The following is a 230802-nucleotide window of genomic DNA, read 5'->3' as shown; positions in this document are numbered from 1 at the left end:
GTTTGAATTTGCGTTAGAAACATAAACCTGCAGGGGTGGGGCAGCAGCTGTCCTGGCTCGTTTGTGTGTTGAGGTGGCGGAGTCTCAGGTGGGTAGAAGTGTGGCAGTGCAGGTGTTGGGGTGTAAGGAGGTGTGGATTTGAGGGTCAAGTTGCCTCTGTGTGTGTGTGTGTGTGTGTGTGTGTGTGTGTGTGTGTGTGTGTGTGTGTGTGTGCTTGCACTCCATCAACCCTCCACTCAAAAGGCTCATTACAGATACTTAACCAGCAGGTGTTTCTTCTTTGATCGCACACGCTTTAGTACGCAATATAGAATTCTGTCATGCTCTTTTATGCAGCTAAAGACAAAAATAATGCATTTATTCAAACAGAGACTCTGGTTCAGGGGCCCTCTGACCTCCTGGGCCCCTGGTCGGCCTGTAGTCCATCCACACCAGGACTAAAGGATTCGAATGTGCCCATGATGCTTAAGAAAATAGACATACTGTGATTTCTTCTACATTTTCAAGTGAGAAATTTACATTAATGACAGTGACATAAATAAACTTTTCCATTAATCTATGGCTGTCGCCTTGGAAACAACAACAAACCTCAGCTCAGAATGGTCAAAGAACACACAGACATAGGAAGAGTTTAAAATGCACTGGACAAATTACATGTACACTAACTTTGCCGTTGTGTAGCTGCTTGATACGAGCTCATCTTGCTTTTTGGAGTTTCAGCCACATCTCAGGGCATCCACAAACAGACTCAGGACCCCCAGGCCCACCTCACACACTTCCTATCGGGTCCTTCTATGATGTAGGGAGGACCTTTTATTTCTATAGCACATTTCATTCCAATTAGGCAGTAATCACTCAAAAGAAACCTTAAATCTTTTTGCACTGTATTTTGCATTTTGTATAATCGTGTATATTTGTGTGAAACTGCATGAGCTTGACTCTCTTGAATCTTTTTTTAGATGGAGGATTTGGGAATATCATGAGTTCACTGTGTGTAAAGCCCATGAACACTTTTCAAGGCCTTTAGCAGTAAAATAGCACAATGAATATATACTTGGCTCGGCCCCTGTGTCCAGCCCCTAGCTTCCCTGAGCCATCCATTAGATGCCAGTCCTGGTCACGTGACGTCCTCACCTTCCTGCACACCTGTTCCCTCCTTCCTTATCAGCTCTGCAGTTATATACCAGCACATCTGCACTTGCTAGCTGTCTTGGCCTGCCTGTCACCTGCCTGGCTGTATGACCTCACCTATTTACCTGCTCAATCCTGCTCAGTCTGCGTGCTGTCTGGTCTTTGAGTCCTGGTTTTGGGTCTAAACCCGTGTTTTAAGGTTTTGCACCTTTAAAGGAGAACTTTAGCAATTTAGTATCCCTCTTGCATTAAGTTGGGGGACTCACAAGAGACAGATTTTTAAAAAAGTGAGATGTCCTGCCTGTAATATGAGTTGAGCTTCAACAACACCAGATCCTTCATTTCCCATAATGGACTTGATAGTATCTTTTGTTTGACCTGCCAGATGTCGCCTTTGGCTTGTAATGCAGGCTTTCTATTAAAAATGTGTCACCTCTAAGCCTTCACCCGAGATGACCTTGATGACATCACTACGACATCATCAGGGTTATTTTCTCAGAACTGGCAGAGCTCCTCCAAAGCCACAGAAATCATCATACAGCTGTGTTCATAGATTGTGGTCGAGGTGAGTAAACTGGTATATAGAATGAGTGGAATTCCCCTTTTAAGTTTTATTTTACTCACATACATGCTCAAAGCAGCGCAGTGCTTATCAGCAGGGACTACGCTTCTCTCCTCAACTAACCTTCATCACGCTCACACACACACACACACAAACACACACACATACACAAGCGGTCACAGCGGTCTAACAGTCTGACCTGCAGTGAGGCTTGGTGAAGTTGAGGTGACGCACTCACTTTCTCTAACTCCTGCTATACACAAACCACAAATTCACATATGGGCGCACAAAAACACACACCACAACGCCCTCTCCTCTGTTTCGCTCTCTCTAACCACAGCTACTTCCTTGATGAAAACTGTTGGCTGAGGGGGGGCAGGTGGTTAGTTTGATTACACACACACACACACACACGCACCAACACACACACTCACATCCCAAAGCCACAATGCCAGATAAATAGAAACCAAACTAGGTGGCTTGTGATATGGACAGAAAGACAATCTCTCTTTGGTGAACGTTGAGGAGAGAGTCAACTCTGAAGACGAGAAGTCACCAGCAAGGGGATTTGGAGAACCACACACCAAAACCAGAGAGAGAGAGAGAGTCACAAAGAGCGTTGAGAGATAAAGGAAGATGTTCATGGCGACAGAGAGAAGGAGCGGAAGCAGAAAAGAGCTGTAAGCAAGTGAAGAGACAGAGAAAGATACCACAAGTCGAGAGAGGTAGAAAGAATGGGAGAGTTTTGTGGATTGTTTTGAGTCACTGGTCGACTGGAAAAAACCACAAGGAGCTTTTTCTACCACCTCTGCCCAGGATCGGGACGTATCCGCTGGGGTAAGAATACCACAACCACAGCCTCTTCACCTCCGCTATTTATGTTTAGTGATCCTGCAACATACTTTACTATAAAATTTGATTATGTAGTATTTTAGCTTTTACAGGGGTTTCTGCTTTTATTGCAAATGTTTATATCAAAAGCAAGAAAGCAGCATGAGGAGAAAAGTTATCTGAATTCAGTTCTATGCGATGAATTTGCAAACATCATTAAATCATCACCAAACTCATCTGGTGAGCTCATCGTCACCAAATGAGACAATGGTGGAGCTGATGCATAATCTTATTTTTACATCACCCATTCATTCCCTCCCACCATTCTTAAACACTATGACAGCCTGAGCTTCATCCTCCAAATTTGCCCTGGCGGCTCATAGTTCAGTTGAGATGTGGGCAAATGCAACCTGAACCCAATGTCAAACTGAAGTTTGAACTCTCAGTTTTTGTGAGGAAGTAATGATGATGGAGCTATCGTGCATTGTTTATATTCATGGAAAAACTTCTGAAAATAGCGCGAAAATAGTTTCTGTTTTTTCCATGCAGCAGCTCAATGACATCAGAAGATCAGTATTGCAAGGTGACACATTGTCAATTTCTGTGGTGCACTATTGAATGGAGGGCATTGTAACCCTGTATGGTCTATGGACATTGCCATCAAGCCCACATAGCAATCTATACCATTTATGTGTGGCCATTTAAGAAGCTTGCATCTAAATGTTTTGGAGCACTAATTGTGTTGTTACTTTGTATTTTGGATATGGAAGCTAGCAAGCTAGGCTAACTGGAACCCCTGCAAACACTGGATGTTAGTTAGCCTGGCTTGCTAACCCCACTGATTCCTACTAGACATTATTTTTTCGTTCGTGTTATTTAGTCCAAGATCATACAGAGGAGCTAGGTAGCGTTAGCTTATTGCTCCATCATTCTTTGTGTTTATTATTTGTTTCTTTTGTATTTTCAGATTCCTTGTTTGTACACACATATTTGGCCAATAAAGATGATTCTGATTTCGCGTTCAACTGGGCTATGATTGGTCCGTTGCATCGCAGCAATGCAAATCTGAATGCATTACACTTTTACACTTACAGTTAATACAATAAGATAAACCAGTGCAGACTCTTAGTGTTACATTAGCTGGTCAAACATGAACTGTTTAACTATCACTGAAACTTTACCTTGTGTGTTACTTCTATATCTTTCTATCAGTTTCATAGAGTTGTAAACATTATATGGTGTATTGGTGTAGTCGATGCTTGTTAAAACTGAAGAATTAATGATGAGTTTCATACACTACATACATTCCTTCACACACACACTCATGCACACGCCCACACAGATGTGGTTTGTGGTTAAGAGATTGACCATGAATGTGACGTTTCAGCATATTGTCGAGTCTCTTGTTGACCTCTTGTATGTGTGTTTTTATTCATGCACAGATAAAGGAGGAGGAGAAGAAGTAAAACCAGAAGAATAATCATTTCATGGCATCCAACAGTATCTTTGAGTCTCTATCGTCCTATCAGTCAGCTTTTCTACGAGGTGAGTGCGATTTCCTGTACTTGCGAGTGTATGTGTGTGTGTATTCATGCACATCTGTGCTGTTTAGCTGCTCTGTTGGGTGTTTCTGCTGATTTTACAGGTTGATAAAGAGTCTTGTGTCTTTTATGATGAATTCAGGATTGCTTGAGAAGTTTCTGTGAATGTTTCTTATCTGGGCGAAAATCTGAGTCTGTATCCAAATGTTCAGATTTTGTTTCATTTTGATGCTTCACGTGAGTTAGCTGTGAATTTCGCAGTTTTTCAAACATGAACAGTGAGCCTGTACAACATTAGGTAGGTGCAATAGCAACTAGCTGCTAGACCCAAAACAGAAATTCATAATACAGCCTTCAGTTGAAAGCTCTAGTGATCAGTTAGGGTCTAAATTCTGCTGTGTGCACTATTAATTATCATTAAATATTAATTGTAGCTGCAAATACAGCTGCTTTTCGAGTTTACATGTTCCTGTTGTTGGATTGCATCTGCTTATGTCATAAAAGTTCTCAAAATATTTTTGATAGCCGGATGAACTGAACAGCCCACCTGGAACAAAACAAAAAAATGAAAGGTTGTTGGACAAGTCAGAGCCTGTAAGTGCACAGTAAAACAAAAAAAAACAAAGACACCCAACACCAGCAATATACAGTGCACAATACCACACAGCACCAACCTGCAATGCTGCTACAAGTACAAGAATTTGATATGAGACACTGATGTTAGCATAGCTGCAAAATACTCGGTACAGCGAGGACACACTACCCACTGCAATATATATAACATCAGATATAATGTTGTTGTGAGAGGTCTATGTGCAAAACTAGTGCTGTGTGTGTAGCACCTGCACCCAGAGCTGCAGCTCATGCATGTGTGATAAAGAGTGAGACGGGCTAATGCGATAAAGGAATTCCTGGCACTATATTTGTGAGTGTTGACTTGCTTAGTTATTCCTCTGACATTACTGATGTTTTTGCAGTTATATTAAATGTTGTAATATTGGCCACTGCTCAGCATTCAATCCAGTCCAGAGAATACTTTCACTATAACTCTATGTGCACTGGCCAGTCGTTATCTAGCACAAACTGCCATCTGTAATGACGAGTGTAGTCACAAAGAAGCATGAGTCAAGTCTTTTTTCATTCTCATTCTTGCATAAAGCAAGTCCTTCTGACGAATTTCAGTAGAAAATATCTGCTTGACTGGGTGTTGAACGCTGCAAATGCTGAATGGAAGGGAGAGAGATGGAGCAAAGGACGAACCAGGAATGTTGCGGTTGCCCTCAATAAAACCTAAACCACTGTGGCGCCACATTGTGCTCTTTGTAAACTGTAACTTTAGATGTCAGGATTTAGGATTTGTTTTGGTTCACTGTCCTAACCAGGAAAATTTCAACATTTCTCATTTGTTCAGATCCTTAAAACCATCTATGAATTCCTGGCATGGGACCTATTGCATGAATAATGATTCATAAAGGCAGAAACAGACATCACACCATCGTAGTTGGTGGTTTCTTGAACTCTGGCCTTGATTATTGCCAAACTCCCACTGTAATAGGTTACACTCATATGGGCCATACAAGCAGTTGAAGTTGCTCCATACAACCACATTCTCATGCTTTCTGCCTCTGGAAGCTGCAGCAACAGTGAAGTATATCCTGATATCCTGAAGCAGCAACCCCCAGGTCACACGGCTGCTTCTGTGAGCCTGCAGCCTCCCAGCTAACAGGGAAGATGACAGGAGGGAGGAGAGGGAGGAATGTAGCCGGCATTCCTTCCTGCTGCATCAACCAGCAGCTGTGTGAATGACTACACATGTCCGATTATTTTCCCACCGCTGGCTGTCTCCGGTCCACGACTGGAGGTAACCAGCCTCATCTTCTCATGATCAGTCATCTGGTTTGATAGTTTGCCTTCACTCAAACTGTGAAACATGAAAAATTGATGCTTTGTAAGATTTTTAGTAACTGCGTTTAGTAGAAGGATGGATCCCCCACAACTTGGACACTTCCTGTCACCTCCTCGTGTGTAGATACATGATCATTGCACCCATATGTCATTGGTGAACATTTACAAGATCAGGGGCATTAATCTGTGAGGTGGTTGGGTGACAAGGTCGGTTAAAGTCTTCCACACCAAACATGTCTTTATGGACCTGACTTTTTGTTGATAAGTAAAAGAGACAGACATTGGAATCATCGTTGAAAAAGTACACAGGTGAAATGTAAAGGTGACCCATGTGAACCCACAGAGAAGCAGCAGTGTGTGGTCAGAAGCTCCAGAGTATTACAATAACAGGAGAAGTGGCATTATCTTCAAACTGATAAAATCTCCTTTGAAAGCTGCTCTCACCTGCTCATTTAATAGTGTTACGGCCGTGGTTGATGTAGACAGTCTGAAAAATAAAGTTGTGGATGCCGGACAGGTTTTTGTTTTTTGTTTTTTTGGTTTGCAACCTGCTGTTGCATGTCTCCAGTGGAGGTTGTCTTTGCTGCGGAAATGCTCAGGAACACCGTTAAGTATGTGTGTGTGTGTTTCCTGTGCAGCGCTTTGAAAGAGAAAGCATCTATTCTTGGGTGCGTTCTCTTTTGACATCATCGCCTGCATTCACACATCCTCAGCTTATCTTAAGTAGTGCACGCTATCATTAACACGAGCACCCATCCTGGTCCTGATCATGACAGATTGATATCATGAAACTGCAAAATCCAAAATGAATCAATAGAAAAATGTTGTATCTTTGTTGTATGTTTTCAGTTGCTCCTGTAAGTAGTAGAGCAAACTCTCCAACTCCTCAACACCAGAGGTCATTAAGAGTCCTAGATCTGGTCTTCAGATTGAACCAGCAGCTCCTTCACTGTTGCTCCTCTGGTCATGTGGTCTCAGTCCTGGTGTGTTCCTTTGCAGAACAGATTTGTTTCTATCAGACTGTCCTCATTGTTTTAGGATGTTGGAAACACTGCTAGAGCTGCTCCCTCTTTTCATTTAGTACCAACTCAACTCACAAGTTTCAGGTTATATCTAAACACTTTATGCCACTTTCCTGTAATTTCATGCAGAAACTGCATATTTTCTGAATTCTCCATTCCATAGCTTTTGTTGGATTGGGTGTGCAATGAGAAAATGCTGTTATTATGAATGCAAATTAACTTCATGGAGACAGGAGACAGGGTTGTGGCGACGTACAGCAAATCTGTTCACAGGGACACATTATGAGGACACACCTCCAATTTTAGAATTGTCCTTAAAGATTAGGCTTCTGGAGAATGAATGTAAGTCACAGAAGCAAGTCTACATGTGCTGTGAGCCTATCTTGCTGTGCAATGCTGTAACAACTTGTGTCCCACATGTTCAAAGACGTCACATCACGTGTTTCCCGCCTGTGTGCTGTGGTTGCATGGCTAGTATGGTGTGTGTGCGTGTGTGCACATCATCCACAGAAAGCTGCAGTTTGTCTTCATCGTTCTCTGAGATCTGCCCAATGTGACCACAGTTGCTGTGGCAGATTTTGTGGGGTTAGAAAACAGTTTCTCCTCTCTGTAAGGTTTGTGTAAGTCCCTCAGATGATCAAACCACAGCATATAGGATTTTAACCAGCATAAGCTGATCAAATCACATGTGGTTAACCCATCAGTGGTTTAGAATCAATGTGGCTCTCATCTCTGATTGGTTTCCACCTCCTGCAGTCCTATTGGTTGTTGGTGAGTGGTTATGTCATGTCACTTAACTCCTCCAATCGTCACGTCTATAACATGAAATCTATTGAAGACACGTTGCTGTTTTATCTCCATCTATACATGTCTACACATGTGTATGCATGTGTGTATGTATCTGTTAGTCTGTCCTCAGCTTTGGGACAAATCTACCAGACACACTCACTGCTTTATCAGCTCAGTGTGTGTGTGTGTGTGTGTGTGTGTGTGTGTGTGTGTGTGTGTGTGCGCGCAGTTACTGTAGTTGGTCCCTTGTTGAGATTATCTGCTCTGACTTATCTGAGCTTCAGTTTATCTGTGAGCACAACACAAGACACTTTGCTGTTAGTTTTTAACTGATGTCCATTTTTAGACACTCAGAATGTTACTGATTAACAAGAATTGTACTCTAAGCCCATCAACAATGCCTTTAATGACCCAAAACCCCATTAAAATCCAAATATTTTCCATGACTGCAAAGCTACATTCTTATCTCTTCTTTGTTGCTTCGTTGTAGCGTGGAGCAGCCGTGTGCACATCCAAAAAATCAGTGGGATGACTGTGGTTTAAAAATCGTCAAGAATACAAAAGAAAGCTTTCTTATCTCTTGTGCGATGGTGTAATGTCACCTGGATTACCTTTAGCTTCAACATCAGAGTGTTCATGTCAAAAGCATCTGTAAAACACCCCCTGCTATTGTTTTTCAGCTGCACTTCCCCTTAATATGCATGTGTGCAGTGGTGGAAGATGTAGCCTTTACTTGAGTAAAATTAAATGTTTCCAACTCTGAACCTGATCAGGAGTCAGAAGCAAAGCTCCAGATTGAGTCTCTTTATGGCAAAAAACAAAAAACAAATCTCTGTGTAGATAAGATGATTAAGCTGCTGATACCAAAAGAGCTTGTTTCTAAAATTGAAATTTATAATAAGAATATCCTTTTATTACTGCTAGAATGTAATCGGTTACATAAATCCATTATTCTTTCATTTCATGTATTCAAACTTTTATTAATGTTTCACTGAGAGTAAGCTTTTCCCTTCCCTCTCCATCCTCCATCCCTCCTTTCCCACTCCATATATCTCAGATGTTTGGCTCAAAGCGAGAGCCACTCCAAGTTGTTTTTGTGCATTTCCATCATGCGTTTGTTGAATTTGCATTGTTCCCTTCCCTCCACTCATATATCAAACTTGTTTGCAGCTTGTTTTGCCGCTTGTCTGCCTTTCTCTTTCTTTAATTTATGCCTCTTGTCACGTCTGAACCCATCATGCTGCGTGCTTCATCAGCCACCCTGTGCTTGTCGACTTTCTCGGCCACATCGTGCTCGCCTGTCCGGGCCTGATTCTGGTTATCTGGAGGCTCCACCTGCTCTGTGTATGTGTGTGTGTGTGTGTGTCACAAAGACAGACAGAGAGTGTGTTATCAGGAGGCGGCAAAGCGTTACAGAGGAAACTCCACAGGTCTGCGTCAGGCTGATTTTAAACGAGGTGATGCTGACTCTCAGCGTAAGCTCACAGAGCACTTATATATTCTCACACAACAGTAATATTTGAGCTTTCTCACATTCATAACTTACCACAGTGTCAAAGCACACTAGTGCTTTCTTCAATGAATCAGGAGCTGACCGAGACAGTGTTGGAGGTCACCTCCGGGCCAGCAGCACAGTCACATATCAGCCACATGTTAGACTTTTTTAAACTCTCCTCGGGTCTGTTCTCTGTGCTCAGACTCTGGACTGATAGATATAATCCAGGCTGACTACACAGCTGCAGCTAAATAACATTTTCATGATTGATATTCTGTTTGATTGATAAATAGTTGAGGCTACAAAGTGTGAAACATGAAGAACACCCATCACGAGTTCCCACTGTGATGTCGTCAGATTTGTTTTATTTTCACAATGACATCAAATAGAAAAAGCAACATCCTCAAATCTGAGCTGCTTGAATTTGCAAATACTAAGAACTGAATGACTGAAACGATTAAGTCAAAATTGGTGATAATTTTAATCTTTTTTTAGCAACTTTTTTTCTGATTTAAGTTTCCAGTAAAGCATTAACTGGCATAAATTCAGGAAATTCCGTATAAAATGAGTGAGACCCAACAAAATACATGCAAATATATCGTACTTATAAATTATTTGTTTTGTAGCATTACTGAGTCTTTTAATGACATGACACTTGTGTACTCAACAGTGTTGAGATTTAGTGCCCAACGTGACTATTAACTTCTACTCAGTAAGAGGTAAGTTTACTCCTCAGCTTCTTCCACTTATTACAACACAAAAATCGTCAAACTTCAACTCAAAAAAAAGAAACCATCCCAGTGAGCCGTGCATGTGATTGCACAGCGGGCAAATATAATCATTGCATTATTATGTGTTCCTACAGGGCAGTGCAGACTAGTCATATCATGCTGCAATGCATTAACCATAATAACATAATAGCAGCTCTAAAATCAAGTTGATTTTAAAGCAAGGAAAACATTCATAAATGTAAATGCATCAAAAAGTGATTCTCACATTATTGTAAACTACATATATATGCATGATTTCTAAATATCTGCTTAAATCATTTTTTTTTATCATTAGCCTTTAACAAAGTGAAGCAACCTGTGCCAGAGATCGTTATCACTGCAACCGTTAGCTGCCACAGACACACACTGTGTTGTAATGGAAGATTTCATAGTGTCTGTTTTATCCTATATGCATTAAATTATTGCCAGTTATTTAAGGGACGTTACAGCGACCACAGCTGCAGCAGCCTGTACTCGTTTCTTACATCTTGCACAAAATCTGCTGACTTGAGTGGCAGAGGTTGCATTATGTCTGCAGAGTTTACATGCAGCTGGTGTTTTGCAATGATAGTTATCTAATCCACTTATCTAATCGAATCATCATGAGACAGCAAATAGAACCATATAACAGACCAGGTGTCTGTTATATGGCAATGTAAATCAGCAGCTTAAATTTGAAACTACTGGTTGCCACATACAAGCAGTTAACTTAATCCTGTTTAACTTTCAGGCTGTTTCACTGTTTCAAAATGTCTGTTGGCTGTGTGTGTGTGTGTGTGTGTATGTGTGAGTGAGTGTGTGTGTGTGTGTGTTGAATGCAAGGCCATGTCTTTCTAACGGTCGTTCTGTCACACACATCCTCCTCGCTTCCTTCTTCCCTCACTATCTCCTCTGTCTGTTACAACTCTCTCTCTCTCTCTCTCTCTCTCTGACACACACACCAACTACAGGGCAACACTAATGCTGTTAAGAAGACAATGTCATGTGTGTCCATTTTGTTTTTTTTTTGTTTTTTCCATGCAGATTCAATGATCCACAGCCTTTACTGTTGCTGTTAGACATCATTGTGTAAAACAACATACAGGATTTTCAATGCAAATATTTGTCTTTGTATAATTTGAATGTTGACATGAATAATTATGGCCAGACAAGGATCAGTGTGGCATCTAGTTTTGCATTTACTGTATATTGGTTAGCCATGCAGGTAAACCACAAACACCAACTCTTGCACAGACACTAACACACTTACCAATGTCACACACCAAGCATTTTGCAATAAATAACCACAAGAGAGGGCTGACTGGACTTCAACTGTGTGTGTGAGTGTGTGTTTGTGTGTGTGTGTGTGTGCGCGTGTGCATTTGAACCCTGCATGACAACAAAAACATGTTGAAGCAAAACAACAGCGTGAGAAGACAAACGGAAATCGTTATTTTAGCAGTCGAGTAACAGGAAGAAGGGAGGCGGAGCGTACATGAAAGAAGAGAGGAAGACAGGAGGAGGCGAGGATGAAGGAGTGAAGAGACAAGGAAAGGAGAGGAGTGAATAAGATGAGAAAAGAAGGAGGAGGAGGGGGAGCTCTGCTGATAGCAGAGCTGGTTGGACAGTCAAGTCCTGGCTAAGGTGTGCAAATTTTGAGGATCGGCATCATCCAATATGAACATAATTACTTGGGATCAAGTGCAAATTAACGAGCCTGAAAAATGACTGTATAGGTGGACTTGGCAGGAGGATTATGACCCATCTTTACTGTTAGTAGTAGTAATTATGACAGGAGCAAAGGAGGAATTCAGGTGCACGAGGGTACAGTCCTGCCATTTGATTCCCACATTTGCTCTCAGCAGATAGAAACATGTTTTCCAGCACGCCGATGACGTTGGGAAGTCAGTGAGAATGAAATGGAAAAAGGGATAGCTGAAAGAGGGGAAGGAAGGACTTATGAGAAATTCGTAATGTTGTTTTACCAGAAACTCCTCCTTCTCCTCCCTTCAGTTTACTGTGTAAGACAACTATTTCTCAACCCGTCGCTGTGTTCACACTGCAGAGACATCACGTCTCAATCCTCCTGTCATCAGCTGCAGCACTGTTAAATCTGTGGATGCAGATCAGTAAAACCAAACTTCTGGTTTAAGTTGCAGGTATTTTATCCTGTGAGTGTCACCATGGTTTCCAGCATAGAAGGGGTTTATCCTCCGTGGAACAGGAGTGTGCTCAGCAAATTTCACAATTATCTGCTCGTTGGATGTTGATTCTTGTGTTCAAGTGGACTTTTGGTGTTTGAGGAAGGGCCGGAATGTCAAAATCTTCGAGAGTCATCCTCTGGGTTGCATGAATATTTACTTTTTTGGAGCGAATTTTTCATTCCTGCTAATCACTGCGGGAATAAATGCAATGGGAAAACAGATTTGAAAATGTACAACAACACTTTTCCCTAGTGCTGCCATATGAAAGTGTGTGTGTGTGTGTGTGTGTGTGTGTCTGTGTGTGTGTCTGTGTGTGTGTCACCTCCTGCTGTCCAACTATTAGGCCTAGTAAGGTTTTATATCCCGGTCTCACTGAGGAGCTGTCTGCTACAATCATTATGATTCAGCGCTTTGGAGCCACACACAAATGCACATGTCTAACACACACACACACACACACACACACACACACACACACACACACACACACACACTAGACATCCATATGTATTTAGTCAGACAATCGTGATGATACATACCAATAAAGAGCCCCACGAGGACTCAAAGTCTGTCTTTCATTCTTTTTGTTGGTGTTGTTGTCTCTTTGTGCATGTGTGTATTTGTGCATGTGTGTGTCATTTGTCCAGCTGTGATCTCTGTCTCTTTTTTTTTTTTTGAAGCCTGGGAATAAGCACAGAATTCCTTCTATGGATTCATCTTCTATCTGTCTGTCTTCTCCCCTTTACTACACACACACACACACACACACACACACACACACACACACACACACTCATGCTTTATACACACCTACGCACACACAGTGGCTCCCATGTGGCGATCTGGCCACACATCACACAGCCAGACTCTGCCGTTTGATCTCTGCACCTCCCCCTGCAAAAAATGTCAACACTCAGCTGGTGGTTTTATCATGGATTCCCACATCATCCACTTTGTTTTATGACAGTGTTTAATGTGTTCCAAAACAAGAGCACAAACATAAAGCCATTTTAAATGCATCAGTGATGGTTGGAGTCAGTGTTTAACATCATCAAGAGGCACTAAAACTCTGCATTAAAACACAGGAAGACCATGGCTCTAAAAAAAAATGTGAGACTGATCAAGGTGTTCTGAATTAGATTTAATCCCAGTTAAAGGTAAAGGCAGCCAATGCAGTGTTGATCAGATCTTAAAAAAGGCCCATTCATTTCCTGTAACAGCTGGTCATTGTATGTTTTCTCACATGTTTCTCAAACAGGAGGAAATAGTGCATTTGTTGGGGACTATTTTCTGTGGCGGATTAATCCACATTTGGTGCTCTAGTGAGTATAACAGCAGGGCCGTTTTTGTGGGATTGAGTCAAAACAAACAGCCAGAACTGCTAAAGCTGCATTGCATCATCAGAAATGTACATTCTATTTAACATACTGTGTTTAAATATATTAATTTAAATCTTGAAATATAGAATTGTAATATTTATCATGCACTTCTTATGTGTAATCACCCACGTCACGTTTTACAGCGCATTTTAGGGTAAGATCTTAGCGTCATTTTTTACAGGGCCTCCCTCCTCCTGTCCTCCTCCATCAGCTGCAGCAGGAAGACGGAGCTCCAATAAAGATCCCTTCATTTCCTCTCCTCTTTTTCATCTCTCCTCCTCTGTCTCCTCCCTCACTGCTGCCCTCTCTCACTTCCTTCCGACCGCCTGCTTAATCCCTTCAGTGTTTTTTAATATGAGCGTGATCTGGACACCGTCTGCACTGATTCGGCTGTGTGAATGTTCAGATCTGGATAACACAGCTGTCACATGTGATATGGGGGTCCTGGCTTTAGGGTGACCCACCAGAGATCTTTAGAGGTTTGTAGTGAGCTTTGACTCCTTGTGAACTGAGGCTCTGGTTGGAAGTTCTGACAGTCTAGCTGCTTTAAGGAGTCGATACCTCTGGTGGTCTGTGTCCTGGTCTTCAGCTGATGTAGATACTCATCATCCACTCCTCGTACCCCCCAGCCTGCTACACTTCCCTCTTTGTATTCATAAATAAGACACTGTGGTCTATGTGCGAGGTTCCTCTCCACTCATCTTTGATGTTGTGAGAGATACTGGTCTGTGTGACTGGGTTTCCTGTCCACTGGGCATCTTAATGCTCCGTGAGCCTTCACATGAACACAGGTGTCGAGCGACAGCAGCTCACCATCCTCTTCCTGCTCTCTTGAGAAGCTTATATCTGTAATGCAGATCTGGTTGTCATGCTTTCTGGAAGAATGGGTGTGTAAATACAAAAATCCAGATCGTAAGGCACCAATTCTACTGCTTGCATCTTAACCACAAAACATAAATGTGCCACAGCAGCCTTCAGCAACAAGGTAAAGCTGACGCAATGTAGTCTGTGAGGCAAAACTAAAAGAAAGACTTTGAAAAGTGAGGGGGGCATGCTTTGAAACAGCTGGGTTTAGACGAATGTTAGACATAACTTTTAATCATGAGTAATTAGTGAAGTAATGTAATTACTTGTGCAATGAGTAATGTGGGATGACGAATTGATTAGGATTCAAGTAACGCATTGAACACTGCTCAAAAAGTGTGGCTGGCCTGGACAAGGAGAGCCTGAGACAGAGCTTTCACTCAGACCCATGCACATGATGCATTCGTATGTGTATGTGCTGTATTGTGCTGTACTATGAGTGTGTGGGATCAGCTGTTTCAACCATAGACCTAACTATTTAATGTGGCCATAATTTCAGTTGTGAAAGGGTTAGTGTTGCGCACTGTGTGTATGTGTGTGTGTGTTTCAGGGGAACCACTAGCTAGGCCGCAGACCCGTATTAATGGTAAAGCTAAACCTTACCACTGTGTGCACCCAGTGCAAGCTCAGCACAGCTGCTTCAGTCAATGCAAAGCCCTCTTTGTGGTGTGCTTCGAGGACAGGAAGTCAGTGGTTTGGGTTTGCAGTTGGGTTATGGGTACTAGATAAACCTCGAGATCTTATGATTTTCTTGTACTTTTGGCTAATCCAGCAATAATCCCATACAATTCATAAAGTAAGGCAGCATTATTTGTAGCTCCGTTCACAAAAACTACAACACTGTATGTTGGCACTGCTGGTTTATAAAGAATGTCGTCACCCGTGTCTATTTTCAGGCGCCCTCTTTGTTTCGCTACACTTCCCCGCTGACTCTAACCTCCTCCGAAGTTTCTAGAAACCGCCAAAAGCGAAGAGCCATCTGACGATCGATAAACCGTCGGATCATTCGGAGCTTTTCAATGTTCCCGGCCCGTCTTTTCTCCAAACCGCACTGGTTCCCCTCAGCCTTAATGGGTGAGACGGCGGGCGCGTGTCTGTAAAGTCTGGTGGGACAGGTGTCCTGTGTGAGGCGAGGCGAGGTCCCTTCAGTCCTGTGGTTAACGACGAAGTCATGCAAAGAGTCGCCTCACCCTTTTCTCACTCCTCCTCACCCCCTTTCTTCCCTCCATCCCCATTTGTCCCCACATTGTGGTTAACAAGTGAATGCAAAGTGTTGTCTTTATGAGTGTGTATGTGAGGCCCGTACCCATTAGCGCCCTTCTATTCTGTATTGTAAATTCCGCCCAGCGACTAAGCCTTCTGATTTATTCATTGGCTCGTTTGGGACTCTTTGCGTCCCCGTGTGGTTGGATTTAAGGTCTCTGATTGGCTGATTCTGCTGGTTCCTTCCACTTTGATGATCCCTCAGTGTTTTACAGAATCTTCTTGGTTACTTAGCATGCAAACGTGCACGTGCACACACGGCACACACACACACACACACACACACACACACACACACACACACACAACAAAAAGCGTGAAGTACCCAAAGCCTGAGGGATGGGAATGGCTAATTAGTTGATTTGAAGTCTCCTTCTCTAACTGTCAGAAATGATCTAGGCCCTGGAAAACAGTCATTGATTTTTGTGGCTGTCTATAGTGACTGGTAGATTGTGGTGTATGTATCTACAGTATGTGCCTGCTAATAATGATCAGTGTCATCTTATGAGTGCAGAAAGAAGCTTGACTAACCTGTAGACACACAGTTACAGCACAGGATGTAGTTGTCAAGTAATCTGGATAATAAATAGTGGTGCATGAATATGTAAATCACTTTAATATGTCAGCTGGTACTTCTAATTAAATACTGCTGGGTAACTTAACCTGTATTAATATATCATCATTTTCTAGTTGATTTAGATTTTGCATAAGTAACTTAGTAACTGAAGCTGTCAAATAAATGTAGTGAAGTAAAAAGTAAAGTATTGTCCTGTACGTAGTTGTGAAATATAACTTTGAGTACCTCAGAACTGTACTTGAATAAGTTTTCGTCAGCCTCCTAAGTGGACAAATAGCTCGCTATTTGATATGTTGCATGACTTTGAAAATAGCAAAGGTACCTGACTCCTACTTGGAAATGTAGTTGAGGTACTCAACAACACTGTGCCCACAATCTGCAGTTTATGCCAGTTGCGATGTTTGCTGTGTTGCACCAATCTGTTGCACTTCATCCCCAAAAATACCTGTAATACCTGGATAAATCAAGTCTCACAGAACTGCAGACCACCAGCCTCCCGGTCTGCTTTTAACCTGATGGTATGATCTCTGTCTGCCATCACATGCGATTGGTGGCATGCACATCGGTACAGCGTTCAGCCGGTGCATGGAGCGCACGTGGCTGAGCGGTGTGGCCAAAAAACGGACAGCACAGGAGAGGGAGAGGACAAGATGAGGGGAAAAGGAGAGAGGGGAGCAGGTTTAATGCAGAGGAGGAGGCCGCCCTCAACACATCATATCACAACTACCTTCCCTGAATTGAACCTTAACCATTTATTAAACTAAAAGTAAAAGACATATAAGAAATATACATGGTCTGTTGTAAAAAGGGTGAATGTGGAGGTCGGCCTGGACCGATGGTACAGATCCCTGGCCTGAATTATTATCCCAAACCACGACGGGTTTTCGATGACTCCTCATTGTCAGTGTGTTTCATGACACATCATATATATGAATTGGGATTTTAATGACAGTCACACTTTGAAAGGCTGACGATAAAAGATTTTCATCATCAGTCATGGTTCTCTGTTGTCCTCCTCCACTCAATCCCTCGTTTCCTCAGGGATCTCCTCCTCAATCCTCCTCTCATCCTTCTCATCCTGCCCTCAAGGGCTGGACTCATCTGTCTATCCACACACCACTGCTGCTACTCCATCCATCCATCCATCCATCCATCGGCCCGTCCATCTGCCTGCATCAGTCCATTATTGTTCCCACTTCCCTACATAAGCTAGCACCTTTTCACAATTTTATTTTGGAGGTGCAGAATAGATGGTTCCCACATAACTAGTACTCCTCAGTCACAGCAGGGCAAAAGGTCCTGAAAAGCACACCATTATCATGCAACGCTTATCCACAAAGAGGCTATGATGCAGCTGCAAGTCCTGCATACAACATGCTGAGCTTCTGATCCATATCCTTCCTTGATGTCTCCCTGTGGTGTGGAGGTACTGTGGACAAATCCAGCAGGCAGCAGACTGAGGATCAGGTTTTTGATAACGTAGTCATGAACTTCTAAAGATGTCATTTTGGTCAGACTCGGAGTGGACCGAGAGGACCTCCCTGCAGCACACCTCTCTGATCAGTTGTGACGTCCATGTTTGCTGTCCAGCCTGCAGTGTGGACGAGCGTATTTAGTGTGTGTGTGTGTGTGTGTGCGATTTAAAAGTTTCTGCTCTGATGCACCTGCTCAGCCATTCAAACTGCACTAAACACCGCCTGAGGCAGTTCTCTCTTTCTCCCTCCATCCCTCTATCATGCTGTCTTTCTGTCTCATCTGTCTCCCTCCATGAGAGATGTTGTCTCACTTTGCTCTGTCTTCCTCTGTTTTATTTCCATTTCTATGCTGAAAGTATGAACATTTAACTAACTTTGACTGTGTGCATGATTGAATAGGTATGCTCTCTCTCTCTCTCTCTCTCTCTCTGTCCTTCATTTCTTGTGTCAGAAAATCAATTTTTAGTTTAGCAAGAATACAACCCATCTTCTCTCATCACAGAGGCAGGCTGAATAATTCAACGCACACACACACACACACAAAAGGACAAATACACACATTGCTTTTTTTCCCCGTATTTAAAGTAGTTTTCCAGCCATCTTCACAGAGGAAAAATTTAAATTTCCCAGACGTCAAACTGTTTTCCAATAATGTGTTTTTCTGATGCACATATTGTGAAGAATGTGTGTGTGTTCATCGTAGTTGTTCTCATCATTAAGGCCTCTTTCCGATAAGGATTAACATTCATCCCAGAAAGTAAAAGATCGTGAACACGTTGCATCATGTTTTTGTTGTCAGTGTGAACGTTTAAAGGGCAGGGCTGCAGTAATTCAGCCTGATTATTTGTTACCGTTAACCAATCCCATTAAAAAGACCAAAGCAAATAACTTCTGACTTCCTTCCACATACTGAACACTAATATTAGAAGAGAATAATACAGCCCAGGGGTCATCCATGGCGACCTTTGCTGACCAACCACACACCTTGCACTTCTTCCTCCATCTGCTGCTGGCAGAAAGCCTGAAAGCTCCAACAGCACCCCTTCACAGTTGATGTCGTAAAGCAAAGGCTTTGTGCCATCAAGTAATCCAGCAGACTCTGACTGAGAAGAACTATGTTAAATCAAGTGTCCTTCATGTCTTTGTAAAGATGTTGCAAAGATTCAGTGTGGATAAAGTCATACAAGAATATAGAAAATAACAGGTAGCTGAGGCGTTTTATGATGGAAACAGGTTGAAAACTGAATGAAAATTTAACAGATTTTTCTTTGTAAATGAGACTTTTAATTCCAGTACTCACAATAAATAATGGCATGCATTTTATTTTAGAGTGTGTGTGTCACCATGCAACTTTGTGCAAGCAATGCTGTAATGTGGCCATGCATGAATATCAGTGTGTTGCCAACGAGTGTGAGCGTATGTCCTTGTGCAAGTCTGTATTTTATCTTGTGTGTGTGTGTGTGTGTGTGTGTGTGTCATTCGGTGCTGCTGCTAACTGATATGTCAGAAAATCAATTAATTACTTTTAAGCGGCAGTTAACTGCATCCGCACAATACACCCCATGAATTATAGAGAAGGTGTGTCGGTGTGTGTGTGTGTATGTGAGAGAGAGAGAGACAGAAATAGAATTGACTGCTCTGTTAACTAGAGACAATTGCTAACTCCTCCGTCACTGATCAATTGATGAGAGTGATTCAATACAAATCTACTGAGCCACCGAAGTGTCTGACCTGACTCCTCCATGTCGACTCTCTATCGTTTTTACTGTTTGTGTGTGTGTGTGTGTCATTTACACAAGAGTAGATTTCCTAAATCTTTATCTGCAGATTACTGCATAAAATGTTCTTTTTACTGTTTTTACTGGTTTATTGCATGTTTAAAGAGCAATGAAAGACCAGGAGAGCTTAATTAACATAAACATAGACGGAATTAATGAGACAAAATGTAGAATCTTTCCACCAAATGCCCCATTTGGCTCGTTCGCTTTAATCAATAAAGTTACACATCAGACTGAAACTAAAGGCTAAATGTGATAGTAAAAAAGCTAAAGCTAAAAGTGTAATGAAAGCGCTTTCACAGATTTTTGGAACTCGTTAATACTGGTTTTGCGAAGGATTACTCAGTCTACGTTAGAAGAAATTAGTTCTCTAACTGCACCTCATGGTTAACATTAGAATCCTAAATTCATATTTTTAACTACATAAATTTGGTTTATAATTAATTCCCAAAGTGTCTGAATTAGTCCTTGAACCAAGGCAACCCACGCAAGGAATATAAAGATCTGATTTGATGATTTCCTGATTCCAAAGTTTTCTTTCTAAATAATGTTAAAAAAGAAGCTTTAAAGTACAATCAGAGAACACTGACTGTTTATATGTGGAGGGAAATTCTGCTTTAAATAGAATGAGAGAAGGTGTTAAAGGGGCTGATGAGAGAGATAAAAACCAGAGGACGTCTCCTTTTCCCCAGACTCCCTCCATCGATCCCTCGCTCGGGGTGGCAGTGTGTGTGTGTGGTATTGATCCTCGCTATGCCACTGTCATTGGCCTCAGGGTGGCCTCAGCTCAGGGGACGACAGGGACAGACAGCCGCTGGCACACACACACACAGTTTACTACACAGCTGATTTCTTTTCCACTATTTTCACAATCATGTGTGTAAGCGTGATTCCTGTTGAATCACTTTGGAGACTTTATGCTTTGTGCTGAACTTGCATTATGTCACAGGCTAACTTTAAATGGCATCTTTAAAAATAATGAGAAGGAGAAACTTGCCCTTTTTGCACTTTAGTAGCTTTCGTTTCTGTTACCTCTGTATTTTCATGTCAACAGTCACAAACACAAGCAGAGATGTTTGTTGCAGGTGTTTTTGGTACGTGTGAACAAGGAGAGCCAGGACCAGGTGCAGAGTCGTTTGAAAACCGTTAACTGGCTGAACAGAAAATCTCCTTCACAGAGAAAAACTCACTCAAAGTAAAACAAAACGGAGGGGAAAGTAGCAAAATAAAGAAAAACACAAAATCCCGATAAGGGAGATAACTTGCTCGGGAAGGGAATAAACTCAAAGTGTCCAGGAAAACCTCACAAGACAAAAACACGGTTGGAAACACTGAACACACAGAGAGAGGCAGGCGATCATTCAGGAGTGAGGATTGTCTGCAGCAGGAGTCAAACTGGAGACGCCTTAAGAAGCCGGGCTGATTAGCAGATGAGGAGCAGGTGAGTGTAGTGAGGCCCCGCCTCTCTCTCACACCTGCTGACAGAGAGGGAGGAAAGAAAACACTGTCAGACACAAAAAGAAAAATCATGACAGTTTTTTAAACCAGCTGCATCAAACGCACCAAACACAAAATTAATTTGTCAAATGAGTGAATGTACTTATTTATATTGTATATCACAATAATGCAATGCATGTATAATGCATGTAATATAACAAGTAGGAGGCAGGTTACTATGATCAGTTTGTAAAGTATGAGGGGTTATTTTACACCCAGGACCCCCTGAAAACCTAAAAATCCAACAATTTAAACATGTATATATTCATGTTTTGTTTGTATGTGTATGTACGACATGCGTCTGCCATGGATTTAGTGAAACACTGCAGTCATCCTTTTCTCCTTCCTGAGTCTAAATCTAAACTCTCTCCACAAAGAGCCTTTTATCACAACAGCACCTATGTCAGCGGATAATTTTAGAAAAGGTCAGAGCATTTTTAAACTTTTCTCAAGCATTTCCTCTTTGTTTCAGTAATCGAGCAGTTAGACAGCAGGAGGCGGGCCTCAAAAAGGAGGGTCTTTATTTAACCAGCAAGAGTCAAAGGAAAAAGTTAATTTGAACTAAGCTGAGTCCTAAAAGAGGCCAAATAATAAAATAACTCCAATAATAAAATATCTCCAAACTAGACTCGTCAAGTTATCTTCAAAATATACATAAACAAGGGTTTTTTAGTGGGTGCATGGGCTGGAGATCAAGCTTTTATGTTTTGTCACTGTATAGCTAAAATCAAAGGTGGTGTTTGACATGAATAAATACACAATATAAAAGAAAAAGAAAGGGAAAAAATATGAGGACAGCTGTGTTTCTGCTGCACCAAACCGTTTGTCACCCTACAAGACTTCTGTTTCGATGGTTTACCATCAGCCTACACACAGGGTACGCTGAGCTGGGCCTGGTTCGGCTCACTGTCAGCAACACACACACCTCAGACGACCACTGTGGCTCACCATAACCCAGTGATACACACACACACACACACACACACAGAGGGGGAGTCTTGTGGTGATGTCACCAGCCAAAGGGCCCCTGGGACAGGTGGGAAGCTCACTGTCCACCAGTGTGTGTGTGTGTGTGTGTGTGTGTGTCGCAGTGGTCACCTTGAGGTTTGGTTGTGCATCTCTATTCAACTTGAACCAGCGGAGACGAATCTGTGAGGAAGACACAATTAAACTTTCTTTTTACATTCTGAGCATTGAGTTGTGGAATGTAACTAAATACATTTACTCGAGTAGTGTACATGAACTTTACTTTACTAGTCTATTTTGTCGTGCAACTTTAAGCTCCTGCTTCACAATAGTAGTTTTTACTTCACTGCAAGTATATGACAGCTTCAGCTAATGGTTGGATAAAACAGTCACTGTGACGGTAATTAGTAATAGTGATTTAATTTCTGCCTATTTTCTGTTTTATAAACCAAACAATCAATTGATTAATCGGCGGATTGAGCCATAAAGACAATAATTATGAGCAGTCCAACAGAAAAAAGTTAAAATTTAGCTCCACCTCGACCAAATACAGTAGTAACACCTTGCTTTTCTATTCCTGCATGAGTCAAAATAATCCAACGATGCAATATGTAGGAGCATGACAGTCACAGCGTACATCTATATCAATCACATTGATCCAAAAACATACTGCATGGACAAACCGATCAACGGGTCAGCTCTCAGTGCCAGAGTCAGACAAACTCCTAACGCTAAAGTGTGACCTTAAATTTCAGCCAAGCAAGAAAGAGAGAGGAGGAGGAGGAGGAGGAGGAAAAGGATTGAGCGAATAGCCTGTCTAACCTGAGGATTGAGTTGGTTTTTAGCTTTGCCAGCTAACTAGCTTGTCAGAGGCAAAGCGACCAGTTAGTGACAAAGCAGATCTGTTAGCTGCTATTATTGCTCTGCCTATGTTAGCAGGTGCTCTGATGGTAACAGTGGTGTTAGCTCGCAGCTAAAGTCCATCCAGGTCAACCTAATTTCATGAACACATGGTTGCAAAAATAAGACATCTAACAAATCAGCTGTGGACAGGTTCAGTGCTTGAGTGAGACAAACTCACATCACTCAAGCGAATGACCTCAATTTCCAACCAGAACTTTCAAGTAGCGAGGAAGAGGGAGGGTGAGGGTGAGGAGGAGGAGAGGAAGAGGGGAAGGAGAGAAAAAAAAGGGGGAGAAAATCATTTGAGTAGCTAAATGAAATTAGCAGCTTTAAAGAGCCTGAGGGCAAAGTGGAGTCGTGTCCCCTGTGGCTACGCTTTAGAGAAGGAGGGAATGAATTAAGCTTGACTGGCTCCTCTCCTCCTTCTGAACCTCCTCCTCCTCCTCCTTTCTCCCTCACTCCTTTTTTTGTTTTTATTAATATGAAGGGTGAGATGGAGGGAGGGGGACGGGGGGGTGAGGAGCTGAATGAGGGGTATAAAAGCAGATCGTGAAGGTGAGGACAGGCTGGAACTCTTCTTTGCTGCACCAGTTTCTGACTTGTTCTCGTCAACAAAAAGTGAAAAAAACTTTATTTGTTCTTTTTCCTTCTCTTTCTCATTGACCTTTTTCTTCTCATTCCGTCCCATTTACCTCTTGCTGTTTTCCCTCTTCTTATTATTGCCGTGTGCCTTGATACCCTTTTTTCTCTTCCTTCTGGGTGCCGGATATTTGGCCCCAGCTGTTGCTGCTTCTACACCCAGGACTGCAGCATGAACCCTGGGGCGTTCTCCAGCTCTGGCCCTCTGTCCTGGGCCATGTACCTGATGAGGAAAGGCCGAACAGGCGGCGGACTCTTTGGTAAAGCTTATTATTCTTGACACCTCATAGTCATCATCACCTGGTCTTGTCACGCCACTTGTGTGCTTTTATTGCGTTGAACTTGCTGTTCGTCAGTGTTTTTTTTGTCACGTATTCCATTTTGTGCTGTAGAAACATTGCCCTCACATAATTTGTGGCCATGATTATCTTATAATCCATGTTCATTTTTATACCCCAAATTGCACATCCTCTATTCATGCAGTACTTTGCATAATCGGGATCTTCTCTGTAGGAAAATCTTGTAGCTTTCGAGCACTTTGGCCGCTGCAGCTGAGAATTCAGTGCCAGGCTGCGGGGTACACTGAACCAACCTGCTATTCCATCAGACTTCTCAAATACTTGTGTTATAGGTGGTTCTCTAATTTATTGAGGGGCTGCAAGGGGTTCACACTGCAGTATCCATAGGAATTATAAGGGTAATTCTAACCTTGCAATTTAAGTGCAACTTCAACATTCGGAGTCAGTGCAGGAATAGTGTGACCTTCGTGTACCCGGTGGAAACTAAGGATGTAGGTTTCATGCAGGCCACCAGACATGCTGTTAACTTTGTTTTAGTTGTCTAATCTGAATCTTAACCAGGTGCTTTAGTTCCGTTAACTTAACCATATTGTAGTCGCCATGCAGAAATTGTAAAAAGTGAGAATGAGATAAGAAGGAAATCTTAATCTGGTCACATCAATTCTGTGTCTTGGATATATCTTTAATTTACGTATCTTAGTCTTTTTTATCTGATTGATATGACTATTATTCTACTGCAGCAGATAATGCAAAGCAATGCTGTTATCAATAACTTTGATAGGCGATTGTGACTGTGTATTGATTATGGATCAGAGGACACTGAGCGGCTCGCAATGTGAGCCGCTCAGTGAGAAACGCTGGCAGAGCGTAATCCAACTCTCCTCCCTCTGTCATGCTTTTTCTTTCTTTCTCTCTCCCTCCTCTGTTTTATTTCTCTCCTTTCCGTCCATATAGTGTCTGAATCTAATTTCTTCCCTCTTGCACAAACATGTTAACATCAAGCTTAAAGGATTTAAAGGGACTGCAAAACAGGGCTGTTTTGTTCAAATCAGACAGGACCCAAACCTTTTTTATTTCAGGCGAGAGATCAGCTCAGGCGTTTACTTATAAAATCTAAGGCATCTTAGACACTCATTTTCTGAACAGTGCCATAAATAACTATCAGGATATAGGTGTGTGATGATACATGACTGTATGAATCGCTATGAGCATCTAAACTCACTTTGTTTCTACAGAATTTGTCTGTACACTTGGCAAAAGGCCTAAAATTTTCACAGATATATAGTTTCAAAGCAACCTTCAGTGTATGAATTATTTATAAGTGTGGTTCTATGAGGAATAAATGTCCAGTGTCAAATTTAATGACACTAACTTTGATGAAGTTGCAGGTTGACAGAAGTGCTTTGGGTGCAGATTTAACATGTCGTGCTTATAGGAGAGCCGTGCTGAAGACAAGCAGGTCGCACTGTTCATGTTGTATTCAGCTTTTTGTGCAGCGGCACACGCCTTTTTGAGGTGTTTGAATTCTTCCACAGGGTGATCTTCAGATAACAAGTAAAAAAAAAAGGACAAAGAGGCCCTCGATGAGGAAGTGAAAAATAGATATTTCCGAGGGCAAATCACATCACGTCCATCTCAGGCCGAGACGAGAGCGGAGGCATTTACATTTTTTATCATCCCCCCTTTGGCTACAGAGGGATGGATGGAGAGGCAGACTGGCGTTTCACTAAAACTCATCCGACAGCACGCTGATTTAGCTCAAATCAAATCGACTGACTCCCAAAAAGGCCTTACAGAAACAGGCAGGTGCACATGATGCTGTATACTCGACCCTTAAACAAAAACTTCCTTTATTGTTGAACCAGTTGTAAGATTTCTTATGATAAGACATCTCTAATTCATTTGTCTTCTTTTTTAAGAGCTATTTTGCAAAAAATTGGCCCCAACTTGAAATAAATGATTGAATTTAAAGCACTAAAATTACTTTCACCAGCAATCTGAATTCATGTGTTTTACTTAGTTCCAGTCTTTTAAATTTACAGTTGCTAAGTGTAAATTTGTTTCAGCGTTCACAGACTTATTGAGAAAATTGTGCAAAATTTGGTGAAATTCAACCATTAACATTCAAGTAAGCCACAATGGAGATGCTGTATTTTTTACCAGTGGAAATGTCTGATCCATCTTTGTGACAGTGTGATTAGCATATACTGCATATACATGCCACCTAATAAAACGTGGTCTAAGGTGAATAGTTACATGAGGGTATGATTAAAACAACATTGGATTAATTGTAAGATGAAGATTTACTTGTTACAGGATGCAGTAAATCACATTTTCTCGCACGGAGATTAAATAATTCCAAACTCACATAGTGACAGTTTTAACTAATCTTGAATTTCAAGCAAAGTAACACAAAGAGTAAAACATGTCTTCGGACATTTTATGGGTTATGTTTTTAATATTTGGCATGAAGTACTCTCTTCTTCTACGCACTTTCAGTATTTGGCCTCAAGAAAGATCAATCGCAAGATCACTAATTCAATATGATCACTTATAACTTCTCTGTGTGATCATATGACAAAATTAACAAAACAATATTTTGTGAATCACAATCCTCGTCTGTGCATGAATGAGAATAAGATAAATCAATATTAAAGCCACAGCATGAGGAATTAATTGGAAATATTAACTTTTGTTAAAAAAGATGTAATATTTAGTTCTACTTCATCATTTTTTGAATCATTGTCATAATGAGAAATGTATGTTTTTATCACATTTAAATAGTAATGAAATATATCCACATCAGTTATTCTGTGATAATGATAGTGATTTTTTTTCTAGATTCGTCCACCACTAATTTTATTTTGCTTAACCTTTATTTAACCAGAAGACACTCAAAGAGACTTATATGCTCTTTAGGAGTGTCCTGTCCAAGATAAAAAGCATTAATAATGCCGAACAACATAAGGATGATAACATAAAACTGGAGAGAAATACATTTATAGAATCAGGAGTAAAATTTCCAGTACAATCCAGTACATAAAAGATTTAATCCTGGTAACAATCTAAACAGCACCTTGAAATAATGATAGAACTGTCTAAAACATACAAAAGAGATAAGACCAGTCTTAATGAGACATAACACATGGATCCATAAGAGAGAAGGCAGTTTCTGTGGAACTGATTTGAATTAGCAAAGAGACCAAATTTAACTGCAAAAAATGGTGGATTTGTGATTCAACTGGGAGACAGAACATTTGATTTTACTTAAGCAAACTGCAGTTGGTGGGTGATATTTAAATTTGTGGCTCCGTATAATTCGGGACATTTTGAAGTCACACTTTAACTGCTGCTGGTTTTATAGATAGCACGATTTAAAATTGCTGTTTATTCAAATGGAGCCTGGCTTGAGCGCTTCGATGGTGTGTTTTTGATTTGGCCCTGCTGTTCATTCAGACGAGCTCTGAGGTGGCAACACAGAAGTCTGGTGTCATGACTGAGATCACCTACTGCCCCCTATTGTCTATATCCGGTACTGACAGATGAACTGCCTTTATTGTCATCTCAAACAGGCAGAGTGACTGCATGCTTTTTTTTTTTTTACAAGAAATCAGAGTTGAGTTGTTGAGATGCTTTATTCATATAAATCGTGGCATTTTATTAATTTTCACCTTGTTATTTTAATTTGGAGAAACGTTTGTAAAACATATCTGCAGGTTTTGGCTCGCGCTTTTATCTCCTTGATCAGTTTTTTATTTACACATTAATCTATTCTATAGATTAAACACTACATCCTGCATTATAACACAATGTTGTATCTGACCGTGTTCCAAGAGATGCAGTCAGTTTCTGACGCTTCGTCAGCTCAAGAGGAAGTGCGGCTGTGCTTTCTCCACCTCTTTCTCCCCTAAACCCCGCCTCCTCCCCGACGGACAGAACGCTGATTGGTCAAACTCATTCTAGCGACAGCTAGCGGCGAGCCTCTCCATTGGCTGATAGCTGCTCCGTGCAAAGATGACATGCAAATTCAGAGGCTGCCGGTAAAATGCTGGCGCTGTCAGCGGGGGTGTTCATTCATCTACAGGGGAAGAGAGAGAGAGAGACGTAGCCGGGGACAGAGAGAGAGAGAGAGCGGGACTCGTACGTAGCGGGGAGTGAAGCGAGACGTCAAGTTAAAATACTTCACACTTTACTTCCCCTTTTTCTGCACATTTTGTCACTTCCCTTCACTTTTGATGCCGTACGTTTGTGGAAGTTTAATTTCAGCTGCGGGGAGTCAGAAGGAGCGCTGAAGACAAAATCCATCACAAATCTCAGAGTGACTTTTATCCCGCACGGACAACACAAGAAAAGCACTCCGGTGTTTTTGTTGCAAGTGTTGGAAATCTGCTTTTTGCATCGTTTTGCTGCGGGTTTATGCGCACTGAGGCTGCACTCCGACGCGCTTGGACGGGATAAAGCACCGCAACTGGGCGAATCATCACGGACAGATAGCAAGAGCCCGACAGCGTGACAGGCTGTCGACACATTTACAGAAAAGCGTTTTTATTTCAAGGCGAAATCGGGAGGTTTATAGTGAAGATCGGGGAAGTTGAGTACCTGTGGGCGCACTGTGGCGCACAAATGGTTTTTCTGTGGGACGCAAAATACGGTAAAAGTCATTTCTCTCTGAATTTTAAGATATTTCTCTGATGCTTTCATGAGAGTCATTGCAGCCAAAAGCACCAAATCCACAGTATAACAATAATGATGGGTGGAAAGAAGGACAAATGACACAATATCGCTCATGAACTCCCTCCGGTCCGTTCCTCTGCATCGGACGCTGGAGCTGGTAAATTCGTGTTCATGCGAGTCATAAAATGATAAAAACGGCAAAGACAGAGCAGGAAAGAAGCATCACTCTCACTGTCTTTCCATGCCTGCTGGTGCTTATGATTGTGTCGCGTTTGGGAATCTCTTCCACTCTTTTCCTTAGATAGCTGCTGTGGTAATATCAGCCTGTTCAGAGGTGCTAATGTTGGCTTTTTGAAGATCTTATTCTCTTTTTCAGTCTTAATGCACATCAAGCAAACACAGTTATGCTATGACTTGTCAGTTATTATATCTAGGAGTTACTAGAGCACCTGAAGCACACTGTGAAGCATTCTAAAAAGATTACAAGCAAAAATCTTTCCCAAAATATAACAAGTTTCATGTTTTCTTTAAATGTTCCACATATTTACACACATTGTGACGATACTTAATAATGATTGTTACTGTATTTTGATGTGATTATCACTTGTCTTTTCTCAGACAGATATTAGACTTGAGCTAGGTCAGATTTATGATTTATCTGTTTTTTTTAAATCTTTTTTTCCCCTAAATTCTTAACAATGAGCCCGGCACAGAAACAGTTTAAATGAACGAGGGCGCCAACAACGTAAAGTTGATGAGGAAATGATGAGTTTCTCGTCAAGTAAGCGCCGCTTCCTGATAAACAGAAATTTATGATCTAACATCTCCTGAAAAAGCCAGTTCACCTCATCTGATACAGCTGCTGCTGACTAACTTTAAAAACTGGTACCTTGATAACTGCTCTATAAGGGATACTAAAAGATAAGGCATTCGAGCTATATTACCAACTGCGTCACGACTTCTAAAATTAAGGGAACAAACAAGGGAGGATCATTGAAATAGTCACATTTTGGCAAAAAATGACCAGAACCTCACACTCCACAGTGGCTTTAGGTTGCCTTTGCTTGGGCTTTATGCATAAATCTTTCCAGACATGATGCATGAGTCAGGTGTAAGATTATTCAAATATCTTTAGTGTCCCAGACCCCAAATACAAGATTTAATGCGATTGAGTGTGTCTGTGGCCTCCTGTGTTAAAACCGCTGGCCGTTGGTTGAGCAGTTGTACATTATGGTAGCAGTGGGAGGGTTTCAAACTGTAAACTAAACTCCAAACCGCCAGCATGTGGCTTCAATTGTGGGTTGGCTGACTGACAAAGCAAAAGGAGCCACTGATGCTGCAGACAGACAGACAGCTGCTCATTTATCAGATTCCCTCTGCTTCATTCACTTTTCTCACCAGATGCGCTTCTCTTCATTATGCTCCATGAATCGAGCTGGAAGCCAGCCTCGGTTTCATTTATTCAGTGAAGGAAGACTTGGGGAAAAAAAAGGGGGAAGAGTGCAGGAGTGTTGCTGCTGTCTTTAGTTTCATGACTACACACTCTGGTATTCGAGTCAGTGTGATCACAGTGTGTGTCATCATGCACTGTGCGTGTGTGTGTGTCAGTTTGTCTTTGAGTTTCATCTGTGCGATTGTGTTTATGTCTGATTTCATGCATCTTCTGTGTTTCTGTTAAAGCGATTTTCATACTTTTAGTCATCCTGCTCTCTTGGTAAAGCAAAATGAACACGAGCTCATGTTGTCCAAACAGTCCAAAACCCAAAGATATTTAATCAATTATTAGAGAAGACTAAGAAAACCAGAACATCTTCACACCTGGAAACAGAATTGAAGCTGGAACCAATGAATTTTTTGGCATCTTTGCCGAATAAAATGACTTTAAGGATTAGCTGATTATCAGAAATGTAATTGACTATTTGGTGCATTATCTGCATATGCAAACATATCCAATCTGGAGATATTTAGAGGAGTATAAAAAGAAAATGAACTCAACTGCCCTCATCTGTCCTCTCCCAGACCCAGCCCCTGGCCGGCGTTATACCCCCCCTTCGACCACTCTCGCCTCGGGGGGGAAGATGGCCGAGGCCCTGCCCCTGGGCGCCCAAGAGGCCGGAGGTGGGGCCGCTCTGGTGGGAAAACTGCGCATGGCCGACCGCGGCATGGTGGAGGTACGGTGGCATGGGGCTAAATATGCACACTGAACATCACCAAATCTAAAACTCAACACAGTTTGAGTTACAAAGGTAACTGTGATGTTTGTTTGTTTGTTTTTTTTTCAGGTGATCTCAGATCATCCAGGTGAGCTGGTGAAGACAGACAGTCCCAACTTCCTCTGCTCTGTGCTGCCCACACACTGGAGGTGTAACAAGACTCTGCCCATTGCTTTTAAGGTGTGTATGTATGCGCATGTTGCTTTATATACTTCCACTCCACCACATTTCATTGACACTTCCAGTTTCTAGTTTCTCTACAGATGAAATTTATGAACAACAAAGTAATGAAGTATTTTTAAACTGCACTATTACTATTTTTATTTAAGAATAGGATCTGAATACTTCATCCACCACTGCAAATACGTAGTCAAGTTCATTTATACATTCTCTTATACATTCTTATCTTTACCTTATCAGTTAATTTGTTCTTTATTTTTTCAGCAACTCTGTCAAATGTTCCCAAAAATATCATATTTAATCGTCACATTTTATGATGCTGGACTCAGTGAATCTTGTGCATTTTTGCTTTAGAAATGACTCAAAGAATTAATTAATCAAAGCGTTTTTATTGATCAAAAATAATTCTCCTGTCATTTGTGTTAATCGACTAATTGCATCTAATGCAGGCGTTCCGCCAGCATTTTGGAGAAAAAATAGCAGTTGAATGAAAGTCTTTTTTTCACTTAACAGAGCGAGAGATTTAAGTATTTTGATTAAAAATATTGTGTGTAATATAATAATAACAAAACACAGCTTTTGCTCAACAAATTCATAAATTTTCTCGTAAAATATCTTAAACACAAAATGCAATCTCTTGTTTGGAGATACGTGGTTTTCAGTGGACAGCGATGACTAGTCTAATCAGACTACTAAGCATTCGATTTCTGTTGCATTAGAACATGTGCTGACAGTTTTTCTTGTGATGTCCTTTTATGTAAATTAGCGTGTTGATTTATAGTGTTTATACTGTATTTCTACATGACGGGTTAATTTTCTTGCGTATTCCCTGATGCATCGATGTGTGTGGATGTGGACGGCTTTCCTGCACTTTGAGACAAAATGCATTTATGGAAAAGCAGCTTTTAGCCGCAGAACACACAACTGATTGATTTATTGAGTTTTATGCATTAGCGTTCGCACATGCCTTTGTCTGTGTGTGTGTGTGTGTGTGTGAGTTTGGTGCATTATGCATCATTACGGAGTGTCATGAGCGGATGTCACTGCCTTTTACTGGTAATGGATGACTGTTATGATCCACACACACACACACACACACACACACACATTTCGTGACACACTTTCATATGCACAGGTGCAGATGCGGTTGCATACATGACAACACACACTATACTGTAGGCAGCCACACAGGTACAGTGTGTATATACAGTTTACCTCGTCAAATGTTTAAGAAAGACACGCACACACACACAGACACACGCGCGCGCACACACACACACACACACACACACACACACAGGCAGACAAGAGAGAGACTGGCAGCAGTGGAGCATGAAACCAGCCCAGCAGAATAAACAATACAAAGGAAACAATTATGAAGCTCTCAAGCCAATGTGTGTGTGTGTGTGTGTGTGTGTGTGTGTGTGTTCCGTCCCCCTCTCCCCGTTCTTGAGTCTAAACTATTTGCTGGCCAAGACCTGTATTTTCGAACCCAGCAAGTCACCGCTGCTTTACAATTACGAAAGAATTTCATCCAATCACATTGCACCGCAGGCTCAGATCAGTACTGTCATTGGTGGATTATTGGGACATCAGCATATTGATATTTCAACTCAAATGCAGTCCCTCTTGGATGGTAAACAACAGAGTTAGACAAATACTTTAGACTAATGTTATTCCCTGAAAAACATGCTTTTGTCTGAGTGGGCTCTTGAGAACATTTTAAGGTGGAAATGGAGAGATGAACCTGAAAGTGTCACAGACTTTGGTCACTTGCTCAGCTCAGGTCTAAAAGAGAAACTGTCCATAGTACAGTATCTGCTGTGGTCATTTGCACAATGATGGTTTGGTGTGATTAGCGTTAATATGGAAATCGGCTACCTTGGCTCTATATTTGTGCAGGCGTGGAGGAGGAGAATGTGCTCTCTAGTGCGAGTATCACACATTTCCATTGTGCACATGTGTTTTGGGAGAGTTTCATTTTCATTTATTTATTATTGACCTTTTATTTAATTGTTTGCCCCTCTTACACGACATTCAAGAGCTCATAGAGCTCTGAAGCTGTTTGTTTCTCTGTGTGACCTTTTTAAGGCCAACAAAATGGACCCCATGATCAGGTTAGATTGTCTGCTCATGATTAGCTTTTCACATCCAGCTTCATTCACTTTGAATCAAATGGGATAAATAATTACTTATTGTCTGATGGGTCAGGGCCGGGTGGAGCTGCTCAGAGACCAGTAGACCAGAGTGTGATCATGGGCCTGCTGTGCAGCTTGCAGGTGTGAATGTGTGTGATCTTTACATGGACAGGTGCATCTCTCATTGTTGTTGAAGACTGCCTGTTTAGTCAGATATCTGTGGTAGTGAATATTCAGGCTGTGTGAACCAATCAGGACCAAGATTTTTGACTTGGGCATGATTGGAACCGTTGTTCAAGAACCCAGAACAGAAATAAGATAATCGATAATAAGTAGATAATTGAGTGTGAACGAGTGGCTGGATGGATCTGTGAGCTTACCCATCTCTGCTCCTCCTTTCATCCATCATGTCACTAGGTGGTCGCCCTGGGCGACATCCCTGATGGCACTCTGGTAACAGTGATGGCCGGAAACGACGAGAACTACTCAGCTGAGCTCCGCAACGCCACGGCCGCCATCAAGAACCAAGTAGCCAGATTCAACGACCTGCGCTTTGTGGGCCGCAGTGGAAGAGGTACGGACGCCACAACACATAACTACAAAACAATCAAAATATGAACTAATTTAAAAGATGGCGTCAATATGAGCTGTAGTGGCATCAAATATTGGCGAGAACAGCATCAAGCTTTAACAATCACACTGGTTCAAATTCAATAGGTGTAAATGTCGTTCCACAAGCACACAACACAGCATAGATAAATTAGGGAAGTACATATGAATAAAAACAGTATTCGCTCAACTTCCTCAACACAACATTCAATGTCTACCTTGCACTGCCTCCCACCTCTCTCACCCCCGTGTGTCTTTAACGGACACACTAGACCACAGTTACTCTAAATCAGTCGCAGGCAAATGTCCCAACTTATCTATTTAAAACAGCAGACCTGTGTACACAAGCTCTGCTAACACTGACACACTCACACATATAAAAATGACAAGCGCTCCCAGCTGAATGGAAATATGGGAATAACTGTCAACATTTGATAGATTCCACAGTCCTGCTGCTGAAAAATGAGCGTATTAATAATTTATGGCCAGTGCTCATCAAATGAAGAAAGCTGAGGCGTAGAAATTTGTTTTTATGCAAATTGGACTGCACAGAGTACAATGAGGTTCGTTTTCCTAGCATCACTCCATCTGAGGAGTATTTTAAATGACAAAACATGCTTTTTTTATGGCCTGAACAGTGTGTTTAATGCAGGAAACCCAAACTATTTTTAACTGCAACTTTTACATTTCTGTTGTTTTCTTTGTTTAGTTTTGTTTTGGCATTTGAGCAGAATGCTATCATCGCCATGCCAACATGCTTACAATGAAAGCGCTAACATGCTGATGTTTAGCAGGTATACTGTGTCCACTATCTGATTTTAGTATGTCGACATGCTAACTTTTAGTAACTAGACTGAGGCAAAAAGCACAGCTGACGTTTGGCATAACAGAGTGAGTACGATTCCTCCCGAGGGGACCATGAATGTCTGAACAGAACCTGAATTTCGTGACAATCCAACCTGTAGTTGTTGAGGTGTTTCAGTCTGGACCCACGTTGCAGTCCTTCGAGTCTTGCCACTCACGTACCTAAAATAAATGCAGGCTTTGGCCAGCGTGGATTTGACAGACCGGTGGTGACACTGCTTTGACCTGAAGGTAAAAATATAGCAGAATGTTGACTCTACAGTACAGTACGCTTTATCTCTAAAACAGGAGGCTGGTGATCTAAATATCCAAATTGTTTCTAAATGAAAACCCTTAAAAACAGCTGACAAATATAATGTTTCAGTTATTTCCTAAAACAGCTGATCCCTGCAGTTCTTACCAAGCATTGATCATACAGGAGGAAATGATGAATTTTTTTGTGCTTGTGGGACTGAGTGAAAATGAACTATAGTGTGTGTGTGTGTGTGTTTGTGCAACAGTGTAACTCACTGATGTGTTTTTAATAGTTTTTGGACAACAATGGAGCTCTGTGGCATAGAGGAATAACACTTTGATCCACACACAGTACTTGTTCATTGTTAGTTTGGCTCTGCACATGTTTTTTTTTAACAAGAAGAAAAATCTAGAATATGACCAGACTTATCCTTTGACTTTTGGCTGACAGTGTCTGACTCCCTCTCTAATATGATGGAGGGGATGAAATCATCGCTGCTGAGGGCCCTGTGTGGTTTTAGGAGCTTCTTTCACCATGATTGTATGATAACAAGCCACATCAACCCGCATGTCGAGTCGAGTTTCTTCACCTAAAACCTCTCAAATGTCATTAACTGTCTGTGTGGGAAGTTGTTAGTTTAGCTGCCTACAGCGATGAGTGGCTTAGTGGTTTGACTAGTGGTTTCTCTCAGCGCCTGTGCGGTGTATATGTGTGGGTGGGAGTGAGTGTCAGAGTTCTCAAACTTAGTCATCATTAGTCAGTGTTCCCTGTTTTGCAGAATCACTTAGTTACAACACACAGAGACACTGATATACTCATGATTTGTGCAGTATTTATACAGCGTTTCCGACAACACAGAGCCGCTCTGTGGATTTGCATGTTAGTAGCTGTTTTTCTCATCGCAAGAAGTCTGAGTCAATTCATCTGTTTCACTTGCAAATTGATGATTACAGAGTCCGTTTTTGAGTTAAGAAACTGTTATCCTCATCCAGAAGTCGGTCTACTGAAGCTCAATTACAATAGAGTTGTTTTAAAGGGAAAGCACAATTTGGCAATGGCGTCCCCAAATTTGTTTTAAAACACCAAAATGTTGATTTGATGCATGATTTTCACAGGAAGTTGCTGATTTAGTGATGATCAAACAAAACCAAGCCATTGGTTATAGGTTGGCGAAACTGTCGGAGACTACGTCCAAACTAAACCCAGTATTAAGAGTGAATGAGGCGTGGAGGCTGGCAACAGACTGTGATGGCAAATCAAACACGTGCATGTGCACATTTGGTTGAAGGTGCCTTATAGAGACATCGAGACAAAACAAAAGGAAAAAACAAACAGGTAGTGCAGTGAATGAATGACATATTTCTACTGTTCACCTCAAGATGCTGGAGGATAAAACGCATGTCGCCGCGATAAAGAGATATATATAGAGTTTTGCTGTCCGATAAACCTTCAAACTCATGGATCTGTTACTCAAACCTTCAGGCCAAGCCCTTCAGGATCACATTTCATCATCTCATCGGTACCTGAAGCAGCACGCCCCCACCGCCGCAGTCTTTGTGTGGCTTTTGGATGCAGTGCTGCTTTCAGAGTGCGGTCGGTCACCACCGTGGCCACACAACACAGCAGTTACCACAGACCTGTGCTCGTTGGTTGTTCACCTGGAACAATGTCGCGAGGGAATGTCAAAATGAGAATAAGGGAAATGATCCAATGTTGTGTGAGAGTGTGAGATTGTACCTTATCAACTTCATCTATCAGCTACAGAAACAGCAAGAACTGTACCTGAGACTTCACCCGTCTACCCCTGTATGTATGTGTGTGTGTGTGTGTGTGGGTGTGTGTGTGTGTGCGCACATGTGCAGCCAGTCTCTCTTTTACTTCCTCTTTAAAACAGGACCCTCATTTTTCTCTTTCAATATCTGACTCTGTGTGAACACCCCCCCCCCCCCCCCAACACACACACATCCACACAAACAACCACCTTGTTTTTTTGGGAACACACACACATTGCTTTGTGGAAAACTGTGTAAATAAGAGATGCGGTCTGATCAGCTTATTGTGAGAAAAACTGGACAATCCCGACTCAGCAAGCCCTGACATGATGCACCACACACACACACACACACACACACACACACACACACACACACACACACACACACACACACACACAACTCACCTCATGTGTGAAATCCGCTCTTATCTACCGAGAGTGAGAGAGACATCAGGGTGATTAGAGAGAAAGTCCCGGAAAACACTCTTGTCAAGACACACACTCTCGCCTTTGTGATTTTGTAGTCTTGTGTGTGTGTGTGTGTGTGCGTGATGCCACCAGCTGGCTGATAGACACAACAGACACAAAGACCTCAGCTGTTCTCTGCCCTCTCCTGTCTCTCTCTATCAGCCAAAATCTCTTACTGTAAACTCTCTCTCTGTAAACAACCAGCACAAAAACACACTCCATGTTTCTCTGTGTCGTATACAATTTATCTGTTTACATACAGAATACACTATGTATAGAGCAGCATATACAGTATACAATAGGTATGCTGTTCATGTGTGTACTGCTGAGAGAAGAGACAGGGGGAGATTTTAGTGATAACACCCCCTCTAGTGGCCATCAGTATGGCACAGTGCCAATTGGTGGCAGTTATGTGTGGTTTACACTTACTTTCAATGCGGTACAAAGAGCAGCACGTGCCCCATATGCCCATTTGAATCAATGGCTTGTGCGCCAAGTAAACAGGATACTTTGTGTACCGACAGCATTGCAAAACAATAAAGAGTAAACTTTAACATGGCTCGTCATCGCTCACTTTACCTGCTTCTTTAGTTCAACAGTTAACTTTATAACTCAAGAGGAAGCGTTACCGCAGCATCCACCGGCCCAGCACCTTGGATTGGTTCTCATATTGGATGAGTCCACACCTCATGGCTAACATGCAGTGCAGTGGTATAAAGCATTGATTTGATCATTTGGTACTGGGCCGCACAGAAAGAAAAAATAATTTCCATTATTTAGTTTTTTCACATAATTTGTTTGTGGTCCTCTTGACATGATTAAAAAGTGGATTTACGTTAATTATTATTGTTATTATTATTATTAAAGAGAAAATACCACAGTTTTTAATGCCGATCTTATCATTTTATTTTGTTTTTATCTGCTACACCTTTAGACTGGGCCGTGAAAATATTGTCAGACATTAAACTGGGCCATGGTACTGAAAAGGTTGGGGACCACTGGTATAAAGCAAAGATGCTTCAGCTACTGATGAAACATGATCCAGGAAGTGTGAGTAACAGATCCATGAGTTTGAAGGTCTATCAGATGGTAAAACACTGCACAGTGGTTTATTAGATTCTTTGACCAGATTTTCAAAACTCTGGAACGTTATCACAGCAGCTGTTTTTCCATTTTCCATCACTACAATCGTGAGGTAAACAATAGAAACGTCTTTGATTGGGTAACCCATTTAAATAAATGAAAGGACTGCTTTTTCATGCATTGCTAAAGCGGGTCTGAATGCAGCCTAATGAGGCGTCATCGCCGTGTTTACGCTCATTCCTTCATAGAGAGCGAGGTGAGAGGTGAGAAGGAGAAGAAAACGTTCTCTTTCAACTTCCTCACCGTTGTCTCCACCAGCGTCAGAAACACGCAGGAAAAGACACGAGCAGTCAGGCACAGTCCTTGTGGTCCCCATCTGGCATTTAGGGGCGTAACCCGGACTAAACCTGAACCAAAATTCATTGTTTTGTCACGTCCAAAAGAACTGTATCTCCACTATCTGCAGCTGATTCAGAGTCAAACCTGCTGTCTTGCTTTGCTGCCTGTATGCTATTGAAGGTTGCCCTTACCATTAGCAAACAAGCAAAACAATGGTGCAGTGAAATGGAGCTCAGCTGGTAATACAGTGTGACCTTCCACAGTTTGTGGCTAAGTTCTGTTTGTCGTCCATGCAATAACATGTACACTGTCTGCATTTGAATGCAAATTATGTGGAGTCCGATGTTTGTGTGGAGACGGAGTTGTTTGAGGCGACTGCAGCAACAGTTTCATTTTGTTCCAATCTTTAAGGTTTTTCAGCCAGTTCAACACCGAGAGTATAAAAATGAAATTTAAATGAATAAAACTTCTGTGTATGACAAAGGTTTATGTCGCCAGAGTTTTTGCATTAATGTGAAATCTTCAGAGAGAGAGAGGAAAGAGACGCACAGAGAGAGAGAGAAGTGAGAGCAACACCTGGCATCACCCACATGTGTCTGCTGTTTGTGTGGCATCAGACTGTCTGCATGTGGTAACTTTACTCCAGCCCTGGCACACAACAACAGCGGTGGTCTGCACGTGTGTGAGCGTGTGCATGCGTGTGTGTGTGTTCGCAGCAAGAATGGTGTGGAGTGATTGCTGCTTCCAAAGCTGAGGCTGGCAGCAACCCCCCCCAACAGGCACGCATACGCAAATAGTCTTATAAATGCGAAGCACAAACACTGCGAACATACATTTGTTCTCAGATATAAACGGGGTGCAGCTGGGACACCTTCATTGTACCTCTGAGCAAACCTTTATTCTCTTTTCTGAACTTTGAATCAGCTCTGAACAGCAACAGAGCTGATGAAATATTCTCACATTAGCTGAAAGAAATTAAAAATTGATGGATTCGTCTTCACTTGACAAGAGGTCCTGGTTTAATTGCATCAGTGCACTTCTATCTTTTCCTACTTCACCACACATAACCGTTCAGTTGTCATAACAAACAGTGGAGACACTTTTAGCATAACAAACACACACTGAATAAGTAATTAAGCTACATCATATCAATCATACCAGTTTTTAAAATGCTTCAAAACTGAATGTAGAGCTCAAATGGAGAAAGAGTTCATAGCTTATTAGCGATGTTACACAAACCAGTTGTGAATTGAATTAAATGGTTGGTGATAGAACGTTCCTGGCGTGATATCGTGTTAGCAACTAGCCATGCGAGCGCCATAATCAATAAAGCCTTCGTATAATTTGGTCTCTGACATAAAAACGCAACTAACTACACTCCAACTACTGAGTGGATTAGTCCACCATGGTTTTACTTCATCTTGTCATTTTTTTCTCTCTCTTTCTCTGCATGTATGTGTGTGTGTGTGTGTGTGTGTGTGTGTTGCATCTGGTTTATTCCTGTCTGGGGGTCCATGACTTACATGACTTAATGCATTAAGCAGACCAAGAGGATATTTGGGGAGAACAGGAGGGAGAGAGGAGAGAAGTGGAGGAGAGAGGAGAGTATTACTTGAAACAGGTTCTAATACTAATGAATATTTTTTTCTTTTTTCACTCCTTCTCCCTTTCTCTTTCTCCTTTTCCGTCTCCCAGGGAAAAGTTTCACCCTGACCATCACAGTGTTCACCAACCCTCCTCAGGTGGCCACGTACCAGAGAGCCATTAAAATTACAGTGGACGGCCCCCGAGAGCCACGACGTGAGTGACGGATGCTTTTTATTTCAAGGTCACCACAATCAACCCACAATGCAACAATGCCAGAAAGTTCATAACAGAAGTAATAATCTTCATCAAGATCATCGTTACTATACTCACTCAAAATTCATGTCACGTTTGATCTTAATTCACTACTTTTGGGCCCCTTCTTATGTCGCGTTCTTGCCTCATCAAGTTGAAACATTATCGTTGTACTGTTTGATTCTAATGCTTTTATTGGATCACTTCAAGTTGTGTTTAATATTTGTCATTGAAATCAATCAACCGACTGCATACCCAGTGAAGACATGCCTTTAATCCCTCCTGACAAACTCTCAGATGAGTGAGTCAATAAGGAACCTGATGCAACACTGAGTTCCTCTCCCACTCAGTGTGATGAAACATGGGGATTTCTGATGGCGAATGAAAGCGAGCAGAAGAGAAAGACTGATTTTGTTTTGCTAATCTCTAAAACACGTCGCATGAATAATTCTCGTTCATGTCAAATGGAAGTGAACTGAGAGACACTGGTCGGAGGAGCCAGTGAGGTGACAGAAAGAGAGGAAGACTCCTGCCAGCTCCACTCAGCTGTGAATAACCATCACTCGTCTCTAACTCGCCCACACACACACACACACACACACACACAGTATAAATACACACACATGCACACTTCCCCCATTGGGAGGAAGTGCCTGTAACTGGAGCTCAGTCTCAGTGCTTTGAAGTGCAGCCAACACCACAGACAGCGTGACAGACTACCTCACACACACACACACACACACACTCCCACACACACACACACAGGGAGACAGCCAGACCTCTATGCGGCGCCCGTCGTCAGATTCCCAAACGCAATAGCAGACAGAGTGTGTTAACAATGTCGGGACAATGTTATAGCCTGTGTTGGGATGTAGCTGTTACTGTAATCCCTGGATTATGTAATCAGATTTCAAGCATGAAGCTATCCAATCGCCTCCAGATATCTTTGTGTTGCACACTTTAACAGGCAATTTTCAACCAAAACTGCAGAAAGTTGGTGTTAAGGAGCGTTATATGTAATGCAACGAGGAATCATGAGTTAATCTCTTCCTCCCAGGTCACCGTCAGAAGATGGACGAGGTCAAACCCGGCTCTCTGGCTTTCTCTGAGAGGCTTACGGAGCTGGAGCATCTGCGACGGAGCTCCATGAGGGTGACGCCTCCTCACCACCATCACCACCAACCCTCTGCCAGCACCCGCCAGTCTGCAGCACTCAACTCTGCCACCTTCTCCAGCCCCACACACACTCAGATAACTGCTGGTAAGAGCCTGAAACTGATCCACATCTTATCCATAGACTGCATTAAGCATGGAGGGAGTCTCTGCTTTAAAGTTGGTCATTGTAATATGGAGGTCTATGGAGACCGACTCGCTTTTGGAGCCAGCCTCGAGTGGTCATTCAAGGAACTGCAGTTTTTGGCACTTTGGCGGCAGCACACAGCAAAGAGTTCAGTTTCCTGCCTGCCTGAGGCCGGCTGTGTTCTGTACCTCTCCTAAATTTTACCGTATGTGTCACGTTATTTCCTCTAGTTTAACCAAATTCAACTTGAGCATGAACGAAATTTAATTTGAGGCAAACACCTTGCACTTATTAGCCTCACCTCACTTTAACCCAGCAAGGTTTTAGGCCTTCTGATTAATTCAGATTAAACACAATTTAGTCTGATCAAGACAGGTGTTTTATCAATTCAAACCACTTAAAATCACAAATGTGCGTTGTTTTCCTAGCTTCTTCATATGTCTGACTCTCCTGGATCAGGACTAGCGATTGCTCAACCCAAACCTAAATCAACTGAAAATGTTTATTCCCATCATTCATGATTATACAAAGTGCAACCCACCAGTGCATACTGTATGTGGGCGAGAGGTGCCGGGAATCAACCCACCCTACAATTAGCGGCTGACCCGCTTTACCACCTGAGCTGCAGCTTTAGCTTTAGTATTGAGAAACGTCTCTCCTGCAGTTTGTCTATGAGTCCAAACACAACCCAATGAGGCAATTATGATACATCTCCTAGAAAAAAGGAAATTAGTCAGACATGACTTTACATGGGAACTGAGCTGCACTAATGCTAGTAATACATTTGTTTCTCACTAGCCATGACATGTCTTCACTGCATTCATTTACCATGCTTTCTAAGGTGTAAAGGTACCAGCGTGGTCTGTGCTGTGCACAAGTATATATGATGGGAATCCTCATATGAATGAAGTCTGGGTTACAAAAACAACTATCCTTTAATACAATTCAGTTGCATAAGACAGGACATACTCAGCACAAACTTGAAGAAATCCCCTCTTTTTTCAGACTATGACCTCATTTTGAGAACTAAGGATTACTCAGAAACCCTGTGCAGTGATGCCATCAGACGAGACGTCTGCTCAGTGTTATTAGGAAGAGCAGGTGAGGCAGTTCTGCCATCGTTTCTTTAGAAACAACACTTGCTCACAGCTGTGCGAGGGGCATTTCTGGATTTCAACGTCATGGCTCGAGTAGAGACAGCATCCCACGGTTACTGTGCATGACCAGTTCATTTTAGCAAATGATTCAACAGTGTCTCTGCTGGTCAGTTAGTTCACAACACTTCAGGACTCTTGTTATCATCCCTGCTGCATTTTAACTCCGCTCCTTACAGAGAGATGAGAAGATTGATACCACTCTCATGTCTGATGTTAAATAGGAAGCTACTGCCAGGGATTAGCTTAGCTTAGCATAAAGACATGAAACATTACTAAACAGCTAGCCTGGCTCTGTTCAGAGGTAAAAACACGCACCTGTAAAGCTCATTAAAACACATTACGTCTTATTAAAAAACAACACAACACAAAACAAAAAGTATTCCCTTTTACAAGTGATAATGGACAGGGCTATTTCTTGGCATAGCACAGTGAATTCCTGGAGTTACTTTATGGATAAATGTAAACAAGATATTTTAATGGCATTTTAAAGTCAACCTCTGATGTTGGCACAGTGTCCTGATGTTTAGTTCAAGTGCCTCTCTGAATACAGCATCTAAAAACAGACAAAAACTGTGCACTGTGGTTGCATGTTTCCCAAACTCGTGCATTCAGCTTGCATCAAACCTCATTGTTCCTCCTTGTGGTTTTGGTGAGATCCATTGTGGTCTGTGTGTATGCGTGTGTGTGTGTGTGTGTACCTGTGTGAGTGTGTGTTGCGGTTGCCGTGGATACTCTGAGTGGCACCAAAAGACAGTATCTGTTCCTCTTCCGCCTTCAATGGTAGTGACGCTGTGTGTGTGTGTGTGTGTGTGTGTATGTGCGGCTGTGTATTAAGGTTAGGGTTTGGGTGAGGGTAAGTCTCCAAGAAATGAATATAAGTCTATGTAATGTCCCCAAAAGTAAGTGAGTGTGTGTGTGCGTGTACACGCTTTTTCCTTCTTGTGTGTGCATTTACGTGTGTGTGTGTGTATGTATGTGTGTGTGCGTACTGTAGGTGAGGAAGCAAGTTATGCTTTAAGGAGGAAATGAGAGTCAGCTGGCAGGAAGTGCTGCTGAGACAAAAAAAAAAAGGCAAACATATAATTGTCTGAATTTGAAAAAACAACAGCACTCAAACAGGAGTTCTGATTTGCTAAGTGTGCTCGACCTTTGGACATGACCCAACCGCTGTTGACCATTAGAAGAACAGATCACAGGTGTGATGCACAGTGCTAGTTCAACATACATCACTGTGCACCAAATTACTGTGACAGTCTGAAAAGTTGCGGTAAATGCAGACCAAAGAGGGAGGCTACAAAATGAAATACGATACAAAAGTTTTTTTTACTGTAATACATCTGAGATAGACCTCGACATACACTAGATGGAAGGCTACCATATGAAAATAACCATAATATCTAAAGTACAAGCCAATTAATACATGCATTATGTATGATATATGTGATAAACCTCAAAAGAATCAAATAAATAAACATTTCAAGCAGAATCCAAACAGTTTGGATTGACGCAAAGTAACTGGAGCCATCACCTAGTGGCTATAAGAGAAACTGCAGCTTAATTCACAGAGCAAGAGCTTGCTGCTTGGACTATATGAAACTTACAACCACGACGAACCAGTGCCAGAACCAGATTTAGTATGCACTCATGAAATTGTGTTTGTAGTTTTCTGATCATGGTTCAGTAGGAGTTATGTTAAAACATAACACAAAGACAAGGAACAGGGAAAATTCTTCTATTTTTTTTATTTGTTTTGTTGTAAATGGATACAAATAATATATGTACATGAGTACTTTGCAGATACTGTGCTGCTTTACTATATTTGCTGCATTTTTAGGTTTCACAAACATGTTTTGCAACACAAAGTCATCTCTTCTTTAGACTGACTGATAGAGTAGCAGTGAGAGACTGAGAAAACAACACACATGCTGCCGTTGTGGACTGAGGGAAAGAGAAACAGAGAGGTAGCTCTTGGTGCTTCCTGCTTTCTGTGTTTTTCTGATCCCTCTAAAAATGAAAATAGCAACAGGAAACCGTTATTAAGCCACTCTCTTTTTCTTTCTCTTCCCCTTTCTTTCCTTTTCTCTCCGCGTCACCACCCCCCCTGCTTAGCTTTCATTTCTCTTTTAACCATCGTCTTCCGTTCTTTCACTTCTCAAAATTTCCTAACTGTGAGTAATAAATACTGTACGATAATTTAATGAAATGTCCGTGTGTGTGTACAAAAGTGTTCGCGTGCATCTGCTCTGGTGCTTGGGCCTGCACATGTGTGGCAGGGCAGTAAAAGTCTATGTAGCCTCCGCTGCCAAACCACTTACAGCTCATAACAGATGTAAAATACACAGACTGGTGTCACATGATAAAAGTCCAGATGAAGCTTTACTGCAGTCAATAGCTGCAGCAAGAAGATGTGAAGAGTGTACAAAAGGTGCAGTGTTACTTAAAATGTGCAATATTAAATAAGTGAGCATTAAAACATGAGAGATATGAAAAAAGTGTGTTGTATTCACATTATGAGGACTTTAGAGAGCATTATATACTAATGTTGTCTGTAGTTTATGGAAGATTATGCGGTAAAAGGTCACTGCCTCAGGGCCCCACAAAACCCCGGTGCAGCATCTGATTTGTGGTACTATGATGAACTGTAACTTTGTTTGGGAATATGCAAAACCAAAGCTCAATATCAGCTGAGCTAACTGCATTAAGGTGGTTCCTTATTATCTGCTCTTATAGCCCTGTGTTCAAAATGGATATCTGACACTGAAGCCTGCAGTTTATCTGGAAAATTCAAATCACCAGTGAAAGAACCACAGCCTCTACGAACCTTTTGTTTTTCTAAATTTGAATATTTGGGCTACATATAATAAATATAATCAAATCATTTCTGACGTTCATTAGCTGACCATAAAACACCAAAGAGAGGTGTTTCTATGTGTTCTGGTTCTGTTTCCAAGCAGCCAGCCGCCTGTGACTCCTGCCCCACATTAGCGCACTCTGCCAGGGGAGGGAAGCCAGGAGAGGAGGGGGCTTGGCACAGGGCCTGGGCTTCACCACCACCCAGATTCACCACACACACACACACACACACACACACACACACACACACACACACACACACACACACACAGTCACACACATGCGCGTCAGTGCTTGGGAGAGCTCTTGGCTAGGCTTGAAAAGCCTTCACTGACGTCTTGGCTGCTGTGTACAATTTGCTTCCTCGTCTGTCTGCACACACACACACACACACACACACACGCACACACACGCACACACACGCACACACATACACTCTTGTCTGCAAGTCTGTGGGTGATCAGTGCCATTTATTAGACTGTGGGGAAAAAGACTGGATTGAATGAAAGAACTCACACACACACACACACACACAGCCCTCCCCTTCATCCGTCCACCCCCACACTAAGTTAATTGCTTCCTCTCCTCCATCTCTCTCTCTTCTGTTCCTTTCACTATCAGCGGCTTTTATCTCAAAACCGAGTTCATTTAAATCAGCCTTTATTGAATATTATTATTCAATATGTTGTTAGTTCCATTTGCTGAAGAAGGCCATGGGGTACAGTCGAAAGCTTGTAAGCAAACTTTGGACCTGGTTTGAAAAAAGTAGGGGTTTAGGAGGCAGGGAGGGCTCTGAAGAAAGATTTTTGAGAGACATTTTGAGTAGCATTAAGGGAAGCGTTGGATCCAGCTTATTTGAAGCTTGACCCATAATAAAAGTCAGTGTATTTTTGACTCTTCAGTCTCAGTTTTGACCATTCTCAGTGCAAACTCTCTGAAGTTTTGGGAAGTGCAGGTGTTAGTACAGATGAGCTGTAGCTCAGGAGGTAATCAGAGGGTCAGTTGTTCAGGCTGCCCCAGCTCTGAAGGTTTCGATGATTAATTTCTCTCTCTCTCTCTTTCTCTCTCTCAGATTCAAGACAGATGCAGTCATCTCCAACTTGGTCCTATGACCAATCGTACCCCTACCTTGGCCAGATAACCACGCCTACCGTCCACACAGCCAATCCCCTCTCGCCTGGTCGATCTTCGCTCAGTGACCTGTCCACGCGACTCACAGGTAGCACACACACGAGCGTCTACACTCCAAGAAAACAGTAAAATAAGGAGGTTGTAACCTCTGACCTTTGCCCTCTCTCAGGTCCGGACCTCACGGCCTTTGGTGACCCCAGAATGACTTTAGAACGGCCTTTCTCCTCTCTCCCCTCTTTGCCTGACTCCCGCTTCTCCGACCCACGGGTCCACTACCCTCCCACAGCGGCCGCCTTCACCTACACCCCCTCACACAACCCCGTCTCCAATGGCGCCCTCGGCATCACCATGGCAACAGCCATGGCAACCACTCCAGCAGGAAGGTACCACACGTACCTGCCTCCTCCCTACCCGGCGAACACCCCCCACCAGGCTCAGAACGGGCCTTTTCAGTCCACCTCCTCGCCGTATCACCTGTACTACTCCACCGCTGCCGGCTCATACCAGTTCTCCATGATGGCGGGGGGAGGTGGAAGCAGTGACTCGCGCTCCCCGCCAAGGATCCTGCCACCGTGCACCAACGCTTCCACAGGCTCCTCCCTCCTGCACCCCTCTTTGCCCAATCAGAATGAAGGAGTGGGTGTGGAGGTGGAGTCCAGCCACAGTAGCTCCCCAACAAACATGGCAGCTGCTGAAGCGGTCTGGAGACCTTACTGAACCAGCTGCGGCGGTACAGGACACTGAATGGCACAGAGTGGGTACGCTCAATTCAGGTGACCACCTGGTCATGTGATGTCAGACCTCACTGAACATATAAATACGCACCAATCCAAATTAAGATAAGTGATGGTGTGTGAGGCATTGATTTAAATTAAACTACAGTGTGTGTGTTCATGGTAATGAAGGAACATGTCCCGCAGCACAACAGTGTGCCCGCCTGGTAGCAGCAGTATTGAATGTCACCGATCGATGCGGCTTCCTCCAATGTTCTTTGGTATTGTTCAGTGATTACTGGCCTCTAATTTTAGAAAAAAACTTCACCTGGTGCTGTTTGTCATCACTTGACCGGGAGCCAAATGAGCGTGCCCACTTTAAAACTGTCTACTGACAAACAATGTTGGCCAATGAAAAACAAGCATAACGACTGACAAGGCGCGTTAGCCGACAGACAGCAGCGAGTGGACGTCCCAGTCTCACTCTCAGGACACAGAGAAGGACTCCAGAGAAGAGCTTCTATGAAATGAAGGACAAATGGAGAGAAGCAGGGTAATATTTTAGGTTTTACACTGACAAAGTGCATGCAGCAGCACTGGGCTGATCTCAGTTCAGCTTCCTTTGTAAAATAACAAGACTTCTTCCTCATAAATATTGTCGATGTTGTGAATAGATGAACTGCTCATACCAAATACTGTGGAAGACCTGTTTGTGTTTGTCATTGTTTCACTCCACCATGATTTTGCAGCTCCTCTCTCATACTTGGTTGCCATTTTTAGAAAGATTGAGTCCATCATCTCTTGAAAAAAAGCAACAAGTTCACTGCTGTGGTTTTTATGGCCGCTGGGGAGAATTTGAACAAAAACCAACCATTCAATGACCAACAATTCTTAGCTTTACACTGGCTCAGCGACTCAAGCCACATGGACACATTTTGATCAGATTTCTACATTAACACAGAAGAAAGTGTCTATATTAAGGACTAAATTATGTCTCTGATGTTTTTCACACAGATTATTGGTTTTGCAATCAAAATGCATGAAAGATTTCCTTCCACTTAGAAACATTGCAGCATGGAGTTTTGTTGAGTACTTTAATTTATTCCTACAATACCAGTTTTGGTAGCATTTCATTTGTGTGTACTGTATGTGTGTGTGTGTGTGTGTGTGTGTGTGTGTGTGTGTGTGTCTCCTTTACCCGTGATCCACTGTCCATTTGTACTGTATATAACCACAGCTGTAAATTACACCTGCATTTGCTCAACTTTTCATAGCCTCTCACTCTCTCTCTCTCTCTCTATCTCAAACAAACACACACACACACACACACACCCACAGCAAGTTTGTTTTGAAATTGTTGATTGTGCACATTCGGTTTTGAGTTATATAAATATTCTTGTGAAGAAACTTTACTTGTCCTGTGGTTGCTGGTCGTCTGATTTGTTTTCTCAATTATCTTTCTCTATATAGAAAAATCTCTGCATGCCACCACCTGCATCTGCCAAGCTACACACACACACACACACACACACACTCACACACACACACACACACATTTCATCCATTGCTATTCCTGAACATGAAGGAATTTCTACACTCAAACAGGCAAGCCCTAGCTTGCCTTCTCTGCCAGTTTATACACACGCATGCATGCACGCACACACACACAGAGGTTGCTAAATAAAGGTGAAGTGGCTGCAGCCAGACAGTAAATACACAGGATAAAATGCTGATCTACTGCAGGCAAAGGTTGGGGAAAAGAGTGGACGGCGTTCTGCAACTTATCAAATAAGGGATGTGAAAATAGGATGATAGAGGTAAAATTCGTCCGTGGGTTGCCTGTGCTCAATGCTAAATACCTCCCATACTCAGGTGACATATTCCTCCAGCAGCAGTTTTAATACATGATGACTTCACCTTTCCTATCTGACAGACTGCTCGGATAGGAAACAATGGAGGGAGCTCATTGTGGCCTCATGTTGCACAGTGGATGAAAAGGATTGATTGGGCAGCGCATAACACATGGAGGTATTATATGAGGTGAAACTGGGAAACAAAACATACAAAGTGTTGTTAAAGTTGAGATTAAAATCCAGGCAATTTCATCCCTGTGAATATTACGTCTGTTTTTGTTGACAAAGTTATGTTAACAATACAAGCAGACATGATGTTCACTGTGAGAGACTAAATTGATTTTCATTATTGGAAGTGAATAGAAACGATTGTGAGTGACCTCAACTGTATGGCAAACACTTCTTTTAAATTTTTACTGTATGCATTTACAGTTTTATAGCTATTCTTAACCTTTAAAATAAACATGTTCAAAAAGCTCTTGCTTTGATTGCAATATTCTTATCAAATTTTGATCATTTCAAGGGACAAGTTTACTGGTCATTTTGTCTTGGTGAACAGTGACATCTAGTGGTGTCAATAAATTCTGCCACTGCAACGTTGAGCGTGGCTCCAAAAAGGTTCAGTTTCTACAACCTTTAAAAGTGGGAGGTCTTTTTCAAGACGTTATTGGTGCTAAGTCTTATCAAATGGGCGTTTGTGGGGCCTAATGCATATCCATTTGGGGTTCGAGAGCAACAACTATTTTGCCAACCCTGCATAAGGTCATTAGACATTAAACTGAAGCACAGTTTTGACACTTAAGGCACTTGTTTTCTCTCTTCTAGCCTACCAACAGACAAGAGAATTGATTTCCTAACAGCAGCCATCACTTGGCGCTTGGCTGAGCGTCAGATGTGATTGATGACCCACAGTAATGACAAACGAGGGAGAAATTAACAGGGAGCCAAAATTTACATAATGTCCGATTAATCACTGTGACAGAGGGACAGAGGTGGTGATGGCAAGGAGGCGATCAGCAACAAACAGATCAAGTAGGAAAAATCCATCAGAGACAACAAACTTATTTATCTATTTATATTTGAGATACATTACAAAACTAAAGACTGTGTGCACTTGTGTGCATTCAGGAATGTTAGCAGCTGCAAAGCAATTACTTAACCTAAATCATAACTTAGCTGCTAATTTACTGAGCATGACAGGTGTATTTAAGCCATAATTAAATGGGTGTTGTTAATATTGAAATGAAATGAAAACAAAAAAGATTTACAAGTTTTTAGTCAAATTAGAAATTAAATTACCAACCCAACACATTCGACAAAAAAACAGAATAAACTTAATATTTCATCATGTCGTTTTAGAGAAGTTGCATCTTTTTTAGCTTGTTTTATTTTTATTATCATGTTTATATTAATTCTTTAATTATAGAAGGTTAATCAATACTTACGACACTTAGCTTTTCATGGTCAACGATTCTGTAATTTCCCATAATTAAATGCAACACGAGCGAGTCTGGTGACGTCATTACGCTACGCGCCAAATTTGTAAAGTGCGGAAGGCGCGACAGTGAAACACAGGCGGAATCACTGTTTTTACTATTTTGTTGTTGAAATTTTCTCTTTTTGATAATCTGTTCCTCTTCAGCATGTCTCAACAGGCAGGATATTCGCCCAGCTTCAAGCGACCGGCTGAAATTATGCGAATGAGGAGAAAAAGAGCCCGAAGCGACGCCGGTGTCTTCTCTAGTCCGAGCGGCCAGGATTCCACTGGCAGTACCGGACAAAGCGAATCATCTCCGGCGTCCGTCCGGCCCTTCTCCCCGGGACCGTTTTTTCACACCCAGAATCGCTCCGGAGGTGGAATAAAACGCAGAAACCCGTTCGCAAACATTGAGAATACTTACAGCCCCAAAAAGAAATTACTCATTTATAACGACGACGGAAATGCTGAAGCTGCGGACAGGATAAACAGATCGACCGAAAAAGATGGAGATGAGGACATGTCAACAAAGACTGAGTGTCAAGGAGTTTTATCTTTCAGTGCCAGGCTGACTGAGGTAGAAAAACAGCAACGACCAACCAAGGTTGGTTGTCACATCTGATCATATTGATTACGTTATAACTGTGTAAATGTTTGCGTAAATCCAGGTAGTTAATTTGGCAGTGACAAATCAGTTAGCTAAATGCTAACTGCTAATGCTTTGGCTGTAAACCGCCGTACATATAATTAACACAGAAATAAATATAGTCACAAAACTGTATGTTTGTGTATTCCATGTGAGCCGAATTGAACCCAACAATTGTTTAAAGCTCTTGTGACAATATGTCGCTATACCATTTAGCCTTTGCTGATTAAGAAGTAGGAGTTCAATGTTGTTCAATTACTACATTTTTGATAGGAGATTGGAATGAAAGTAAATGTCTTTAAGGTTGTTATTGGGGATTTTGTCATGATGAAAGTTTAAACCAAAACACCAAGTACATACAGTAAAGTACATAGTGTGTAGGGACCACAGAATTGTCCCATATCCCTGTAGTTGTTATTGTGGCATCTCACTCCTGATTATGTATGAAAAAAGGAATAAAGTGAATTTTGTTTTGGGGTGCCCTACCTTTTCATATTTTTACCATTTTCACTTGTCTGTCCTCTGCTGTGTCCTCTGCTGTAGAAGTGCCTCACGTTCTCTGAAGATGACTCTCTGTTTGAAGAAGAAGAGGAAGATGTCAAAAGTCCGCTGCTGAAGGTTGGATTTTTTTAAAGTATTTTCACCCTTTTGTCATGTCTGCACAAAATGTCTGTCTGTCCTCATCTTTTCAGTTGTCCTCCTCACTCCTCGAAATTGTTTAAGTATGTGTTAAAATTGTCCTGTCCTGTCTCTCTTCACAGAGTCCCCAGGCCATTGCTCCGGCCTCCATAGCTCCTCCTGTCTGCACAGAGTACCCAGCAGACTGGAGCCTGAAGACTCGCCTCCTCTTCACTTCTCCGCTCTCCCTGTTGTGGGCAGAGCACCCCAAAGCCCAGGAGGAAGCTCTGGGGCTCAACCAGCACTGCAGAGCTCACTTTAGCACTCTGCCACACAGCCTACAGGTAGAGGTTACTGTGATTATCCCATGTTTTCAAGAATATCGTTTTTTGCTGGGTAAATGTTATGTTTAGTGAGAATTCTCCCAAAGCCACTCCCTGACTTAATGAGCCCTCCCTGTCTTGCTGCAGGATCCCAAGTCCTGCTCGGAGCTTCGTTGTGCCTTCCAGCAGAGTCTGGTGTACTGGCAGCACCCATCCCTCCCCTGGATCTCTTTGTTCCCCAGGATCAACGCTGAGAGGAGCTTTACTGGGAAGAGCACCCCATGGGCACAAGATGCAGCGCTGCAGCAGAGTCTCATGAGTGAATGGTAAGTCCAGCTGAAACTGAATACCTTTTATTGTCTGCCATAGCACACATAGCTACTCTGTTAATTACTTGTCCTTACTTTGTGACTTGCTGGAGCTCGGCCTACTAGCTGCTGTCAGTCAAACACAGCACTGACACACCCGTCCAGCAGCTGAGACAAAAAAGGACAATTTCTGATATTTTCCCAAAACCCCTTTTTCATAAACTTTTAATAATAAGAACTATTAATATGTTTAACAAACATATTGACGTATGACAGCATTCTCTTTCTGATTGTCCTCATCAGGTCGGTCAGTCTGTCGTCTCTCTACAGTCTACTGAAGGCCAAACTGTGTCCCTACTTCTATCTCTGCTCCTATCAGGTAGGCATTTATGTGTTTTAGGTTTTTGTTTTTATCAAATTTAATTACGTTACAATGCCACAGTGAGACTTAATGTCCCTTTTACATTTAATTCCCTCCATCTATTCTTTTCTATCAGTTTACAGTGTTGTTCAGGGCAGCAGGTCTCGGGGGCTCTAGCAGCATCTCTGCCTTAATCTCTCCAACAACGAGGGGTCTCAGAGAGGCAATGAAGGCTGAAGGTGAGTCTTAACAGAGATCTCTTCTTTCCATCACATGAATGCAGTGAATGCAAGTGAAACATTTTCAAATCTTAAACCATATGTTCACAATAAATAAACCCATTCCATTTTATCATCTCATACATCCCTAAAAATGTAGGCATCATGTGAATGTTGAGGATTTTATATCAAAAAACATCTGGAGTTTTTCTCATTTGCTCGCTACCTGTTTAGGTATAGAGTTCAGTCTCCCTCTAGTGGAGGAGAGGAGGAAGAGCAGGGAGCCGCAGAGTCTGACAGTGCAGCAGGGAGAGGAGGAGGAGCAGAGGGAGAAAGCGCAGGAGTAAGTGTGTTTTCCTTTCATTCTCGGTGTCTCCACTGCACACTTATACTATCCTTGTGATTGTTAGAATTTATGGGTCATCAGTTTTGAAATGTTTGGTAATCAGCATCATGTCACATGACACTTATGTTACCTTAAATTGTTTTAATTGTAGGTGTTCTGAGCTGAAAGAGGGTGAGGACTGTCAGGCAGGTGATGAAGGAGAGAATAATGCATTCAACGATGATGACGACGGCAGCTTCTCCTGGCTGAAGGAGATGGGAGTCCAGGACAAAATCAAGAAGCCAGACAACATCACCATACAACTGTATCCTCCTGTTTCCCTGACACTGACTGACCGCTGTCCTGCTTGTGTGTCGTAATGCTTAACTAGCACTCTTAAGTAAGATAGCTACATCTCATTTTGTGTAATATACCAATAAGAACAAGTCAAAGCTCCTTGACAGCTGGTGAAGTCGTAAGGAGGGCCACGCTGTCGCTCTGGACCACAAGCCGGAGTCTGTGGTGTGTGTGGAGGGATCACACACTTTCACCCTCATTAACTTCCTCATCAATTGTAAGAGTCTGGTCGCTGCAGCGGGTTCCCAGGCTGGGTTACCCCCAACACTGCTGGCTCCCGTCGCTTTCAGGGGAGCTGCAGTGCACACGCTGAAGGTACGGAGACACGTGCATACATAGTGAACGTAGACACAGCTAGTTACCACATCTGTCTCAGTGTGTGTGTGTGTGTGCTTTTTTCAGGCCCGCAGTGTGAATGTGAAAAGCCAGGTTGGTTCTACGTACCAGAACATCAGCAGCCTGGAGATCACAGGTACACAGCTGCACCATCTGATCTCATTTGTTTGAAAATTTGCAACCAATATTTGATGTTTCTATCAATTTAATGAACCAAAAGATGCCAGTAAGCTACTCGATTATTTAAGTTGTGCATAAAAATTCTTGAAGCAGTTTAAATGTCATTTAATGAAATGTTTTCTATTTTGTTTTTGCCCTCCCTCCTTCAGGACCTATCCTCCCCTCTTCTCTCCACAACATCACAACTCTCCTTCGGCCCGCACAGAAAGGAAACTTCTCAGCTAATCTTTACACACATGCACCTACCGCCGTCATGAACACCCACACCACCAAGGAACAGGTAAAACAGCCAGACTTAAAGCATCATACATACGCACTCAGAAGAAAGTAAAACATGGACTTATCCTTGATATTTCTTAATTTTGCCCTCAGAAGTCAAACTTGTGGACTTACTTTGTTCTGAAAAATAAATCATTACTTAGCATGTAAATACAATTTTTTTTTCCGCACACGGTTCAAATATTGTTGTTTTATGTAAGCATCTGAACATGTTCATATGAGGAGTATAAATACATGTGAATACAGATATTTGTGTCTGGTGCCAAGAGTGTCAGTGGCATGTAATGTCTGTATTGCACCACCTAGTGGTCATTCACTAAACATACACGCACTCCTGCTGTGTCTGTGTTTGTTCAGGGTGCTGGTGGGTCAGTGGACCTGTCTGGCTGTGGTCTCCATCCTTCTTCCATCCAGCAGCTTCAGCAGCCCTCCAGCCTGGGCAAGACTGCTCTGACTTACATCAACATGAACAACTACAACTACACATGGAAGAACTGATGGAGGGAAACGCTGGTGGCAGCCCCCTAAGAAGTACAGAGTGTGTGGTGGCAACATGAAGTTAAACCAGTACTCCTCAGATGTGTCTTTTAAAATCTTTACAGATTTCATTGCATTGCACTGTACTTTTAAAGTGTCTTTTAAAGCTGTGCTCTTGTAATGATCGGATTGTTCTGAATTTATTTTTAATGTATATAGATGCATTGTTTAGCTAGCTTGTTTGAAAATGTGTTTTAATTACTTGTGATATGTTTAATTTCAGAGAAAACATTTTTATGCCATTAAATGTTTTACAGTGCAACCTTTATCAAATTAAATTTTGGTTTTGAGGTTATATTCCAGGATGATAATGCTGAAGAAATAAATTTCTGAGTTTATTTCAGGTTGAGAAATTTTTGAGTCACATTAGTTTTCGAGCTAGTTTCACACTTTGATGAGATGAGATGGTTTTCTGACATCACACAGACACACCACTTCCATTTTGTGAAGTACTGTACAAATAATGAATAATTATTATAGCTGTGTATTTTAATCCATAATAATACATCATAATTTATTCATTGATATATACTTTGCATTAATCTAAATCTGCATAGTAGCTGGTAACTAAATATATTGGATAAATCTAGTGGAGCACACAAATGAGTGAAGTAGAGGTATAAAGTACCTAAAAACTACTCAGTAAATGTACTTGGCCACATTCCACCACTGATGATTTAACATACAAAATGATGATGCAATAGGAAAATGGTAAATACACACTAATTCATTAGTATAATAATCGAATAATATAATAGTATCAAACTCACATTAGTTTGTTTTACGCTGTAATTTTTTTTGTTCATAGTACGTTAGTACATACTTTTAGGTCATATTGTACTGGTGTATTTTTATCCTGCAGTCTTGGCAGTTCTTATCGACTCAAGGCTCTGACTACTTCCTGCATCACTGGCGATGACAAGTTCCTATAGACAGGCATTACTGGAGGAGCACAGATCCACATCATCCATTGCCTGCATCTGTGCTCGTCTGAAGTGCCTGACTTTCGTACCACATGGCATGACTGACTACATGAGAGTCAGATGTGTTAAGAAGGAACAGATTTAACTATTGAGCCATATCTTCGATTCCCATTGCTTGTGGTCTGTAAGGGAGATAATTAACTAAAAATGTCGCAGTTACAAGCGAGGTTTTTCACGGAGAACAAAAGGTGAGACCTTATTCCCTATAACGAAGCATAAGAAAATAAAAAGGACAGTACTGGCTAGCGGGCTGGCTAACTAGCTTTACAGTACTTACATTATTGTGAGACACTCCGCTTTTTACCCACGCTGCATTGTAAATAGCCTCTAATTAGTGTTTCACAGTTCGTAGCTAACGCAACGTTAATGTTTTTAGCTAGTCGATTTAGCTTGCTAGTGCTAATCCCAAAATGTGACGGTCCTCGTATTTGCATCTAAGTGTGAAGGTACTTCATGTGACCTATGAATCCGTTTTTATAGTAAATGTGTGTGTGTGAATTTGATGGATGCAACTTATGGCACATTTTTTAAAAAGGTATGTTGTAGATGATGTCCCGTTTTCCATCCCTGCTGGCGCTGGAGTGCAGGACCTCAGCAATGTCATCAACAAGCTACTGGAGGCTAAAAATGGTGAGAAGCACACTTTATATTAACAATTACCAAGTATGTTTTTGCTATACCTTTGCAGCACTTTGTCTATTAGTACTAAGCACTTCTTATTATGTACATATTGTCTTATCTGTTGTTTTTACCAAGCAAAAATTATGTCAAATTGGTCACATCATTCCAGTACTTGATGAGAAGCACTTGTAATATCTTTAATTCTTTTTGTTTCCACAGCATCTCACAGCCCAGTGGAGTTTGACTTCCTGGTCAGGGGTCAGTTCCTGCGAACGCCGCTGTCCACTCACATGGACACAGAGGGCATATCAACGGTATGACCAGCCGCACTGCTTAAACCTGATGGTGCTGAGTACAGTGGCACACAGTTTCAGTGCTCACCGCTATAATAGAGAAGCCGTTTTCCTGGAAATCCATTTCTGTTGTAAACAAGGTGGATTGTGAGGGAACACATGATTTGGTATTCATGCGTCAGTGTCTGTGTTTCAGGAAGAAGTGGTGGAGATAGAGTATGTCGAGCGGATCACAGCCCCAGAGCCAGAGGAGTGTATGATGCATGATGACTGGATTAGCTCCGTACATGCAGATGCTGAATGGTGAGTTGATGTAGTGACTTTTTAAACAAAAAGCATCTAAACACGGACACGGCAGTAACCCCTGAACAGTCCCTGGGAATGCAGATGTTAGTGATGCTTCGCATTGTCCTGAATATATTTGTGCTTTAAACTTTTTTTTTCAGGATCCTTACAGGGTCTTATGACAAGACGGCCAGGATCTGGTCCGTGGAGGGAAAGGCGGTGATGACGGTGGCCGGACACACAGATGTGGTCAAAGATGTAGCCTGGGTGAAAAGAGGTGAGCAGGACGGAGTGAAAGACCTGAACCCTGCTCGTAATAATGGCAGACTTTTTCTTAAAACACCTGTGTGGATCCTTCTGTGCAGACGGTCTGACCTCTCTGCTTCTGACGGCCTCTCTTGACCAAAACATCCTGCTGTGGGAGTGGAACTCTGAGAGGAACAAGGTGAAAGCCAGACACTGCTGTCGGGGACACACGGGGAGCGTGGACACTCTTGCCACAGACCCCACCGGCTCAAAGGTAAAGAGGGATGGCGTAGAATGAGTTGGAGGGTAAATAAAAACAAAGATGGAGGAGGAGGAGGGACAAATTTAAAGTCTTTCAGTGTGACTTATAAGTCAAAGCGTTTGTGTTGCTCCCAAACAGTTCTGCAGTGGCTCCTGGGACAAAATGTTGAAGATCTGGTCAGCAGGTAGGTTGCCGGAATGACTGGTTGCATCCTAAGCATTACTGAATAGAAAGCTAATCTCTATAACAAGCCCCTCCTGTTTTGCTGTGCTGTCAGTGCCCACAGACGAGGCAGACGAGGTTGAAGAACCTGCCGACAGACCGAGGAAGAAACAGAAGACACAACAGCTGGGCCTCACCAGGGTGAGCGCTCTACATGGCCTGATATGCAATACATATTTTTTATATTTTTTTCCCTACATGTTTTTTTTTCTTTTATATAGTATGCTTGTGTTATATGTACAGATATATAGTCTACTTTTTTTATTTTTTATTTATTTATTTTTTTTAATTTCTCTATCTCTGTTGCTATTTTTCTTCCCACTGCTATCACATGCTGCTGTCATGCCTAAATTTCCCTGGCTGGGGATAAATAAAGTTTTATTTAATCTTGTCTTAATACAAAAACTGATGCACAAATTAACATGTCGAATGTTGTCACACTGACACAGACTCCCCTGATGACGTTATCTGGACACAACGAGGCAGTGTCCTCTGTCCTGTGGTGCGACAGTGAGGAAGTTTGCAGTGCATCATGGGACCACACTATCCGCGTGTGGGACGTCGAGACGGGAGGAATGAAGACGACGCTGGTGAGAGACGCATAATAACTAAACTGATTCAAACTGAATGATTCTGTAACAGTAGACTGATATTTTTGATTTTCTTTGCCCAGCGTTTTTCCTCTTAGGTCTGTAACTGCAACCTGAGAGAAACTAACAATTAATTTCATTATTGATTAATCTTCTGATTAAGTGATTCATCATTTAGTCAATGAAATGTCAAAACATTGTGTAAAATGCTTATTACAATGTCCTACAGCCCAAAGTGATGTCTTTAAATTCCTTCTTTTGTCCAACCGACAGTCCAAAACCCAAAGACTCTTCATTTAAATATTGTACATTGGTAAAATTGTTGGAAACATTTGGATGCTATTCATGAACTGACTGAGGATTTGTTCTGTCCACAGACGGGCAGTAAAGTGTTTAACTGTATTTCCTACTCACCTCTGTGTCGGCGGCTGGCCTCAGGCAGCACTGACAGACACATCAGACTGTGGGACCCTCGCACCAAAGGTACCGCTGCGCTCTAAATGCCTCCGACGGCCCCGTGCCAAAGATCATTTTGCCAGCGTCTTGTAGCAGCAGTGTTTTGGTTCCACTCGCTCGCTCTTCCTCTTCACGCTCTCCTCTCTTCTCCAGACGGGTCGCTGGTGCTGTTGTCGCTGACCTCCCACACTGGCTGGGTCACTGCTGTGAAGTGGGCGCCGTCACATGAGCACCAGCTGGTCTCCGGTTCCCTTGACAACCTGGTCAAACTGTGGGACACAAGAAGGTCTGTGAAGCACGTAGAGTTGTGTAAAAAGCTTAGAACGCAAGTCCCATCTGGACTTAAAGGATCACAGTTATGTTTTTTGTCTCATTCTAAAAGATCACTCAGCCCAGTTTTTTTCCTGAAATATGGCTCAGAAGTAATTGAATTAAATATGTTCGAAAAATAGGTGTGACGTGACCAACGTGCTATAATATCGCAGGAATTCTTTCTTTACACTTCCTAAGATATGCAAACTAAAAACATTGGACGAGATTTCTGCAGAGCAGCACATCCTGTTCATTCCACAAATGAGAAAACAAACAGCTTTCTGCCAGTGGTGGCTCTGTTCCGACCGAGCTTCCTGTCTTTGTTAAATAAAGTAATGGGCCAGTTTCTAAAGCTTAGGAGCCATTTCTGCAGCCTACACCCACTGCATCTCAGCACTGTCTTTTGCTGGTGCTGTATTTCCGAGCACTTTGAGATTTGTATTCAAATGTAAAGTGCGTTATAAATAAAATCTATTATTTTGGTGTATGTTTGGTCTTCTTGTGGGTCTCCAGTCATCATCACTCTAATGAAACTCTGTGTTAATGACTTTCAGTGGATAAAGTTGAAATGTTGCCTTCATGTCTCCCAGCTGTAAGGCTCCTCTGTACGACCTGGCAGCTCACGAGGACAAGGTGTTTTGTGTGGACTGGACAGAAAGTGGGGTAAGACTGTTTTCCATGAGTGCAATCCCAAAGCAAAGAATAGTCAGTGCTTGATCCAGAAGGGAAAGAGAGGATGGAATGTACATGAATAAAACTAAACGATGACTGATACTAATCTGTTTCTATTTTCAGCTGATGTTGAGTGGAGGCGCAGATAACAAGCTGTACACCTACAGATACACAGCCTGTCAGACAGATGCGGGGGCGTAGGCTCCTCAGCCGGCTTGGCCTGATGAGATCCAGCTCATCCATCACCACAGACGCACAGCGGACAGACTCATATACACAATGTTCTTGTTGTAACAGGCAGACAAAAGCAGCAGTGTTTTTTTTGTCATTGCTGTCCTGGTTATTTTTACCCTCCTTCAATTTTTACACATATGGATTGTTTTTGTTCTCCTGTAACCCCCACAAAATACAATATAAATTTATTTTGTCTCCTAACACGCCTCTTCTATTTAATGTTTCATTCATTAGTGCTTGCTGGTTGATCTGTGGTACTTTGATGGTGGATCTAATATTTTGAAAATTACCAGAAAAGGTTTCTGCATACAAATCATATTGATTATTAGACTTTTACTGCTTGTTTTTTTTCTTTATGTCCAGGTTGGCTAAAGATGATGGAAGGAAGAAATCAGAATTTACAACATTGCTTTGGGAAATTTCCATTTATTATTATTGTTTGTTGAGGTCGGATATATTTCATATTTTTGCAGTACATTATCAACTTCCTCATGTTTTAGGTAACAAAAGAAAAACCTGTTGTCTTGTGGACAACTGGACTTTTTCCTTCTCAGACTGGTTTGACCAGAGAGCGGGTAAAACGAAGAGCTGTCACTCTGCTCGTTTTTTGTTGTACTAGATGATCAAAGTGTGGTGACATGAGTCTGCTTTTATTATAAAAATTGTTTAAGAAAAATATGGCTAATTCTCCTTTGCTAGCATTTTGGAAAATAAACTCCAGAATAATTCAATAAGCTGCCTTGACAAAAGAGTGTAGTATTCAATGCAAACTGCAGCACATTAAATTGGAGGTGCTGTGTATTAGGCCTTAAGCCATGTAAAGTCCATCTTTGCAGCCAATTGCAGTTGTGTGTGGCTCACCTGTTCAATAGACGATCTTCGGTGTGGCCTGAACAGCAGCGACCCCCTGTGTCCAAACGGCGCCACAGCCACTTTGCATATCCTGTTTCTCTGACTCAGATCGGAACGGCTGTGCTGAGAGGGGGCTAGCCGAGCTGCGCTGCATCGATGCTCGGGCTGTTGGACAAAATCAAAAGCAAGGTAAAGAAGTATTCGCCTTTTATTTAAACATCTGACTATAACAGAAAGTCCGGACTCGCTTGGTTAAATGTTCACGAGGCGTTTCTGTTGTGGCGTCGAGACTTGCTAGTAGCTAAACTGCCGCTAGCACACAAGCTCCTCTGCTGACGTTTTCTGTCAGTTTTTCCATCACTACCGTTACGTTAATTTTACTTTTACGCCTTTTTATGAATAATCGCAGTACCGATGAATGTCGGAGTGCCTTTTGCTTTTTCTCTACGTGTCATCGAGGCTGTATTTGTCGTAACCGAACACCTGCCTGACAGCCAGCTGGCTCTCGAGTCTCCCGTCTCCTCCAGGTCGCAGGTGTCTGATCCCTGCTCCCAGAACCGTATTAGATTAGCTTTTTTAGCCGGTAGCACCGATGACTTCTGGTCCAGCCACAGATAAACCCTGTATGATAACCGCTGATAACTCCATTGTAATTTACTGGGGGAACAGCTGTCAGCGCTGTTTCCACGTGCACTGCTGTACCTTGAAGGTATCACAGCAAAATCAATAGGAAGCTGAGACTGACTGTCAGATCTCACACTTTTTCCACAAAGTCTGACTTAAAGTAGGAATGTGTGGCCATTTCTGTCTGTGTGAACAAGTAAATAATATCAAAGCAACATCTTCAGCAATCATCAGTTGCTACTTTCTTTTCATGCTTTTATCCTTCTTCCAATAAATATTATCTCTGTGTTTTTGTTTGCAGAACAGAAAAAGGCTGATATCCAAAGATGGATGGGTATGTGTCAATTTAATAACCTTAATATCACTAAGTCAAAACATTTGCCGGCTACGAACTGCACTGACTGAGCTGCTGGCCACAGGTTTGCGGGGGACATGCTGAGCGGCGGCCGGGCGCTGCTCGGCGAGGACAGCTCGGTGATGGCTCGCATGCAGAAGAAGTTCTGGAAGACCAAGCAGGTCCTCATCAAAGCCACTGGCAAGAAGGAGGACGAGTACGTAGTGGCCTCAGACGCTGACCTGGATGCCAAGCTCGAGGTAGGAGAGGAGAGATGAAGCCGTGTTTCCATTTCACCTCTTACTCCACCACTAAACCTGGTGCAACAGTGAAAATTAGCCACGTTAATGCTCCTCCTGGTTGTTTTTATCGTTTTGTTAAGTCAGAGATGTTGCCCTGTGAAGACTCACCACTCTCCCTGCCTTAGCGTCATCATCAGAGTGCTTTCAGTAAACCAATAACTGCTTCTCTCATAAGACCTGCAGTGGATCTTGTAAAGGAAGCAAGGAAAAATGTGATGTTGCCTGTTGTTGAAAGGGATTATGTAGCTGAGGAATGAATACGCCAGCAGTGAGTTGTTGGCACAAGGTGTTTAATGTTTGCAGAGATCCTTTCTTGCTGTCTAGATCTAACAGTTAGTCATACTGTTAGATCTGTCGCAGATGTGAAAAAGATGTCAGCAGGGTGCAGTTTGTCCCTATGCCTCTCAGTCGTTTCTCGCTGCTGCAACCAGTGAAGGTGGGCCGTTTGGATGGGCTCAAAGCTGGCTGGTATTTAGTTGTGACAGGCTGTGTGACAGTCCGGTCCTGTGAGACGGGGACCTGGTCGAGTTTCACTGAGCTGCCGGAGAGAGTCGCACTGGGAAGCTTTTGTTTGCTCTAGAACGAGATCAGGCCTCCTCTGTCCTCATGCTCTCATTGTCCCTGCCTCCATTCAGGAGACAAAGTCAGAAGTGAGGGGGAAGAGTAAATTCAGAGCTGACGGTTGAAGAGCTGATCTGTCTCGTTGCTCGTCTCCTTCGTCTCCTTCACACGTCTCATCTTGACTTTGAGCTCTCTGTGGAGCCGCAGAGCACTAAAACCACCAGGGCAGATTAGATTTGAGGCCACGTCTGGACGGCAGCCTTACAGCTAACCTGATTTTATCAGGTTTTTATCACAACTGTGCCTCAGTGCGTTTTCACATTTCATCTCCGTTGCTTTTGCTTTCTGACCTGTGAGCTACTTGAATGCGACATCAGATCAGATTTATTGATTATCTGAATCTGAATGTAGTCGTGTGCCTGTGCTGCACAAATGCAGGATGTCCATCTCCCTCTGCCTGTTTTCTTCCTGCCGTATTGCCGTGACTCAGACTGAGCAGTTGCCATGACATAAACATGATCTTGATGAATTGATCAGCATTTCTCACCCTTAAATAAAAGAGGAGCAGCGACCTGCACAGAGCCGGAGATCTGACGGGTGTTTGGCCACTGCTGAGGCAGACACACTGAAGGTAGTGACTGTTTATTCTACAGTTAATCAGTAACTACACATGTTCGTTACCTCCTCCGTCTGCTCTTTTACAGATGTAAGCCTGTCTGAATGCAGTGCTTTTACACCTGTCTTTAAAATCATGTGATCTCTTAAAGGGGAACTGCACCAATTTTACGCACCAGAGGTGTTGTATAAAGCCTTTTGTGTCTCCAGAGGGAGCCGTGTAATAAATGGCTTCAAGTGACGTCACTTCAGTCAGCATCAGTTGGCTCTGAAGACTACAAGTTAGAAAATAAATAAAACATGTGGGTGGGGAGGTAGAAAGAAGCGATTTTAACAGACCTCTGCAGCTGCTCCTCGTCTCTGCTGCAGGCTACATTAGCTTCTACTAGCATAACAACCTGAATTCTCTGACTAAAATGTCTTTTCCTGAGTTGCATTGTGGGTAATGGAGGCACCAGGAAGAACGAGGAAGAAGAATGTTTGGAATAAAAAAGAGGCTACCTCTGGTTCTGATGCATAAATTTGCATTTTTCTTTGCTTTCCATGGTGAGTCTGACAAGTTTAAATCGACTCATTTAAACTCCATTGTGTCCTTAGTCTCAACCAGCTGCAGCTGATGTCCTCAGGAGTCATTGTATCTTAAGTTAAACCTGCTGCAGACATGGTTTAAGATTAAGTCCACACTGATATCTAATCTTCATGCTCTGAAATCTAAAACTTCATCACAGCTGATAAGGTTGCAGAGAAAAACAGCCTTTGTAATTTGCCACACATGTCATCATAGGAAACAACAGCAGTGAAATAGGGATGGAAACACACATGCTATCATTTCTGACAAGCAGCAGCCTCAAATCTAAATTTAAAAACTCTCACAACACACACTCTTCCTGAGCCTGATGCTGAGCACTTCCTCACTACCAGGCTGTAAAAGTCGAGATGACCTCTTCATCCCTCATTCTTCCCTTTCTATCAGACTGCAGCGCTGGAGCGGCCGTGAAATCTGTGTTGCTATGACACGCAGTGTTGTCGTCGACCAGATGGGAGGAGGGCGGCCGACTGCCAGACAGAAAGCAACAGAGAAAAATATGTTTTGTTTACCAAGTGAGAGGTTGGAGTGCTGCATCACTGAGGGACAAACACCACACTGCAAACTTTAAGTCCTCAAAGTGGCAGAAAATCTCCTAACTGTTTGATGCTGTAGTGTTTAGAGGATCAAGATCAAGCTGTCATATTATCCCATTTTACATGTCAGGTATTCAAACCGGGCCTGTGTTGTCTCTGCAGTTTTTCCGCTCGGTTCAGTCCACGTGCACAGAGCTGCTGAAGGTGATCGAGAAGTACCAGCACAGGATCACACGTGAGTCCCCGTCGAAACCAGACCCTTATCTTTACCTTGCTTTTGGGAGACATGGCATCTTTACCGCCGCAGTCATTGTATGAGGAAGTCGACTGTGCTTCTTGATGGGTTCAGGGGATTTAATAAAGCCTTGAGATTTCTTTTGTAATTCTAACAGTCTTATTTTGCTTTTTTTTCCTTTGTGTATAGACTTTAACCATGTGCTCTTTCTCCAGGCTTGTCTCAGGAGGAAAACGAGCTCGGCATGTTCCTGCGTTTCCAGGCCGAACACGATCGCACGAAGGCTGGCAACATGATGGACGCCACCAGCAAGGCCCTGTGCACCTCCGCCAAGCAGAGGTCAGCAGCACAAAACAGTGCAGCCAGTGATCAACTTAAATACATCTGGATTTTATTCTCCAACATCCTCTCGCTGTATCTTTCCTTTCTCCACAGGATGGCGCTGTGCCCGCCGCTGCACCGCTTGCAGCAGGAAGTGGAGACCTTCCGGCGGCGCGCCATCGCTGACACGCTGCTGACTGTCAGCCGTATGGAGAAGGCCCGCACCGAGTACAGAGGAGCTCTGCTCTGGATGAAAGACGTCTCCCAAGAACTGGACCCAGACACCTACAAACAGCTGGAAAAGTTCCGCAAGGTGGGAGGACTTGCTTCGGCCGATGCTTCTCTTAATGATAAAAGTAATGGTGGAGGGTTTTCATGGTCTCTCTGTCGTCAGGTGCAAGCACAGGTCAGAGGGACGAAGGGCCAGTTTGAGAAGCTGAAGAATGATGTTTGTCAGAAGGTCGACATGCTGGGAGCGAGCCGCTGCAACATGCTTTCACACTCCCTCTGTACCTATCAGGTGAGAGTCAGTTAGATTAGCGTACAGCGTGAGCCGTCTGCTGACTTTTCATTTCACTAATTTCTTCAATATTTCTTTCCTTCCTGTCATGGCAGACCACTCTGCTGCAGTTCTGGGAGAAGACGGCCCACTCCATGTCGGGCATCCACGAGGCCTTCCAAGGACACGTACCATACCAGTTCACTACGCTCAAGGTATGTGAAACAGCGCAGTATGTATACCCGGCTGTGACTGTCCCAGCTCTGTTTAATACATGCCTTTATGTTTTCTTCCCTCCTGCAGGACCTGCGAGACCCACTGGAGGAAATCACAGACTTACAGGAACAAGAGGATAAGAAGGAGAAGGCTCTACAGAGCAACACAGACAGGTGAGAGAAGATGCTGAAAACCGTCTTCTGTGGTTAATACAGTCTAATGTGTGTCCAGTGCTAACACATACACACACGTCCTGCCACACCATCTGTCTGTTTTCATGCCACCACCCTCTTCTCTCTGCCCTGCCGTCATTAGCACACACACGTTCTGCCGTTTTTCCATCCCTATATTTCCCGCTCACCCTCTGCTCTGTCTGTTTTTCTGCACCATCTCCCTCAGCTATGTCTTCATCAAACACGAGGCCAATATCATGCCCGTGTTTACTCACAAGTAAGTGTGTGTGTGCGCGCGGCAGGTTTTAATCGTGACCATCAGCAGTGGTAGCTCATGGCTGTAGAGTAGCGAACCTGAGACTGCGGCTCCAAATCAAATAGAGGCTACTGCGTCGCTAAAAATAGCAAATAGTCTCACCAGATAGATAAGGCACTTTCTCATTGTTCCCCCTCCTCTCTCTGTCTTCTCTCTGGCTCAGTCTGGTGTCCTTGGATGACGACAAGCCAGCAGGAAGTGCCTCCGACACAGGTATGGACTGCCCCCTGCAGGCTGAAACACAGACACAAAGTGTGGGTCATGAGCGGGACTCAAAACCAGTCAGTTCATCCATCAGTCAGTCCACAGAAAAGTAATCAAATATTTTGGTCATTGATTGTGATTTATTTATGAAGTTGTCTTTTGTCAGTCTTGTCAGCCTCCTGTGGGTTACAGGATACATCTGGGGGGTTTATGAGGAGCATCATGGGTCAGGATTGGTTCACCAGAATCATGTGATTCACAGTCACATTGAGTGTTCTCCTTTGCAGATCCCGCCCACAGCAGTGATGGACAGAGACAAACCAGTGACAGTGGTAAGCTTGTGTGTGTGTGTAAATAGTACAGATGTGTGCATTGGGATTGCTGTTGCTCACTGTGGACTGGATGCCTGTTGGCTTTATGAACCTTTGATCCCAGTGCCCCAGAACACTACCACACCTGATCTTGCCCCGCACGGCCTAAGAGGACCATCAGGGGGCCCCGGTCCTGATGACCTGATGCTCCTGGGCTGTAATCTGCCACAGTCGCAGCTCCCAGCCCAAGCAAACATCCCTCTCCAGGCTCAGCTCCAGGGTGGAGACCCCAGAGAGCTCTGGGGCTTTGGAAGCCTCCAGTCCAGCCTCTCCCAGCTGCCCGCCACCGGTAAACTGGTCGGCTGTTTCCTGTTTCTTCTACCTGTGAACTTGAAGCTGCCTCACTGATTCTCAGCTTTACGATCTGACTTTGTTTGGCTGTGGCACAAATTCACCTCCTCTGGGATTTCAGCTCTGCTCTCTTTTGCACTTTGGATCTGGATTCAGTCTGCTGCAGACTGTGTTTCCTTCATTTGTGTCATTTCCAGTGCAGGCCACTGTATGTAAAACCTGTTAATACGCCCATTTTCTAAGTTTTGATGAGAACAATGATACCACTCTCACGTCTGTACAGTAAATGTGTAGCTGTAGCTAGCAGCCTGTTAGCTTAGCATGCAGAGTGGAAACAGCTAGCCTGTTTGTTCAACACTGAGAGTCCTTATTTCTAACCGAGGGAGACATTTGTTTGACAGCACAACGGGCAGCTGGAATGATGACTGTGTTTTAAGAACATCACCACACTCATACTGAGAAAAGAAAGCTCAGCAGACAAGTTTTCAGTGACATCTGGTAGAGCACACCTGTGCTTTGTCATGCAAGTATGGATGGGAAATCAGTTCCTGTTGTACAAATACACAGGAAACTCACAGCAATAAAATGACAATATACATGTTTATGTATTTGGGCATTGCATATTTCAGACGTTTACCTGCATGACAGAGCACAGGTGTGCTCTACTAGACGTCACTATAAGCTCTGGGATTTCCCTTCATCAAACAAATAGCCAAAAGTGTTTCTCAGTTTCTGTTGCACAAAATTAAACCTGACCCAAAAGAAGTTCTCTCACTACACTTTTATGTTTCCCTGTCAAAAGTCAGCCCATCGCGTACATCGCATCTTTCTGAATAAGCCTTTCTCACCTGAATCTTTGCAGCATCAGAGCGCTCTTGTTTCTTTCTTCTGCACACATGAAATTCACAGCAGGAGGAGCACAGGTGGGCTAATTGCATTAACGACGGCTCAGCTGCTGCAGCTCCTGTGGTGCTTTGCAGCCATTGATGTCATTAGCTGGACCTGACTCTCAGGCCTGCTGTGGAAAAAGCTTCAGTTTTAATGTCGCTGCACATTTTGCAGTGTGGAGACTCATTAAAGAGCCTTGTTGTCGACCATCTCTCTGCTCTCTCTGCTCTCTCTGGTCCTCTTCTGTCCTTTTTTAACTGTATCTCTGTAACAAACTGCTGCTCAGACACATCTGGCCTTTTCCAGAATCACCTTTGATTCGCCCTCCTGTCTTTCTCCCTTCCCTCTCCTCTCAGGTGGCTCCCTGACAGGGCTCAGACCGGAGGAGGAGGATGGTGAACGGGGGGACATGGCTTTCCTTAAAGACCTCCTCAGTCCGGGCCCAGGGGCCAGCGACGAGTTCAGCAGGGAGTGGCAGGACGCTTTTGGCCTGTTTGAACCTCCCAGCGTCTCTCCGTCGAGCTCTGGAGCAGCAGGTAGTGGGCCGGTGGCACGTCCGCCCTCGAACCCGCCGAGCCCCACAGGCTTCCTGCCCTCCCAGCTGCTGGATCACAGTCTGAGTGCTACAGGTCAGCCTCACTGCAACACACTGACCCACCCCTTGCATTATGACAAAGAATAACAGAGTCTTTCATACTTCTTCTGCTTTGTCTTTTAGGCTGGGCAACCCCACCTATGTTCCAGGCTCCGCCCCTGCAGCCTCCTCCTGGTCAGAGCCAATCAGCTCAGCTGGCTGCAAGTTCAGCAGCCAATGGTGAGAACTATTTTCTACGTGTCACCAGACGTACAACAACAAAGTGGTAATTCTAGTTTAAATGATGTTGAAGGTAGTCTTTGCTTCAGCCTACAAACCCTGGTAACCTTGTGTGCATTATTCCTGGAATATTACGCAGCCTCAGGTTTGCTGTGTGGTAATTTGATTCAATTCAAATACATTGTGGAATATGCACCATCTCTGCAAAGTGTAATGCAGTAATGAAGGTCTTCAAATGAGGTTTTGTCACAGCGTCACAAAGCAGGACCGTTTGCTGATAAACCGCACAATAAGGCATGAAACAAGGTCTGCAAAAGCGAGATCTGTGGGCACATTTTAACAAGCATAAACTTTTTTCTGTGTGTTTGTGTGTGTGTGTGTGTGTGTGTGTGTGCAGCTGCTGCAGGTGGATCCAAAGACATGTCTGCCTGGTTCAACCTGTTCGCAGACCTGGACCCCCTCTCCAACCCCGACGCCATTGGACGCTCCGCCGACGAGCTGCTCAACGCCTGAACCCCTGTCTGTCTCTCTCTCTCTCTCTCTCTGACTGTGCGTGTGCGTGCGTGCGTGCATGCATGTGCGTGTGTGTGTGTGAGAATGGTTTCTCTGGATCTAGATATATCTAGATATCAGTAGTCAAAGAAGACACATTAACAGTGAAAAACACTGCTCACACACACACACACACACACAAACATTCTCCTGCATTTCTGTCGGCAGGAAAGGTGTGTACGTATCAAATACACACTCCTCTTGTGTTACACTGGAAGATGTTATTTTACGCAGGAAAAGGAAAACACTGTCTCCTCAGCGGCTCTCTGTACCTGACTGTTAACACCACACATGAAGCCGCTGACTCCTTAGTACACAACAAACCTCACATGGCCCGTGTTACCGCTCGCTTTCAGTTATTGCAGCGTCTGTCGAGTGTTTGCCTGACAGCTTTATTTTGGAGGGCGTCGCGTGTTTGGTTTTTTCCCCGTGTTTTATTCATGTTTGTGTTTGGGTGTGTGTGTTTGCTGTGTGTGTACGCGACAAAGGACCCAGGATGTAATAAAACCTCTATTTACTGCTCAGCTACGTTTCAACATGGTAGCACATGATTGTCACATATGAATGCAGAGCGTACAGTCTGTACTGTATATATAGGGCATAGTTTGTATGAGATAAGATGGGACCCTGAGCCTGTATTTGCACACAAAGACAACAGCGGCGTGAGGCTCAAGCTGCACACAGGTGCCTGTATCACAAACCAACACGAGTCTTAATTTGGAGTTTCTTGTTTCACAATGCTGACTTATTTTTAACCATGCTGGATGAGTAAATGGAGCCCACTGGAGCACGTTTGGTCTAAAAAATGGATCAAAATGTATGAAGAGCTTCATTAGTCAGAATGCTGAGAAATGGAGTCATCTGTCCCACAGAATCCTGACATGCACACAAGTGCTGAGTTTTGTGATTGACCAGCAGATTAACTGTAAAGAGTCTGCAGCCGAGCCAGCAGCTCTTTGAGGCTGCACTCAAGCTAAACGCTATCATCGGCATGCTCAGATGCACACAGTGACAATGCTAACATGCTGATGTTTAGTTGGTAGAGGGTCAATCATGCTGGGAGTTGTTTTCTTGCCTTACTTTACTCGAACAGTTTTTATTTTCCATGAGTTTGTTCACCACGTGACAAAAACACTAAAATTTCACTATGCAAAGTGTGTGAGCTCACTGAGCCAGCTGATCAGCAGCTCCAGGATCACTGACGCTTGCTTTGTGATACAGACCCCTGCACAAACTCGTAAACTTTAAGTCTCCACCAGTTGACGATCAATAATGTGAAGCTTTATTGATCTCTGTAGGGAAATTCTCCGTTTTCTGTTAAGGATTCAGTCTAAAGGCCACAGTGGACACAGTGGCCGCCTCGTCTCAGCACAGGACTCCTCACTTTCATCCCCTCACCTTTGGCCCAGATTCTTCTCTCTGATTGGGTAAAAATAGGATGCATTTGAAATCATCTTCAGTCCCGTCTGTCGTTTCACAATCACGAGTCCAAGGCCAGTGTGAAGGATGCCAGTTATTTTGTTCTCATTTTCTCCTGAAGGAAGTTTTAAAGTAGGACACAGGAATTAGATTATTTTTGGGGTGGGTGGGTTATTTAAATCCTGTTAATCTGCAAGTAAACGCCGCCAAAGGTGCATTGAAATGTATTCATTTTCAGATCACATCACTATTTGCAATTTTTTGTGCAGCACACTGAAAAAAGATAACGCTATAAAATAACACTGTAAAATATTGTCTGTTTTGAGCTGTGTGTGTTTTGTCCTTTGAGAGTTCACACGTGGATTCTGGATTTGTTTTACGGGAAAAGAGTCAACACTGAAGAACTGTTACCACGCTGTAAAATCCATCTCTTACCTGATGTTTGTTTTTGAGGGAAAAGAAACAACCTAGACTGACGTTTTTGAATGTTTCCGAATTGTTTTAGCGAAGAGTTGTGTCGACTTTCTAAGATGCATTTTGGATGATATACCTGAGTTGTTGAGATGTGCATATGGCGTCAACACACAACAACTTAAACCAAATCCTCTATTCTGACATTTGCTTGCCTGGGTAACTCGCACTCAGCGGCACTAAGGTGATCAGAGTGCATCATGGGAAAAAATTGTTGTATTTTGTGAGTCTCAGAAAAACACTTTTTATACAAACTGCACATTAGTATCATTTAATTCTTGTTTTTAACGTGACACGTGTTGCACTGCATTAGTGTTTCTGTCACATCATGTATTAAACTGTTTACTCTTCATTTAGACACAAAAAAAATGTATAAAGTCAATCACAAACGCTTTATTTAATTCAACTATGCCTTTTTATTTCACTCGAGGGGTTTAACAGATGAAAACTTGGCAGTTCTGTTTCCAATAAACTGGACAAGCAAACAAAGAGTCATTGTGTCAAGCCTCATTCCAAAATGCTGTTTATCCACTTTGAAAAGAAATATCTGAAACAAATCTATTATCACATGTATGAAGCCGCTCTTTCAAACTCCTTTTGTTGTTGTTGTAAACAGACGTCTAAAAACGACAAAGACGAGCGTGTCGCTGTAGGTGTGATTGTTTTTCAGCGAGCGGATATCTCATTTTGGAACAGAACTCATTTCTTCAATAATTTCGTTTACAGGAGCGTTACTCGTGCCAAATCAGGTCACCGGGAAATGACATCCACGCTTCTCTCGACGTCTGCTCTGCTACAGGTTAACATCAGTCAGTCAGGATTTCCACTGTGAGAGGCTACATCGATAGCAGCTGTTGGTTTGCTCTCTTAATAGAAGTGTAGACTTGTTAGTGTGCGCTGAAAAGTTAGTATATCTTTTTTTTTGTAACCTATTCACTACAACCTGAGATGGACGATGTAATCTATTCTTGATTAAAATTCTCTGCAGACCCAATTACACTCCTGATAAATAAATACATTATTATTCACAATAATGAGACATGTAGTAATTCACAGTACTCAGCGGAAAAAAAGCAGGAGGGGGGGGGGTTATATGGTACAATTGTTGACTCATTCAGATACATATCTTTGTCAGCCGATAATACAAACACAGTGTGCCTCTATATTTACATAACCAGTACATTCCTATCCCACCGTAGCAGGCACAGTCAAGTAGTAATGACATATACAGGAGGACGGGCCGGGGCGTGGAGAGGCTGCCAACCAACACACTACACTCAGCCTCAATCAGGTGGTGTTTCAGGTGGTTGTTGTCGATGCAAGAGTGTATTTCCTCTGCTCGTTAGACTTGAGAAACGTGAGAATTTGACACTGAAACTCTTTCTTGTGATTGGCTCCCATGGCAAAATCAAAACTCTGCAGTCTTGTTTTTCCCGTTGGCTTGAAGTGGTGTGGCTGATTTGAGGAAAACGTGATGCCACCGTGGACCAATCAGAGAGCAGTAACCGGTCAATTAAAGTGTGGTGACGGTTCGTTGGTTGTGTGTGTCAATCAAATCTGATCTAACCACAACATCCGACTTTGATTGTTGCTACTTAGTCCTAACCTGCAATAATTGATTCTTTTGGCCACTTATGGAAACAAGATGTAAATACAAGTTTCAATCCACAGATGGATCCGAGCTGTGAGGCTGAACCAAAACAGGAAAGCTGTGCATTGAGGGGAGCTAAAGCTTTCATTTATTGTTGATATAAAAATATTGATTAGTGCAAAGTAGGTGTTTAAGGTTTGCATGTGAGCTTTCTGCACTGCAGCTTTTAGTTGTATGTATGTGATTCCTATCTGAACTCCGTCTACAGCCGTGGTCTGCAGTGTAGTATCTGGCTCCACCAAACCTCTCCATGCTCTGGGCCCGACCGGCAGGGAGCCTGTCCTGCCAGGACGAGGCCCCTCTGGACGCATTTCACAACAACACTGAGCAAGACAGAAGGGAATCGGCATTACAGCGACCATGAGGGAAAGAAAAGGAGAGAGAGAGCTGGGCAATGGAGGAACAGAAGGGGGTGGTTGTGATGGCGGTGGAGTAAAAAGGGACACTGTGAGCAAAGGCTGGCGCTTGGGAAGGAGGGGCAAGCAGACAAAGGTTGAACACGCTGCACACATCATAGCCCTGGCCTGTGTTTCCCATAGACACATGTATCTATGGCCACCGCAGTGCAAACATCATGTGTGCCGTGCTAAAGGAGCGAACATGATCAGAGCACTGCGCTGGCTGAGCGAAACTGAGCGGTCTAAAATATCAGGCACATTTTTAACTTCTCCTTGTCACGACCGTTCAAGTTTTGCTACGGTTTATCTTGCAGCACCAAAATTAGCCTCCGTGGTCAAACTCTCGGTCGCCAAGGAAACCAGCGGCCTCTTTTTTTTTTTTTTCTTGTAATGGAAGGCAAATTTCATATCAAGAGAAATAACTACAGATAGAAAAAGAGATATGTCCGTGGAAAGGCGCCATGGTATAATACGATGAAATAAAAGAGTCTGTCCTGTCGCCCTTTTCCTCCCAAAAAATAGGAACATAACCAGCACTAAAGGTAGAAGAAAGCGATGAAATGTTAGCTGCAAACACCCGCACAGGGCTGCAGGACTCTCACGTTGTAGTCGTCTGAGGAGGAGAGGCAGTGGGGAGCACTTTTTCAACAAGATAAGGACATCAGAGAGAGCTTAGCTGGCATGCTGAAGGCATTTTTTTGGAGCAGAAGGGTTGTTTCCTAGTTTCCAATGTTTTCTGATATCGCGGTGGGGGAAAGAGGGGGGTTTCTTTTGAGGGGAGGGGGTCTGTGGGGACTTAAAGCCCTCCAGGACCATCAGAAGCTCTCAGGCTCCTCCAGGAGGCAGGGCTGGGTGGACAGAGGCACGAGGGACGGGGACAGGCTTCGGAGGCCCACCCCGGGGCGAAAGTTGAGGTCCGGGGTGGGGAGTAAGGGCTTGAGGATGCTGACGAGGCAGAAGGCAGAGCCGCTGTTGGGGATGAAGTTGACCTTGTTGCGGTCGGGACACAAGAAGGGAGGGATCTCCTGCAGAGGTTTGGGCCTGGAAACACACACACAGGGACACATTTAGCCTTCATCACACATACGCTAATACCAGAGGTGCTATGCTAACCAGCTCGTTGCTAACTTGGTCTGCTGTTTGGTGCTGGGCAGATGGATTACAGCAGGTTTCACTGGAAACAGCCGCCTGCTGTCGCTGAACACACGTTTCAGTGTATGAGAGCAGTGAGAGTGAACCCAAACAGCAAAGCTGCATCCAGACAGCTGAACGAGCTGAGAGAAGCTAAAAGAGCTGCAGAGTCTGTGATAATTCTCTGTGGGTTCAAATGATACCTTTAACATACAAATAGTCATCTGATCCATTGTTAATGGAAAAATATTGCTGATAGCAGCTTCAAAGACAGTTTATTTCATTGAATATTCTTTAAATCTAACATGTTGTGTCCAGATTTGAAAAAGCAAAAACCAAATCAGGGTATTTCCTCACTCACATGGACTCCTCGAACACCTTGACCTTCTCGCAGCCCTCTGGAGGTTCTCTCTTGAACATGTAGCTGTTGTTGGGTCTGGGGGAGGCGGCGTACTTAGGCAGCGGGGAGCAGGGGCTCAGCTCTGAGGACAGGCGCAGAGGGGAGACTGGAGGTCAAAGGTTAGCATCAGCAACAGATCGCGCTCAGAGAGGCTTCAGCGTGTGGTGTGTATGTCTGTGTGTGTGTGTGTGTTGGTCACCTTTGTCCTCATAGGGGCTGCCTCCACCCATGTCATTGAGGACGGTGAGGTAGGAGGGCGAGATGGAGTCGGGACGGCTACTGCAGTTGCTATGGTTACCACTCAGGCCGCCCCCGGAGGGAGTCTGTGTGTCGATGCTGCGGGTGCTGCTGCTGCGCTGCGGGGGCAGAGGTGGGGGTGCGCGGTGCCCATCTGGGACATCCTGAGGCTGTCACACAAATGAGGTCACAAATGAGGTCACAATAACAACGCTGCACCGGGGGCTCAACCCCCAGCCAGAGGTGGTGTTAAAAAAACCTTGAGGAGCATTGAGTGGGGGGACTCACAACGATGGTCTCGTCCTTTTCAGGGGCGTCCTGGATGGTGATGCGTTCGATCTCCTGGTTGAGGCCCTCCACGCTGTTGCGGAAGCGAGGGGCCGAGGACTTGGATATAGGGATGGGTATCAGAATGGTTTTGGGCATAGGCGACTGCAAGACACAAACACAAACATGGCTGCAGTTCATGTCGACTCTGCGCCTGCGTACTGAAGTTGCAGTGACTTTCATGAAGCTGAAAGAAAGCGCTTCCACAGAAAAGAAAATTAGAAATACATGCTTCCTATTTCAGACCACACATGAAAAATTACAGCTGACCGACATAAGTATCCATTAATCATAAATTTTGAAAAAGGTCTCAGAAATCATTACTTCATAGGTCCAGGGAACAATGCACTACTATAAATGGCTTAATTATGTTCTTCCCAGTCATCAACTTCTTATTTGTATAAACACTAAATCTTAACGTGGCTTTGAGTTAAAGTTGTATAAGAAACCTGTTTTTTCTGCCTGTATTTGTTATTTGTTGCTAAGTTAGCAGATGCTGACTATCCGTCAGCAGTTCCTGTTTGCTGTGTACTCGCGGATGTGGATTACTTTTGATACTGAAGAAAACTTAAAAACGTGTCGATTCTTAGGCAAGTTCTGCAGTTCTTCTTTCTGTGATTTCTACACAGATTTATGGACATTTATTCATTTATTCAGGACATGGACAATGATGATATCTTTAGAAAGTGTAGGTCACTCCGAGCCTACAAACAAAGTGCATCATGTTTGTGTGTTCAGACATGACTGAGCTGTGACTCACACCGAAATTGCTCAATTCACATCAGGCAGTAACTTTGCCTCCTCTCTGCCTCTTTGTTTATCTAAAGACTGAAGGGAGCAAGACAGTACTGCAGCATTACACATTGACAGAAATGGTGCTTGGTATGTTTAAGCACAATATTTTATGTTAAGTAATATATGGACTGATGATGTCATGCACTGTTGCTTTGCCCTCCTATAATAAAGAATAAAGGGAAGGAAGCTGCTATCTTTATGTGACTCTGTTCATGTTAGCTGGAGGCTCCTTCTATCAGTGAATGAGCTCTGTGTTGCACGATCCGTTTTTTTTCACCCGCGAGGAGGCTCAGAAAGCAGGACAGCTACACTCCAGCAGACTCCACAGGGAGCGTTCGACTGGCCCTGCTGCCATCGCCGACACACAGCGACATGACAGGAGTGGGCACGCAGAGTGTGTGGGTGTCCGTGTGTGTGACGAGCCCAGTTTTACTGACTTTTCATAGACCGGAGGTCATTAAAAACCCCACGTCACACACACGCCACAGCCAAACAGGGACGTGAGGAAAAGTGGGACGTCCTCAAAACTCTTTAGGTCAGGGAGCCAACCTACTTCCTGTCACACACACAAACACACTATCTCTATCAATCACCTGCGACTGGATGATGGTATGGCTGCCATTGAACGGGGACTTGCGGTCTTTATCCCTCCGGTGGCGGCTGCTGCGTTTGCTGCGCTGAAGCTGCTGACGCAATTTGGCAATCTGAAGAGTTTCACAGACAGACAGACGCTGTAATACAGACATACAGATGAAAACTGACGCATGGTGCCCAGAACACAGCATTTCGTGACAACACAAGTGGCTGTTTATGCAGGAAAGGCACTGACCTCCTTGAGCTGGTCGGTGCTCCCACAGGAGGCCGAGCGTTTGTGAGAGCCCCTCCTCCTCTCATCTGCCCAGGCCCTGGGGGTCTGACACACACACACACACACACACTGGTTAGAGCTAAGGAAAAAAAAGTCATATGAAACTGACCTGGATGTCATAACTCATAAAAAATGCAAATAATCCATGTTCTTTGTTTGGAGTCCTGCATAGGAAGCTTCCTTAATCACACAAGACAGGTTAAAACATGCTAAAAAATGTCTCCTGTGTTTCTGAAATCTAACTTCTGCATATCTAAAATCCAAAAATAGTGGTTCTCAAACTGAAGGTCAGGACCCCCTAAGGCAGGCATGTCAAACTGATTCCATAAAGGGCCGTGTGGCTGCAGGTTTTTGTTCCAACCAAGGAGGAGCACACCAGGCTGGAATCAATTAATCAGCTGATCTCAGTCTTCAGCTGATTAATTGATGTTGATTGGTTGGCCTGGTGTGCTCCTCCTTGGTTGGAACAAAAACCTGCAGCCACACGGCCCTTTATGGAATAGTTTGACATGCTTGCCCTAAGGGGTCACAAGATTACTGCAAAAACACCCTTCTTACTGAGTCAGTTTTGCTTGCAACTTAGGTCATTTAAGTCACCTGCTCTCAAAGCAAGTGAGAAGATCTACCAGTGCAGTGAGACGTTTTTGACTTTTTTCCTTAAAATCAACTTTCTGACTCTCATTTGGAGGAGTTTAAAATTAATTTGTAGTGTTAAAGATTCAGAGGCTTGACTTTTGTCACATGCTGGAAACAATATGTGCAGTGAAAAACAGAGAGACAAGCTGTGAAGGAGCACATCAGATGTCCTCTCCACACCGGTGGCGAGGGGTCACAAGAAGACATTGCTTCATCTACAGCGGCCACAAGCCAAAAATGTTGGGAATCACTACTCAAAGGAGGCTAAAACAAGCACTAAAACATCAATAATAATCAAGGTAGTGCTGGTTATTACTGTATTTATGTCTACAAACAAGTATGAGCAGCACTAAAGTACCATAACACAATTAAGAATGTTGCTAAAAGTACTTTATTGTATGTATATGTGTGTATGTCTGTGGGCTAAGAAGCATTGCCTGAAGCGATTTAAAGCATCTGTGTGACCACTCTGGTTGCTCGACTGAGATGACCTGCAGAAATATCTTCCAGCTACTGTTTGACCTGAGTCCGCTTCAAAGCCAGTCTGTGATAGTCAGAGGCAACACAGCGCCATGATGCAACCGTCTGCAATCTCTCCTAACCTATTTGCATTAATTGGCTGCTTCATAAACACACACACATCTTGCAAGCATCGAGTGCGCTTGTCTGAAGAACAAACACAAACACACGTAAAGACCACTCTGAAAAACTACCTACAATGAATTTGTATCATTCATTTAATATTTCTGGATCTTTGTGGACTAAATTGTGGAAATATCAGAGACACAACATCTGTATGGTTACATCCACACTTCCAACAGGAACAGTTTGAAAGGATGCTGTGATGCCATCCTCACAAAGCTCTTTTACGATGTGCAGGGCCTCATTCTTGGGCCATGATTATTCCTTATTAATTTACCAAATGTTACCCAACCCAACCTTTGCAGCCATGGTAGCAGCGTGTATGTGCACTACTTGGTCTGGCCTGAGCTATTGGATGAATCCTATTGACTTTGATGATCCTCTGACCTGTAAGCTAACACCATCATCCAGTCAAGAGTCCATTAAAACAAAGATAAACTCTGTAAACATGATACATCCTAAATACCAACATGTTAGCATTGTCAATGTGAGCATGTTAGCATGCTGATGTTAGCATTTCTTTAAAGCTTTTATTTGTTGTATTTAATTAGGATAATTTGCATTTTCTTCTTCTCCCTGCACACACATCTGTGTGAACTCATGCACATAAACAGGACTCAAACTCATTCACCACCCAGCAAAACATCATCCCACACACAGACACGAAACCCCCCCACAGTACTCACCTGCGTCGCTTTGTCCCTCATGTAGGGGACGTGTTGGTGCTGGCTGTCGTCCTGAGGCCAGGGACCTGTCAGGTGAGAGCCAGCGAGCGCGCCCTGTGAGGGCCACAGCTGGACGCGATGGCGGGGGACCGAGAGGAGAATGAGGAGCAGAGCGCTCAGAGGGAGAGGAGGGGGGGGTGCCGGAGGACGTGGAGGAGATCCACAGAGAGACGCGGGAGGTTAAGGCCACTGATGCAGTCTGAGGAGGAAAGAGAGAGAGCAGTCTAGATGAGTTAGGTCTGCCTGGAGATGTAAACAAGGTATTTGTCAACACACAGTAAACATGTCAACAAATCAACAGACACAAAGCTGGCCTGCAGGATAAGCTCATGGCTGCCTTGCTCTGTCTGTCTAGGTTTGTGTGTGTGTGTGTGTGTGCATTTGTGTCTATGAGTGTGTGTGTGCTGTCAGATTGATGTTAATCCGTCCCGTGCTGGGCAGAGCGGATATACCCCCTCTACGCTCACACAGCCCCCCGGTTAATGGCATTAAAACAGCTTAAAGCAGAAAGGGGGGTAGAGTGAGGGCAGGTGCTGGCTTCTGCCCGACTGACCCTGATTCAAAGCTGCAGCAGCATGTTTTCCACGATCGGACGGGTCCCCTGACATCCATCACAATCTCTCCATGTGCAAAGTGATTCACGATGAGGCTTTTTTTTCAGATATGGTCCTAAACTGTGTTAAAGAAGTGGCGCTCGTTGCATTCAACTGCACTCAAAAGTTAACTAAAAGAATCAGTTTTAATATTCATATCAAGGGTTTTTATATAATCACCAGTTCAAACAACACGGCAACAATGCAGCATTAATGAAGCCACACATACAAAAACAAAAAAAAAGCACCTTGCATGATAAATGGTCCCATTGGGAGCTGAAAAGCTGCCCAGTCCTGATAACAGCATACTGTACCTGCAGCATGTGGACCATACACACATAAATACATACAAACACCCAGCATCGACTGGCAGTGCTAGTCCTGGAGCTAAATTTGGCAAGGGCCTTGACCAGCGCACATCACTGTTGCTAGGGAACGGAGCCGACCAGCGGGTCTTCACACAGTCTCGCTGGTGTGTGTGTGTGTGTGTGTGTGTGTGTGTGTGTGTGTGTGTGTGTGTGTGTAAAAAGGGCTTTGGGCATCAGCAGTCTACTAGCAAAATGCTCAGACTTTTTTTATTATGACTGCTGCTTTTTCTGTCTCAGTCCACACAAATCTGCAAACCACTACAATGTACTGCATGTTGACAGTAATAGTACCACTGGTAGTAGTAGTAGTAACTCAGCCTGTTGTCACATTTCTGTGTTAAGCGTCAATCCATACACAGATTCACAATATTGATTCTAGACCTGTTCAAACGTGTTCCTTGGCAGTATCTTAGGTTTGTGGGGGATGCAAATACAGGCTTTTTGAGGAGGCAACACTTGTTACCACCTAAGGCCACTTTAAACCAGATTAGCACATAACACAAGAAAGGCTTCATTAGAGTGACAACAATTAATCAATTAATTAACTACTGCCAACAGTCACATGTTTTGCTGCTTTTCGTTATGAGAGTAAATGAAGAGTCTCTGGGTTTTGGACTGTAGGTTGGACAAAAGAATCAACCTGAGCATTTTTCAGAGTTTTACAGAGAACTAATGAATGATTGAATAATATGCAGATTAATTGGGTGATGAAAATAATAATCAGTTGCAAACCTAGGCTTTACTGATGAGCCAAGAGCAAAAGTGGGACAGCCATCTCGCACAGAAAGCAACAAGATAGGATGTAAATAAAGCGTTGTCTTCATTAATCGTTGAGTGCATACAACATCAGAAACTAGTGAAAAATGCTAAATTGACACCTTGAAATTGCTGATTTTGTCCAATCAATAGTCCAAAACCCATAAATCTACTGTTACTATACAAATATTATAGTAGACTGATGAAAAGTCACATTTGCTTAAAAAAATCCTTAAAAGGTCATCAAAATGGTTGCTTTTAAATGAATAATTCCAGATCTAGTTTAGGCAACTGTTTCTGCACATCGCCTTAGCTGCCATGTCTGTGCACTGTAAATGTAATTGAAAATAATACAATGCATTTATCTTGCAAATTGCTGAGTGTCATGATCAAAAATCAGGGCTAAGACAGAGATAGCGCCTGAAATTCACAATTCTGGGCGTAAGAACTCTTAACTACACCTGTCAAATCTCCATGCAACCACCAGCACAGCATAATGTAGGCCAGTTTTGTTTACTGGGAGACGAGCATGCAACCCCTCCCCACACATATTCCCACCACCATCAAAACACACCATTTTAGTATAGACCCATACGACAGAGGAGCGTCTTCCAGGCTCATGGTGACGAGTTAAATGTGTATGTGAGGGAGGGAAAACCCACTCACCTGCAGAAATCTGATCTAGGTGCGCTGCATGCGAAGGGGCATGGAGGTCCTCAGCACCCCGGCCCCTGTTGATATTTGCCGCTGCTCGAAGATGCTAGAGAGGCGGTGGAAAGAGGCAGGGCGGAGGGAAGAGAGCGCAGGCTACAAGTGAGGAAAGCCCTCTTGGATACGGACAAGCAGACATAGAAAAGATGTTTTAAGCGTCTTAACGGGTACCGTAGTGATACCGTCACTTAGGTGTCAAAATGGGCGTTGCTGTATTCGCACCCTGCCTCCCCGTCGTCGTGGATGGATGTTTTTCTCTCCCGGTTGATGCGGCACGACGGTTGGAGCAGCTACCAAAACGCTTGCTGGACGAAGGAAAAATGAGTGTAAAACAGGGGAGACGCGCTGCGCATCGTGAAGTGTCGGAGAACGACGGGAAAAATAACGGAAGGACAGAAAATACAGAAGGATAGAAAGAAGAAGGCGGTGATGCTGGGCTAGCCTCGCTTGACACGACGGGGACAGGGACCAGTGTGAAGCACGGTGAAATTAACAATAAAGCTTCCGGTTGTTGTTTTCAAAGTAAAATATTTGCGCTGTCGCGTTCTGCCCCGCGACGAGTTCTTCAAAGTGTTTAGCTGTTGCTGCCCAGGATCCCAAAGGCTTTACTGTGGGTCAATTTATATCTGCCATATAAGCTCGAAACACGCCAACTGGCAGTGAAATTTTTACCTCGAGTATCACTACAAAATCACAATATGGGTACAATCAACGCGCCAATCGTCAAGTTTTATTTTAAAAGCAAGCCGGTCAGTTTCCGGTGGCGCCTCGGCTACGTCTGGCTGACTTGACCGAGCCGAAGGAGCGCTCTGACGTAGCGCACAAACGCTGGGCTGCTCGTGCTGATGCTGCAGTTGCTAGGGCGCGTCGAGCAGACGGCGAAGAGAAGTGAGGTAAACAAGCGGAGGAGAGGAAACGTCTCCCTCGTGTGTCCAATTTAGCAACTAGCGGTGTTTCTAGTAGATCTAAGACGGCTTGTTATGTTTGACAGGGTTTAAAAAAAAATCTATATTTAACCTGTTTCGGACATATTTAAATCCATTTAAAATTGAGGACCACAACTGTTTCATCATACAGCTGTGGTCCTCTGCTGCTGGCTGTGTCTCGTGCATGCCAAAGCTAATATGGCTTCCAAAATGGTACCTAAACAAGGTTTAGTCTTGCCCTTCCCTGGTAATAATATAATTTGAGCTCCTATTTTAAATAGTCTACCTACGTTCAATGGCCTACAAAGTATTAAAGCATGTTTTATTTAAATGCACACCTCAGAAATAGAAAAAAGCAATACACAACTACTAATGAGTTTTTATAAGGAATAGTCTGGCATTTTAGAAAAACCTCTTAATGCTGTTTGTCCCAACAGCCATCAAAAATCACTAATTGTCATTTTTACACTTAGATTTTTGTGCAGATTTAGCAAACTAGTTGTTAGCAGGCAGATTGTCACCTTTGGAGAGTCAGGCTAACTGCTCCCCAAGTTTCCATTCTTGATGCTAAGCTAGGCTAACAGGCCACCAGCTGTATCTTTATATTTAATATACAGATAACATACGTACTTTCAGAATATAAGGGTTGAAACCCACTTGAGACATGTCCGTAACATACATAACCAACTATTATTTCATACATTTATTGAGAATCTTTTCTTTCATATTGACTTGAAAATGTTTACAGAAACTGTACCGAGCAGAGGCATAGCAATGGAATCAAAGGCCATATCCATTGAATGCAAAACAGAATTCCATAAAAATGATGCAAATATCAATGCAATACACATACATGTTTTTTTTCATACAAATTACAGATTACAAAAACATAAATGAGATCTTTTTTCATATGCCCTGAAGCAGCGCTGAAAATACAGAATGAGTACAATGACATTTCAGCAAGTCTGTACAGCGCTAGGCCCCAACAATTCTAATGCTTGCTGACGTAAAGACACTCACTCACTCACTCACTCACTCACTCACTCACTCACTCACTCACTCACTCACTCACTCACTCACTCACTCACTCACTCACTCACTCACTCACTCACTCACTCACTCACACACACACACACACACACACACACACACACACACACACACACACACACACACACACACACACACACACACACACACACACACACACACACACACACACACACACACACTGAATCAGTCATTTGAACATCAAGGGATGAGACACAAGAAGCAGAAATAATATCCAGCGTACTTCAGAGGGGTTTGGTTGTTTTTTGTTTTTTTGAGACTAGTTTCTGATTTCCAACAGGGTTCCAAGAGAAGAATCTGGTCTTTCTAGGCCCGGGCCACACCACCTTCCTCTACCTGTGCTGCCTTGCTGAACTGCTGCACCTGAGGCGAGGTATCCACACAGACAGCACTGCTACCACCATCCCCATCTTTCTACATTTGCAAAACCTGCAAATATTTCACAATAAAAGCCTTGTTGACAAATGAAGAAATTCTGTCCACATTTACACTAGAGGGCAGGAAGCATTAAATTTTTTTTAATGTATGTGACATATTCTGCAGATATAGACACTGAAACTGTTGTGAAAGGTGTAATGTTGCTGGTATGTCAATATGACTATCAACAGGTCATTTTCACGGTGTGTTTTTGCTGAGAACCGTGCTCATCATGCAAAAAAAAAAAAAAAAGGAAAGAAAATAGGAACATTCGGAATCTCTAGACGACATGCAGCAGCAGCCACACTGCCCATGTGGGCTGCGTGGCTGCTGTGCCATCTTAGTGTGTTCCACGACACACACGTGCTGCTCAGGTAGGCGATGTCGCCCGGGCACTAATGCTTCTGATCTTTCAGTCACAGACAGACAGCAAAACACACAGTCTACAGTGAGGTCAGGTGATAGTGGTACAGTGATTAACCACCGTAACAGATCCCTCCATAGATTTGATTCTGGCGATTGTAGTGTTGAAAGACCCCAGAGTTTGAGCCATTCCTGGTGTAATTGTGCAAGCAGACGAGTACCATGAAAAACCCACTTTTCCAGACAGCTGGGATTGATTGTTAGTGTTTGTTCCCCCCTAAAAATAGTCCAGAGAAGAAGGAAAGAGAGGAGGATTGTCATCCATTTTCTCCTCTTAAGTCAGGGGATGATAGTGTTGGTGGATTGTTTACAAAACGATTGTGACTATTCATAAGTGCAACAGAGATTAACATATCAAAATAATGACGGGATAAAACAACGACCAAAGTAATGGAAGCCATAAAAACATCAAAAGCATCTCAAAGCTACATCCTATTGCACAATTAAAAATTATGATACAAAAAATGGATACATAGCCAAAAAAGTCAACAATTGGTATTGCATACAAATCAAGGAAATAAAAAAGTTAAAGTAGTTTGTTCTGTCTTTTAAGACCGTCAGTTCTTTTACAGAGCCTACTCTCAAACAGTGCTTGATACAGCAGACTACGAGACGGAGAGCGCTCAAAGTGTTGATTGTATTTCATCGCCTTTTTAAGTTTAGAGACCACTTCTTGTCATGGTCGCAACAGACAGGAGTTCTAAACACTGATTTTCATCGGTTCAAAGTGCACATAGGGAAAAGAAAAAAAAAAAATCCATCAAAACTTTGCTACGCTCATGAGGATGAAATATGAAACAAACTGACAAAACGATTACAGGTTAATAAAATGCAGACAACAGAAGCGGATGAGAATGCTGCATAGCTGGATTCCATTTAAAGCAATGCCATCATCAGAAAGACACACAGGAGCGAGACAGACCTAATTACTGTACACGATCAGACTCGACTGTTCACAAGACACTCCATAGCTTCCTCTTGCTGATTGAGAGCAGAGAGCTCAACAGACAGAAACCAAACGTTCTCTGGTTATTTTTTTCAGTCTTGTCAGAGGGTCTGAGTTCACACATGTGTGTCGCTGGGCTCGCTGGCCAAGCTTCCCCCCCGCAGGTAGATCGCTGAACTGGACTTGGGTCGGCTCTGACCGTGACCTTGACCACGGGAGGACCCGTTGTTGTTGACCTCTGGCCCCCTGGTGTCTGTGGAGATGACCCACGTGGTGGGTCGCCACTTCTTCAGGGAATAGGGAGTTTTGACGCGCTTCTTGATCTTCTCTCCTGTCCCCCCCAAGGCTCCATCTGCCTGTACCAACCCCTCCCCTGAAACAGGAAGGAAAGCTGATCAGTATCATGTTGCAAGTTTTAACACCAGTATACATGAAACACATTGAATACCAGTCTCTGTAGGTGGCCATGCAAGACTCCTGTTCCTTGAAAAAGCCACTTTAGTATTGTTAATACTTAAAAGAGCAGTCCAGAAATTCTGTATTACACAGTGCATAGGCCTTGCTCCAAAAACACTGGATCCTACATTTCCCATAATGCAACTAATTACACCCTTACACCCTAGCAAATACCAATCTCTATACAACTTCATGGCCCCAGTTTGTATGACATCATTAGGGCTATTTCTGCAGGTGAGTAGTACTCCACTCGATCTTCTTCCTCTGTGCCTTAGAGCTCATTTGTTGTCCAGAAACAATTAAAAACACATCAACGAGCCACACTGTTGCACTGGGTGACATGTGAGCTGTTGTTTTAAGATCTGGGTGTGGAGTTCTGCACAGCTACTCTTGTGTGAGGTGCCAGTGTATAAAATCACCTAATGAGGCCAGGTCCTGTGTTGTGAAGGACAGGTCCAGGGAGTTGGGCCTCTCAGGCCTACGGGTTCTGGGCTGCCTGAGCAGGGCCTCCCCTCTCATGGTGACCGGAGCTGTCCCCTGGGTGTCAGCGGTGCCGGATCCCGACCCTGAGCTTTCTCCCTGGGGCCCCGTGGTTTCCCTGTTTCCTCCCTCCCCGCTCCCCTCCTCCTCTCCTCCATCACTCTCTCCTCCGCTCTCTCCGTCCCCTTGGCCATGGCCAGTGTTGCTGTTGTTGTTGTTGGTGTTGGGTCGGGCTGAGCGGAGAGAGGCGACGCTCGAGGACGTGTCTCTCGGATCGGGCTGCTCCCGCTCGCGACTCAGAAGCGGCTCGTGCTCGTCAGGGCTGGCCGTGATGATGCCGAGGCTCAGACGACCGTCGTCCGACCTCAGGGCTCCGGACCCGTTCTGAGTTATGCTGGATCCTCCAAAACCTGTCGCTCCACCTGTAGCCATGGATGGGATCCCAGTGCTGGCATGACCGTTAACAGCGCCGTTAGCGCTTCCGTTGACATGTGTGTCCCGTAGAACGGGTGTGTTGTTTGTGCCTGTGCCCCGATGAGCCTCTACAGCTGTGTTTGTGCCCGTTACTGCACCAATGTTCATCTTTGTTCCCTCCACCTGCCGCAGGTTGGACTTCCCTGAGCGTCCAAACTTGAACCTGAGCGAAGACGATGACGACTCCTTCTTGGTGGGCTTGGTGCGCAGGGGCAGACTGGACGGCCTCTTGGGCAGGTTCTGCTGCTTGGGCAGGGGGAAGATGGTGGTGGGCATGGGGGCGGCGGGGTCTGACGTGCCTGAGGCCTCAGCAGCCATCTTAATGAGGGGGTAAAGGAGGCTGGAGCTGCCGGGGCTCAGTGGATCTGGAGAGCAGAACTGCTTCTGTGAGTGCTCCATCAGGTTCTCGTCTGAGCTCTCCTTCAGGTTCTTGTCCACCTCTTTCGGGTCAAGTTTGGTGGTTTCCAGGTCTTCCTGGGTTAGGTGGAGGCAAACTGGGACCGTGGTGACCCCTACAGGTCCCTCTGACTCAGAGATAATAGTGGTGGTTGTAGTGGAGGCTGAGGGGCTGCCTCTCAGTCCCATGCTGGTGCTGCTGCCCTCTGGGCTGGGCAGGCGGGCGTTGGCTTGCTGCTGGCGCTCCTGGTTGATGGAATTCCTGTTTCTCTCTCCGGTCCCAGGCCCAGCTCGACCGCTCACAGAGCCATTGGTGTCAGCCTGCGTGTTCTTGGCCACGCCCTCGTGCTCTTCGATGTAGGTGGAGGGGTGGTCTGTGTACGGGCCAGACTTTGGTGTCATACGATTTCTGGAAGAAAACAATGAGAGGCAAACAGTGCAGTCAATGTTAAAGAGAACATCTGAAATAAGCACCACAATGATAAAAGTAGTTCTGTCTGTGGGGCTACCTCTCGTTGTGCAGGGTTGTGGACATTGGGTTGAGTGTGGGGCTGACAGATTTGGAGCGGTCCCATATGAGGAGCAGTTCTGCCAGTCGTTCCTCGGCACACTGTGCTGTGAGGCGGGCCTCTGCATCCTGGTCCCAACAGTCCTCCATCGTCTCTTTCAACGAGCGAACCGCCTGCACAAGACGCAGTTTTAATATTTCACAATATGGGAAATATAAACAATATAAACACTGATCACTATAGACATATGTCCTGTAAGTTACGAAGTTCTTCAGCAGTGCGCAAATGACCATATTTGTTACGTTCTCATAAATAAGGTTTAGTTTTGAGCCCCCCCAGGAATGCAGGGCATCCTAATAGTGAGACACACACGCCATGAAACTGCTATTTTCAACATTGAATCTGGACAGTGGCCAAAGTTCCCGTCTGTACTGTCAGTATCTAAAATAATAATTTAATATTTCTCAGAAAACCGAAAATACCTGAAGTTGTAGTGACATCTATCACAACCTGCTGACGGTGTTTATCTCGTGTTATTGCTGTGTTAGAATTTAAATTCTGGCTCTGCTTCCACACACATACAAACGTACCAAACTGTTCTCTTTCCAGGCCTCTGGGAATTTGGGCCGTTGCTTCTCCCTGGATACCAGGACCTGCATGTCCTCAAACGTCGGGTGGTTCCCTGCCTCCGCCTGAAAGGCCATCTGGTACTCTGGCACAGACTCCCCTAGAGGTAGAAGAGCAAGAGGAAGGATGTGTTTCAGATATCTTTCATGTAGCAGAAATATTCATTACACTTATAACTGTGTGTCTACTTGCTTCCCACAATGATAAATGTGTAGCTAATGGCTTTCTGCTGTATGTCGTGTGTAATCTGATCCACACAATAGCAAACAGACGTCGCACAGTCCTGTCTGTCTCACCAGGGAAAAGGTCGGTGCATCTCATGAAGGTCTCCCAGTAGATCAGACCCAGGGCGTACATATCCACCTGCTTCAGCGCCGACTCACAGTCCCTCAGGTTCACCGCCCCCTCCAGCACCTCTGGAGCCATGTAGCGGATCGTCCCCACCTGGTAGACGGAGCAGGATTAAAAGGGGGCATGGAGGCGTCAGGAGGGGTGGATGATGAGGAAAATGTATGTGATGAAAGTTGAGGTGAGACAGGAGGAAGAAACAATAAGGTGAGATACTATGTTCAAAAGTTAGACATCATTTTAGTAAACAAATACCTAGAAAATGTCTTCTACTGCAGTGAACTCACATATAGATTTGAAAATCTCTAATATCTGATTTCTGCCTCCTCCTCAACACTCACCTCACTGATAGCAGCATTTTCCTCCTCTCCATGACGCGCCGGCCTGTTTCCCGTCAGCTTCATGGACAGGCCGAAATCGATGATGACACATGTGCCGTCAGCCTTGACCAGAACATTTCGGCTGTTCAGGTCCCTGTGGGAAACGGCGGGTTTGTACAAGTCTGGATGGAGGGGAAACAGGAGATGGGGGGGGTGAAAAAGGATAGCGAAGGATCAGGGTAAGACACAAGACAAAAGAATTGGGCTAATTTACTTTTCATTAAACATTTAAGCCGTACAGCACTCCCCAAATTCCCTGCTTCCCAGATACAATGTACTCAGGCTGTGTTTGTGGTATTTGCAAATGAATGATAACATCCAGAAAATCCCTTCATATAGCTTTCCATTCCCCTCATTACTCATTGTTCAGCAAAGCAAGCTGCACTGTCAACAGACAGCTAAACCCACTAATCTAATCTACAACAATGGGATTATGACCATATCAGAGAGTAGCCTCTGCCTGCAGTATCTTACTGCCCAGCAGAGGGTGCAGTGAGGCAGAGGGTGGCTGGAAGTTGTGGCAGCCACCACAGCTATCTGCTGCCTGCCATTGATGTGCAGGAGGAGTGGGGGAGGATGACGACTGTATCAAAGGCTGAGAGATTCTGCTGTAGCAGCTACACACAGAGCTGACAAACACCAGCCCTCTCTTTCTCTTCTGTCACGTCTACGCTCTGCGGATCACTTTAGATTCACGGGGGGCCGAACACGGGGAGATGGACGCCCCCGCTTGTATGTGTCACATGCCTGCGCAAAAACACACAACTGTGAGTGCATTTTCTTCTTCACTTCTAAGCCTGTTTGATGTGTATCTGTGCTGATGAAGGGAAAAGGGGAGGGCCAAGTTCAACCGCTGAGGCTGAGGCTCAGTTCAGTTGTCACTTGTGCCTCCTAAGACTGAGTTTATCGAGCCACAGGGACAGTCACATGTCATCTGAATCCCTATCTCGCCTCCGCCTTCCTTCCCCCTATTTTGTCGCTCTCTCCATTTTTTCACTCTCTCTGAGGCTAGCTTGAGGCCGGTCTATAAATACCCTTGGCTGGGCGTGCACGCAGAGTGTATGTGTGTGTTTGTCAAAATGCAGGGATGCAAAGCACTCCAAGCCAAACAGACCCACGTGGAGCTGCAGCGTGCAGGTCGTAATAAGGCTCAAGAACTAGGCAGTGAGACAGGATAGAAAGAGAATTACACACACACAGCATATAAAGCCTTTCTTAATAATCGAAACTGGGATACACACACAAAAAGCTTTCCTATTTTCAACTACAATTCCTTCTACATGTTTGTGTTTCAGTAACAGATAGAAGTAGCAGCCTTGGAACTTGAGCCTCAGTAAACTGTGAACAGTTATGTAATTAACTGTGTGTGTTCATGTGCCGTCCAGCTCACCTCCTTTGAAGAGCTCGGTGTGCAGGTAGGCCAGGCCGCGGGTGACGGAGTGAGCGAGCCGGCAGCTGCTGACCCAATCATTGGTCTGGACGCTCAGGTAGCGACTCAGGGAGCCCTGAAGAGGACCACGAGGAGAGGGCACAGGGGAGGAGAGAGGGTGCAGACAGCGAGGGACAAAAGACAGGAGGGAAAAAGATGGGGGAGGAATTTAAACAAGGGAGATTTGACAGAGAAACACAGGGGAAAGGTGGAGAGACAATACAGATAAAAATCAATCACCAGCATTACTTTCAAGGTCTAACAAGATAAGGAGAGCCCCTGGAAGAGGGAAAAATAAAAAACAAAAATAAAACTGCTGACTGTGTTTTCCACCTTAAACACAAGCAACAAACAGTCACTGATGTGTGTGTTCAACCACTGTGTAGGGACGGATGGGCCAGGGGCGACTTATCTTGTGCAAGTGCTGCCCATTTGAAAGATGGATGAGTTAATAAAATGCATGAATGAAATGAGTATTAGCTCAGAGGGTTCCAGTAGAGGGCACAGTCAGCCAGCAGGTAACATCGACTCAAATTTAGAAAAGCCCCTAATTCTATTTAACAGACGGTGGCTCTCCTCAGCCCGGTCACAGCGTGCTGAGCCCGGCTTACCTGCTTCCCAAGCCCACGATGCCGCTGAGCCATATCCAGCCCAGGTGATTGATGAGCCAGCCTGTCAGCCTGAACTAATGTCACTCCCAGTGCAACCAGTGATTGATAAGGCTCTTTGTTTTGCAAGCCTGTACTGTGCAGTAGTCATTGACTGGCCGTCATTTGTTTAATAATCTGCTGTGCATGAGTTAACACAGCTGCCTGAAGCTTAAGATTGGCAGTTCTAGCATTTCTGCATATGAAGCACTTTCTAAATATGTAACATCGTCTACGATACTGTGTTGTATTAGGCATACTTCATTTCTCTGACTTGTTAAAATCAAAGTGGATTTGTGAGAATTATCCAGTCAGCTGTGTGTATGTGTGTGTGTGTGCGTGCGCATGCTCAGATCAGGCTCAGTGTAATTGGTATAAGGCATGTGCATACAATAAAACCTGTCTGGTTATTTTAGTTATGATTTGATAGGACAGAACTCAGGTGTGTTATGCTAGTAGCAGCTAATGCCATCTTGAGCTCCAAGCATCAAGCACAGATAAGGAGCAGCTACAGAGGTCTCGTAAACTCAATTCTTTCAAATCCGCAGATTCAAACTCGACGACACAAAATCGAGTGACATCACTTGAGGACATTTATCGGACTTCCTGTTTAACTGTGCCACCCTGGGACACCCAATTATATGCAAGGCTATGCTGCTATATTCAACCGCATCTCACACACTTGCACTGGAACAAAGATCATGTTACTATTAATGTTCTGTGGCATCTTAATCATGAATAAATCTCAAAAAGGTCAAGACTGACAATTTGCAAGAGCATTATCTTCACATTCAGAATTTAGAACGTTTAATAAGGCCCTCCTTGTGCTGGAGCTGCGTGTGGGGGCGGCAGAGTTTCTCAATAATACTGACTTACAAAATATTTTATCAGCACAGAGCAGTTTCCTTGAGCTGTGAGGTTTTTGCAGGAAGAAAACAATGTGCAACTGTGGTTTAAGACGTTTTTGCAAAGATGACGGTGTATAAGAGGTATCAACAACTCTATAAAAAAGGTCAGTAAGAAATTATGTTGGATATGATTCATTTCCTTCCTCAATTTTCTCCATCAGCCTTGATATTCCATTATAGATATGGTCCTGACGCACAAACACACACAAACCCCAACCACAAGCACACACACATGCATTTAATCTTTTCTCTCAAAATCAATCACAAGGCAATTCGCGCATCCGCTACTAAAGAAAATTACATTAGATCTGTTCATTTTAAATAAATCATATTATCATTTACTTGAATGCATTATGTGTCCCAGTCTCCTGTCCTGGCTTGCACCACATTTCCATGACAACATGTATTAGAGTAATAGTTACAGTGCACAATACGCTCCTTTCATAGGCTGGATGGGGGATCAGCTGACTTCTAATTATGAGGGTCAGGGCTTGGACAGCAAACAGTTTTAAGGTAAGTCCACATTAATATTGAAGAGTTTCCAGACGCAGTGTTCTGCAGTCAGTGTGGAAATTTTCTTTTGCTACACCAGCTGCATGTTGATTTGTCTGCGGGAGAAGCCGAGATGTGTGAAAAGATTACACTTTGAATTTACAATGGCTGTACCCTGTCTATCCTCAGAACCCACACTGAAGTGAGAAGACGGGGAAATAAATCCCCTGCAGGTGGGACCAGGATCAATCTCCTCAGCCCCTGCCAAGCCACCCACCCTGTGGAGCAGACAGACTAAATAATTGTTCTATTTGTAAGGTTGCCAATGTGCTCTGACCAAGTGGTGCGTTACCCTAGATGTATGTGTCCATATAAAGAAGAGCGGGTCGCACTCAGCAGTGTATCGTTTAATAGGTTTACTTGATCATCCGTCTGGCAAAACACATCTAGCCATCCGGCCTTCATCAGTGTGTACAAGTGCAGGGATACAATCCTCACTTCAGGCTGCTAGGTAAGTTAACAGGTGAATGAATCACTGTGATTTCACCCAGAATGGACTCACATAATCACATCCAAACACAGGTGGACAGTTCACACCTGTGTCCTTTTCAAGATTGCCACCTCCGTGATTGAGCCACACTTTTTCAGTTGCAATATATTTTAGATCCTCAGTTTTGCGTCCATGTTCACTGAGGTGAGCCACATCTGCCCATCTAAGACTACTTCTGTGCTCATTAAGCCTTATTTATAACGCTGGAGAGGTTTGACTGATAGAGTATTTATTGCATTGACAGAATAGTCGATATATCTCATGCAAGGTGTTACAGGTAATTAGGGATCTGATTTTATAGTCATTTCCTGTGTGTGAGCTTTATCAGTTTTCACCATATTGCTGCATGAGGTACGTGACCTGCAGGGGGAATTTTCTATGATGAAGGCCTGAGGTCTCCCTTCAGCAAGTGATCTCTCAGACTTCTTCACCTCCTGCATGTAAACAAAGGAGGCTACTGGAAAGTGCTGTTCAGCGTTGATAACAGGATGTGCCAGTGTTTCAGTATTAGTCTTAATGATTGAACTGAATGAATGAAGTTAAAAACCTACTTTACAGAGTAAAGTCTTTTTATGGTATGATTCTGGATATCTCTTTCTCCAGTGTAACATGTTCTTGCTAATGGATGGCGGCTTTGAATTTCAATAAATTGTTTTTGTCAGTGGGTTTCCTGAAGATTATTTTGGTTATTTCATGTTATTTCATCTTTGATTATTTTGACACCCATAAAATGAAGGATTATGAAGGAAGTTATTCTCCATCCAGAAAGAACTGGACTTAACTGCTTCCTCTGCTACTCACATGTGGGTAGTAGTCCATGACCAGCAGGTACTCAGTGCGTCCCTCTGGCCCTGTCCGCTCATCGGCAGCCACAAACCGGGCAATGTTGTCATGCTCCAGCAGCGGTAGCCGGTAGATGGAGCATTCATTGAGGAAGTTCTGGCGGTTGGCTGCAGTGAACACCTTGACAGCCACGGGCCGCTCATCCAGGGAGCCACAGTAGACGGCGCCGTATCTGCCACGCCCAATCAGCTGAAAGAGGTCATGGTGGTGGGAGAGGAAAGAACTATTTATAGAATTTTTTTTTTTGTAATTCTAGACCTTTCACTCTCACTTGTCTAAAAAGAAACATGAAAACGGTGTGAATAAAATGATACTTTTGTTTGTGCTGCTTTGAAATGTAACAGAAATAGTCACTCGCCAAGATACAGAAAGATTCCTTGACAAATGCAAAAGAGGCGGAAAAAAGAAGCACACGAAGAGAGGTACAAACACAAAGACAGGCAGACAGGCAGACAGGCAGGCAGAAGAGAAATAGGAATTAAACTAAATTACAGGCAAACAGCAGGGTTAAACAGTTAAAATGGCCCAAAGTCAGTTCCAAATCATTCAATTAGCTTCCTGAATTAGCCAGAGCACAGCATGCCATTAAGGCCCAGACATTATGCATGGGAGTAAGAAATGAATTGAGGAGTGCATTTATTTCTGTGTCGTTTCCACCTCTGTGTCTGCTACAAACATCCATCTCTGGCTATAAAATATAGTGTGAAAGCAGTGGACTCTGTTTTGTCTGCAAGTAGTAGTCTAAGTAAGGTTCCCTGGCTCACCCTCATCACCCCCTCTGAGTCTGATGCAAAAGAAAATGTGCCTGCATTTGATAAGGCACAAGGACAGCCTTCTGAATGAACTCCTGTCTGGAAAGGTACAAAAGCAAGCTATCCCAACATACTGTCAGGTCTGAAATGCACTAAATAGATCTCCAAAAAGGGAAAAAACATCACTGCATCTCTTCTGCACATTTCACATCAAAGACATCGCAGCGCTCTATTTGCATGTTTACCCAGTTCACTGGAAATCGTGTACAGTTAATGTCACTGCGGGTCATTTTTCAAAACATTCCACACAGTTTTTGATATCTATCAGGTGAAAACTTTTGTGGTAAGGTGGCTGATCGTGCATTAGCTAAAATTGTTTGGTCTGGTGTAAAAAAATAAAATACACAAAAACACCAGCTTATTCCTTTAAAAAATAGACATGTAGAGCTTGGCTGTTTGTAAAGATGACACAGTTGAAGAGAAGTTAATCAAGTGAATGAATGATGAATTGATCAAAGCTTGTCAGGACGCTTTGCAAGATTTGTTTACTTCTGTTCAAATGTTTGTTATAATTAATTATAGTTAATAATCAGATGTCTGCTAACCCAACTGTTAGTTGCATTAGCTGGTTGGTTGCTCCCTGAGTAGATCCCAATGCAGTTAGCTCCAGTACCTAATCCAGGGGGCTAATTCTGTGTTGATTTCAGTCAGACACAGAGACAAGCGTTTTAAATAATTTATGTGAAATGTAAATTTAGTTACAAAGCTTTAGGAGGCCCTTGCTGCTTGACCTGAAATATGCCATTTTGTTTCCCTAATTTGTCTGGAGGCTGTGGGTTCTTTTCCTTCTGAGTTATCTCAAGAGTCAGATGAAAGCAAAAACTTGATTCCTTGTGAACAGCACAAAAATAGTTGCCTTTCAATCTGAGAATCAACATATTATGAGGCTGCACATGACAGAAAAAAATGACAAACAGAGATAGCAAAGTTTCTGGAAGAGTAAAATTGTACTTTAGAAGTTACAGCTGCCATCATGCCGGCTCCTGTGGCTGGATGTATTTAAATCAGTAGCTCCACTGGTTTCTCCTGCTCATCTTTTAATCCCTTCACCCTGCTTATACTGTCATTGTGACTGAATATCATGCAGACTTCATTGACTTCCTATCACAATATGAGCCTTCCCACTTCCATATCAGGTTTTCGGTATCGTGTGTCAGTGTAAGCAAAATCCTATTTTAGTACGTCCTGACCTGTCACTTAATGCGTCCTGCTGTGATCGGATGATGAAGGTCACATTGATTCAACAAATGCAACCGTAAACCTTGATGTTTTTTGGTGTATTTTTGCCTCTATGCCTTTGGTTTCTCCTTTCTCTTTCTAACTCTTTTTTCCTTCCCTCGTTCCCACACACACACACACACACACCCAAACACTTCCTGTGTGTCGACATGCTGTGTGTCTTCTAACAAAGTAGCAATCTGCAGGATTTGGGGTATAAAGGATGTAATGAGCCATGCTATTGAGGGGGATTTGCATTTTCTACATGACCATTCACACTTCACCGTCGTTATCATTAAGAACGAAAACTATATCCCAGTGTGGGACTGTAGCAATAAATCTTTATTAGTTAAACTGAAAAAAGACAATTTAGAATCACTGCTCTACTGGCCTCCTATTGGCTCATTTTGGTTCGTGAGAGTAGTGTTACCCAGTGTTGTGCTGGCACTCACACTGTTACACTAAATACTTTGGCTCTTTTTTGGGCCAGAGCATTAACTGATTTGACTGATGAACAGATGACTGTTTACTACAAAACTAAAAATGTTACAAGTTGCAGCCAGTCTGCACATCGACAGTGATGGACAGAGAGACCAGCATGTGCACTGACCTCCAGTAGTTTGAGATTGTCTAGGTCGAGAGAGCTCTCAGAGCCAGCAGCCTCCATCATATTCAGGTTGTGGAGCCCTTGCTTCCCATCTCCTGTTAACATACAGAAACACACACAGCTCAGAACTCAGGAAAGAACAAAACACGCAGATGCATTTACACAAAAGATCAGCTCAGACTCCATTTACGCAATTAACTGAATTCTACCAACAATAATTATTAGTCTTGAATAATGAATGTCCTCTGCTCTTCCTCGCAGCGTGGCAGCATGGTAACTCACCGTGCATCATGCGGTAACCAAAGAAGGCTGCTACGGCAAGCACGGCCAGCACGGAGACTGTTGCCAGGGTGATAATTACTGTCTCTTCATAGCCCAGTGTCCGAGAGTCTATAAAGGGGACACACACATCAAAAAGAAAAGTACAAATCAAACTGTGACCTTTATGTGGGAAGAGCAAATGGCTGAAGTCGTGCACTGGCCTTTGATTTGTGAGCAGGAAGTCAGAGGAAGGCCATGCACCACAGCTGATATCCATGCACTGAGTTAGCAGTTTAGAGGCTTCACCTGCACAATCTGACGCAATCCAGTACAAAAATTCTGCTATACGCTATCATTTTGGTAAAAAATGAAAGGGGCACTTAGGGTAAAGGGAGCACTGTAGGCAGCAATATATTAATAGTATTTTATCTGAAGTAAGAAACACACATAGGGATGAATGGCAAATTACAATACACACAGAAAATTCAGCAGCACATTATGTTTTTATTACACCGTTTACCCTTTACTGTGATTGGTTTTGGTGAGTACACACTACACAAAACTACTTAAGAGGTTTGTTGTATTTTGTGTGAGCTACAGGGAAAACACAGATCCCTTTTTACAAGTTCTGCCATTCTCAGCTTTCCAAATCAACAAACAGCAGGTTGTTCAGTTCATACATCATGAAATGAAAAACACTCTGCCTTCTGTCTGCGATGACTATTTCAGCATATTTAGCGCACAACTACCGAACTAGGAAAAGTCATCAGCTTTAGCCTGCATTTCCCCACCACCGGGGAGGAAAAACATATGTAAGCAATGTAGGATTTAAAAATATTAAAAAATAAATCAGCTTTGATTCTGTCTTATTAGTAAGGAAATGCACTAAACAGATTTGTTCCTCAGGGATGTGTTTTGGGGGGGTAACACTAAATGTAAACATACCTCCACAGAACACCTTGAATTATCATGGTGAGAAACACCTGAAGCCTCTTGGCTCTGCCTGCACACATTGTTGTTGTGTTTTAACCTGATAATATTTTATTTCATTCTTCTAGTTTGCATTGTGCAAATAAAGTATTTTTGAGGTCACAGTCAGTGTTGGATAATACTGAAAGGTGTTTCTAACAAATAAATACTGCTGCTCTTCAGGTAAAACTCTAGCAGGGAAATGGAGTAAAAACAGCTGACATTTGCATGTGACTTCAAGACTGAAAAGACTGGCAAGTGAGCCAACAGTATGCTGTGTTTTTTCTTCCCTAATAGTAAGTTGACAAAATACACACAAACATTTAAATGCCTTTGGTATGCAAGTATGTGCGCTTGTGGACCATCAGGCAAGCCGTGAAACATGTGAAGGAAAAGAGAAAAAAATGCATCAATTAAGCCAAACCACCATGAAGCCTGGTCAACAGACTGGAAAGCAGTGCAGGAGGAGAGGATGTGTGGGAAGTGAATGGAGAGAGGGCGTAAAAGAAAATACATAAAAACAGAGAGAACACTAGGGAGCTGGTGAGATGGCAGGTGGACGCCGTTAGCTGAGATGGCTGCAGTTTTAGCTGTCAGGTATTTGTGATTAATGAAACTGCATCAGCTGGAGGTATGACTCTGGAGACAAAGAAACACACACCTTACATACTGTATGCCAGCTTTTGCTCCTCTTACACACCTTAACTCTCCACTCTGCATGATTGGTATAAAAGTCCACAACGAACGCCTGCATACACTCAGAAACACATTCGCCTGCATCCGTTACATCAGTCAACACACTGGTGCTGCTGCGAGACACCACCGTTATCAATAATTGATGGCTTCGAGAGCCTAAGGCCAGCTTTGACTGACATGCTAGCATGAGCGTGCACACGCAAACACATGAGGGTTCACACTGCTCCACTCAAATGCCAAGGTCAGTGAGTTCATAAACAGCAAGAGGGTTGCACAGGAAGCAATCTGATGCACTCTGACGCACGCACACGCACACGCGCGCACACACACGCGCACACGCACACACACACACACACAGAGTTTATAATTCTTCATAATATTAATGACAGTGGGGACTTCTATATCACCACAATCTTGGATATTCATAATATCACACAGCCTCAGTGCTGGGAAGCAATTAAGTACATTTACTAAAGTTCTAATTTTCTGGAACTTTATATTGTACTTATCAGATTTTATATACAAAGTATGAAATGATCTCATAAATTATGGCTGCTTTTTTTGCCAATCAATTTTCTGTCAATGAGTTAATTGTTTCAGCTATTATAAATGCAATGCATTCCTTTACAAATAAACATAATGCTGTGCCTTTTACTCCACTACATCTATATGAAAATTATAGTAACTTGCAGATTCTGATGAATTCAAATTAGAAACAACGAATAAATTATGGCATTTTATTCTAAATTACGTCAAGTGGTTCAAATTAACTCAACTTTCACGATGTACTGTACACACTTTAAATTGCTGAATCTACAAATTGGAAAGTTTGAGTTAGAAAAGTTTGCAAGACCACAATTATCAACACAACGAAACTAAAGGCTAGCGAGACTAGTGAGTACATACGTGATGATTTAATGTGCCCGACAACCTCTGTAGTCTCATGAACCACTTTGCAATCGCCTTTTTTAAGCTGTGTAAAAGCTTCAAAATTCAACAGGAGGGAATTTACTGGTGTATTTTAAGTCGGTGAACAAAATCTGAAAATCTCTTAAGCTCGTGTTAACAACAGACCAAAAACCTATTCAAAAAAATCTGTTGACGTCGAGACGAGGGAACTGGAAGTGCAACATCGTAACTCATGTCTGGGTTTGAGGGCTTATTCCTGCAGCACTCTATAGCTACTTTTACTTAAGTAAAAGATCAGACGACTTCTTCCACCACCTAGACCTGAGTGTCGTCATCCACGGCTGTTGGCATTAGATCACTCAGACAGCCAACTGACTCAAACGGTTTCCTACTCCTGATAATACTGGTAAGAATCTGCCCAGACATGTCAGGAACTGCTAATCAAGCAAAAACAGAGACAGGATTTTAAGTTAGAATACAACCCAAACTTAAACTTCAACAATTTATCAAACGTCCCTCTGACACTAAATGGTTATTCTTCCTCAACTTTCTCCGGTTTTTGTCTCGTCGTCTGTCTGCTCAGTGGAACAGTCACCGGCACGCCCGCAGACAGGCAGATGCACCAGACGCCTTGTAATCCGTGGAATGCAGAGAGACGACATGGATGGTAGAGTGTGTGTTTGTGTTTATGTGTGGGCAGGAGAGATGAAGATGAGCCACCGCCGCCGCTGCCGCCATCCCCCCTCCCCCCCCTCCTTCCTTCTCCTACCACACACATTGCTTCCATTCACAGCTAAACCTCGAAAGGAAGGAACAATTAAAAACACAACTGTTTGCTTTGGTTGACACCTTACTAAGAGCACACGAACAACTTAATAAACACAACAGATGGGAACTGATACTACACAGAATTCAATATCAACCACTTTCACAGCCCTTTAGTGCATATAACCTCTACCAGCTCTGAGTGAAGGCTCTAAAAATTCTACAAAGCTTATCTGTCTGTGAACCAAACCAATTCCTCACTGCAATTCACATATGTCAAGGTTCATAATGGATAACAATCAGTAAGCTGAGTTCTTAGCCATAGCTGAATGATGAAGCAGGGGAGGAGGAGGAGGAGAGAGAAAGTAGCTACAAGTAGGTGTAGGTACAACAGCTCTGGTGATATCAAACATCCCTTCATTCTTTCCTGTTAATAGCTTTGTGTTTCAGAGCTGTGTGGGCCTGCATTTGTTTCTTTGTTAGTCATTTTTCTTTCATTCAGTCCCCTCGCTTCATTGTATAAGAGACGACTGTAACCATGGCAGAAACGTTAGATTCTCTCTGGTACGAGAAATATGCTCTGGGTGAATTCATCAAAACAAAACAAAGGTAAAAGGTGCTATCTAAAATTAATTTAGACACTCTAAATCCAAAATAGAAAAATAAAAAAAAACAGCTTCCTTGGAATTCATCTGTGCAGTTGGACTGACCTGATGTCAAAAGTCATCAGTGGTAAAGCGATTTCCCTCACTGCCTCTACTTTCAAAAAATGGTCAGCTCAAATTCAATACTAAAGCTCTAAAAGTATTAGCGTAGGCCGAGATCTGGCTCTGAATCCATCCGGCTGACGTGCTTTTGTCGGCTAGCTGACAGATAGAGAAGGGAGACATATCATGACTAGAAAGAAATCCTTTGGCAAGAAATTAAATGAAACTCACTACAAATCAAGCATGGATTGGATGTCATCTCTTGCATGAGCACATGTACAGAGCGTAGCAGTGATTTAAAAACTGTGGTTCGACTTTGTGCGAGTGTGCATATGCGTCCTTACAGATGGGTTGTGCAGTGGTGGGGCTGGGCGGCGGGAAGTCCTCTGTGAAGTTCACATTGCACATGTCGCTGCCGCAGCAGCAGAAATGGTACGTCCCATTCTGGATCTGTGGAGGGAGGTTGGTCACCACGCAACGGTCGTCACGGCAACCCTGGTGGTCGCCCAGGTGAGTCCAGCAACCTGACAGAGAGGGGTGACAGATGAGGATGGGGACAGGGATTGAAAGACAAACACAGCAAACAAAGAAAATGTCATCTTTGAGTTTGCTAGCAACTGCTGCTAGCTGCTTCTTAATGGCCCGGTGGGGGGTCGCTCACATAACACACCGGCTAACCCGCCTTACACAGACGTTAATTCAGCTCTGTTACGACCTCCGCTGTCGTCTTATACAGAACAGTGAGACAGAATAATGGCACAACATTCCTGCCTTGAACAGGCTGCGTAAAAGGGGTTACAGTCTCACATTAAAGGTGGACTAAGTACGTCATAGGTCTCTCAAGATGTACCTTGTTTGACAAGTCGCACTTCGCCCGGGGGACTTTTCTCCCACAGGCCAAAACAGTGGCTGCCCTTGGCACATCGGATGGTGGTGTTCTCTGGGGACACCCGGCCTTCGCCCCCTGCGACTCGCTCCACCTCCCACTGCTGCTGCTGGTCCGTGAAGGCACACTCCCTCTCCTCGCCCTGCGCCGCTGCAAAGAGACAGAGGAGTTGGAGCAGAGTCAAATCAAATTTTTTAACAAAACAAAACAGAGCTGCACTCTTGTAATGGCAACAAGGCGAATGAAATGGTTGATGTCAAGAGGCAAGTGAATCAAATTCTAAGATGAAGGCAGTTTGTAAGTTTGTGTTGAGTACGTGTGGTGAGGAGACAGGGTTAGAAACAGCTCAACAGCTTCATTAATCTATGCCATTTTCATCACATCTCTATATTGATTGTTTCATCCACCAACACACAAACACTGATGCACATTTCTCCTAACTATTTTCAGATTGTAGATGACATCAAACATTTTCTAATAAAGCAAATTTACACATTGTTCATGTGTGAAAACACACACATGTACAAACACTTCCTGTCAGCTAAACCAGCTACAGAGACAGATTGATGGTGGTGCTGCGTCTGTCTATACAGGGCGACTCCACAGCTGAAAAATAGCTGTCTGCCTACAAAGACTGCTGCCTCTCACAAGCTAAAGATCAATAGAAATACCAATTTAAACTCTTGCCTGGAGGACATAACACAAACACATGCAGAGGCTTTGAAAGAAGGGTTTGAAAGAACGCTCATTAAAAACATAAACAAAAGATGATGACCATGAAAACACAGCGGAGAAAATGAAATGTCAGATATGAGAGATGGATGTTCAACATGCACGCTAAAGCTCCCACCTTGTACTTAATGAATTCAACTGATTTATGGCCTATGGCTTGTTTTGTATGTTGGCTTTACCAAAAATCTGAATGAACTGCAGAATGTGTGAGTGTCTTCAGAGAGAAAAAGACAAGCTAGAATGTGCCCGGTTGTGAAATGGACCTTTTGCTTGTTGATTTGGAGTGAACGTCTGAGAGAGCGATTCCTGGGAGACAGTTTGAGCCAATGTCAGAGTGTGTGTTTGTGTACATAGCCTGCATTGTGCGTAATTTCAGATAAGGGATACATGATGTGCCAGTTTGTTTCCATTACTCCCAGCTCCTCCCTTTCCTCCTTGCCGGGAAGAGGGGGGGACTGTTATGGACGGGTGGAGGGAGGAGGGTGACTGTGCCTTGCCCAAGGTCAAGTTAGCCTGTGTGGGCAGAGGGTGACGCGATGGAGTGGTAGCTCTGCTGGGCACGGCGCCAACTTTCCTCCTCTGCTCCCATCTGCAGATAAAGCTATCAACCCTGGCCTACTGTGAGCCTCGACTGCCCTCAACCTGTGGGCCTTTACTGCCTACTGTTCTGTGGGACTGACTGCCTACAGGGGGAAGCACGCTATGTACACGCAGAGTGGGAAAGGAGTTCAAACTAAGGGTTAAGTATGTGGAGGAATTTTCATTCTGATGAGGAAACTGAATTTCAATGAGCCAACAATGGCAATGCCAGGGTTAGCGGTTAAGTTCCCGACAGGGTAGACAATTGTCCATTTGCATGTATTTCCAGCACATCAACATGCTCCGGGTTAAAAGCACCAAAACGTACATGCCCTCAATAATTATCATACATATTATGTCACACTGTACATGTTCTCATTGTATCAAAATAAAGCCAAAAAAACAAACCTAACCCTACACCAAGCATGAAACACATCAGATACCGAACACAACAACATAGGCACAGAAATGTTTTCATTTCTGCCCAAAAGCCAAGCTCATTGCTCTTTGATGGAAGATGTGAAAAACAACCCATTTGATTTTCCCCCAAAAGAACACTTTTTGTTTAATTGCAGCGCATGATATGAAATGCAATGAACACAATAATAGTTGTTCAGATATCATCATTGTCTGACGTTCACAGACTTCTGGAGAAAAAAAACTTTTCAGCTGCTTGTCACTTCAGCGTCGTATGACGGGGAGGGACAGTCCATTAAACAGACAGGGGGATTCTTTTATGTGTACCATTATTATTAATTATTTCTAGGTTTGAGCATGTGTGATATCTACAGATAACAATCTGCTGATATATACAATACAAAGACATAAAAGACAGAATCATAAGCATATGTCCACACAGTTGACGCTTGCCGATGATTGGTCAATGGGACTGACAGCGAATGGCTAACAACAATAACAACTATTTTCGACATGTCAAAATAGACAAATAATTATAGAGGACATTCAGTGTTTGATGTATTTTTATGGATTTATTTTGCAGTCTCCAAAAGATAATGCAGTTCAAGGCTGGATTACAAAGCTTCTGAGAGCTTTTTCACCGCGGTAAGGGAAAAAAAAAAAAAAAAACATACTGTCACAGCCCTACTCAACAACAGTGATCTTTTCTGCCTTGAATACGCTTCCTTTCTAATTACCCAGAAATCGAGGGGAGTGGGCGGTGGAGTTGAGGACGTGAGTTGTAGAGGAGGAACTCTAGTAAAAAAAAAGAAAAAAAAAGGAGAAACATAAAGGAACAATGGAAGGAAGTGCCGAGCCACTGACAACACCCACAGACAGTTCGACAAATAGACTGACCTTGTACACCAAGATCTGGACAGAAATCCATGGAGCAGAGTATCTTCTGTCTTTTACCCAAAGCTGGGTAGATACTGTATCTGGCATTAATTATTAAAATTCTTACTAGAATTCAAGGCTGTGAAATCAAAAACCCCATTATGATGCTCGGTGAGCTCTTGGCCATGAAAAAAATGAAAAGGCAGATAAAAGGCTTTTGTTATGTTGTGAGTTCAGTGCAGAAATTGATTTTTGGGTTTCATTCACAAGTATGAATAATTTTTGCACTTCACTGTCAGAGGGGAAAAGGGTCTTTAAATACATTTCTGTTCTGTTTTTAAAAAAACACTACTAAGTATGCAGTAGGCATCACATACCCTGCTGATACTGTATATGAAGATAACAGATAATTGTTTTGTGTCTGGGCACGGCTGCATACGCTTAATGGAGAGCATAGACTGATCACACCGCAGCTCTACATTCGCACTTCCTCCTCACTCTTAACAAAACACCACGGTTATTCAGATTCTGAAATACATCTATTGGATCTAAAAGCTCACTACACAAAAAAGTGAACAGATAAGCAGGACGCTGTAGCATGGGATGGCGCTCAAACCACAGCAGTCACTTTGCTCATTTGCAGTCTGAGCCATGGGAGCACTTCTGTAGTCAGATTTCATTGGTTTGTCTGCCACTCTGCTTGCTTGTGGTTGGTACTTTTGCTCAATTCTGTCTTTCTTAGGAGTGTTTCTGGTTGGATGCCAATCTCTGTTTATCTCCGATTGGCCGAGGCAGGCCAGTGGAGCGAGACAGATGAGAGAGAGAGAGAGAGAGAGAGAGAGAGAGAGAGAGAGAGAGAGAGAGGAGTGGGGGTGGAAGAGGGAGAGAGAGGGTAGTCATATCAAAAGGCTTCAGAGTAGTTTTCTGCTCCAAGCCTGCTCATTGGATGATGGCGGGCACTGCTGAGTGTTTACCCATGGCCCAGTTATTTGCTAATCTCTCCCCCCCACTAACCCTCCTCCCCCAAATGGCCTTCGGTGCACCCTACCGCCCTCCCCGGACTACCCCCATCCCCTCATCCTCGTTGCTAAAAAACAACAGCGATCTAATCTGGTTCTCTCCTTCCTACTGCCAAGGCCCACTGGAGCGATGTAAGACACGGCAGTCTGAGACTTGATTAAAAGTCACAGAGTGCACTGATGTGTCAGTTGTTTGTGAACTTGGAACCAGTTGTGGTTCCGAGTTCACATCCAAGATTAGAGACAGAAACGGAGGCTGGGAGAGGCAGGAAAAAAAAGCAGAGGCGGCTGAAACGTGCTTGATGCACCTGTGCACGCACCATTTCCTCTGCAGGCATGCGTGCACTGTCCGCAGCCACTGAAGTAAACAAGTTGTGCTCTCTTGCTTGGGTTTGGGAGAACCGGCATAATGTAGCCATGTGGAGCCTTTGTACAATACTGACTCTGCCTCAGTATCAAAAATGTATGTATTTAAACACAGACCTTCTCTCTGGTGTTTGTCACCGTGTGAAGCAGATGAACACAACCCAGGAACCGATAATGTGCCGTCATGCATGGCCGGTGCATCCGCTGCCAAAAATGTTCAAACTGCAAAGGAGCACGATGCGCATGGTGTTTTTATCACTGCAAAGGCTTAAGCTGCTGTACGCCGACAGCCATCAGAAGCGTGTATCCGCTCTAATTGTACCTGCTGCTGGTGTTTGGGTGCATGCTTGTTGCTGAGGTAGGATGGATGAGTTTCAGGCGTATTTGCTGACACCCCCAATTTTCCAAGTCTCCTGGTTGAGTTTAAAGATGTGGGGGGGTGAGCAGGCTTTAATCTGTCCCATCTGTTGCCTCGGGACTGCCCACCCCCCTCAAAAACACCACCACTCAGTCTGTGTCTGTCTGGGTCTGGTACAGTTATGCTAATCCTGGGTTTTATACTACCCTCAAAGCTTAGAGGCCTCCATTATTGACCACGATGCATTTATACCAAAATTCACTCCCCTCCCTCCCTGTATACCTTAACTTTCCAGAATATGTGACACACAGATGACGGCATGCCCGAAGTGGTGTTTATAATCACGCCACGGGGGGTGTAATCTCAGATTATTTATGAACAAGCAAAAGTTTGCTTTCAGGCTGTCTGAATTTAGTCTTTGTTTATAAAACGTTTCCTTGTTGAGTAACCGAACAGCCATTACAGGCTTCATGGGCTCCACAATAGCTTGAAAGGCTGATTTTCCACTACACAATTCACTTCAGTGTCACCACTGGAGGCCTGTGGTTGATGGGTTTTTCACCTGTTCTACTAGTGGGGCTGTGACGTTAGACCTCATCTTTTTAAAAAGCTGAATTAGTCGATTCATTGATAAGTCGATGGAGACAAACGTTTACTGCCAACTATTCTCACAGTCGTCCAAATCATTTTTCCTGTTTCTGAATTATGATTCTATGCAATATTTATACTATAAATTGATGTGAATAGAAATATACAAATCTGAGGATACACATCCACAGATGTGACATCCCAGACACAAGAGGATATAAAAACGAGACCAAAAGCACCTTAAGGCTTTTAAGTTGCACACAATTCTCATTCTTTTCAAGGCTTACGTTGACTAAAATAGAAAAAAAACTAACCAACAGTTCATCCATACTCTGAGCAACATTTGCGCGGTCTGAACTTATTGTCTCTGCTGGTCAAGGAGAACGCTTCATGTTAATCATAGGCTGTCACTCTGAGTTACCATCTCAAGGCTGCACCTTTTGTTTTCTAAAACATTCACTAATTTCTCCTTTTTGCCAAACCAGAAGGTCGGCTGAACACTGTTCTATTGTATCTAGCTTTGCTTTTACTTCAGCTCAGAACTCAAACCAAGGTACCAGGAGAGACGGGCATCGATTTTTTCATCTAATAGAGTACAGGGCTAGCTGTATTAGAGACCAAATAGCAATCACCCCCTCTCCTCATTCCAGCATTCATTGGTCTGTTTCTAGCAATCAGTGTCATCTCTTCTCATGAAATAATGCTGTGGGCTGAGTGCAGCATATGGACTCAAAGTGGGCCCAGTGCTTTTACAGTATATCCTTCAGCTCAGGCAACTACTTCCTGTCTAAATTGCATTGCTCCAGTTGTGCAACTACTGATGCCAAACTGTTGGCTCAGAGTAAGTGCACATCATTACCTCTATTTTTGCTTCTACACACTGTTTGCTTCACAAGTTTACAAGCGACATAAACATTTTACAAGCTACTTTTCCACAGTTACTATCCTTGTGTTTACCTTCAGAGTGATGCTGCATCTACATCCAGGAAAGACTATAATGCACATTCAGCAGACTAGCTTGAGAGCCAAAGGTGACGCAGCTTGGTTGCATGAGCCCCTGGGCTTTGAGTAAAATCAGTGCCATTAACTGGAACACACACATTAATCACACACATTTTCACACCACTGATGTACAGAATTTGTTTCTATGCCTTGATTTGTTCTAATTATTGTGCTGCTTTCCTTCAGTCTCTGGTTTATAATTAACATAAAGCCTTTTATAACAAACATATACGTTTACTGGAATTATTGTTATAAATATGAATGCGGTATGAGCTGGTAATAGAATACAATAACTGAAACTATTAGACTGTGTTAGACTTGTCAAAAAAAATCAGCTACTTGATAATTAGTTTATCATTCAAGTTATTAATTTAACACAAAGTCCCAAAAATTTTCCAGTTTTTGGAAATTAGCATTGCACTTCAATCATACTGTCAGAGTCATGATGGACAGTTCAAGTGACAGGAATTGTATTACTTTTTTCATATATACACTATTTCTCCCCAGCACCTGAAAGCACATTGATGTGTTCCCCTTTAATCAATCATTAAAATAATCTTTAGTCACAGCCCATAATACATGAAGGAGATTTCTCACACTCTCTCTCCACTGTTACAGCCCTTCCTGTCTTTGTTTTCCAAATATCTCTGCTGCAATGTCACTAAGGCAAATTCCTGAGCATGTATAGTACTTGGTATTTAAGTAATTTTGATTCATCCTCATCCTAGTCTTCTCCATCCAATGTTGCTATTAAAACCATCAATTAATTGCCAGGGCTGACAGCACTCTGTACCCATCTTCCCATATTCTGTAGGCTCCAATCTGAGCTAGCTTGCGCGGAAAACACACTTGCAGCTGTTAAGCGCAAGTCTGTAATCTCGAGCCAATAACTTCACTTTCTGTTGAGTCGCTGATGTGACCATGGAGCCGACAGCTTCAAGAGTCCCCTGTGGCCCGCAGAGGCTGGAGAGATGTGGCCTGGTTGGGGAACAGTGGGCCTGTCAACGCCACAGTATGGGGCTCCAGAGACACAGTTACAGGTTTTGGACAAGCGGAGCAAATGAGCAGTCCATTTTATGCTATGGTATAATACTTCAGCTCTAATCCTCATTGGACCCTCAAACCCCCATCTTACCTGGAACAACAGTGAAAATGTCAGCCTGAATGTGGGCTGAGGCATACATTATGTGCACGAAAGTGCTACAAGATGAACTTGATAAGAACTTGGCTTCTGGGGAAGGTTGTCTGACATGTGCCAGGCAAAGAGGCTCTGAAGATCACACTGCACTGCATCTGCCAGATGAAGTGACCGGTAGTCCTGATGTAGCTTTCGTTTGTGAGACCTGTCTAGCAGTTGGTCAGACCTAGTTTATCTGCCCTGGCTAGCTTGACTTTTAGCTCATCCTTCTTCTCCTCAAAGTGCGTTTTGTCACAGTAACGATAGCTCTTGATGGCATAACCTACTCTGGCCTGAGGTACAAAACCACCTCTTTCAATCCATCGCCCCCTAACACACTGAGTGACAACATATCCGTCTCCAAGTGATGGCCCCGGACCGAAACACATTACACTTTGTCCCTGCTGCTACCAGTGACTTGATCTTTGGCTGCGGGCTGGCCTTGGACATGCTCGCCAGGTGCTTGTTCGTGATGTGTTACAGCCAAGTGCTAGTGCTAGTGCTAAACTAAACTGAAGAGTAGCATCCCACAATTAACATTTGACTTTGTTACTTTTCTGGAGAACATGTTCCCACACCATCAGTGCACTTCATTTTTTACCTCATAGATTTTTCAGTGTACTTTACTTAGCCACAGGCTAAGCAAAGCCATTAGCAGAGTGTGTGTGTGTGTGTGTGTGTGTGTGTGTATGCAAATGACCCTACAGACCAACATGTAACTGGTCAAAAATATTCTCAGTGATTAACTTATTAACGGTTAACCATTGGCATCCCCAGTTTCTACTCCAGATTTTGGAGCAGCAGGCATACACCCACACACTGATTAGTCACAGGGGACAGGGAGCGGAAGGACAACCCAAGCTCAGCTGCAAACAGGTTAAACACATGGCGGGTGGAAGGAAATGAATAATAATTTGAAAAAGAAATTAACAGTGGTAATAGGTGAGTTGGGAAAAAGGGATGATGGGAGGCAATAATGTAGCTGGAGCTGAGACAGAGGGAGCAAAGAGAAAGGTGTCAGGTCACAGAGATGACTAACACGCGCCTGCAGAATATAGGGCCCTGTGATTCCTCTCATCATCATCATTACAAGGATCATCCTAAGAAATGGGAACTGGCATATCTCTGCTTTGTATTCATGAAGTAAACAGCAGCACTGAGAGAGAGAGAGAGAGAGAGAGAGAGAGAGAGAGAGAGAGAGAGAGAGAAAAGAGAGAGAAAAGAGAGAGAGAAGAGAGAGAGAGAGAGAGAGAGAGAGAGAGAGAGCGCTGTTTGTCTCCTGTCTCTTTACAGTCATTATGCCAACAAAGTCTGACTGCTGGCCTAATTAATTTTGCACAGTGCCACGATTTGAATTTATTGGCTGTTTACATGGCATGCGTGCGTGTAAGTATCCATTAATCGTCCTTGTACTGATTATTGAGTGGATGTGTCAATTCTTTGCCAGTCACTGTAGTCGTTAGACTGCTCTCGAGGAATACGAATTTGCATGTCATGTCTCATACAGGTGATCTTATCAGGGTAATAATATTTGGTGATGATGAGAAATCTTTCAGCGAGTGTCGTGAAATGATGAATTACTGTTTCACATTTTGCTGAATATTACAATTTGGGACGAAAATTGCACTCAGCTTTTTCCTCCCCCACTGATCCTACGTCACAACCTGACAACTCATCTCTCCAGTAAATGCTTCATGTCCCGCTCTCAGCTGAATCACCCCTCTTCTGTGCCTTACTTATCTCCCTACTACAGTGTTTCTAATTTTGAGTTTAAATAGCAAGCTTTGCTCCTGTATTTGCTTTTGCATGACCTCATAATCAGAGGATGTCAGAAAAACTGTCTGAGCAAAAACAATTTAAGTCCTTGCATGTCATTTTATAGAAGTGGGAATTTAAAAAAACAAAACACTTGTCTGTTAAATGCAAATATAAATGCAAATAGGAGCATTGTCTCTCTGCACTACCAGCTTAAAGCGACGAGTGCAGTCAAACTGTGTATTTAAATTATGCTCCACACTCACAAATTTCCCTCTGCAACAGCAGTTATTATTCTGGGCTTCTGATAATACCCTGTCTATGAATGGATTGAGGAGCCTCAACAATAACACACGCTCACAGAAATGATAATACACTATTGAAAAGCTGTTTATACACACATTCACACCCACGTACTCGGCTGTAACATTGGATGAACAAACCCAGCTACGAGACCACCTATTTTCAAAACCCTGCAAAGCCTAAGCACAATGTTGAATTTCTATCACCTAAATTACCCATCTCGTAAAATACCTTCTGTCTTCCCACACATTCCATCCCCCCACCCACATGCATGCACTGTGCAGCCCAGCTACTATCTTATCATGCTCAAGGTCTCACAGAAGCCTGGCTTCATCCCAAAGTCTTGAACAGGGGGCACAACTTGGCAGACAAGGACTGCAGTATGTTTGGCAGTGTTTTTCCAGGCCTTTGTACACAGAATGATTAAAAGGGAGCCAGGGGTGCAGTTGCTGCTCTGCTCAAGAGCAGATATCTAGAAAGGTTTACTTAACAACTGTGAGATGAGTTACACAGAAGGAGTCACGCAGACATCAAGATGGATAAGAGACAGACAGGCAGGTCTGAGACATGTATGACATATTGATCTAGGATAATTATGTCTGATATTGTTATAGAATAATCACACACACATCAAGAACACAAGAGCTGTCCTAGTCCACAAAAAGTGAATTTGGATGGGGGCAAAAGTAGCTCAGACTGTGCAAGCGACATCTGCACCAAACTGGCTATGTGGACGAAATACACACAGCAGAAACCAAAAGGAAAGCATCAAATATTTATGGGAAGCACATTTCCCTCCTTCCAAAAATCAATTCGCTAACAAGCCACTTACCAGCCACAGAAGTCAGAAGAATCGCCAGGCAAACCCCAAATTTAGCGAGTGATTTCATGGTAATTCGGCCCATAGCCATGACAGTGTACACCGACTTTGGTCTCGTAGTTGGAGCTCCTCCAAGTCTTGTTATATTTCTTCTTCTAGTCCTCTTCTCGTGCAGACTTTGTTTTTACCCCCGTTTCCTCACGTCAGCTCAATAACTTGAACTGATCTCTCAGGCACGGAACACATTGATAAATGATGCGAAAAAGAGGCGCTGTTGTGTTGGGGTCAGTTGATGTGATAAATAACTAACATTCGCTGCCAATAAAACTTATGTTAGTACTGCTATCGACGCCACCACATACTGGGAAGATAAACCAAGCAGCTAACTTGTTTGGCGGATCTGCCATCTACGGCCAGCCAGCGAAAAACGTCCATATCTGCTAGCTAACATGCTAACTTAGCTGCCCAAGGCGACTGTCTGGTACTAGAAAACTTAGGCAAAGAAGGTAAATATCGCTAAAAAATAACCGAAACACAACTAATTCGTGTAAATGCACACCATTTTCAGCTGTACACTTTGTAAAAACGCCCACCCTTTCGACAAAACAGTGAAGAATTTGGCATTAAAAACGTTAGCCAATTAGCTCGGTTAGGTTCCAAGCTGCCTGCTATCGACGCTAACCGACGTTAGCCTAACAGCTAGCCAGTTAGTTAACCGCGTCCCGTCTCATTTCACGATTTTCGTTGTGCAAAAAAAGAATAATTTACAAGCCCAAAGCGTCTACAGTGAGCTTTTCTGGTCTGCGATAGATGGAATTGCTCCTCGCGTGCTGGCAGACGACGGGGTTGAGGGAATGGATATCTCTTGGGTCTGATCTTCCCCGAGGCGCTCGGCAGCGTTTGGCATTGACGGTTTGGAGCTCCGCTGGGCAGACAGACAGACAGGGCGGCTGGGAACGCCTCGTTTGCAGGCTTGTCTGGACCGCTCGTCTCCGGTATCAGATTGCTGTGGGTTGGTGTTGGGGGTGGAGGACAGTCCTACACAGTCAGGAGGGGTGTTGCAGCGCCGCTGTGCCGCAGACTGTGAATATAACAGCCTGGAAACATATGCTGCGTTCAAACTCAATGCATTTGTCCGAGTTTTTGGTGTAAACGCTGCAAAGCTTGGCTTCGTTTGAGCATGCATTACAAAACAACATAAGCGATACGAATGCAACCTGTGCATTGCCTGCAAAAGGCCAAGGGTGCACTTGTTTTAAATTTTATATAGTGATAAAGTAAAGAGAAATATTTCCGATTGGTGTACAATTTTTCCGATTGCCTCCAAAGGCATCGACAGTTATTCAACCATTTGTGTTACTTTACTGCCTCTGTGTGGTCAAGTAACTTTGAACCGAGTTCAAAGCTTAGGCACAAACTGTACAGTTAAAACAATAATTATTCCAGCAGGTGGCAATGTTATCCTGTGCCTAGGGCAGAACAGTATGTGCTTTGTAGTTATATAACCTCAAAATAGTATTTAGTGGTGCTCTAATACTTTTTGCGCCTTGTATTCATATAACAATTTTGGCATTAATTGCTATCTGAGGCTTTTAATGTTCCTAACTGTTATGTATCACTGAAGCATAATGATATACCAAATCACGTTATCCGGGCACTATAATGTCACTGCTGAGTGTCCCATTGCCATACTAGAAAAAATGCAGTTGTGTTCTATACAGTCGCACTTATTCGTCCCTGCGTATAGCCTCCAAACATGATGGATGATTTAGTTTACAGTGCTGTCCCACTGGGCAGTATCACACTGAGGAAGCGGGGGGCGTGTCAGTTTGCGCAAGGGACCTCCGCTGACGGGACAGGGCATTTGGATGTTGCTCTCCGTCTACCATTGACAGGGGTAGTCATCTTCCATTCTATCCTGGACGACTGTTTCTACTGCAGATGTGACCGAGCTGGTGCAAAGTTGAAGAGGAGCGCAATGGAAGGGTGAATCAGTGGCAGTTACGCACGCCGGACAGCCTGGAGCGCAGGGTTTCAGCCTTCGCACCGCCGCTTCGGACAGCTCTCGCAGTCTGCTCTTCTCTGCACCTGGCTGCCTGATGAAAGGTGGGCTACACTATGGCTTCTGCTCCACCCGAGGCGAGGAAGTTTACCCGGGGGCTCAACAAACCGGGCACCGCCGCCGAGCTGAGGCAGAGCGTCTCGGAGGCTGTCAGGACGTCAGTGTTGATGGTGAGGGGGAAAAAACTGAACAGTCTGTTCTGTACTCACACAAGAAAACTCAGCACACAATCATACACTATACAGTTTATCATAAGAGACACGATTTTTATAAAGGCTTTCATTATCCTCAAGGACACATCAGCAGAGCAGATACTTGGGTCTCTTTCGTTAAAAGCTGGGCCAGTACATATATACATATATAATATCACTCATAATTTATATGTAAATAGTGACATTTTGGCATTATGCTGTAATTTAGTGGTGCATTTTTCCCATGTCTGACTCTAAGGGGTGTCTATTGTTACAACTTTCTCAAAGGGGTTGCCAGGTAACTGAAACATACACCACCAGCTCTAAAGGGATGAGAAAGATGACACACACACACTAAGACATGCACACTTCTGTAGTTCATTCTGTCATCTGACCCCCTCAGGTGCACCTTGCAACCAGATAGGTTAGAGCAAAACAGCTGAGCAGCGACAAAGGTGAAAACTGCCAAAGACACACTCTATGTTTTTTATTGTACAGCATGTAGCTGCCACAATGAGGATGACGATGGTATTATATAGGCATGTCTTCTTCCCTTATGTTAAAACAGGTTATATTGTTTTCTCATAAGTCACCTCTTGAATGTAGATTGTGCAGACTGCACTGTTTGTGGTTACCTTTTGCACTGTCTTCATCCTTAGAGACAGGTCCACAGCACAGACCTGACTAACAGCCATCACTGTCTTGTTGCATAATAGTGATCAATATGCCATTTTTCTGCAACTGATGGCTTTTGCTATCAATTATGACTGCAGTCTCTCTCTGCGGGTCCCAGTGCCACTGCTGATCTTGTAATGAAGTCGTCAAAGGTGACAGAAAGCTTAGACTCAGTTATGACGAGAGTTCGTATTCATGCAACAAACACGTAAATGCATTTTGTGTGTGCGCAGCGATGACTGACTAGAAGATCTTGTTAGTGCTAATGAGTTCTGTACTCGGTTTGGGCATGGATCATCATGTTACACTCACATACTGTGCATGATTGCCTACATAGTTCAGTGAGGCTATGCACTCAGAAAAAAGTGGAGCAGAAGTATACATTTCCATGTACCATAGCTGCTGATATTCATAAGCATAATTGCATATGCCATTTCACCAAAATATACTCTCTTTTTTGCATTTTGCATTTTTCTTCACTCCCTCTTTTGCCACTCTTGGAGAGAGGGCATGCAAACACATGGTAGTGTAGACAGAAGCCACTGTCATGATCTCTCACCTGCAGTGCTAATTGTGTTCAATAAGGCCACCCTGGAAGCATTGATACATCTGAAAGGAATACTATAACATTTTGAGAGCAGTTAGAGCCAGCCGCCAGTTATCTTAACTTAGCATAACAGCTGGAAACAGCTAGCCTAGCTCTACCTGACCTTTAATTCTCTAAAACTCACTAACAGGTTATATCTTGCATGTTTTAATCTGTACAAATCAGTGTTTTGGCCAGGAGCAATGACTTCCTATAGAGGCCCCATGAAGGAGTTGTTTTTACAGATTTTTGTACTGACAGTCAAGCCTAGCTCTCTAAGCTTAGCTTTATATTTAACAGACAGACATGAGAATGGTGTAGTACTTCTCACCTAACACATGACAAAACACGAATTGACGTATTTCCCAAAATGTTGCACTCGGCCTTTAAATGGGTGCACCAGTGATTGAGTAATGAACTTCTGTAAAAGTTGGAAGTTGGCAAAAACATGTTTTTGACGTATGCTCAAATGTCAGCAGAGGCTGAAATGTCTTGACTTTTAATCCCTGTCTGCTAGGGACTAAAACGGGTCATGTTCTAAAAGCACATTAACCCACATTTCCCATAATGCAACCAATAGTAAATTTGGTTAGACTTGATGACATCATCATGGTTATTTTCTCAGACTTGACAAAATTCCCCAGAGCCTGTTTGCACAGGCAAAGTAATGCTGCTTATGATGGGTAAACACATGCCCCTGTAACTAATTTCTGCAGCTGTACATTAAATTCAGTCTAAATGATTGGAAATATGTACTTTAATGTATCAGAAACTACTTTGTTCCTTTACCGTGGATGACAAGGTGTGCATCTGGGTCCCATTATGTGCCCCTGTGAATAACATACTTCCGTACTTACCTCTATTTTTGACTGTGCACTCATGGTGCAGCTGTTTCCCCTGCCCATTTGACATGGAGACTGACACGCTGGTATGGTGAAGGCAAATATATATAGTTACTGGACACCAAAGAATTTCCTCAACAATTCCACATTCGCCCAGCAAGAAGCAGGTTGACTGGCCTTGAACAGCGGTGCGATGCTGGCAGCTTTGATCTGATGGGACTGGTTTTGTATGCTTAAGCCAAAAGGATGCAGGAAGTCTTTTGCAGATGAAGGGCATGTGTCTGTATATAGAGAGTTTCAAATGTAACATACTCCTCTACCTGAAATACAATCCATTATTTAGTCTTAATCTTCATCCCTACACTTATGTCATAGTAGCCTATTAATTCTGCCGGAGCCCACAGTGTGTGGAGTGGCATAATGGATGTCAGATCAGATCTCTGGGCTGTATTTAATAATGTATGAGATGATGGTAGGTGTCCTAGCTATTTTTAAACTTGCCCTCTTTCTCCTCTGTAACTTGGTGTCACAGCAGGCTCCCAGGGGACCATCAATTATGAATAACTGCATATTGTGATAAATCATCTAGATTCAAGATTTAGACCAGATCAGGGGAGAAGCTGGACACACACACACACACACCACAGCTAACTGCAGGCGTGGCTGACTCTCAGCTATACCTTAGTAAACACAGTGGAAGCCAAGCAGGAGAGGGCTAAAGACAGCCCCTGCAGTTTTAATAATCACTTCCAACTGTGGGAAATGCTTGCTTAGACATTTTTTATACTTCCTTCTGCCCTCTCTCTGCCTTGCTGATTGAAAGGCTTTATTCCTTCCTTCATGCGCACACATATCTGCTGTAGAAAACGCATACAAGCACTTTAAATTCTGTACTTGTCTTTTATATTTTTGGTTGTTTGTCTGGTCTGTTTTTTTTCCCCTCTAGCTGCTAGACTCCTGTTTTCTAACCAGTGAGAAACACTAACCCTGTAATGTGCATTCTGACACCTTAATGCCACCTCCCATTTATACAGTGGTCGGTTCGGACGAGCAGTTCAAACTGTGGAATTCCACTTAAGAGTGAACTCCACTCTAGAGGATTTGGTCTGATTAGAGCATAAAAAACCTGGCAGAGATAATCTGCAGATTTGCAGATGCTTTAGCACTGCTGACCTATATCGGTGTCATGATACAGGAGCGGTGATGGAGCGGGGCGTTTGGTCGGCTGCTGGGTTTGTGGTTGAGTCCCGAGTCGCTGCCGCTGATAGCTGAGGCGAGGGTTTTTCTGGCCATGTGGTTTCCATGTCTTCTTTATTTAGGCTATACCTCATACTCTGTGTCGTTACCACCCTTACATTGGTGCAAACACCCGCTCTCTTTTTGCTTTGCTGGCCAGTCTGGCATGTGTGTGTTTGTAAGTACATGAAGAGTGTCATTTGCCTGTCTGTGAGCTTCATTGCTTCTTTAAGATTGACAGAAAATAGCAAGATTCAGCATCACTGTAATAAAAAATTCCTATTCCATGACATGACTTTGACATGTTGCCAGTTTCCACCATATTCAGCAAACAAGGCTGCCATCATTCTGAAGAGCCTGCAGGCTCACAAATGAAAAGTCTGTGCTTGTTTGAGCGCCACATCATTTTTATTGGATAGTTGCTTCATGTTTTTGTTTCTGTAACGTGGGCCGCAGTGTTGATTCAAGAGAGCATGCAAAGGAGATTTCAGCCTATTGCAACATCTTCAGTGTTTAGAGGTTTCTTTCGTTGTTTATTGTAGGAATCTGCCTAAGCTTTAGCGGACAATGGCATTACATTTCATGTTTAGCAGTTTCACAAAGTCTTGCAGTTCCAGCAGATCTTTGTTCATTATTGTGTCATTACTGCGGAAGAAAGATCTCAATGGTTGAATGAATCAAGTGTTTGGGTAAAGACCAGGCTGCCTAATATAATCATATTGATAAAGTGCTTAGAAAAGACTCAAGATACAATATTAGAGTATGCATCAATGCAGTACAGTGTACAATTGTGACTGACAGTGTATTATTTAAGACCACCACCCACTTCTTACTTTGGGTTTTAATTTTTAGTAGTACTATTACTTTATATATACTTTACGTTGCTCCATGCTTGGCATAAATACAGAATCTGAAATTTTCTTTACAAAGGAAAAACTTGTTTTTATTGAAACAAGACTAACGCTATGTCCCAAATTAGGATTTCAGTCTGTGTGTTCCCAATGGAAAGGTGATGAAATAAAGTATACTCAAAACAGACAGTAATCAGACTAGATATGATTGACTTTTTAGTTTGCTGTTGATGGATTTACTTTTCCACAATGCAATTGTGCACAAAGATAATGAAAGAGATACTCATGGCTGTAAAAAAGTTCCACCTCTCTTCCAAGGAGCTTCTTCAGTTCTGACTAACTGTTAGTAACAGTGATGATGAATCTTTTTTCTATGACACCAGCTCAAAACTAAGTGTTTACATATGATTGCTTAAAATCCTTTGAAACCTGAAACCTCCATTTCCCATAACGCAGTTAATAACATATTTGGTTACACCCTCCTTGCCTGGTAATTGTCACCATCTTTCAAAACTCCACATCTCCAGTTTGTAACACAGGCTTTCTATTACAAATTTGTAGATCCCAAAGCTAAAATACCCCTGATGACATCATCCTATCACTGTGACATCATCATTTCTTCTCAGACTTGACAAAGCCCCTCCAGAACCATAGAAGTCTGTTTTAACAGATTGAATAGTACTCCTTGTGACATGTAAATTGACGTTTCTGTGTAAAATCGGTGTAGGGCACCTTTAACTTTGTGTAATTTATTTATAATGTCTGTCCATCTTCAATATAGCCACGATCAGCGAAACAGTTGCTATTCAATCAGCAGTGCAGCCATCCTTGTCTGCAAAAATTGGGCAGTGACCATAAAAAATTCCTCTGACCCAGTTGACACAATTGCACATCCAGTTCTCTGTAGCATGTGTAAAAATAGCCATTTCACTTTAGTGTGGAAAACATTCATGGTCCCTTTGGCTGCCTGAGAATCCTTCCATGTCAAAGTTAGGCTGAGATAGGTAGATTTAGAGCACATTAACCAGTGGCCTAGTTAGAATAGAAAGGCAACGGCGCTGTGCTGGCTTTTCTCATTATTGGTTTGTTAGCCATGAAGAGTATTGATCACGGCCAAAACCTCATGTCAGGACACAAGAACCCTGTCCTAGTCTGCCCGATTACCTGCAGGCCTTTCATGAGACACTCAATACCCAAATCACATGAGCATAACCCAGATTCAACAGTAACATTCATTATTAGCCTGAATTTAGGTCCCTGATGAAACTATTGGCACATTTGCCTGAGATGAAGAGAATCACAGTTGAAACTTGCACTACATATACTAAAAGAGCAATGGGAACATGATCTGGGCCACTTTTCAATCAGACTTGAAAAGCAATCCTTGAACAAGTACATAATTACTCTCCCTGCAGTAGGCATGGGCTTGACTGATAGCCCATCGCGTTATCCCAATGAACTGCAAAAATTCAAAAGCCACTCATCATGCCATGTGGTTAAATAGTGTCACAGTTTTATTTAAAAAAAATAGATCAAATTTACCATAAAAGGAAAATGTGGTAATTTTAGCTGCTGGGTAGATTGTCATGACATATGCCAGATATTCAAGGTGCCCACAGGACACATTCTAATGACTTTACCCTCCAGCCAAATTTTCACTCGTTTGGTTAATATCTAAACATTTACTGGATGAATTGCCATAAAATTTGTTTGAGGCATTGGTCATCTTCAGCATATGAATTGTAGTAATTGAATATCTGTACCACCTGACCTTTCGACTATCATTCTCACCAGGTCAAAATTTGAATTTAATTACAGAAAAGATGCATCTTTTGATAATCATCTCACAACCACAGTCTCAAATTCAGAATATTTAGAACTCTTACTCACTAATGAGAACCGTGGTTTCATTCTAACCTAGTTTTAATCATAGTGTTAATGCTATGTAGTCACATTGGGCATGAATTCCCTTAATCTGCATTTACATAAGGGTCCACACATGCAAAAATCCAACAACAATGGAGTAAGTCTCTAAGGCCTAGTTTTGCAAAACAAACCCCAGAAATTTTTACCATGCCCCGGACATCAAACCGTTGCAGTGAAACTTGGCTGCCATGCCATCTTTTGAATCACTGCTATGTTTTGCATGCTCACTGGGTCACATTACAGTGTGTTTTGGGCAAAGCTTTCATGATTACCCGTCTCTAGCCATTTGCACAGGCTCACAGCTCACATGGTATCGTTCTTGTTTGCCTTGATTCGTGTGGATGTGTAGGGAGTGTTTTCCAAAATCTGTTAGAAAAGATGAGGTAAGAGGCATCGTTTGGCTTTTTTCCAGTGAGTCATCGGGCCTCAGTGTTGTTGCAGTGTTCGGAGCAGACTGTGGGAGGCAGCAATGATGCATGTTTTCTAGCTCTGTCCTCTGGTGTGGAGGTGCTGTCGAGAAATGATCCTGCTGTAAGCATTCAAACATGTAAAGACTTATGCTTCCATAGAGCAGCAGAGAAGAGGCTTTTGCGTGTGTGTGTTTATTAGCATTTCGCTATGGTATGGCACTTTCACATTTAGTGGTTTCATTAAGTCATTCACCCTTTAAATCTTTACTCAAGTCTGGCTTGATTTATTTGATTTTTGCAGCTTGTGCAATGAGAAAAACGCTGACGTGCATTGGCATGAGTGATGGTTGTCCACCAAAAATGCCTTGTTGCCAGGAGACAAACCGCTCATAGTTACTTGTTGTCTGTTTTTCTCAATAAAAAAAATCCACATTTTGTCTCAAACTACCAGAGCAAAAACCACACTGTCCGTGGAGTAAGTTTATGATCGAGGGAGGATGTACTACACTGTCCTGTGGAATGGAAGAGGAGCATTTTGTTTGCTTTGCTGACTGAGGGGGATTTCATCTTTTCCACTTCACTCCTGTTTTCATGACCAAACAGCACATGGAAACAACTGATAAATGGATCTTCTGTGGATTCTGATCAAATAATTTTCTAGTCTGGTGCAGTGTCTCTGCAGCTTTCTGTGTGAAGAGGTTATTGGATGCATTACGGGGTGCAGTTTGGACTTCATTAGATTAATGCATCCTCTGAGCAACAGCCCTAATGTAATGACATTGTTCAAAGAATGCTGCTGAGGCTTTTTAATGAGCCTGCAAACTGAAAGAAACTAGTTAACAGCTTTAAAGGGACACAACAATTATACACTTGAAGATCAGTTGTCATGAGGAGAACTGCTCAGTTAATGAATGTGTCTCGTGTGACTCCCTTAATTCTGATCAGATCAGTATTTTTATATTTGCCTGACTAGTTGTATGTAAAAGTGTCACTCATAGTTGCAAACAGAAATAAAATTATCATCAAATCTACAGCTTCCCTCAGCTCTATAGGACATTTTAGTATATTTCAGCTCATCATTTTGGTTTTATGGCCCACGACCTTACTGTTTTGGTTCACTTGCACCACCCCCATCAGCATCTTTCTTGGCTGCAGCAGGCAGCGCTGATAAACTCACTGTACTTTACCTGCGCCAAAAAGCAGGCAGACAAAAGCCACATACCCACTGCAGGAACTTTGCCCAGGGATTAGGAAGCTTTCAAGGACCAGGGTCTTTAAAATTTGTATTTTCACTGCAGCTTTAACTGTCTTAGTAAAAGTCACATAGGTGCACTATAATGCTATTAGCTCCATCTATTTAAGCATTCTGATGATTCCAAATGCTGCTTCTACTTTGTGCTCCCTCTTGCTTTTTAATGTGATTCTCCTTCTTACCCATTTTGCTGCATCATCTACTTAAAAGTAGGTGAGTGTGTCAACCGCTGATGAAATATTTACGTCAGCCATTGGAGAGAAGCTGAAGAAAATTCAGAGAATTGTTTCTATGTGCATGTAAATTAGCCTTACATAAACAAGCCTGCGTCCTTGCTGCTGGAGAGAGGATGTGAGGATGCTGTGATGTTAATTAGGTGATGATTTGCAGAGGGTTGCCAGGTTTGTCCTGGTTGTCCTATGACGCATTGTGCTTGAGTCCAACCATGTGTTAATGGTGTGGGCCTGGCAACGCGGGTCAAGAGAAGTTAAATCATTCCTTTTTATGTCTTAGAGTGCGTGTAAATGACATCAGCAGGATGACTGCATCGCTTGTAATTTCATTGTCAGTGGGAGAAAGAGGAAGGAGGGAAAGAGGCAGAGAGAAAGAGTAAGACATTGTTTGCACCAGCCAGTTATAATGTGTGTGGGGGGGTGACTGTGTGTGTGTATGTGTGTGTCTTTGTTGGTATCAGTCTGCTTTTACTGTTGACAAAGCTTGCAGAGTCAGAGAAATGACTAAGCTGTGAGAGGGAGGGAGGGAGGGAGGGTGAGAGAGAGGGAGAGCCTGCTGGAGAGAAGAAGTGAAAGTGACAGGCAGGAGTGAGTGATGGAGAGAGATGGTTGAGAAAAGAGGGCGAGAAAGCAAACCAGTGAAGAAGAGTCGGTGAGAGGGAGAGAGCAGAGCGTCTGAGCATCCCCCCGGCAGCAGGGAGAAGGAAGGAAGAGGAGCAGGAGAGTCGACGCCCTGCTCCGACTGAATGAGCAGCTTCTCTCCTGCGTGCACTCATCCCTCCATCCCCGCTGAGCTGCACACTGGAGGACAGGACTCAGTGGCCCGACGCTCCGGCTGGGATCTGCTTTTGAAGATACTGGTTGAATTCTCCTCGGCTATGGGAGATAAGCTGATATCCGAGTGAATCCTAGAACCTGTCAGTACACCTGTGAGGAGACTCGATGTGGAAGAGGTCAAGGCTTAGAGCTCAAGTTGGGATTGCTGCATCTACCTGGAGCTGAACTTAAAGGGAAGACTTTTGAAATTAGACTCCATTTTTTTCCTGCATGGTGGTGTTGAGCGCCTACTGTCACCATGGGATGCACCACCAGCGTGGTTCTGTTGGAGGGGCTGCGCTCCATCCTTGAGAGGAATTGTGGCTACATCAAGGGGGCGGTGGAGCTCGGGGCTCTGGAGGAGGAAGAGGAAACACTGAGTCTGAGGGGATCTCACCTCTGGATTCCCACCACCGCTCTGGTAAACCCATTTCGAAATGTAACCTCTCCGCTGTTGTATGTGTGGGTACTTTCCAGTCATTTTCCACTCTTTCGAACTCAGTTGTGCTTTTAATTAAACTAAACTCCAGCGCTCTTGGAGAGAAGTCTTTTTGTTTTCATGCAGTTGCTAACCAGCATGTTTACCATGCAAAATTACAGGTCAAAATTAGTTTAAATCTGTAAGCAAGTAGATTTTAGTCTCCATATGACAAGGAGGGTTTATCTCCAGATATACAACACCATCAAAGGCTTGTATTTTTGAACAGATAGTCGCAGAAATGAGCGCTTAGTAGAATTATCTGAAGAATTCCTTTTCTTTTCTTCCCGTTTTTGACTCCACTAGAGTTACAATAATTTATTTTCTATACATACAACACATATACATATAACATCATGTCTTTATTGAGAATGGAAACTAGGTAAAAAATTAATGATTTACAGATTGGGAGGGGAGACTTGTCAGATTAAACATGAGTTTCTGCACAGATCAGCAGAGTTTTGGTTAATAATCTTCCTAATAGACTCCCCCGAGGAACTACATTTAGAAGTCGAGTATATCTTTCAGTGGCCCCCGATCACACAATTACTGGTGGAGCACATCAAAAGCTTAGCATTCGCCTGCGAGGATGTCTACGGCACGTCTCAGGATTTTGTGGGAGTTTGCTCGCACTGAGCAAGGAAAGTAAAATCTAGGTCTTGAACTTTTTTTCCTTAGCCTGTAGCCATGTTGTCTTCCACTTAGATATATGCACTGCTACATTAAGTTAGCTCCATTAGCCAACAGCCTTCCCTGTGTTAAGTCAGAGAGATTTAATGGCCAATCAATAGCGAGGGGGTGGGGGTTAAGCTGGATTGCTAGTGCGCACTGAGTCAAGGACATTCACTATAAACCATTATCACTTTTGGATGCAGTGTTTCCTTTACAACCATTAAGCTGTGGTTGGCCTCCGATAACCCTTCCCATAACAATCAACAGCTACATTTGCAGTTGCAGCAAAATACATCATTTTGTCAATATCCAAATCATAGTTAAGATGGAAAACACAGGAAGTCTTGGTCTCAGAAGCAACATGCAGAATCCAATAGCCATATCGTGTTTCCCTTCATCATTTATGTTGCTGGCAAACACAAACACTTGTTTTCTTCAGACTTTGATCTTTCCAAGCTAGCGGGGGCTTAACCCTTCCCTTAGCAATGCCGTTTTCATCTAAAGACCCTGAAAACTTTGTATAAAGAAGTTGAGATAAGCCTTTATTAATCCCCAGAGGGGAAGTTCAGGTGTCTTCACTATTGTGCTATAACTTGAAATATTCTTGACGAAATAGGCAAGTTAAAGTTAGAAAATCCACCTTTAGGGATTATTTATCAAAGAGCAACTCACACCAGTAGGTAAAACAGCTCGTTAAAACGTCCAACTTTGGTGCCCTTTAATGCACAGAGCAGAGACTACAAAGATGGCTCGCTATTGGTCAATGCCTTTCTAAATGTATGTGTCACTCGTGCATCACATGCATCATGTACCTGTACATTAGAATGACTGTCAGTATAGACAGAGTGTTGAATTGATGTTTCCAGGTCAGACTAGCCTCCAGCATTCTGGTCCAGTGCATGCTAGGGATCATCCCTTTGCTAACAGGAGATATTGTTTTCCTATGGATTATTCCCATGCAGGGACTTTCTGTGCTTCAGCTGCTGTTGCTGTACAGTCGTGAGCCGAGCTCTCAGCACCCCTGAGAGCTCTGACTTCATAAAGACTTTGGGAACTCCCCTCTCTCATATCATATTTAACTTGTCCCATATGTTTTTCCCTGTATTACCTGGAGCCACAGTAACATAATGTTGACCGCAAGATAAACCAGCTGCTTGATTCTTTGATTAAAGGGCATTCTGCAGTTTGGTTTTGTGTGACAGATAATGACTTGTGACAGATGAGCGCGTTTCAGGTCAGGGAGCTAACTTGCGTGTGATTACTACGTGTGTGTATCGTGTGAGGAGGGGGGGGGGGGGGGTCAGTCAGAAGGGGAAGCTTCGCGTCTTTTCGGGCAACGCCCTCACACTTTCCCTCTCCAGGGCGCCTGTAGCGATCATCAGCTCCCAAACATTACATCAACCTGCGCTTATGCAATTCTCCACAGACTTGTGTGACGCTCTACCAATATGTGTGTGTGTGTGTGAGTGTGTTTCTTGCCACTTGGGAAGGGTGTGGAAGGCTCACATGTCCTAATGGGTTCAAGCTGTGTAAAAACAAATGGACACCATCCTTCTTCACCTCCTCCTCCCTTACTCTCTCTCTGACAACTTTTTTTTTATGTCAAGCTCTTCTGCAGATGGCCTTGTAAATTAATTTGCGCTCTCATCGCCCATCGTACGCACATTCAGACAGAAACTCACACATAGTTCATGTGATATGGCTGGCATGGTACCAGCGATAGCTCCAGGAAGCGTGATGGTGTGAGAGCGCTCCAAAGATGTGGGTGAATGAAGCGGGATGACCTCAGTGCAGCCAGGGTCTTTGACAAGAGGCTGATTATCACGCTGAGCTGGTGACGCTGTCGCTGAGGCCTCCGCAGGATGGAAGGGACGCAGTACAGTCAGCGGTCAGACTGAGGCCAGATGAAAGTCAAGACAGAAACCTGCATTAGATTTGCTTTTTACACCCAGAATATCCTTGAGAACACACACAGTTTCCACATTTAGTTTAATCTCTCAGCCTTTTCCAGCACTTTCGACATTAATAAGGCTGCTTGAGGGAAATGTAAAATCTTTTCAACAAGCTTGAGCATCAGAAACTGGTTTGTAGCAAAACAACTGAGTCGTGGCTCAGAAATTTAAAGATGTACCACCAGTATCTCACATATTTCCCACAGCGGGAATAGAGAAAGTAGATACTGACTATGTGACTATGCTATTAACTTCAGCATCTGTGTACTCTACACAGCACTGCTTTGAGCTTAGTGCTAACACCAGCATTCAACATCTGAGTGTAGCATGTTAGCATGCTTAAAGTTCAGGGATGGACAAATCACCAGTGTGAATACAGTTCACCCTGCAACATGAATATCTGAAGCATCCTGTGGGCACCATGAATGTCTGTCATAGCAAAAATATGATAGAAAGCCAACCAGGAAGAGATCACCTTGACCTTTTGGGGAATTGTAAGCACATTTTTTTTTACTTTTTTTTAATGACATTTCATAGACTCATTGGTTAATTGACACCGTAATTGATGGTAGAGGTAATCATCAGTGGCAGCCCTAGACACTTTATTACTTATGTACTAATGCAGCTTGGTTCGTGATGGTTGTTGCTGTGGCTCATAAAGCTTTTTCCACTCACCTCGCCTCATTGATGCCCTGTTGGCCAAGTGGAACGCCCTTATTTTACAGCCTCTGTGCCATTTCCTGTGTTTTTAGAGGAAGTTATTTCTCTGAATGGTACATTTCAGCAAGTCCCTTTGAAGCGAGTACAGTTAAAACAAGTTATGCTAATTATGCACAGTGCCTCACACATCAGAGAGCCCCGCAGTACAAAAAGTGAAACTCACACACATGCACGCACACACGCATACACACCCTTGCCTGCCTTTGTGCTACATTTTGTTAGGAGCGATGGCGCTGAAACTGTAAGAGAGACATGACAGCCTTTGAAGTCATCCCGACCCGTGGCATGTCATCCCCTCTCCCTGACATCCCACCTCTCCCCCTCTCATTCTGTGTGCACAAGAGAGCCCCCACTTCTCTTCCCATAGATATAATTGGATGAGTTATTAATCATGCTGTTGAGTCAGAGAGAATCAGTGGCTTGTAAACATCGGCATGGTTCGGGAGTTGTGTGTTACGCTGCATAACAGAGAAAAAAACTCCAAAATACAGGATTTGCATAAATTTACCCACAGTAATTCCTCACTGAAAACTTTAAATGTCATCATTCTGAAACACGCTCTCCGATCAAAAACAGCTGAGCCGAGGCGCCTCCGTTGCTTAAAGATGAAAGGCGAGTGATTCTCCTTGGAGAGAGCGCTGACTGGATGGAGAAACAAGGGGCAACTCAAACCGTTCCTGAAGCAGCGGGAGAGTGTGTGTGAGTGTGTGTGTTGTGTCTCAGAGCCGGATAAGGGGGAAGTGTGTTTTAACTGACCCTGCTGTGGGTGCCCGCTGCAGCGGATACGGCTTAGGAACAGTTCAAAGCAGAGCAAAATATCAATGGGGAGTAGAACTTTATCAACACAGATTGAGTGTCTAAATACTGTTACTATAGCTGCTCACAGTTATTTTTAGTCATTTCAACAATAACATGGTTTTTGGAAACCAATATAGGATCCATCTGACAATCCAAAGTGATGTTAGAGAAGAACCCAGGCCATCTTTTATTGTGTTTTTTTTTTTTTTTTAAGGACCAGGAAATTAGCTTTTAGTATCAGTACACTACTCTGCACATGTTCACTGTAAATATTGTGCATTTACATACTTTGCAGGCTGCAAAATAAAATGGTGCCTTGTTCACCCCTTTTTCAAGGTAACTGCAAAGTTAGTATTGGGTATGGAGGCTGTGATTCGTAACATTACTTATTCCAGTATAATTACACAACCATCACCACAATATGGTGGTGTATTACTGCTGAGGGGCAATGAAAGGAGGTCTGGAGCATTTTGAGTCTGTGCACAATGAAAGTCAATATATCATTTTGTATTCCCATTGTATTGTATCATATTTATTTAACTTTTTGATGAAGTTTTTTCTACTTGGAGAAAGTGCCACAAGCATTTGGAACCTTTTTAATGTCTACATTAGGATTTTGAAAGAACATATATGCTAAGTCTGTTTATTTCTAAGTCTTTTATAAAACCTTTTTCCCATTCAACTCCTCATTTTATCTTCTACCTTTTTCTGCCACTTTTCTATTTTCAACACACACTAGGCAGGTGGAGCAGGCACATGACGACATGATGTCCGGGCCTCTTCAAAGTTTTTAATGGGGGAGTGGTTGATTTCTCCTCCCCTTCGCCTCACACACATCCCATACTGTACACACACATATCACACACACACTCGCACAGCTGCACAGCTGTGAGAGTGGGAGGGGCCCTACCCTGATGAGAGACAGAGTGGGAGAGAGGGAGAGGGAGGCTGAGCTATTGTGATTGAGTACAGAGGGAGTCTCACTGGACGGTGGGCAAAGCTCTCTCACCCTTCACACGCTGCGGGCAGCTCTGTGCCATGGCAGTGTGTGTGCAGTGAGCCTCACACCTGATTGAAGGCTACACACAGGCGGGATCGAGCGACATGCAGGGCCGGGCCGGCAAAGCCCCCAAAAGGGAGATGGTGATAGAGTCTCCACAGCAGTACAAGAGCCTGGCTGAGATTGAGGCAGAGGTGGAGGCTGGGTCGCAGGTGGCAGCGGTGAGTGTGGACTGTGCCATGTTTTACATACGTAGAGGTCCAGTTTTTCTAAAATCCGCTCTCATTCTGGGAGTCTCCTGCTGAAAGGAACCGATGTGATCTCATTGTTTAACCAAGTTTTTTATCGCTTAGATTTCCTTTCAAGAGAAGCTTTGAAGATAATTTAAAAGGGTTAGACGGAAATGGGAAATAGCAGCTTCAGGGTACACCTCTCCAGGGGGTTGAATGCTGATCTTTTTTTAGGAAATGGAGTAACGACGGATCCTTTTGTTCATTAACTGTTTCTGTGCATCAGAGTCAGGGAGTGTGACAAGTTTCCTGCAAAGTTCGTGCATTGACGCAGACTCACTTGCTTAAGAACACTGTAAAAAGCAGCATGTTCTGTACTTCCTTTTAGCATTTAAAATTGTTTTTTAAAAGATGTAGATATTTTGATGTTGAAGAATTTGCCACTTTATTATAATCATATGTAATCATATTTTACTGCAAAGTTTACGCACATTTGGATTATTTTGATCAGAAAATCATGATTATAAATCGTAATTCACTAGTTTGGTAAAAGTATTATTAAACTGACAGTATTTGACCTCATAGAGCAGAATAATAGCTTCATCGTTAAGTTAAACTCGATCCTCACATCTTTCCAATGCATTCATGTGAGATAATTATTGACAAGTCAGAGTTCCCAGCTGCTTGTTGTTATCTTCTCTCTGCAATTATCCAGCTGGAAATCAGGACCGACGATTTGCTGCTTATCAGATGATCTTTTATATCCAAAGGGCTGAGGGATGTGGAGGGATATTTTCATTGCGTCATCAGGAGAATTGGCTGGACGAATCAAAATGTAAATCTATGGTCAGACGTCTGTTTAATTGGCCTCAGTTTGTTATGTGTTCACTGGACCCAGACCAAGAGGCTAATCCAAATAATCTGGATGGCAGCCACGCCTAGTGGCCACATTCAGACCTGGGAGGTATGACAGTTTAGAAATGAGAGATGAGGCATAACGTTCAGTTATTTTTTGTCTAGTGGCTGATTTTCCTCACTTTTTTTCTGTTTGTTAAAGCTGCAGTATACACAACTTTGCATGAGAGATGTAACTGATGAATTTTAACTACCCATATGCAGAAACCGTGTAATGTTGTGTCAGTCAGTAAACTGCACTCTGTCATGAAATTTGCTAAAAAAAACCCTGTTCCCCTCAGGATGAAACGTCATAACTCAAGCACCAACACTTAAATTTGTCCAATACTTTGATTCATGACCAAATACCTGCAAATCTAACATTCCCATCAGCCTCAGCTGTACTTTTTTGTACTAAGTAGCAAGTGTTAGCATGCTAACTTAAACTAAGAGGGTGAACATGGTAAACATACGTGCAAAACAACAGCAGATTTCCACTGTCATTGAGAGCATGTTAGCATGCTGATGTTCATTTAGCAAAGAGCTTCAGCTGCTAGCATGGTTATAGACATTTAATCTTGTTGTCTCTGCTTGATAGAGCTTCAGTATAGGCAGCTTTGCACACATGATGTAATTGATGAATTTTAAACTCACTTGAAGACATCATCTTCAGCTTTTGAGAGAAAAACAATATCCGTGTTCTCATTTTCATTCACAAATCCGGCCTTTCTGTGATGCTCTAAGGCAAAGGAAATTGAAGGGAGGAAAGGATTAACATTTCAGTTCATCTTTCTCTTCATTCTTAAGTGCTGACTCACAACTTTCTGCAGGGTGTCCTGATGTATGCCTGAAACTCATTCGTGCAGAAATTAAATCTACAGGTATAGATTAGGCCCGGGTGTCCTCATGTTGTGATTAAAGATGTGAAGATCGAGAAGTGTTTTAAAACTAAAATCTGTCTCAGCTCAGCTTTGAATAGATCAAAGCTTTGTTTTCTTCCTTAGAATTTTAATATGCAGACACGTGTGTGTCATATGTGAAGATCTGTTTCCTACTATCATGTCAGGCTTGTTGAGGAGGACATGCTGGAGGAATCCCGGGGGAGTTTAATCTCTGCAAGATCATGAACTCCACTATCTTACCCAGCGCCAAGCATGTATGTTTACAAGGCCCTCTCTGTTATAATGTAGCATAAGGATTTACTATGGAAAAGAAGAATCCTGTTTGGACTCTTATCTTCCATATTTGAGATTCTTTGAGATTTGTAGTGCTGCAGTGACCACGTTTTATGCATCTAGTTCAGGTTTTGAACGTGAGCTCATGACACAGTGACTGGTACAATGGCACACACGGACTCCCGCTTATTCATCCGTCCATCCCTCGCTTCTCTCATCAAGCATCTCCTCCTCTGTTAACCCACATTCAACTCAGCGTCTCTGTGCCAGTTCCTGCCATCAGCCAGTAACTCTGTGAGAGGACAATAGCAACTTGTTGTCCAGACAGCGTGAATACCCCATATATCCCTCTGTAACTCATCCTGCAAGCCACACACTGACACACCCCTGTCAACTGTACAATACTGCTCAGTTCACTAAGTGACCACAAATACTTCAAGAAGAGCAACAGGTATACCGCCTCGCCACATGTTGCCAGTTGTTGATCGGCTCTAATCTGCTCTTTCAGGTGAAGCCGAAGATCATAGAGCCTCTGGACTATGAGAATGTGATTCTGCAGAGGAAGACGCAGATCATCAGCGATGTTCTGCGCGACATGCTGCAGTTCCCCACGGACGACTTCCAGGTGAGACGTGGACAGGGTTATTTACTGAGCCCTGTAGGTACATGTGGATTGGATTGTTTTCTATGAGCTTGAGAACAACAAAAATACTGGAACCTGCATTAAATGATTTTTTATGTTGAATCAGCCATTTCAGAGGTGATATTATTTTATATATTATGCTACTACAATACTGTACCATTCGATTATTATTATTATTATTATTATTATTATTATTATTATTATTGATGGATTAATGTGTAAGAAAAATTTAATGGTATATTTTAACTACTTCTTAATCTGTTGTGTAGTTTAATATCAGTGACTGTTATTTTATTTGTTTTTTTATCTAATACAAAGTGCTGCAGCAGTTTAGCATTGCACTCCCATAGTATTGTCAGAAATAAGTGAAGTACTTGAGTGAATGTACTCAGTTACTTTCCACCACCGGGAATCACTGGTCTTTGCCACCCCTCTGCCACCTCTATTGTTATCTTTGCTCTCCTCACCCACAAGAGCAGATGACAACACCACCTGTTCTCTTTCCAGCAGGTTGTTTGAAGTGATTCTGGGAAGTGTGGAAGTGAGGCAGCAGTGGGTGAGGCGTGTCGAGATAAAGCAATACTTAATCACAACATTATTCCTGGAACGCTCTGAGCAGAGGGATGATGTACTGTATGGCAGCGGATTTGTAGAAGTGGAAGGAGCAGCTTTGAGTTGTGGGGATGGTTAAAGGAAGCTGTACTTGCAGCTGCACTGTGTGTGTGTTTTTTACTGTTACAATTTGAATTTCCACAGTCAAACATTTCATCAAGGGCTGCGGCATCAGCACGGCAGAGATTCATGAAGCAAGAGTTGAGACAAACGTTTTGCAATCTTTTTAAGAAACCAGCTCCTGCGGCAGGTTAGCACAACCGAGTGACGAGGATATGGACAAAATATGTGGTCAACCCATGTCTGAGATTTGACTTCTGCGTGTACTGTATGTAATCGCCAGCTCATAGTCTTATAAACATTTACACGCTACATAGATCTGCTGCTTGTGTTCAAAGGGTCTGAAAGGCTGTGTCAACATTACATCACCGTGGTGCTGAGATGGATCTCAGCAGGGTCCACTCCAAGTCTGAGAGAGACAGAGAAAACAGAGACAGGCTTGTATTTGTCATTTCTCAAGTCTCCTGAATCAGACTTTGAAGGATAAGTCTGGTGACATTCAGTATTTTTCCTCTTGTCAACAAATCCCATGTGCAGACTCAGACCAACAATGAATATCCTAGTAACAAGTATTGTGTGTGTATCAAAGCCTGATATATCTTATTCCTCTGTGCCATAGAGCTCCATTGTTGTCCAATAACCATTAAAAACACATCAGTGAGCCTCACTGTTGCACTGGGTAACATGTTCCTTGATTACAATGAACACACGCGCTGTGGTTTATTTTGACTCAATTCCACATACACCACCCTGCTGCCACAATGACTCACTAGAGCACCAAATGTGGATTAATCCGCCACTAAAAATAGTCCCCAGCAAATGCGCTATTTCCCCCTGTTTAAGTAGCAATTGCTAAAAACAACATTTTAGGAAATCACTAAGGTTTTTTCAAGAATTAAACTATGCATTTGTGACCAGAGTGTGTACTGGGAAGTCCTCAACGTACAGTCTGCTTCCAAACTCTTTCACAATCAGTAGATGATGAGTGGTTTTCATTACAAGGCTGTCTGCACAGCACAGCCATTAGTAACTGCCCAGGACTCTCTCTCTGTGTGTGTGTGTGTGTGTGTGTGTGTGTGACCCAGTCCGTCCATCTGTCTAACCTGCCATATGTTTTACATCACTGGGCTTAGAGAGGAGAAGGGGGAGCGAGCCAGACATATGGGTCTAGCACGTGCTCGTGCTGCACAGACACACACGCATATGGATGCACACACACACACACACACACACACATGCTCACTGTAACTGTGCATGCAAGAGAGAGCTTCAGTATGGATGGAGGTAACAGGAGGTAAAGTGTTGAGTTATGGATTAACCTCCCCTGCATGCAGATTCATGTAGAACAGGAGAGATCCTTGGATGGATATTGGACTAAATGTGGTAAATACACTTTTGCACACATGCAACCTCATGTAGGCACAGATGAAACACACTACAGTCACTTTCATCCTTCAAAGTAGAAAGAGGGCCTCAGAAGACTCACTTCTCGCCTCCATCATCAACCATTCTGCCCAGATATCTCCATGCTAGAGAGTTTAATTCCTGCCTGGCATCACCCGGCCTGCCCTGCAGTGTCACAGCCTGTGGGAACACGCTCCTCTGGCCCAGTGGAAGCCATCAAAGCTCTGGTTTAATGACTGTGAAAGGAATGCTGTTAATTGGTAGCCAGCAGTTCTTGCTAACAGTTGACTGACAGCGGTGTGCTTTGGTCAAAGTCTCTGGTGAGTGGCTGGTCAAACAGACAGGCAGTGTGTGTGTGTTTTCAGCAAATTGGCAAAAAAAAAAAAGATAGAAAAAGGCTCTGAAGCTTGTGCGAAGCTTGTTGAGTCGCTGAAGTGTCTTTGAATTGTCATACTGTGTCATGCGGTATGCAGCCATTATCTGTTCGCCCTTGAGTTTTTTAATCACCAAACACAGAGCAGCATTGTGGTCACACACTGTTGATTGTTGTGTTTTCTTTAAATGTAAAAATGACTACCCTGGATGAGATGTAACCTGGGGTAGGCCTGCTGTTTCCCCATGCTGCCAGCCTTTATGCTAAGCTAAGATACCCACCTGCTGGCTCCAACTTCATATTTATTGGACAGACATGAGAGTGGTGTCAGTGATATCATAACTCACGAGAAAAGAGAAAAGAGTATAGTGTATTTTCCATGAATAAGGTCATTTTTCCTTTTGTCAGCGACAACAAAAGCATAAAAAGCTCATTTTCTTCCAAATAGCTCAAGTCTTTTGCAGCCAAACCACTGCATTTTCAGCCTGAATGACCAACATTTTCCTCACTGCAGATGTTTTAATGTTGATTTTCAGTAGACTGCTTATGAGAACTTAATTTGACCTGCATACATATCATACAAGACTGAATAAACCGAGCTTGCTTTGGGCTTCTGACACGTCTTTAATAGCTATTGCAAGAGGGAACTGGGCGAATGTGCGCAGACGTTCAATAACTGCTTGCAAGTGTAAGAATAGGAGATTTATGACAAAAGTAGGTCATTGTGCCACTGTTTCCTACTCATCTTTGTGGGTTGAGTAGAAAAGCAGAACACTAAGTGGGAGCAATGTTGTGTCCAATAGCTTCCCAGCCCAACAGTCTTGAAGCCCTGGGGCGCCTTTCGCTCCTCAGCTGTGGATCCTCGCTCTTCTCTCTCTGGCTGTATCCATTTAATAAGGGGGAAGAATTAGGACTGGAATGATGCAGGCTGCAGACTATTCTCCACTGTATTGTTTTTTTTTTCTCCTTTCATCTCTATATATTACATTCAATTTTAACATTTAAAAAATATTTCCAAATTTTGGGATATACTGATGCCAGTGAGCCGAGGCTTTTGTTGTTATTCTGAAGTCTTAGCTTGCTCTAATCGGAAGGTGCAGCCCTGGTTGTCTTAACCTTGATCAACCTTAGTTTGCTTTTTTTCTTAACATTTCCCATCAATCGTATGATTAGATAGAGTCAAACCTGCAGATAATCGTGATTTTTCCAACATAATTCATAATGCGTGTAATATGAGTTGACCATCTGAATGAATATGAAGGAATCAGAGAGCCATGGCAAGCAGCATCCGTCTGCTGAAGTGTCCTTGAGCACAGCACTGATCTCCACAGGCTCAGGAGGCTGGTTTATAGCTTATCTTGATCTCTGACCTTCCTTTGAAGGAAGGTACAAAGAAACTGCATGAAATGCTGATACTGTGTGAGCGAATTTGCCCTGTTGTATAAAAACACCAGCGGAATGGATCTGTTGTGCCAGTCTCTTCTATCGGTCCTGTTTTTCATGCCTGCTTTCCCTTTCCCTCCTCAGATCTCCACCCTGAGGCGCCAGGGCAGGACTCTGTTCTCCACCGTGCCAGAGACTGCTGAGAAAGAAGCTCACTCGCTGTTTGTCCAAGAGGTAAAACCAACACATACCTGGACGTAAGCCTGCTTTGTCCATTCTTTATCCCTCGATCTTGGCCCCAGCCTCAACCTCTCTGTCGTGACTGAAGCTCCGCTTTATCCTTTTGTTTGGAGCACGGCCATGTTTTCTCTCCTTTCACCCAAATGCAGGTGCTTCACCTCTGTCCAGATAATGCAACCAGGTCTTACACCCTGAAGAGCCATCAGATACTGGAGCTCATAGGTTCAGACATGAAGGATTCATTCTGCTTTGTTTATGGTGTGTGGATAAAGCAGAGCTCATTAGATTACGGGGGAAAAGAAAAGTGTTTGTTGACCGCTCGCAGGAGTTAGAGATGTGGGAAAATCGATATGATCCACGTCAAAAAATGTTGCTATTAGCCTTTAAGTGAACTTCCATTTGTGCCCTCCACCCGCATATGTTTCCTGACAATGCGGAGGATCAGCCACAGATGGAGTCCACAGTTCAGTGGTGGTTCACGTCATGTTGTTTCAGAGGAGCTGTGTGCTGGGGTTGGTTGGGGTGCGGCCTGATAGAGCCTGATAGGGGATAGTCCCGCATGGCTGCAGCCAGGAATTACATCATAACTACATCTGGAGCAGCTGTGCAGCCTCATGCAGTTGGGCTGTTCTCGTTCTGAATTTATTTTTCCACGTTGTAGTGACCCTCTGCCTCAGTCAACATGTGTATTTTGTGAAATCGCAGAATTGATTAGCACGTATTGGAAAATCTCCAACCCAGTGATACTGCTGGTGTTCGTTTTTCATGGTTGTGTCAGATGTTTAGATTGCCTCTCTGCTCTCTACAGGAAGAAATAAACAAGCTTAACCCAACATAGCTCCTGAAAAACATGTGGATTGCAGCTTTTTTAGCTTGAACCACAGTTTGTTTTATGATGAAAAGAATCAATAGATATCACAAAATATCATTACATTGGTCTGAACTGGGAAATTATACAAGAAACTCCCCTTTGGACAGGATTTCTATCAATATTACCTGCTCTGGTAGGTGATTTTAGCACACACCTTGCACTACGCGTTTGTGGTAATAGCTGAACTGAGCACAAATACACTGACCTCCACAGCAAGCATCCAGTGGAATTCAGAGCAAGGCCCTGCAGTTTACCAGTGGCTAAGATGCTATCCGAATGGCTGTTATTATGGGGAAAGAGTGGAATTTCTTTATACCTACCTCCTTCTATAATATTCATCCTCCCGGAATGGGTTTTATGTTCTTACTTTTGATCTGCTGTTCTTTTCTCATGTGCTTGATTTGTACCAGGATTATTTAGACATATAGTAAGATAAATGTTTGTCTCTCCCTTATTCAGTTGTATTTAATGCATTTTAGTGGAGTTGCATCTGCTACGGCTCCTTCAAGCCTTAAAGTGTCCATCCGAGTCCAACTTAGTGAAAAAAACATTTTGGATGGAAGTCAAATATTCATGTGGTTGTTTTAGAAACCTGAGGCTGTCTGTGTCTGGGTCATGTATGTAAGTGCACATATTAACTTGCTCTTGCTAAAATGACCTCTCACCCCCTCTTCCCTTTTTCTGTCTCTGCAGTGTATCAAAACCTACAAGTCCGACTGGCATGTGGTCAATTACAAATACGAGGAGTATTCTGGAGACTTCCGCCAGCTCCCAAAGTGAGTGTGTTATTGAGTTACACTAACCGGTGATGTGAGGTGATTGTTTCCCTGAGAGGTCCGTCATCAGACTGTGAAAGAATACAGTGCTGTTCTGTTTCACATGTCGAGTAATGGTTGAGCTGAACTGGCATATTAAAAGACCTCCTCTGAAGGGAGCTTTGTCTAGTCTGAGAAAATAACCGAATGTCAACATGTTTAATTTGGGAATATACAATTTTTAACAGGAAGTCTGTGTTAGAAACTGGAGGAAGGTATTTAACAGGCAGGGAGGGTCTAAGGGAGGACTCTACTGAGCTGCATTTGGGGAAATGTAGGATCCATTGTTTTCAAATTCTTGACCCATATTAGCCCTGTATGGGGGCTGTCTGGTTCACTGCGTGGAAGACTGTATTGGATGATTTTTATCAGAGGTGGGGAAGTTGTTCAGGCAAACATTTTTCAAGCCACACTCGAGAACAGATACGAGTGATACGTGCGATTTATGTTTTATCTGACGAGTTTTCAAACAGTTATTTACTTTTACAAGAGAAAAGACCTCAAGGATGAAGACTAATTGGTTGGTTTGGCAACCAGTTAGTCTACTTAACTGCCCAGCCTCTGTTAAAGAGCAACGAAAAAGCCGCTTCAGTAAACTTTTCTATGGAAACCATCTGCGAGTGTCTGCTGCACTGTGATGAAACAGTGCCAAACTGGGCTGGACCCGTACAGCAGAGTGAAAGTCAGGCTCTCTCAGCTTGCCCATTTAAATTCAGTAAAAATAACAGATGTACACTTTCACCTCTTCTTAATCTGCCCTCAAAAACCCAAAATGACACATGACAATTTCAGCACACTGCAGTTGTTGCAGAAATTCAATTGAATGCTAAGTTTTACACATAAGCGCATTTAGATAAAAGGATTATTTTGACAAACAGATTATTAAAATGAGCTAATTTGCAAAGCAATGTGCCATCCAGTGGTGTAGTCCAGAGCTTTGTATTTACTCTACATCTTCATATCCATTAATGCATGTACTGCTGGGCTAGTAGTCCGTTTTGCGTCCACCACATAGTACACAATGCTGGAAAAGCCCTCCAAGGGATATTCTAAATCTTATTGTTGTTCAGTGACACTGCCCTTTGTTTATAGACCAGTGAATGTTTTAGCCAGATCTCTAGAAAGACGGAAATCTGTGCCTCGGAGGCTCCAAGCTCTTCAACAACAATAGAAGGCTTCCTATGTTTTTTCTACTAAGGATAAGCAGAGCTATTCTGGGACTGCTGTTGATCGATATCATTAAAACTTAACGGAAATCCCACAATGCCTGATGTGTCCTTGGCCAGGCCACTTTCCTTGAGGACAGGAATGTGGTTTGCAGATGTTGCGTGTCATGTTTAAAACATTGTAGAGTAAAAACTAGACGAGCCCTGGCCTTGGCCTTGACACTGTTTGTACTAGTAGTTCCCCAGAGCAAGCTGGGTCTTGTAAAGGTCAGAGGGCAAACTGTACGTCTGGGCTTTGAGCTGCACTTTGAGAAGCAGCTGCAGGATTTGAGCCACATCCTGTAAAACTAGAAGCATTAGTGAGTACCTACGTGCACATTTCTCAGTGCGACACTGTCAAGAATTTATAGATAAATGCAGAAATCCAACATCCAGAATTCATGTGGCATTAAGTTGAACTAAATGAGCCAGGTATAAATGGTCAAACCCCTCTACTTTCAGTAAGGTGTTGAGACCTGAGAAACTGGCAGCTCACCTTTTTGAGGTGGATGAAGACGTGGAAAAAGATGAGGTAAGTGCACCAATGACAAACTTTCTTTCCTCTTTATTTAGAGAGTCTTGTTTTCTCACAAATCACTTCTGCTCATATGGGAAACATTATAATCAGCAAACCCTTGAAGTGTTAATAGCAAGGATTTTACAAGGGCGACAAGTTCAACCTTTCCCTAGGCCTCACCAAACCCTGATTCCAAACATTATCTTTTAATTTATAGCACAACATTGTATTTACTGATTCAATTTGACTCCTTTATCAGGAGCCAACCTTTGGATATTTTGCTAAATGCTGTAGGCCCTCATCGTTTCCCAGAATAGCTGACATCTTCATGACATTTTTAGAATTTTACGGCCACATCCCCTCCCAATAATTAGCTCGCTTCAGGCATTGATTTAACTGAAGGCCAGTGACCTTTAATGGACACACTGTCATGGCTGAAATCTCCTGAGATTAAAGAAGTGCAGTCTTGATGTAAATGTTGATCTTAATTAAGAGCGTTCCTCTCAGGACTGAATGGGCAGTCAATGTGAGCCCCTCCTGCCACTGGCCTTGAGGGCACTCAGCAGATTTTTAAGCTCAAAGTAAAATGTGTAAATGTAATGTGTGTGAGAGTTTGTACTGCATGTGTGTTTTCCACTAATGGAGGAAGAGGGAGACACATTCTCACCTGTGTTTAGCTTCAATTAACGTAGAATACATGTGTTAATGTCTTCTTTGCGCCTCCTCCTGCAGGACACGGCCTCCCTCGGATCTCAGAAAGGAGGAGTATCTAAACATGGCTGGCTGTACAAAGGCAACATGAACAGTGCAATCAGTGTTACTATGCGGGTGGGTACAAAAAGGCAACTCAGCCTTTCACAACCCCTTCCGATATTGTTAGTAGTCACTGCTATATATGTACTTTATTGTTCATTACCTTAAACCATAAACATTCTGCAAGGTTTGCACCAAGAAGAATTCATTCCTCCTCTTCTTGATCATCTATCATACAGTGCACAAACGTGATAAATGGCACCCAAAGCCTTTACAACATGTCCTGTTTTCCTTTTGATGTGCAAGTAGCCTTTTCTAATAGAAGGCTGAATAGCATCTGTAATACTTGGTGTGTGAGTCCTTTCCCAAAAGAGTGCTTTCAGTCTTTTGGCATGCAGAAAAACTAAGATCTTTCATTGTTTGTTCCCTTTTGATAAAATTGTGGTCGTCTGGATTCAATCTTCATTTAAAAAACTGACAATTACACCTAATTTCTTCTGTTAACATCATGTTACCAAGGTAAAAGCAAAATTAAAATTTTCTCCTGTCCATTTGTCTTTTTCTCTCTACACATATGGACATCAAGTTAGCCTTTGCTTAGCATGTTGTACTTTACCCTTGAGTTTTCCCATGCCCCATCTCCACCCCCATGGTATTTTTAGAGAGAAAGAGGTCATTTGGGATGTTAGCTTTCTGTATTTTTCATCCTCTAGTCCTTTAAGAGGAGGTACTTCCATCTGGCCCAGCTGGGAGATGGATCCTACAACCTCAACTTCTACAAGGATGAGAACACCTCCAAGGAACCCAAAGGAACCATCTTCCTTGACTCATGCATGGGGGTTGTTCAGGTAAAGGTCCCAATGCACTAAGGCCTGTGAAACCATAGCACACAATATGAATATTAAAGTGTGCATTCTTTAAGCTTCTTGTAGAAAAAAGGCAACTGAAGGGCTGTAATGTAATTAAAACTTGAAAGGACCAAAGTGTATGAAATCAGTGTTTACTTTTGTTTTCTTACAGAACAGCAAAGTGCGTCGGTTTGCCTTCGAGCTGAAGATGCAGGATAAGAGCACATTCCTGTTGGCTGCAGACGGTGAAGCGGAGATGGAGGAGTGGATTGGCACCCTAAATAAGATTCTCCACAGCAGCTTCGAACAGGCCATGCAGGAGAAGAGGAACGGAGAGCTGCACGACGGTGTGTTTTTGTTCATTTGTCCTTTCTTTGACATCACTGGTCTCAGCAGCTCAAATATTTCTGCATGTATTTATTCGTCCGCTCATAGTGTTTGTGTTTTCATTTGTTTGTCTCCATGTCTTTTGATGCTTGCTTGCACCTGCGGCCTTTTTTAGTTCGCCTGCAGCCCAGAATCATTTAAATTGAGGACGTTTCCTTATGAAAACCCCTCATGCTTGATAAACAACTTCATTATGAAAATTGTTTTCTTATATTATTCTCCAGTCCTCTTCATAGAAAAGCTGAGACCAACACATCGTTATGTTTTTATATAATTGCATCCGCTAACAGAGCTGATGTTGATCTCTCCAACAGATGAGGAGCATGGAAAAACAGACCTCTCCTCCGGAAGTTTTCAAGACAGCTTTCAGGTAGCCTGTTTTTTTCCATATGTAGCAGTCCAACAATGCTCGCCACCTCTGTTTGAACACTCAATAAGCCACACCATTTAGATTAGTCCACATACTGGAGAGATGCTTTGGATGTCTGAAGGTGTCGACTTCCCTTGTTAACAGTCTCAACTGTAACTGGAGCTTTGCATTCAGTGGAATTGCTAAACAGCTGTATTCCCTGCAACCAGGTCTCCACATTTTCCTGTTGGTGCTAGCCGAGCAAACATCTGGTATTGTGTGTATGGTCTCCAAATGTAGAGGCCAGATGAGGCCAACACTGGTTCTGAACAGGGGTCCAGCAGTGGGACGTGGCAGTCTCAAAACAAACACTAAAAGGTGTAGTCTGTGATTTGCTGTATTTACGAAGGCAGTGCTTCTGTTGGTGTTGCTCCCATTAACAGAATCTTATATTACTGTCAGCTTTATGGCTGTTTAAGCAGCTTTAGCATCATTGTTTTGATTTTCCAACCCTCGACTTAACGCTTTGGTTCTCAGGAGGAGGATTCATCAGGAGGATGCAAACATTACTCTAAGTTAATAGTGTTTCTCTGAATCTGCTGGATGTGTAACACGTTAGCCATAACAAGAGCCGTAAAATAAGTTAATGCAACTTTAAGGGTAGAACAGTACTGTTAAGAGTTTTCAAAATAAGTATATGATGACAGCCCTAATAAGACACAACACTTATTATATACGTAGTTGCAGCAGTGAAACATTTTATAACCATTTTGTACAAATAGGTTTTACTGAAATGACAACAATAATAATAACCAAAAACAAAAGAGGAAAATGTAGAAAAGAAGAAGAGAAGACAAAGACAGTGGTTGCAGACTTGGATTTTATAGATGGATGCATTTTTCTTTCCTCCTCAAAGTTTGATGCTGTATATCCAGCCCAGGCCTCTGATATGGACTGCATGACCATCTCCATCCCACTTCTTTTTTAGATATTAAGCTGTTTGGTGATGTTGAGCCACTTTTTTTGCTTTCTTTGAACAGACTGCCAGAGATATTGAGTCAAAAATGAGGAGTGAAGCTCGCCTGAAACTGTTCATGTTGGACCCTGACACACAGGTGATGTATATAATACCTGATTACAAAGCCCTGCACATTCTGTGTGAGTGTAGTACTAATTGTCCCCAGCACCACAGTCAGTTTTGCTCCTGCTTTTTATCGATTTCATGACTAAAGGTTTTTGCTGTGGCAGCTTAAGCCTTTAAACAACATCTCCCGTTTCCACAGAAACTGGATTTCTCTGGCATTGAGCCAGACGTGCGGCAGTTTGAAGAGAAGTTTGGGAAGAGAGTCCTGGTCAGCTGTCATGACCTGTCTTTCAACCTGCAGGGCTGTGTTGCAGAGAATGAAGAGGGACCAACAACTAACGTATGTCTCAATTAAAAGCAGTCAAATATAGTTGAAGGTGTTAATGACAAATTGCAAAGTCTATTTTTATCAGCATTGGCATAGAAGGCACACTTCTATAAATGCACGTGTTTGCAAGTATGGAAACACGCTTCCAGCATAATTCCAGGAAATGACTTTTAGCAAACGACTGCGAAGTCTAAATCAGTTAAGAAGATCACAGACAGTTCAGATGGCCCACTTGGCTGGCCCCCATCAAAACTGGTGTTGTTGGCACAAGGAATGGCCGCTACCATGGCAACCAGCCTGGGCCTCCCACCATGAATTAGCACCAGTCTGAGGCTGGTTTCCTGCCATCACTCTCCAAGGTCTCTGTCTTTGCAGAAGAACTCCTCCCACACTCAGCACTCAACTGGGAAACCACAGCTATTAGCCGCGCTACTCAGAGCACGCACACACACATACACGCAAATGGATTTGTGTAATGGAAACGAATGGTGGAAAGAGTGAATGAGAAGATGAACTACATCAATGGTACATTTTGACTGAATGGAAAATGAGAAGTGCATTAGGAAAGATGGGTATCCCTTAAAAAGTGAACTACCTTCTTTTTTCTTTCCTCGATCTCTGTTTGTCTCATTGTTTGTGTCATTTTCGAACTTCCATCATAAAATATTTTCCTTCCTGTCCTCTTTTATCAAAGGTGGAGCCTTTCTATGTGGTCCTGTCCCTCTTCGACGTCCAGAACAGTAGAAAGATCTCAGCCGACTTCCACGTGGATCTTAACCACCCTTTGGTCCGACAAATGACATCAGGCTCTAGCAGCGGACAGGACTTGCACATCAATGGCAATGGCGATGGTCCCCTGGCTGGCCACAGGCAGGCCAGTGGGCTCCCAGAGGGGGCTCTCAAGTACCCCAGACAAGGGGTATTCTCAGTCACATGCCCCCATCCAGAGATCTTCCTGGTGGCCAGGATTGAGAAGGTCCTGCAGGGAGGGATCACCCACTGCACTGAACCCTACATGAAGAGCTCAGACTCTGCTAAGGTACAGAGATTAGTAGAGGGGTTGAGGATGAGACTCTAAATTAAAATGTGCTCAAGCCATCTCGAATTACTAATTAGTGAAATGAATCCCCCCGTTTCTTCTCTGCCTGTAGATGGCTCAAAAGGTGCTGAAGAATGCTAAGACAGCCTGCAGCAGACTGGGACAGTACAGGATGCCATTCGCCTGGGCTGCGAGGTATAAAAAAAAACATTGTGGATTTCTGTAGTCGTCATTATATCGAAGAAATCTAGCATTTCCCAAAATGTTTAACAAAACACCCACAACCCTGCACTCAAAAAGAAAAGGAAAAACAAACATCAACAAAAGAGACATGCCCGCTGCAGCGTGACACAGAAGGAGCCCACTTCTCTGCACAGCAGTATCACAACATGCTGTACTTTGTACTTGCTGAATTGTCAGATGTGTTTATTTAATACTGGCTGTGATAACTCCATGCATTCTTGCAGCTGCTGATTCAGCATTCAAAATATCTACAAATGCTTGAAACCCAGTTTTGTTTACAAAGGAATGAAGGGGCTTCAACCAACAGGACCCGCTAACAGAATCATATACTGTCCTGTTACTGATGATTTCTTGCAGTTGAGGGAAAACTTTTATCTTCTAAAAATCAACAGGGCTTATTCTCTTGTGCCATAATAGCACATAGTGATTCAGATTTAGGAGACTGCGTATAGACTGAAAGGAAGCTGTCAAATAAAAGTCTCCTTCATTCTGCTGGGAAGCACAAATCTTTAAACCACTAGTGTAGAACTGAAATGTGCTCTTTCTCCATAGATCCAATGATTTTTTTCTCTGTCTCTGCAGGCCTGTGTTCAAAGACGCGTCAGGGGCTTTGGACAAAAGCGCTCGCTTCTCAGCTCTTTACAGACAGGACAGCAGCAAGCTGTCAGACGAGGACATGTTCAAGCTGCTTACTGACTTCAGAAAGTATGCTTTTTTCTCACTCTCCAAGACATCACTAGAACTGGTGTTGATACATTTTTGTAATTGCCATTTCTGTGTCTGTTTTTCCACCAGACCAGAGAAAATGGCCAAACTCCCTGTGCTCTTAGGGAACTTAGATGTGACTATTGACAGTGTGGCCCCGGATGTAACCAGTAAACCCTTCAAATATTTACAAAACCACTTTCAATGGTCTATTTATAATAATCGGACTTCAGGCTTGAACCCTGTAACTCCTCTCGTTTCCTGCCTGCAGACTGTGTGACTTCCTCCTACATCCCTGTGAGGAACTTTGAAGGCAACGGGCCTGGCAGCGCTCTCCTGGAGGTGGAGGAGTTTGTACCCTGCATCGCTAAGTGCTCCCAACCATGCACCATCTATAAGAACCACCTCTATGTGTACCCAAAACATCTCAAATATGACGGACAGAAATCTTTTGCCAAGGTATGAACAGTATGGATGCATGGACAAACACACAGTCCTTTGAACAACAGGAAATATGGGACATTGCCTTTAATTTTGAGCCTTTCTGTTGGTGGTTTCATGATCAGCACGGTCAATATTTTATCATTTATCTGTAACATAAAATCATTCCCAAACATATGACTTATCTTTCTTGGAAAGTGAAGCTTTTGTTTGACTATCGTCATCGTTTTGTGTTCCTGTTTAGCCTACGAGACAACTGGCAACAGCCTCAGGCTCCTTCAGCCAAGCAACAGAGCTGGGTAGAATGCTGCTGATGCAGACCAGCAGCTTCTGATTAATACATTAATGCAGGGATGTTTTTTTCACTAGGTCAGCTCCATACAGCAAACCAACCTGCCTTCTCCCCGCCATCTGTATCTCTGGACACTTTTATTTTAAATGAGAGCTGGCAATCCTTTGCCTGAAATATCTTCCCTCTCTTCACAGCAGTGGAGGACGTATGAAAAGGACACGGAGAGACGCAGCAGAGAAAATGTCTGGCACATATTAGATGCTAGCGGTATCTTGGGAATTGAACTTGCTTTTCTAATCTGCCTGTTTTAAACCTCTGTGTGCCCTGTTCAGGCGAGGAATATTGCTGTTTGCATTGAATTCAAGGATTCTGATGAGGATGACGCCCCGCCACTGAAGGTGCGTTCGCATATCAGTTTTCATCTGTAGTTAACATGCCAAATATTTACTTATACTTGCCAAAAGCCCAAAATGAAACTTTTGGCTGTTGTCTGGTTAACATGCTCTCTGCAAGCAAGTCACACATGATCATACTGCTTTTAAATGTTATAAAATGTATTTGAAAGTAATAAATACTGAAAAGATTCATTATTTCTGTAACTGACTTTTTGGTCTTGACATCAGACATCAGAGCCAAACCAAGCCTAACTAGCACTTTACACATTAAACCACATTGTGATGACCGTGTTTCTAAGCATCTCCCGTATCTCTCTCTCATGTTTGATTACCTCCTACTTTTTGAATCTACCGCAGTGCATCTATGGTCGTCCAGGGGGTCCTCTGTTCACTAAACAGGCACATGCAGCGGTCCTGCACCACCAGCAGAACCCTGAGTTCTATGATGAGGTATTTCTATGCTCATAATCAGAGTTTTATGCAGATTGTAAGTTGCCTAATAATTGTTAAAAATAGTGGAGACTGGAGAGAGACAGATTTGCTCTATGACATAAGCTCAACTTCAGAAAGTTTGAACCTTTGAAGGCAGTGTGTTTTGAAGTAAGATGGTACCTCTCACCTCCTCTCTTGTTGTTCTAGCGTCGTCACAGGAAATGCTTTTTCACTTTCATTTTTCTGAACAAAGCTCCCTCTGTGTTCGGGAACCAACCCCAGGAATCTGTTTTTCTCACCCTCAGATAAAGATAGAGCTGCCTACTCAGCTGCATGAGAAGCATCACCTTCTCTTCACCTTCTATCATGTTAGCTGTGACAGTAACAGCAAGAAGAAAGACCTGGTGGAGACTCCAGGTAGGCTGCAGCTTTCAGTCACTTTTACATGTTCAACAAAACAATGTTGTCGTTTTTATATCTGCCATACATAATGTGGTTAAAAGCAGCTTGATGCGTTCATACTTTACACAGTGTGATGGTAGCTGTACCTGTTCTTTACCCACAGTGGGTTCAGCATGGCTGCCTCTGCTAAAGGATGGTAGAGTCATCATGAATGAACAGCAGCTGCCTGTGGCCGCCAATCTGCCCGCCGGGTACCTGGGCCCCCAGGATGCTGTCAACAAGGTAAAAAAACATTTAATTATTGTTATATTTAGGGTTATGTGTGGAATTGATTTGCATTAAAGGTCATGAGAGGGCTGTGAAACCATTATCTTCAAGGAATTTGTTAAGTCACTGATTGCTTCACTTTTCTGTTTAAGTAAACAGTGGAAGTGCTTTAGAAATAAGTTGTTTTTTAGGTTGAAGTATTTTCCTGCATTGCCCCCAAACAGTTTTCCAAAATGGATTTCTCACATCGCCATTTAGGATCTGATGCAGTTTGTGGTTAATGCCTGAAGATCTTATTAGCTGTGATTGGATTGGGACCTGGTAGAGGTCAAGCAGCCTTTCACATCAAATGCCTGTGAAATCTGATCAGCATTAAAATGTAATCCATTAAAACAACATATGTCATCTCACTGTTAAGATCCCTCAGCGTTGCTTCGCAGTGCAGGACTAATGGGTTTACTGTAAATTTAATTAAAACTGTCCCATGTACACAAATGTGGCTCATTAAATAAGCATTTATGCACAATGCTTAGTGCTGATTTCAAATTGTCAATTGGAGTCATTTTCTCAAAATTAGCAGAAATTGAGCACATAAGGTCACTGTGGTGGTAAGGCATCTGTTGCAAAAATAAGTACACGAGTCCTCCACAGGAACTCTAGTTAAAAAAAGCCAAAGTCTATCAAGCTTTAGATCAACACGGTGCAGTTTTTATTCAGTATTCAGTGCAGTCATTGTTGTTCATTTGTCATTGCAGCACTCGGGCTCAGAGATCAAATGGGTAGATGGAGGAAAACCCCTGTTCAAAGTCTCAACTCATCTTGTTTCCACAGTTTACACTCAGGTATGTGCCCATTTTGTCCATTTAATTAAGTCTATATGCTCATAGAAATGCCCTTCAGAATGCAAATGAAATAGAAATATGTATTCCAATACACTTCCTTTAGGATCAACACTTGCACAACTTCTTCCACCACTGTCAAAGCATGGAGATGTCAGAACAAGCTTCAGAAGGGGAGCTGGTTAAATACCTGAAGGTACTGTGCGCTTCATTTATTTCTAATGCCCCGTGGAAAATGCAACACACCCTTTTGTTCATGTCTCATCAAATACAATCATGTGATCTAGCATTTAAGGGGGATATGACAAATCTACTTTCGTTCAAAATATTTTTTCTTTTGCTGCTTCCTCCCTTCCCTTTTAGAGTCTCCATGCGATGGAGGGTCATGTGATGGTCAACTTTCTGCCCACCATCCTCAACCAGCTGTTCTGCGTCCTAACCAGAGCCACACATGAGGATGTGGCTGTCAATGTGACCAGGCGAGCCAAACACACACACACACACATACACACACACACACACACACACACACACACTTAACCACACATGTGTGACATGAAAGCTGTGTGTTGCAGCAGTATTTTTGGCCCCCCTTTTACAAACTTTATAATAACAGCACTTTCATCTGGCTCTCATTCCAAAGCGCATTCCCAGGTTTCTCTTTAATGGCCTGAATCCTTTTCCTCAGTAGACACTCACCTATGGCATGCACACCCCATGTATGTGTTTTATATCTCAGCTGAGTGTGTGAAAAGTCTTTGAAGCTCTGTAGGCAGTCCTTTCTTATTCTTTCATATTTTTTTCATTCTCTGTTTCTCTACAGGGTGATGGTTCATATTGTAGCACAGTGCCACGAAGAAGGGCTTGAACATTACTTGAGGTCTTATGTCAAGGTGCCGTCTTGTCTCACTTTATTCATGCTGACCTTACTCAGACAATATATTTGCTGTTCCTCTCTGAATTGAATTGATAAAATGTCTCCCTCTCTACTCTCAGTTTGTGTTTAAGCCAGAGCCTTATTCCTCAACCAACGTAAAAACAGTACATGAGGAGCTGGCTAAGTCCATGACAGCCATTCTCAAACCATCCACAGACTTCCTGACTAGCAACAAGCTCCTGAAGGTACCATTCATTTCTGTTTTACACAGAGTCCCAACTTTTTTGAACAGTATTGCTCTTTTATTTGTTTCTCACATGCTTGGTCTGCATTTGCAGTAGTAGCTGCCCTGGCATTGACTGTATGTTTGTGTTGCAGCACTCATGGTACTTCTTTGAAGCCCTGGTGAAATCAATGGCTCATTACCTCATAGAGTGCGGGAAGGTGAAGGTAGGTGTTGTTTTATTCCTCTATTCTTGAACCTCTTTCCTCCAAACCTAAATCCTCTCCCTCTTTTCTTTCTTATTTCCCTTGTCCAGCTCTCCAGGAACCAGCGTTTCTCTGCATCGTTCTACCATGCAGTGGAGACTCTGGTGAATATGCTGATGCCACACATCACCCAGAAATACAAGGACAACCTGGATGCGGCTCGCAATGCCAACCACAGCCTGGCAGTTTTCATCAAGGTTGGCACTCCTCCCAATGCATGCAATGCCGTATTGCCCTTTAATATGCAGATTAGTTTGAAAAATTTCCCTTTGCTTTAGGGTAAACAAAGAAATTTCAAGGACTCATTCTCTCTGCAGATTGTTTAGGTTTAATGATTTAAACAAAAATCATTTTAAACAATGACATAACAATGTGTGTTCACTCACCTTTTCACCCAGCGCTGCTTCACCTTCATGGACAGAGGCTTTGTATTCAAGCAGATCAACAACTATATGAACTGCTTTGTGCCCGGAGACCCCAAGGTTAAAAGTCTCTCCTGCTACCATCTTTAACGATTTTATCCAAGTTTTTTTTAAACATGAACTTAAAGCTAGCTTAAAGCCAAATGAAATGCCTTTCCTCTTGTATTCCTACCAGACTTTGTATGAGTTCAAGTTTGAGTTCCTGCGGGTGGTTTGCAACCATGAGCACTATGTCCCTCTTAATCTGCCCATGCCCTTTGGAAAAGGCAGAATTCAAAGGTTCCAAGGTAAATGACACACACTTAACAATACTTTGATCTAAGTGTGGTGCAGTTTTATATTCTGCTCGTTCTCTGCAACCTGTTATTTCTGCTCACTGATGCCTGCTACAGATCTTCAGCTGGACTATTCTCTGACCGACGACTTCTGTCGAAACCACTTCCTGGTGGGGCTGCTGATGAGGGAGGTGGGCGGGGCTCTTCAGGAGTTCCGAGAGATCCGTCAGATTGCCATCCAGGTGCTCAAGGGGCTGATGATCAAACACACGTTTGACGACCGCTATGCTGCGAAAGTGAGTTGCACAGCTCTTGGCCGCCACCTTTACTGTACTTTATTTTAATCAAAGGATGTATCAGATGTAGTATCCATGAAGAGAAAATGTGTGTAACTCTTCTTGGCAGCTTTTTTAACCAAACCCCAAAGAGAGACATTTTAATTTGGAAAATGTTTTAAAAGGGACTTTGACTGCCAAATTCTTTTATCAGTGGTTTGACTTTATTATGAATTAATTCTAATTCTAATCAATTAATTAATTCATTTTTTTTTCTACTGTATGACTCATGAGCACCTACTGTGTCATTCCAGAGCCAGCAGGCCAGACTTGCCACCCTCTACCTCCCTCTGTTTGGTCTGCTCCAGGAGAATGTCTACAGACTTGACATCAAGGAATCAGCCCTCCTCGGCAACCACAGTGTAAGCCTGACACCTAGTGGTAGAAAACTGCATAGCAGCTTGTGTCTCTAATTCCCAGCAAGACCTGCTGTCTTGTCAAAACATGAATTCCTGGGTTAATGTCAGCTAAACATGTCACTCTCTTGATCATTTCAGAGCTATATCAATGTTTTCTCTTCAGCAGGCATGCTTTTAGTGTGACCAGCTCATTTTGTTGCTTTGTGTCACAGAATACCAAGGAGGACTCTCTGGTGCCCAACTCCATGGTGACTCCTCAGAAACCTGGGAGCTGTATAGAAAATGCCCTCCACAAAGATGTGTTCGGGGTAATCTCTGGAACAGGTAAATCCTCACTCCACTATCTTAGCATTGATAAGTGTGTATTCAGAGCTAATACAGCTGTAATCCTCTTGTAAATCTTCATAATGAGCTAAATTCTCTCAAAAATGTAAACAAAATAGCTTCTAACTCAACAAATGTATATGCACATCTGCATGTTAATGTGCACATAGATTTATCCCATCTTCTGACATGCAACAAACTATTTGTGTTTTTTATGCTCTGTCCCTGCAGCCTCCCCTCACAACTCCACTCCCAACGTCAGCTCAGTTCACCACGCCGACTCCAGAGGCTCTCTGGTCTCCACCGACTCTGGAAACAGCCTGCTGGACAAGAGCAGCGACAAGACCAACTCCCTGGAGAAGGTAGATGAATTTTGCAATTCATTTGCAGTATTATAAATCCCTCCATATTTAGATATTATTCCTACTCTTTCACAGCTTCTCATTCTGGTATAGTTGTGTGATTATATTGTACATGGTGGTACTTGATTCCCTGGGGTATCACTAATTCATCTAAACTAATAGTTTTACATATAATTAAGAGCTCTTCCTCTTCCACATGAACACACCAGAGCTGGAACAGGAAACCAGGTCGCCAATATTAGGTTACCTGGCTTCACTGAGCCTAAGGAGACCCAGACTCAAACTAATGAGGAAATAAAGTGATAATGTCAACAAAACACAAGGGTTAAGGTTGATATTTTGCACAGCACTCCCATTTATTTTACCTTAATTTTACATTTTGTGCACTCTTCGATATCCATGCTCTCCTCCCACCCCCTCCTCAAGTGCTCCCACACTCCTTGTCTGTGCTCTGTAACTTCCCAACCCCACCAAAAGGAGAGATTTACCAGGAGACACTCGGTTAATGTGCCCCCTCTCCCCCTGGAACCCGAGGACCGAGCCCCACGTGTGAACCACGTCGCCAAGCGGGTCACCATGGACTTCTCCCTCCTCTCTGTGCCCCTGCCTGACCTGCAGGACAGTGACAGTGATAATGGCAAACAAGCTGCAGGCCAGAATGGAAATCACGAGGAAAACCTTCCTATACAAGTATTCTGTTTGACCGTTGTGAGACCTCCACCAGCGATTTTTGGTTAACATTGTACAGAGTCCAGCAAATTTGTGATTTTTTTATGATGCATAATGATGCATTTGGTGCTTTCTGTGTCAGTGAATTCCAGTTTAGAGACCAAAACATGGAGTACTTTGTGGTTTGCAGATATCTGTACAATACGTCCAAAATCCTCCCGGAGTTCCTCCCTACATTCTTCTTCTGAGTGTCCCACGTCGGGGGAGTGTGTGTGCTTTTACCAATGCGGAGGTTGAGCTCGCAACCCTTTTCACTTATTTCCTCTGATGCTGTAGTGTAACTGTAAACGTGTTTCTTCAAACCTGCTACTGATGCTGCTATCTCAAAGCACAGAGCTGTGGCTGCAGATGTGTTTTTTACTCTCTTCTGCACGCCCTCTGCAAGGAAAACACTTGACATTTCAAATCTGTGAAGTTTGGGTTGTTTGAGTGATGTTCTTTATCTCTTTGAAGTTTCGATTTTTCTGCAACTCTGCCGCCTGCGCCTGATAACCGAATCTTTGTCTCTTTCATTTGTTTTCTGTCTCTCCAGAACCAGTGTGCGTCGGCTCTGGGCAGCACTGTGCTGCGCTGTGACAAATTGGACCGAGACGAGATCAAAAACCTGCTCATGTGCTTTCTGCATATCCTCAAGAGCATGTCAGAGGGTAGGACAGCCTGTCCGAGTGATTGTACTTGATTTTGACACAAGCTGATACGAGCAACCGGCCCAGAGTAATCTCTTCTTATGATTTTCTCACTGTTTCATCACTTCAGAGGCCCTTTTTGCATACTGGAACAAAGCAGCTCCCTCAGAACTAATGGACTTCTTTACATTGATAGAGTAAGTACATCACTAAAACTAAATGTCCAAAGTTTTCTGGGAAAATAAAATGACCAATAGCTGCATTTTCCTCTGAAATGTTCTGAAATGTAGGAGCTTTAAGGCAACAGTTCAACATTTTGCAAATATGGGTATTCACTCTTTTCATTACTCCATAGTTAACAATGAAAAGAGCGATATATATATATAGGTATTGGCTCTCTTCATCGTTAACTATGAAGCCATAGCCAAGGTGGTTAGCTTAGCTTAGCCTAACACAAAGACTGTCCAGAGGTTAAAAAATGCACCTCTTGAACTCACTTATGAACATGTTGTATCATGTTTTTTTAATCTGTACTTAAATCTGTAAATTCACTTAAAAAAGTGAACTTTAGAGTTGCTGGTTTTGAACATTGCCTTTTGAGCTTTGGATAGAGTCAAGGTAGCTGCCAGCTCTAGCCTCATAATTAATGCACACAGTGAAACTGATCCTGTAACCTAACTCTTGGCAGAAAAGCGAATGAGTGCAATTGCCAAAATGTCTTCCTTTAAAGAACCAGTGTGTACGATGTAGTGGCATCTAGTGGTGAGGTTGCAGATTGCAACCAAATGAATGCCCCTCGCCTTTTGAGTGATTATATACTAATGGAAACATAATAATAATAATAATAATAATAATAATGAGTGAATAAAACAATGTTTCTTATCTTTGGAGAAACTAACCACTCTACTGCTGCTTCTCACAGTGCAATGGGGCAATCATTTAGCCTTAAAAACTATGATAACCAGAAAACAGGAAGCTGGCTGTACTTGTTTGCAAGTGGTTGAGTCTGGTAATGATCTCGGGCTGAGCTTCACCTCCTGTGTTTGTCCTGCAGAGTCTGCCTTCACCAGTTCAGATACATGGGAAAGAGATTCATCGTCAGGTACAGTGGTCAAGGAAACAGACTGCGTCACATTTCTCATTGACTTTATTTGGATTTATGAATTGATTCTTGATTGAAACTAATGTTGTTTATCAGCTTGGCAGTAATATGACTCGCAGTCACGCACAGACTTACCAACACAAATGCTTACTGAATCTTTTAACCCCTCACCTCTGCTTTGTTCTCTCTTCTGTAACACTGCTGGGAAGTTGTTTTGTGGTTAATGTCGCGGCCCTCGGCCCCTCCTGCATGGGTAAGGGATTGCTGCTGTCTTTTGGTCTCTTTTTGCTTGATTAAATACATGATGCTGCCATTAAAGCCGCATTACAATCTAGCCATTCATTTATTTGCTGCGCTTCATCTGCTGCAGTTTTCATCAACACAGCTGAGACATTTTCTCATTTGATGTGTGTTCCTCTCATCCTTTTGTGCCTCTTTATCTGTGTGTCGACTTTCTTATCATGTGACTACAGCCTGACATTCAGACTTAACAAGACTTCTCTTCTCCCTGCAGGAGCCAGGAGGCGGCAGCGCCTGTAGCTCCAGACAGGAAGTCTCTGACTCTGCCTGTGTCTCGTAACAGGGCAGGGATCCTGCACGCCCGCCTTCAGCAGCTGGGAACTCTGGAGAACGCTCACACCTTCAACAACAGTAAGCCCTGTACATCTACATAGTTTTCATCAGGTTAGTTGTGCAGTACAGACTGAAGATTGTCTGATGTATAGCTTTTATTCTTGCCTCCTGATCAGATATTATCAGTCAACATTGATCTGGGCCTCCTCTGATTACAACTTAATTATATGATTCATTTAGGCACATGGTTAAAATATGATGCTACTGTATTTGTATATTTAGTGAGCAGCTAAACTTACACACCACCCCTTTAGGAGCATACTGTAAACAGTGGAGTCATTTCAGTTTCAGACATGCCGGCTAAAAGTATGTCTGTGTCTTTTACTGACCTCTATTGGCGGCCAGTAAGAGTTGCAGTGACAATGTCAGAGTTTGTCTCCTTCCATAAACAAGCAGAAACACTGACTTTGCAAATATCTGTCTGGTCATCGCTACTGATCAACGACCTAATAAAGCAAACAACTTGCTATGTTTTGGTGAAAATCACATTTATTGCTGGAAGATATCCAAGATACATCTCTTCAAAAGTGACCTTGTGTCTTTTTTCTATGCAGTGTACTCCCATACAGAAGCAGATGTGAGCAGCCAGTGCCTGCTGGAGGCCAATGTGTCTACAGAGGTCTGTCTGACTGTGCTGGACACACTCAGCATCTTCATCATGGGATTCAAGGTATCGGCTGCGACGCTGTTGATACAAACGACAACGGTACACGTCATTTTTGCATATTAATCCCATTTTTGTTGGTTGGTCCTCACGTTCTCCTCAGACTCAGCTGAATTCAGATCTTGGTCACAACCCCCTGATGAAGAAAGTTTTCCAGGTCCATCTGTGCTTCCTGCAGATCCCTCAGTCTGAGGCCGCCCTCAAACAGGTCTTCACCTCCCTCAGGACCTTCATCTACAAGGTGAAAGACTCGTGAATGGCTGGGGAAAGTAGAACATCTGTTTTATGACCTTTTTCTCGATGGCTCCATTTGTCATGCATTACATCCCGTGTCTCCCCATGCGACCTCCAGTTCCCCTGTACCTTCTTTGATGGCCGGGCCGACATGTGTGCCTCTCTGTGCTACGAAATCCTCAAGTGCTGTAACTCCAAGCTGAGCTCAATCCGCAGCGACGCCGCCCATCTTCTCTACTTCCTCATGAAAAGCAACTTTGACTATACTGGACGCAAGTCTTTTGTACGAACACACCTGCAGGTACGTCTGTCGACTAGCGTGCACATGCACACTTCTAAGTATGCTAGCCGTGTTCTTGTAGGTCATGCTTTAGTGCAGTAGTGATTTCCTGTAGTCTTCCTCTGTATTTGTCCAGGTGGTCATCGCTGTCAGTCAGCTGATTGCTGATGTCATCGGCATCGGAGGTACCCGTTTCCAGCAGTCGCTCTCCATCATTAACAACTGTGCCAACAGTGACAAGAACATCAAGGTGAGAGGGGTCTGGTGACAAACACTTAGTCATCCTTCACACTTTCTTTTTTGTCCTATACTAGTTTTTTAAATCAGGTAAATTCAAATCTCGTCATGTCGTCACAGTGTCATCTGTGAAATTTTCATGCAAATAGAGGCGTAAAAGCTTTGTTTGTTGCTATTGTACCACTGCAGCACACGGCATTTCCGTCAGATGTGAAGGACCTGACGAAGCGCATCAGGACAGTGCTGATGGCCACAGAGCAGATGAAGGAGCACGAGAACGACCCGGAGATGCTGGTGGACCTCCAGTACAGCTTGGCCAAGTCCTACACCAGTACACCTGAGCTCCGCAAGACCTGGCTGGACAGCATGGCTCGCATCCACAACAAGAACGGAGACCTTTCAGAGGTTTTTTTTTTTTAAGTTTTTAATTACACACTCAATTGCAGTTTAGTTGACACAGATTTGCATTGCTTTGCACTTCAGTGAGGCATTTTTGTGCTAACATGTGACTTGTCTCTGTCTGCCTCACCTGCAGGCAGCCATGTGCTACGTGCACGTTGCCGCACTGGTAGCTGAGTACTTATGGAGGAAAGGTGAGTCGAGGATATAGGGGTGGTAATGGTATGCTTCCTTTTACAGTCAATAACTGATAACCATTTGAACTCCATTCCAAAATTTTAATGATCCCATTTTATAGAGGCCATATACAGGAATGAGTGACTGGTTAACACAGTAGAAAGGAGATTAAACTGGAATAAGTGTTGAACAAACTCAATAAATGGATTTGATTCACTTCTCGTGTATTGGAGAAAGATTATGGACAGTAATAAAAATGCTGTTTGTTTTACACATATAAAAACCGTTAATCCATATTCCTCCTCATTTTTTAATGGGACTGTATAACAGTAAATCAGCACTCCACCAACCAACACCAGCACCAACAAGTAAAAAAATAAAAAGGACGATTGACATGATTTGCAGACACATTCCATGACTTTTTCCACTTCTTTGCTTTTTGTAATACTTTGTAGGAGAAATAAAGTGAGCACACACACACACAGAGGAACATACACTTTCATCCTCCACCTGAGCAATCGTCCAAGGGTCATCTGTTTGTTCCCGTGTTAAAAACGCTCCAACTGTGCATTCCATAGATAAGATCCCCTCTCATGTTCCTCCACATATCAAACTTGAGACTGCCTTCAGACTTTGGATCTGGGCATCTGTTGTATAGCGTGACAGGATTTTGAATAAAGTCGGCGGTTCATTGTCAGGCCAGAGTGTTTGAGAGTGGCCTGAGCTTCCCTCAGAGCTCCTGTTCCTGTGTAGAATACAGAATAAATGGTGCATGAAGCATCCTACCACGAGGGCAGAAACATTCCAGACACACTCCAAACACAGTATCACCATTTTTGGTCCTCACGAGATCCCTTATTTTTAATGTTCAGCCAAGAAAACTGTAGTGGTCCCATTGCCATATGGAAAGCCACCTCTCACCAGAATGTAACACAATGATGCACCGCTGTGGTGATGAAACTGAAAAAAAGACTCTTATATATGGTGCATGTAATCAGTATCTCTTCTGTTTCACACACCACTTTCTACCAGCTTGTGGCGATTCTTCACTGGTTTATGCCTTATTGATGTATCGCTGCTGTGTGCCACATTAAAACTGAATGCCACTTGTGTTTGGTAGTTTAATGTGAGCCATTAAGATAAAGATTAACTTCTCTGGTAGCTTGACTAGCAGGTTAGCTGTAGCTACTGTACGTATTAGCCCTGTATGGCTAGCATAGCAAGCATAGCCCTGACAGTGTCAAACATCATATATCAAAATGTTATTTTTATTTATCTATTTAATGTACAAATTGATATGTCTAATACATCACAATCTGTCTTTATATTAAATGTTTTTAGTCATAATTTAACTGTGGTCCAAAACAATTAAATTCCTATTAAATCCAGATCATTTCTGTTCTTTCATTTTGCCCATGTTGCTCCTGTGTTTGTCTGTCAGGCATGTTCAGGCAGGGCTGCTCGGCTTTCCGCGTCATCACTCCAAACATCGATGAGGAGGCAGCCATGATGGAGGATGTAGGGATGCAGGATGTTCACTTTAATGAGGTCAGACTTTTGTAGTTATTTCTCCATGTCACATTCAGGGCTGCAGACCAGGCTGTAAATGTCTGACCACTGTTTTAAGTTCCTCACTGGCATCACATGTTAGATAATGACTGTCTAGCAGATCTCTTATCTCTTAAAAGTATCAATTGCCCTTGCCCATTGCTACAGTGAAAACACTGTAGACTTTGACACAGGGCTTGGTACATGTGCTAATGTAGGAAATCACTGAGTTGGCAGGCAGAAGAGTCTTCGAAAAACAAGAGTTCAGGGTCAGGGACTCAGTGTCTTGCTCAATGACAATCCAGCAGGGGTTGGCAGAGGCATGAGATCAGGGGTCACATGCATAAAACTCAAAAAGACAGAAATATGCATACGCATTCTTTTTGTCAGATTTATTAAGCTGTCCAAACACATTTCCACTCCTGCAATTATCCATAAATGTGTGTAGAAGGTGTGTTCTTGCGTGTACATCGTTCATATATCTGGGCCGTGGACTTCTGGTAAGCTGACGTGAAATTGAAAGTGATGTCTAGAGAATGTGTGAGCTTTTATGAGTTGGTCAACAAATCTGTAGGCAATGAAAAGCACATTTACCTTCCATCTCCTCTGAAAAGCTTTCCTCTTTATGAGCTGTATCATCCCCCAATAAAAGGAAAGGACCTGATGGATCCATTTCCTCCCACGTCTGCTGTCTTTACAGGAACATTACGCTCAGTTTATGTTCACTGTAGCTTTGTGAACAAATAAGAACAAACAGAAATGCCCCTCTTTGCAGCGATTAAATATTCTGAGCTGAGACTGCAGGGACGAAAGGAAAGTTTACATTTATTTATCTGTGCGTCTGTTTGGTCAGGAGGTGCTGATGGAGCTGTTGGAGGAGTGTGCTGATGGTCTCTGGAAGGCGGAGCGCTATGAGCTCATCGCTGATGTCTACAGGCTCATCATTCCCATCTATGAACAGCGCAGAGACTTTGAGGTAAACTGCCCGGTGATCACAGTTAGAGACCAGGGATGAGGCAGCAGTGGAGTTATCATTCCTTAAACCTGCTAAGAAAGATGGTGCACATCTGAGATTTAAAAGGTTACAACAACCCTGCAATAGATCCAAGAATACTACTTATTTAGCTTGTTTGCATGATGTTTTCAGATATACTGCAACTAAATCATCCAGTTTGATTTACCCTCCACTGCACGAGTGACTTTATCTCTGGGTTATTCTTTCTCTCTTCATGTTCTTGGTCTATTTTTGCGGAACAGAAACTGACACACCTGTATGATACCCTCCACCGTGCCTACACTAAAGTGATGGAGGTGATGCATACTGGAAAAAGGCTGCTGGGAACATACTTCCGAGTGGCCTTCTTTGGACAGGTAAGTTTCCAAAATGAATAAAAACAAACAAAAAACCCCCAAAAAGTTGAACACTGATGGAATACAGTGCTGTTTTTGCCTAGCATGAATGCTAACTCAATCCAAACAACACAAAAGCATGATGGTTATGTAATCTCTTGCCTTTTACATGCATGCATATTTAGTAAGAGGACACTCCCTTACACATACTCATGAACCACTGAATTTTAATCTACAGCACCTAAAACACTCCTTTTTATTGACATGTCTCTTCTTTTCTCCTCCCCCTCCAAGGCTGCGGTAAGTGCTAACAGGTTTAGCTGTGTGTGTTGGCTTGGTGTGCACTTCCACCTCCTTGCATCATTACATTGTTTGAAGCCTGATGTTAGTGGCATATGTAGATGCACATTTCCTAGATATACCTCTGTAGTGGCTTATGGTTGCTGAACAGTAGCGGAGAAGAACTCTAGTCCCAAAAGTGGGAGGTTAGTAGTTGAATGCAGATATTGTGGCATACGCATGTTCTTAGCAAAACAAAGACTATAATCTTAGTTGTATTTTTTTGTTTTTGCTATATTTTCCCCCAAAGCAAAAGAGCAAAATCTTCCACATAGGCTCTAGTTTTTACTCCACTTTTTTTGTGTAGTCCTGTGTGTTGGCTTGGGTAAACTCCTCATTAACCTTTCCCTTGATAAGTCATTTTACTGTGGGACTCCCATCTTCAGTGATTACGCCGGCCTGTTTCCACCCACACACACACACCTGTGTGCTTCTCCATAGATAAATGCCCGAAACAGATCATGTTTGTGAAGTAACCAGCTGAAGTTTGCACAATTTTCCTACTGTTTTCCTCTCCTTGCTTTATTGATGGGTCATTTTTTTAAGTACTGTATTAGCATGTTGTTATTTCAGTGGCTTGTGTACATAGTACCTCAATCTAATGTGGTGTATCATACATCTCTTCTACAGTGTGTCTTTATGGGTTTTGTTTGTCCTTATAATGCATGTACTGCATGCATAGTTACACTGGAAAAAAAAGTCATTGGCAAATTAAAGATATGGTTTCTGGATTTTACACCCGATGGCAAGAACTTTGCCAAGTTGGCATGTCTGACAGGTTTGACTTATCCTAGCTACAGGTGACAAAGTGGCCCAGAGTTCATAACCAGGCTCTTGACTTCCTCCCTCTTCTCCGCAGGGCTTCTTTGAAGATGAAGATGGGAAGGAATACATCTACAAGGAGCCAAAGTTCACTCCGCTGTCGGAGATTTCCCAGAGGCTCCTGAAGCTCTACTCCGACAAGTTTGGTCAGGAGAACGTCAAGATCATTCAGGACTCCGGCAAGGTGGGATCACGTGTGTGTGTTTATATGACTGCGATCGTAGATGTGAGGATGGCATACAGAAAAGTCATGGTTCCAAAGCAACGCCATACAACAGCATACAAGTCACTTACTGAATGAATGCTAAGACTCTTTGTCTGCTAGATGTGTAAATTAGCCACTGTTAATGCAGGTTTACGTTTCTTAAATGTGTTTACTTGCAGATCCACATGCTTGTTTTTAAGACAGGCATGGAGAAAAAAATCAGAACAATTAACCCCACAAGTTCACACAGCATGCTAACGTTTGCTATACTAATGCCTTGCACTTCTCCTCGTGTGTGTTTTATTTAAGAAATAATTCCAGCATAGTTAAAGCACTCCCCATAAAACCACAACTTGTCATGTGTGCAGATTCAACAAAGAAGATGCTGTGTGTTATTTAGAGAGCTTTAGAGATGCTCATGGGCACATTGATTTGAACACTGATAAGAGCCAGGTTAGCTGTTTGCCCCTGCTTCTACTCTTAATGCTAAGATAAACTAATCATCTCCTAGCTCGAGCTCCATAGTTTAAGCTCGGATATGTCAGTGGCATCAATTTGCAAGTTTCCCAAATTGTCAAACTATCGCTGTCTTGTTTTTTCCACTACCACAGGTATTTTACGGCCAAACATCTTTGTCTCTTGTGCACCCACAGGTGAACCCCAAGGACCTGGACTCCAAGTATGCCTACATCCAGGTGACCCACGTCACACCCTACCTAGATGACAAGGAGCTGGAGGACAGGAAGACCGACTTTGAGAAGAGCCACAACATCCGGCGCTTTGTGTTCGAGACGCCGTTCACCGTGTCGGGCAAGAAGCAGGGAGGGGTGGAGGAGCAGTGTAAACGGCGGACCGTTCTCACCAGTAGGTTGTGCAGCTCTGACTGTGATTTCTCCTCACAGCAGTTTAGATGCTAATTTCACTCGACAAGCAGGACCAAGAAATATTAATGTGGACTTCATGTGGATCAAGAAACCAAACCTTGTCCTTGTTGCCATTCTCTTCACAGTAGTATGCAAAGAATAATAAAACAGTATCTTCCTGGTTGCCATGTGTTACTGGTAATTATACCTGAATCAGATAAAGCCAGGTGAAGTTTATTACTGTACTGTCTATTTCATCCCAAAGTTCAGGTGTTATCTTACTGTGGTACTAATCAAGAGGGTTGGATGGACAGAAGTAGATACAGCGGGACAAATAGCTGATAACAAAAAACAAAAATTGGACACACACACTCTATTTATATGACATTTATAAGAATAGTTTTTTCGCTTCTCCCATCCAGCCACCCACTGTTTCCCTTATGTGAAGAAGCGAATAGCAGTCATGTACCAACACCAGACCGATCTGAGGCCCATCGAGGTGGCCATAGACGAGATGAGTGCCAAGGTGGCCGAGCTGCGACTCCTGTGCTCGGCCTCTGAGGTGGACATGATCCGCCTGCAGCTCAAACTGCAAGGCAGCATCAGTGTTCAGGTACGAATGACAAGGTCCTGCAGCTATCCGAGAGGCTGTAAATCATTTTACTCCTCATGAATGACTTCAGAGTAATTTTGGCCTGCATTGTCATCCAGGTCAATGCCGGTCCTCTCGCGTACGCCAGAGCCTTCCTCGACGACAGCAGTGCCAAGAAATATCCTGACAACAAGGTCAAACAGCTCAAAGAGGTGTTCAGGTACTTATCAATGACAGAAACATTTGCAGATGTAAAACTACAACTTGAACCTCTCTTCCTTCTCTCTGCATTGCCCCAAAAATAAGACTAGAAATACATTTATAAACAATACATACAGTCTCTTTGGTGGGTGCATGTATCAGAGATAAATTGCGTGGTCTGAACTGTGTTGCACCATTAGGCAGATATGTGACAACACTGTTAACACATACAGTATCAGTTATGCACAACAAAACAGTAGTATGTGAATGTACAGTGAACAATACTAACAGTTAGAGGATATGTTATAGTTATATTTTTTATCCTCTGCATGTTGCGTGACTCACGTGAGTTTTGAAGTGGCACTGAAGCGCTGTTGCATCTCTCCTCAGGCAGTTTGTGGACGCCTGCGGTCAGGCGCTGGGCGTGAACGAGCGGCTGATCAAAGAGGACCAGCAGGAGTATCATGATGAGATGAAGGCCAACTACAGGGACCTGACCAGGGAGCTGTCAAACATCATGCATGAGCAGGTAGGAACCCCAAAGACTAAGATCAGCTGTTATCACGTTTAGACGACTGCAAGTCTTTTCACCTTGTCGGAGTCTCAGCTACAGAAAACTATGCCAAGCTACCTGATTTCTGGCACAGATTTTATTGTCCATTGAGACAAATCCCACCCATCAAGAGTCCAGGTAGCGCACTCTATAAAAAGTCCTCAAACCAGGTCTGAAGTGAAAAGAAGTTTTTCCACATCCTCAAAGGAATCACGTAGCTTCGCGCTAATATTTAGCAGCCAAGTGACTCCTCTGATGGTTGTTTCAATCTTCCGACTATATTTACTGTGAAAATGTGCTGCCCCATTTTTCTACTTTCATGTTGATTGGTTTGTCTTATTTTATTGCTTTAGCTATTTAGCTACCTCAAAGAGTTGTCCACAACTGCAGTCTACTGCTCATTTACTAACCATGTCTCCTATCTCCTGCTCTCTCTGGGCTGCCCTGAGCAGATTGGATGGTAATGCTGCTTTTGTCATTTGATGAAGTTACCATTGCACTCCATAGAGGAACAGTAAGGGACTGCATGAAGAGTATTGGGGAAATAATGTCCAAATACAAAGACAGTGTGTTTTCCTCGAAAAAAATTAATTGATTAAATTTTTAATAATAATAATTTCACAACTGAAAATGATGTAAAATGTAAATCTGAAATGAGAAATTACGACTTCCTTGCAGTCCCTACGCTTAAATTAACGTGCACGTGTGTCACTTTCAAACAGGATCAGATAAATAACTTTTTCCTAATTGACCTTCATCTCTAGATAAACCCAGTGGAGGACGGCACGAGGAGCACTCTGTCCGACTCTATAGGCATCTTCAACGCTATTAGTGGCACGCCAACCAGTGCCAACCCACATGGCTCCACCACCATACTCTGACATGGATGTTTCACACCAGACTCATGGACTCTGCACCACTAACGACTGATTAAACTACCTGCGAGTCAAGAGGATGCAATTAAATACTTAACCACAACCTTCATCCATTTTTTTTTCTTCTGCTATACGTGTCATGAGCTGGAAAATGTGACATTCACCCCCTGTTATCAGTAGGCCCAGTGTTGTTCTTGTTTCCTATGGAGACACTGTTGTTCCTTTAAAATTTTAAGAAAAGTGATTCTATCAACTTATTTCCAGATTTGGGTCATTTATTCTATTGTATAGTTTATTTTCTTTAAAGCAAGGCGGGGTTAAGTTTAAATTCTGACACAGCAAGTGTGTATCTGATACTGTGACTGACAACATCATGTTATCTTAATTGTCCTGGTGTCTCAGGCTCCACCCAAGGTATGTTGTAACAGACATGAGGGACTTCAGTATTTGAATTGATCCAAGTCTTTTTTTTTTCTTTTTTAACTCTAAGGCTCCCATTTATGTACAGTGTTTGTAAGAGAGTGCATCAAGATCATTTTTAATGGAAATGAATCAGTAAATGCCACTGCTGTAACCGTACATAAATTCTTCAGCTGATGCACAGTATTTTTACATTTCCCTTTTCTATCGTTTTCCATTGAGGCCCTTTTACAGCAGAGGCACCAGAGTTTATCTTTTATCTTACCTTGGACATTTGAAAGATTTAGTGTCTCTATTTTAGGCCAATGGACGTGTATAGAAACTGTCTTAAGCCAAGTGAACCACAATGTTTTTCTGCAAAGAAAAGTGTGTGCAATATTTTCTATTGTTACCAAGGCAACCTACTGCACAGAAAACCACTCTTGCCAAAGACATTAGAAAAAGACTGTGCAATGCAAGACAAGGGTGTGACTATTTGTAATCTACCCCCTTTGTTTCTTTGTCTGTCATGCCTTTTATTATCTGTGAGGTAAAAATTAGGACACATTTTTACTTATTGACTGCTCATGTAAATATGTTTAAGACATATAAAGAAATAAATTCTGTAATAATACCTTCTTCCATGCCTTGCTTTTGTGTGCTCTCTGTGAAGTGCTTCTCCCATCTGTGCAGTTGTCTGCACATCAAATTTCATCACAGCCTGCAAACTGCTGCTGTGTGCTGCTTTTGTACTAATGTGGTTTTCATATTATTACTGTTGTTTGCTGCTATTATCTTTTTTGACTTTCTATAATTTGACCAAAAATTATGAAACCTTAGAGAGGCAATGCTAGCTGCTCCGTCAGGTTTTACTCAGGTGCAGCAGTGAGATTGAGCTAAATGCTTGCATGCTAACATCCTCACAATGACAATGCTAGCATGTTAATGTTTAGCAAGTGCAATGTTCACCGTCTTAGTTTAGTGTTAGCATGCTAACGTTTGCTAATTGGCATTAAACACAAAGTAGCAGGGGAGCAGAGGGATCAGATACAATTCAAAGCAGTCTCATATCTGTGAGGCTGAAGCTGCAGACTCCCAACTGTCAGTAAAGCTGTTCAAGTCTGGACAATCCAAACTCGTTGATGTGCGGCTGGACTGTGTATTGCGATGGGTAAGTTGAGAGAAAAGTGCTGTAAAAAATGGTTGTTATCTCTCTTATACTGTCAGTTACACTGCATGCTGTCTTTATTCATTTACATTCTAATATATAACTTTAAAAATAACATTGTTCCAAATAAAAAAATGAATTAGCATTAAAACACACTCTTGCTAATTTCAGTACACTGCTGCTAAAGCCTTACTTGTTAGCTTATGATTGCTAAATGCTGTAGCTAACGTTAGCAAACTTATAATAGCCATTGATTGAAATATTGCTCTATATCAGACATTACTAATCCAGTTTGCTGCATTTAATACTCTATTTCACTTTTGCCCACTGTTACACTTTGTTGCATTAGCTTCTAGCATTTACTATTAACAGTTATATCATAATTGTCACAAAATGTTAGGCTACACCCTCTCCCTTTAAACTTTCACTAGCTCATTTTATTTTATTTTTTATTCTACTATTTTCTTTTATTTCTTCCTCACATTCAGGTAGCTTGACAGACAATACTGGTAGCTAAACAGCAGCTAAAAGCACTGCCTTTTCAGTTAGCTCCTTAGCCTCAGCTAACTATCGCCATGAAGCTACAAGCCTGCTAATGCAAGCAACACTACGTTGTACTGCTGCGTCATAGCTGTACAAACTCTGTGAACAGTTGTTAAAGTTTTCTATAGCATGCTATAGGCTAGCAAGGCAATACTAAATTTTAACGGCAGTATTTATCGATGTATTTAATTATAGTGCCTGATAACTTTTCACTGTGTCTGGGCTCCATGCATCAAATCAATAAACAGTTCACATGGTAAAAATACAAGTACGTGTGTGTGTGTGTGTGTGTGTGTTTATGAGTGAGCATGTTGGTCAGTGTCAGAGTGAATGGAGTGGCGCTTTCATTGAAGAGAAGCAGGAGTGAAATCAGGATGCTGATGCTGTAAAATCCCCACTGTGCTCTGTGTCATGCAAAAGACCTGCTAATCCCACCCCTAATCACTGACAGAGCCCCCCTACCCACACACACACACACACACACACACACACATCTTGTTGTGTTGCTGTTACTGGACAAACACCCCAACTGTGTTATTGTTTCAGAGATTTGGGCTGCTAAACATCATGCGTGAGTCCTGCTCGTGTTTCATGCTGTTTGTGTGTGTATTCATTTAGTGAAATACACATGAATTCAATATTTCAGCTGTACCTTTTTATGTTTTATATATTTTAGTCACTGCTGTAAACTGCCTTGTGAATTAATGGTTTGTGTACTGCAATCAAAGAGCTAAATGAAATACCAAACTATCTTTGAAGGACCATCATCTCTAGGATTTCCAAAAGGTTCAAGATGTGTGAGATTACATTTACTCAACCTGCCTTATAAAACCTGAACACACACACACACACACACACACACACACACACACATAACCACATGTGCACAAAAATGTCTAAATGCTTTATCTGCTAAAACACAAACCAGTCTATCTGTAAGTGTGCTCTCGAAAATGAAAGAGGGTTTAAAGGTCTGCACTTTATGTATACATACATGATTTTTGCCCTTACTCAGTCTTTACATACAGTGTATATATATCTTAACAGTCACTAGAATGAGAAACTAGAGTGAGTTTAGAAAGCGATAAGAGCTACACTATCATTGTTAGCTTAATCAGCTGAACTCATTAGTCCTCTTTTTCTGGAAGACCCCCTGGTTGCACTTCAGTTGAGTCATAAAATTACTGACACATGGACACTGTGATGAGGAGAATGTGCTGGGAGGTGGGAAAAATGGTGACTTGCATGTTGGGAGGTGCTGGACAAGATGTTTGCGGTGTGCGTGTGATCCACAGTCCAGCATCAGTGGGTGGTGCAGGGGTGGGGTGGGGGGTTTGGTGGGAGGTTACATAAGAAGCTGGCCAAGCCTTGGCTGGGTCGTCACACTGTGGATTCAGACAGGGATCATTAGTCTCTTTGTGTCTTTTTGCTGAAGGATTCATTTGGGAGCAGGGACCTGAAGTCGGCACACCCAGCAGCCATGGCAGGTGAGTCCTAGTCTGGACCAGGACCCTCAGGAACCAATCCTAAGAGTTTGGGATTTCTTTTCCTGCAAGTTTTAGAGGAGTTATTGCTTCATGCAAACATTTATTCCAAACACATTTCTGCGTATTTCAAATTTTTCTCGTTTATGCAATGTGTGACTTCCGATGCTTGTTTTCTGCAGATCGCGACGAGAGGAAGCGCAAGTCAAAGAGTGTAAGTTGTTATTGGAGCGTCTGTAGCATTTATAGACATGCAGATATTTATTGTTTAGCGCTCTGACACTCAGCAGGACTGTCTGTGGATATTAAAAAGAAATCTAAGGCACTCAAATACTTTGTTGAGGAATAAAAAGATGTTTTCCCTCTAACAGGCCACAGTCGGTGGCTACCCAATAAGCATCTTCTTCATTGTGGTCAATGAGTTCTGCGAGCGTTTCTCCTACTATGGCATGCGAGGTGAGTTGCTTTGTGCTGGAGCTGATGAAAGCTGTGTAATTTACATTTCAAAAGCCTGTTTATACTTTCCCTGAGTATTTCTATTTTAAGTGATTACATTTATTGGACAGCTATAGTTACTTTGCAGATTAAGATTGTACACAGAAAATATATAATCAGTCTGTCAATACAGCGGTGGAAAAATATTCAGATGCTTTACTGAAGTAAAAGTATCAATACAACATCCAGCAGCAAAATGGATGATTTGAGCACTTTGGGTCTTGAATGAAACCATGTGAGAAGTTGGAGTAAAAGTATAAAGTAGAATACATTGAAAAGTACCTAAAATTGTACTTGAGTAAATGTACTTAGTTACTTTCCACCACTGCTAAACTATGATGCAATGCTACAAATGAAACTATCCAACAATATCTACAAATGTATGCAAATATACCTCCACCAGACATGATTGCAACCATAAGGGGGATTAAATAATGTCATATATAATAATATAAGAGTCACACTGGCCATTGTTCTGCATCTGTACTTCACTTTTAATACTGTGGACGTTTTACATGCACTTTTACATGAGTAAGATTTTGAATGCAGGACTCATTTGGAGCATCTTTACATTGCTGCATTGCCACTTTTACAAGTAAAATACCTGAATGCTTCTTCCTACATCCCTGCAACCCGTCCACAGCCGTGCTGGTGCTGTACCTCACATACTTCCTGAAGTGGAGTGATGACTTCGCCACCACTATCTACCATACCTTTGTGGCTTTGTGCTACCTGACACCCATCCTGGGAGCCATTGTGGCGGATTCATGGCTCGGCAAGTTCAAGTGAGTTTCAAATCCTGCAACTGTTTTAGCTGCAAACGCATTTAAAAAAGGGGGGGCATCAAATCAATAAGCTGTAATTAGCTTTATTGTAGCTGTTTCTGGTTCCAAATGCTTGTCTAGAGTGTTCGGGTCAAAGTATATCTCACAGTATCGGCTGTTAAATTTCATCTTTGGCTTTTTGACCCTTTATCTTATCTCTCTGATGTACAACTGTTTAACTGCTCGCTCCTTCCTCCTCCTCCTCCTCCTCCTCCTCCTCCCTCTGCACAGGACTATTATTTACCTGTCCATCGTTTATACGGCTGGTCAGGCTGTCCTGGCAGTGAGCGCCATCCATGACATCACAGACACAAACAAGGACGGCACCCCCGACAACATGGCCCTCCACGTGTGAGCTGAGCGCGCTCAGATCTGTGTGACAGAAACAGAGCAGGTGCACACGTACAGATATGTAGTGACGCTGTGTTTTTCCCGCAGAGCTCTGTCCATGCTGGGCTTGATGCTCATTGCTCTGGGAACAGGAGGCATCAAACCCTGCGTGGCTGCCTTTGGTGGAGACCAGTTTGAAGACCATCAGGTTAGATGTCACTTAAGCACACATACATACACACACAAGGGAGAGGTGATAAAAATAATAGAAAGAGGCTCTACAATCTCATCTTATTGTATTCAGAAAGAAAAAAAAACAGCAGGCCTCATCTCATAAATATGATTTACTGCCTGAAACTGCTGCTCTCTCAGAATTATTATTCTTAATGCCGAAAGTCTGATTATAGTTTAGTGAAAATGATTCAGATCTTGATGGCATAACCATTTCTTCTAATCATCAGATCCCAATTTTTCAATGATGAGATAGTTTACTCTTAATCATGAGATCTTTTCTCATTATTGTGAAAAAGGAGATCCAGAGCATGTTATTATGAGAGTTTTCTTGTAATTATGAGAAGTTTTAGCAGTTATGAGAGGAGTTTTCTTGTAATTATGGGAGTTTTTATGAGGGTAATTACCAGATCCTAATTGTATCATAATTATGAAATCCAGATCTCATAATAACCTCATATTTACAGCTACAGATTTGACATTTTATTGAACGGTTTGTCTTATTTGTACCTATTTTGTGTGTACAGGAGGAATAATTCCTTACTGAACAACACAATTCAACACTACAACCTAGAGCCTCAAACACTAACACACAACTGATTGAGCAAGGTAGTATTTATTCCATTAACATCAATCAGATGCAGCTGGATGTACACACTGACATTGACTTTCCTCTTGTGTACACACATGCATGCACACATCACATGCAGGACACGTGTGTTATCTCAGTCTCTCTCTGTCACACATACACTCACACACCAATTAAAAAGACGAGTCACTCAGCCGTCGGTGGCGCCTCATCAGCACTTCTTTTATCTCGTTTCAAACCAGCAAGTTGTTTATTAACTAATAACCACAGGTACACAGGTGGCTGTTTAGTGCCAGGTACAAAGATTACCCCATAATATTAATGACTCTTGTGACATGGGATGTTATATAAGGCTTGTTTAACTTCCTGTGTCCAACAGGAGAAGCAGAGAAGCACCTTCTTCTCCATCTTCTACCTGTCCATCAATGCTGGCAGTCTGCTGTCCACTGTCATCACCCCCATCCTTAAAGGTGCGCTGAAGCTGAGCATAAACAGAGCATAAACTATGCCGGTGATATCACATTGAATTTAAAAAATGTGTGTGTGTGTGTGTGCGTGTGCGCGTGCTGTGGTTTCCAGCTCAGGAGTGTGGTTTTTACAAAAAGCAGCTGTGCTACCCCCTGGCCTTCGGTGTCCCTGCTATTCTCATGCTGGTTGCTCTGAGTAAGAAATCTTTTTTTTTTTAATCTCTTTATTGACTGTGACGAGCAGATCCGTGCCACTTTCTAATAAAGGAAGGAAGGAAGTTGCAGTAATGGTTTTACTCGACTGATGTCAGAAAATAACCCTGCATTTAGGAGGCGGGGAGGGTCTAATTAAATATTCCACTCAGTTGCATTATGGGAAATGTAGGATTCAGTGTTATTGGCTATTGACCCATACCCGTGACTAAAAGCCAACATATTTCAACCTATTATTTCAGTTTTGTCTCCCCAGCTTAATGAAAGCACAATGCTGAATCACTGGCATGTCCCTTTAATAAGTAATTCATTAATGTTTTTTATAGATAAGGAATAAGCCGTTTGCTCGGAAAGCTTCTGGCATTAATACAAGATTTACTAACTATTCATAGGCTCATTTGCTGTAACTTATAAACCCATTATTACCCACTATAAAATGTGTTTCGTAAGGGAGGCAAAGCATGTAATTTATGGTTCATGTCAGATAAGTTAACAATGACCTTTACTTTCTAATTTCCTTTTGCTGTTTTGACAAATGGTCAAATGTTAATATATACATGTATATCTGGTGTGTGTGTGTGTCTGCAGTTGTGTTCATTGTTGGCAGTGGTATGTACTACAAGGCTGCCCCTCAAGGCAACATCATGGTGAAAGTCTGCAAGTGCATCGGGGTAAGAGCATGTTTCTCCACAATATTTAAATAAAATTAGAAACATCCCCTTTATTCAAACATCATTAGTGAGCTTTGTTCACAGTTTAGGTAACTAAATGCATTCCAGTTAGCGTGAAAATTCACACTGAAATGTCCTTTGTGCTATCTGTAGTTCGCGCTCATGAACCGCTTTAACCATCGCTCTCCTGCGTACCCTAAGAGAGACCACTGGATGGACTGGGCTGAGGAGAGATATGATGTAAGGGCTCTATTCATCATCATGCAAATCCAAACAGCACAATCAGTGATGTAAATATCCTAATCCTTTCCTATGTTTGGCTCCAGAAACTCCTGATTGCGCAGGTGAAGATGGTGCTGAAGGTGCTGTTTCTCTACATCCCTCTGCCCATGTTCTGGGCTCTCTTTGACCAGCAGGTAACTCCCAGTTTCCTCCTTGACACTCACTCTTTGCAACTGTAGTTTAATAGCAAATCTGGCACGATCAAAAGACTAAAGCAGAGCTGCGTCTCCTCCACAGGGCTCTAGATGGACCCTCCAGGCGACCACCCTGGACGGTGACTTTGTAAGTGTGTTATTTTTATGTTCTGTGAGAATAATCATCAGAAAAGGCAGTTTTTTTAAATGAGATTCTGTCTGTCTCATTCAACAGGGACTTCTCATAATCCAGCCCGAGCAGATGCAGGTAAGACTCTTGTGTTGATGCTCACTTCTTCGTGGCGTCCTTTGATGCTTTTACATACGTGCTGCCGACGTGAACTTATTGAATAGGCTTTAAAACAGTGACCCGCCCTCTTCTCCTCCAGACTGTCAACCCTATCTTGATCCTCATCTTGGTGCCCATCATGGACAGCGTGGTCTACCCGCTGATTTCCAAGTGCGGATTAAACTTCAGGTGAGTTTATTCCTTGGAGTCTAGGTTGTCTAGGGGTCTCATTTTGGTCGACTTTTGCAGAACACAACAATGCATAACAATGCGTGTGTGTGTGTGTGTGTTGTGTCAGCCCGTTAAAGAGGATGACTGTGGGCATGTTCTTCGCCGCTCTCGCGTTCGTCGCTGCAGCCCTGGTCCAGATACAGGTTGATGTGAGTGTAACACACAAAACAAACACTGGGCAGCTTAAACACACCTTGACTTCTGAAGCACAATTCACACACACACAATGCTGTCTCCCCTCCAGAAAACCCTGCCTAAGTTCCCATCGAGCACTGAGGGCCAAGTGAAGTTCATCAACATGCAGGACAAAGTGCTGGACTTCAAAACTAATAACAAATCGTTTAAGTTAGAGCCTTACACGGTACGTCAGTCAACTTCAGACACAGTACACAGACACTAACTTTCCAAATGCACTAAAACTATGTAGGTCCGCTCTGAGTCACCATGAACTATATGCTGGGGGACATATTGATGTAGTCTTTTCTCCTGCAGGCCGAGGGGAATTACATAACCTATGATGAACCATTTACGCTGAATCTGGGGCCTGGTACCGATGAAAAGATCAGTTTACAGGATGGCACTCGCAGTACCATGGTCTTCCTTCAGAATGAGTCCCTACCCACGTATAGAATGGTGAGCACGTGAGTGTAGCACTCTGTTAGACCTCTGCTGTGCTACAGCTGCAGGAAGCAACACAGTGGAAATATGAATTCCACTTGATCATTCAGAAAATGTCAACTCAATAAACTGCAGTTAGTCCTGCTAGCTTGATGCACTTGACATTACAGGAGGAAATGGTTGTTGCAATGCTAAGGCTCACAGGATGTGGCAATAACATGATGGAAGCTAGAAAAAGGGATAAATAAATGTGACTTCAGCTGGACTTTATCCATGCATCATATATCAAATCTAACTTGATGTGGAGGTTCTAAAGCGTCTCTCTTTCTCCAGTTCGGGGACATCATATCAAAGCCGGAACTGGGCACTAATGCTATCAGGCAAGTTTCAAACTGTTATGAAGCTTAGAGGGGTGATTTTGTGAAGAAGGCCTGAGAGGCCATGTGCAATCCCTGAGTGTGTTGAATTGAGCAACTGATTATACATTCAACTTTTAATGTGGAAGAAGAAGAATGTGTTTAATCTTGTTGCAAATGTGACAGAAACTCACTTTAAGACCGTTGTTTCCTCACCTGCTGCGTGCTGAACTCTCCCTCCTCAGATTTCTGAATGGTTTTAACTCCAGTTTGAATGTAACCGTGGGTGATCTGAGCCTTGACCGCCTTAGCCCCCAAAACATGTCAGAATATCTCTTGGTACCACAGGGAAAGTAAGACTGACACTCCTTTCTTTATGTGACATACAGCTGCTACTTGAGGAAATTCTTTGCCCTGATTGTTTTTCTGCTTGTGTCAGTGCACATTTCAATATCAGGAACGAGATGGATGAACAGTGTGACTACAGTCAAAAGCTGGGCTTCGGCAGCTCTTTCACCTTGATCATCCTGCCAAATTTCACATTTGCAGAAGGCGTAAGAATACACACGAATCCTGTCGCACAAATACATTTAGAGTCACAATATGGCTTGAATGCAACTTCTTTGATCAAGCTAACACATCCTGGTACCTGTCTGTTTCCTGCAGTGCTCACAGAGCATCCGACCGGTGTTGGACATGGAGCCTAACTCCTTCAACATGGCCTGGCAGATTCCTCAGTATTTCCTCATCACGGCAGGAGAGGTCGTCTTCTCTGTCACCGGCCTGGAGTTCTCCTACTCACAGGTAGAGGGCGCTTTCCTCACATATCTGACCACACTGCAAAAGCAGTTTGGAAACAACTGTAAACAAAAATAACAAAAGTGGTATTGGAGAATAAGATCTGTCCTAATGTCCAGAGGCACAAATTATAGAGAGACTGATAATGTTTTGATATGTTTTACAATTTGCCATAATATGTAGTTTCTACTTTTACTGTCCAGGCGCCCAGCAACATGAAGTCTGTGCTGCAGGCTGGTTGGCTGCTAACCGTTGCTGTAGGAAACATCATTGTGCTCATTGTCGCTGAGGCGGCAAAGCTCCCAGACCAGGTGGGTGGATTTTATCGAACACATATTGTCCTCTCTGACCTTGGGAAAGTTCATATTCAAGCTACATGAATTTCTATAATTGATGTTTGAAAGTTACGCAAGATATGTAAGACGTAAAGACAGGTCGGACAGGCAAACAAGAAAGAGATATTAATTAACTCAGATATTTAAACTGTGTGTTTGTGTTCACTAGTGGGCAGAGTACATCCTCTTTGCCTCTCTGCTGGTGTTCGTGTGCATCGTCTTTTCCATAATGGCCTATTTCTACACCTACATCGACCCGACCAAGATAGAAGCCCAGTTTGTCCAGATGGAGCCTGAAGAGAAGGAGAGGAGGAAGAGTTTGGAGATGGTCAGCAAGGACAGAAGGAGCTCTGACTCCAGCTCCGACGAGGAGGAAAGCAAACAGACCAGGATCTAAAGCGACTCTACGCCCTTTCCCACGTTCGGATGCGAATGCTGCTTGGTTCTGTGAGCGTGTGCCGTAGAGTTTTTTTGGTCATTTTGTTGATGCAGTCTGGTGCACTGCTTCACACAAAGTGCTTAGAATGAACAGATGACCTAAGTGAAAGGCTGAAGTGGGAGAAACACAGAAATAGGGCTTTGATGGTGAAGCTCTTGGTGGACAATGTAGGATCTTGGCACTGATAATTATTGTCACCACTTCAAGAATGTGCCTTTTCTGAGGGGTTACTTATATGATTAAAGTCCCCGGATCTTTATTGGTTAGTAATTTGTGCTTTTGCTGTTGTAAATTTGTTTTTACAATGATTTATTTTGCACTGTGTAGCAACAACTGTAGGCTTATGTCATGTGCTGGAGTACACATACAACAAAACCAAAAGTTTGTATTTATTTCCAAGCACTGTTGTATGTATTGTAATATATTGCCTCTGTTTTATATATATATGATGTTCTCATGTGCTCCGGAGTAAAATCTAACCGGAAAGACTGCTTAATAAGTCAGAAAATGTTTAATCATATTCCATTTTACACATTTCATTTTGCCCTAGAAGAATACTGCCATGTGATAACGGCAGATCACCAAGCTTTCAATAAAGATGCTAGCAAGTTGTCAGGAAACATGTTTCTTTAAAGCTATGCAGTACCATTATGTCAAACACATTTCTTTTTCTGGAAACAAACCGGTGTTTCTGTACTAATGTTGATCTTTTCAACAAAGCGGACAGGCAGATAGAGTTTTTGCTTGGGTGAATGAAGATTGAAAGGCAGTTTAAAGGTACATTCAATCAGGGTTGGAGAAAGGTGTGTGTGTGTGGTACCACATTTCACTGTGCATTCATAAAGTAACAATCGTCATGATACCTCCACTAAATGAGCCATGCATGACGCAGAGGTCTCCGTTAGCATTAGATCTTTATTTCTCATGTCACTTTGAAAGCTTACAAGGAGCTTACATTTAACTTGGGAATTCTCAAATGACACAAGCAAAGATTATATACAGTAATATAAACTGTCAGCTATGATAAAGGAGACCAAATGTACACATTTTATTTCCGTAGCATATGTTTTTCTGTAAGGTATAGATATTTTTTTTTGCCAGAGGCAGGTGCCCATATCCATAAAGCATTCCATATTTCCATACTTAACTCTTTGCAGTTATAAAAATATCAGATATTTCTTAATTTCTTTCAATCCCTGTGTTGACAAGTGCGTCTTGATGCAACTCCTCAACATTATTGCTGCATTAGCACAGTAGTAAATTCTGGAACTCTTAAGTAAACATATATAGTAAAACATGGCTATTAGCAACTGTTTTCGTCTTTTTTTTTCCTCTTAACAGGTTTCTTTAAATACTCGACACACTCTCAAAGTGCAAAAAAAAAAAAAAAAAAAATCTGAAGTTTTAAAAAACAAAGGTGCAAATCATACTACAAACGTCTGATGAAAGCATGAAAGAGGACATGGCACTTCTAGCATGGTGTGGAAGTGAGAACAGAAACGTCTGGAGTGAGGAAACGCGGTTGGCGTTGATCTTGGCGGCTTGGCTCGTCCTGATCTGCGCTTTAGTTTGGCCACGAGCGAGTGTGGGGATCGCCTATGGCGGTCCTCGCCAGTTGCTCCACTTCAGCTTTTAAGTAATGCAAAGGATAAACTACAAGCCAAGGAAAAGTAATACTTCAGATGATATCAGCACTCAGCCGCACATAGTGGTTCCCCTCTTAACTGTCCTCAACTCCACACTGTTTTCTTATCTAAGAGCCACAGATCTACCTCCATCCTTGACCTAAACAATTTCAAAACTGACTTAAATTGTCTAAACATAAGCACAGGTCGGAGTCCCCCCCCATCACCGACTACAAAAACAAAGGGAAAGCTTCTGCCTCTAAACAAAGTAAGCTCAGTATCGTAGTTAGTTCGACGATTCAGCAGGTGATTGAATGGAAGATTGCAGCTCAGTCACGTAGTAAGAAAACACGGATGAATACTGACTTTCACTCACAGACGAGTAAAAGAAAACAAAGTGAACCTCTGGGTGAAATGCCAGAACGTCGAGGTGTGTGTCTGGAAAAGGCAAGGCATTTTCTGTTCTGTCTGTCGGAGCGAATCTTTAAATATCTACTTTTAAACATCATCAATATCTACAAAATGCGCGTGACCATTTTGTACACAGTGATTCATTTCCCGCAACTCGTAATCATGTACAGCATGGCGACCCTCCCCCCTCCTCCTCCTCTTCCTCCCGCTGCCTCGGAGGACAAAGTCCACTTAAAGCACTTTACCTGAGGTTTCATTAAGAATGCTGCAATTCGCCTTAACAGGGAGTCTTACATAACGCAAGAGCACACGTGCACACTCACACACACACACACACACACACACACACACACACACACACACACACACACACACACACACACACACACACTCGCAGGTGCCCACACACATGTTGTGCATTTAAGCACGCACACACGCAGCTTGCACACTAAGATAATATCCCTGCAGGTTCATCAAGCATGCTTTCAGAGGTTCTGGGATATTTAAGAGCGGGATTGAAGTCTTGTCTTGGACTTTGGGGGGGTAGGGGGGATTTTCGGCACCTTGTCGAGCAAATTCCACACAGAGGGTGGAGAAGTCTGCGTGTACAGAGCCCAGAGTCTGCCTCGAGTCCGCCTCGGCTGCTGCTCTGACTTTGAGTCGTGTCCCATCACAGCTGGTTCCACGGGTTCTGCTGCCCCCCCCGAGCTTCTCCTCTCACACATGGCTAAAAGAAGCTCTCCAGAGTCTCTATGTTATCCTCCGCTTTGGAGTTCAGTCATTTTTACAGGCTCCATTAGCCCCGCCCCCCGACACGGGAGGTCAAACGTGGTCAGCTGGTATTGAATGACTTGACCCCTGGCTTTTAACCCTCTGAAATGGCTGTGGTGTTGGGGGGGTGGGGGGCCTGGGAGAGCAGGGCTGGGGCAGACAGCCAATGACTAGGGGGAGGAGGAGGATGTCCTGCTTGTGGAGAAACTGAAAAAGAAAACAAGGACAACACATTATTATCATCTACTGCATGAAAAATGCTAAAAATCTGGATTACGGATTGTTTTGTGCACAAAACCAGAGCCAGACGTTACCTCTGGAGCCGGTGGACCATGTGAGCCACCAGGGAATCGGAGATGCCGGGATAGGCCTCCTCAGCCAGCAGGATGGCCTCCCTCAGCTCATCCAGGACCATGGGGTTCCCGTTCACCTGCTCCTGTCTCGCCTTGAGCTGGGAGCGAGGAGAAAGGTGAGGCGGCAGACATTGGGTTAGACTGATAAGAGACAGACAAGAGGAGCAAAGCACTTCGATAAGACCGGGAGGGAGCGTCTCACCTCAGCTAATGCAGGGGAGATGACAGTGGCCAGGCTCTGTGAATAAGGCCTCTTTGGAATGTCTTTTGTCTGTGGAAGGACGGACAGAGTTCAGACGGGAAACCGCAGCCTGAAGGACAATCTGTTTCTGAAGCTGCGGTGCTCTCACCTGGTCCGCCGCCCCCGACTGCCCCTCCCCGTTCTGCAGCTTCTTGGGGTCCTTCTCCCGGATGGTGAAGATCCAGTCGTCGCTGCCAAAGTCGTTCCCGCCCGACGCCTGGCCGTCCTGCTCTCTGATTGGGCGGAAATTAAGGGGGCTTTGAACATTTATCAGGACGAGTAATGAAGTCACGCATGTTAAGTGCTTAAAGCTCATCGTAACAAATGTGGGAGGACAGCAGCACAGGGGATGAGGATGATCGTCTGCCTCAGTAAAATTTACTTTAGAGGAGTGAAAAGAGCTGCCGGCACAATGGCACAAACAGAGAAGCAACATGTTACAAACAGAAATCAGTGCTCCAGTGGAAAAAGCTCACATCTGACGTTACGAGGATGGTATCAGACTTACGAGTCAGACTCATCAGAACTGGACTCTGTGGTTCTGGACTGCTCTGCCTTCCACCTCTTGTACTTGTCCACCAGCTCCGTCAGGTAGGAGGTCTTTTTCGCATGGCGAACAATCAGCTTATGCTTCAGCAGCTCTTTGGCAGTTGGCCTCTGCGGGAAGGAAGAGATGAGCATGTGATGCAGGAGGAACACACTGGAAAGACTAAAAACAAAGTCCTTAAAAATGCAAAGAAAACTCCTTACAAAACTGGGCTCTTTGTTGAGACAGGCCTCGACAAACTCCTTGAGCGGTTTGCTGTAGTTGCCCTCCAGTGTGGGTGGGTTGTTCTTTGGGATGAGGAATAAAACCTTCATGGGGTGGAGCTCTGAGTGCGGCGGCTCGCCTTTCGCAAGCTCGATGGCTGTGATGCCCAGAGACCAGATGTCAGCCTGGAACGCATGGGGAGACGGGGTGGAAACTTAGCATAACTCGCATTTACACAAAAACACAGAAGCTAACCAACAACCAGAGCCGCTAATATTCCTTCCCTGGGCTCTCCACAAGAATCCACCACAGCTCGTCACTGCATGACCTTCCTCAGCCTGGTACTTCATCAATATTGCTTTCTAATTTCAGTGATCTAAAAACTTATTTTGTTGAGATGCACTTCTTGTAAGTGCTGCAAACGCAGCACTTGACCGTTCATCAGAGGTCGCTACAGCAGCCAAAAACCATGCTCAAAATAACTGTGAGTAGGAAAGCAGCCAAAAAACTGCACTGACTTCATACAAAGTCAGTCATCGGCTTCCAGGAATTAATCTCAACAGAAGCACGTACTCTGGTTTTCTCATTCAGCGTTTCTCGCCAAAAATTCACTGTGTATGAAACGATTTAAACAAATTTCCTTCTTCTTTTAACATTGCAAAGCTGATTTTTCTTCAAGGTCCCATGATAGATCATTTTTAGGTTCGTACTTTTATTTTAATGGGTCCAGAAAATGTTAACATGCTTTAATGTTCAAAACACACAGTATTTGTCCTCCCTCTGTCCATTGCTGCAGCACCTCTAATCACCCTCTGTCCGAAACGTTTGGTGACGACAGCTCATGGCTGCCTGTTGTCATAGTAACACGACATGCTTCCCAGGTGCACAGCAGTCATAAATAGGGCCCATCAGAGCAGCAATGGAAATATTCTCACTAAAAATAACACTCAAAGAAATGCCAATACATCCGAGCCCTTAACAACCCTTTGAGGCGACCCGAGGACTGAAATGTGTTTGTTAAGTGAAAGATACTTGGCTTCCAACTTTTTGTGGACGATCAAATGTGCCAGTGATGCCAAGTGAGCTCAAGAGACATCTCCAGACAAGACACCCCTCATTAGCCAGCCGAATACGAGCAACATATTGAATCCTTCAAGCATTTACGAGAGGTAATGGGAATGTTAGACATGCAGGCAACCTCCTCAGCAGGCTTGCAACAGTAAGGAAGTACATAACACAACTGTCCGAAACATGAGTAAAACTCTCTACAGCAAAGTGAAAAACATGGTTCGAAAAATCACATTTTGAAAACCACATTTAAAGGCCCTTCAATAGAAATTCTGCAATACAGTTTTCAGAAAAAAGTCTTGTTTTGTCTGTCGTCCACTGAGACTTCCTACCAGCTCTGATCAGAATGTCTGGCTGAAGAAATATCAAATAATGGGGAGGAAACAGCACAATGCTGCCGCAGGAAGAAAAGACAAACAAATGAGTCAGTTCCTACTGAAATGATCCATTATATCATTAAAAAAAACAGCATTTTCAACCCCAGTGTGATCTGCAAGATAACATTGTAAACATTGAAAGTTCACACGGCTCTGAGCAGCAGGCAGAAAACATGCTAACAGATTAGCTCCAGAGTGTTAGCGTTAGCTCGGCTACCCCGATCGGTCGTGTCACCTTCGCCTTCCGGGTCGTAGCTGTCCGTCGACAGTTAAAGGACGGTTTGCTGTGGTTTAAAAAAAGCTGCAAATGACCAGACCTGCTCTCTATGTATCTTCATTGTATAAATGGATGACCCAGTTTAAAGTGCGCTATTACTTTACACCACCAGCAGTGCCACTTCATTTGCTAGTGAGAGAAGAAATGTTAAAGGTGCACGTTGAATGCATTATCTTCCTCAAATGCAAAATGTGTGAAAGCCTGCATCGTTTACATCTGCTTCTACATGCCGGCTGCTCCTCCCTGCTTCTGCAGGCACACTGCAACTCCTGTTTGCTCATTACCACCAACTGTTGATCAGCACAACGGCGTGAAATGAGCAGGAAGGGTGTGCATCACGCCGCACATGTGGTCACGCACTCCTACGTTACGTGCACTGTCCTAACAAAACAGGGATCCCCTCGTGGAAAAATTGCTCCATAGTATCAAAAACTCCACAGGGTACCTGTTACAGCAGTAGCATCTTAAATACAGAGTTTCCTGCTTTCTGTCACTTCAGTGTCAGTAACACTGTGATGTTCCCTGCAGGGTGTAGACTGACAGCAGTGTTTGTTAGTGCAAATCAATGCAGCGAGACGAGTGTGGCGGTGCACAGCGTAAATACAACCCATTGTCCTCCACTTACCTTAGAGTCATAGGCCGACTGCTTGATGACCTCGGGGGCCATCCAGAAGGGCGTGCCAACGAAGGTGTTGCGTTTGATCTGAGTGTCGGTGAGCTGTCCCGCCACGCCGAAATCCGCCAGCTTCACCTCGCCTTGCTCGGACAGCAGCACGTTGGCAGCTGCGGAGGGGAGGACAGATGGGAGGTTGACGTGATCACACCGAGCGAGAAGCCATGCCGCGTCATCAGACGCTTCTGTCAATGCCATTCATCTGCATCGCCGATTTATTTAATCAAGAGGGAGCAACTGTGAGAAGCCTTTTAGCGAACCGCCGCGGCGCTCATCTCAATTCCCCCGATGAAATACAAACTATAGAATGAAGGATGCCATAAGTGGACGTCAATGCCATTAAGGTGCTATGTGATATTTGTGTGTGCTGCTGAAACCTGCGTCCTCTAATAGCAGCACTCTCAGCCTGTCAGCTACCTTTGATATCCCTGTGGATCTTCTTCTCAGAGTGGAGATACTCCAGGCCCTTGAGGATCTCTCTCAGGATCGTGGCGATCTGGGTCTCGTCCAGAGCTCCGGGCTCCATCTTTAGAAGAGAAACAAAAAGCGTGAGCTGCAGGCGTCAGCTGAGCCTCCGGATAATTAATTCTAAAAGGGCTGACAGTAAAAGGACAGCAAGGAGGAACTTATGCAAAGCCAAAAACACAACTCTGATCCAGATTAAAGGAGCAGTGCACCTAAAATTAACTTAGATCATAAGTCTTGTGATATATTATGATGAATGTTTCCTGCTTACAGGTATTGTGTGAGTAACCAAAGCCTGACATATTAATCCTCTGTGCCATAGAGCTCCAGTGTTGTTCACAAACCACTAAAGCACATGAATGAGCCACACTGTTGGACTGGGTGACATGTACCACGAACACACACTGTGGTTTATTTAGACTCAATCCCACACACACCGTCCTGCTGCCAGAAATACTCACTAAAGCACCAAATGTGGATTAAGCCTCAGCTAAAAATATCCCCCCCCCAAATGAACTATTTCCTCCTGTTTGAGTAACGTTTGATAAAAACGACAGTGAGCAGCTGTTTAAGGAAACCGTGTGAAACTATATATTTTTGAGCTGTTTTTAAGGGACGAGACTCTGTGCATCTCCAGCCTAAAGCAGAAAATGTACTTTGCCATTGACGTAGATCTCTAAACATGCATTAAGATGGTTCTGGTCTGCTTTGCCAAGATTTGGACGATATCAACTGTGTGTCCAATTTGAATGTCACCATGCAACCTTGCTATAAATAGTTTTGTATACTTCCTTTTTTCTTGCTTTCTATTGATTTCTGCATCTCCAGGCAAAAAAACTGTTCAGAATCATGTCTGTGGATCAACTGGAGACACGTTGTCTTTCTTTTTGGACAGAGACGGGAGGAGGGGACTCAAACCAAATCAGCAGCATCCGGGTGTGCAGGACTTGTTATCCCCAAAAGCAAACACGCAGTAATCCGGGGAAGAGGAAAAGCATATTCAACGCTTCCTGCGACGTTTTGTAGTGGAAACGAGCAAAGCACAGCAGAAGCCAAGTATTTAATCAGGGAGGAGATCATTCACACCATCGTCATCAAGTAACGACGCTGATACCAGACAAGATGCAAGATGAGATGCTTCAGGGTGTCTGCTCAGCACATTGCAATGGCCGAAAAACTCCTTATTGTGGCTGAATCATAGAATATTGAATAAGCTTCAGATAGCAGTGTCTTGTGTTGTTATTGTAACTTTTCTTTGGGAAACACTGATATTTTATCGTCTTTTTGGGTGATGCGGGAGACAGTGCAACAAAAACATGGAGCAGGACTCACTTACCAAATCTAACGCGGAGCCTCCACCTAAATACTCCATAATGATCCATAACTTAGTGTCCTGGAAGAGTGGAGACAGAGACAGACGGGGGTCGTTAGGTGCGTTTCACGGCCGAGATGTGAAGGTAGTTGCTGACTTACTCTGAGATGTCAGGAGCCAGGTGCGTTCCTAAACAAGTCATGAGGACACTAATAAGGGCTTGGTGGGCGCCTGAAGTCATCTGAGGCTAATCCCTTTTTAATTTAGGATTATTCAGGGAAAAAGTGGGCAGAGGACAATAAATCCTTTTATGTCTCATCCCATTTGCTCACATGGAGATTTGATTAATGGGGGACAGATGCAAAAATACTGAACTCAGAACTGTCAATGCATACTATAATCGACTATAACCTTGATGTGTGCGAAACAAACCTTCAGGTATGAGCCGTAGTACTTGGTGACAAAGGGGCTGTCGCACTGGCTCAGCACTGTGATCTCCTGCTGGATGTCTTCGATCTCGTCTTCCGCTTCCTCCAGGTCTATTATCTTGATGGCCACCACTTTCTGGGTGCGATTGTCGATGCCTTTGAACACCTCGCCGAACGAACCTTTGCCAATGCGCTCCAGCTTGGTGAACAGCTCCTCTGGGTCAGCTTTGGCATTCTGCCGGTGATGGGAGGGGGAACAAAGCAGGGGAGGAAAGAGGAGGCGGGTTTTAAAATAAATAAAGAAAGAGAAAGAAATATTTGAAAAGAACTGAATGTTGGGGAGTAAATAGGAAACACCAGCAGGGCGCCATTCTTACAGGATACATTAATACATTCATTGCAACACCTTGTGTTTGTGTACACAGAGAGACACAGGAGAATGAAAGGGAAAGAGTGCAACAATTGGACAACATGTATGTATAAAAGAATTTAAATAACACAAATGATGTTACTAAAATAACATTTTTAGTCCTTTCAATACCATCCTGCACCCTTGTCTGCCCTTTATTTTCTCCATTAGTCAATCAGGCAATGACATTTCAGAAAATAGTTTCTGAGCATCTAATGACACATCTTCATATGCTTTGATTTGTCCAAACAACAGGTCAAAACTCAAAGATATTCAATTGGCAATATTATAAATAGACAAAAGGTAATAAAATCAGCAAATCTTCAAACTTGAGAGGCTGCAGCAGCAATTGCTGTTGACTCTGAGTCCATTTGTGTAAAATATGGTCTGAAACTTTTGCTTATGAGTTAAAGAATTCTTAATAAAAGTTAAAAGACTTTTTCAAGGTTTCCATAAAGAAGCTAAAAGTAACTTTTAACAGAGTCCTGGAGTGATTCGTCTGTGTTGAGTGCAGTGAGTCCTCAGTGTTTTAAAATAAGAACTGCAATTATGTCTAACCACAACGCCTGCCTTCAACCACTGACTCAGCCAATAGCAGGCCTCCAAAGGTGACGGGGTAAGGGCAGCATCCCATTGGTCATCACTTCTTAATACGTATCGTGCTTAGACTGCAAAGATTTTAAATGAAATGCATTCATTTTGAATTGCCTGCATGAAACCTAATGTAGATTCTCATGCAGATAACCAGACTGATCCTGTATGTCACCTCTTCTTACACCCTCTTTCCTGCTTTTCTGGGTTTGGGACAGATTACGTGGTGGGGTTGTAAATGAGCCAGTTTGTGCTGGGATGCTATGATGAAAAATCTCTAACATCCTATTACTCGTACAGCCAAAAAAGCCCACTGGCACTCTGAGACACAATTATAACTCCTCTTGAGGCCAGAGGAAGAGGAGAGACAAATGCAGTACTGCTGCATGATTTCAGTGTGTTAAAAAAAAAAAAAAAAAAGCTTAGGTGGACTTTTGAAATGATTATTAGTCAGGAAAAAAGCTGAAAATGTATTCAGTGAATACAGTAAATCCTGTGTCCAACTTTTCTGGGGTAGCACACTGTAGCATGAGTATCTGAGTGATGTACTTGAACACAGCAAGACGTGAACTAAAATGACTTAACTCTCCAGAGGCTGTTATGTGGGAAACACAAGAGCAGGCGCCGACAAAAACAACTTCCTTTTATGACCTTTTCGGAGCAGAGAAAGGGTCAATATGCCCGTTTTGAGACGGCTAAAAATGAATACAGCTGCCTTACGCAAGAAGGGATCCTTATGTCACCTAAGGAGATCGTTTTGGTGCCATGAAAGAGATTTATTCAAGAAACTTAACAGTGATTCCACTAATTCAAAGTGGTGGTGCAGAACGGATTAAGAAGCGATAAAGGGATAAGTAATATTTTATTAACAATAAGATTCTTTGTTTGGGAATAAGGGGTCAAACTGGATCATGAGTTTCAAGTCAAACTGCAGGCAAATGTGGACTTTTAGTGCCGGATTTACAACTTACACTGGAAGATTTTGACATGTAATCAATGAGTATTTGAAATGTGAAAATATTGCTAAAAAAATTCAAACCGCCAAGCTCAAACTTTGATTGCTCTTGCCTCTGTGTCCTGCAGGTTAATTTAACAACACCTGACTGGCAGAAAAAAACATATTTATAGCATAGCATGAGTTATTATGTTCTAAATGGACTGCAGCCTTTAATGGTGCCAAAATCCCAGCAGTTTGTCTGCCTCTGATGCATCCTCCCCCAGATTCTCTGCATGCAAACCAAGCAGAGATATCTGCTAACAAGCCTGCACAGACAGTGTAATCTGGTGCATGAGGCTCTTTACATTAGGAACAGCTATTTCCACGAGTTATCTACCCAACACAATTATCCCCTATAGGCAAAATCCTAAAGATAACAGCAGAGGCAAGAACAAGCTCATGTGTGCATAACAGTGTCTTTGTACAGGGGACCCAGAAAGCTCTATTGCTTTCAAGTTATGGCTAGAATATCGGAATTTTGTGTCAGTGCACATATTAATGTTGCAAAGATGGGGCGTTCAGGGGCAGACGGTAAACTAATGATGACAACATAGCAGAGATGTAAATTAACTTCGTGCCATGCTGCCTGGCGTCCCATACATAGTTGCTGTTATGGACCTGTGTTGTGTTTCAATAGACTGTGACACCAGTTACATGAATTTCATTCTGCCCATTGCAGCATTAACATGTTACAGTTAAATGCATCATGATATCACGTCCGACTCACGAGGTGAGATTTTCGCGGTGTACTTGAATCCAAAGATGTCCAAAATCACTGAGTAGGGAAGGTGAGCGGCACACAAACCCACAGCAGGGAGTTAGAGAGTGTACATTTTGTTCTGCAGTGACCTCAACTACTTGCTGCAGAACAAATTCATACGACATTTGGCTTACCTGCATCCCCGGCAGGTTGCCCTGGACTGGAGAATGGGCCATGGTGATGCTGCGCCTCGTCCGACAACGCAGGGCTGAGACCTCCTCGGCTTGACCTGTGTTTACAGTCCCGGCTGCGGTGCCGTTAGTGTTAGCACCTGGCTGCGCAGGCCTACCGAGAACCGTTTCAGGTACTTCTATGTGGAGAGAAAAATGTCCTTCCACACACGCTGGTGTATCTCCACTGTGTCGGAACAACCCCAAGTCATCCAAAACAGCTGAGCAAGCTAACAGACGTTGGCTAATGCTAACTCTGAAGCTGCGAACAAGAAATCCGCAATGTTAGTTTGCTTACCAGCTGGCTAAGCGTTAACCGGGCGCTAAATCAGATTTTTTTTCCCCACTCGGTGGAGTTTACTGTTCGAACAATGGAAACGAAGTAGTAGCAACAACTGTTTATTTAGAAATTAACCAACTGTCACTTGCTGAAGTCGTATTCTCTCGCTAACGGTGTTGTCAGCTAGCTAACATGGTTAGCTCGCTAGCTCGCTAGCCAACGCAGACAACCCGACAAACGTTCCGTCCGCGAGCTGGATCGGAGCACAATTTGTCTGCATACCGCAAATGTCACCCCAAGAACGGAGTCTGGAACGAAACGATTACCGAGCTTTTGTCTTTGCTTTCACTTGTCTTTAGCGGATCTACAGGTCTGGCATCCGCGGCAAGGATAGCTCGCCAGTGTTTTTGTTTCCTCCCTCACTTTCGTCCCGTACTCTCGGCCATCTTGTCGGTGCTGTGACGCCTGGCTGGGCGGATCCGGATCCGGATCAACAACAACATCCTGACTTCTCCCACAAGGTGTTGGTGCTAGGTGGACGGACCGAGGTCCCCTCAAAAGTGTTTGAGTATTAAACTCTGTTGTTATGCTTAAGTCCCACCTGGGAAAAGCAGTCCAGCTGGTGACATGCTTGGTCCAGACTGAGATAGTGAGCTAATTAAGCTAATTAATGTTATCATTTACAGACCAAAATTCAATGAGAGCTTCTGATTAAATCCCATGTCAGATTACTCTGGGACCCTGTGAAAGCCTGCTAGGGACCCTGGAGGCTCTGTGCCTCATCCTGGGACCCTTGGCTTACCTGCTGGTAATCATACTACAATCAACTTTTTATTATTAAGTGCTGCATTCATTTTTATTACAATAACACAGTTAGATGGCAGCATTTTGTCCTGTCTCGTAGGACATTCATGTAATAGCATTGTACTGTACTCCACAGTTGCAGTGTGAGTAAATCAGATCCCTGTGTTTGCAGTGCAGCACCGCTAATTGCACCGAGTCTAATTGACGTTTCGTGCGTTTCACCACAGGGGGGCGCCAGTGTACAACCTTCACTGCAGCGGCATGCTTGTGTAATCTGGATGCTGATGCCGGTGCACCATCGCGTGCTGCAGCTACAAATAATGCTGGGACGGCCGGTGCATTGCTGCGTGGTGCTTTTTTTCTCCCCCCACGAACATTTAGCACACAATCATTTGTATTTGGGGCGAGTACAGAAGCTGCTCTAGCAGAGGGCCTGTATGGCGCAGGCCAGTGGTTGAGAAAATCCACATGGGTCGCTCGAGCAGACCGTCTCATTTGAAAAGGCATTGCAACATGAGATGATTGTTGCTGCTGCTTTTAAACTGAGTTTCACTGCCATTAGGGCTCTGACCTCTGCAGAAGAAAGAGATGCTATAGAAGTACTGTTCAAATTGTTGCCTATAAGAGCATGAGATCATGGAGGTACCCCATAGATGAGACGCCAGGTCGTATTAAATTCACAAATGGGTGATAAACAGGCGCCGGCTCTCCTTTACACTGAAATATGTCCACATATGCAGCTGGAAATACGCATTTATGGAGGATTAGTCCTCACCAATGATTTTCAGGATGAAAATGTGCGCACAGCGCGTCTCGCTTGTGCGCCTCATCATCAGCGCGTCCAGGGTTGAAACGCGTGTAATGGGAAGCACTCCCTCCTTCATGCGTAAATTATGTAGGGCAGGACGGGAATGCTGTGCTACCTCCATTTGAGAAAACCCGGCCGGTGAATGTGAGACGGGGAGAAAAGGAAAGGAAAAAAAAGGAGAGAAAGAAATTACAAAAGCCAACCTCGTCCTCAACCAGCGTTTGACAGAAGCGCAGCAGCGCATCACGACTTGTCTATTGTGAAGCCAAGGAGAAGAAAAGATGGACATCACGGATCAAGGGGCTCAAATGGAGCCGCTCTTACCAACGGTAAGACTAACTAGATGCGCTGTTGTTGTGTTTGTGTTCAGTTTCATGTGCTGTAGCTGTGAATTTGAGACAAAGCTGAATGGGCTGTTGGTCTTCAGCTTATGTAATTTCCCTTTAGAATAAAACAGGCTCAGTTGGAAAGAAACGTCCCATCAGTGTATTGATATTCAACACGTCTGTGAATCAAAATGACCCATATTTTGACTGCTTTGCTGCTTGTGCCGCCTGCATATAATGACAAACGTGGATGTTGCGCACCACAAATTCACACTATTGTTATTTTCGCCGTGTTTACAATTCATATTTGAGCGAATTCTGCATCTCTCTCTCTCACTACAAACGCCCACACCTTCAGACAGAAGGCATTTGTGATGCACTGTACAGGTTGATGCGATGTTACACAGTAAATGATTTGCATGGAAAGGATCCATGATATGTTGCCTTTCAGCCAGATTGTGTGGTTTACCAGTCTTTCTGCTCCTTATGAAAAGCTGCTGTCAAGCTCTTGCTTTAAGTATGCAGTACTGAGATGTTACACTGAGATGAGAACACCAAGTGTTTGATCCTAACAGTGAGGAGACAGAGGGAGGTGCATGCCTCATCAGCTGGATGGAACAAGCTCACTGTCTTTCCATCTTTCCATGAGGAGCTACGCTGGATTATTATTCATAACCCGTTTAGCCCATTTGTACACATTAACATAAAATTCATTTAGAAGTGTTTGTCCCTCCCTTCTCTTGTAATCACCATCCATCCACATGAGAGATACAGAAATGCTACGCAAGCATCCCAAAGTCTCATTTATCCCACTGAGATGTGTCCTCTCCAGAGTGGGATCAGGATGCTGGTGGAGCACAAGAGGGAACAAACAGGTGGGATATGTGTCCCCCTCAGGTCAGAGCCCACTGGCAGCACATCTCAAATGTAGCACATTGATGCACTTGAAGACAGAGCCTAGTTCTGCGGGTTAGCCTCCCCTCATTAGCATTCAGGTGAGACTACCAAGAAGAAAAGAAAAAAAAAAAAACGCCAGAGGATAGAGATGAAATATGTTTGCTTTGTGCCGCCATGTTTAAAAGCAACAACAGCACTGGAAGAAAATCAATACCCTCCTTGTTTTGTTCTATTTGTGGACGTGTTACATGAGGACTGAGTTTTCCAGTGAAGCCTGATGTGGCGTGGGATGGCTCTTCTGTTTCCCCTGCAGTCTCAATGCAGTGTGGTTGCTTCTCCTGTTATTGTAGCTCATTGCTGCTTCCCCTGTCCCTCCGCCTACACTGCAAGCAAATGCGTTGTCATGGTTTCGCCAGGATGCGTATTGGTATGTGAGGTGTTAGCATGGCGAGAATCTCAGGGGCTCCTCACTATGTGACAACACAACAAAAACCGCCCCGTTCTACCAGGATACCAGATTCCCAAGGTCAAGCATGAGAGTATGTTTAATTTACAGCAGGAAGGGCTGTATCTGAACGCATCGTTGCTAATGCATGTTCAGGGATTTCTTAACAGAGCATGTAGTGTGTCAGTGAAGCATCCACATGCCTTGCTTTTGTCCCGTTGGCTGATTTCTCGATGTTGTTTGACTTGCAGGAACAAAGTTCCCAGGAGAATAAAGATGTGGTGAGTACATCCCTCTTTCGCTTCATCAGCCCTGCGAAAATGTCATATTGATTTGCTCAAGTAATATCAGCGATAACTCAATTTATTGCACTTGTTAAAGACTGGTTTAAAAACACAAGGATACGATTAGAAAATCAATAATAAAAGATAATAAAACAAGAAATATAAAGGGCAAGGCAAGAATGATAAAGAGGAGGTCACAAGGAACGTGCTGACTGTCGTTATATGAAAGCAAGTCTGTAAAGAGCTTTAAGAAGAGCAGTGGTGGAAAGTAATTAGTTACATTTGAGCTACTTGTGCTTAATTGAGTATGCTTTCCACTTCATACATCTACTCCACTACTTCTAAGAGGGAAATATTCTACTTTTAAGTCCACTAAGTTGATTTCATAGTTATTAGTGACTTTGCAGATCTTTACAGAAGATTTTAGACAGAAAACACATGATAAACGCGTCAAATACAATGTATCATTAAAGCAGCCATAATCAATATTTTTACATTAATGAATCACAGGACTACTTTTGTGTCAAAGCTGACTGAAACAGAGACAGGAAGATGATCACCCGGCTCTGCAGCTCAGCTCTCCAGAGAGCTTTTGCTTCTTTCAGCTCATTGTTTTGGCTTTTACAGCCTGCAGCTTTATTGTTTCCTTTATTTTCGCTGCTCTCCATTAGTGCAGTTTCCAGTAGCTGTATTCTGCTAAAAATATCCTCTGTACCATCAAACTGCTCTCACTCCCAACTCATCACATACGGATGCTTGCTCAGGATGTCACTTTTTAAGACACTCTGATCCCCTTTAGCATCATTTTTCAACGTGCAGGGTAGTCTGCAACGACTAAAGACAACCTGTTCTCACTTCCAGCGCCTCAAATGATGTAGTTTAAAGTAAAAAGAGCGAGAAAAGTCCACATATGGAGGAGGTTATGGTGGTTGGATGGGTCATTCACAGGTTTTTCCCCCAGGAAACAAGAGTATGTGTCCCACGTGCAACCAAAAGAGCTGGTAAACAAGGGGAAACGTTTCGCAGCCACAAGCCAGATACGTCCTTCAGGAGACCATAACAGAGCTAAAAGGAGATACTGGTACTTCCAAATCCACATGAATGCTAATGTTGCCCAGCATCGGAAATGTTTGCTAATAAGTCTGCCATATTAACTTTAGAGGGTGACAATATGGCAACATGTGTTGGCTTGTGACCCCTCTAAATATCTCCGATGGTTTTATTACAGAAACTGTTCAGTGGCAGTATTTCCTTAACAAAAAGCAACAATTCACAAAAATGTCTCCAGATTCATGCAGCTTTGTTTTTTCCTCTTTCTAACCCTCATGAAGCATTTCAGCACCCCTCATATTGACCTTTTGACCCCTTTGGAGGGCCGCAACCCACATTGGGAACCACTGGACTGAACTCTAATTCTATATAAAGTAGTTCAGACTAGCTCCACTACTACAAACTGTATTTCAAGTATGTTTTGTTGATAATATCTCTAATTCCTTTGAATGCAGGTCTTTAACTTGTATTGTGTTGTTGTATTAGATTTTTACTTAAATAAAGGATTCTTCCACCACTGAAGAAGGTATTGAAAGTTAAAGAAGTTTAAGATTAGGCAGATAATCAGGCAGGCTTTTTTCTTTTCCTGATGGCTCTGATGGCAGAAATGCAATCAGAATTTGTTCTTAATCCATATTGTTTGTAATCTTTAATGTACAGTAATATTGCACATCTGTATTTGGTTTATATCTTTGATTAGCCAGCTTTTTTTAGCAGATGTCATGTATTTTTAGATCACAATTGTCACACATGTCACGACGCATCTGGCAGCCACACAAGGCTGAGAACTTGCTGGGTGAATAAATAATAATAGATAATGGGAATTAAGAGAAATGGCTTTAAAGAGCTCACAGGATATGAGTGGAAGCAGACAACTGAGCCGGCCGCAGAGAAGAGTTTTGATGCATGCATGTCATCTGTTCTGACAAAATATTGCTTATGCAACTGTGGGCTGTGAGCCAGACTGAGGACAAGGCTGAGCACAAAGCGGCTGCCACTGGCCAAACTGTGAAGCCTCCCACAATTTAGGGCTTTTATATTCCTAAATATTGTGAGGATGCAGGGATATTTGCTGTTTGATCCCTGAAGCGTTAACCTGAGGTCATTTTATCTGTGTTCATACATATTAAGGTAAAGATGCATTTTGTGATACCCCAGTTATGGATTTATTGTCAAAGCAAAAATGCAGATGTTACCATGATGCTCCCAAATGTTCTAAATAGATTATCTCAAAATGTTGTGTGTGAATAAATCTAAACAGAGAAAACTTTCTACAAGGTTGTTTTCACATTACCCGCTTTAACTGCTTGCAAGTCAATAAGTTTCTTTACCTGCTCTGTGAGGGAAGTCAATAGATGTATATTTGCAACTTCAATCTCAATTATATAATGAAACAAATGTTTTTATACTGGATTAATTCTTCGTGGACTCATTTTGATTTCATACAGCCCGCCCCAGAAAAAGACAGTTTCAGTGCTTTGACATTCAACTGATCTTGAAGAAATAGTGTAACATTTGGGAAATGCTCTCATTCACTTTCTCACAGAGAGTTAAATGAGAAGATTGATACCGCTCTCCTGTCTATATGCTAAACAGGAAGCTAGCCAGTTAGCTTAGCTGGACTGGAAACAATCTTTGTAAAACTGTCAACTAACCAGCTGCTGACTCCAGCTACATATTTGATGTGCAAACCTTAGAGAGGTAGCGATCCTCTCGTCTAACTCTCAGCAAGAAAGTTAAAAAATGTGTCAAACTATTCCTTTAATGTTGAATCCAATCTCTGATTTGTGATTTGCCCTGTTTTGACTTACCTCTCGTGGCTGGTTTGACTTGGACTTGTTTGCACCACTTTTGGATTCATCAAAACATTCCTGCTGCTCTAAAACTATTTTGAAAATATGTAATTTTATTAATGTTTTGTTTAATTTTGCACCAGTATGAAAAGTGACAGGGGCTGCCCTGTTGGAAAATACTGTATTCCTCAAACTTCCAGGCACTAATTGATTAGTCAGTATCTTGTGCATTAACGCAGAAAAAATGCGCAACAAGGTGTCCCATAATAACAAAGTAATGGACAGTGCATAGACATATCCTTTATTTTACACTATTCTGAGCTGCTGCCACTGACCAAGGGAAAGGGAAGGGAGGTAATCTGTTTAACCATCACTTGTGTTGCCTGTGAATCAGCTGGTGAAGCGTTAAGCATCTTTAACATTGCTGTATATTTTGAGTACTGAAGCTCAGTGATTAAACTGTGGACTGTAACCTTGTTTGAATTGTCACTGTACATGATCGACTGTAGTTTCTGTGGCTATGGTATAGTTTGTTGCATGGTAAAGGCTACAGAGGTTAATCCCTTTGTTGGTCTTCAAACCCAGTCAAGCACTTCTTGACTGGAACTCAAGTGGACCTGGTCCTGGATTTGACTTGGACTTGACTGCTGTGGTCCTAATTACGACCCTGACATAACAGCAGGCTGTCTGCCAGGCTCTCCAGTTAGGGCAGGCTGATTGGTCAGGTTGGAGAAGATAAGTGAGAACAGACGTAGGAAGTCTGCTGGAGTTGCCCGGGCTTGTTCTTTTGAGCGTGGTGTTCTTGGATCAGTGTGAAATCTCTGTTTGATTTGGTGATCCAACTGTGCAAAACTGGCAGGCAGGCAGGAAGCCTCCCCACCGCAGCTAGGAGCCTAGACCGGCTGTGCTCCTTTCCATGGTTAATTATAGCAGTGTCGGTGGAGAGGAGGATGAAGAGGGCATGGAGGCAGGTAGAGGGAGAGGGTACAGAGCTGCATGGAGAACATGAGAGACAGATGGTAAGATGAGGAGAGACGCATATAGAAAATGAGATTGTGCAGTGTTAAGTGTGATGTTGCCGTCTCATGTGAGTATCACAAGTCATCTTTGCTCTTGAAACCACAAAGACAGCATTATGGTAATTTGACAGTCGCGTCAGGCAGTGCAGCAAAAATAGTTGCTCGTTCCTCCGGATCTGTTTCAAGCACACCATGCCTCGAACAGGTTCGCTGACAATGCACTACAGCCAGAGAGCAGCTTCTTCGCCTCAGGTAGTTTGTGCAGACACATGCACTTAAAGATGCACGTGCTGTATACAGTCAGACTGCGACGCCAACCCTGCTCAGTGCTCTTCTTCTACGTGAGGTGTGCAGTGACCAAGGCATGTGTAGCTGTGATGTGCACCGGGGCTGTGTGAAGCCCCTCGTGCAAGATGGTGCTGTTTGACTCCCCGCGACCTCAGGCTTCTCTTAGGTAACAGGGCTTGGAGGCTCAGCAGAGCAGAACTGTGCACGGCACAGCATCGGTGATGTCAGAGCGCTAATCTCTCTGGGGGGATTGGCGGATGGACGCTTGTCAGAAACATTTGATGCTACCCTGGTTGAAAGCCGTTGGAGGCAGAGGGAGAGGCAGAGGCAGAGTCGGAGCTGTGCAGAGCTCCCTGCTTTTGTTTTTATGTTGTGTTCACGGGGCTTTTCGGAGTGAAGCGGCTGCCATATTCCAGCATGGGAAGAGCGGCTGAGGAGAGCGGCTGAGGAGAGAAGAGAGTTTGACTGATAGCCCAGCAGAGGAGCTGACTCTGTCTTTGTCTGCTTTTCTCTCTGAATCTCACACTCAATCACAAACGCACACTCTGAGTCCAGAGGGGGCTCAGGCCCTGAGCCTTAGCCTCTCGTCTTACCATTGCCGCAAGCACAAGGGGAGTTAGCGGGCATCCTGCCCCGACCTTACAGGAAGCATGCTCTCGGCGGACCACAATAAAGGATTTATTTATCAGGTAGGTTACTCTGATCATCCACTCAAAGTATTCTGGATGTAAAAGACTTTGCTGTAATTAAAATTACAAACTGGGTAGCAACTGCTGAGTTGTGTCAATTTTGGCAACATGCAAGAATTTGTTAAGTTAAGTTTTAAGACTGGTTTGGACGCACTATTGTTGTGCTGGAAAAAGCTTGGGTGTGATCTCACTGTTTTACTGACTGCATAATGTTAATGCATGTACAGTGGATAGGCTGCGGGAGGCTTGTGCCTTGTGCTACAGAGACAGCCAGTTGTGCTGATGTGCATGTGAAAGGTCCCGGGGAGGCTGGCTGACAGATGGGACTGTCATTCTGGGGCAAGGGGGAGCTTATACCCGCTGTACTGATCCTGGTGATCTCTGAGGGAACAAAAGGCAAACAAAAGCCAGAAACATTGGATTTGTTTGTGTTTGAGCACTTTGACATGTATGTAGATTTTTGTTCTGGTCTTTTTGTGCTTTAAGGACATGCAGAATGTTTTTTTTTTTTTTTTTTTGCTTGTTCAAATCTAAAGCAGCGTTTTAAAAATCAGAAACCTCCCTTGCTGTTTTTGGAGCGCAGCATTCACACCCTGTGTCCGACAAGGTTAGAGAGAAGTGATGATGTGAAGTTCCCAGTGTATTTAGCATATTCTTCCCTGAGATGCTGCCGGTGCCGATCCTATTGCCATTGCCACGGTAACCATGGCCATCTGTAGGGATGAAAACCATGACAACAGAAGCTGTCAGCCAATCACAGGGCTTGTTCAGCTGCTTATAATCCATCTCTCCTCTTAGCTAGCTACAAGGTATAGAATTACTCTGGCTTTTGGCACACGTTGAACATCCACAGACTGAAAGTAAATAGATTGACATTAAAAGCTATTTTGCATGAAACGCCACGTGCTTGCTTTTTTCTGGGCTGACTATGGAGAACGTATGCAGCTTACATCTAAAAATGTAATTTTTAGAGTATACCTCCTGGCCTAGATCTCTAGGTATAGTAATGTAAACATTCATCATCCCTGCTGCTGTAAAAGCCTCAGGAGAACATAGAAATGAGGTCACATATCTGCCTCCCTGAGAGCGGTGTGATAATGTACACAGATTCCTGGAAAGGATCCTGTGAGAATTAATAGGTCTGTGATTTATTCTGGCCAAGAAAATGGAATATTAGCTCTCAGACAAATCTGCTGTTGAAACTTCAAGGCATCCCCTCTGTTGTTTTATAACTACTTAGGTATGAAAGATAACATCAGAGGATAGTTAATATGCGCAGCTAGTGTTGCATTCACTGACGTTATTCTATCACAACTGGTGTTTTTGTTCCACTGGTAGAAATCTAACTGTGTGAAAATATGAGGAAATCAAAAATTCTACTTTCATTTTTGTTTTGCAGACCAATCCTTCCTCCAAAATGCAACGACCACTGTGTCTCTGAACTAAAGCTTTTACGCTTTTCATCAATTGAACTCTTGTAAAATAAGCGTGTGGCATCTGAGAGCTAAGTGTGAAGAAGCTGTGATATTTCTTTTGTGCCTTTGTAGAATGGAGTCTTCTTTTTTTCTCTGTAGTTTGCTTGCTTCCATTTTTGGAACATTCACATGTCATTTCACATGATGTTAAAGGACCAGTGTGTAAGACTTAGGAGGATATATTGGCAGAATATAGGAAAATGGAATATAATATTTCTAATTATGTTTGCATTAGTGTTTAATCATTGGAAATGAGAATCTTTGTGCTCTTACCTTGGATTGAGCCCATTATATCTACGGAGGGGGCAGGTTCTCTTCCACAGAGTCCGCCATGTTGCACCACCACCGGTAGCGAAAGTTTAAAGGATTTGTCCGAACAGGTTATGAATTTACCCAAAAATGACCCAGAAAATGAAAGTGAACTGATTCAAAGAGCAACTTAACACCCTGTTTTGCTCCGTGTGTCCCTGAAGCATCTTTATCACCCGAAAACACTCCTGAAAAGAGCGACAGTAGCTTCAGTCCTCCTTTCTCTGACAACTGAACTGCTACCTCAGTACTGTCTTAGTAAGGCTTCAACACAACAGGTTAACAGGTAGCAGAGGTGTAGAGTGGCTGAATAGGGATGTGAATGAGTGTGAGGGAGGACCCAAACACTGAAACACTGATCAAAACTCTAAACAACTAACTACTACTAAGTAGTGTTAATTAAACTGTAGTTTGTAAATCACCATTAGCTGTGCATGTGACAGAAATTTAAGCTCTGTAATTGGATTTGAATGTGCTGAAATGCACATTCAAATAAATCTTTTGGACTGTCGACTCAAACAGGAGAGTTTCATGCTGATCCGAAGCAAAGACGCACTCCAGCTGTGAGTCAGGTAACATTATCTATGGGAAAAATGAACTCAGTGAGATCCTCACTGCGTCCTTAATGCCCCTTTTCACTCTCCCCACCTCCAGTTTGTAATTCAGGCTCTCTGTTACGATGACATCATTTGGTTATTTTTTCAGACTCTCCCTCCAGAGCCACCGGAGAAATACTGTTTTCACAGGCTGAGTACTCGTACTCCTCAATGTCATGTGCAAAACTGATGGAGTTTTAAATGAAAATGCAGTTGATGGTCATTAAACGTACCCTCCAACAATTCATGCATTAGTCAACAAAGTCAGTCTCCCGTTGATTGTCAGTACAGTAGCTCCAGGCGGTACCCTGCTGTGACAAGCCGAATTACACTCTTACATTCGCTCTTCAGCTGTGGCAGGGTGGTCTACATGCAAACGAACGCTGACCCGCCTGTCACTTTGTGAGACTCAGCTGGGTGGCGGTCACCTTTAACTGCACTGTCACCGGGAGGTCAGAGTCAGGAGAGGAGATGCAGAGAGATGCAGATGCAACTGGAAGATGTGCTGAAATGAGTCTTGTCAGAGTGGTGTTTTTGGAGCAGGATGTTCAGACACGTTTCAGGTCACTTTCGCTGTTGGCTGGGTTTATTTTTGGACTGTATCAGTTGAAAATACACGTACACAAGATGTTTTGTGTGGGATTATTCTGGCAGCAGATGGTTTTGTCATCTTTTGTCCCGTGTAAGGTCAAAAACGATGAATATTCAGCAGCTGTAACTGCAGTTGTTAGGATTATCATTCAGTAAGCGTATGTACAAAAAAAGGACACATTGTTCTATTTGGATACTCCTGTAATTTCTCACTTTCCCACGATATTTGATTCTTTTTCTGTGCTCACCAGATGTGTTTACAATAGTGAGGGTGGTGGCTGCCTGGTGAGGACACACTGGCTTTGTTGGCCCTTCTGGGTCAATCACTCGATCCTCTGCAGACACTGTTTAACAATGTCAGACATGAAACTCATTAGGAAGAGTGGTCAGGGACACGCCTGCACGTGCAGCAGCCTGAGGTGTGCAATCAGGTTTTGAGAGGTGGCGGATGAATTGGTTTAGAATTGCCTCCAGTGTTTCCCTTGTGTAGAATTGATCTGGGTGGTCCCTGTCTAAAAAACGCAGTGCGGATTGATTAGACAGTTTGCTGCGGTGGGCCTGGCCTCACCTGTTCGGAAACTTGTCACTCTAGATCCAGTACTTCCAGGGACAGCTGTTCTTCAGAGGAGAACATTGGGGGTAATCCTGTGAAGGATTTTAGTATTTGGGCTTACCTTAAGTTTCAACACCTTAAGTTTCATTGTTAGGGCCAGGTCTCCACTGGAGAAGTGTTTAAAAGGCTGAAATAAAAAACTACCTTTATTCAGGCTATAGAACTGGGCATGTCGTGTATGTTCGAGAATTACTTTTGCCTATTAAAAGAGTACTCCACCAGTTTAGCATTAAATCCTATATCAATGTGAGACTAATGATGGAAAGCTGAAAAAAAGGAAGAACCACTGATATCAAAACCCGGTGCCTACGTTACCCACAATGCAACCTGACCAAAAACACTTCAGTTGCAGGTTTTTTCCTGTGTTTTGCTGGTAGCATCTAATGCCTCGAGCAGAGATGAGGAGCGGGCTACAGAGGTCTGTGAGCTCACGTCTTTCTAACTCCCCCAGATGTTTTTCATTGTCAAACTTGTAGTCTGCCGATCCTCAGACACTGACTCATGTGACTTCACTTGAGGACATTCATCAGACTTCACACAGCTCCCTGTGTGGGAGTGGGAGTGCTTTTAAGGCTTCACCATGTTTTTTGTCTGACATGGTGAATTGTAGTGTAACAGGAGCAAATACAGAAGAGCAACATAGTCAGATTTGCTCAAAAAGTGCCAGCAGAACAGCATCTATCTAACATTAGTTAACATTAGCTGAAACAGCAAAAGCTTCAGTGTTTTTAATTGAGCAATGGTGTGTTCTATTGTTTGTAATTTAATTTAATTTGTAAGAAGGGTATTTTGTTATTACATATTCCAGAAGTTACCCAGCTATCGCTTTAATACATGCATTATTAATAAAAATCTGATTCTAGCCTGTGTTTCTTAATAATGCATCATCATCTATGTAAAAATAAAAAAAGAAACAAAATCACCTGCTATCGATTCCTGAGTAAGAATATTTATGCTAATGCAGGATATTGACTTTGCAGCTCTGCTGCCTACGTCTACAGAATGTGCACTGAATCAAAATCAAATGAAGTCCAATGTCAAGCCTTTCTCAAGAAGGTCACGATGCTCTACTTAACCATCACTGCACAAACCCGTGAATGCATACATGAACACACACACACATGCTCTCTTAACACTGTGTGACATTACAGCATCCTCTGATCCTCGGTCTGTTTCCAGGCCTGAAGCCTTTTGCTCCTCTTCCCCTGTGCTCGTTCATGCACTCTGCATCAGATTGCCGCCTGCAAAGGGACTGTATGCATTAGCAGCCCTACACATGATGTGTGTCCCTGTGTGTACAATACATGTGCAGCCTGCACTGTATGGGCGTGTGCATGCCGTGTGTAGGGCTACATACATGCAGAAACAAATCAATAACTTGTCAGGTAAAGAGGCTTATGGTGAAAACAAGATAGACGATAGAAGATACAGACACGATATACATTCATTTTATGTTAGTGTGTGTCTATTCATCATGCATGGTCACATGTCTACCACTCCCACACTTCCCCCAATCCCCTGGGGTCTTAGTCACGTGCTCTGTGCTCCCGTTCCCCCAAGTCTTCATCACTGTCCAGCGGACCAACCGAGAAACGCCTGATTTAATTCTCTCCGCTGCGCAAGGCCCTCCATTACTGATCCCATGGTCAGAGACATGGTTTTATCCTGCCGTAAAGGCTGGCAGATTAATCTCAACCCAGATTGGTGAGCAGGGATGCGACTCTCTGGGCTGGTCTGGGGTCAGCATCGTGAAGTAGAGAAAGCAGTGACTATAAATAGAAGCAGGCACCTGCAGTGAGGAGATTCTGGCTCAGCTGTCATACTGAGTGGGGTAAAGCTTTGTTTGGGACAGAGCAGAGAGGTGCAGATAGTCATTAATTCAGATAAACTGTAAAGTAAAAGGTGGATTTTTATATCTATCACTTCTTAGTTCTTACTATGTTAATGAAATCAGAGCCAGAGCATGTTCATAGCAGAATGTTCACATTCCCTTGACATTCACTAAGAAAATGAATAGACTGGGATGAAAACTGGCATCAGATAGCAAAATTAGGACCGAAAACGGTCATTTAAAACACAGCTTGCCATTTGATGTGACAACTATTCAGATATTGAGTTGAAGTATTTAGAGTTTACTGGATTCAGAGTCTGGTTTAAACAAATGTGCCGAGTTCATTTCAGCATCCATGCATGCATCCATGCATATAAACACACCCAAAGCTTTTCCAAGATGAACGTAAATACAAGCAGTTTTTAGGAATACTTTGCAGCCTGTAACTGTGAACGTCGCCCAAACGATTCAGCAGTAAATCATTGAATTAGTTGACACAAACTTGTCTTACGTGGTTTACTATTTCCAGTGAAGTACAGCTGCAGTGCTTCTTTTCCTCGTTTAAATGTGTGACAGCCTGCCTGTCATATACAGTGGTGCAGTGAACACTGCAGTGCTAATGCAGGGGAAGTAGCTGTGGGGGCCAGGCTATCACGGCACTCGTTAGACATATGTTAGATAGACAGAGGAGGTTATACACAGTTAGCCTCACTCAATATACTGCAACAGTGGGTTTAAAATCCTGATCCTGTTGCCATCAGGTGGTACTCATGCTGGGGCTTGCTGTATTTAGATGTGTGTGCTTCTCATGGGTCGGGGACGGGGAGACACAGTGTGTGAGGCTGAGGGAGTTTCCCTGGGGGCCTGCAGGGCCAACCAGCAGCGCCAACCCCCTGCTCCTCTCCCAGGCTTGTCTCAAACACTCATGTCTTTGCTGCCGTCACAACCACGAGGGCAAAAAAGACATGAAATTTATTAGCTAATAGGCAAGTTTGTCAGTTCTTTGGTTATTTTGGCCACCCTGCTTTGCGCTATTCCCTCTCTGTTTTGAGTGCTGATTATGTGTATGCTTCCTTATACAGATAGATAGCGTGCAGTGGTCTGTGGAGGGTTGGATCACACAGAAAATTAACACATTAGGAAAAAGTCTCTTTCAGATTCCCATTAACCCACTGTCAGGGGAAATCTAAAGAAGTCTGTCCTCAGGGATTTGATGATGAATCCCCATCTGGGCCTGGGTACCGTACGAGCGCTTGCATGTCTTGCTCTGTTAATGTCCCTATATACAGTAAGCCCACCATGTCATCTCAGCATCTGTCCACACACCCCTTTGATGCTTTGGCTTGTTTCTCACATGGTCGTCCATGTGCGTGGGCGTGTGTGTGTGTTTGTCTCCATGTGTGAGAGAGTGTTGTACCACCAGTGCTCTTGCTTAATCTGCCAGGATCAGAGATTGATGGCTGGCATCGGCCACTTTTAGCTTGTCACAGTACCACATGCATCCCGTGACGTTATTTAGAGTGAAGTGTGGCCTTCAGTTTTTGGAAGAACACAGACTGTTAACGTTTGCGTTAAGTACATTTTGAAGAGGTATTTGTTGCAGCAAAGAGGCTACGGTGCAGACTGAAAAGCTGTTGATTCAGATCCTGGATGGGAAAAGCTTCACACATGGATCAGACACATCAAGTTGAAGGCACACTCTTATTCATGAAATAAGCAGTCCTAGCAGGAGGGCTGGGGCTAGTTGGTGAACCACTGAGCTAATGGCTACGTGCTAGCAGGCTGTGAGCATCAGACAAGAATGATCCTTTTGATCTTGACACTACATCGGCGCTGAAAAGCTCTTAATGCTTTGTATTCGATTATTCAGACAGGGCCTTAAAAATATATTTCATGTTCAATGAATACAGGTCAGTTTGTTCATTTCTTTATCGCTCTTACTTTCTGATTGCATTCTTTAACTAGGATTATCGGGACACTTTTGGAACATACTCTTAGAGGTATAATTTTCATGTTATGTCTCTTGATGTCAAACGTATAGATGTTAATGCGGATTCAGATCGGATGAGCTTGTCACTGATTGCCACCAGGTATATTTGAGGCAGTGTTTTGATGTTTGAACTAAAGACCCAAGTGCGGTAGGTGATAGAATAAAATATTTTGAGCTTAATGTGTGGCCATCTCGAGCCCGCTGTCCGACGTAAAGCCCTCTGAATTTTTGTTTTTCAATCACATGAAGTGCAGTGAAGGACATCTTAGTCAGATTATGCAGGCAAAAAACAGGGTTTTAAAGCACTTTCTCTAACTCACAATAGGTTGTGAGTTAGAGGAAGCGCATTAAATGTATGTGTGTGTGTGTGTGTGTGTGTGTGTGTGTGTGCGTGTGTGAGAGAGAGAGAGAGAGAGAGAGACATGGTCTCGGTTCATCATACAGTCAGTAAAGGATGTGATGCCCAGGGCCGTTTTTCAGCAGTATTAGGATGACTGCAGCTGGGGTAAGATAGATACCTCTCTTATAAGCTTCCTTAAAAGCATTTCCAAGAGTGGATATTTTGCTCTTTGTCATCACTGACAACTTTTCAGTGTATCTTATGGGGGAAATGAGAAATGCAAGAGAATAATCTAGAGAGGCCAAAATGCAAACAGAAACAGCAGTGAAAATGAACAAGGAAACTCACTTTAATGTGGAAAACATTGCAATTCCTTCCTAAATAATGCACAAATATATATAATATAAAGCATTGATTCATTTAAAAGGTGCCGTCATGCTGTATTTCTGTCATATTGTTTCATTGTGATTTATTACTTCTCTAACATTTGTAGATGGGAATCGAAGCCAGGACTCTTTTTCATTGGTTGGTAGTAGTTGTTTGTCTTGGCTGAGGATCAGAATCAGCATGATAATGTATAAACTCATTATCCAGAATGTGTCATTTCAGAATCATATACAAGTATATTATGTTTCAATTACTGATGCATTAATGTGTAAGTATCACTCTGATGTTGCACCTGGTAAAAGTGGGACTAACTTAACTATTTTATATCCTGGTCGTTGGGTCATTTATTTGTTGATTATATTTTGTATAAGTAATCTGAGTCTGCAAAGTAACTAGTAACTACTTCTGTTAGATAAATGTTGTGGAGTAAATGCACTTAGTTGCATTCCACCACTGCTAACTACCAGCAAGGTGATGTCGATGGCTAGCATGCTAAGAACACGGGCGCAACTCAGATAATGTGAAAACTAACTGCTGTTCCAACACCAATGACCTGAAGCCGGACAGGTACACAGTCAGGAGACCTGCAGCAGATTCACTGAGGGCGTCTAGAGGGCAGACAGCACTTGCAACAAACACACACATACAGGGAGGAGAGGAGGGAGATGGCGATGGAGGAGGCATCACCATGACAACTTTTTGTTCTGGTTGTTCATAGCGTGCACCTCTCTGGACAGAGCAGAACAACCACAGGAAGCCATCTCTCTCTCTGCCAAGGCTGAAACCGACAATATCGCTGCCCACTGATTTAAATGACTGGATGCATGCAGCCTTTTGTTAATAACAAACCCTCAGTGTTCATGAGGGTTGGCTTTTCAGTGGCAGCTGATAAGAGTTGATAGGAGAGCTGTTGGTCCACTCACAGAGTTGATATGGCTCGAGGGAATCTGGTCAAAATGATCAAAAGAGCAAAAATAGCTCTGATCGGTGCAGACACACCAGCATGTAGCGTTGATTTTTGCAGTATCAGAGCTGACAGTTGTGCTGCGTGGCAGGATGTCTGTGCTAATTCTGTCCCAGGATCAGATGTGCACGTTTCCATCCTGGTGCAAAACAACTGAAAACACCACAAATAACAAACCAGTGTTTTCATTAAATATTAACAAGCAGAGTAAGCATCAAGGACCGGTCCCTGTTTCATTTCTCAAGGTCAGAGCTATTTATAGCATGGATTCACCAGATGAGGACTGTGCTGAATCCATTAGCACCAGTCCCTCCTTCCACTTTGCGCATCCGGCGTCTCCGGCTGCTCCAGTCACCGAGAAATTCTTCCTGCCAGAAGTGTGGGAGTCGGAGCACTGGCGTGATTTAAGACTCACGCACAACGATGCTTTCTTGTTAAAACCATGACTCAAAAACAGCGTAATCTGGCACTCAGCAGATGAGCATGGCTGCCTTTTGTTGCCATGGCGACGGTCGGTGGAAGTTGGCCTTATAACGCTGAGTTTGTGTGCGTGTGTGTGTCTTTTTATTTGAGGACACATCCGCCCACTAGGCAGAGATGAAGGGGGGTGGGATGTGCTCTCAGCGTGCTCTTACGTAACAACTTGTAGCATTTAGATGAAATATGGATTTTTGCTTCAGCGAGGACAGAAAGGCTCCTCACGTCCTCGCGAAGACTGTCGAGTCAGAGACCAGTGCTGGGAAATAATATCAGCACTGATCTTCTTGCATATGTAATAATCTGCATCAGTGCGATATTAAAAATGTGGCTGTTTAAATGTTGTGCCTTTGGTGCGTGTGTTTGTCTCTTTCAGAGAACTGATGAGGAGGCAGTGGTGGACCGCGGGGGCACGCGCTCCATGCTCAACACCAACTTTGAGAAGGAAGAACTAGAAGGTAAATATCAAAATACAACAAGCTTAACTGATGGGATGTCACAACATATTTACAGCCAATCAACAGCAGAATATGTGTCTAACATAGCAGAATTACTGAGGGCTTGCTGATAGCAGGAAACCTGTCAGTCCACCTGTCTGAATCATTTCAAATGGATATTAGGTTTTGATGAGAGTCCTGCGGCATCAAAGAGCGAGGGCTTTATTCTCTGCACGCACGTTTGCATCAGCATTTCATCCATCATAAAAGAGACAGAGATGTCCAATTCTGCACCAACAGCGTCCTGTATTGATACAGAGCCTGTTCTCACAACAAGGTTCACTGAGTTTTTAAAACCAGAGCATACACGTTTTTAAAATTATTCTTTATCGTAACGTTTGCAGCAGCTAATGCAGCCAGGTTACGCTCTGCAGCCTGTTGTTTGTGTTATGCTACAGTACTATAAGTGGCCCTTTTATTTTAGCTGGGTCATTTACGCTGACTGCTGCTGCTATCTCTCCACCTACGCGTTTAGCTGAGCCGAGCTGAAGTTCAGGCTCGTTGTCTGGCTGTTATTGAAAGGTACTGCGGGACACAAACAGAAGCAGACGTAGGCAAGGCAAGCTGAGAGAAAGCAGGGAGAAATAAATTACAGTATTGTAGTGTTGGTGATGTATAGAACTTGGAAATTGGGTTCATGAGGAGGAACCAGCCACACCACTGCATAGCATGATGGAAGAAGAAAACAACACGAAAAACAGAAGCAAGGGGCAAAATTTAAAATGAATATTAGAATTCCTGACTGTATGATACGTAAAAAATGCGAAACATTGCTTCATTAAAACTGTGAGTCATAAGAAGCAGAATTGGTTCCTCCGTCAGCATCCACTGTGTTTGTGTTACCAGGCAACGTTCATGCATGCAGCCGGCAAAGATTCGATTCTGATACCGCCGATGAGAAGATGCTTTCATGTGAAGGACCCTCATCCTCGGATGATGGTTGTCACTCATACAAATCAAACGACTTCTCTCAGCCCCAGCACTCCCCTGCTCCTCAGCCTCATAAGTCCAGTCACAAGTTTATACACTCACACACACATCTGGGATAACAAGAAAAGATAAGCATGACGCGATCTCTTGAATTGTATATGGAGTTAAAGCCTTGTTAAAGCCAGCAGTCAGCATGTTCTTACTTTGCCATGAACAGACACACACTGTTGTTTATTTTGACCCAATCCCTTGAAATGTGGATTAATCTGCTGCTGAAAATAGTCCCTAACAAATGCACTATTTCCTGCTGTCTGAGGGACATTTGGTAAAAACTACAATGCCCAGCAGTTTTATAATACCCAGCATAATGTTGGTTTTGGTCTTTTCATAGGGTGTGGTGACATTGGAAAGATACAAAATATTACCAGCCTTATATTTTGAAAAAGCCCTGCTGTTTCCAAAAAATAACAATATGGAGGCTAATAGCTTCCTGACAAGGCTTTTTTGTCCTGAACTGCAGCCATCAATTTTTGCCACAGCCACTTTCCAGAGATCAATATATAGGTATTGTATGATAGTTGACTGCTTTGTAAAGCAGCACATACATCAATACCCTCACAGAGACTTAAGGATCACCAAAACTCAGCACGTCACACACCACTGCATGAATTCAAGCCTTGACTGACTGAACGCCGCTGAGACGTGGCGACAGCAGAAAAGAGAAGAAGACATTCTGTGACATCAGCAGTAGTTCAGGCCTGGGGGCGTCGGGGGCGAGCTATTTTTGTTAAGCCCTCCACTCACGAGTCATGACTCATGAACTTTAAAGCTCCGGCGCTCCGTCCTTATGTTTTTCCTCGCACACCTTATTGTTCCTGTCTGCTGGAATGAGCCTTTTATTGCGAAATTTGCTTCATGTGCAGAGTCAGCCTCTCGTCTTTCCTCTGCCTCTGACATACATAATTTACACGGCGCTAACAGCAATTTGCTCTGGATGAATGCGTCTACACTCTGACAGTCAAGTCCGATCCAAAACATCAAATTCAGTTTGACATATAGTTAGTTTTCTCATTACGTCCTTTGAGACCTCGCTTAACCTCCATCCCGTATTCCTACTGGTGGAAGGTTCTGAGCGAGTGGCTGTGATGTCAGCGGCCTCGGCTGTGATTCATGTTACGTCTGTGCTTTGCTTAAATCTGATTAGTGCGCTATGATGTGATTATTCATGTCTCCAAGCAAGTGAAAACAATTTAAGGCATTCACGTGGGATTTTTTTTTTATCTAATAAGTCATAAGGTATGATTAAATCATGCTTTACTTAATTAACCAAGCAGTCACAATTATACTGCACTTAACCAATAGACATTTAAAGCCAATAAATGATGTCTTTACTTGAAAATGCAGCCAACTTTTTTCTGCAGTCTTCCTCACAAGCCACATTTAGCCCAAACACTTGCTACTGCTTGTAAAGCTTAAATGCTTGAATCATGACCCCCCATCAGCCGTGGAAATGAGGCATTGATTAGATTACAGTTTAATAAATGCCATGAGGGAATGTTTTTGTATCTTGGTACAGTGTGATTTGACTGCCTGCACTTTTGCTGTGGTGATAGTGAACAGAGCGACATGTTTTATTAAGCGATCCCTTCGCAGTCTGTCACTGTGCTCTCTTCATGGTGGTGATGAAACAGGGAGCCAATTTATTATCCTCTAAAAGGGCTCCACTTTGTAGCTCTCAAACATCAAATTGCCCTTGGTGTCATACTATGCAGAACACTGTGGCGCCTCATACGGTGTAGGAGGCAGTTTAAGAGAACGGGGTGTCCAGTGGTCTTGTCTGTGTCCGGCTACTGAGCCGAGGGCCGGTGGGAAGGAGGCAGCGGCCCGGCAGCTTGACCACAATAAAGGAGGAGAAAGTCAGCTCAGATTATCTTTACGGTGACCCCGTGGGTGCACGCTCATGTGTGCACGTACGCGCACAAGCTCTCACAGTCCCAGCCTCATTAACTCTTCTGTATTCATTTAAAATAAGAATATCCCTGAATGTAAAAGCCAGCCAATTTCTAAGTCGATTTCAGCATCCTCAAAGAGAACAATGGCGTGGAGATAGCAGCTGATTGGTTAAGTGCCGCTTTTCTGGTTCTGCTCCGTCTGTGCAGCCTGCCGCTCATGTTACTGGGTGTTTTGATGGTAGTTGTTGTTTCGCTGCCCCTTTTTTCCAACGTGCTTCAGGGAAGTGACTCAGCCACTCAGTCATGCCCACTTTCATTGCTGAATTATGATACCTTTTACAGCAGCTCTGCATCATATATACAATCAGGGGGATATTATTTCAGCATTCTTCTCATACAACTGAACCGTCAGTGTTCAGTTCGGTTTGATGAACTTTGCTATCATGCTGCTACCACTAGGAGTGTTTCAGCCAGTTTTCAGTTACTTTAAGTTTAACTTTTACCTTTTTCTTCTACTTTCTGCTTTAAGCTAACAATTTCAACTGTTTATCCATTAATTTACATAGCCCACAATGTAGTATAGAATTGTCTATATAGTATATAGTTTAGAGAATATTATAGATCCACGGATGATAACAATTTGTCAGATTTCCTACAGTTATATGCACAGCTGTGTGACATTACCCGTTTGATAACGACATTTGAGCTGAGTGTGATGTCAGAGGAAAATGTCTACTGTGTGAATATGGTCTGTACTTGAGCACCACAGACAGCACCACGGATTTATCAATACACAACACAGACTACTGATATTTCAGAGCCATGATCTGGACTATAGATTCTAACTCAGTCAGATAAAGGATCAATAAGTTAAGCAGACTAGACCAACTCAATCGATACACAACCCGTCTGCGCCTGAAAAAATAGTTGTTAGTGTCTTGGAAGAAGAAAAGAAAAAGTCTTGAGTGTAAAGGCCTGACAGAAGAATCTGATGTTTGCTGCATGTTGTCTCCAGGTCACCGCACTCTCTACATTGGGGTTCACGTCCCCCTGGGCAGGAGGTCGCACAGACGTCACCGTCACCACGGGCACAGACACAGGAAGAGGTCCAAGGAGAGGGACTCTTCAGCTGATGATGGAAGAGAGTCCCCCTCACACAGTAGGTCTTCACATAAACTGAATCGAACTCCAGCAAGTTTTAACTGACTGACCTTAAATCTGAGTTCAACATCATTTTTCAAATCTTTCCTGTTGCATGCTTCGTCCCTTTCCGCCTCCTTTCTCTATCGCCACTTGTCCGCCGCCTGTCCCGTGTGCTGCAGCAGACACACCAGCTCAGAGGGTGCAGTTTCTGTTGGGGACAGAGGATGGCGACGAGGAACACATCCCCCACGCCTTGTTCACCGAGCTGGACGAAATCTGCCTCAGGGAGGGTGAGGACGCCGAATGGAAAGAGACAGCCAGGTACGCCGCTGCAGTCGGCCACATGGGCTGGGTCTGGCCAGCTGTGACAGTTTCCTCTGTTGCACCTGAGCGTTTGATCCTGTTTGTGTCTGACTGCAAGCTTTCATCACAGAGGCTGTCGCTATGGTGACATACCTCTCAGGATTCAACACTTCATTTCACACCGTACACTGTTTAACATCATAATTTACAGCAAACATATCATAAAATCTCTCTTTGTGCTTATGTCAAATACAAAAGTATCATGTCTATGTATTGTAAACGAGTTGCGTTTTTAATGCGTGCAGGTGGCTGAAGTTTGAGGAGGATGTCGAGGATGGTGGCGAGCGGTGGAGTAAACCCTACGTAGCCACTCTGTCTCTACACAGTCTGTTCGAGCTTCGCAGCTGCATCATGAACGGCACCGTGATGCTGGACATGAGGGCCAACTCGCTGGAGGAGATTGCAGGTGAAAAGTGTCCCGTGGTGTTGTGCAGCTCAGTGGTAAAAAGTAAAACATGACAAAAGGAATGGGGAGTTCTCCAAGGCTTCTTTCTCAGGGCCTCTCCTTTCAGAATCTAATAGCTCAGATTATGAAATAAAATTAAATATCTCAACATAATTTTTTTTGTCTTTTTATATTGTCGACAGTTCTGACAGTAGTGGTTAATGTAGCCTCAAGCTGGTACACTCAAGTAGAGATGAGAAATGGGCTAAAGAGGTAAACTAACTTTTTTCATTTTCAGTCTTCAGCCCTGTGCGATGCTGACTCAGGTGACTTTACTCCCCAAATCCTGTAAACAGACTTTGATGTTTAAATAAGTGCAATTCCCAATTTGGATGTAAATCAAAATTTTAGACATGAAGACAATTATAAAATCTGTCTGCATACTGTCCTCAAAGCTAAACATGGAGAAGAAGCAATCAGTTTTTATTTTTGCTTATTTTTATACTTTATTTAACTCTTGTTAGATACTTTAATATGTGTGTTTTTATGCTACCTTGTGTTTCTTTTATACCTTGTCTTTGCAGAATTACTTTGAATGGTGCTGCATGGATACTCTTGCCTTGGCTTTCCTGTTACTGTTAACAAGCATGTATTTTTAAAGTTAGCATTTTGAAGACTTCCAGGTCAACAAGGCTAGCATCATGACATGTTAGCAGAAGTCCATACAGTAATTTGGTTTGAAATGCTTTGTGTCTCTGTGCACACATTTGAGCATGTCTAGAAAGGAATAAGGGAACTGCATTTTGGTTTTTGAGGGCAGAGTGTTTATCTGATTGTGGAGAAAACTGTGCTGCTGAAGAGACCTGTTGAACTTAACCTGGTTTTGTGCGATTAAATCAGCAGCAGTGGGTCGGTTTTTGTCGGAATAATCAGCTTAGCACCGCTGGCTGCCACGCAGGGACAGACACCATCAGGAGTGGCCTTTGTGAATTTAAAATGAACTATTCAAGAGTCATGTGAAAACCTACATCTGTGTGTTCCTTCGTGTGTGTTTTTAATCAGACATGGTCCTGGATCAGCACGAGGTGTCGGGCCCTGTGGGTCAGGATGCCAGGAAGAGGATCCGCGAGGCCCTGCTCAAACAGCACCACCACCAAAACCACAAGAAACTGGCCAACCGCATCCCTATTGTACGCTCCTTCGCTGATATTGGCAAGAAGCAGTCTGAGCCTCATTCCATGGACAAGAATGGTGAGCAAACACACACTGAATGTACAAACACACCTACACACACCTGTCAGTTACCAGTACTGCAGTGTTTGCTACACCCTTTGTTATTCTCTACTTTTTCCATGGTGACCATATACTGTATGTTGTTGTTAGATGTGAATATATACAGTATGTTTTATGTATAATCTTGTAATCCTTTGCATGTTTTTTCCAAAGTGTGTCCATCTGTGACTTCTGCTGTTTGACATCTCATTTTCTCCTCTTGTTTCTCCGTGTTTGTGTATGTGTTTGTTCTCGTCTGCTCTATTTTGCATGTGTGTGCGCATGCGTGTCATACACTTAACCAGTAAATTACCTCTATTATCAAACCATAAAATCTCCCAAGTGTTTGCTTGAAAAAGCACTCCCCCAGAATGCTCCACCTGGAAAGGCTTTTGCCTGTGTGCCGTGGCCACGGTGTGTGTGTTGCGTGTCATGTCTGTCCACCCCTCCGTCACCTTCTGGCTCCTCCAGGAGCCGCGGCAACATGACACCAGACACGGCCTTTGGTGTAACCAAGACCAAACGTCTTAGTGTCCTTCAGGCAGTTGCACAAGGCTACTGTCCCATCACACATGAAGACACAGAGCAGGAAATCTGCACAGGCAACCAGAGCGCCGAAGCTCATATTTAACACTAAAAGCCTTCAGTCAGTCGTAGTAATAGCATCAAAAGGAACTCATAAGAGGGGAGAGTATCATCATGAGAGGTAGAAATGGGTTATGTGCATTCAAGAAGGCAGAGAAAAGAAAACCTCATGCAGCATTTCTCTTTCTGCAAAGCTCACAGTCCTTATATTCCTCTTGCTGTTCTATTTTTGAGACTGTAAAGTGAGGTAATAAAAAGAAAAGTAGACAGATTAAAGTATGCAGATGTTTTCTGCACTTGGGTAAGTAACAGTCACAGGGCAGCTGTCGTGATAATGCTCTCCCCTTCTCGTCAACAATTAGTTTGATGACTAGAAACTATAGCGGATTTATGACTCATATTCTACACTCACAACATTCACTAATTACTAACAGCAGTAGCTCCTCACTTTAAATTCATGGTGTAACTTGAAAACACGAAATAAATCTTCATTTGTTGCCGTTGGGATTGTATTTAAAGAAATAGTTCAACATTTTGGGACATCTTGCATGAAGCTTATATTACCCGTCTTTGTTTCTACTAAATAAGAAGCCAATTAGCTTAGCTTAGCTTAAAGACTGGAAGCACTGGACAGAGCTAGCTGTTTCCAGATAGCCAAGCTAAGCTAACTTGCTGTAGCTTCACTCTAGCTTCATATTTAATGGACAGAAATGAGAGTGGTATCAATCTCCTGATCAAACTATCAGCAAGAAACCATATGAGTATTTCCTAAAGTGTCGAACAATCCCTTTACCTGTAGCACCATCACACCTTCACTGACAGAGGAAACGTTTTGAGCAAGCCACATTTTTAACCCTCCCTCCAAGTGCTGTGGTTTGCTCAAACAGCTCCTGGTGCATTCACAGCACAAGTCTTTGACTTTGTTCCAAAAGTGAAATGAAAAAAGTTTTTTTAGTTGACTAGAGTTTGCTCGGGACTTTTCTTTAAAAACCTCCCACTGATTTTCTGACCATTGCCATTGGCTCCCGTAATGTGTGTGTTCCAGACCGCCGCTCCCTACAGCAGCCGGGTTTGAACCGCCCGCTCCTGCAAACCTGCGTTAGGTAACACAGAGTAATGCATACCTGTCAGTGATAAGCGAAATAATATTCTCTGTGTTTAAACATGACGCTGATTCGATGGTCCTTTTTGGTCATTATGAGCCACCAGCATACCTTGTATGTGTATCCATGGCAACAGCAATGATAAGACTCAGGTTCAGTCAAGTTCCAGTCATGTAAGAGGACTTGCTGAATGTCCGTATCTGTTCGGCTGGTGTTCAGTCTTAATAAAGCAGAAACAGCAGCTGATTCAAGACAATGTGATCATTGACTCATTTCTAATTTCTGTCTCGCAGTTTGTTTTTTGCCCGCCTGCTCCGACGACGTGTGCGCTCTCAGTCCCGATGCAGCCCCTCTTGTTGATACACTCAAATTTGGAATGGAAGTTAAAGATTGAGCCTCATTTAGTTTACAACACTTTGAGCTGAGCTAAAATCACTATCTCCACTCCACCACTGAGCTTTCATCACATGATCTTAATACTCACCAGGTACTCTCTGAAACGCGGTACAATACTGTCTTTTGTCACTAGGGCTGAGCCTTTTCGTCAAAAAAGGCACTGCACCTAGAACAAAAAGGTCCACTGTTGTATCTTACTTTTCAGAGACTGTAACTGCACCCTGTAGTCACTCACTGGAGACCTTTGTCTTTGTGTGGGAAAGTCGTGTTGTGATAGTGAAAACTGACATGCTGTTGGTTTCCTGCTCTGCCTGACAGGCCAAACGGTCTCGCCTCAGTCCCAGCCAGCTAACAATGAGGGCAAACAGGACGTCAGCCGGGAAAACAGTGCCGTCGACTTCAGCAAGGTGAGCAGGCAGACCCACCGCTGATCCCACTGTTTACCTACGGCCACTGATAGCTGGACACATAACTAGTACTGTATGTTTAACCAAGATTGGGTTACATGTGAAATGGTCACCGTAAGACTCTTGCCCTGGGAAACTGACTGCAATTTCACAGGAGGATGACCACTCTCACTTCATGAACCTCAAACCATATGTTGTTTATTCTAATATTTTTCCCCAAAATGTGGCGCTGTTAAGGCTTCTTTCTGGCTCACAGATCGACCTTCACTTCATGAAGAAGATCCCACCTGGTGCTGAGGCATCCAACGTCCTGGTGGGGGAGCTTGAGTTCCTAGACCGCCCCGTGGTGGCCTTCATCCGCCTGGCTCCTGCTGTGCTGCTCAACGGCCTGGCGGAGGTTCCCATCACCACCAGGTTATACACCAGCTGCTGGAAAAGCCCCCCTGCTTCCCTCTGCCTCTCTCTCTGTTTTCTGTGTCAAATGTGGATGTATGAGCTGATGATTCCCCAAACATTTCATTAGAAAAGGATTTGACTTTAACCCAAAGCCTGTTCTTTGTGCTGCACAGGTTTCTTTTCATCCTGCTCGGCCCTCTGGGAAAAGGTCCGCAGTATCATGAAATCGGCCGGTCTATTGCTACCCTGATGACTGATGAGGTGAGGCCAAAGTACAGTTTTTTTTAGGATCAGATTCCAGCTCTGGCAGTGATGAAGTATTCAGATCTTTTACTGAAGTAAAAGTAGTAATACAACGATGCAAACATGCTACATTTCAAGTCCAGCATGCAAAATATTACTTGCAAAGTGCAAAATAAGGATCAGCAAAAGCTTGAGGACTCGTCTGCTGTGAGGCAAAAATCTGAGGAGCCTTGACTTGGTGACCCATAAATTTGAAGATATGCTCGACTTTTGGAGCTTCACCAAACTATCATGAATAATAAAAGACAGGAAGTCACACCTCCAGTTGCAGCTCCTGGCACTAGAATTAAATGCGAAAACACTAAATTCACATGAGAGATTGCCTTTTCATTATAAAATTAATTAGACTATAAACATAAATGAGTAACTCAATAACTTCACCTCTTCATATCAAGTACATTACCTCTGATTTGTTTATCTGCTATTTCCTGCTTTAGTTATTTAAAGAGCTCCATTAAACTAAATCTTATAATAACATTTCACTCAGTAATTGAATTTAAAAAACCTTGTTTTTATTATTTGTTTGTCTGTTTTCCTATCAGCGCTACAGTTGCTTTTATATAACTGAGCCTGACCTTTGACCTCAGGAGAAGCCTTTGGGGATCAGCACAGTATGACATGAAAACTATGACAGGATTTCCCACAGTGCAGCTATGAGCTAATGCCACTGCCCATCATCAGAGCCAGATGTTGCTTCTTTTTTTTTTATCTTGGCAGGCGTCCTCTGTGACACACGGAAATAGAAGCAAATGGATCTCAACCCACATCATCATATATGGGAATGAATTGTACCCATCCCTAAGATTTGCTTTTCAGCCACCTTGTGCAAGAATCGTATTCTGTATTCAATATGAATAAGCCTTTATTCTGATGATGCGATGCTTGAAATATACTGAGATTTGCATCTGAATATTTCACATTGTTGCTGAGTTCATGTATGCAGACAGGAATAATCCTCTGCTGAATAAACCGTTTATGGCATTTAAATGCCTCTCTGTAAATCCATTGAAATGCATTCAGTGACTCAGACTAATTAAACACAGCAGAAAATATTGCACAAATGAATTTTTTATTAAAGAAAATAATGATTTAACTCATATTTGTATGCCTGCCCTCATCTGCTCCGCAGATTTTCCATGATGTTGCGTACAAGGCCAAAGACAGGAATGACCTGGTGGCAGGCATCGATGAGTTTCTGGACCAGGTGACGGTGTTGCCTCCTGGAGAGTGGGACCCCTCCATCAGAATAGAGCCTCCCAAAAACGTGCCCTCTCAGGTAAACTCCCCATTCACATCACAAGAAGAAAACAAATGCTCATTCTTTTGCACATATTAAGGTAAATGGGATGCCCGGCTCCGCTATTGAAAGAATCTTCCACTAAACTATCTGAGAGGCTGTTTAGAGTTTGAGAGTCCCTGCATACATTACCATTCTTGTAAACTCCCTCTGCTGCCTGCTGAGAAATTTTTAAACATCTGCGCTCTCCTCTAATCTCAACTGCGTTGTACTCTGTGCTTTGATGCCTCTCCCCAGGGTTCTGCTCTCAATCCTCTCCAAAACATTAGTTATTTTTCCTCCATCAGTTATTTTGGTCTACTTTGAATCCGCCATCTTGTTGGGAGGAGAAATTTTGTCATCTCACAGAAAGCTGCTCCAGCTGATTAAAAAAACGTCTTGTTTTTCTTTTTCCTCTTTGTCATTAGGCTCCTGAGGTGAATTAATAACACGCCACTGTGCAATTACATTATTATGCTGATGAACTCTGGATCAAAATATGCTAGATTCATGCATAAGAGATCCTTCATTTGGGACTGACGCTCGGTTAAAAGTGTATTGGAACAAACGTTAACATCTGGTGACTCAGAGGAGATTTAAGTGGAACTGACGCTTGTCGTTCTCATGATGACGGCCAGTAACAGACAGTTGACTGGCAGTGATCTTAACCACACAGGAAAAGCGGAAGATTCCCCCTGTACCCAATGGAGTGACAGATCTTGGAGAGTCGGAGGAACATGGAGGGCACGGTGGCCCTGAGCTCCAGCGCACCGGGAGGTAAGTGTGACGGAGGAACAGCGTGATTTGTGATGTACAGACTTGAGCTCTCGAAGCTCGCCTTTGTCCCCGCCTTCCTGTCGCCTGCTTGCTGCCTGGCTGTCCCCGAGATGTAAATTTAGCGCTCTTAAGAGGCAGTCTACCCTACTGGCCCATTATCATTCCTCACACTCCAACTCCACAAAGACTTTTTGTTTTGAGTTTGAATTCATTGTGACTTCCCAGCACTCCATCCCACACGCAAAGTCACACAAACTTCAATATTTCAACGTTGTTGTATTATTTAAAAACACTTATGCCTCAGTTGCAGTAATGCAGACTTCTCCTTACACTGCACATTACATCCACTCAGTAGTGGAAAACAAGTACATTTACTCAAGTACTGCACTTGGTTGAAATATTCTTACCATTTCAGGTGCTTGTACTTTACTTGAGTACTTCCATTGTGTGCTTCTTTAAACTTCTACTTCATTAAATGCATCTGACAGCTAAAGTTTCCACCATTTGTGTTTTTGCTGGCACTCTTCCTCTACTCTAAAAAGTCTAACAGCACGTGAATGGAAAATTAGCGCCACCAGCTGTTTATCTTTATGCACCCAACCCCTAATGCTCATATAACAGTTTGTTTTTGTTGCTGACTTTCTAGATATTCAGTTGTTAGCAGTTCCACCAGAGAGACATCCTTCTAAACCTCTCACAAGGTTTCATTTCTCAGTAATAAAGTCTTGACTTTGATTCACAAAATGAGAGACCTAATGAGGCTCCATGTTACATCGCCTCATTCGGCTTTTGGTTTTTTTAGGTTGTCACTTAACTCACTAACACATATCTCTGGTCTGGTTGGGATGATTTCACACCATGCCTAATTCCTTCTTTTTTTTTTTAGTAAGCCCTCACGTCCATCCTGTGCCTCAAACTGTTAGTTTCTAATAGTTTCTGGTGTCACAAAACTGTGATTTGTGATTACTGTGTTGACTAATTTGTGTTTGGTAAGTGCCAATCAATGAGGAGTTACAGTCATCTTTGTGTAACACAGTACAAAATGTGACGTGCGTAGATATCCAAATCTTCTGAAAGCAACATTTTTGGTCTCAAAAAATGGCAGGTGGTTTGTTTATTATTAAAAATAGTACGTTCTAGACGAAATGTTGCTTTTACCATTAGCTCAATCTATGTTACTCAAGTAACAGGTTTCAGGGTGATTCATTACTAAAAATGAATTAAAACAGTTATTCCTGTTCAGAACACCTGTTCATAAGGCACACATGAAAACAAGACAGCATGATTTCACAATCAGACACAATCACGTTTTCATCACCCCACATTGTTGGAGCCCGGCGTGAAACAGCGCGATGATACAGGGCTGTTTAGTGGATATCTGGGAGGTTCAGTAGCAGCAGAGCGATGTGGTGCTGCTGACCTGCGGTATGCTGCAGCTCTTATGATTGGCCGGAAGCCCGGGCTCGGCTATCGACTCCCTCCCCCCGCTACTCCTCCACCACCTCCTCCTCCACCTCCCGGGACGTGGCATCGCTGCCTACTGCTCAGGCTGAAATAAGCATAACGTCCCGCCCGCTGTTGCCATAGCAACCGCCTCCCGCTGGTTCACAGCCGTCCCGGCTTGCCACAGCAGGAGAGCCCGCTGGCTGTGACTGAGAGTCGCTCAAAGATTGATGCATGAGTCAACAAATGTACATAAACACACACACACAAACCTTTAAAATATAAAACTTATACAAAACAAAACAAATAGACAAGGAACAAATTGCACTGAGCTTTTTGAATATTATATCTTTGCCTCTTTGAAGCATGAAAAATAAATCACTGATGCAGGGATGTCCTCTAGTGAGCTTCTATTCAGGCATGTTCACGCTCATGTTCACTTTTATGTCTGAGGTTTGTAATACCACTTTCAGTATTACCACTGAGGGACCAAGCTGGTATAAGCTTATGAACTCAAGGAATTAACAAACAGCTCTATAAAAAACTGTGTTCACAGAACTAATGCTGTTGGTGGTTCCATGTTAGCATATGTATATTTTAATGTTCTCCTCAGATTCTCTCATAAAATCCCTTTTCCACCACAGGATATTTGGCGGGTTCATCTTGGACATCAAGCGAAAGGCTCCTCACTACCTTTCCGACTACACAGATGCCATCAGTCTGCAGTGTCTGGCCTCCTTCCTGTTCCTCTACTGCGCCTGCATGTCACCTGTCATCACCTTTGGAGGACTCCTGGGTGAGGCCACAGAGGGACGTGTGGTAAGAGGCAACATCTTTATTGCTCCCAGGAGACTAACTAACTAAGCTTCTGAGGGTTTTTTAGCTGCTAAATTCTCAACTATGTTCACCAGCTGGTAGCCAACTTTGTTTGTCTGTCGTGTGGAGCGATTTAACTGAAAACAGCACTATGAGAGCAGTGACAGTGAACCAAAACAGCAAAGCTGCAGCCGAACAGCTAAACAATGAGCTGACACTCACTTAAAAGCTCCGTTAAGCCGAGGGGAGCCGCAGATTCATTCATCTATCAAGTGTAGCAGCTTTTAAGTCACTGTACAGTCATTCATGAGGATGGATTGTCTGTTTAGAAAACAACAAAGGTCAGATGCTTTCTCCAATCTACATCCAGTATACAGGCCTAGCATCTGGGGACAATATGACTCACAAGCTCTTTTTCAACAGCGCTCTGCATCAAAGTCAAACAGTTAACACATCTTGCTCAAAGACACCTTGAAACTAGTTGCTGAGTAGAGGAAACACACACTCTCCCATGAATTTCTAATGTTGCTCCACTTTCCATCAACCTCACGTTCATTAGCAATTGATATACTTCAGTAAGCTTGTGCAGTGTTTTTAGTTGGCACTAACACAGATGGAAATGGCATTTCGAATGAGGTTTTCTGAAACTAAACATTCCAGTTTCACTTTGGCTCTCTAGACCTGCTAAACTCGAGCATGCTAGCTTTGTCAGTGTGAGGTTTACATGTGTTTGACTGTGTGAAGTGACAATGTTAAGCAGCTGAATCAGAGCATTATTTCCTGTGTTTTCAGAGTGCGATTGAGTCCCTGTTTGGGGCCTCCATGACTGGGATAGCCTACTCACTTTTTGCCGGTCAGCCCCTCACCATTCTGGGTAGCACGGGGCCTGTTCTTGTCTTTGAGAAAATCCTCTTCAAATTCTGCAAGTAGGTCATCTTCTTTTTCTTGTTTTGTGGTTTTAACACAACAAACTGCGTTTTTGTTACAGTAGAATATTTCACTGTGGATGGTGGATGCGTGTTTTTCGCTTGAATAGGAATGTCAAATCGAGTTGCTTATCCCTTCATTCCTGTGTGTGTGCCCTGTCTCTCTCAGGGAATATGGCCTCTCTTACCTGTCCCTGAGGGCCTGTATCGGCCTGTGGACGGCCTTCCTCTGTCTACTGTTGGTGGCCACGGATGCCAGCTCGCTTGTCTGTTACATCACACGCTTCACAGAGGAAGCTTTCGCTGCGCTGATCTGCATCATCTTCATCTATGAGGCTCTGGAGAAGCTGCTCCACCTTGGGGTTCACTACCCCATCAATAAAAACAACAACCTTCAGAAACTCACACAGTACTCGTAAGTGCCCTGTTGAAATCCCCAAGTGCTGTTTTTTGTTTGTTTGTTTAATCCTTACTTTAGTTTTGGACTGTTGGGTAAAACCTTTTGCTCCTTATATGTTAGAACTTGCCTGAAAATCATCATGATTTCAACTCTTCATCAGTATAAAAGTATTGCAGTGGCAGCTGTCTGTACATCCCTGGCTGCACTGCAAATATCAAATCATATTTATAAATTTAGAACAGTGGCTCAGTGGTTAGCAGCGTCGCCTCACAGCTAGAAGATCCCTGGTTCGATCCCTCCTGGGATCTTTCTGTGTGGAGTTTGCATGTTCTCCCTGTGCAGCGTGGGTTCTCACCGGGTTCTCCGGCTTCCTCCCACAGTCCAAAAACATGCTGAGGTTAATTGATAACTCTAAATTGTCCATAGGTGTGAATAAGCGGTGTGCGTGGTTGTTTGTCTGTATATGTAGCCCTGTGGTAGGCTGGCGACCTGCCCAGGGTGTCCCCTGCCTTCGCCCGTGACCCCACAAAGGATTCAGCGGTGTATAGATAATGGATGGATGGATAGAACAGGAATAAGACTAGACTGAGAAGGGATGAAAGTGTCCAGTCTAATCTGTTAAGCATTCTGTGCTGAAGTTGTCATTGTTGGTGCAGCATGTGTTGCATGCACAGTGTACCCGACATAGCACATTTGCACACACGTGCTCAAGTGTTTCGCTGCATCACCAGATGACAGATGGTGCTGCGGTATGGTAGACACATTGTTCAGTTTTACTGTAATGGGTTTTGCTTCATGGTGAATAATCCTATGTTGAGTGTGTGTCAGGAGCATCGTGCATTATCTCTCTTCATACTGTAAGCTGGCTAGTGGCTGCATGAAGCCAGGAGCTCCTTCTGTGGGTTTCTGCGGTGGTGTAGTTGACAGCAGGAGATGCTGACATTTAGTTTTGTGAAATGCCAGCAGAGCAAGTCATCTCATGTTGATGGCTGAGCATGTTGGAGGTGGTGTCGAATGGAACATTGCAGGGCTGCAACTAATGATTATTTTTTTATTTATTCATCTGTCCATTGTTTACTTGATTATTCAATTCATTGTTTGGTCTATAAAATGTCAGAAAACTGCCCCAGACTAATTCTAAAAGCACCATTACATATAATGAACTTAATTATTAGTCCCACCAACAGCTCAAGTACTAAGATACGTAGTTTAATATCCTAGAAGACTCACAAACCCAGCAAATATTCACATTAGAGGAGCTGAAAACAGCCATTTTTTTGGCATTTAGAAGAAAAGTTAATTAATGTTTTAAGCTAGTTATTGTTGTTAAGGTTGCATGTCAGTATTTATGCATGTGTTGCATGGAATTTTTCTGTTTAAAATATTTGACATCATTACAGACCTTGTATATTGTGTATGCGAGTATTTAAAAAATATATACATTTTTGTTAGCTTCTTTTGTGGGTTTGTTTTTTCCTTTATCTTTTAAAAGTCGCTGTATTAATGAATTTATGTTTTATTTTTGATTAGTATATTCACCCTGCACTGTTATGATTATTTCTGAAAACTAAATTAAAATGTCCTCCGTAGGTGTGCGTGCGTGGAGCCCAGGAACCCCAGCAATGAGACGCTGCGGTTCTGGGAGGAGAGAAACATCACAGCCTCCCAGGTCAACTGGACCATGCTGGATGTCAAGGTAAGAAACCCTTGACGCATGAAGAAAATTTTAGCAGAAATAGCTGTGCATAAGTTAAATATAAATGTAGGTTATTTAGAAAACAGACCTTCTTGGGTTCGAGTGTACGTCTAATGATGGATAAAGAACCCAAAGAAGATCTGGATCTGTAAGCTGTGAAGATGGAGCAGTCAAAGTGTGGAGGAGAGGAGAGGAAATGTTAACACAGACAGAAATAGCACATCTCATCACAGTTGCCAGCCTTCAAACTTAACCCACAAACAAAATACACTCGAAATTTGGGGATATTTCTGACAGTCTCTGGCACCGTCTCAGGTCTCCCTTAGCCCACACTTTGTTCTATCAAGAAGCGTCATAAGTCTAGGCGGGGATTAAGAACGTGTGGGCAGGATTTCACAGGATTTAGCTGTGCAGAATGAGCATGGAGATGCAGTGTGATGAGCGGATTCTCTCGCTGTCGCACACAGATCAATCATGCTGCGTCACTCCTACACGTGCTTGTTAGGCGTATAGTAACAGCTGGTTGGGCAGGGTCACGGTAGGCCATTGGGATTGTATGCAAATGGATGAATCATGCACTATGTAGATATTTAAAGCACAGAGAACTGAAGAAATCAATACTGAATGTACCAGACTGTTGATATTCAGACTTCACTAATTCACCACCGACATCCATCATCGCCATCATCTCCCCTGCCAATCATTTTTATTGGCCCCATTATCCCCCTCCTCCTCATGCTCGCCACCCTGATTAACATCATCATCATCATCATCATCATGTGTCCTCTGGTGCCAGTAGGAGTGCGAGATGTTGCACGGGGAGTTCGAGGGCAGCGCCTGCGGCCCCCATGGCCCCTACATCCCAGACGTCCTCTTCTGGTGTGTGGTCCTGTTCTTCTCCACCGTCTTCATGTCCGCCTTCCTCAAGGAGTTCAAGACGAGCCGCTACTTCCCCACCAAGGCATGTATCACGCAATGGACACCCCTAAATAACACACAAACACTTCGATTCAGGAGCACGTTTAAAAGAACACACTCTTTAAAGTTAGAGTCCCTGTTTGACACCATCTTTAAGCGTATGGAAGCTGCAAAATAAAATCCGTCTCATTAATTTTACATTCCTCCATTTTCACTTCTCATCTTGCTGTGGGACTTGGATTACACTGAAATTGGTTTCCACGCCACAACTTTGCCTCCGTCTGTGTCATTTTAGATTGTGCTGCCATCTATTGGTTGTTTTTTGGCACAGCAAAAATCCTGCAGTCTGTGTGGCTGTTCTATGCTTGCAATTTCTATGATTTATCATTGAGATGACACTCATGAGCGTAATATGTGGCGTGATGCTGACACACTAATCTATGGTAGACCAGCGCCACCTTGAGGTGATGAATGCAACACTGGCTGCTGATGTTGAAATTGAGACAATAGAAAGCACATTGCACTGAAAGCTCACACAAGTTTTTTTTTTTGAGTAGTTCCCAGGAGATTTAATTTAACTAACAGAGTGATATTTCACTCTAACAATAAACATCATTAAGCAAAACAAGCAACGTGATCGCTTGATTGAGAGTCAGCCTACTCTCAAAGTGGACCAATCAGAGCATAGCTGGATATCTCTAATATTAAATTGAATACGTGAAAGATTCATTCAAATGCCATACATGAACCACATAAATGATCCTAAAAGAAAAGAGTAATCAAACTACAACACACAGAAAAGTAGAAAATAATAATCATTCAGAACGGTTTCAATGACCAAAGCAAGTGCAAACCAGCGATGGGCTGAGATTTGCATAACACAAACAAAAGAAGCAATAAAAAATGAGTTTGCATCAACCGATATTAACTCCAGGGAGAGACAATCACATATATTTACATTAAATCAATAGAGTCTGAGAAATTGTGTCTGATGTTTGCCTTCGTTGTTTTTTGATCCTACACCTGCAGAGGTGGACTTTTTTTGAAGAGTGAATGTCTCTTTGTTCCCTTCAGGTGCGAGCCATCATCAGCGACTTCGCTGTTTTCATCACCATCCTCACTATGGTCCTTGTAGATTATGCCTTGGGGATCCCCTCACCCAAATTACAGGTCCCCAGCAAGTTCAAAGTAAGTCCACATGAAAGCCTCCCTTCTAAAAAGCTGCTGTGTGCATCTGTTTCAAGCTGAATATTACTTCGACTATAGATCGTGAAATGAAAAAGGCATTGGGATAATGAATGCACAATGAGAATGTTGTTTGGATTTGATTTTCATTCAGTGTTTTTACAGTGACATGGTTTTGTTTCTACACATTTGACTGTACAACAGCAGAAAACCAGATAATAGAAGTAAAAAAGGTGTGACAGGAGAGGTCAAGAAGCTGAAGGTTTACACAGTGAACCTCTCCCCAACCTAAGCAGTAATATCTAATATGTAAAGCAGGATTTAACAAAACATTTTTATTATTTTACATGTTTATCACAAACATTCAGAGTCAGCACATTTGGAGATACATGGTTTTTACTGCACAGGAAGGAGATGAAAAGCTGTAATCCAAATAGTAACTACTAACTAAATCTGTTAGTAAGTAGAGTCATTGTAAGTAGTAGAGTAATAATTACAATATCTCCCTCTGAGATGAAGTGGAGTAGAAATATAAAGTTTATTTATTTATGTTGAGTAAATGTACTTAGTTACATTCCACCACTTGATAATACATGCTGATACACAGTGAGTAGACTGTACAGACGCAAACATGATCAGAGTCTCGTGTTAAATCATTAAGATCCTTTCAGAGAATTGCAAACTGTTCGTTATGTCCTCTGAAGGTTTTGTCAAACCTTCGGTTGGACCATGAATAGTTGAACAAAGGACTCAAAGTTTCTTTCTTGTTGCCCAATTATGTCTTTGCAAGGCATTAAATAAGAATCCTCCTCCTGCTGAGCTGAATAAAATCTAATATTTTCAGATGTTTGATTCCTCTTATGTCATTCTCTTTATAATTTCTGCCCTTCATCTCGCCCTCCTCAGCCAACCAGGGACGATCGTGGCTGGCTTATAAACCCTGTGGGGCCCAACCCCTGGTGGACCACCATCGTTACCTTCATCCCTGCTCTGCTCTGCACCATCCTCATCTTCATGGACCAGCAGATCACAGCTGTCATCATCAACCGGAAGGAGCACAAACTGAAGGTATTTCACAGCTTTCATTTCAATATAACCAAATGGATCACCTGCTCTCTTTGATGCAGAGAATAGCTCGTCATCATTGCCTGCTTGTACCTGTGACAAACTCTTCGCCATCTTCCCCTCAATCTCCAGAAAGGCTGCGGCTACCACCTGGACCTGTTTGTGGTGGGAGTGATGCTTGGCGTGTGCTCGGTGATGGGCCTGCCGTGGTTTGTGGCAGCCACCGTGCTCTCCATCTCTCACGTGAACAGCCTGAAGCTGGAGTCGGAGTGCTCGGCCCCCGGGGAGCAGCCCAAGTTCCTGGGCATCCGAGAGCAGCGCTTCACCGGCCTCATGATCTTCACCCTGATGGGCTGCTCCGTCTTCATGACCTCTGTGCTAAAGGTCAGGGGATAAAACTACACAATGCACAGGACCGTCGCATTAGAGTGCATTAGTTTCTGCTCAGTTTACGCTAATAAACTCAGTCTCTCTTTTAAAATACTGCCTTTCTATTTGTTTTCAAGTAAATATATATATATATATATATATGTTTCTGAATGTGAATCTGTCTGGCTGCAGTTCATCCCCATGCCGGTGCTGTACGGAGTCTTTCTGTACATGGGAGCCTCCTCACTCAGAGGCATCCAGGTGAGCACAGATTCTGCCTGCTGGTGTCTCATTAGAAGAACCGGTCGAGGAAAAGATGCAGGATGAATTCTAAAAGGATTGTCTGTTTTTACCTGCGCAGTTCTTTGACCGTCTAAAGCTGTTCAGCATGCCGGCCAAACATCAGCCAGACTTCATCTATCTTCGTCACGTCCCACTGAGGAAGGTGCACCTCTTCACCATCATCCAGCTCAGCTGCCTGGTCCTGCTCTGGGTGATCAAGACCTCCAAGGCTGCCATCGTCTTCCCCATGATGGTAACCGGAGCGTATTTGTGCGTGCACGTATACTTGTGCGCTCACTGCATGATGATTGGTTGATTTCAGTCTGTTTTCTGCTGCATCAGGTCTTGGCCCTGGTGTTCATTCGTAAGCTGCTGGACTTCATCTTCACCAAGAGAGAACTGAGCTGGCTGGATGACCTGATGCCAGAGTGGAAGAAGAAGAAGCTGGAGGACGCACAACAAGAGGTGCAGTGATAGACCATCATCAGTGATCACTTTGAATCTCCATCTCTGGAGCAAAGCTGCTGTCCGTGGAGTGTTTTAGATGCTCTCTTTTGTCTGTTTCTGCAGGAGGAGCACAGCATTATTGCAGAGGAAGAAGGCATTGTACAAGTGCCACTGGAGGGAAACTACAAGTAACTCGCTTTGATTTTCAATCATATTCTGCAGTTTAGATGCCCAGGCCTCCTACACAAGCACTTCTGTCAGCAGTGGAAGAAATATTCAAATGCTTGAAGTGAAACTGTAGTTTGCTACCTCACCTTAGTTTCCCCATATATGAAAGAATTGGAATCAATCTTCTTTCAACAGGCAGCTGCTGTCACTTCCCATTGACAGTGAAATCATCTGTTTTTTCTCTCTCTGTATGTGTTCGTGAAGGAGCGACCCGGCCACAGTGAACATCACTGATGAGATGTCCAAAGGATCTTTTGGGAATGTGTGGAAGAGTGTCAACCCTACTGAGAGCGCTAAGAAGGAACCAAGCGCTAAAAGGTTAGCCCGTTTATCCACGCTACTCTCAGGTGTCATAGAATACATCAAAGGACATGAACCTAACGAGTCCAATGTGTGTTTGTGCAGCAAAACATTAATTTCAAGGGGAAAACGGTGTCTTTGGGTGTTAAAGCAAGCAGTGGCAAGTGTTTATTATTAAACGTTATGGAACATTTACTTTATATTTTTCCAGGAAACTGAGGAGCTAGTATGTTTGGATAAAGGGGGTTTATCTAAGAGCTGCCCTGCCCTCGCAGATTTCCCACAGAGTAGACTAACATAGTGTCTCCTGCCTGCCTCTCTCATTCCATTCTACCCCTAAGTTCCCCTTCCTAACCTCTCAGAAGCTGATATCCCAAAGGTAAGTTGTTCCCAGCACCTGTCATATGGAGTCTTGTCGCGTGTTTGCTGCTGATGGATGCTGTATGACGAAAACGTCCTGCGCTGCAGGTTTTGATTGGATTAGATAAATCAGTAATAAATGGATGTTGGTGGAATGCAGCATGGCTTGAGTGTGCACGTTACTCAAAGGGCCAATTTTATGATGTATTGCATGATGTAAAATTAGCCCTCTTGTATATTTCAGTGTCACAAGATGTTGAAGTCTTAATGCCGATAAGCTTTATTTGCATGCTGTGTGATCTGGATTTGTCAGCCAGCTGGCAGTGCATCTGCACCGTGCACTTGAACGTTGGAAAATGCATCTCTTGTGCAGAAGCTCTTTGAAGTGTTGCCTTTTCTCTTTTTAAGATTTTGCTTCGTTTAATTGATTCTTTTTTTTTTTTTCGTGCAGTAGTTCCAGTGGCGGCGAAAAGCGACACAAGCGCCGGAGGCATGAGAAGAGCTTGGACAGGGAGACAAGTTTGTGATGACACGTACTGGCGGTGCCACTGTGCTGTCAATCAGCAGATCAAAAAAACAAAAAAAACTATACCGTGCCACACTCAGCCACCTTTGTACTGTGCTACACTGTGTTTTTGTCATGTAAGTCTGTGTGCAAGTTGTGTAAAACAGAAAAATTTGTTAGAAACAGTATTAACACAAGGAACCGAGACACATTTGTGTTCTTTTTCTATGTATATCAATGTTTGGTGATACCAGCAACAGAAGGAAGACAGAATTATATGACACTTACAGTAACTGCTGTGTCAATGGGCCAATTAAAAATTTTAAGCAATTTTTAAATCTACTTTATTGTATTTTGTATGTTTTTATATTTTTCAAACAACAACTTCAAGTTGTCCTTTTAAGAACCTGCCACAGAGAACCGCAAGTGTGTGGACTGTGCAGCATTGAATGCCGCTATTGACTTGATGCACCTCACAATAGAAAACCTAAAGAGTAGATATTTGCCAATATTAATCTATTTCACTGGTATCTTAGAGAGTTGGCTCTATAGCGAATCTAGTAATTTTTTGGAAGTATTCAATATACATTTTATATATTCTGTATATCTAAATGTTTTTGTGACAGTGACAGCTCATATCGCTCCAGAGTCTTCTCCATTGCAATTTTGCAACTAAATGTCTCTCCTCCAGTAAAGCGTTTCCCCAAACAAGTGAAAGGAGTAGTTTAACATTCTGGGAAATGCACTTATTCGCTTTCTTGCTGGGATTCAGACCAGAAGTTCGACACCACTCTCATGGCTGTATTGAAGCTAGGGCCAGCGGCCGCCTAGCTTAGCCTAGCACAAAGCCTGAAAACGATGAAACGGCTAGCCTGGCTGTGTCCAAATGCAACAAAATGTGCTAAAAACTAACTAGTTAACACTTTGTATAATCAATATAAAAACTGAAAGGTCTTCTCATCTAATTCTCAGCAAGAAAGCGAATAAGTGTAATTCCCAAAACACATTGTTCCTTTGAGGAAGGTTTATTTTGGGGGCATCTTATTGGAAAATTACATTTTCAAGCTAGCATGGTGGCATTGTTTGGGTACTTCCAGTATCTCTAGCTAATTGGCCTTGGCTTTTTAAAAACTCAAATGTGCAAATGCTGCACTTTAGGGTGACTGTACAGAAAGCTCTATGTTTTCCACCTTCATACTCTTTGTCAATTTGTCAGTAAGTGTCATCCATGGACATGTGATCTCCTATCCAAATGACCCTCAATGTGTTAGCATCTGAAGCTAATTGTTTTTAAAAGAACACCTGCATGACGGTGAAACAGACTTGGCTGTCCCGCCGCAGGACCATGGTTACTTCTAGAGATGCAATAATACCCTTTTTCTGGGAAGAGCAACATGTAATAAACAGTAAAGAGTCTTAACAATGTATAATACATAGTATATTTTATTCATGTAAAATGTTACTAATATATTACTAACATGACGTCAGTGTTGAAGGCAGGTTTTTGTTGTAGATGTTCTTTTCCCATTGTCTAATTGATGGTTCTTAGTTGATTAGAGAAACTAATAATGGGTCAAAATTATATCAATATCAAATATTTTGACCACTTCTGTGTGGAATTCTGCCTTAAACTTGGTAGTGATAGCTGTACACTTTCTGTTTAATAATTTAAGTCACCTGTATAGAAAAATCAGTTCAGATCTGTTGTTACAATGTGATTTGTTTCACAGGAGTGAGAGAGTGAGTGAGTGAGAGCTTAAATAAAGATGTTAAACAAACTGCTGAGATGATGTGCTTCTTTATTGATCTCTGCACTTGCTCTTGTCCACAGGGAGGTCAGAGGTCAGCTGGGGTTCCAACGTAGGTCATTCCACTCTCACTGCTCTGCTGTATATAGATATTTTTTCACTATTATACCATCCCCAGAGTTATTCTATACAACTCTGAGGCTACAGTGTGTGATTACTGGCTTCCTTGCGTCCACCTTTGACCTCAGGAGCTCCATGTCTGCAGTCTCATGGGAGGTATAGAGCAGAGAGCACCCTGCACCCTCAGGCTGAAGCTCCTCTGGCCTCTGTGTGGCAGAGGTACAGGATCCAGACCTGTATCTCTGACCCGTGATGCTCCCAGAGAGACCACTATCCTGCTTTACAATGACTGCATGAATCAGAAACAGCAGGAGGAAGCTGTTGCACTTCACTGCAGGCCTGATGTGAATTGTGGCTTTTCCTGATTACAGTTATGAACAGATGTTTTATATATTTGTATTTAACTAAAATCATTTATCTGAAATATTCAAAAGAGCTGAAAGATCTGAAGTCTTTTTTTAATAATTTACATAATTTTTCAAGCAAAAAATGTAATTGACAGCTTCTTAGTTGTGTTTTTTGCTGTGATCTAAACATCTTTGGGTTTTCAGCTGCTGATTGGACAAAACTCTTAACCTGAAGACGTAACTTTGGATTCGAGAAAATCATGATGTGCAATTTTTTGGACAAAGTGATTAATATAGAAAATAATCAGCAGATTAATAATGGAAGTAATTGTTAATCGTGGCCCAAGGATTTTAACTTTGCTATCACTTCAAATCAAACTTCAAGCTGCCTGCTATTAACCAAACTTATTAAAAGACCCAAACCAATAATGACTTTGTGTGTATCCAGCAGTGTGATTTATCTTACTCCTCTGTGCCACAGAGCTCCATTTGTTGTCCAAAAACTACCTCAAAGAACTCATCAATGAGCCTCACTGTTGCGCTTCATTACCATTAACACACAGCCTGTAGTTTATTTTGACTCAGTCCCACACATACTGTCCTGTGATGAATACTCACTTGAGCAACAAATGAGTATTAATCCGCCACTGAAAATAGTCCCTAACAAACAAGCTATTCTCTCTTGAATGAGCGATGCTTGATAAAAATACAGTGAGCAGCTGTTTTAGGGAGTTATTCAGCATTTTTTAAGAACAAAACAATGGGTCACTCAAGGGGTTTAGGCCAGGATCCACAGTGACCCAGATCCAGCCTGAGGTCTTTTTCCCAGTTGGGATCAGCAGTTTTCCCCTCCCTTTTCCTACTGTGTCTTAGTGTTTCCCTGTTTCCTGTCCGTCAGGTGTGTGTGTCTGTGTTACTGCAGGTCGTTGCTGAGCACACCTGCTCTTAATCATGCAATCAAAACTCACCTGCTGCCACAGTATTTAAGGACCAGCTTTCCACCCAGTACTGGTTGAACTGTCTGTTCATCCACGCAGTAACTCACTGAAACAACCTGAGTATTTTGCTAGTTGTTTTCTCAAGAAGAAAATGTTGTTATAAAGAAATAAAGAGACGTCTATTTGATGTGCAATTCTAAAAATAATTCCACAAACACACTATGAGAGATTTTATTTTGCAATGCGGATTAAATAATATGCAATGAAACTATGCTACACTTGTTTACTAGAGGCCTACCT

General features: G+C 43.1%; 10 protein-coding genes across 15 annotated transcripts; 7 read left to right on the top strand and 3 right to left on the bottom strand.

Annotated features, from left to right (window-relative positions):
* Positions 1 to 2236: 2236 nt before the first annotated feature.
* runx1 (RUNX family transcription factor 1) lies at positions 2237 to 48921 on the top strand. Of its 3 annotated transcripts, none has more exons than XM_041966098.1 (9): positions 2237 to 2530; positions 3967 to 4069; positions 30563 to 30714; positions 30826 to 30936; positions 33492 to 33648; positions 40142 to 40246; positions 41343 to 41546; positions 46668 to 46814; positions 46896 to 48921. In XM_041966098.1, the coding sequence occupies exons 2-9, from the start codon at positions 4012 to 4014 to the stop codon at positions 47441 to 47443; spliced, it is 1482 nt and encodes a 493-aa protein (XP_041822032.1). In that variant the 5' UTR covers positions 2237 to 2530; positions 3967 to 4011; the 3' UTR covers positions 47444 to 48921. The 3 variants fall into 3 exon arrangements, with proteins under 3 accessions (XP_041822032.1, XP_041822034.1, XP_041822033.1); XM_041966100.1 differs by lacking the exon at positions 2237 to 2530 and adding an exon at positions 23712 to 23830 and having other exon boundaries at positions 3981 to 4069; XM_041966099.1 differs by lacking the exons at positions 2237 to 2530; positions 3967 to 4069 and adding an exon at positions 27961 to 28520.
* Positions 48922 to 50853: 1932 nt separating this feature from the next.
* Positions 50854 to 55581, top strand: LOC121627484 (protein downstream neighbor of son homolog). The gene is made up of 12 exons (XM_041966409.1): positions 50854 to 51373; positions 51959 to 52033; positions 52177 to 52377; positions 52504 to 52682; positions 52968 to 53043; positions 53162 to 53264; positions 53478 to 53586; positions 53741 to 53893; positions 54042 to 54240; positions 54328 to 54397; positions 54591 to 54721; positions 55078 to 55581. Exons 1-12 carry the CDS (start codon positions 50936 to 50938, stop codon positions 55216 to 55218), a joined length of 1875 nt encoding a protein of 624 aa, XP_041822343.1. The 5' UTR covers positions 50854 to 50935; the 3' UTR covers positions 55219 to 55581.
* A 699-nt stretch (positions 55582 to 56280) lies between these two features.
* Positions 56281 to 60628, top strand: wdr12 (WD repeat domain 12). The gene is made up of 13 exons (XM_041966281.1): positions 56281 to 56428; positions 56776 to 56870; positions 57081 to 57175; positions 57351 to 57457; positions 57601 to 57716; positions 57805 to 57959; positions 58086 to 58131; positions 58225 to 58310; positions 58619 to 58759; positions 59137 to 59242; positions 59369 to 59501; positions 60118 to 60190; positions 60323 to 60628. The coding sequence occupies exons 1-13, from the start codon at positions 56388 to 56390 to the stop codon at positions 60398 to 60400; spliced, it is 1272 nt and encodes a 423-aa protein (XP_041822215.1). The 5' UTR covers positions 56281 to 56387; the 3' UTR covers positions 60401 to 60628.
* Positions 60629 to 61375: 747 nt separating this feature from the next.
* On the top strand, positions 61376 to 72104 carry ical1 (islet cell autoantigen 1-like). The gene is made up of 15 exons (XM_041966320.1): positions 61376 to 61474; positions 62211 to 62243; positions 62329 to 62503; positions 65006 to 65078; positions 65294 to 65417; positions 65514 to 65712; positions 65794 to 65919; positions 66015 to 66113; positions 66202 to 66287; positions 66767 to 66816; positions 67095 to 67139; positions 67243 to 67467; positions 68714 to 68986; positions 69076 to 69171; positions 69569 to 72104. Exons 2-15 carry the CDS (start codon positions 62236 to 62238, stop codon positions 69682 to 69684), a joined length of 1695 nt encoding a protein of 564 aa, XP_041822254.1. The 5' UTR covers positions 61376 to 61474; positions 62211 to 62235; the 3' UTR covers positions 69685 to 72104.
* A 2373-nt stretch (positions 72105 to 74477) lies between these two features.
* LOC121627678 (protein FAM117B-like) lies at positions 74478 to 83443 on the bottom strand. The gene is made up of 8 exons (XM_041966705.1): positions 83408 to 83443; positions 79385 to 79492; positions 77382 to 77465; positions 77146 to 77256; positions 75719 to 75862; positions 75393 to 75600; positions 75155 to 75275; positions 74478 to 74703 (listed from the first exon to the last, which is right to left on the bottom strand). The coding sequence occupies exons 1-8, from the start codon at positions 83441 to 83443 to the stop codon at positions 74478 to 74480; spliced, it is 1038 nt and encodes a 345-aa protein (XP_041822639.1).
* A 453-nt stretch (positions 83444 to 83896) lies between these two features.
* Positions 83897 to 112943, bottom strand: LOC121627290 (bone morphogenetic protein receptor type-2-like). Its single transcript, XM_041966127.1, has 13 exons — positions 112008 to 112943; positions 101968 to 102153; positions 101462 to 101641; positions 97093 to 97200; positions 96814 to 96905; positions 94132 to 94362; positions 90695 to 90809; positions 89266 to 89426; positions 88873 to 89020; positions 88540 to 88676; positions 87950 to 88122; positions 86510 to 87849; positions 83897 to 86007 (listed from the first exon to the last, which is right to left on the bottom strand). The coding sequence occupies exons 1-13, from the start codon at positions 112084 to 112086 to the stop codon at positions 85751 to 85753; spliced, it is 3207 nt and encodes a 1068-aa protein (XP_041822061.1). The 5' UTR covers positions 112087 to 112943; the 3' UTR covers positions 83897 to 85750.
* Positions 112944 to 113949: 1006 nt separating this feature from the next.
* Positions 113950 to 164831, top strand: dock9b (dedicator of cytokinesis 9b). 3 transcript variants are annotated; one of them, XM_041966355.1, is made up of 53 exons: positions 128708 to 128916; positions 131503 to 131619; positions 135614 to 135703; positions 137274 to 137356; positions 139063 to 139132; positions 139850 to 139945; positions 140584 to 140718; positions 140891 to 141065; positions 141420 to 141475; positions 142495 to 142569; positions 142738 to 142878; positions 143561 to 143905; positions 144018 to 144100; positions 144731 to 144853; positions 144944 to 145023; positions 145125 to 145312; positions 145919 to 145984; positions 146339 to 146431; positions 146719 to 146830; positions 146979 to 147097; positions 147838 to 147924; positions 148028 to 148117; positions 148285 to 148400; positions 148745 to 148814; positions 148918 to 149043; positions 149177 to 149248; positions 149338 to 149484; positions 149686 to 149769; positions 149885 to 149996; positions 150102 to 150280; positions 150574 to 150681; positions 150891 to 151002; positions 151234 to 151364; positions 152626 to 152740; positions 152850 to 152916; positions 153774 to 153821; positions 154336 to 154472; positions 155009 to 155124; positions 155222 to 155359; positions 155471 to 155653; positions 155769 to 155882; positions 156059 to 156274; positions 156405 to 156462; positions 157887 to 157993; positions 158847 to 158969; positions 159251 to 159364; positions 159638 to 159643; positions 160542 to 160688; positions 161363 to 161573; positions 161995 to 162185; positions 162284 to 162384; positions 162756 to 162894; positions 163683 to 164831. In XM_041966355.1, exons 1-53 carry the CDS (start codon positions 128800 to 128802, stop codon positions 163797 to 163799), a joined length of 6246 nt encoding a protein of 2081 aa, XP_041822289.1. In that variant the 5' UTR covers positions 128708 to 128799; the 3' UTR covers positions 163800 to 164831. The 3 variants fall into 3 exon arrangements, with proteins under 3 accessions (XP_041822291.1, XP_041822289.1, XP_041822290.1); XM_041966357.1 differs by lacking the exons at positions 128708 to 128916; positions 159638 to 159643 and adding an exon at positions 113950 to 114227; XM_041966356.1 differs by lacking the exon at positions 159638 to 159643.
* A 2305-nt stretch (positions 164832 to 167136) lies between these two features.
* Positions 167137 to 174647, top strand: slc15a1b (solute carrier family 15 member 1b). The gene is made up of 24 exons (XM_041966704.1): positions 167137 to 167223; positions 167339 to 167390; positions 167570 to 167601; positions 167759 to 167843; positions 168526 to 168667; positions 168938 to 169057; positions 169145 to 169244; positions 170236 to 170326; positions 170436 to 170519; positions 171125 to 171207; positions 171361 to 171447; positions 171534 to 171623; positions 171727 to 171771; positions 171859 to 171891; positions 172013 to 172101; positions 172211 to 172292; positions 172388 to 172504; positions 172636 to 172776; positions 173095 to 173141; positions 173363 to 173470; positions 173557 to 173671; positions 173784 to 173921; positions 174119 to 174226; positions 174420 to 174647. The coding sequence occupies exons 1-24, from the start codon at positions 167137 to 167139 to the stop codon at positions 174645 to 174647; spliced, it is 2304 nt and encodes a 767-aa protein (XP_041822638.1).
* A 939-nt stretch (positions 174648 to 175586) lies between these two features.
* Positions 175587 to 187094, bottom strand: stk24b (serine/threonine kinase 24b (STE20 homolog, yeast)). Its single transcript, XM_041966538.1, has 11 exons — positions 186333 to 187094; positions 183446 to 183676; positions 183038 to 183094; positions 181654 to 181762; positions 181189 to 181346; positions 178841 to 179026; positions 178599 to 178747; positions 178200 to 178323; positions 178052 to 178120; positions 177811 to 177947; positions 175587 to 177703 (listed from the first exon to the last, which is right to left on the bottom strand). The coding sequence occupies exons 1-11, from the start codon at positions 186372 to 186374 to the stop codon at positions 177667 to 177669; spliced, it is 1299 nt and encodes a 432-aa protein (XP_041822472.1). The 5' UTR covers positions 186375 to 187094; the 3' UTR covers positions 175587 to 177666.
* A 17912-nt stretch (positions 187095 to 205006) lies between these two features.
* On the top strand, positions 205007 to 228732 carry LOC121627166 (sodium-driven chloride bicarbonate exchanger-like). 2 transcript variants are annotated; one of them, XM_041965868.1, is made up of 25 exons: positions 205007 to 205082; positions 209019 to 209162; positions 209326 to 209467; positions 209755 to 209915; positions 210957 to 211145; positions 213569 to 213657; positions 213914 to 214071; positions 214227 to 214314; positions 215486 to 215632; positions 216309 to 216409; positions 218497 to 218671; positions 219461 to 219594; positions 219764 to 220009; positions 221585 to 221690; positions 222490 to 222651; positions 223683 to 223796; positions 224700 to 224861; positions 224991 to 225242; positions 225420 to 225488; positions 225589 to 225762; positions 225852 to 225974; positions 226080 to 226144; positions 226389 to 226502; positions 227162 to 227164; positions 227305 to 228732. In XM_041965868.1, the coding sequence occupies exons 1-25, from the start codon at positions 205046 to 205048 to the stop codon at positions 227369 to 227371; spliced, it is 3222 nt and encodes a 1073-aa protein (XP_041821802.1). In that variant the 5' UTR covers positions 205007 to 205045; the 3' UTR covers positions 227372 to 228732. The 2 variants fall into 2 exon arrangements, with proteins under 2 accessions (XP_041821802.1, XP_041821801.1); XM_041965867.1 differs by lacking the exon at positions 227162 to 227164 and having other exon boundaries at positions 227296 to 228732.
* The last annotated feature ends 2070 nt before the right edge of the window (positions 228733 to 230802 follow it).

Source organism: Chelmon rostratus, chromosome 24, assembly GCF_017976325.1.
Source record: "Chelmon rostratus isolate fCheRos1 chromosome 24, fCheRos1.pri, whole genome shotgun sequence".
Lineage (NCBI taxonomy): Eukaryota > Metazoa > Chordata > Actinopteri > Chaetodontiformes > Chaetodontidae > Chelmon > Chelmon rostratus.
This window is presented reverse-complemented; position numbering and strand designations above follow the sequence as displayed.

What these genes read in the sequence shown, in the direction of transcription:
- dock9b (XM_041966355.1), top strand. Translation starts at nt 128,800, where the DNA reads ATGCAGGGCCGGGCCGGCAAAGCCCCCAAAAGGGAGATGGTGATAGAG. An exon ending in AGAGCTCAGACTCTGCTAAG is followed by an intron (nt 143,906 to 144,017) that starts GTACAGAGATTA and finishes CTCTGCCTGTAG; the next exon opens with ATGGCTCAAAAGGTGCTGAA. An exon ending in CCTCAAGAGCATGTCAGAGG is followed by an intron (nt 152,741 to 152,849) that starts GTAGGACAGCCT and finishes TCATCACTTCAG; the next exon opens with AGGCCCTTTTTGCATACTGG.
- slc15a1b (XM_041966704.1), top strand. Translation starts at nt 167,137, where the DNA reads ATGGTGACTTGCATGTTGGGAGGTGCTGGACAAGATGTTTGCGGTGTG. An exon ending in GGAAGCGCAAGTCAAAGAGT is followed by an intron (nt 167,602 to 167,758) that starts GTAAGTTGTTAT and finishes TCCCTCTAACAG; the next exon opens with GCCACAGTCGGTGGCTACCC. An exon ending in TTAAGTTAGAGCCTTACACG is followed by an intron (nt 172,505 to 172,635) that starts GTACGTCAGTCA and finishes TTTCTCCTGCAG; the next exon opens with GCCGAGGGGAATTACATAAC.
- LOC121627166 (XM_041965867.1), top strand. Translation starts at nt 205,046, where the DNA reads ATGCTCAACACCAACTTTGAGAAGGAAGAACTAGAAG. An exon ending in CTCGCTGGAGGAGATTGCAG is followed by an intron (nt 209,916 to 210,956) that starts GTGAAAAGTGTC and finishes GTTTTTAATCAG; the next exon opens with ACATGGTCCTGGATCAGCAC. An exon ending in GAGGTTCCCATCACCACCAG is followed by an intron (nt 214,072 to 214,226) that starts GTTATACACCAG and finishes TGTGCTGCACAG; the next exon opens with GTTTCTTTTCATCCTGCTCG.
- stk24b (XM_041966538.1), bottom strand. Translation starts at nt 186,374, where the DNA reads ATGGCCCATTCTCCAGTCCAGGGCAACCTGCCGGGGATGCAG. An exon ending in GAGGCTCCGCGTTAGATTTG is followed by an intron (nt 181,763 to 183,037) that starts GTAAGTGAGTCC and finishes TCTCTTCTAAAG; the next exon opens with ATGGAGCCCGGAGCTCTGGA. An exon ending in ATGGTCCACCGGCTCCAGAG is followed by an intron (nt 177,704 to 177,810) that starts GTAACGTCTGGC and finishes TTTCTTTTTCAG; the next exon opens with TTTCTCCACAAGCAGGACAT.
- LOC121627290 (XM_041966127.1), bottom strand. Translation starts at nt 112,086, where the DNA reads ATGGCTATGGGCCGAATTACCATGAAATCACTCGCTAAATTTGGGGTT. An exon ending in ATGCACCGACCTTTTCCCTG is followed by an intron (nt 88,677 to 88,872) that starts GTGAGACAGACA and finishes TTCTACCTCTAG; the next exon opens with GGGAGTCTGTGCCAGAGTAC. An exon ending in ACAACCCTGCACAACGAGAG is followed by an intron (nt 87,850 to 87,949) that starts GTAGCCCCACAG and finishes GTTTTCTTCCAG; the next exon opens with AAATCGTATGACACCAAAGT.
- ical1 (XM_041966320.1), top strand. An exon ending in TGCACCTCCGCCAAGCAGAG is followed by an intron (nt 65,418 to 65,513) that starts GTCAGCAGCACA and finishes CTTTCTCCACAG; the next exon opens with GATGGCGCTGTGCCCGCCGC. An exon ending in AGGAAGTGCCTCCGACACAG is followed by an intron (nt 66,817 to 67,094) that starts GTATGGACTGCC and finishes TCTCCTTTGCAG; the next exon opens with ATCCCGCCCACAGCAGTGAT.
- wdr12 (XM_041966281.1), top strand. Translation starts at nt 56,388, where the DNA reads ATGTCGCAGTTACAAGCGAGGTTTTTCACGGAGAACAAAAG. An exon ending in GTTGAAGATCTGGTCAGCAG is followed by an intron (nt 58,132 to 58,224) that starts GTAGGTTGCCGG and finishes CTGTGCTGTCAG; the next exon opens with TGCCCACAGACGAGGCAGAC. An exon ending in GAGGAATGAAGACGACGCTG is followed by an intron (nt 58,760 to 59,136) that starts GTGAGAGACGCA and finishes TTCTGTCCACAG; the next exon opens with ACGGGCAGTAAAGTGTTTAA.
- LOC121627484 (XM_041966409.1), top strand. Translation starts at nt 50,936, where the DNA reads ATGTCTCAACAGGCAGGATATTCGCCCAGCTTCAAGCGACCGGCTGAA. An exon ending in TCAAAAGTCCGCTGCTGAAG is followed by an intron (nt 52,034 to 52,176) that starts GTTGGATTTTTT and finishes CTCTCTTCACAG; the next exon opens with AGTCCCCAGGCCATTGCTCC. An exon ending in TCTATCTCTGCTCCTATCAG is followed by an intron (nt 53,044 to 53,161) that starts GTAGGCATTTAT and finishes CTTTTCTATCAG; the next exon opens with TTTACAGTGTTGTTCAGGGC.
- LOC121627678 (XM_041966705.1), bottom strand. Translation starts at nt 83,443, where the DNA reads ATGTCTCAAGTGGGTTTCAACCCTTATATTCTGAAA. An exon ending in TGAGGGACAAAGCGACGCAG is followed by an intron (nt 77,466 to 79,384) that starts GTGAGTACTGTG and finishes TGTGTGTGTCAG; the next exon opens with ACCCCCAGGGCCTGGGCAGA. An exon ending in AAGGTGTTCGAGGAGTCCAT is followed by an intron (nt 74,704 to 75,154) that starts GTGAGTGAGGAA and finishes GTGTGTTTCCAG; the next exon opens with GCCCAAACCTCTGCAGGAGA.
- runx1 (XM_041966100.1), top strand. Translation starts at nt 23,743, where the DNA reads ATGAACCCTGGGGCGTTCTCCAGCTCTGGCCCTCTGTCCTGGGCCATG. An exon ending in CCGACCGCGGCATGGTGGAG is followed by an intron (nt 30,715 to 30,825) that starts GTACGGTGGCAT and finishes TTTTTTTTTCAG; the next exon opens with GTGATCTCAGATCATCCAGG. An exon ending in CCTGTCCACGCGACTCACAG is followed by an intron (nt 46,815 to 46,895) that starts GTAGCACACACA and finishes GCCCTCTCTCAG; the next exon opens with GTCCGGACCTCACGGCCTTT.